Raw genomic sequence first — 280,786 nt, 5'->3', positions numbered from 1 at the left:
AAAAACATCAAGTATAAATGATAAAACAATGAATAAAAACAACATATAATAAAACCAAGATAAAATCAGCAACAAAGAGTAAAAGCACTCCTGTGCATAAAACCCAAGTAAAACCAGCAGTAATAAAAGTGCAGTGATCTAAAAGCACTAAAAAAAAAGGGTTCTTAAAATCCTGGGAGAATAGAAAGGTCTTCACCAGATGCCAAAAAGACTGTAATGTATGCGCCTGGCAAGCTTCTCTGGGGAGGGTATTCCTCATACAGGGTGCTACCACTGAGAAGGCCCTCTGTCTTGTACCCCATCTCTCCTCATTTGGCGGGGCACTCAGAGAAGAGCCTCAGATAATGAGCTTTGCATCTGGGTAGATAGATATGGGAAGATAGGTAAATGGATAAATATGGGATCCCTAAGCTTTGTTTCAGTTGGGGATGAGGCCAAAGTCTTCATGGAAGAAGCTATTCAGAAGCCAGCCTTTGAGAATTGGCATTTAATTACCATGAAACTGAACGGGTGCTTGGCTGGTAGGAAACTAAGGCATTAGAAATGCACAGAGGTGATTAGACAGAGGGGCACACACCGGATGCTCCAGTTACAGGACATCTGATATCCAGGACCGATAGCTTGATAGACAGCTGAGCGAGTGGAGGCAAAGCACGGCAGTGCTGGGAGGAATGCAGGCCACTTCTGGCCGGGTCTAGGGTTTTTTTCCATGCGCGTGCAAAGCGTGCCATTGTAGGACTGCAACCTTAAATTGATTGATCAGTTGGATTAGTCAATTGAAACGTGAACCCTGAACATATTTGTTAGGCCAGTCTTTCCCAGCCAGGTTCACTTCGGTTGTGCTGGACTCCAACTCCCAGCACCCTAGCCTTCAGGCCCACCATACCCAGCCGGCAAGAATGATGGGAATTGTAGTCCAGTGCACCTGGAGAGTGCCAGGTTGGGGATGACTGTTCTAGAGAGTAAGCCTCGTTGAAACAGCAGGCCCTGCTTCCGAGTAAACGTGCTTAGGCCTGCACTGTAAATCAAACCCATTTAAAATGACTGACTGGGAAACACTTTTTTTTAATAAACAAAAAAAGTTAATTATTTTTTAATGTATTTATTAAAAACTGTGGATGTCAGGCACTAGGTCAGAAGAGGCTCCCACCCATGACTTTTGCACAAGAGGACAGAATGCCTCTCCTTAGGAAGGTGCCTCCTGTGACACCTCTCTGAACAAAGGACAGTGTCCCCCCCCTTCCCCCTGCCCTTAAGCCATTTGCAGATGCATGCAGGTTGGGATGATCCATTAATGAGGCAACATCGCCATGCCCTTGCTGCTCTTCTTGACAAGTTGTACACGTTTCAAGGAAATGGTGTTTTCCCCACCATCCAACCCACGGGGTTTTGTTGTGAGCAGCGTGTCAATTCCCCCATCCTACCCTCGGGAAACTAATTACTGTGGTTTGTAGCATCCTGTGGAAGGCCGCCCTCTCTAAATTCTTGTCCCCCTCTCGAAACGTTAGCCAGAGTTGTGCCTGCATAGACAAGAGTTGTGGAAGCAATGTGAATTGTGGTGCCGACAAGCAGGAAAACAGAAGCCGGTCTCCTCCGGGTCCAGGCATGATGAGTGGTCATGTTATTGTGGGCTTCCTTATTCCCCATGTGGTGGTCCAGGGGCGGGGAGGGGGCACCATCCTGCCCACACTGACCCCACAGCAAATCATGCCCTACAAATATATGACACAGATGTCACATACAACAGAGGTGTGGGACCCATGGCCCTCCAGATGTTGTTGAACTACAAATCCCATCAGCACTGACCATTGGCTGTGCTGGCTGGGGCTGGTGGGGATCAGGGCCCAACAATATCTGGAGAGCCACACGTCCCTTACCTCTAGCCTACAAAACCTGAAAGATATCACATTAAGGCACAGAATAATCTCTGCCTCATACAGCTTGGCATCTGTTTCCTTCCCCTATTTATTTACTTATTACAGGGGTGGGAACGTGTGGCCCTCCAGATGCTGTTGGACTGCAACTCCCATCAGCCCCAGCCAGCACAGCCAATGGTGAAGGATAATCAGAGCAGCAACCCAACAGTATCTGGAGAGTCACACGTTCCCCATCCCTGACGTATGCCTTGAGCATAGCATAGCATGACTAAAATTTGTAGAGGGGGACAAAGTTTCTTGATGGGTTGGTCTCAGCCTCCGTATCAAAGGTTGGCCGTCTTTGCCATGCGCCGTTCCCAGAGCATTCTTCCAGTCTACTGATGGTGGAACTCGGAATCCTGAAGATCCTTCAGGAGTTCTTGATTGGGGCAAAACCTAGCCAATCAGGAAGCTCAGTGAAGGAGCCAATCAGGATTTCTGAAAGAACCTGAAATTAGTCGTCTCTTAGTGGCTCCTGGGCCAATTCACAAGATGTAGTGGTGGCCATCAGCTTGGATGTCTAATCTCCTTTTAGATACATGCATGGAGAACAAGGCTGTCGATGGCTCCTCGTCTTGATGGCTGTATATTACCCCGGTATGCCTCTTGTAACAGTTGCCAGGAATCATGAGTGGGAGGGTGCTGCTTGCTCATGTCCTGCTTGTGAGCTTCCCATTGAGGCAGCTGGCCGGCCACTGGGGGAACAGAACCTTGGACTAGACGGACCCTTTGTCTGACCCAGCACAGTTCTCCTTATGTTCTTAAGCTTCTGCTCTGAAGTGGCTGCGGCTGCAGTCCTCCCCCTTGTACTTGCGAGGCAGCTCCGTTGCGCGCCGTGGGACTTGGCTCTGAGTAAGCATGCACGGGCTGTATGTTCTGTAAGACTGAAGGAGGGATTCTCCTTCGATTAGATTCTCTAACTGAAGGAGAATCCCTCCTTCAGTTAGATGACCCAAAATGTTATTCCCTGCCACCAGGTTCTGGCTCTTTGCAGTGTTCTTGCTGATCGGCTGCCCAGTTTCCTCTCTCAGGAAGAAGCAGCCGGACAAATGAGGTGTGTTTCTTGGGTCCCTCTTGCATTGCACCATGGCCTGGGATTCTCGTGGAAAAGCTCCCCCTAAAGGAAGCATATTCCAAGGGGGCCATGGAGAGCCTTCCTCAGGCTGGCCCAATCCTGTTTCTTCCGATGCAGTTTATGCAGGAGAACATAGGCCTGGATTGCACCACGCTGGTCAGATCTGTCGGATCTCCCGCACTGCCGATCTTAATGTTGCCCCCCCCCCCCCAATCTGCTGCCCGAAGCAGAGGCTTCGCCTTGCTCTAAGTTAGCCACATGTGAACCGGCTCCATGTCGGATCTTGTGCTCCACATGAAAAAAATCTGCCTGGCCCTTAAGCAGTGCTGTGCATCACAGAAGGCGTGCTCTGGCCGCTGGTTTTGTCTCAACAAAGAGGGGCGCAGAGCTAAGTCTCCCCTTTCTGCCAAGCCCCCTCACCTGTTCCCCTAGTCCCAGCATGAGCCTTTAGTATGCCGGAGGAAACCAATGCAGTGCATGTCCCTTGGCACTCTTTCTTCCTGATCACATCCTCACTTGTTCTGGCTCCATGCGCGGCGTTTGCCGTGGGCGCATCCCAGGAATTCTGTGTTGCTGTCTGTGCTTCGGCGGGCTCTCGAGAGCATGCATGACATAGTGCCTTCGCCTTTCCACATACAGGCCTCCTCCAAGCTCTTCCGCATCTTAACTATGATGCAGGTCATAGACAGGGCTGGGTGTTCTCCATGCTAAAAATAACTCCAGAATTGCTTGCCCAGGCCACCCAAACCCTGTACTGAGAAAAGCTGGATCTTTGACCTATGAGTCATACAAACTGTGAACATACTTAGACTGATTTTGCATAATTACTTCTGCTTCTCTTATGACACGCTCTCTGGTGATCACTAGAACACCTGCTTGCCCCCCTCGGTCTTCTGTTTGGTCACTAGACATTGCCCAGGTATCACCAAGCCTCTCTTTCAACATTAAGGACTAGAGCCCTACTTTGTAGGTGGAGTGGGGGAGGATTTAAGCTGAAGAATGTAAGAAGAGCTCGGCTGGATCAGACCAAAGATCCCTCTAGTCCAGCATTCCTCATCCCACAGTGGCCAACACGATGTGTCCAGGACATCCATAAGCACGGAACTGAAGGCAACAGCCTCCCTTGTTTGCTCTTAGTATCTGAAATTCAGTGATAGACTGCCTCTCAGCCTGGAGGTTCCATTTAGCTGTCATGACTAATAGTCACAGACCTCCTCCTTCCTCTCCTTGGTGTCTGATCCCATTTAAAAACCGTCTAAGTTGGTGGCCAGTCACCATACCTTGGGGCAGTAAACGCCACCAAGTTCACAGGATGGCGAATTCTGCAACCACTGCTGCATTTTGCACATTAGGAACAGTTTGCATGAAGTTTAGTTGATCCAGATCATAGGCTTGAAACTGGTTCCTATCACAGGATCTTTCTGAGTACCTGTTGGCCCCCTGCGCAGCCCCCCAATCTAGGCCTCTGCATGAAGTGTGCACAAAATGTTGTTTCTTGACTGGCGTGGAGGGCAGAGATCTCTTGCTACCCCAGGGCACCTCTTGTGACAAATTCCAGTGTCATGCTAAAACCCATTGGATGTGAGCCTGATGCAAGCTGCTTAGATCGATGCCCCCGGAGAGTGAAGGCCTGTGTTTATTGACATGCGACCGTGCTGGTTCCAGCCGCAGGCTCATCTGCTTCCAAGACACCATGGGCTGAGCGTGGGAATGTTCTACTCCTGGACTCCAGCACACTAAACCCTTTCAGGCTCCCAATGGTTTCTTCTTCAAGTAAGAACGATGACCACTGAATCATTTTGTCAATAAGCAAACACTTCGATCACAGGTTTGAAACACATACTGATTAGTTGGGAGAGTCCTGGCCCCCCTGGAACAGATTCCTTTTTGTGACCCCAAAAGAGTGTCAGTGAAGGGAATGGAATGGCTACGGTGCCTCCTAAAGTTACATCGTTGCCTCATAAGATGTTTGGCATCGGAAAATGTATTTGTTTGTTTATTTCTATACTGCCCAATAGCTGAAGCTCTCTTCTACAGGAAAAAGCTGTACAGAATCTCTTAGCCAGTCTTCCCCAGTGTAGGGCCAGTGGGAGTTGTAGTCCAACACATCAGGGGGTGGGGGGAGGCCGCTGTTGACTCTCCCTGTGCTTAAACTCCCCAAATAATTGTATCCAGTATTCTTGTACTCACGAACGCCAGGTGATTAGAAGAGAAGAATCATGGTTCTACCTTCCATAGTCCTGGATATTGCCAGTTAAAACTCAGGAATCCCAAGAAGTTCGGATGCCTTTGTGAATGGGAAGAGAATGATAAAAATAAGTGGTTGGTTGTTTTCTTTGTTCTTTATTTCAAATCCCATGAAAAGAAGTTGTCCATTCCATTCCGAATCCTCCGGAAAGCATATTTACTTAGGTAGGGCAACATGCAAAAGTTTGCATATAGTGTATTCCTTGAAAACCAGACACTCAGTCAACTAATGGGGCAATTCTCTTGAAAGTGGAGTAGCAGGGAGAAAGAGAGAGGGATCGAGAGAGAGAGAGAAAGAGAGAGGTGTTGCTGGCCCATTCCTTTCACTGGAGTTTGTGTAGTAGAACTTACCTGGTGGATTGGGCCCGATGTTAATTTAGTAGGATAAGACTTCCGACTTCTGGTACCACAGGGTGTTGGCCACGAACACTACCTTTGTCTTCTTCTTCCACAATCCATTGCTGTTTCTGTGGCTAAGCCTTCTCCCCCCAGCTCCCCCCCCCCCCCCCCGGACGGCTCATTTGACCTCCAGTTTGATTGGGACTTTCTGTACATAATTATAAAAGAAAAATTGTGGTGGAGCATGCATCCTCGGTCTGTCTCTCTCCACACATACGGTGCAGGTGCACGCACACAGAGTGCATTCTCCCCACCGTGAGATTGAGTCCTGAGAGAAATTGAGCCAATTGGCTCCGCGCGCGAGCAGAGTTGAGTGTTCAAAGTGGTCTTGTTTCCCATAATCTACACGCTAATTTTGTTTGTCTCTCTCTTGTCAAACAGGTTTTGCACGTTTTTTGAAACATTCTCGCAACCTGCAAAACCTGTTTGGCGGGAGATGCTAATGGGACAAAAGACGAGCACATGCAAAATTCAACAGAACCTCCAGCAAAACAACACTTAAACTGGGAGGGGAAAAAAACACAATAGTCCAACCTTCCCCAAGCTGGTGCCCTTCAGATGTGTTGGACTACAACTCCCAGAATCCCCCAGCCAGCTGGGAGTTGTAATCCAAGATATCTGAAGGGCACCAGCTGGGGAAGGCTGCTTGACTGCAGTTTCCAGGGACAGATCTCAGGGGCTGTTAAAGTGTTGGAGACATACAGATGTGACCCAGGGGGCAAAATCAAGCATGATGATCAGTTCTCCTGTCCAGGTTTCATTGGAATGAATTTTTGTTGAGGTATCCAAACATTCTTCTTTTTTCTTTTGTTCTTTGCCCCAGTTTTCTTCCAGGCATCTGCCTCTTTTGTTTTTTCCCACCTGGCTGTCTTTCTTTCTTTCTTTCTTTCTTTCTTTCTTTCTTTCTTTCTTTCTTGCCAAGGTTCCACAAAAACCAGTATTAAAAAGAGTACAAAAGAGTAAACAACCAAGCTACTTAAACAGCAAGCAATGACCCAGTAACAAGAAAATCAACAAAGAAAACTTAGCTGAGGAAATCAACAAAGGAAATCGACAAAGAAAACGTAGCTGAGCCCGCCCTTTCGGCTCCTCTTAGGTTTGACGTAGGGTCCTCAGCATTGATGGGAGTCAATTCCCCTGGTTCAGGGAGAAACATAAAGATTGACCACAGTGGCATGCAAGAAAGACCTACGTGGAGACGCAGCCCAGGCCAGGCATTTGGGAGAAGAGCAATGAGCTTCCTGTTGATAGAGTGTGTGCCTGTGCGCTACACAGATTTAGCACTAAGGAAATCCATCCGTGCAGAGTGAAACACCTATGCTGGGATATGCAAAGGAGGTCGCATGTGGGATATGCAAAGGAGGTCGCATGTGGTCTTTCCTAAAAACTAAGGAAATCCATCCGTGCAGAGCGAAACACCTATGCTGGGATATGCAAAGGAGGTCGCATGTGGGATATGCAAAGGAGGTCGCATGTGGGATATGCAAAGGAGGTCGCATGTGGGATATGCAAAGGAGGTCGCATGTGGGATATGCAAAGGAGGTCGCATGTGGGATATGCAAAGGAGGTCGCATGTGGTCTTTCCTAAAAACTAAGGAATGGTCGCATGTGGGATATGCAAAGGAGGTCGCATGTGGGATATGCAAAGGAGGTCGCAAAGGAGGTCGCATGTGGGATATGCAAAGGAGGTCGCATGTGGTCTTTCCTAAAAACTAAGGAATGGTCGCATGTGGGATATGCAAAGGAGGTCGCATGTGGTCTTTCCTAAAAACTAAGGAAATCCATCCGTGCAGAGCGAAACCCCTATGCTGGGATATGCAAAGGAGGTCGCATGTGGTCTTTGACTTGACTGGCTGGAGTTGCTATAAGAGAATGCAAGTATTTGGGTTTCACAGACGTCTCCCATCAGACAGAATAAGAAATTAGCAGGATTTGGGGTGTGTGAATTCTGCTGCCTTTGCATTCTGCCGGATGCACTTGGAAGCCTTCACACACTGACATTTACCCAAAACTGGTTAATTTCTTTAATAAAAAAATAATAATCTTGCATTAGACCAAGGTTTAACTGATCCACAATTCTGTCTTCCATGCTCTGTGACTACAGCCATTTGGAAATGGGTCCCAGGTCTCTTTCCCTGGGTTCAGGTGCACAACACGAGTCTGCGCTCTTTAGTGCCGGGGCTTAACTCATTTTGGCTAATCTCTTCTCTAGGGACAAAAAGCTTAGCAACGAAGGATGTGGTTTATTTAACTTGTTGCAAATCCAGCACGGGCTGCGTGTCTTGCGCTGTTTGAACGAACTGGTCGTATAGCACGCAGCGGAGAGCTGGCCCAGTTAAAAATAGACCGTGCTCCTCCTCCTCGACTTTTTGTTGCGCCTCCTTCCAAACTGCACCAGGCAATAATGTTGTTGCATCTGCTAAGCACCAAGTGCTTCTCATCCTTTAGCATAAACGTGGAAAACAGAATTTGGACGCACTTTCAGAGGCACCCCTGCAGTGAGATGGCCACCTCATGTGGCAGATACTGGGTGGCAGAGTGAGGCCTGGATCTAACCCATGTGGCGTGATCCACCAGAAGGTTCTTCTGAGTGAGTCTCATTGAAACAAACTGCCCTGCTCTCATGCAATTCCCATTCACTTTCATTGGTCCAGCACAGTAGCAGTTTCCAGTGGATTAGTTCCTCATTCTAATTAGTCAGGCGGGGTGTCATTTGGGCATGAAGGCTTTTTAGGCCAGCTGCATGTTGTCGTCTTCTTCTAAAATTTCTTGGACGCCTTTCTCAGAAAAAGACTCAAGGCATCTTACAACAGGGATTTAAACATACATTAAAAAAAATTAAACAGCTTAACACAGTTAACCATAAAATACTTATATTAAGAAGCCTACCATAGGCCCTCAAATGCCTGGGAAGCAGAGGAAAATGTTAACCTGGCATCGAAAAGGGGACCGTGTTGGCACCTGGTGGACCTCACTGGGGAGAACATCCCACAATCGGGGGGCCATCACCAAAAAGGTCATCTCCTTTGTTGCTGTCTTTGGAACCTCCCTTGGAGGTTTTATATTTTAAGAACAAGTCAGTTTTGCTTGTAGAATTTGCTTCCGCAAGATGCAGCAATGGCAGAGACCAGCGTAGATGGCTTTTGAAACCCCTTTCAAAGCCATCAAAGCCCCTTTCAAAGTCTAATCCCCATTAGACAAACTCCTGGGTGAACTTCCATGTTCAGAGAATGTTCAGCCCCTCTGAATACTGATAGTGGTCAGCCACTCTGATAGTGATGAGGAGCAAAATCAGGAGAGGACTCTTGTCTTCGTGGCTGAGGGTTGTTGTTTTTCCGGGAGGCGTCCAGTTGGCCACTGTGGGAAACAGGTTGCTGGGCTAGATGGACCTTTCAGTCTGACCCAAGGGGGTCTTGATCCGTAACCTTGCGCCCACAGTTGACATTAGGAAGGGTTGTCCAGGTCAGGCTGGGGGTGGTTTTGTCATTGTTGGTTTTGGCTTCCTCTGTCATAGGCAGTGTCGCTTTCTTGCCGGTCCTCCCTCCTGCTCTGGATGCACCTTCCTGCTCTCTCCGTAGAGTGTTTTGTGGCCTGGGTTGCTGATCTGTGCAGGGGTGATTGGCAGACAGACCTGCCTCGGTCTTGGGGTTGTTTGGAATGGATGGACTTTGTGTAGCTCAATGTACATCGGGAGGAACCTTCACCCTCAGGAGGTTTCTGAGAGGTTGGCGACCCTGTATGTCAGCTGTCCCCACCCTGGGGTCCTCCAGATATGTCAGACTGCACCTCCCAGTGTGGCCATCTTGGCTGGGGATGCTGGGAATTGCAGTCTGACACATCTGGAGGACACCGGTTTGGGAAAGGCTGCTGCAGGTGTCGTGGTATGCACTGGCTACCAGTGACTTTAGAAAGGGAAAAACCTGATTATTCTCTCCCCAATATCCAGCTGTAAATATTCCTTTTTCCAAGCTATTCTTTCTGCATGTTCCAATGGAAGATAGATAGATAGATAGGTGGATGGGTGGGGAGTGTTAGATAGTTGAGGTGCCTCAATATGAAGGAGGAGTTGCTTTCCTTTCTTGCTCCAAAGAGGCCCAAATAACTCTGTGGATCCTCTTTTCTTTGAGGATCTTTGGATGAATAGACATGATCAGTTTGCTGGAATGTAGCTGTGGCTGAAGAGTTAGCATCTTTCTCACTTTCACCAGTACTTGCTGAAGCTTTCTTAATTAGCCTTAGATGAGTGGGCAGGAATTAACATGCTGTTTAGTTCACAGTTGTTGTGCTTTGAAAAGTCTAAATATAACATCGGCACATACATTATTTTAGGAATCTTCATAACAACCCTATAAGGTAGGACAATATTATTATCCCCATATTACAGTGGGAGGGACTGTTTCTGAGGAACGGAGAGGGGTTTTTGCCCATACTGCCGCCAAAGGACACAAAGATGAGCATTGTCCCGGCCCGGCTGCTGTGCCTTTGTAACAGCAGTTTAATCTGTCGAAAGCAACAGATGCAGCTTTCCTGTTATCCTGGTGTGGGGATAAACATCAACAGCGAATGTCTTCCAGTTAAGCGGCTGTGAGTGGCACGGCTACAGTGGGCAGTTGCAAAGGCGGCAACCCTCCTTGGCTAGGGTTTCACCTAGTCAGATTATAGCCAAGGTGAGATTGGAACCAGGAACTCTGTAGCACACCCTTGGCCAACGGTGCTGGGTGAAAGTAGAGTTGCCAAAGTTTTGTAATTCACAGGTGAAGCTTTACTTGCTACAGAGATGTGGTACGGGGAAAGCTTTACCTGCTGAATTTCTGCTTTTTGCACAGATGCTAGAGATGCAGGAAGAGACTTGCCAGGAAGAGAGTTGGCAATCCCAGGTATGATTATGGGTTTGGTGTACTTTCACGCACATCTTACAGCAGCCTTCCCCAGCCTGGTGCCATTCAGATATTTTGGACTTCAACACTCATCAGCCCCAGCCGGCATGGCTAATGTCAGGAATGCTGGGAGTTGTAGTAAAAAAAAAGGAGGGCACCACGTTGAGAGAGGCTGTCTTACAGCCTGTCTACATTGGTCTCAAAGCCAGATTTTTCAACTGGCTTAAGTGTCACGGCTTCCTACAAGGAATCCTGGGAAATGTAGTTTTGTGAATTCTGTGGTAGAGATCCATATCCATAAAGCTCAGAAGAATTCAGACCCTTGAACAGTAACAAGTTGGGAAACCAGCAGTCCATGAGAGATGGAGCAGATGCTCTGTCCCTGCATCTCTGTGGTACAAGGCTTCTATGCCCGCCCTTGGTCACCATGCAAACAGCTGCATTCAGTTGGCAGTGCCCGTCAAAGTGCAGTGGACTGGGATCCTGTGTCCTTAGCCTGCTTGCAGAACTGCAGTTCCCAGGAGACATTGCGGTGTGGTGAAGTGTGAAGCCATGCCAGTTAAGCCAGCTAACGATGAGTAGTGGAGACACAACTGCAGCCAGGCAAGAACCTACATTTCTCATTGAAAATATGGTTTGTGTGTGTCATTTCTCTGTTCTTCAGGTAAAAGATGAGAAAAACATCCAGGAAGTGTTTGACTTGAACGATTACGAGAAGTGTGAAGAGCTCAGGAAATCCAAAAGCAGAAGCAAAAAGAACTACAGCAAGTTCTCACTCACCCACTCCAAGGAACCTGGAAACACAGTAGGTCCTTCCTTCCTTCCTTCCTTCCTTCCTTCCTTCCTTCCTTCCTGAGCTTTGTGGCACCTGCTGCACTGTTGGTCTGTGTCTTAATATGGTGGAAACCTGGAAGAATGTAACGAGCCCTGCTGGATCAGACCAAAGGCCTAGCTAGTCCAGGGTTCTGTGGCCCAGTGGCCAACCCGATGACCATGGAAGGAGTCATAGAGCTTCAGTAGTGTACTTGTTTTGCCCACAGAGGTTCCCAAGTTCAAGCCGTGGCAGCATCTCCAGTCAAAATCCTCTCAGGTCGCAGGCTAGTAGGGATTCTTCTCTGCTTGTCACCCTGAGGAGCCCCTACCAGTCTGAGCAGGAAGGAATGGGCTAGATGGAACAGTGGTCTTGCTCAGTATGAGATAGCTTCATATGTTTAAAATCCATGTCCTCCTCCTACTTATGTTTGCTAGATTGCAACCCAGAGAATTATCCTCTGTTAAAGCAGCCTCGCACTTATTCTTCCCACATCCATGGCTGTGTCCTCTTTTCAAAGCTGAAACCATATGGTTTGTCAAGTTATGACTTGCAGCCTTACTACTTCCACCAGTTCTCCGGCCTTTAGTGAAAGTCTAAAGGTGGGCGAAATAAGTTTTCTGTCTATCAGCAACAGCTTCCTCTCTAGGTTAACGAAGCGGTAATGCCTAATGGACATAGGAGCAGCGTCAGCCTCCTTTCCATCAAATGTCTCTGTCCCCCTCCAGCTAAAACCTGCTGTCCTTAATAGCACCCCTAGTCCATTGCTGACATGACCACCGCTGCACAAGCAAACAAGCTGGGGTAACTTTTTACGTTATCAACAAATCTGACTTGGATTCCTGCACTGAGCAGGGGGTTGGACTCGATGGCCTTGTAGGCCCCTTCCAACCCTACTATTCGATGATTCTATGAAATCCCGACTTCCTGCCCAAGAAAATGCGATCTCCTGTCTAACTGGCCAATGAAGAATTGGGATTTGGAGGCTCTTTGAAGAAACCACACAACTTCTTCACTCTGGGGGTTTCTGCATGACAATAGAAGGAGAAGCCGATCGTAGCTTACCCGAATTTTTCAAGGAGCCGGCTTTGCTCTGCGCTGGGCTCCACGAGCAAGAGTATCGCACCAGTAAAAGTTGCTTCACAGAACATACTTCCGGGTAGGGTTGGGGGGTTGGTGTGGACTTCATCTGACAGGCAGGGGCTGCTCAACCAATAAGAGAGGCTCCCCCCCTTTAGGCTCCCCCCTCTTTCACCTTTGATAAAATCCCAGGAGGTTTCCTCCTGTGTCGCTACCTAAATCACTCTCCTTCTCTCTCTCTGTCTCCCTGCCGCCCCTCAGCATTATTTACTCCGTTAAAGAACAATCATGAAAAGAACACAGTGGGCTCCCTCCCCTGAAACTGACGATGCTGGGGACAATCTTATCTATCTATCTATCTATCTATCTATCTATCTATCTATCTAAAGTAAGTAAGTAAGTAAGTAAGTAAGTAAGTAAGTTTCTTAATCGCCCATTTGGCCGGTCACCCAGCCTCTCTGGGCGATGTACAACAGTACAATTTAAAACAGTAAAATTATACATTAAAACATTATTTAAAAATACCCTAACCCACCCCAAATGCCTGCCGGAATAACCAAGTTTTCAGTGCGTGGCGGAAGTTCGTTAAAGAGAGGGCATGGCGGAGTTCCCAAGGGAGGGGGTTCCACAGAGTGGGGGCCACCACAGAGAAGGCCCTCTCCCTCGTCCTCACCAGCCTAGCTGTCCTGGCTGATGGGACAGAGACGGCCATCCAAGGCTGATCTTGTTGAGCGGCCTGTCTGGCGTTGCTGGAGGCGCTCCTTGAGATAGGCTGGGCCGGAACCGTATAGGGTTTTGAAGGTCAAAACCCACACCTTGAATTTGCCCTGGAAAACAACTGGCAACCAGTGCAGCTCCTTCAGCACTGGAGTGATGTGATCACGCCGGCGGCTTCCTTTAATCAGGTGAGCCGCCACGTTCTGTACCAGCTGCAGCTTCCGAACCGTCTTCAAGGGTAACCCCACGTAAAGTGCATCACAGTAGTCTAGACGAGAGGAGACCAGGGCATGTACTACTGCTGGGAGCAGACGGTTGGGAAGGAAGGGGCGCAACCGCCGTATCAGATGGAGTTGGTACAGCGCAGCCCGGCTCATGGCTGACACCTGAGCCTCCATGGACAGCTGGGAGTCTAAAATGACCACCAGGTTGCGGACCTGGTCTTTCAAGGGTAGCCGCACCCCATTCAACACCAGGTCAATCTCCTTCTCTCCGCACATCCTGCCCCTCAGCATCATTTACTCCCTCAAAGAACAATCGCTAAAGGAACACAATGTTATTTCTGCTCTGATCAGCTGATGATGCAATTGATGGAAGCTTCAACATTAAGGCTGCTACATGCATTATTTCAATTCATGGGAATTTAGTAACTCTGGGAGTGTGCATTTCAGGGAGAAGCCCCTATTGATCACAATGGGAGTTACTTCTGAGTAGACACCAGTGAGTTTGTGCAGGGACAGGAAACACCCCTTGGCCCGGTCACGGTGGAAGGCACACCCCTGGCAGGGCAGCATACCTGAGGTAAATGTGGGGGTCGGAGCACACAGCAACTATACCAGGGAGAACCGAACTAAAGGAAAAGAACTGGACTTTTAAGCAGTCGCAAGAAATCCGGTTTTTCCCTGATGGCCATGATACCATGTATCCCTAACAACCTTCACACACAGCCCGCTCAAGAGTAAATCGGTGGTGGAAACACCCCCTCCATCTGTGAACCTTCAACACGTATGTCGATCCACTTTCAGGATGCTGTGCATTGGCTCACGGGGTAATTGAGCTTGGCTTGGTCTCGATTAACAGGAAGTTAGCCATGCAGAGTGCCCTTTTTTTCGTGGAAAGGCAGAGCACAAACCAAATCGAATAATAAAATAGCTTGGGCGGGGGGTTGACATGTTTTTCCTGCACCTGATGTTGGATGTTGACTTTGGTGTGGCAGCTGTTGGCATGGATGGCATTACTGTGGTGACCATAGCTCTGTGGTAGAAGTCCTGCTTTATTTCAGGCAGAAGTTCCTAGGTCTAGTCCCTGACGCCTCCAGGTAAAAAGGATCAGGTAGGTAGGTGATGGAAAAGACTCTCTCTGCCTGCCTGAGACCCCAGCGTGCCACTGCCAGTCAGAGAGGAAAACACTGGTCTAGATGGAGAAATCATCTGATCCACTCTAAGACATTTTCCTAGGACCAGGCTGGCCTGGTATCCTGCCTCCATAGTTCCAAAGCCTGTTCAGAAATGCCCAGTTTCCATCAGCCCTGTGCTCCAATACCTTCACAGACGAAACAGTGGTGACCAAGATGGAGTCCAAGATGGGTGGGAGCTTTTAAAAAAGGAAATTCTCAAGGCACAATCACAAGCAATTCCAACAAGAAGAAAAGGTGGAAGACAACAGAAGAAGCCAATGTGGCTTCACAAAAAGCTTCGGGATGACCTGAAAACAAAAAAGGACACATATAGGAAGTGGAAAGAAGGCCAAGTAACAAAGGAAGAGTACAGGCAGGTAGCACAGAATTGCAGGGATGGCGTCAGGAAGGCTAAAGCTGAGAACGAGCTGAGGTTAGCGAGGGATGTTAAAAACAACAAAAAGGCTTTCTTCAGCTACGTGCCTAGTAAAAGGAAGAGGAAAGAAATGGTGGTTCAGCTATTAAATAAGGATGGCAAAACGATAACAGATGACAAAGAAAAGGCAGAGGTGCTCAATTCCTACTTTGGCTCAGTCTTCTCCAAAAAGAGGGTCTATGACCCCCCTGGCAAAGGTGAAGTACAGGCTGAAGGGGCAGGATTGCAGCTTGAGATCGACAGGCATATGGTCAAGCAACACCTCATTACTTTGAATGAGTTCAAATCTCCAGGGCCAGATGAACTGCATCCTAGAGTCATAAAGGAACTGGCAGAAGAACTCTCAGAACCGCTGTCTATTCTCTTTGAGAAATCATGGAGGACGGGGGAAGTACCAGATGACTGGAGGAGGGCTAATGCTGTCCCTATCTTCAAAAAGGGTAAAAAGGAGGAACCTGGGAACTACAGACCAGTCAGTCTGACATCAATCCCTGGGAAAATTCTGGAGCAGATCATAAAGTAATCCATCTGGAAGCACCTTGACAACAATGCCGTGATTACTCGAAGCCAACATGGATTTGTCAAAAACAAGTCCTGCCAGACAAATCTGATCTCATTTTTTGATCAAGTAACCTCCCTTGTGGACCGTGGGAATGCTGTAGACATCATATACCTCGACTTCAGCAAAGCTTTCGACAAAGTGCCCCATGATCTCCTGATGAGCAAACTAGCTCAAAGTGGGCGAGATGAAACAACGATCCGGTGGATCCACAGTTGGCTACAGAATCGGACTCAAAGAGTGCTTATCAATGGGACCTTCTCCAACTGGGGAGAGGTAACGAGTGGGGTACCGCAGGGCTCAGTCCTGGGCCCAGTGCTCTTCAACATTTTTATGAATGACTTGGAGGAGGAGGTGCAGGGAATGCTGATCAAATTTGCAGATGACACAAAATTGGGAGGGATAGCTAATACTTTGGAAGACAGAAACAAAATTCAAAGTGATCTGGATAGACTGGAGCGCTGGGCAGAAAACAACAGAATGACATTTAATAGGGATAAATGCCAAGTTCTGCACCTAGGAAAAAGAAACCAAATGCACAGTTACAAGATGGGGGATACGTGGCTCAACCACACTACAAGCGTGAAGGATCTTGGAATTGTTGTCGATCACAAGCTGAATATGAGCCAACAATGTGATGTGGCTGCAAAAAAGGCCAATGCTATTTTGGGCTGCATTCATAGAAGCATCGCTTCCAAATCCTGGGAAGTACTAGTTCCCCTCTACTCAGCACTGGTTAGTACACCTGGAGTACTGTGTCCAGTTCTGGGCACCACACTTTAAGAAGGATGCAGACAAACTGGAGAGGGTTCAGAGGAGGGCAACAAAGATGCTCAGGGGACTGGAAACAAAGCCCCATGAGGAGAGACTGAAAGAACTGGGCATGTTTAGCCTTGAGAAGAGAAGACTGAGGGGAGATATGATAGCACTCTTCAAGTACTTGAAAGGTTGTCACAGAGAAGAAGGCCAGGATCTCTTCTTGATCATCCCAGAGTGCAGGACACGGAATCATGGGCTCAAGTGACAGGAAGCCAGATTCCGGCTGAACATCAGGAAAAGCTTCCTGACTGTAAGAGCAATACGACAATGGAACCAATTACCTGGGGAGGTGGTGGGCTCTCCCACACTGGAGGCCTTCAAGACAAGGCTGGACAGCCATTTGTCAGGGATGCTGTGACTTGGATTCCTGCATTGAGCAGGGGGTTGGACTCGATGGCCTTGTAGGCCCCTTCCAGCCCTACTATTCTATGATTCTATGACCGCTTACTGTGTGGGCAGCACTTACAGCTATCCAGTGTGATGCTCCTAACCGCATGCCAGGAGGCAAAGCTAACTCCATCTTTATTGTCCTTCCACCTGTAGGAGAGGACATCTTTATCTGAGCAGGCTTTTGGTGGTTAAGCAGTCTTGTTTACTGAGCTAGGTTTTAATGGGTGGGTGCTGTTAATTTCCTTTTGCTTTTGAAGTGATGTGTTCTTAACGGATGTGTTTGTTTTAATTATGTAACATTTTTTTCCTGTATTTTATCACTCTCAACCACCTTGAGCACTAATTTTAGTGGGAAGGTAGGATATAAATCTTCCTTCCTTCCATGTGTAGTGGAGGCATCTGCAGGCTCTGGTCAGACAGAGAGCGGAGTGTTACAATGCTCCCCATCTCCTAGTGTATGGGGGAACATGATAATGCTCAGTTCACTATAGCTGGACGTGATAGAAAAGCAGTTCCCTGTTTGGTAAGAGCCGTCATATGGACGTTTTTCAACAGCAGCCAAGCAGTAAAGGGCCCTCTGTTCCACATGTTTCCTCTTCCACTGAGAAGCTGCATGTGCTGGGTCATCTGGTGCAGACGGATGCAGCTTCCCTCTCCTTAGCTTGAGTGTGTTGAGGACGTGATGCTAACAGGATGGACAGACGGACAGCCCCATTTTGGCTGCTGACACAAGTTCCTTTTCTCATAGGCCCCTAACCTTGTCTTCCTGGCTGTGAGTCCTGAAGAGAAAGAGTCTTGGATCAACGCTCTCAACTCTGCAATAACCCGGGCCAAAAACCGCATCTTGGATGAGGTGGGTAGATATTTGCCTTTGGCTGTGACTCTCCTTGGGGTGAGGGAGTGTTCCCATAATCACTGTGAATTCTTGGTGGGGCTCATGGGACCTCAAAGCCAGGAAGAAGAGAGGGAATCACTTGAAAGTAAAACTCTGCTCTCTCCATGTGCCTGCAGCCATGTTGCTTTGTTATGGTGAACGGCACAGTTGCTCCACCAAGGTTTATTTTTCTTCTGCTTAAGTCCATTCCTTGTAATCCCCTACAACACAAAGGTTTACAAAGGCAAACAGGTGAAGAATATGCATTTATTTCAATTTATTTATTTATTTAATACATTTCTTAGCCTACTTTCAAGACTGTGGTCTTCCGAAGGCGACTTACACTATTTTATTCATTCATTCATTCATTCATTATTTCATTTCTATACTGCCCAATAGCTGAAGCTCTCTGGGCAGTTCACAAAATTAAAACCACAATATAAAACTGTAACATTCAGTGTAAAAGCACCTTACAATTTTAAACAGTTTTAAAATGAGCTAGTGAAAATAAAACACAATTTCAAATATTTACCAGCAGCAAATACTGTAAAATCTGTCCAATTAAAAAAGAGAGAGACAACAGATGTTTGTAAAGCCCTCTTAAAAGCAGCCACATAGGATAGGGGCCACCACTGAGAAGGCCCTCCCTCTCTCTCTCTCTCTCTCTCCAGTGCCCACCATACATATATTTAGGCTTGGTTACAGTAGGGCAGCCTTCCCCCACCTAGATGCCTCCTGATGTTTTGGACTAAAGCTCCCATCATTCTTGCCCACTGCCTATGTTGGCTAGTGCTGATGGGAGTTGTAGTGTAACACATCTGGAGGAACCCAAGTTGGGATGTCTGTAGTAGGAGATAGAGCCTTAAGGGGTTGTGCCCCAGTGCTCCCCGGTCCATAAAATATCTGGAGCGATTCGTTCTTGTAAGGAGCTTCCTGCTTTTGGCACACGGTTGGTGAGATTGGGAGGGGCGTGGTGCGTTGCGTGAGCCTTGCTCCTCTGTGCCCCTTCCAGAAACAGTGAGAGCGGGGGGACCTCAAAAGGCATACTGCACACGTGTTTATTAAGCCCAGCACACAGTGAGTCCACAGGGCTCTGCACTGATCAAACAAAGAAGCACTCCTGTGTTGCACACCTCCAGATCCACATGTTGAGATTCTCTGTTGTTTCTGCATCCTTTCCCTTCCAGCTGCCCTCCCGCCCACTGTAACCTGAGCTTATGTAAAGGGCCGGCTCTTTTCCAAAAGGAGCTTTAAACACTGGAACTGAATTAAGGAACGGTGATTAAAAAAAAAAAATAGAAGAGCTGAGACCACAGCCTGCTGTCTCTGTCATCATTTGGCCATCTGTCTCGCTTTCGAGAGCTGCCTCTGCGGGCTTGTGACTCATTCTGCATGTGAGGGATAGAGGAATCGAGAATGCTGTTTCTTTATTACTACGTTTAGGGAAAAGATGCACAGCCAATGGCAAATATTTTCATTTGATTTCTATCCCGTGTTTTGATCCTGAAGGACCACCAAGGCAGCTTGGATAAAATACTACAACGCTGCAAGGCTGGGGCTGCTCCTGCACATGGCGACAGGGACAGCTTCTCCTCCTTTCCCCTCTCAGGCTTCAGGTCGTTTTGCTCTGCAGAGACAGAGAAGGAGTCCCTGAGCATCAGAGGAGTGCCAAATGATGGCAGTTGAGCCTTCTTCAACATATCCCAGGGCTTCCTCTTTGGGAGGCAAGTTCAGCAGCTGGAGGTCATTTGGTGGTTCTTCTGACTGGATGGAGGTCATTTGGTGGTTCTTCTGACTGGATGGAGGTCATTTGGTGGTTCTTCTGACCAGATGGAAGATGTTCAACCTGTTCTGGATGGGGTTGCACTCCCCCTGAAGGAGCAGGTTCGTAGCTTGGGGGTTCTCCTGGAACTCCCTTTGTCACTTGAGGCTCAGGTGGCCTCAGTGGCACGGAGTGCCTTCTGCCAGCTTTGGCTGGTGACCCAGTTATGCCCTTATCTGGACAGGGATAACCTGGCTGCAGTCGTCTATGCTCTGGTAACCTCCAGCCTAGATTACAGCAACGCACTCCATGTGGGTCTGCCTTTGAAGAGAGTTTAGAAGCTTGTGCAAAATGCAGCGGCCAGATTGATAACAAAAAGGGACAAGAAGGTCCGAACATATAACACCAATTCTGGCCCACTTGCACTGGCTGCCTGTATGTTTCCAAGACCAATTTAAGGTGCTGGTTTTGACCTATGAAGCCTTACATGGCTTGGGACCGCAATACTTGATAGAGTGCCTCTCCTGGCATGAACCTACCCGTATACTACGCTTATCTTCTAAGGCCGTCCTCTGGGTGCCTCTTCCGAGGGAGGCTCAGAAAGTGGCAACAAGGGAGAGGGCCTTCTTGGTGGTGGCCCTCTGATTTTGGAACAATCTCCTCAGTGAAGCCTGCCTGGTGCCAACATTGTTATCTTTTTGGTGCCAGGTTAAGACCTTCCTTTACTCTCATGCATTTGGCAGCATATGATAAGGCTTTTAATCAGGTCCTAGGATTTCTTAGTGTTGATTGATAAAACTGGATATGTGTGTGTGTATGTGCTGTCTGTTTATATGATTGTGTGCAAACAGGGCTTTTACATTTTTATATATATGTGAGTGTGTGTGTGTATAATATTGTATTTTAAAGGTTTTTAATTTTTGTAAACTGCCCAGAGAGCTTTGGCTATTGGGCAGTAAAGAAACGTAATGAATGAATAAAAATAGATTTTTTTGGTGGTGGTGAGGCAGAGAGGAGAAAGGTTTTCCTGGTCAGGGCAAAAACAGCCAAGTATGCAGTTTGTAAGTCAGAGTGGAGGAGGTGTTATGCAGACTTAATTAAGTTATACTGTACTAGGTGCCACAACAACAACATAAAGGTTTCAGGTTGCACTAAAGATAAACTAAGAAAGAAGCAATGGATGTTTTCCTTTTGAAAATATAAAGACTATATGGAAAGACTGTAATCTCGGAAGGCGGCTCAGAAATGGATTCATTAAAGTAAATGAATCAATGCCCGCTATAAGTTGGATCCATCTCCAGCGCTAAGCAGAACACAAGGGTCCCTTGTAAGGCAAATCGCTGAAGAAAAAATGTGGAAGTTCTTCTATTAGTGAAGCTGGGGATTTAATTTTAGGGGGTGTGCAAGCTGAGAGAGTCAACAGAAGCCACCCACCCCCATTCCTCTAACCAACCGCTTCTCGGCTTTTGTGCAGTTTTTTCCCCATGCTCAAAGGTTGGAATAACTCTCCCAAGGCTTCATTACTGGCAGTAAAGCTAAAGTATGCTGGCATTTCTGTATTTTTGGCTCCACCCCTTCTGCCTTGGCCTTGCCTCCTTTGCCTTCAGGCCCGCCTGCCACTGGAATTGAGCCCCCAGAGCTTCTCCGAAATTGAATTTGAGATTTTCCGGCCCCCGGGAGAGCAAGTGGCGCATTTATTTAGGTGTGTGCGTTTCTTCCCAAAAATCCATTCCCAAACAAAGGAAACAGATAGGGCAAAATGACTCTCAGCTTTGGCAAAGAAAGGCACACAGTGTGTTCTGTTGGGCATGCGCCCTGCACTTCAGTGCTTCTACCTGGAATGTTTGCCAGTAGCGCAGTTCTGAGCTGTGTTTCTCCCTGGAGGATTTGCAGCCTCACAAATTTCGAGGCCCTGCCAGCTGATGAACCATTTTTCCCCAAAGAAATGCCAGCTAATTGTTGTGAGTAATGAATACGCCGGAGAGTTCCAAGATAAGCTGATGGATGAGCTGCACACAGAAAGCCAAAACTGGAGGGATAAATTATTCACGATGATTTATCAAGCTGGCTTCAGTTGCTGCACCAAGTGAGTTGCGAGTCTCTTGTTGTGATGGCTGATGGTGTGCTTCTGTTGCTTTTCAGGTTACTGTAGAGGAGGAAAGCTACCTCGCCCATCCGACACGTGACAGAGCAAAGATTCAGCACTCCAGGCGACCTCCAACGAGAGGGCACTTGATGGCTGTGGTATGTATGGCAGGAACAAGAATCCAACAGCTTTTTAACAGTGCAAACTCAAAAACTGGTTACAGGGAGAAAATACATGTTGGCTAGTGTAAAATGTGCATATTTGTTGTTCTGTTTGCCGTTGGGATGGATGCGTGTGTGTGCGCATCTGCATACATGCAGAATTTGGCTCCAAGTCATAGATGCTCTTGGCGAAGCATCTATGGATCAGAGCCAAATTCTACATTTCACATGCAGTCCCATCATTCTTGGTATCTGACTGCATCCCATCATCTATCGCAGAGCCTTCAGCCTGTATGTAAATTAGTTTGAGCTTTATAGGCACCTATAATCCAGTGTGTCTTGGGCGCTCCAGTTGTCTCATAACATAATCTGGATTATTCAAGAGTGTAGAGTGTAGTCTTCTGGTAATATGAATTTTTGGCTCAATTAATTACATTTGTATTCCTTCCTCCAAGAATCTCAGGATACTGTAGATGGGGTTTCCCACATTTTATCCTCATAACATCCCTGAGAGAGAGAGAGAGAGAGAGAGAAGAGAGCGCGAGCGCAGCTAGGTGAAGGTCATGGCACAATATGTATCCGAGCCTCCCCAATCAATTTTCACCAATCTGTCCACTAAAACTGCATTAACTCTTGGTGGCCAACAGGACACCTCCTAGCCCTAAATTCCTGGAACCATATATACTGTAATCCTAACGACATCAGATCCACAAACCAATGTTAAGACTTAGTCCAGTTACCAAAGTTCCATTTCCTCCATTCTTTCCATCACTCTTGGTATCTTCTTTTTCTTTCCTTAGCCCTAGTTCATAATTCTTGTGGGAGAGAGACAGTTGCATTCGAAGTGATATCAGTGAGTAGATTTGTGGTGTTGTTGGCAGGATACTCCACAATAATTCTTAAAATACAGAACACTTCCTTTCTTCTTTGTTCCCTGTGTTTGTAGGCATCTACCTCAACATCTGATGGAATGCTGACACTTGACTTGATCCAGGAGGAGGATGCCTCTCCAGAGGACCATGGCACCTGTGAAGAGAGCTTCCGGGTGGACCTGGATAAATCAGTAGCTCATCTCACTGCTGGGCGAAGGCGTTCAGATTCGGAGAATGTCAAGCCACCAGAGAAAAGCCGGACGAACAGCCTCCCGCGGCGGGAGGTCATGTCTTGGGATAAGTTCTCACAACGCAACGACTCCTTTGACAAAGGGACCATGTATACTCCTCAGGTTCCAAAGAAGCTCTCCCACTCGGAAAAGAACAAGTGTGCCTCCATGGAGGAGATCCTGTCTTGTCGGGACTCTTCCTCAGCACACCGGGCAGTGCTGAGGAAAGGTCTGGAGGATCAGTTTGCTTCAGCTGAACCAGAGCAGTTGACGCGGATACAGGAACTTGTTGCGTTGAAACTTGAAAAGACACAGGAACTGCTAACAGAGGTGAGGGGCTACGGGGAAGGGAAGCGAAAGGCAAAGGAGCCGAGCGCTGCCACCACTACCACCTCCTCCCCTTCCTCCTTGTCTTCCTCCAAGTTGGACTCAGAGGCCATCTTGCAGGAGACGGAGAGGCTGCTGGGAGAGGCTTCATCCCACTGGAACCAGGCACAGAAAGTGCTGCAGGAGGTCAAAGAACTAAGAAACCTGTACAAACAGCTTGAACTGCAGCTCTCAGACCCTAAATCCAAACAGAACACGCAGTCTCAGTACAGGAAAAGTATGATGTGAAGCTCTAGGTGGGGAAGATGGGGTGTAGGGCAGCTAGGAAGAGGGTTCAGAAATGGGTGTGTATATATTTTTTAATTTACCGTGTTTGATGCGTATGAGGTGCCTGTTGTCATCCATTCCTTACTCCTCACAAGCTCAATTTCCTTCCCACTTGTTTCCCCTTTAAGTCCCTTCCCCTCTCCAGCCCCAGACAAGCACATTCCAATAAATTGGCTCGTATCCATACTTGTTTTTATTTTGGAATCATCCTTTTTTTTCTTCAAGTATTTTTTTTCTCTCTTAAAGGCACCAAGTCATGCAAAGTATCATGGAACTTTTTCAAGCAGACTGGGGGATTTTGGATTATTATCCATTTGTTTTGGTAGTTTGGGGGAGGGACCCCATAATGTTAGCACAGGATTGGGCAGAATTCCTCTCTGGAGAATGTCTGTGGTTTCCAAATGGAAGCGTGGAGGAGATGGAGCAAACATGAGCACTCCAGTGGCTTTCTCGCAAAAGACCTTGGAGATTTAGGCTGACTCTTGGGCTCAGAGTGTGGGATTCCTCTCATAGAATCGTAGAAGAGTAGGGTTGGAAGGGGCCTACAAGGCCATCGAGTCCAACCCCCTGCTCAACGCAGGAATCCAAGTCAGAGCATCACCTCATACAACAGCAGCTTGTTAAGTTGTATCCTTCCCCTTTCGCCAGTGTGCAGTCTCCCCTCTACAACTCTGTGCTTTGATGCTCTCCTTGAGCCACTCGGCCATCTGAGTGGGGTTCCCCTACCCACAGCTGCCCTCTTGGTCAGAGTCCAAAATTCTGCCACAAAGGCAGGCTTGCGGCCTTAAACTGTGCAGAAAACTACTTTGATTTCCATGATGTGGCCACAGAAGCAGAAGGCCATTACCATACCAGTCAACATGGCTGAGTTTTAAGCTGAAGTCAGAAATCGTCTGCGTGAACTGAGAGCTGACTTTTAGCAGACCGCTCTTGCTCTGGTGGAGCGGTGGTCTTCTGGCTTAATGTTTAAGTACCTTGTGACTGGCAACACCACACAGACGTTCAGGGTATGCATAATGCTAAACCACTGATGTTGACTGACATGTTCATATGCACATTCCACCCTGCCTTCCTAACTGTTGCTTCTTACTTTCAGATGTAACTCATGAGTAGCAAAGCACACAACTTGCTTTGAAAGAAAGCCTGTGGGTCATGAGATTCTAGATCCCTCCTTGGCCTTCCCATTTTGAAAGGGGCCTGTAGGCATATCTTGTTCTTCTCTGAATGACAGGTGTTGGTGTGTCTCCAGGCATGTGTGTAATTTCCTGTTATCTTTGCAGTGCAATGCTGAAAAGCCCCCCAAGGCATTCACATAAATGCATTCCCTTTGCAGTGCAATGTGGAAAAGGTCCCCAAGGCATTCACATAAATGCATAACGTTTGCAGCGCAATGCGAAAAAAGCCCCCAAGGCATTCACATAAATGCATTACCTTTGCAGGGCAATGCGGAAAAGGCCCCCAAGGCATTCACATAAATGCATTACCTTTGCAGGGCAATGCGGAAAAGGCCCCCAAGGCATTCACATAAATGCATTACCTTTGCAGGGCAATGCGGAAAAGGCCCCCAAGGCATTCACATAAATGCATAACGTTTGCAGCGCAATGCGGAAAAGGCTTCCAAAGCATTTACAGTAACAAATGCCAACCCCTCTCTCCTCTAGGAGCAGGTTTTTCATTATTTCTTTTGTCTCCACCAATATGGAAGCTAAACAGATGTAGTGTTCGACGTGAAGGGGCTCAAGAACAGGTGCCAGATTATTGGGGCCAGCTCTCCTGTTTGCTGTTGCTCAAAGGGTGTGAATCCAGATGTTTTTCACAGGCTTCATGGCTGGTGCCGACATCAGCAAGATCGGGCAAATGCCCAGAGTTTTGGATGTTTGAATGGTCCGCCAAGCCAAGCCTGGAGCCATCCATTCTCTTATTCCGGCTGCTCCTCCAGAATTCAGGAAAGCAGAAGATGTCTTGGTTAAGGGTCATGAATTTGACATCAGCAGCGATTTCTCTCCTGGGGATGGCCTACTACCAGAATGCAATGGTGGGTCCTTCCCCTTGACAGTGTCTGCTATTGCTATCCTTGCGTGACCCCCAATTCCCCCAGCTCACTATGTTTAGGGGAGCAGATCAAGGAGAGTGAAAGTGATGTGATGAGCAGATTCTCAATGGGGGGAAGGGGCTGGTGGTGTGGTGGGAGGGTGCCTATTGCAGGTCCCTTGCCCAAGGACCCACAAGCATACAGTGGACGTCCTCCTGAATCATGCTGGCTGAACTGAGAGTGAGGTCCTGGGAAACGAACACCAACCACAGATCGCCTCTCGGGTGCCTTTGTCCTGCTGACGTTCCCCGCTCAGCACTTTGCTGAGCAGAGCCTCTCAGCTTTCCTGCTTGGCATAACTGGGTAAGAGGAGGAAACGAATCTCTGTGTTTCCTTACGTGGACTGCAAGATGGTGTCCTTCAAGTGGCTCTGTCTGTTCCAAATTGTAGGAAGGGATGCCTGCATGACCAAGTCTTCCAGAATCTTCTTTCCAAAAGGAGCATGAGGGTTTTGGTGGTGGTGTTTTGCTGACCCAAGTATGAGATTTTGTTTGCATTCTGAGAGGAGGATTTTGAGAGGGGCAGAGTTGCTCCGACTGTTTCTTCATTGCTGTTCTTCAGCTGAAACAAAGTCACTTTTCTTACCTGTATTTAGGACACTCTGAGATTTCTTGGCAAACAGGATGAAAAATGGTTTGCATCGTTCAAAACGGATGTAGTTAAGACCTATATTTGAATTTGGAAGTGCTGTGCATGAGAGAGTGCAGGATTTCGCCCCCAAGTGCAAGGAAAATGAATATCGGGTTTCCAGTATTGGAAGAATTCTGCTTTTCAGCTTTCAAATATGGGAGTTTTTACACACTATGTTAAGATGTGAGTTCTCTGATGTGAAACTTTAATTTAGAGTTAGTCATAAATTCACATATCCATTGCCAACCCCAGGTCTTGCTTGACTTGAGCTCGTTCGCCTAGATCCAAATTTTCATTTTGAATGGATACAATTCTGTGGATTTTGACTTCGTATGTTTTCTGTTTCTTTTTGGCACTGGTTCAGATGATGCCTCTTACGTGGCAACCAAGGCTGATGAAGTTTCACCTTGGCTTTGGATGCAATGACGATAGCTTTCTTCTATTAGAACAGTGGTGGAGAACCTATGGCTCTCCAGATGTTGTTGGACTCCAGCTCCCGTCATGCCTGACCATTTACTACACTGGGCTTGATAGGAGTTGGAGTCCAGCAACATCTAAGGGTCACATGTTCCACACCTCTGATCTGCGGCAGCATTGCAGCAGTCAGGCCAAATACTTTCCCACCCAGGTGTTCTTCGGAGCTGTAGTTCCGTCGATTCTAATGAGCCTGGCGTGATAGGCAGAGCAACTAATCTACTGCAGCTTTCTGCTGAAGAGGCATTTCTGCTGTCAAACCTCCTTCTGCAAAACCTGCTTGGGAACAGAAGCTAAAGACCCCTTATAAGTATTACAAGTATCCTATTGTACTGAAGCCTATGCAAAAACTCAGCACTTCTGCATATCTTTTCAGACCAGGAGGCCGGTCTGATCTGACCTGTTAGAGGGTTTAAAGCTGTAAGCTTGGAATGAAGCCAGTGGGTCATCTCATCCAGATTGGTGCTCAGAAACAGGATATCCTCTACTGAAAGCATCCTTGACTGATGCTTGTCCAACCTTTTCTTGAAAAGCCTGCATGGAAAAAGATTCCACCCCGTCTTTAGCAGCAGCTTTCATTCTGGAGTCGCTCCTACATTTTAATATTTAACCTTAACCTTGCTGTCATTTAAACACAACCATTTATTTATTTTTATCCCATCATCAGGAGCCAGGGTGAGCAATCATTCCTTCTTTCACCCTTTCAAATGTTTGAAAACAGCCAACATGGTCTTTGCATTCATCATCTTTTCCAAACATATGATATCCAATCTTTCCTCAAGGGATTTAGCTTCTGGATCATTTATCATCTTCTTAGTGGCTTTCCTCTGAATTCTTTCCAACTTGTTAAGTGAACAGCACCATCCAGAAATGAATGCAGAACTCTTAAAATGAGGACTTAGCAGTGCTGATTAGAACAATTACGATCGGTTCTGGAGTCTTGCCTTCAAGGCTACTGTTAGTACCGTTGTTCCTACCTCCACCCCAATCCGCCTGCATCCTTGGGTAATCTCTTTATACAGTCTGTGGTGGTTTATGTGACGTTGCAAATTAACCCAAAGGGATCTGTCCCATCAGTGCCACTAGTGGGATTACAGAGAAAACCCCAATTGCACAGCGAAAGTGGCATGTTCACTTGCACACACGCCGATCAGGAAAGTGCCGCCGTTCCATGCCTTCCTTACTAATGAAAATTAACTCACAACTAAACTCACACCTGACAAGGCCCCACAAGGATGCCAGCCTTTGCACGGGTAAACGCGCGAAGCGTGAGGGGGTGACCTGGCTCTCCAAATGCGCATGCTCAAGCATTGGGAACCCCAGTTGGCCACACCTCCCCGGTGCCTGCCTGCTAGGTGCCTGGAGCTGCACACAGGGCCATCCCAAGACATCTTGCTGACTGAGATGGCTGCCTCACCCAGCTTAATGGCCCTGCATCTACCGGCTCTGTGCCAATATAGGGGTGAGCTGGGTCATCATCAAGATTCTGTGAGCTCATGGAAAAGAGCTCATTAGTGGCCGTCCAGCCCAGCTTGTCCAGTCCCCCACCGCCCATTGGACACGCACACAAACACATGCGGGGGGGTGATTTAAGAGTCCCATTTGGAAAGCGGAAAATTTGGGGAATGGCACTTGTGAGAAATGGGGAAGGGCAATTGGGGAATGGCAGTTGTAAACCCCTCCAGGTACCCTTCCAGTCACCTCCCCTTCCCCGCTCTGTTCTGGCAAAGGTAGGGTTTAATTCTAGAGGCAGCAGAGAGAGTTAAATATGGCTCTTTCCGCTGTTCGTCAGCCTCTGTGGGCCAAGGGCCAGACCCCAAGCAGCCCATCCCTTAGTGCTGCCTGTGCCGAGTCGGAAGCTCATAGATTCCAGCAGGAGGCTCCTAATGCTGAGACAAGAATGGGGTAACACATCCCATTGTCTCAACGCTGTGGCCCGGCCCAGGCACAACAGCTGTCTTCTGCTTTCTCTCAGCCCGGGGTGGAATGGCTGTGTCCCACTGGTGCCACTGCACTGCAGTGCAATAGGGGAGCAGAGCAGGATTCGCTCCTAGCCATTCCATGGTATCCCGCGGATTTTTTTTGAGGTCCAGAGAAGCTAACGAGGCCAGCCATTACTTAAAACAGGGGTCCCCCACTTTCTTGGGTCAGTGGGCACATTTAGAATTCTGAAATTGTGTTGCGGTCACTCTCACAAAATGGCTGCCAAGGGGTGGAACTTGCCCATTTATAAAAGGGTGCCCCTGGTGGGCATGTTAGGTCACAAAATACTCATTTCCCAGGAGGCAAGCTGGTGAGTCTAAAAGAAAACTTGGCCAAGAACCTAAATACAAGGCAGAGGTGGGGTCTGAGCTCCACAACACAAAAGCACTCTTTCGAACCCAAATAAATATGGTGCTGGAGGGTAGCCTTTCACTTTGCAGAATGGCAACCTCCCAGTATAATAATAATAATAATAATTTTAAAATACCTTAAGATGTAAAAATCAGGAGGGGTAGGGAGCCTGGTAGGCGGCAAGGGAAATGTTCACACGTGTACGGTTTCTCTAGGGTACCATGTTGGAGACCCCAGGCTTAAAATACGGGAAGGGATACGGCCCAACTGCATAACATTTTTAATTCCCCTCATACGTAAAAGTCGGCCTCAGCAGGTGCCCTAGTGAGGTTTGTGGGTTTGTTTTTCATGTACTCTGCTGAAGATGGATATCTCGTCCCTCTCCTCTTCTGGTAAATACCGAAACTAAAAAAAGAAGTGTAAAAAAAGAAAAGGGGGAAAAAGGAACCCACAAATCTAGCTGCAGTTTTGAAAATGTTTATGTGGTTTTGCTGAGAGAAAAGGAAAACATCATGGGGTGTAAAAAACCAAAAGGTCCCGATTGCCTTGCTGATGTTTGGGGGCGGGGGGAAACCCCAACAACAATGAAGCATATCAACGTCTGTTCTTCCAAGATGGCTAGCGCAGGAACAGAAATGGAGTTTAGCCAGAGTTGTGCTGAGTGGTAGACAGCACTCGCAATTTCCTCCGACACATACTCTAGCTTGCGGAAGGACTTGTCTTTGCGGTAGGAAACTTTACCCTCTGCAACAGATGGGAGGGAGGATAACTGCTGGTATGACTCCTGCAGGGACCTTTTCATAGAATCTATAAATGGAACAGCTGGAAGAAATCTTAAAAGGTGTTGCCATCTTTGCTTCAGTGCTCTTTGCAGTAGCACTTAGGGCTGTGCTCTGTTGCTTCTTACTGTTCTGCTTCTGAGTTTCTTGTTTCGGTTCTTCTTTTCTGGTTCTTGTTCAGTTCTTGTTCCTCTGGCTTGGTGAATCTGCAGTGTGATTCAGTTTGCATGCATCCTCTGCTTCTCTTATAATAACTGGATTGGGCTTTGGGACTTGGGGGTGTAAAATCTTAAAAATGGGCCTGCTGGATGAGACCAAGGGACCATCTAGTCTGGAGTTTCCAAGGACAGCCGATCAGATATGCCCCTTTGGGAAGCGCACGAGCAGGGACAGGATGCTGATTGTTGGTCCTGAGCATCTGGTTCTCAGCAGCCTCTGGACAGTATGGTTCCATTTAGCTAGCATGTCCAGTGCCCACTTCGCACAACTTTCACTTGCCCACAAGCAACGTGTTTTGTCCACGTGCATGGCTCACTTGATCGATATTTACTGCACCCGGACACATTCCTTGCCATCGCTTTCTTTTAGTCCAACTTGACCTACTGCATAGAAATATCTCCTCCTGGTTCAGTTCCCACAGTCACTAAAAACCTCTGCAGTTGTCAAGGATGCTTTTTTTGTGTTGGTGGATTAGCTAACCTGCCATGTTTCTTTCATTGCTGTTCAACTTTATGCAATCATAGTGATTAAGGTGGGCTAAAAGGGTGAGAAATATTGCATTGGAGGAAGCATTCTCAAAACCACATACTAAATCTTTTGTCCTTTTTAATTTGTGAGGAATGCGGAATGGGTTTCTTTTTCTAATAGTTGGTTTGTTTTTCTTTCATCACTCAATTTATTTATGCAGCCATAAATTGGATATTTATGTTTTTATTAGAATTCCAAATACCATGTTTCATTCCAGATTGTGGGGAATATCTGTTGTGTCGTATTGCATCCCTCTCACCCACCCCTCTGTCCCTCTCCCTGCTTTATATCTGTGTGTGTGTGTGTGTGTGTGTGTGTGTGGTCCAAGCTAACAATTATTACAATCCCAGAGGGGTAGCTATGCTAGTATGTGGCAGCAAAAACAACAGTGTGTCCTTTTGCAACTAACAAATGCATTGTAGCGTAAGCTTTTGTGGGCTTAAGAAGATGCATTCAGATGCATGGCAAGTCAATACAGCAACTCTCCTAGATGTGGACCCACAGCTGCCAGCTGAGGTGGTATGGGGCTGGTTCTCTGCGGCAGAGTGGGCATAAGCTGAAGTTTGTATTGAGAGATGTAAAGAGAACAGGGGTGTGGGTGGGGGAGACAGGCAGAAAAGAAGGGAGCCGTATCCTGAAAGGGCATCCCAACCCACTACCAGAAAAATGTCAGCTACAGTCTAACCCGTCCTTAAGAAGGTCCTATAAAGAAGTCCCAGCCAATTAGGAAGCTGGTCAGGCAGGGAGACAATCAGGGCCTAAGAAGTCCCTGAGGGAGCAAAGGAAAGTGGCATCACCTGTGCAACTTCCTTGGCCTTTAATGACCAACGGACAATGCTTCTAGTGCTCCTGGGAAGTGGGACAGTCACCCCAATTCCAAACAGCATGGGTATGGCTGTGCTGTAAGTACAGCACCTGCACGTGCCTCCTGCATGCGGGAGAAAACTGAACACCACATCCAGAAAAGCCAGCAATGCATGCACAGCACAACCCCCCCCCCCCCGCTGGGTACACTCACTAGTGCATCCTCATGTGTCGCTGTGTGCACGCAGTCTTGGACTACAACAAATGTGTGTGGATAAAACAACGTTCTATGTTTCTTCCACCCCCTCAGAGCTGTGAAACTCTGTGATTTTGTCTGTCTCGTCACCCTCCAAAACATTCATATTTGGTGGTGGGGGAGAGTTTTGACCAACTGTTTTTGCTTCTCCAAAAGTTCTGTGGATGCTAAGAAGCCAGTTTAAAACAACAGACACAACACACTATGCAAACCATGTAATAAAACAGTTTTACTTCCTTCTCTTATATTTTTGTTTTGAGACTCTTATACATGCAGAGACGTCCTTGCATCGTTCACAATAGTTTGCACGTATAAGTGTATTAAACCCCACAAGTGATTAAGTGGAACTTTTCTTCCCAAGTAAACTGGCACGGAATCTCAACTCCAATGCCAGGAAGCAAACTAATGGCCTTTTGTCCTCCTCTGCCCTTAACTGGTCTGTGGTGGGCTGTATGAGAAACTCTTTTATTAGAGCTACAGAAGCCAGAGGGAACAAAAGAACAGTAATGAGATGGCGGGGAGAGGGGGCTAGAGAGCAAGGAGGAGGAAGGCTTGCAAAGACGAGAATAAGTTTTGCAAATAGGTTTCAATTTACAATTAAGAGCTTAACTGTAAGAGCTGATTCTGAGGTTTCCAAGTGTAACATAGGAAGAGCCGGGCACATAAATGCTTCCCAGGAAGAATGTGTAAATTAAGAATGTATAAGAATCACCTTGGGTGCTTCCAGATGAGGTTTTTTACCCCTCAATCACTCTGCATCCAACACAAAATTTTATGAAGGGTCTAGACAGAATCGTCTTGCATTTGTAAGCCTCCTGTGTTTCCCCACCACTTCTTCTTTCTTCCTTACCAGAAAAAGTCCATTAAGGATGGGAAGATGGAATAGCTGCACAATGCCTTTTGCTAGGAGCCCTCCTTCTGGAAGCACCGTTTGTTGCACATCAGGCCCAAGAGCCCATCTTATCTAGCTTTCCATGCTTAGTCATGGCCAGAGAGTTGCCTTTTGTTGGCTAAGAAACAGAACACCCTGTTTTTAGTCCCTTCACCACAGGTATTCTGCACCAAAACATGAAAGTTCCATTCTTATAGCCACCTATCATCCATGAATTTGTCCAATCCTTTTTTCAAAAAGCCATCTTAAGCTGGTGGCCATCACCGAATCTCATGCAAGTCAATTCCACGAGTTGTTTCTGCATTGCATGAAGAAGTCATTTCTTTGGTTTCATTGGATGTCCTCTCAGGGCTTCATCACACGGAGCTTTTATCCTAGGATTGAGATTGCTCCTTCACGGAAGTTTGCGGGCTCTTTACATGATGCCGAGACCCTGCCGTGACCCTCCTGCACTAAATGCCCTTTGTTCCATTTTTAAATAGATCACAGATAATGACCTATCAAATTACCCCGCTTGCGTTCTGCTTCAGTTTCCTCTGTGAAAAGAGTTAAAGTGGCAAGAAGAGAAGCGAGATCAATGAAAGATCATGGAAGACTCAGATACGGGGAGAAGGTGGTGGGGGGAAGGAAGCGCATGTAAAAAGGGAGTCAGTGGTGATCCTGCATTTAAAATGGAAGCAGAAAGCCCTGTTTTAAATGCAGGATTTTAGGCTGGTGTAGAAATGCCCAGCATCTGATGTTCTCAGAAGGGGATGGGTGGAAGGTATTATTTATCTCTCTGCACTGTGTCCATGATTTTGTAAACCTCTATTGTGTCTATGCTTTGTCTTTTCGTTTCCTAAACTAAGAGGGCCCAATTTTCCTTAGCTTAAGTTATCCTTTTCTGAATCTTCTTGTCCAGCTCTAGACAATAAATGTTTGGCAAAACTGCAAAAAACTGGTCCAGAGAACGGCTTTGCCCATTTATAACTTGCACACTCTGTACTTATTGTGAGTTTCTGCATTCTCTTCAACATTTGTGTTTCTCCCACTGCTCTCCTCAACCTGCCTTCCCCTTCTAAAAGTAAGCCAACTCTGCACTGATTTTTAAGTGAAATCATTTTTTAAAGCCCTGCCGGTTCTTTGTATGGCGCGTCGCTCTAGACTGCTGCAGCTCTTGTCACCTTGTTACATATTTAAGGCTGTGATGAAGATAAGAATAAAATAACTGAATGTTTTTAAATGAGTGCCTTTTTCCAGGTGTCTGTGTTGACTACGAATTAAGGGCTGTGGTTGTTTGAACTCCTGCGCGGAGCAGGGTCATTCATTAGCATCTTACTATGTCTGTGTTCTCACATAACACTATGCCATGGTTTATCCTAACCCATGGTTTGTTGCTTTAGCCATGAATTGTCTTGCAGACAAGCAAACAAACCACGGCTTGTTTTCCCTATTTGTTTCTCTCTGACCCATTTTGCCAGCCTTCCAAGCAGTTTCGTTTTCAAGTTGCTCTTGCTGGGTGCCTCGGTTTCAGGGCAGACAGCAGCATGAACAAATCAAGGATAAACCATGGTTCTAGGTTCAGACATCACAACAAGCCATGGTTTAAGCAAGCCAGACTTTGTTAGCCAACAACAAACCATGGGTTCTTTTTGTGGTTTATAGCAGGTTAATAAACCATAGTTTGTTTGCAGGAATGGGTTCAGACACAATGAGAAGTCAGATTTCATTAAACCACACCATGACTAGGCCCAGGAGAACCAGGGATGCTTGAGCTCATTGAACTTTACTTCAAAGCTCCATTTGGTGTGCTCCTGTTCTCATTTGCAACCTGTTTTTTGGTTCCTTCAAACAGGGAAAGTGCTTAGTTTTCAAAAGTTGTGCATTTTTAAAGTTGTGCATTTTATAAATGTGCATTTTTAAAGTTGTGCATTTTAAAACGTGGGCATTTGTAAAGTTGTGCATTGATGAATCAGTCTATGTTTAAACAGAAGCAGACTTGCAAATCTAAGAGCTAAGCTAAATGATCAGCAAAATCACACAGTAGTGTCTTTTGGAATGGTACCATCTCAGGATGTAGGTGTTTTCTTTTGAATAGTCTCCATAGGGGGTGGAGGGTACAGGTTGTAGTGTAGTCTAGGGAGTACTTCGAGGTGCCTTCCAATTTTATGATTCTATGTACTGTGGAATTTTCCTGACTGTAGATCAGCCTTTGTCATCATAGAGTTCTTAGAGGCCAAAAGCCCATCTGAACCAACTGCTATTTATGAAATAGGACCAACCAACCACAGAAGAATTTTCTGACCCAGAGCAGAAAACAGCTAACTTCTGGAATAGTACTTTCTCTAGAGTTAAAACTGGAATAATTTCATAGAATCGTAGAGTTGGAAGGTGCCTTGGAGATCATCTAGTCCAACCCCCTGCTCAATGCAGGCTCTGCATTGCAGGGTGCAGCTACAGCATCCCAAGATGGCTGTCCAGCCTCTGCTTAAATGCCTCCAGAGAAGGAGAACCTGCCACCTCGTGAAGCCGCCTGTTCCATTGCTGAACAGTCCTCACTCTTAGGAAATTTGTGATAACTTGGCTAAGTGAGCCAAGTCCCATGCTGCAGAGGAAGGCAAAGGGTCACACTCTGGTTTAACCTGGAGGGAAAATGTCCTTCTTGACCTCAGACACTGCCTTCAGACAGAGCTTGTGCATGATCCAACCATTTCCATGGTATCATCCCCAAGGGAAAATGTTACACAGGTGCACATTCCAAATATCCTGTGGTTGAGTTGTGGACATTCTTGATGTCCCTTAGGAGAGGGAGAGAACCAAGATCAATGGAAGATTAATGCCTCCACAAATAAAACATCGGAGGACAGGGAATCGAGAGAAAGATATTTTTCATAAATTTCTCCAGATCTACTTACACCGAGGCAGGTTCATTGTTTCCACAATGGCATAACTGCACATTTTATATGTTAATTAATTAATTAATTAATTAAAATCTATTAATTTATTACATTTCTATCCCACCTTTTTTCCTCCTTAAGGAACCCAAAGTCGTGTGCGTACATAATCCTCCTCCTCTCCATTTTATCCTCACAACAACAACCCTGTATGGTTGGTTGGGCTGAGAGTCCGTGTCTGGCCCAAAGTCACCCAATGAACTTCATGGCTGAGTGGGGACTAGAACCCGGATTTCCCGGCTCCCAGTCCAACACGTTTATGTACCACCTTATTTGCTAAAAAGCCATCAAGGTGGTGCACAATTTAAAACATTAAAACCTTAAAACAATAAAAATATAAGAACAGAAAAAATGGTAAACAGCTATGTAATTTAAAAGGCAAGATTATAAAGACGCACGTTCACACCCTTTCTAAAAGCCCAGAGAGTGGGGGCAATTGGAGTTCTCGAGGGAGCGCATTCCGCAGTTTGGGAGCGACACAGGAGCAAGACCTTTCAGGTGTGCCCGACAAACGGGCCTGTGCAGATCATGGTGCCCTCAAGAGGGTCTCTCCTGCAGGCCTTAACAACCAGGCAGGCTCATCACGAGACAGGCAGTCCCTTAGACAGCCAGGTCCTAAGCCATTTAGAGCTTTAAAGGTTAAAACCAACACCTTGAATGGCACGCAGCCAGCAATTGGCAGCCAGTGCAGGGCTTTCAGGAAAGGCATTATACGGTCCCACTACCATGCAGCGGTTAGCAGCCCAGCTGCCACATTTTGCACCAACTGAAGCTTCTGGATGCTCTTCAGGGCTGGCCCCACATAGAGCACATCGCAGTAGTCTAAACGTGGTGTAACCAAGGCATGGATAACTGTTACCAAGTCAGAATGACCCAGAAAGGGTTGCAGCTGGAGCACCAAGCATAATGGTGTGACCGCATTATGCTCTAAGTGGGGATGTCTCTGAAAATGGTATCCCTGTATCACATTTCTCCCCCTCTCCCCATAACCAGTAGAATCACTTACCCCGTGTCATGTATTTCTGCATCCCCACTCCACATCAATGGTTGCTGCCGGCAAGACTGGAAGGAACACAGGTTGTGGTGATGTTGGGACAGGGGATAAGTGATCCTACATGCTATGAGGGGGGAAACACAGGGCTGTCATTTTGGGCAGCAGCCCTGTGTCGTGCTTGTAGCTCTGGCCCATTGCCTGGAAAAATGAGCGTTCTCCCACACTGAGTGTTGTGCTCTACTGGAGCTCTAACATGGAGTAGCATCACCACGTGTTTGTATCCGGCAACGTTTTCTCAGCTCTCTCTGTTCAGAGCATTGACCAAGCTCCCCACAGGATTGTCCCTTCATCAGCATGACAAGAGATAGCCATTCCCAGTAGGAGAAGCGTGTACCGTCTGCCCACAGGCTCTCTCATTTTTGCTTTGCTGGCAATGGGTTGCATTTATTCCATTATATAATAATAAGCAAGCCTGTGCAGTTGACAAACTGTGGGGGAGTGGTGGGGGGAGGCATTCTGCTAGTGCTCCATGTACCAGCACTTATGACAGCCACAGGGCCACTGCGTTTATGAAGGGGTGACAAGGTGCATAACGGATTTGAGTTGGCTCTGTTTCCAGAGGGTTAGCCTTGTTGATTTGGATCAGTTTCCCTTTTACCACTGGAAGCAGCCAGTGCAGCCTGCTTGCGGAATCTGCTGAAAAGGGGCGTTGCGTTCTTTAAAAATAGCCATGATTTACTTGACATGTTTTGGGTATGGAGGAGCACATGATGCATCCAGGTTGGCTGGCTTGTCGGCTGCTAACTCTCAAGAGACTGAATTACTCTCTTCCCTTCTTCTTACCACCCCTGTTTCTCCCCCACCCCTTTTCACTGTCTTACTACCTCTGGGGTGTCTGGGGTGGACCAACCAATCACTGGCTTCCTTAAGCTTCACACCATATAAGGAAAAGTAGAAGCAAGGAAACCCTGGTGCACCGCATGGGTCTACACACACACACACACACACACACACAGCGCTCCTGGTCAGCTGATCAGCAGAACAGACACTAATCTTATTAGAGGCGAGAGGCCAAACGAAGCAGAACCTCCATTATTCTTCCCTGCTTGCTCTCTCACTGCCACCTCCTCCCTGCCTCTCATAATGGATCAAAACAATATTCTTGTCTACAGTACAGCAGGCAGTTCTTTGGTCCCTGGAGGTACCGACCCCTCGGGCCGCCAACACAGATGTCTTGATGTTGCCAGAAAGGATGAAGTAAAAATATAATAGGGCTGCAACGTTCAGTTGACTCAGTAGGTTAGATTTATTGATTTAAAATATCCTGAGCAATTTAAGAAGGTGCCCCAGAATAATGAATGAAGAAGCAGATTGATTAGGTTTTTAAAAATATATTTAAAAACAAATCGTTATAGAACAGCCTTTCCCAGCCTAGTGTGAGTTGGGCACAACTTCCCAGCCAGCATCGCTGAAAGGTTGCCTCTGCTCTATAGGTTCGATTGAGATTTAGTCATGTTTTGAGTAGACCCATTGAAATCAATGAGACAAATAAGTCAGGACAAACTTCAGTTCCAGGGATTTCTTTGAGTCTGCCCTACGTACGACTAAATGTGGACCCAACCCACTGTGTGAAATTGCCCCCAGGCACAGGTTTTGGTTGTGGGCTGTAGCTTGTGCCCGAATAAATTTGTTAGACTCTAAGGTGTCACAAAACGCTTTGTTGTTTTTGCTGCAACAGACTAACACATCTACCCGCTGGAAGCCGTAATGGAATTGCATCCACCTGACAGCACCTCCAAGGTGTCTTTTATACATGGAACTCCCAAGAGGGCATTCTTTGGCCACTGTGGGAGATTGTGATGGGATGTTGGCGTGAGATGGCATTTAAGGTGTGCAGGTACAACTCTGAACTTAGTGGCAATAGTTACGATAGTAAATTCCAGAGGGGCAGCTGTATTAGTCTGTTGCAGCCAAAGCAACCAAAAGCCCTGTGACATCTTAAAGACAAGCCATTTAATAGTGGTAAAAGTTTCTGTGCTTCTTTCATCATCACCTCTCAACAACTTCTGTAAGGTAGCGGTGGCAGTTTCAGTTGGTGTACATTTTGTCCCTCTCCAAATATTTATGCCAACAAGACGGAGAATAGCAAATTTACAAAGATTTATGTTATTTTTATTTATTTAAGATATTTCTGCGCTTCCCCTCAGTAAAAAAAACACTCCCAAACAGAAACATGATAAAAACAAGGCTGCAAATAATAGAGACACGCACTTTTTGCAGATTTGGTATGACTTCCCCTAAGAGCATCCAAACCATTAAATAAAAAACCCTGATAGAGATTCTACACAGACTAAAATAAAACACGAACAACCCTACTTCTGTTCTCCTCCTGCCCTTTCCCAATTTCTCTTGACATGAAGAAAAATCTGTGAAATTGTGTTCCTCATGCCTGCTTCCTCTGTTACAAAATTCCTGTCTGTCAGAGGGCTTGATAAGGTCAGCACATGCCAGTCAAAATGTCTCAAGTATCAGCTGTCTGTACTTGTGATTTGGGCTGTTTGCAAGTTTCACCAGATAATTATCTTAATTTTTTATTTTTGCTTTTGTTTGCCTATTGCCACATGATTCTGGAACCAGTGTCTCAACTTCCAGACTGATTTTAAAAGAGAGTAAACTTTCTTAGCTTTGTGCTCAGAATAAAGATGTGATTCTTTAAAAGAATAATAATTACAGCCCCTACACATGTGGGATTAGTATGTAGGGCTTCGAGAGGAGAGCAGAAGCTCATCCTAGGAATTAAGCTATAACTGGGGCCTCCAATGTGGTGCCTGTGAACATGCTGATTCTTGTTTTATTTCTTAAGATTTTTTATAACAATTATTTAGTTTGACTAGGAGGGTGGCATACTGCAAATTTATTTTATTTATTTATTTCATTCCCATACAGCCCAATAGCCGAAGGTCTCTGGCTAGTTCTTGGTAGCTCAAAGCGAAGAGCTACCCTCCAGTGCCGTCTTTATTTGGGTTCAGAAGAGTGGTTTTGTGTTGGGGACTCAGACCGCACTTCTGCTTTGTATCTAGGTTCTCAGACAAGTTACTTTCCTTTTGGTCTCACCAACTTGCTTTCTGAGTTGTGTGACCAGCCGTGCCCACCATGGCAGCCATTTTGTGAATGGGCAAGCCCTGCCCTTTGACAGGCATTTTGTGAGAGTGCTCCCACCACATTCAAAATGCCAACTGTGACCACTGACCCAAAACAAATGGGGACCCCTGACCTAGAAGTTAACCACTATGTTTTGCATAAACAATCCCAGGTTCAGTTGCTTAAAACTCAACCCCCCTGATCCAATGAGGCTGGAAAGACCTCCCCCCCTCTGAATCCTTGGAGAGCTGGTGCCAGTTAGAATAGACCCTACAGGGCCAAACAGACAAATGGTCTGAATCTGTATAAGACAGCTTCATATGCATGAAAGATGGGAGTCAACCATTCCGGTTGCGGTATCACATGCACCCCTCATTTTCTCAGGTTGTGTGTGTATGTGTTTTAGGGTTTTTTTCTTAGAAACTCAAAATCAAGAGGATCAGCATGTAAAAAAATAATCCTTTTTGGTCCCCCGCCAACCCCTGCTCAGCAGCATAAATAATCTTGCAAGCGATATAAAACATGTCCCTAGAAAACATACACCCTAAACCTGGCTAGTTTTCAAGGCTTGCCTTTTCTCTCTTCTCCCCCCACTCTCCGCTTGGATTTCAGCAAATGGGGCTCAGGCAGCTTTGCCATTTAGATAATTAGAGCCTGCCAGATGGCTTTAAATATGCTTCACACAACCCTCCTTATCTCACCTCCTTGGAACTGGCACCTGTACCTCTCTGTGTTTTGTTGCAAAACACCTGGCTACTTTCAGCTCTGCAAAGACACCTCCCCTCACCCCAATTTCTCCTGCATCTTTACAAAATAGCAGTTAAATGGGATGGCCGAATTTAATTCTGAAAGAGAGAGCAATCCTTGGAGCCTGCTTGCTGTCACTGCTAACAGACAATAGTCGAACTGGAGCACCACCTAAGCATCGATTGCACAAAGCCTAAACAGTGAGTGACCTCTTCCATGACTTGCAGTTACAATTATCCTATGTCCCGACTGTGCACTCCAAAACCTACCCACATAAATCTAGCCCAGGACTATGAAGTAAAAGAGCCTGGTGGACTTTCATGCCATCTTCCTTATCTTCTCTATGGAAGGAGTGAGTGGGACTGAGTTCCTATCTGGCCATGGTCACACATACTTTAGTTACATCCCATTTGGACTACTGCAACATGCTCTACACAGAGCTGCCTTGGCAAACTATTCAGAAACTTCAGCTGGTCCAGAATGTTGCGGTCAATGTTGCGGTAACCAGACCCAGAATGTTGACTGGGTCTGGTTACAGGGAGCATGCAAGTCCCTTGTTACAACATCTTCACTGGCTACCTGTCTGCTTCCAGGCAAAATTCAAAGTGCTGGTTATGACCTATAAAGCCCTATACGGCTTGGGACCAGGCAACCTTCTTCCATACACGCCTGCCTGGTTCTTAAGATCTTCTGGAGAGGTCTTTTAAGAGCGCCGTCAGAGGCACAAGAGGTTTGGTGATGACACAAGAGAGGACCTTTTTGAGGGCCACTCCCAGGTGGTGGAAAGGAAGTTAGGTTCACCCCCTCTTTGCTATCCTTCTGATGGCAGACAAAGATAGTCTAATTCAAGAAGGCCTTTGGCCTGTAAGTGGTTCTGTGGGTTAGGTGCTGTTTTTATTCTGTAATTGTTATGCTTTTATTATAATGTGTGTTATTCTTTTAATCTATTTTAAATTGTTTTTGTAAGCTGCCTTGAGTGCCATTTTTTGGTAGAAAGGTGGGGTATAAATCAAATAAATAAATATCCTGTTGGCTTTCCACCAACCCTACAGATCCTTTCTTCTGGGGATGGAACCGGCACATCATCCTTGATGGAGGCCTGGTAGGATGGGGCTTTTCCTTCCTCTGATCCTGTCTTTCTCCCATGAGAGGACTCAGCAGGATAAGCTACACTTCCATCCTTGCTGGACAGTGTCAACTCCAGATTGGGGGGGGGGGGGCTTAGATCGCCACCATGGCCCTTTTGCTTCCCCTCTCTTTCTTGGACCCATCTGCACCAGGTGGAAGCTTCTGGGTCTTCTTCTTGCTCTTACGGGGTCCAGGTGTCCTCTTTCACAGAGGACCATACTCTCTTTGAAGCCATCCTCTATTTGAAGGGCCGTCCTGTTCAATTCTGGTTTAAAGATAAAGAACCATCAGAACTGTGGCCCATCACCAGTTCTCAGCACCTGGACAGCCGACTGGGCAGGCACACGGGTCACCTGGTCACAGTTTTTGCCACCAGGGTGAGATGTACTATATTTCTATTTAAATTCTAATAATTATTTCTAAATTTGCATCTAAACCTATAAGCATATGCAATTTTATGCACATCACAACCCTGCATGACACTGGCCCTACTGACAGGGACCAGGAAGATGTATTTTTTTCCTCTTGAAGCTTCATCCAGGAGAGATGGAGGATTGGGGATGAGCTATATTTGTACTTCTTTGGGACTCTCTTCATTTAGCAGTACACCATGGCTTTTCATAGCCAAGTTGAGCCAGCCTGTCTTTCTTTGGAAAGACCGTGAAGGGATCATGAAGTTCAAAGTGAGATTTGTTGTTGTTTATTCGGTCAGTCGCTTCCAACTCTTCATGACTTCATGGACCAGCCCACACCAGACCTTCCTGTCGGCCGTTGCCACCCCCAGATCCCCCAAAGTCGAGTCCGTCACCTCCAGAATATCATCCATCCACTTTGCCCTTGGTCGACCCCTCTTCCTTTGGCCTTCCACTTTCCCTAGCATCAGCATCTTCTCCAGGGTATCCTGTCTTCTCATTACGTGGCCAAAGTACTTCAGTTTTGCCTTTAATATCATTCCCTCAAGTGAGCAGTCTGGCTTTATTTCCTGGAGTATGGACTGGTTTGATCTTCTTGCAGTCCAAGGCACTCTCAGAATTTTCCTCCAGCACCACAGTTCAAAAGCACCTATCTTCCTTCGCTCAGCCTTCCTTATGGTCCAGCTCTCGCAGCCATAGGTTACTACGGGGAATACCATTGCTTTCACTATGCGGACCTTTGTTGTCAGTGTGATGTCTCACCTCTTAACTATTTTATCAAGATTTGTCATTGCTCTCCTCCCAAGAAGTAAACGTCTTCTGATTTCCTGGCTGCAGTCAGCGTCTGCAGTAATCTTTGCGCCTAGAAAGACAACGTCTGTCACTGCCTCCACGTTTTCTCCCTCTATTTGCCAGTTATCCATCAAGCTGGTTGCCATAATCTTGGTTTTTTTGAGGTTTAACTGCAACCCAGCTTTTGCACTTTCTTCTTTCACCTTCGTCATGAGGTTCCTCAGCTCCTCCTCACTTTCAGCCATCAAAGTGGTATCATCTGCATATCTGAGATTGTTAATGTTTCTTCCAGCGATTTTAACTCCAGCCTTGGTTTCATCAAGCCCAGCACGTCGCATGATGTGTTCTGCGTACAGGTTGAATAGGTAGGGTGAGAGTATACAACCCTGCCGTACTCCTTTCCCAATCTTAAACCAGTCCGTTGTTCCGTGTTCTGTTCTTACCGTTGCTACTTGGTTGTTATACAGATTCCTCAGGAGGCAGACAAGATGACTTGGTATCCCCATACCACCAAGAACTTGCCACAATTTGTTATGATCCACACAGTCAAAGGCTTTAGAATAGTCAATAAAACAGAAATAGATGTTTTTCTGAAACTCCCTGGCTTTCTCCATTATCCAGCGGATATTGGCAATTTGGTCTCAAGTTCCTCTGCCTTTTCTAAACCCAGCTTGTACATCTGGCAATTCTCGTTACACGAATTGCTGGAGTCTACCTTGCAAGATCTTGAGCATTACCTTACTGGCATGTGAAATAAGTGCCACTGTTCAATAGTTTGAACATTCTTTGGTGCTTCCCTTTTTTGGTATGGGGATATAGGTTGATTTTTTCCAATCTGTTGGCCATTCTTGTGTTTTCCAAATTTGCTGGCATATGGCATGCATCACCTTGACAGCATCATCTTGCAAGATTTTAAACAGTTCAGCTGGGATACCATCATCTCCTGCTGCCTTGTTATTAGCAATGCTTCTTAAGGCCCATTCAACCTCACTCTTCAGGATGTCTGGCTCTAGCTCACTGACCACACCGTCAAATCTATCCCTGATATTATTATCCTTCCTATACAGATCTTCCGTATATTCTTGCCACCTGTTCTTGATCTCTTCTGCTTCTGTTAGGTCCTTGCCATCTTTGTTTCTGATCATACCCATTTTTGCCTGGAATTTACCTCCGATGTTTCTAATTCTCTGGAAGAGGTCTCTTGTCCTTCCTATTCTATTATCTTCTTCCGTTTCCACGCATTGCTTGTTTAAAAATAATTCCTTATCTCTTCTGGCTAACCTCTGGAATTTTGCATTTAATTGAGCATATCTCCCCCTATCACTGTTGCCTTTTGCTTTCCTTCTTTCTTGGGCTGCTTCCAGTGTCTCAGCAGACAGCCATCTTGCCTTCTTGGTTTTCTTTTTCTTTGGGACGTTTTTTGTTGTCGCCTCCTGAACAATGTTGCGAACTTCTGTCCATAGTTCTTCCAGGACCCTATCTACTAAATCTAGCCCCTGAAATCTATTCTTCACCTCCACTGCATATTCATTAGGAATATTAGTGAGCTCATATCTAACTGATCTGTGGGTCTTCCCTATTCTCTTTAGTCTGATTCTAAATTGTGCAATAAGAAGTTCGTGATCTGAACTACAATCAGCTCCAGGTCTTGTTTTTACCGACAGCATAGATGTCCACCACCTTTGGCTACAAAGGATGTAGTCAATCTGATTTCGGTGTCGACCATCTGGTAAAGTCCATGTATAAAGTCGTCTCTTAGGTTGTTGGAAGAGAGTGATTGTTATGCACAGTGAGTTGTCTTGGCAAAATTCTATCAGCCTATGTCCTGCTTCATTTTGTTCTCCCAGACCATGCTTGCCTGTAATTCCAGGTGTCGTTTGACTACCCACCTTAGCATTCCAGTCTCTTGTAATGAAAATAACATATTTTTTTGGCGTACTATCCAGTAGGTGCTGCAGATCCTCATAGAACTGATCTACTTCTGCTTCTTCAGCATCTGTGGTTGGGGCGTATATTTGGATCACTGTGATGTTAAATGGCTTACCCTGAATTCGAATTGGGATCATTCTGTCATTTTTTGGATTGTATCCAAGCACTACTTTAGCCACTTTATTATTAATTATGAAGGCTACTCCATTTCTTCTGTGGTCCTCTTGTCCACAGTAGTAGATCTGGTGTCCATTTGATGTGAAGTGGCCCATTCCAGTCCATTTCAGTTCACTGACACCCAAAATGTCTATATTTAATCTTGACATCTCCCCAATAACCACATCCAATTTGCCCTGGCTCATAGATCTTACATTCCAGGTTCCTATGGTGTGTTGATCTTTAGAACACTGGATTCGTCGTTCACCTCCAGCACCATCGGCTGCTAGCCATCCTTTCAGCTTTGAGCTAGCTGCATCATCACATCTGGGGCTAGCTGAACTTATCCTCTGTTCCTCCCCAGTAGCATTTTCACCATCTTCTGATCTGGGAGTCCCATCTTCCGATGGTATACCGACATATCTCTGGTTGCACTGATCCATTTAGTTTTCATGGCAAGAATACTGGGGTGGGTTGCCGTTTCCTTCCCCAGGGATCGTATTTAGTCTGACCTCTCTGCCATGACCTTCCCGTCTTGGGTGTCCCTTCACGGTTTAGCTCATGACATCATTGAGGTGCTCAAGCTCCAGCACCACGACAAGGTAACGATCTCCTTTGCTGAAGAATGTGAGATTAGCTAGGCCTAAAACCGTCTCTGACACACGTTCGATCCTGTTATCCTGCCTCTTCTCTTAAACCTCCGATGAACAGGTTTCTGCAGCTTTGCTCAGCTGCTTGTTCCTTGCTCCGAGTGAGACAGTCGTGCCTTCCCATCTGCTGCATCTATGCTGGGTGGCTTCCCACTGACAGCAGTGCACGTACCCTGCCTTCCAGTACAGAAAACGTGGCGCACCAGCAGCCCACAAAATGTGCCTGCAAAGCCTGGGATCCAGGTACAGCCAGCCCATCGCCCATCTCAAGGCTATGCAAAAAAATTTAAACAAGCAGCATCAAGAGCCAGAGGCCGCCTGATGGCCCCTGACCCCCTTTTGAAGTTTAAGCAGGCCGAGATTTGGCTTGTGTGCCTAAAAGAAAGATCTTCTTGAAGGGACCCACAGTATGCCATCAGAGGAGGGGAATGACATTGGTTACAAATATAGACGTCACACTCCATCGTCTTGGCTGAGACCAACCACTATTCGGTTCCTCTTCTTCTGAAACTGTCTCCCTCAGTGGCCCTTTCTCTGATCATGAAACACTTATGTACCTATGAAGAATTAGTGCTCAAATTTGCTTGTTTTCCTGTTTCCTCCCAATCTCTTTTCTTATCTTTTGCATCATGTCTATTAGTTTGCAAACCTGTGGGTGGAAACTGTTATCTTAATCTTTGCGGAGCACTTAGCACACTTAAGCTGCTTTATAAATGAATTGTACCAAAGCTCATTTTTATCTCGGCCTCCACAGATTCAAAGGACAGAAGTTTTTCTGTTTATTGGTATGTGTAAATAAGGGGTGCACAACCTTTTCAGCTGCGAGGGCCATATCTCAGGGCTGGGGCCACACATGCATAAGCACACAGATGCATAAACACATAATCTCTCCCCCCGCCATACATACACACACACACACACACACACACACACACCTCCCTTGCCTGTCCATTGAGATCTAGGGATCGGTGGGGGGTGGAAGTAAAACCTCTCCTGTCCCACAGCAATTGCTACCAAGATTGCTGTTTCTCTGCCGCTACCAGCAGTGGGAAAACAGTAATCTTGGAAGTCAGGGCACAGTGGTTTTCCTTGCAGTGCTGCTGAGAAAAGTGGGTGGGGTCCTGCCAGCTTCAGGGGCCACACAGGGAGCAGCCAAGGGCCACAGGATGTGCACCCTGGTGTTGACAGATAGATAATACAGCTTGCATTTTAGAAGCATAGAAAACATTCCTGGCTGCTACTGTCAGTTAGTATGAAAGGGGAAATCTATCAGAGCATAGATACATTCCCAGCTACCACTGCAAACCCCTCTTTAATTAGCTACATCCTGTCTTAATAGGTCTGGGCAGGATGAGTTTTCTCGTCCAGGAGCACAAATAAGATGGAACTGGTGAGCTTCAAGGAAAAGACTATTTAACAGTTCCTTGGGAGCTAAACTGAGCTTTGGTCAGGGTGTAAAAAAAAAATACTGGTTACAGCTAGCAGGCCAGAAATGGAAGGATGCACAAAAAGGGAAGCCAGTTCCGGGCAAGCTCAAAATATGCACACAATGATGACATTTTGCAAGACAAAAAAGTGGTGAAGTGAAAGAAGGTCACAATTTTGTTTAGATGAATCAGTGGTGCAGAAAAGGGAAGCTGTTCAGAGTTGCAAGGGGGGGGGGAGTAGGAGGTGTATGTGTGGGGAATTCAGTTCACTGTCAACTGGGTCAATGGGTTAGTGGATAAAGAAGATTTGAAGGATAATACATATTATTATTTCATGTGCAGATTATGAATATGGTAATTTGAGGTCCTATCCAGACTGTCTGTATCAAGCGAAGAGCAGGCTCTGTCACATCCATGTTCCTGAGTCAGCCCGATCTTAAATATGTTTACTCAAGAATAAGTTGCTTCTAAATTAATGAAGTTATGATAAAAGCCTTCTTTCTGTCCCCTAATGTATCTCTTCCCTTGTCTCCCTTCTATTTGTCTCCCTAGTCATTCTCTTGACTCCATTCTGTCAGCCCTCTTTGGATACATTTCCAGCTCCCTACTCTAGGGACCAACAACTGTGAACCTCTGGCCAAATCCAGCCCACTGAAGATATACTATTTGCCATCTCCAGTTGCCAAATCTAAGGCAAGAAGATGAACTGCAGGACAGCACAACTGGGATTTCAGTGACTTCATGTCACAGACTGTGTTTGTGTCTCACCATCCCCTATGTTGCAACTCTATTGTCATCATTCATTGATCCTTTCCTTTGTGCTCCTTTCCACCCCGTCAACCCACTTGCTATTTTTAAATTATACCACCTAGACTTCCTCTTACTTCATTAAAAATATTTATAATCCACTTTTCCTCTGCTCATGGCAATTTCAAATAAACTATATTAAAAAAGCTTTTGAACTGTGGTGCTGGAGGAAAATTCTGAGAGTGCCTTGGACTGCAAGAAGATCAAACCAGTCCATACTCCAGGAAATAAAGCCAGACTGCTCACTTGAGGGAATGATATTAAAGGCAAAACTGAAGTACTTTGGCCACATAATGAGAAGACAGGATACCCTGGAGAAGATGCTGATGCTAGGGAAAGTGGAAGGCAAAAGGAAGAGGGGCCGACCAAGGGCAAGGTGGATGGATGATATTCTGGAGGTGACAGGCTCGACCTTGGGGGAGCTGGGGGTGGCGATGGCTGACAGGAAGCTCTGGTGTGGGCTGGTCCATGAAGTCACGAAGAGTCGGAAGCGACTGACCGAATAAACAACAAAAAATATTAAAATAGCAATAGAAGCAATAAAAACAGACTGTTTTTAGAATTATTAAAACAATGCAGTTGGGGGATTAAAGATCACCAATAAAAATGCCTTCCAGAATAAGTAGGTTTTGCAACTTTGAGGAGGGGATGGAGAGGGAAGAGGCCACTGGAGGTCTGAGTCCAAAGGGCTCCCACAATTTAATGGCAGTCGGTTTCAAACCAAAATGGATTATTTTGTTAAATTAATGTTCTTAATCTGCTTTCCTCTTGTATCCAGTTCTTTCATTCAACCCCCTTGGGCCCTTTCCAATTTATCAACTCCCTTCTTAAGTTGCTGTGGTTGCAACTGAACATGGTACTCCAAATTAGGTTTAACTTCTTAGATCTAAAATGTAGTTTTCTGCTTGTGTGTGTGTGTGAAAAATTGTGGTTTTGTAACATCTGTTACTCACCCTCACCACTCATCTTTTTCTTTTCTAATCAGGTTGTGACTTCTTTAAAAAAAAACCACACACACCCAATAACATGGCTGTGGTGTAAGGATTCAGAGATATTAGAGAGAATGCTTTGTGTTCACTTTGAAAACAATAGGGCATTCTTCTCTTTGCATAGTTACTACAATCTAGTGCAGATTCCACACCCCCATCAAGTCCCCCAAGGACATCGCACTCTTTTTTTCTTGATCCTTAAAACAAAATCAACAAAAAAGAAGAGAGACAAGAGCATCTTTTCATCTGTTAATATCATTGTACTCCTCCATATGCTCATGAGAGTAAGGAACATGAATAAATCCTAATCAAGACCAGAGGTTCCCTAGCTATAAATATTCAGTCATTTCCTCAACCAGGGTATGCATATTTCTGCTTTTTAGAAGAGTTTGTCATTGATTTGTTATCACTTGCAAAATATATTTGCTGCATACAGTTTATTCTGTAGCCATGTTTGTGATGTTCTTGTTTCCCCCTAGGCTTTTAATTACTAAATCAATTTCTGAGTATGTCTTGATAAAAACCTCATATCCTGCATTCATTAAGCTACTGTTCTGACCTGGGAGGTGTCTCCACCAGTGATTTACTCCAAGCTGGCTGCGTTTGGAGGTCATTAAAGATACATGATGTTGTGGCCATCCAGCAACCTCCCTGGAGTTTATCATGGAAAAGCTGGATTCCCTGAGACTGCTTAAAGTCCTATTCTTTTCCTTAAGTCGGGTTCTCTGCAGTATAGTTGTTGTGTGCCCCACCCCCTGCATTTACCTTGGGTATGCTAGGCTTGCCTAGGAGTGTGCCTTTCACTGTGACCCTGGTTAAGGGGTGTTTCCTGTGGTTCCTGCACAACCAATTAGTGTCTACTCAGAAGTAACTCCCATTGTGGTCAAGGAGGCTTGTCCCCTGAATGTGCACACCAGCATTTACAGAGATCCCCCTCAAATGAAATAGCACATTTTAAAGCATTACTTCCCTAAAGGCTGTAAAGTGCTTCTCTGAAGCAGCGATTCTCCATTGTTTTGTTTATTCCCTTCAGAAGTAACTAATTCACACCTTCATCCCTGTGCACATCAAGTTAGAAAGTGGGCTGGTTTCCCCTGCCTTTTTCTGCCCTCCCTGTCTTTCCAAGCACAAACCTAGGGAGGCGGTGGGCTCTCCCACACTGGAGGCATTCGAGATGAGGCTGGACAGCCATCTGTCAAGGATGCTCTGACTTGGATTCCTGCATTGAGCAGGGGTTGGACTCGATGGTCTTATAGGCCCCTTCCAACCCTACTATTCTATGAATCTATGAACATATGTGCATCTACTCAGAAGTAACTCCCATTGTGGTCAATGAGACTTGTTCCCGAAATGCGCACTCCCGAAGTTACTGAGATTCTCATGAATTGAAATAACGCATTTAGAGAGCCTTAATGTCAAAGCTTTGGAGCTTCGATCGATCGCAGCATGGCAGCGAGAACACTGTGTTCCTATAATGATTGTTTATTTAAGGAAGGAATTAATGTGGGGGGAGGGGGAGAGAGGAAATTGTTCATAGCTTCAGCAGCTTCAAGGCAGGGGCAATGCTGTGTTCCTGTGATGATTGTTCCTGTGTATGTTGGTTTAAGGAAGTACTTAATGTGGGGCGGGGGGAGAAGGAGAGTGATTTTTGGCAAGACACTGGAGGAAACCTCCCAAGATTTTATTGAAAGAGAAAGCGGGGGTGAGCCTCTCTTATTGGTTGAGCAGTCCCTGCCAGTCAGATGATGTTCACTCCAACTCCCCCCCCCCCCCGGAAGTATCTTCTGTGAAACCACTTATACTCATAGAATCGTAGGGTTGGAAGGGGCCTACAAGACCATTGAGTCCAACCCCCTGCTCAGTACAGGAAGCCTGATTCCCAGGTGGTCTCCCATCCAAGTACTAACCAGGGCTGATGCAGTGGACTTGCTCAAGGAGCCCTGTGCTGACACAAGTGCACCAACGCCAATCCCTTGAAAAGCTCTGGGTAATCCTCCATTCACTTCTCCTTCTGTTGTCATGGAGACACACCCCACCCCCCCCAGTAGGTTACAGAAGGCAAGTGATGTGAATCCATAAGGTTTACACACAGCTCATGAAGATCTTACCAATAGTTCTAGGTCAACACCCTCTGTTTCCTCTCCTGTCAGGTTTTTTGGGATGATGCAAAAATTACCCTAAGATTTGAATTTTGAGGAGAATTTAGCTGCCTCATAAAGTATTCATTCATTAAGACATGAAACTAAAATTAGTTGAGTGGGTTTGGCTCCAGGGTTTTGTGAATGTTGACAGGAAAAAGGAAAGACCCTAAATTAATTCCTGCAGTGTACCCGCCATCACTCTAGTAGTGTGGTAGCAAAATAGCAACCTTTTTTAAGCCAATTTTGCATTATGAATGGTATACCTCCTTACCTGTAGTGGCATAGAAATGAGAAAAGAAACACACAGCAACAGAACTACTGTGTCCTGCTGTATTGGACACAGAACTTGCAAAGCTATTCACATTTATCTGGGAGTAAGCCCCACTGAACTCAATGAGACTAATTAGACACATATGGGATTGTGCTGTAAGAAAGGAGAATACATAGATCAGGCCCAGCCCAAGTGCAATGTAGAAAACACATTGTTTCTATGTTTTCATGGGAGACAGAGCCTACCACCAACAGTAAATAAATGTAGTATCTTGCCAAAGCATATTAATGGTGTAACTAAAAAAACCAAGACCCACTCACTATTCTCTATTGTCAGTATGGACGGGGGTGGCGGCGGGGCAGGAGACGCCTTCAGAGAATTCAGAGAAGTAAATTAGTCCTACTTGGAATCTGAGAAAGAACGTAAGCTTCCTCTTGCAAACAAGAGGAAAATAGTACAGATGCCGGAAGGCTGGTATCTCCCAATGACTTAATGCAGGCAGGAGATATGGGTGTCTCACTACTCCAGCTGCCACAAGAAGCAGGATGGTCAGGAGATGAGATGGCCTGGGGTTCTCCACTGCTTAACTGTGAAATGCTGATGTAAACAAATGCTAAACAAAATACATTTTCTTTTTGGATTGTATTTGCTAGTTTTAGACATATCAAGTATACTCCACCTACATTTTCAGCTGCATTTTGGTGGATTTTACCTGAAATCAAAGATGCACATTGGGATCTTGAAATTGGAAAGATTAAAAACAACAACAACACTTCTGCACCTGATGTATTGGTAGCACAGAGAAGCAGCTTCTTGTGAAGGTCAGTTAGATAATAGAGCTGGGCTGGATCAATTTGGATTAGCTCTGATTATATTTGGCTGTCCTTCTCTCCCTCTCCCTCTCATTGTATAGTACAATTAGAAATAGGAAGAGTACATATGGTACAAGTAAAAGGCCAACTAGTAGGCAGGTATTAATGCAATGTCTAATTTTAACCCTAAGCCTACACTTACAGATGCTGTCTTAAGGCTAAGTGAGTGGGAAACTGGATTGGCCCTCCTTATCCAATAAGAGTTGCTTGGTTTTACAAAAACACACAAAGTGTATGAAGACACCTATATGACACTTATTTAAGCCATGAAAAAGTAAATAAATCTGGGGAAACCATTTTTCCAGTCCTTCCTTGTAAAGTAGCTGTATGTACAGTGATGTAACCCCAACTCCACTCTATTTAGAAGAGCAGAGGTGAGCAGGAAACATTGAGGGCATCTTTACCCCTTAAAATTGTGACTTAATATTTAGGTCTGCTAATAACATCAGCAAATAGATTGCATTAATTCTGTTATTATTGGGGTGTAATTTCAGATGGGGCTTAGCTAGGCTTAGCCTACAGGTCATGTGAAGCACCACTGAGTAACCAAAATCTTCTAGGGGCACATCTGTACTTGGTAATAAGAAATTTCTTTGAGCAGAGAGCATAATTTCCTGACATGTTCCAACCTTGCTCCAGTACTTCTCATTTTAGAAATTATCATCTCTGCATAGGAAAAAATGTGTACACTGTCATGTAACAAAAACATGCTTCTTTCTGATTTGCTACACAAATACATTAGCTGGGAAGACAAATTATGTATTATATTCATTGTTTTTAACCTGTCTTATTATGTGAGCTGCCCTGAAAACCTTTTGTTATACAGCAGCATATAAATATCATAAACAGATGAATAAAATATGTATGTACATGTATGTACATTTCAGAAGCATGCTAATGAAATCTTAGACTGCCCAGTAAACAGCCAGGCAAGGCTTTAAGGGTCCCAAAACACTTCTGAGGTTGCCTTCTGATCCGCTCATGCCAGAAAAGACGCCTTTGTTTGGGAGGGACCTCATTTTGGAGTACTGGTTTTACAGGGCCATCGCATGCCAGATTAAGTGGCAGAAGGCCCTCCAGGCTGCTGGGTGAAGTGACGGCTTTCACCACTGGACACTGCCCCACTTGTTTTCTAAAGTAGTGCTTTCCAGCAGCTAACCTCTCAGCTGGTGAGCAAAGAGGAAACTGGAGCAAATCAATGTAAGAAATAGAAAAATAAATAAAGCATCTCTTACAGCTGACCCTTTCTGAAGAGCATTTTCTTTCTGTGCATTTAACAGTAGAGAAAACATACTATTCATTTTGAAACAAGTTTAATGATCTCGATTTCTCAGCTCCAGTGCTACTACGCATGTGAGTAGTCCTTTTGCCACTGGAGTAGAAGTATGGCCTTCTGGCCTTGCCTAGTCAAGAGAACAGAAGCTGCTGCCTGATGCACTCTCGAGCTGAATTTCAGTTCCTAAACTCTAGCCCCCAAACTACAAGAGCTCTTAGCTGAATAAAAAGTGTCTAGGCCTCGTTCCCAGCAGAACTGCCCATAGCTGGGACATCTTCCATTTAGCCAGTGCCCAGCTAAATATGTGAGGCTGGCCACCTTAAGGAGGTGTGGATTGTTACTCCTGATCCTTTCCCTCTGAGCCTAACGCCATTAGATGAAGAGCTGGAATGCCAACACACCATCTAGTCAATCGCAGTAGTGAAGACAGCTAACTGTGCCCCTTCATTGATTTACTGTGACAGGGAAGACAATAGGGAATCCCTTGTTCCTTCAGAGGCTTTTGCTGTACTAATATTCATATCCATAGTGACTTATCACCAACCAGATAGCTTTGCTAAAGAAAACTCAAAACACTACATCCAATGCAGTGGCAGAGAACTGTTAATTTTTACAACTTTTAAAACATGTGTTTTAAAAGTTTTAAAATTTAATGTGTCTTCCAATATTTCCTTAGGATGACTTGATGGGTAGGTCTGGCTCATGCTTTGACTGAGTTCACTTTTTGGAGCCAGGAAGGGATTAAGTCTGATTGGCTAGTGCTTGGGGGGGTGGGGGGTCCTCCCATGCATGTGGCTTGGCTAACTTGTGTGAGTCATCTTGCAATATTACTCCATAAGCATTTCTGGCTGTGGACTTGAGCTCTACTTGTGATGTAACGAGGTTAGGATTGTGTGGGCTGATCTGTGGAAGGCTGGTACATGGATGGTCTTGCCTAGCAGCCGTGATTGGGCTAAGGACTTGGAGTCTCTCTTCCAGTGCTGTCATCCTATGAAATGTTATCTTCCTGAATTCAGGAGGCTCACTTGGACAAGTGGCCTAGAATCTCTAGGCCATATAGAGCACTGCTCTATCCCTAGTAAAGACATCTCTTACAGTTTTACAGAAGTGGGGTTTTAAAGGTTTAATTCCTTGTGAACTACGTTGTTAAGTTTGCTTTATTACAGATAGAATGTTAGTATAATACAGTACAATGTAGTATAGTAATGCATAACTCTTCCCCCTCCAGTGCTGTTAAGAGCTCTTCATTGTCTGCTATATGTTGTGTTCATTTACCCTGAAATAGCCAACTCAGAGCTGCTATTGCCAACTCAGGAGGGGTATGTGTGTGTGGTGGTGGTATTAATGAAATGTGCAGTTCCCACCCTCTGATTCTCCACTTCCAGCTTTAGCCCAGGTATCCTGCCCCTTGTAGCCTTCTGAAATAGTAGCTATGGGGCAATCACAAAATGTAAAGGGACCAGGGGCCACTCTGGCTGCCAGACTTTGAGCACAGATTTAACTTCCCAGGAGGGGCACCTGAAACATGAACAATGGCAGTGCTAACAAATCACACTAACTTCCCCCAAAGGCAAAACTGCGACAAGATAGGGAGAGTGATTTACCAGGGACAGGGAACAGAAATAGGCACTGACCCTGGCAAATAGGCACAAATGGGGTGTATGGCCCATGTAACTGAAATGCATCCTGTGGAAACTGACCACTATTTGACTTTTAAGCCTCAGATATAATTATTGACACAGACACTCGGTAATTTGCTTTCATTACTCTGAGCCTTTGACATTAATTAAAATAGTTTAGCTTGGAATAGTGCACTGCCTTTCCAGAACTAAAAATTGCTACTACTGCTAAACAGTACCTTAAAAATTGGTTACAATTCTGACCACCTGTTTTTTTTAAAGTATGTCGAACTCACTGGTATTGCATACTTCTGTACATATGCTGCCCCCTAGTGCTTGTTTTATAAGCACTTCTTTATCCTTAAAAACACAGTTCCCTTTGACATTGCTTTATAGTGTTAAAAAGGGGAGGGCTTTGTGAAAAGACCATAACGTAAATAGTTGTGGCTAAAGAAATATACAAACCATCAAGAACTCTGAACAAGCATGAAATGTTTATGACCTTTCCCTTTTTTAATTTAATGTGTTCTTGCAGTAACACTTCAGAGGTCAAAGTGGGTTTGCAGATCAGAGAGACATGCAACCTTTTCTTCTGCAGCACTTCTATAAAGCACATGGTCTTTGATGTCTATATACTAATGCCCAGAGTATGGGAAACAAACAGAACGAACTTGAACTCTTAATACAGGAGGGAAATTATGACTTGATAGGTGCAACTGAAACTTGGTGGGATGACTCCCATGACTGGAGTACAGCAACTGAAGGATATAATTAGTTCAAAAAGAAAGGAGGAACAGAAAGGGAGGTGGAGTTGCACTATATGTGAAAAATACAGATGTCTGGACAGAAATACAGGAGGATGAGCCCCATTGAGAGCATCTGGGTTAAAACAAATGGAGCAAAAAAGAAAAGGAACCTGGTGGTTGGAGTCTACTACCGGCCACCCAATCAAGGAGAAGACGAGGATGAAACTTTTGAAAAGCAAATTGCCAAGGTTTCAAGGAAGCATGATGTAGTAGTAATGGGGGACTTCAATTTCCCCGATATTTGTTGGGAGACAAATTCTGCAAAACATGGCCCCTCCAGGAAATTCCTGATGTGTGTCAGATAACTTCCTCCTACAGAAAGTAGAGGAAGGAACTAGAGGATCGGCTATCCTTGACTTGATCCTAACCAACAGAGATGACTTAGTGGATAAAGTAGCAGTTGTGGGAACTCTGAGGGAAAGTGACCATGTTATACTTGAGTTCTTGGTTCTAAGGGAAGCAAAAGCCGAGTGTAGTCAAATGCGTACCCTGGATTTTAGGAAAGCCAATTTTAATAAACTCAGAACAATGATCACTAAGGTCCCATTGCAAGCAACTCTAATGAGAAAAGGAGTCCAAGATGGGTGGGAGTTTTTAAAAAAGGAAATTCCAAAGGCACAATTAAAAACAATTCCAACAAGAAGAAAAGATGGAAGACAACAGAAGAACCCAATGTGGCTTCACAAAAAGCTTAGAGATTACCTGAAAACAAAAAACACACATATAGGAAGTGGAAAGAAGGCCAAGTAACAAAGGAAGAGTACAGGCAGGTAGCACAGAATTGCAGGGATGGCGTCAGGAAGGCTAAAGCTGAGAACGAGCTGACATTAGCGAGGGATGCTAAAAGCAACAAAAAGGCTTTCTTCAGATACATGCATAGTAAAAGACAGAGGAAAGAAATGGTGGTTCAGCTATTAAATAAGGATGGCAAAATGATAACAGATGACAAGGAAAAGGCAGAAGTGTTCAATTCCTACTTTGGCTCAGTCTTCTCCCAAAAGGTGGTCTATGAGCCCCCTGGCAAAGGCGAAGTACAGGCTGAAAGGGTAGGATTGCAGCTTAAGATCAATAGGCATATGGTCAAGCAACACCTAATTACTTTGAATGAGATGAATTGCACCCTAGAGTAAAAAAGGAACTGGCAGAAAAACTCTCAGAACCACTGTCTATTATCTTTGAGAAATCATGGAGGACGGGTGAAGTGCCAGATGACTGAAGGAGGGCTAATGTCCCTATCTTCAAAAAGGGTAAAAAGGAGGAACCTGGGAACTACAGACGCGTCAGTCTGATATCAATCCCTGGGAAAATTCTGGAGAAGATTATAAAGCAATCCATCTGTAAGCACCTTGAAAACAATGCAATGATTACTTGAAGCCGACATGGATTTATCAAGAACAAATCCTGCAAGACGAATCTGATCTCATTTTTTGATAAGGTCACCCCTCTTGTGGACTGTGGGAATGTTGTAGACATAATATACCTCGACTTCAGCAAAGCTTTCAAAGTGCCCCATGATATCCTGATGAGCAAACTAAACTAACTAAAAGTGAGCTAAATGAAACAACGATCAGTTGGATCTACAGTTGGCTACAGAATCGGACTCAAAGAGTGCTTATCAATGGGATTGTCAGGGTGGACACTGAGCCCATAGAATCCCAGAGTAGTTCTGATTCTGAGGAAGAGCAGTTGCTCCTGGGAGAGGAGCGCACTCCTCTTTCCCAGGGCCAACAGCTGACGGAGATTCCTCCCACCAGCATTCCTAGCTTAGATAGCAGTCCTGGGAGTGACAGAGCGTGATGGACGTGCGACGCCGACGCAGAGAGTGGCGCCAAATGGAGGGCGCAGAAAGGAGGCTTAGTGCCCGGTTGGCGCGCAAACAACGGCTGCGCCCAGAGGATCCAAGGGAAAAGGGGAGGGACTCTCCCTAGTCCTTACGTTCAGGGGTCTGCCAGTAATTCCCTTTCAAACGGGGACCAACTGTTCCAACTTATGGCATAGGTACTCTGCTGCTCATATCTAGTTGCTAACAGTAGAGTTATTAAGTTGTAAAAGAGGAATAAAGCTTTGAAAAATATCCATTTGTCTGTGTCTGGACTTGGCTACTGGATTAGACTGAGAGAGGCCTCCAAGGAGCCCTTGACAGGGATCTTCTCAAACTGGGGAGAGGTAATGAGTGGGGTACCGCAGGGCTTAGTCCTGGGCCCAGTGCTCTTCACCATCTTTATTAATGACTTGGAGTAGGAGGTCCAGGGAATGCTGATCAAATATGCAGATGACACAAAATTGGGTGGGACAGCTAATACCCTGGAAGATAGAAACAGAATGCAAAGTGATCTTGATAGGCTGGAATGCTGGGCAGAAAACAACATAATGACATTTAATAGGGATAAATGCCAAGTTCTGCTCCTAGGAAAAAGAAACCAACTGCACAGTTACAAGATGGGGGATACGTGGCTCAACAACAGTACAAGCGAGAAGGATCTTGGAATTGTTGTAGATCACAAGCTGAATATGAGCCAACAATGTGATGTGGCTGCAAAAAAGGCAAATGCTATTTGGGGCTGCATTAATAGAAGCAGAACTTCCAAATCACATGAAGTACTAGTTCCCCTTTACTCAGCACTGGTTAAGGCCTCATCTTGAGTATTGTGTCCAGTTCTGGGTGCCATACTTTAAGAAGGATGCAGACAAGCTGGAGAGGGTTCAGAGGGGGGCAACAAAGATGATCAAGGGCCTAGAAACGAAGCCCTACGAGGAGAGACTGAAAGAACTGGGCATGTTTCACCTTGAAAAGACTGAGGGGAGATATGATAGCGCTCTTCAAGTACTTGAAAGGTTGTCACAGAGAGGAAGGCCAGGATCTCCTCTCGATCATCCCGGAGTGCAGGACACGGAATCACGGGCTCAAGTGTCAGGAAGCCAGATTCCGGCTGAACATCAGGAAAAACTTCCTGACTGTTAGAGCAAGACGACAATGGAACCCATTCCCTAGGGAGGTGGGGGGCTCTCCCACACTGGTGGCATTCAAGATGAAGCTGGACAACCATCTGTCAGGGATGCTCTGACTTAGATTCCTGCACTGAGTAGGGAGTTGGATTTGATGGTCTTATAGGCCGCTTCCACCCCTACTATTCTATGATTCAGATGAAGCTGGACAGTTTACCTCCTAAGTAGTAAGGAGGAATTCTTCTTCTTAACTCTGGGGAGGAGACTGTTTTTCCAAAGAGTCGAAGGTGGTTTGCATTAGGCATCACTGATCAGTGTGGACAGTCACCTCACTTTTGCTACTGGTAAATAGCAAACTGGTGACATCTTCAAAACCAGTTTCACCAGGACAGAAGAAATACCCAAACCATGGCAGACACAATGAAATGTGAAGCTTTTATCAAACCACTTTCAACACTCTTAAAAATGATTGTGTGTCTCTAATCTAAGATCTGGGTTTGAGATTTTCCCTTACTCTCAGGGCTAAATTGCAGGCTACAATAAATACATAGTGTGTAGCTGATCCTGTTTTTAACTTTCATGTAAGCACACAGCCCTTGAACTGGATTGGGACCAACGCATGCAGATAGGGAAGATTAAACCTTCCTACCCAGATGCTTCCCCCCTAAATTCCCCCTCCCCCACATATGGGGGCTAAAGAAAGGGGGAAAACTCCATTGGTCCCAATAGAACGTTATTTCTTTGTTCTCCCACGTGGGGGGGGAAGCCCCCCACCCATCCACTTGCGGTGGTCCCATCAGGGGCCTGTAAACTTACACTAAAGTAAAAAGAAGTTAGGTTTGGCTACATACTACAAATTTAACAAAGCATGTAGTTTAGCCATTAGAAATTGAAATCAGTCACAAGTGGAATGAATTCTTTTTTTTAATTATCATTAATGCCAAGATAATTTTTTCTTGGTACCTTGTTGTCATGGTTCTGAGATCCTAGTGATTGGCACAAGAGGTCAGAAAAGTTAGATTGGTTGGTGGCTCCAAGGTTTGATAGAGCCTTGCTTTCTTAATTTAAACTTTCTGTATATATTATTTCTCCTATGATTGCTTCTGTCATGGTGCATCTTTGCATGGAGTATTTTCCAGAGTAACACAATTTATTATAAATTATTTTAATATTATTTTCAACTATTTATCCATAAATTGCTAATATATTTTGTTAAAACAAGCTTGCAACCATATTTAATGTGAACAGAATTTTGATTTAAAGACTGATTAAGTCAAAACTAAATTACTAATTATTCTTGCTGAATAATACTATGGCAGGATTTTTAATAAAACAAATTGTTGACAAGTTTCTAGAAATGAAACACTTTGAATCCCACTGCTTTTAAAAACGTAAATCCACAGTATTAGAGAGGTCTCTAATTTGGGGTGGCAGAAGTGGTGGTCAAATCTTGAACTTCATTTAGTGATTGCATTAGGATTTGCTGCTGCAACATCTTAATGAACAGCTGCAGTTCATTTAGGAGTTCATGCATGTAGGAAAGTTTTTCTTCTTTTGTCATGTCATTGGATGGGTCTGACAGATGGTCTACCATTTCTGATAATTTCTGTTGAGTTTTTAAAGCTGTTAGTGTAAGATGATCCGTTTTTACAGGTATCTTTTCTGTAGCTTCTACTTCTCTTTTCTTTGGAAATGTCCCTGTTTGTCTTCTCTCTCTTATTTTCTGTTCCTTTGTTTTTAACATGTTCAGAAGCATATCCTCCAAATTATTTTCTTTCTGATGGGAACCGGAAAGGCTTCTCTTCAATCTTCTTGATAAATTACTCTGGGCGCTGCTTGGGGTAAAGTAAGAAGACAAACTGTAGGATGAAACATAGCTATCAAAGTGTTTTGAAGAAATAAAATGTGGTTTTCCTGTGTGTATTGCTTTTTCTTCTTCTTTCCTTTAGCTTTAACACTTGCACTTTTTTGACATTATGGGTCAAAATATTCTCTCTGAATTATTTTTTCCCCAACCAGCTTTTCTCTGTTTTCTGTCTTTGGAATATTTTGTCTGTGTTTTAGATTCCTTGTCACCAAAACAGGAACTTCTCACACATCTACATTTTTTTTCCAGTTCTATGGATTTCTGAATTTTGTGTTCACCATTCTATTTATTATCATACATACTTGCCTTTTATTAAACTTTCGGGAGATCGAACCCTGTCTGTTTACAGGCGTTGGTTTTGCTCTTTTTTCCATATCTTTTACAAACCTTGTCCTTCTTTTCTTGAAAAAGTTTCCTTTTGTTTTATTAGGTGCCCAACGCTTCTTTTGCTGCAAAACAACAACACTGAGTAAACCATCCTAAAACAGGTATTTATAACCAAGTTTGGAAGCAAACTAGAGTACAAATTGCTCAAACATCCCCTGTCTCCCCAAAGCTCCCATCCCACTTTTCTTCTCCATGAGGCTCAAGGGCCATTGGTGGCTCTCCATCTTTCTCATTCATTCATTCATTCATTCATTCACTTTCTCTCTCCCACTCTTTGCAGTAGCTTCTCACTCTCAGCTGGGATCTCTAGCTTTGCCTTGTTGTTTGCTTTAGCAGTGGGCCAGCTGCTGTGATCTGCACTACCGGAGGAGTCTTTGGGGTGGGGAGTTAGGAAATCTGCTGCTCCCTAACTGCAAGGTGGCGGGGTGGGGAGAAGAGGAGAATACAGGAGCAATCTGCCAATTAGTTGTGCTGGGGTGGGGGGAAGAGCCCAAGACGCAAAGGCCAACATGGCTAACTGGAGTGGTACCCTGCACAGGCACTGAAGGTGGAAGGGAAATTAAATGCACAGGCAAGTGAGAGGGCAACGTGGGCCTGCGCTGGGAGATTTTGGAGCACTGAGCAGAGCTCTCTCAGTGATGATAAAATGATCCATCCCCACCCAAGGACCAAGTAAGGGTGTTGGAATTTGCCTGCCTGGTGACTGACAGATGAGGTCTTGTTGTACTACATGTGGGGAGATGGGGAAGAGGTCCAAGAAGGCTTCCAGCCGAGCCTGTTGCACAGCATCACCGCTGGACTGGGGGAGGAGCAGGAGAGGTCCCCAACTGCCCAGGAAAGCCCTCCACATGGCCTTGGCAACAATGCTTGGATCCAAAGTGGCTTCTGCTTGAAAAATAGTGAAGTTCACTTCCCTATCCTGTTAGATCACTAATATGATACAAACTACGCATCCCTTCTGCCTTCAGTTTCCCCCAGCAGGAAACTAAAAGACAAAGGTCAGGGCAGGTGGTGCTAAAGCCCCAGACATCATCTTGAGCTCCAATTCTTATTCTTGCATAGAGGCAGGGCTTGAAGTTCATACACAGACAACTGGAAAATTGTACATGTAAATGACTAATAAAGCAATCAATCCCAATTCTGTCTGTGATAATTTCTCCTTATTTTACATCATGGTTTACCTTCCATGATAACTGCTTCTGAGGCATTGCTCTTATGGGCTGCAAATCACTCAGAATCTCTGACATCAGTTCATTAGATTCTTGAATAGCCTGGGGTATATACAATCCCAATGGTGCCTCTACTGAAAGACATTACTGTGAATAAAAGTCTTATTCTAAGAACATCCAAATCCTTCTTTTAAAAGCAATAGAATGAGAGAACAAGAGAAGCAATGGACTGAACTGTCATGTTAAGGCTTTGTAAAAGCAGTCCCATCCCCGCACGATAACCAGATATTTATCACACATTTTTAAAAGAACCACATAAAAAGAGCTGAATAAATATTGATGGATTGAAACTACTTACTAGTCTGATTTTTTAAAAAATATAGCGCAATCTTGTACATGGTTACTCAGAAATCACACTAAATTCAGTGTGGCTTACTCCTGAGTGATTGTTTTTTGAATTGCAGCCTTAATTCCTGGACACTGTATTCCAACCAATGTTCCAGCTTAGAGCATCTAAGATCTCAGACAAGCCCCTCTTCTGAACCCTTAACTTGTCTATTCCTGCTACCCAGGTCCTCACCAAACAAGTCACTTAAAGTAACCCCTCCTTTGTTGTTGTTGTTGTTGTTATTTTATTGCATTTCTATACTGCCCCATAGCCAAAGCTCTCTGGGTGGTTTACAAAGATTAAAAAGCATTAAAATACAGTACAGAAAGTTTAAAAACCATTTACATAAAACACACGAACAAGCAGTATACATGGAGACAACATATATCTAAAAACAACTTTGAGCACTTTTGGCACTGGTGTTCTTGTTGACACAAACATCTGAAAGGTGCTAACCACTGGTGAGGCCTTTTCATACCTGATTCCTTTTGTAGTATGATAATATCAGGCTGAGGTTGTTGTGCCTTCATGGACTCAAACTTATCCAAGTGTTTAAATCTAGCCTTTAAAAAAACACCGCCACAAAGGGGATTAATAAAATACTGCATTCAATTACTGAAAGAACATAGTAGTAAATATGTTTGCTGGCTCATAAGAAAATGCATATTCAACTAATAAAAATGTAAACGCTGTTTCTTTGGGCATCCCCACACTTTACAGAACAGACCTATTCATACAATATTCCTAACAACTTTTTGCCATGAACAACTTCATGTTAAGCCTAACATGGAAGGTTACCAGGATGTCTTGACAAATTTCAATATGGACACAAAAAAAGGATTTACTATGCCCTGTTGAAAGAATTGTGGGATAACACTTAGGATGGAGTGAATAAATAGACACACGAATGTAGGGCCATACGATATGTTGTTATGCCAAATGAAAGATGTGATCCATCTGAGGCATCACAGACATACACAGACAGATACAGTACTGCAAATAATTGAAATAGGAGTGTTAAGACCACTTGTTGCTGTTTAATTTTATGAAAAATATTTATATATTTAACAAATGCACACTTTGCCTTTTCTGGCAGTTCAAGAGGCTAACATTAATCATATACAAAAATATCATTCATAAAAACAGCCAATAAAACAGAATTAGAAGACATTAAAAAAAAACCCTAAAAATGTATATAATCTTAATTTTTGTCTGTTAACCAAACTTTCAGGATCTCTCTTGTCAGACATGCATACTTGGTAAAAGTGTGCTAGGAATTTTTGAGTTTCTGAAGAAGCAGTGATTTCACAAAAAATAAAGACAACTGATGAGCCCTGAGAAGGATGGCAGCTGGTGCATGACATCATATGCGAGGATGAAGGAAGTTCAATAAGAAAGCAGGTCAGGCATGATAGATTGAATAAGGTGGGCCAGAACTAGGAACCCTGGAAACTACACTGTGGGTGCCAAGAGCCTTTCAGATTACTAGAGCCAGGCTGGTTGGAAAGCATAGATTTTTGTGTGGTTGTATTTCAGAAATAATGGAAGTAACTCCTGAATACAAATTGCAATTTGAAGAGCTTAGGGCTCAATCCTATGCATGTTTAGACAGAAAAAAGTCCTATAACTTTCAGCATTCCCCAGCGAACATGGCTGGCTGGGGAATGCTGGGAACTGTCGGTCATTTTTCTGTCAAACATGTGTAGGATTGGTTCTATTCATAAGAATGATGACACATTCCTTATTTTATTTCTTCTCTCTCTCCCCTACCTCCCATATATACACACCCATATAAAATACTGTAGCTTATCAAATACTGTAACATGAAAGAATTTTACCTGATATCTTACTCCGCTACCTAAAAAAGGAAAAAGTTGCATAACTTAACAAGGCAATCACAAGAAAGCTAATTTTACATATTGATTTATAATTATTTTAAGAATGAAAAGAGAGTTCCCATCCTTTTATAACGATGATATAAAATAGCTGCATATTGAGCTAGCTTCCTTAATTACACCTCATTTTGATTTTATTAGCTCATGCTTCTGAGAGATACATGCAAAATAATGTTTTGTACCATGAACAATTTTACCTATTTGGATTCAAATATTTTACTACTTTTTAATATTTCATTCTGATTTCACACAAAAAAAGTCCAAACAATCCAACCAAAGTGGAAGCGCTGTGATTTCAACGGGAGTTGAGCATATGTTGTGTCTTGTTGAAATCATAGGACTTCAGTGTTTTTAACTTTGGTTGGATTATGCGTTCATGATTTATTTCTTTTTTTGTCCTTGAGAAACAGCCATTGCTCACAGATGGATTATTTCTTTTCCTTTAAGTAGAACAATTTACAGTGCAATCCTATACATTTATATTGAGAAATCCATTAAAGTTCAGTGGGACTCCCAGTTAAGTGAGTATAGGATTGCAGCATCACTTTGCTTCAAAGAACCTTTTACATATGCAGTGCAAGACCATATATGACTACTCAGAAGTAAACTCCATTGAGTTCAGTTGGTCTTACTCCCAGGTAGGTGTGCAGAGGATTGCAGCTGTAAATTAACATACACCCCTCCAGCTTTATGAAAGAGTAGACATTGTATTAATTTGAGTTACAGAAAAAAATGTGACTATATTCTTTCTACTCTGCTCTGAGGTACCGTGCAGTCCACCAAACACATTGGTACTTCCTTCTGAGTAAAAATCTATTTATTAATTTGTCCATTTTTAAAAAATACCGTTCATCGCAATATGATTCCAGAATGGTTTACGGAGCATGCGTAGGATTGTACTTCATGTCTAGCCTAGCTTGAGCTACCCTATTTGTTTTCATTTTATTAAATTAATCAAAATCCTTTCTTTTCTATATATATCCCCCTCTGTCTTAAAGCCAGTTCACACATTAGGTATCGGGGTGGCTAGCCTAAGCGCATACCCACAAGAGTCACAGCCAATCCTGGATCCCCGCCAGCTGTGCCTGGATATATATACGCTTTATATTTTAGGTGCATACTTCAGAAATCTTAGCTGAACACCCCCCAAAATATAATATGTGAAGCAGCACTTATCCCACATTTTTTGTCTCCATTTTTTTTGTTTCTTTCCTGCTCCCCAGCTGCCTTGTTAAATCCACACCTGCACTTCAGTTTGTAAAAAGCTCTCATCTTTATGTAATTTCTGCTTCTTCAGCAAATCCATTTCCTATTCTCATTTCTGTGTGTTCCTCCCCACCCACGCATCACTGCAACCTTCAACTCAGTCTATGGATTTTCTTCTTTCTAATCTGTTTCTTTTCAGTTCTGACCTGGTTCCTCTTATCTACAGAATCATTCTTTCTTTCTTCACTCGTACCACCCTCATATGATCTGTTTATTCCAGAAAAGTTAAGAATCCTAATCTATCAGCCACAGAACACAAAGACTCACTCTCCCACACATCCCTTCTGTTCTGGTTCAAAACTGTAAAAGATAGGGACCCAGAGTAAAATGCAACTTAGGGTGCAATGCTATGCATATTTTGACATAAAAAAAAGTCCTACAACTCCCAGCCAGCTATGCTGGCTGGGGAATGCTGGGAGTTGCAAGACTTTTTGTCTAAATATGCATAGCATTGCACACCAACATATATTTCTTTTAGTTTTTAAGGTGCCACAAGACACCCTCAAGTAACTTTGACAGTGCTTCCTACTTGTTAGTTGTGTATTAATGCTTTATTTTACTTTTTAAAAAACTCTAATCCTATCATTTCTACTGAACATCCAAAATAGCCATAGTAATATTTTTGTATTACTTTCATTGGCAAACGACTGAAAACGTTTGAATTAACACAGAAGTCCACATCAGGCAGACCAGAAAAGCATCTCAGTCTCATGGTGTTTTCATAAAAAAATGCTAAAAGGCTATGAACACCTTTTAGACTCCAAAGCATTATTGTTGTTAAATGTACAACAGAAAGTGAATGAGAGCTATTATTAAACTGCATGTATGTTCTCATGATCATGGCTTTACAACAAATTCAGTGTTCTATGGTTTGCCGCAACTGAAAGTACATTAGTTGGATCATATAGTGGGCTTTTTGCAAAAGCAGTTGTCACAACAGATGCTTAAACTGTTTTCTTTGGAGGGTTTGTTTTGTCCTGGCAAATACTTCAATTCCAGTTTGGACTTTTACCACAGTACTGTATTACAAAGCGAAGTCTGTAATCTAAATATAGTGCTTAAACTGGCTATAATGTATATTCAATTTAAAATTTGCTCTTTCCTTTCTATTCCTGATAATTTGGTTGAAGCGCAGGGCATAAATCTTAATAAATATCAAGGTAGATGTTTGTAAACCACTTTATGAGGGTCTCTCTCTGAAAAGCGAAATATAAATGTATTAAATCAATCAATAAATGTTCTTAACAGTCAAAAATGTCTAGTTTTATGGATCCAAAAACGAAAAGAAAAAGATGACTCATCAGGTAGTTAAAGAGAGTTTCAGCTATTGGGTGGTCTAGAAATGTAATAAATAAATTAGATAATTGACTTTACCCCATTGTCTTTTGCCACTAAGCTGAACCAAGTTATTACTCCTCAGAACTAAAGGGTTGCATGGGTTTACTTTTAGGGTAGATGGAGTCACCAAATTGGAAGAAATTATAATTCCACAGAAATCCGACCAGCAAGAAAGCCAACTTTTGTCACCTACAGGTCACTCACAGCAAAATTGCATCCTTTGGCACTGCCTAAATTGTGTGGATGGATCACTTGAATTGTATCCCCATAATACTATTGTGTCTACTTGGGTTAAAGATGCAATCTGTGCAAAACCTTACCTGAAATGGGGTAACAGGCAATTAACATAAAACCCCCAAAGAACACTAATGTCCCACTAGTGACCCGTGGGGCCATAATGCTAAAAATAGGTTGGAGGAGTAAACAAGAATACTGTGGAAATTAATGGTTGTGGGGTGTAGAGGGTTAAAAACGTGGGATCCAAAAACACCTTGGTTTATAATTATTGGTCCAAAAAAAAAATGAGGAAAATGATAATTAAACGTGTGCATGGGTCAGTTTCGTGTCCTAAGCCTGAATTAAAGAGGATGTATTTCAGTCAGGAGGGAAGCCATCAAAGAGGTTTGCCTATTCAGTCCGGAAGTGACAGCAATGTTAGTGGGTTGGCTTGCTTAAAGTTTGGGACAGGGCATCATTTTCGTGTAAGCGTATTTAAACATAAAAAGTGAACTAAACCTTAAAACCAAATAAAATGATAGGGCTTCTAATACCGCTAGCTCCAATTCTCTAACCCCCAACCCCAGTTCCCCCAAAGCCGCCCTCAGGCGCTGACAGGCGAGCACAGCTGAGGTAAAAAACTCAGAGAAAGACAAAAGCCGACGGTTGGAAATGCGCGGGAAAAGGGGCCAGGGTTCGCGCGCCCCTTCCAAGCCTCCAACGCCTCCTTCGCTCCCCGCCAACAGTACCGAGGCGCGGATTGGAGCGGGGGCGGGGGGAAAGGGAAACTGCGACAAACGTCAGCCAATCCCCCGGCGACGCGCGACCCCTGCCGTTGCTAGGCGGAAAACCCCGCGCGAAGAATTTTCCCTTTTCGTTTTCCTCCTCCTCCTCCTCCTCCTACGCGACTTATCGTTTCCGGATTCTTCTTGAGAAGCCATTTTGAAATGGGCACCGCAGGGGGGAAGTGAAAGTTGCCCATCGAAGTGGGCTCTGACTGGGCCTCCTCAGGTTCTGTCCCTACCAGCACAAAAGAGAGGAGCCCCCCCCTTTCCTGACTGCTCTTGTTTCCGAGGAAACATTGTGTGTGTGTTTAACTTTTTCAAGATCTAAAAAAATAGCCCAGGCAAAGTAAATTCTAACGCAAATACAGCCCATTATCCCCAAAGGGCAGATCGTGGGTATGTGTTTGGGAGAAAGCCTTACAAGAACCCTTCAGGATAGTAGTTCACTCTTGAGTATTGCATGTTGGAATCAGGCACAGGCTTCTCTCAACAGCCCTGCCATGGTATATCTCTGTTGGTCCAGTCATACTATATTCTTATTGCAGGTATGGGCCAGTGGCATACAATACAGTGCCCACTGGACCCAGTGCTGGTCCAGTGCTAGTATCTTCACACTGCAGGCTAAGAGAAGAGTATACAAGGGCCCTGCAAAGTAGTTGTAAGGACAATCCTGGATCAGACCAAAGACCTATTGTGTCATGTTTCCCAGTCCCCAAACAGATAGATGCCAGTTTGGGCAGGACCTCTCCCACTTGCTGTTCCCTCAGACTGCTATTCAGAGGTATTGGCCATGCTGACTGGGAATGATGGGAGTTGCTGTCTAACATCTGGAAGACACCAGGTTGGGGAAAGCTCAGGAAACTAGTATAAGAGAACTTCATTTGGCTGTCTGTGAATTAGTGGTTTTACTCTAGATCTAATATCTATCAACCCAGAGTGTGTTACATGATGCATCTGATGAATTGGATGGTGTCCACAAACACTTATGCCAGAATAACTTGATCAGTCTTTAAGGTGCTACAAGACTCTTTTGTTATTCTTTGTTAAGCCAGAGTACCTCAAAATGTTGAACTCAAAAGGTGCGGCGTCTTGCAGCCTAGAAAGCTTTTTCTACTGAGGTCATAACAAAACTCCCATTTATATTCTTCATGGCATAAAAATCACTTCTGTAACTACCATCTTCAAAGCTCTGCGCACAGGGGGCAAAGGGTACTGAGGATAGTACCCCTTCAAAATAAGTTCCGGATCTCCCACCTTAGTTTTTTAGTCTGATTTTTTCTAAACGTTTAAATTGCTCCCCAGCCACATTATTACTATTTATTGTATTTATATCCCACCTTTTTTCCCCCTTAAGGAAACCAAGGCGGCGTACATAATCCTCCTCCTCTCCATTTTATCCTCACAACAACCCTGTGAGGTGGGTTGGGCTGTGTGTGGCCCAGTCTGTGACAGGCCCAAAGTCACCTGGTGAGCTTCCATGGCTGAGTGGATCTCCCGACTCCCAGGCCAGCACTCTCACCACTATGCCACACTGGCATTACGATTTCCCCCCCATTCAACAAGTATTCTTTCTTTGGCTCAAGACTTTCAAAGTAAAATACACAAAGTTCTGAGGCGGGATTGTCTACCCCTGCCTCCATATGCAACTCCACTTAACCCCCATGACAAAGACCAAATGCTTGAAGTCTGGAATAATAGGTTTTGGTCTCAGAGGTACTCATACACATTAAAATACCCACAACTCCCCCTCCCCACAACAGGTATTGAATAGGTGTGTGTGGAAGGGAAATCCACTCTTTCACCATCTTAATACAGATGCTACAGTATTTTAAGAGTATCAAGTGGTGACTAATGATCATGAGTATCAAATCATTCTGCATCTGAGATGTAGTTTTTTGGGCCTTCCCTTGTACTATAAGATTACAAACTAAAAACAGGTATTCAATAGCACTCAGCAGTAGATCAGAAAAGTGTTAATTTGGGCTACCACCAGGAACACAGCCACAACCTACAGAAACCTTTGAGCTTCTGCCATCTTGTGGATCACCTGATTTGGGCATGGTCAACTTTGAACAACCTAGGACCATTTCTTTCCATGTGTTCCATTAGGCCTATGGAAACTTTTAATAGCTCCTCTTAGACATGTACATACATACATCAGACATGTGGCTGCTTTCCACCTTTCGAACTTAATTCCTCAGACTGGAGGTTTGCCAAGCCAGGAATCATAACTGGGCCATGTACAGTACTCGACACTCAAAATGTTACTTTAAAAAAAATGATACTGTTTATTAATGAAATTGAAACTCACCATTTTTGTTTAAAACTTTTAGAATGCATCTCCTACATTCCTTAACTTGTGCCATGGCTCAGCCTCAGAACCTGGGTTGGATCCAGATTTAAGCTGGATCAACTGAGCTGGCAGATGTGGAGTTCCCCACCCTCTCCTTCCCACAGCAGCCCCTCCAGCCCCCTGAAAACGCTAGTCAGGAGACCTTCCTGAATGGGGCAAGATGTAGTGTGGGGGGAGGGACCTCCAAAAATTGGGCAGAGGGACCTTCTGCAAAGGGAGCCTTTCTTCTCATGAAAACGAGATCCTGGATCCAACCCCCTATTTAGAATGCCAGGGGTCAGGACTGCCATGCCTGAAAGAAAAGTGTCACCACTAAAAACTGAGCAGTACAGTTGTCACCACTAAGTAAATTCAATTAGAACATATCTAGGATTTAGGGATGGGGTTCCCACGTCTATATGGGGTTGACTTCAAACTATTTTGAAAGCTTAAAGTACAAACTGCCATCCAATAATAGATCATCAAATGTTCAGATTGAAAATCTTTAATTTAAAATTTACATCACACGGGGAAAAACACTCACATTCTGTTACAACTAAAATTCATCAGAAGTGTGCGGTAGGAATTTGTTTTATTTAACACTGTCATGGCTTTTTCAAAACACAGTTGCACAAAGAAAAATACCTCAAAGTTTGTGTTGTTTTAGAATTTGAAAAGGAATTGAACACACTATATACATACTGCCATATAAAGAGCATTCAAGTAGGACAAAATCTCTACAAAATATAAAACCCACCCTTACATATTTTCATTAAAGAACCCACCAAGCCAAAAAAAAACCCTGAAGTTATCCAGAGGCTCTGTGTTATTTTTTTTTTTATCTTAAGAAGAAAAAAACAACTGTATTAGTTTGCAACACTAAGCAGACAACTCAGAACTGTGGCAATGTATTTAGCTGGTTATACCTTTACTATAAAAAAGATCTTTACAGAAGTTGTAAAACTATTTAAATATGTATTATGTATAAGCTTGGTTTTTTTATTCGATTAAAACCTTAAAACCTTTCAGTCTTTAGATGCAGACTTGGTGTAATGCAAACTTGCTTACTAAAAGCTGTCATTCATTGAACTGGATTCTTCAAAATTGTCTTTCCAAAAATCTAATCACTCTGATTCAGTGGTTTTTAATTGACCCAGTGATTCCACTGCACACTTAGACGCTTCCTCACCCACTGATTTCAGCAGTGTAATCAAATCAAAGGAGATTCTATGTATGGAAATCTGTTCCTTCCACTGACGTGAAGGGAGTGAACATAGCTGCACAACAGCTGTGCGATGTACATCAGAGCACATGCAGGGCAATGGACAGAGCATGTTGTGTATGAGATGTATTATAAGCTAACCACTACGTTTGAATACTTTTCTTTTCTTGGTAATGGAAAGGTTTCATTATTTGCTGAAACTAAATAAAATTAAACTTTAGAAAACAAAAGATTATATGAAAGAAAGACACACCTTGAAAATCAGGATTAAAGAAAGCAACTGCATTAAACACAGAACCTTCAGGACAACACAGTGTACACATCTTATGTTTTTAAAATTCATTATTCATACAGAAATGTAGTAACAAGACTTTACCAACTTGGTAAAGCTTTACCAACTCCTTTTAGTTAAGATATTTAAAAATATCCAAAATTTCTACTAAATTGCCTTCTGTATTCCATTCTCTTTAACTGCCTTTAAAATTAACTATGCTATACCACTCTATGAATGTGAATTGGGAAGAAAACATCACTAGGTTTTGCTGATCTTCTCCAGTGCAATGCCATCAAACTAAATTAAGAGCCCAATGTCACATACTAAGAGTGATGTGTGTGATGTATTATTTATTTTCACCTGTAACTATAGTAGGGGTTAACTTCATCTATGCAAAAATACCCCTTTTATCTTAACCCAAATTAATGACAGCTTCTCCTAGGCAGGACAGATAAAAAAATAGTCTCTCTTGAATACAGCTGTGTATTATTTGGGTAAAATATTTATTTAACAATACAAGTAGTCATAAACGAGAACCAAAGGAGCATGGTATGTCCAGTTTTCTACTGCCTTTTAAAAAGCAACCTGCATAAAGAAAAGTATGATCCGTGATCAGTTTGCAACCATCACACCTCCCAGAGAAAGGACTTGTCTTGCTTTGCTGGTTATGTGCAGTGAACAAATTTCTGTAACTTTCTAAAAATCATACCAAGAATTCTTGAATAGTTTCGTACAACAGTCTTTCAGCAAGACCCACACATTTAAGGGAAACAACTGGTGGCCTTTGAGCTAAAGTTAGCCCACAGTTGATTGCCAATAGGTCCACCATTTTCCGTAGCCCTTTTTGTTCTACCTTTTTAGTCTCAGCCAACTAGCTCCTTATTGCTGGCTTTGGGGCAGGGAAACAGCTAGAAATTCAATGGCTGCCTACCTGCATGTCCCCCCCACCTTCACAAAGGTAAGCAACTTGCCCCCTTGCTATGCTCTATGCTGGGGCCACTGGCTAATCTACTTGCCAATTGATGCTTTAGAAGATTATATATATATAGTCCCTCCTATTTTTAAAGTTATTAATGAAAGACTGAAAATTTCAGGGTTTAAAAATTAAAGCTGAAATATGTGTCCTGTTTGGCCTGGAGGAATATAATGGTCAGAAAGAGAACATGAAGTTAATTATAATCTTGAATAAACGGAAGGTATTTCTATGTTATCTTTTCAGGGGGTATTTTTGTCTTTCAAGTGTTTTGGAAAAAGCTAGACTGAATAAGACAGCTGATTCTATGGCTTCCTTACAGATGTGCATAACGTTCTCTAGAGACGTGTAGGTGTGCGTGCGCACGCACGCAAGAGAGGGAGGGACAGTCTGAATAACAGGAAATCCAGGATGTAGCCTGTTTATGCATCCTTCAAATGTCCTTTAAAAATAAGCCAATAAAGGTACTATCCAAGTTCATAATTTCAAATAGCTCCAATTCACCTCCGATATAGGTGTTTCTAATTAAAAGCTGGTTATCTCATTGCAGTATATTTGACTTCAGTGTACTGTCTTTAAAGTCCTTATTAAATTTGTATAATCTGTTTTGCTTATCTGAGGCTAGAGCTAGCAGCATGCTCACATGAAAACCCGAGGGGGGAGGGGAGAAGAATTTCTAGGGAGGGACAGCGGGTGGGGAGAAGACAACTGGTTCAGTGATTAAAAGGGATGAAAACTGTGTTCTATACACATGATCAATAATGGGCTATTACGTCTTAATTGGAATGATAAAAAGGGCAAAAATAGTAAAAACACACTTCCTATAAAAAGTTAACACATTAATATCTTCTGTAGGGATACCTATTATACATGGAGACATACAAGTCTGAATATCACTATTGCGTATCCTGCAACAAAAATGAATCTGGTCCTATTTCCATTTCCTACAACTTAATCGTCCTCCTCATCGCCTTCATCTTCAGCTGTGCGTTTTCTCTTTTCCCCTCGGACACCTTCAGCTGTGGAAAGGAAGGTTTGCCATATTTGTTTAAAATAACACTAAACCCCCATGGTTACAACATTTTGTTACCCCACCCCCTATACACTCTTGTTTTCATCAGTTCTGGATATTGATATCTGGTTTATCGTAAGAACACACAAAGCAAATACCGATGTGAATCTGCCAGCTAGAAATAAGACATTCTGCAACAGAATGTTCATCAACAGTTCAAAATATGCCATGAGGTCTGAGTGACATAAGGCCTCCCAGTCTCTCTTTTTTTCATTTGTGCATATTTTATTAAAGACAAACATTGCTTTCTACAGTGCATTTGGCACTGGAATCAGTTCAGGTATCTTTGTAGTCCCCAAAAAGCCTAGGTAACAGGAGTTCTTAAAGGGTGCTGAGAATTCTCCACTAGATTCTCATCCAAAGGATAATTCCCAATATTTCTTGACCAGAGAACTTGTTTCAGTTTATAGTGTCGATCAGCCTTCCAATATGTTGGACTACAGCTCTCATTGGCCCCATCCACCATGGCCAATGGTCAGGATTCATGTGAGTTCTAGTCCCACAGCATCTGGAGGATCAAAGGTTTCCCAACTTTGCCAAAGGCAAAGCTCTATAAATTGGGAACCCTCAGCTGCATTGTGGCCTGTTGGATACTGAATAGCTACTTCCTGTTTTCCTTGAAGGAAGAACAGAGTGTATGGAGTCCTCAGTGGGCGGCCACATGTGGCCAGTGCATCACACACTGACTAGGTTCAGACGGCACAATGCAGCTCGTCGTAAGTTATTTAACCCATGATGAGCAGCAGCACTCATGAGCGCTGCGTTGCATACGCAATCCCTGCTTGGGAGTTGTCATGTCGTGCGAACTCATTGAGCTTCCGTCATGCGAGGGTTAAACAGACAACCCTCGCATAACCCATGCTCACCGGGTTCGCACGACATGACAACTCCTAAGCAGAGGTTGCATATTCAAAATGGCGGCCTCACACACCTCGCATATGCTGCAGCCTCACCATGGGTTAAATAATCCATGGTGGGCTGTCATGTCATGTGAACAAAAATCTTTACTCAGCTCCTCAGAAATATTTTAAAGAAATCCCTCACAATTTCTGCGCTCTTGTAGATAAATTATTGAATGCAAGCTAGATTTTATAGCAATGACTAATTAAGATCCTGTTTGCAGATTATATCAATTTGCAAGCTCTTATAAAAAAAATTTAATTACCCACCTCTAACAACTTCATTAAACTTGAAAAGAGTTTGAATTAAAATTAAATAGCTGATACGTTAAGGTGAACCAGAACTTTACCACACTTTAAATCAACAGACTGTAAATTCAACTTGCTGGGTTGGATTCAAAAGTTCCCTTCCTCTGATGGAACGTTCTTTCTGTTCTAGGAAGGGGACCCTTGGATCCAAAATAGTAAACATTTCAGATGTCTGCAGAATCAAACACAACTTTATTCACATGTGGACTAGACATGAAACTTACCCTCCTCTTCCTCATTCTCTCGCTCCTCTACATAATCATCGTCATCTTCTTCATCCTTGGGGGAAACAAGTTGATGCTTTCAGAAGTTCAGTATTACTCATAAAGCTGCCAATTAATCAATCTCTTGTAAAATTGGCACTCTTGTCCTATCTTACTCAGCTGCCCTGAATAGTGCCATAGGCACTAGAAGAGTGGGATATATTTTTTGTTTGTATGTATGTATGAATGAATAAATAAGGCTGCCCAGGTGCAAGCATTTCCGGGATTATGCAGGCAAAATAAAAGAGATGTGTACAGGCATGTTGAAACCCAATTCTCTTTCTCCATAGTATCACTATAAAAGCCGTATACTGTACAAGTTGTCACTTATTTGACACTACAATTTTGGTTTGTGAAAATAAAAGAGAGTAAGAACATTTGCAAAGTTAATAAGAACATTTGCAAAGAACAAATCATTTTCTCCTAGAGAATACATTTTACCATGATCTACTAATACCAAGATCTTGTAACAGCACAAAAATTGTGAAAGTTTAGAACTTTCTTAAATGAAACACTGGGGCGCAATCCTAACTAGGTAGGTGGCTGCCTCCAAACTTGGAGGCGACCGCCTATCCAAAGCAAGGCAGGAGAGGCACGGGGGAGGGGGATCGTTCCCTCCACGCCTCTCCTGCCTTGCTGTTTTTTTGCTAGACAGCCATTTTGGCTGTCTAGCAGTGGGGAGCCTGACCAGGAGAGGAAGCTGCCATACAACACATTAGATGTGTCGTACAAACAGCTCCGCTCTCCCCAACCTGGAACGCCACCCAGCTCCACCCCTTTTCAGTTGCTCCGCACTCCTCTTGCGAGCGCAGAGGACGAGAGGGGCAGCGCAGGCTCCGGGGTCGGTTCCTGGAAAAGAGCATATCCTATGGCCTGCTAGACACTGTCTAGAGGCCATAGGATTTGCTCTCTTCCGTGAGATAATTGTTGAAACAAAAGCTTTTTTTCGCAATATTGGTCTCCATCTTGGTTTTGCAATAGAATGCTGGCAGAGTTGGCAATGTGACAGTTGAAAATGAATCAACCAGGCAGGCAGGTGATAATGACCAAAATTAGTGAACACTGAACACAATATACCTGGATTGTATCAAAGAATCCAACAAGGAAAGACAAAAAGGTCCCAGCGAGGGACATGGAAACAAAACAGGGATTGTTTGGGGAGACTGAAAATTGGAGAGGGATGACTCTGCATGCAGAAATGCAGGGTACAGTAATAAACTAGGATTTTGAGGAGGGAAAACAGACAACATCAGTAAATATTGATTGAGCTGCTGTTATGACTGATTTGTTGATTGTAAGTCACCTATGTTGGTTGTAAACCACCTTGAACTATCAGGAGAGGTGGGATATAAAATAAATAAATATGAAGTGCTGATTCTCCTCAAATATGACAGAAATTAACATGTTAGAACTCAAGTGATCTAAGGAACTGCTTATTTCACTTAAAATATTTACACAGAACTGGAATACTTTAGATCTTGACAACACCAGTGTTTTCTTAACCTAAACAGGGATTCAAGTTCAGGTGGAAGGGTGAGAATGTGGGATGGGAAGGAGGGGAGGAAAAATAATAGAGCTGAGGAAGTTTGTGAGAAGTACAAACTCTGGCATTCCTGCAACAGTACAAACTCGGAACAAGATAAACATGAAACAGGTTTTTCATGAGTTGATCCTGGCTATATGGATAAAGTGTATTGCAAGACTGCGAGCAGATAGCAAATACCATCTCCACACGTCGGATAAAATCTGCAACTTTCTGCACACGCTTGTGTCCATCTTAAAAAGCAAGGCTGCAATCCTGTATCCACGAACCTGGGAATAAATCCTACTGAATGCAACAGGACTTACTTCTCAGTAGATAGTTTTCAGATTGCAGTGTAAGACCCAGTTTATCATGTTGGATTAAGACTCTAAGTTGGTTCTCCCTAAACAACCTCAAGCTCCAGCTTCAAAACGCCACAGAGCAAAACACAGGAACAGGGTGTTCCTGGGTTTTGTGAACCGGAAACAAAGAGGAAGCAGTGAGCAGTCAGGAAGCAGCTCACTTACTCACTCCTGTGTGACCCCGACTAACCATGGCTTAAACAACCCATGGTTAGCTGGGGCCATGCAGGAGCAAGTGAGTGCACTGCCTCCTGACTGCTCGCCACTCAACTGCTCAACCCATGTTTGGTTGTTATGTACAAATTGACCGGGTTTGGATAACACACTGAGGTTCCTCAAGCTGCAGTGCCTACAGGCACTACATTGCATATGCAACCCCTGCTCAGGGGTGGTCGTGTCATGCGAACCTGGTGAGCATAGGTTATTCGAGGGTTAAACAGACCATGCAAGGGTTGTTTAACCTTCGAATAACCCATGCTCAGCAGGCTCACATGACACAACCCCCAAATGGGGATTGCCTATTCAAAATGGTGGCCACATGCACCCCTCACATGCCATAGCCTCACCGTGAGTTAAATTGCCCAACATGGTGAGTTGTCACGTGAACAGCCGTATCGGGTATAAATGTTTTGTGTTTGAGTAAAATGAGCATAAAGTTCACCTGAATCTCTTCTTTCATCAAATATGAAAGGCCCACTTCCTCCTCCTCCTCTTCTTCACCTTCACCCTCCCCCAAGTCTGAACCATCGTCGTCTTCCTCATCGTTCTCTTCGTATTCTCCCGGGGGACCAGCTTTGTCCTCCTCTTCCTCCTCTTCTTCTTCATCTCCATCTGAAGGGAACGTAATGCTAATAAATGTATGCTGTTTACACCACTCCTGTTCCAGAATTTAAGGGCAATCTAGGTTCAATAAACATATGATGCAGTCCTACTGGAATGGTTCCATTTCCAAATGCATGCAGGAGATTGTGGGAGTGAATGCTCAAGAGCTCTCCACCTCTGGGAAGGAGAATTTTAACAGAGCCTTTACCCCTAGAGTCTCCTGGGTGCACAAAGTTTTTGACACTGGAAAGCATTCAAAAACATGCATTTCCACCACCTGTATTTTGAAGTGGTACAGTCCCAAGGAGATTATAACACATTTGTTTTCTGAATGTGCAAGTCTGTTCCAAATCCAATTGCATGTTAGGTCTTTTCCAGGAGTAAAAATAGTAAAGCCAGAAACAAAACAGAATACTGAATGATTCATATAGCTATATATAACAAGCTGCTTTCAAAAAGTACTGAAGTGTATTCTTTACAATGTGAAATTTACGTTTTACCATAAAGTGCAAGTTTTAAGCAAAACAATTGTCTTTTGTCACATTCAGTGAGCATAGTTCTGAATAGTTCATTTAAAACTATATGATTTATATGCCCTGTGCCATACTTCAAGACTTTTACTCGAACCCCCAGCTTGATATCCAGTGTAGAAAGGGGTTAATAACATTTGGGAAAAACACACACAGTTGGAACAGGTTTATGAATGAATTACCTTCATCCTCTTCGTCTTCTGAGTCGGGGGCTTCGTTATCATCCTGATCGAACCCATCTAGATATGTGATTTGCTGAAGCAGCTCAAACACGCTTTCTCTGTAATCTTCCAGGTTTGTGATCTCACAGTTAAACAAATCAAGACTCTTCAAGTTCTTAAGGTTTTGCTGAAAAGAGACCAGTTTATTATTTTTCGAAGCAAAAAGCACCTCTCAAGACACCCATAAGTATTTTATTATTAAGTTGCTAGCTCAGCATAAACATCGGTAGCCCTGTGTTGTACTAACTCTGTTAATTAACATTAAGGCTGCAATGCTATGTACATTTACCTGGGAACAAGCCCCCCTGGATGCGTGGGAGTTACTTCCAAAAATATTTGTGGGATTGTGCTTTAGGTTCCTTACACATACATCACAACTCCCCAAACCAAGCAACTATCTGGTTTACAGACATAAACAAGCAACCATCAATGGCTTTTCTAGTTGTAGCCTCTTTTTTAGCTATGAAGTTCAGAAACTTTAGAAGGCTGTGTGTTCAAAAGCTTCAGAAACTAAAGAGACAGAGATAAACTCCCTATACATTTAGATCTTGTGATTCTCAACAGCTGACTCATTTTTGAACACTGGAGCTTGGCAATGGAGCAGTGGGTCAGTTAACAGGCTGAATGACCCAGTAAGGGTTGAGATTAGGGATGATGGAAGAATTGTTTTGGAGTGGAGCTCAGTGAACTCTTGCCAGCTTGACCCCCCGGACTCCATTCTGACACCCAAGTCTTTCCTGCTCCCTCCCGCACCTGAAGTCTTTCCATCTCCCTCCTGCTGCTGTGCGGAAATGGCTGCTTCTCCCCCTCCTGGGACGGGGAGAAGCAGCCATTGTGTAGTGGCGGCAGTAAGTCCCGCTGCTGCTGTGTACAAACCCCCTGTGCTCTCTTCACACATCAGCAAGGAGAATGCGAGGGGTTTGCTCATGGCAGTGGGAGTCCCTGCTACAACAGTGAGCAGATGGCTCCTCCTCTCCCTCCCAGGAGGGGGAGAAGCAACCATTTCTGTGCAGTGTCTTTGGGCAGGGAGCCCACGGCTTGGCTCACTAAAGCAAAGCCTGGGGGAAATCCGATGAGCCCCAAGAGGGCTGGATGTCCTCACGCTGGACATATTTATTTGAGATGTGGACAACACCTTCTACAACATGCTAGCCAATATAGTAATCAAACAATTAACTCGTGGGGAAACAGTAGTTGAAGAAAAGCTTGACTACAAAGCGGGATCTGTAAGTGCTGGGGAGCCTCTGCTTTCATGTGTGTCTCCACAGCGGAGATGAAATAGATGTATCCATTTCTGGCAAATCATGGACAATACGCAAACTAGCTGCAACTATCCCTCTCATCATGGTCAGCCCACCTTCTTCTGTCTAGGATACGACGGCACTAAAATCATTGAGGCTGTTAATTGTAAATGATACTGACTTCCTGTACCATTTCATCTTAAACTCAGTTTTCTAGATTTATATCTTGTACTTGGTCATCATTTACCCACTTACAACCTACTGTTTAATTATGCTGCCTACTTCCCCTTTGTAATGATGCTAAAACGAAGAGTATTCTAAGCTTCTTTAAGACTGCAATTCTATGCACACTCGCCTGGGAGTAAGCGTTAAGGGAACACAGGGAGACTGACTTCTGAGTAAGTATGCACAGGATCGCTCTGCAAATACACCTTTATACTTACAAGGGCTTCCACGGTGCTGAGGTCTTTGATTTTGTTACCACTCAGATTTAGGTATGTGAGATTTGGACATCTCTCTGCCAGGACCTCCAGGCCTCCAGAAATTAAGTTGTCGCTCAGTTCCAGCTACAGTGCAAAAGTGTCATATAATTAGGCACGCAAACTTTTGATACTTTCCCAAGACCAGATTTTAGTAAAATCATACAACTCTAGGAATCCACACAAGCCTATTTTTAGAAGCTACCTAAGCAAACTTGATCATATTTCGCTTCTCCAGAGCTGAACTATCCCAGCGATTCAAACATGTCTTGCTTGCATAATTATCCAAGCTTACGTTTAACCTACAAACATTTTCCCCAACCTGAACTTTAATCTCTGCTCAGCATGAACTTCACTGGGAGGCTTTGCACAAGTCATTATCCCTCTGTTTAACCTACCTCCATACGGCTGTTGGTGAAAACAAAATGTGTATGAATATGACAGATAAAGAAAATAAACTCGTGTGTGGACAAGCTTAAAGCAGGGGTGGGCAACTTCAGAGGGATGTACGCGCGCACACCCCACTGCTGAAATTGTCACCGCCGCCCTGCCAAATTGCTGCCAAAGTTTGGTGGAATGGCAGGGACTGCAAAATGGGCTGGCGGGCTGTGTATTGCCCACCACTGGTTTAAAGGATGATGCCTCCAGGGAAAAATCAACACAAGGATGTAGGCACATAACTGAGAGCCCACATGGCATACTGCTTAGAATTATTATTATGAATTACATTTCTATACCGCTCCATAGCTGAACCTCTCTGGGTGGTTTACAAGGCTAAAAACATTAAAAATATTTTTTTTTAATGTTTAAAACATTAAAAATTGCTTTTAACAAATTTAAAAACATAAAACACACACAAACAGGCACTATACACACAGACAACATATATCTAAATACCAAAGACTCAAGTTCAAGTCTACACAGAGACATAAAACTCACTGGGTTATTTTGGGGCAATCATTTTCTCTCACTTTCACCCATGGGCCTTTAATTGGTGAATCAGGACTCATTCCACACAAAATATTTTTTCACCTTTTGCCATTATTTTTTTGAGTCGGCATAGCACAGTATCATGTATTTATTTCATACTCTCTCGATTTATATTCTTTATGTGATTGTATTCCTTTTTGCCAGTATCTCCATTATATGGACGGAACAGACCTGTATCCTTGCACATATAAGCATAGTCTCTGTCTAACAACAACTGGCGACCTGATTTAGGCATTTTTTTTATTTTGATACATATTTTATTTTGGGTGAATTGAATAATAATACATTGTTTGTATATTTTTCAGGTACTACATATGTTACAATGAATTCGTTTATGACAATAGATTCCTTACTGTTACTTCCTCTTTGGTGATTACTGATAAGGACCCACTACTGCAGGGGTACAGAATCTCAGTCCCAGAAGCCAGATCTAGCCCTCTTGGGGTCCCAATCCGGCCTACAAAGATTTCCCAGATAGCCATGCCCCCTCCCCCTGGACTCACCTGACCACCAAGTTTGGTGGTTTCCTGGCTTTTCTGCAGTTTTTCCCCCATTCTAAAAGGTTGAAATTCCTCTCCTAAGGCTTGGTTACTGGCCACAAGAGCTTTAAGCTAAAATATGCTGGTATTTTTGTTCCTGCCCTTTTTGTTTTCAATCCTGCCCACCACTGGAATGCAGCCCTAGAGAGCCTTTCCAGGATGGGGTTTGGTCCTCAGGCTGAAAAAAGTTCAACACCTCTGCACTACCAGGCAGTAGCCTGACTGAAGGTGGGTCACAATAGCCACTTTACCACCATGCAAGCATATGTTAAAAAAAAAAAAAGAAGATCCCCAAATTAATGTTTGGCTGAAAGGCGAGTCCAGGGTCTTCTTAAAAGGTTGAAGACTAGTGGCTAGCCTACCTCATAGGTTTGTTGTGAGGATAAGGTGTGGGGAGCATATACTCAACTTTGAGCTCCTTGAAAGCAGGGTGGGATGTAAGTGTAATAAACAATTTTACACTAGGAATATGACCAACGCTCCCCAAAACAAGCCGTATCATTGACTGATCTCAACAGGAATGGACTACATATGCCTAAGAATTTATGGAAGTCAAGTCTATGCTCTAGCAGCCCGCTGGTCAAACACACACTCACTTGTAGCCTGACACTCACCTTTCGCAGCTTAGTCAAAGTGGGGAGCTTAACCAACGACGTCAACTCGATGTTGGCCATGCTGAGAAACTCTAGTTCTTTAAACGTGTCATTCAGACCTTCAATTTCACCATTGCTAGATGGACAGTTGTCAAGTACTAGTTCAGCCACCTGCAAGAACATCACAAAGCCACCTTTGAGCTGAAAAAAGTTCCAAGCTATCTTATCACAGTTAGCTGACCGAACAAAAATTTTATTTGTAATGTGGAAGAGAAAAGGCTGTTACTGAAACTTTAAGTCATGAAAACAAGTATCGCCTAGGTCTACAGTAAGGCTGAAATACTGCTATAACTTCAACAATGTTAGCACACGTTTTAGCAGTCACAACTTCAGGTGGCCAACTTGTTCGGTATCTTGGAAATATACATTGTATAAGTGGGACCTGCGATAAATTTTTGCAGTGTATCCTCAGCTTCTAATAGGAGTGCTCCTATTCAGGGTTCTAGCCAGGTAGGCCCTCCTCCAGGATACTATTTGTCTGTATTTATTCTCTGGTATTTATATAGTAAAATATCTTGAATGTATTTATCAAGCAGGGCATTTCACCCTGACCCCCAGTTTACCTTTGCTAATGGGCATTCAACATTTTGGGCAACCGAGCATGCTCAGTCTTCATTGGGTTTTTGGGGGAAGGGTTGCTCCCTTAGTGGTTTTTTAAAAGTGTACTTGTGCAAACCTCAAGATTCTCCCAAACATGCCATTACTCCCTCCTCTTTCTTCTATTTTGACTCCATTTCTGGTGGCATTCAGCACCTGAGTTCACTAGTACAGGGAGTTATGACCAAGCCTTGAGTCCACAGCTAATCTGCATATTTTAACTGTCAAACTCAACTTACAATTCTTATTCAGAAATTATTGCCTGCCTATGCAAAAACCTAGCTAACCCTTTGAAAACTTTATGGAATACCCAATTAATTGTTTCTTTGTATACTTATTCTTAGTCCTGCATTTTTGTTTTAGTATATTTCCCAACTTACTTCCACAAGCATTATGACTCGAGAGATATCCTTTAAGTTAAGCACTGGCTACCAGTCCATTTCCGGGCCCAATTCAAAGTGCCGGTGTTAACATTCAAAGCCCTTAACGGCTTGGGGCCAGGTTACCTGAAGGATCGCCTCCTCCCATATGTGCCTGCCCGGACCTTAAGATCATCGTCAGTGGCCCTCCTCCGTGAGCCCCTGCCAAAGGAAGTGAGGCGGGTGGCTACTAGGAGGAGGGCCTTTTCTGCTGTGGCACCCCGGCTCTGGAATGAGCTCCCTAGTGAGGTTCGCCTGGCGCCTACATTGTACTCCTTTCGGCACCAGGTGAAGACCTTTTTATTTTCCCAGGCATTTTAGCTTTCTAAATTTTTATCTTTGCTGTTTTAAATCTGTATTTTAAACTCCTGCACTGCTGCTAGGTTTTATTGTGGTTGTATTCTTATATTGTGGTTTTAATGTTCTATATATTTTAAATTGTTTTATTGTGTCTTGTTTGGTTTTAGTTTTTGTGAACCGCCCAGAGAGCTTCGGCTATTGGGCGGTATAGAAATGAAATAAATAAATAAAATAAAAATAAATAAATATAAATATAAACAGGGATACATATTTGTTTTTGTTAGGTATGATGCTACTCATCCTGACAAAGTACATCTCAAGAATATGGCCAGGTCCTTACAAGTATTTCTACAGAATTAGATCCTTGGTGATGAGCTAACAGTCACAAAGATTTATATCCTCAATATGCACTCAGGTTCTGTGATGTATAACTTGATATTCTCAGTACCTGAAGCACCCTACATTCACGTCAGCCCTACTAAAGGAAAGTGTGCAGTACAAGGGACAAAAATTAATACAGATGTTACCTGACCCAAACAGAGTATTCAAAGGGTATTTCAGAGTTATCCAAGATGGTAGGGGGTAGGCAACATTTTGGGACCCATGGGCACATTTGGTAATTTAAAAAACTGTCCTAGGCACCACCACAAAATGGCTGCTATAGAAGGCAAAGGACAAGTAACCTGCCCAAAAGACTGAGTATAAGGCAGAAGTAGGGCCTGAGTCCAACACACTTCACAACCCCTTTGAACCCACAGCTGGTAAGAACATGTGTTAATCTTCTCTTCTTCTTCTTCTTTTTAAAGTGGGAGGGGTACAGCACCTTGGGGACACCAGGAAAGGTGCCTAAGGCATCATGTTGCTTACTCCTGCCCTAAAGCGTCACCATATCCACCAGCTAAAACACAGCAGTTGGAAGCTGTTCATGAAAATTGTGCCTGAGTTTGTAAACAAAACATCAAGAGAACAATCCAGCTTAAGTTAAGCACTTGATTTCTATAGGAGAGGTTTAACTACATGCTCAGCACTCTCATGAGATCAATGGGGCTTTAAAGTGCTTAACTGTTAGGATTTTGCCTCTAAATTGCTTGTGGCTCTCAAGAACACACTAAATTTTCATGTTAAATTGAGAACCACACAATTTGTCACCATGATGTTCCATACCTTTGGCTTCATTATATCCTGTGCTAAGAGTTCCACTTAATATTTAAAAGTATAACCACCATTTTCCAAATTTAGGCCTTGTACAAATTCACTTGTGGGAGGGTTCACATGTAACACTAAGCTGCAGTTTAGATCTGTGAACAGAAAAGAGCCTGAGTGAAAGCTTGGGCACTTGCACTCCCCACCCCCGCCCCCACCCCATTCCTTCTCATCCTCTCACAAAGTTGGGGGGAAGAATAAACCAACATTCAGTTTCTCTTTGCCTGCTTCCTGCCTTGCTGTTATGTATAAACCAGGAATGGTCGTTTAAACTCTAAGTCAATTGCTGAACAAGCCAACTGCAAACTCTGGTTTGCTTAGCATATTTGTTGGGCAAACTAGAGTTTATTTAAACCACAATTCCTAGTTTGCACGTAACAAGCCGGGAATCAGTGAAAGTGAAACTGGATGATGGTTTATTCCTCCTCCTAGACATGCGAGAGGAGAAAGGTGTGTATGTGCTCAAGCACATCGCTTGTGCAAGCTCTTTTCTGCTCACGTACATAAGTGCTAAACTATGGTTTTGCATATGTGTGAACACAGCCAGCCTCTTGTCAGTGACTATCATCCAGCAATCCTGATTGTCCATAATGACTTGACCAGCTTTAACGTTCTTGCTGCCCTCTGGCTTATCTGGGTAAAACTGTGCTCTCTTTCCTTTAAGTTGGCCGTCTGATTTCCTGAAACGTCTTGCATGCTAAGCAGGAATACTTAATGAACTTTTATCTATGCTTCATGCGTGTGTATGTGAGTGAGAGAGAGTGTATTGGGAAGGAAGCGGGGAGAGGGATAATTAGGGCTTCTGTACTTTACATTCAATAAAAAGTGCACTGTTCTGCAGCAAGGGAACCCCAACTCTGGACAAAGACAACTTGACCCTGTGACCTGTATAAACGAGTCCGCATTGTTTTATTTTGCATAATTTCATTCTGCTTCTAGTCGTTAAGAAATGGTGCAGACTTTTGCAAGGCCCTGAAGCCCTGACCAGTGGAAGTCTCATCTGGCAGTAAGAGCTAGAAACTTTAAAAACAAACAAACAGGAAACCTTAAGTTCTCAGGAAACTGATTTCTGCCCTCCAGTACCACATCCCATTGCTTTTCCTCACAGAACTGAGGAACACACAGAGCCCTGGAAATCTGGCATGGGCACTGCTCTCATAAAACAGCTACTTTCCTAAAAACAACAACACCCTAATACACATCTTTTCAATTTAGCCTTTTAAAATATGTAGTGTTAATGTTTTAACTGTTTTTATTCTTGCTTTTTAATTGTTTTAAGGTTTTATTATTATACACCGCCTTGGTGACTTTTTAGCAGATAAGGAGGTATATAAATGTTAATAAATAAAAATAATACAAATGCCTTCTTAGCTTTAAGATTTCTCACAAGAGGACAGTTATACTATACTAACAACTTAATCCTACCCATGTTGACTCAAGAGTAGGGCTTTCTTCAGTGGAACTTCAAGTATGCATGCTTTGGGTTGCGGCCTAAAGAAGATCCAGAACTTAATTCTTAGTTTTAATACAGCACTCTTCTTTTAAACAAAGCATTCCTCCACAACATACCACACTTTTAAATAGTAACTCTGTGTACCTAGCAACTTTGCTAGATACTGAAAAAGCAGAGTTTTAGAACAGGCTCAACTCATCCCCCCGATACCCCAAAGGCATGCACAATTTAGGCGAGTACAAAATAGGTTGTTTTGTGTTTGCTCTCACAAGTGTATCTGGGAGGTAAGTCTGACTGCTTTGCATTGCTCAAAACACAATGGTTGCTAGCTTGTCAGTTTTAACTCTCAGGAAAGGGCCAACGAACAGTTCTCAGCCCTCGCTGCAAAAGGGAGTGAGCCTTGTTGGGCAAGTGCTCTTAGTGACCTAAATGCAGGAACATCTGCTGGAGCTGTGAGTCGCGAGTTCAACTGCAGGGAAGCGAAAAGGCTGCAAGATGATCACCCTGCACTCCATGCAGATGGCACAGCACACAGGAATTACTACTGAAATTTAGCTGAGCCACCCCTACTGCTCTCCGCACTCCTGGAGCAGAAAGCAACCGGGATCCTTTGTCACAGCTCAGAAATCCCACGTATTTTGCACAGAGATGTTGCCTTACAGTTCACAGTAATGTTCTGTGGTAAGCGAATGAACTTTAAAAAAATTCTAAAGGGCTCACATAAACTCCACACAGGAGAGGTTTCCCTCTTCCTAAGTATATTACCCCCCCCCCCCCCGATATCTATCAGAAGGGGACGACAACGACATGATGTCAGACATCAGAGATGACACAGTACGCCATTTGGACTGTGTAATGCACTGAAGTAACTCAATTCTCCCATCAGTATGAACCAGAGAAAAAGCAGCAGGGAAATCTGCACCTGTTTGGGTTGATTTATGGCTTCAGCCAGCCACCACAGCCATGTTCTGTCGGGTGCCCACACCCGCTGAAAGTGAACTTGGAAGAGCAGCGGACGGCATTTCCTGTAATATTCTTGACACCAGCACTTCCACGGCAGAGACAGTACAGGGAGGAAGTTACCTGCTCGTCTCTCTATGGCGGGCGCTAGCGAGCCGTTCCCCCCAGTTGCTCTACATGAACTCGTGCTACGAACCCTTAGCTGTGTTTAGTGGGTGGAGAGACAAGACGGGAAGCTTGTCTCCTCTCTTCCCGGACGGAGGGGCTCAGCAAAAATCGCCTTATCTTCTTTTACTGTCGGTAGTGAGATTTCAAGGAAAGAAAGAGAAGGTCGTTACCCCATCCATGCGCTCTCTCGGTAGAGCTTATGCACTCCAGGCGGGGCTGGGCTGGGCTGGGCTGGGCTGGGCACAGCAAGATAAAGAAATGAATAAAAACCGTCTAATTCTGAATACACCTAAAATGCTTCTTGTACAGGCTGTGCATGTATCTATGTGAGTGGGGTTTAAAAAAAAAAAAAATCCTCCCCTCCTCCCCTTTACAAGGCTGTAGAAAGTCAAAACCATCTGCGTAGATGGGACTAAGATGGATTCGGCATTAGACACAGCTTGTTTACCAGCATCTGCGCAGGGAAGTTAAAAATAAAGCCAAGTACATTCGTTACAGCAAAATAAAAATGGGAAAAGTTCAGGATTCCGTACACTACAAAAAGCTTATCTAGCCAGATGGATTTTTTAGTTTTAGGTAACAAAAGCCCCCCCATTTTTTTTAAAGCAAGAAAATACGATCTTCCCCACTGTTGGCGAACAGGGACGCGTGACCTAGATTTGACGAAAGAGCAGTTAACTATGCAAAAAAAGAAACGGGGGGAAAAAGAGGAAAGGCTGGGGCGGGGGAGAGAAAAGTTTTAATTCGGAAATCGTTTCTTTTCTACGCCATGGGGGGAAAATCATCCTCCCTAGGTTGACGAGCGTACATTTACTGGGCTTGGGGCGGGGAGGTTGTACTGAGCCGCGGAATGACCCAGATTTTCGCCCATCATCTCTACTGAGCGGCAGAAGGCGGCGCTGGGAGCGGAAGAGTTGGCCACCTCGGCTCTTCAATCACGGTTGGCACATTTCACTGGGCTCGTAACAAACCCCCGGTTAGGGCAGAGAAGGCAGAAGAAACCGTGCGAAGACAGATCCCATTTATGCAGCGCCGGGAACGCTCGGAAAAGGGGAGGAGGAGGAGGGAGATCCCGCCAAACGCGGCAGCAAGGCAGACGGCGATTTAAAAATAAAACGCAGACCGTGCGCCGGATAAGACTGGCGAGCCCCATTTAAAGAAAAGAAAACAGGGACATGCGGGGGGGGGGGAGCAGCTCCCTTTTGCAACATGAAAGGGGCCCTCGAAGAGGCGGCCAGCCGCTGCTCCGCCGCAGGGAGGCCGTATCCAAAGCTGCCTCTCCAAACGCGCCCATCATCGCGCGCTGCTGGCGCACCGGAGGAGCGCGGGCCCGCCGAGCGAGGAGGCACGCGGAGGAGGGGTCCGCCTGGGGCGCGCGCGGCCAGGGCAGGGGGCTGAGAAAGGGGGCGCACATTGCGAAGCACCACGAGGCCGTCCTCACCTTCTCGGGCGCGCGGTTCCTCAACTCCAGGTTAATGCGCTTCTTCATCTCCATCGCCCCCTGCGCCGCCCTGCTCGGAAAGCCTCTCTCCAAAGTGGAGAGGGAGCGAGGGAGGGGCGCAAAACCACCCGGGGAAGGCGCCCGACAGGGGGCGGGGGGAGAAATGCACCCGGAGGAGGGCCCCTCTCCGCGGGAGCAAGGGGCTGGGAGGCGGCGCGAGCTGGGAACTCCGAGCGAGCAGCCGCTCTTGCGAAGCGCGCCGCTCCTTCCCCTTCAATGGCCGCTCGCGCACTGAGCCTCCATAACCCGGCGCACGGGGCCCCCTGGCCGACGCCCCGCCTCCTCCGGCGAGCCTCTCGCGCTCCAGGCCGGAGGGAGGGGGAGCGGCGAGGGCGCCCCCCGCTCGCCGAGGCCGATTGGCTCGGGACGGACAGCCCCCCGCCCCCGGCCCGCAGCGGCGCCGCGTGGCTGGCTGGGCCCGGCGCCCGTCAGCCAGGCGCTGCCCTCTCCGCGCCCCGGGCCCCGCCTCCCTGGCGCCGCGTTGCTTTCTTTTGTGTGCGCCCTGGGCGCGCTGGAAGCAACGCGCGCCCGGGCGGAGGCGGCGGCCGACGCGCCAGCGGGCAGGGCGCGCCGCGCCTCGGCAGAGCGGAGCGGAGCGCGCCGCGCGACCAAGGGCCGGCGCACCGCCGCGCCTGCCTTCGCGTGCGCGGCGCCGACTCCTGCCAGGGGCCTCCGGGTGCCGGGGCCGCCCTGCGCTCGTGCCCCTTTCCCTCCTCCCCCAGCTGGCTTCCTTTTGGAAGCGTCAGCCGCTCTCCCGAATGGCTGCTGCGAGGGAGAAGCGTGGTGCGCGAACAGCGGCCGGCGCTTCTCAGACACGGCAAGCCGGCGTAGCGGGCGCCCTTCTGCCCGATCCCCACGTGGCTCAAACTCTTGGTGAGAGGTGGGGACGAGTATCCCGCTGTAGCGTGTTGGTGCAATGCCTTCATTAGGCCAGCCGGAAGATCACGACACACGTGGAAGTTTTCGAAACCTCATCAGGCGGGGTGCTAGAAAATGCAGCGTGGAGGGGAGTTGCTTCTGTTCTCACAGATGTGGCTTAACCCGGGACTTTTCAAGCCATCCTGGCTTCTCCTTGTTCAGTCGTGTCCGACTCTTCGTGACCCCATGGACCAGAGCACGCCAGGCCTTCCTGTCCTGCGCTCTCTCCCGGAGCGTGCTCAAGTCCATATGCATTGCATCGGTGATGCTATCTAGCCATCTCATCCTCTGCCGTCCCCTTCTCCTTTTGCCTTCAGTCTTTCCCAGTATCAGGGTCTTTTCCAGGGAGTTTTCTCTTCGCATTAGGTGGCCAAAATATTTGAGCTTCAGCTTCAGTGTCTGTCCTTCCCATGAGCACTCGGGGTTGATTTCCTTTAGGATGGACTGATTGGACCTCCTTGCAGTCCAGGGGACTCGTAAAAGTCTTCTCCCGCACCACAGTTCGAAGGCATCAATTCTTTGGCGCTCAGCCTTCCTTATAGTTGGGGAAGGGTCCTACATGATGATACAGACTTATTTCTTCATTTATTATTTAAGGGCGCAATCCAGTGGGGATAGGCGGCTGCCTCCCAACTCGGAGGCAACCTCCTATCCAATACAGGGCAGGATGCACGTTCCCTCCATGCTTCTCCTGCCCAGCATTTGTGGCTAGACAGCCGATTTCAGCTGTCTAACCACAGGAAGGCCAAACAGGGGAGGAGGCTGCCAGACGACCCATAGGATGTGTCGTAACAGCATCTCCATGTTCCTCACCCCAGAACGCCTTCCGGAACACCCCGTTTTGGCCGCTCCTCTTCTGAGCTCGGGGTTGTTCCGTGCTGCCTGCACGGCAGTGCAGAAGCAGGGGAAAGTCAGTTGTCAGGGAACCGACCTCAGAGTGCGGGCTCCGAGGTCAGTTCCTGGAAAGTGATGTATCCTATGGCCATCTAGCTGCTGACTAGCGGCAGTAGGATTGCTCCCTAAATCAGTATTTAGCCTTCGCGCCATGGTAACCCCTGTCCCCAAGGATGCTAACAATAATATTAAATACACAACATACCATAAAACAATTTTTAAAATTGCAGTCCTAGAGCATGCACAGAAACACACACACAGAGACTCTGTGTATGTATGAAACACCACGTCCCCCCAAACAGCAGCAGAGGCTGCAATATTTTATTCGTTTATTTACTTGCTTACCTAAACATATCCCCAGCTTTTCCCAGCCAAAAAGCAGCTATCAAATATTTTTTTAAAAAATATTTTGGGTATGTATAGCTTGTCCTTCAAGAAGGTTCTTTAGACTTACATAGGACTTGTGCTATGAAAACCAACAGTTAGAATGATATCACAACCAGTCATCAACCTCTCCCAAAGGCTTGCTAGAAAAGCAGAGCTTTCACAAGCTGGTGAAATGTGTAAGAGGTAGGGCCAGATGGGTTTTGGAGGGGATTGCATATGGAAGCATAGGCACCACAGCTGAGAACTGGTACCCAGCTGGGTGTTGGGCGGGTGCAGAGAAGGGCCTCCTCCCTGCAAGGCCCTCCAACAGAGCCAGGTTTTCACTTCCTACTGAGAGAGAACTCTGGAGAGCATCTCATGGCTTTGGTACTTCATCCCCAAAAGCCCTGTCCTGGCCTTTTGTGTGAGCTCTGCTGAACCTTGGATGGCAGGACACACTGACCTCAGATGAGTGTTCCAGTAGATACGTATGGGAAGAGGCAGCCCTTAAGGCTGCAATCCTACACATGCTTATGTGGGGAAAAGTCCCACTGAACTCAATGATGCTTAACATCTGAGAAAACATGTTTAGGATTGCACTCTTTTAAGATAACCTGGCCCCAAACAGTCATTCCCTAAGGTAGTGGGCTCCCCCACGCTTGAGGCATTCAAAATGAAGCTGGACAGCCATCTGTCAGGGATGCTTTGACTTAAGATTCTTGCATTGAGCAGGGGGTTGGGCTCAATGGTCTTATAGGCCCCTTCCAACCTTACTATTCTATGATTTTATAAAACAAACATCTATGAATATCCAGAGGCCATCCCCATCTTTCCATTGTCTGAGTGAAAACTTCTTTAAATGATAACGTTTGATGTCCCTCATATTCTAGAACAGGGGTGTATAGGAAAGAGATTGGAGCCCAGCTGGTAGATTGCTGGATTGGCACAATTGTTTTAACAATAGCAACAACAAAAAGCCTCTCACTTGTTGAAATCTCTCATCTGTAGTAACTCAGATGTAGATTTTTACTTGTATATGCAGGCCATCTCAGTGGGATGCAGGAGGTAATTCACTCCACCTCACCCCCAGCCATTGTTTCGCCCCTGGCACCAATTGGTGGATTCTAGTAAAAAGCAAAGTCGATCCCGCAAACTTCTCCCCTCCCCTTGCAGCAGCCATTAGACAGAGCAGCTGACGCATCCAAAAGGAAGTAAGTTTGGGGAGGAGGAATGGTCACCCACCTTCTATAGCAGATTTAGAGATGCTAAAATTAATACATTCTTCATTCTGAGGCACTTTGTTCCTCGCTTTATGTCATTTTGGCTCCCGTCTTTCATTTGAGGCTGTTTTTCACACACAGGGCTAAAAATGTCTGAACCCTCTTGCATGGATGCTTTTATTGGGGGGGCAGTGGTGGAAGGGGAGGATTGATTTAAACATTACTGGTGGAAGTAGTCGTAGGCTGGAGACAAAATATTTTAAGTGAGTTGAAGGTGAGATGGTAGCCACGTGGGTTCCCATGGCAGGCCTAAGCTGTGAGTTTTTATTGATTAGAATTGTTATTCTGTGCTGTGCTGCTTAGTGTTTTAGGAAGCAATCCTACGGCCCGTGGACATTGTCTGAAGGGCCATAGGATATTGGGGCTTGCCTTCTCCAAGGTCAGAGACAGCGCCCCGACCTCAGAAGGGGGAATCAGATCTGACACACACACACCCAGCCAGCATGGAAAGAGCCATGCCAACTGCCCTCCTAGGTAGGAAAAGGGGGTAAAGGGGCGTTTCGGTGGCGGGGAGGGGAGGAGACCAGAGAGGCTAGGATACGAGCTATCCTTCCCTCCCCTTCTGAACCACTGTCACTAGATGGGCAAAAAAGCCCATCTAGCAAAAAATGCAGGGCAGGAGGATGGGGAGGTGAAGATCACCTCTGCTGTTCCTCCCGCCCTGCATTGGATGATTGGAAGCCTCCGGGTCTGGGGGCTTCTGATCATCAAGGGCACAATCCTTTTGCGATGCTCATAAGCCTCTGAACTCGGGGGCTCAGCATCCAATGCAGAGCAGGAGGAGTGGTGGCGGCTTTTTTGCCTATCTAGCTGTGGTACTGCAGAGGGTGAGGGAAGGAGGCTGGAGAGCCTGGGGATACTGTGTAAGCTGGTCTCTCCAGTCCACTCCCCTGCCACAGAAACGCCGCCTTTCCCTCCTCTCTGAGGGAAAGGCGGCGGGTCACTTTTGCAACCTCAAAGAGGTGGGCAGCATGCTTCTCTCCACGCTGTCAGGGCATGTGTGTATGTGGATTCCTTGATCTGAGGTCAGAGTGGTATCTCTGACCTTGGATCCAGAAATCTGAAATATCTTATGGCCCCCCAGACGCTGCTTGGGGGTCATAGGATTCCTCCCTTAGTTTGTTTTGTAATATTTGTATTTTTAAAAACTTTTTTGCAAGCTTCCCTGTGAATGCTGATTGACTATTGAAGGGCGGGTATAAATTCCGGAAATAAAGAAGGACCCTGTACCAATCAGTAAGGAGGTGAAATTGACTATACCAGATCAACTTCTTGGCTAGCCAATTTCATTCCTAATGGAAATTGCAAAAGATGGGTGGATTGCTGAGAAGGGAGAGATTTTTCTTTTTTAACGGTTACATGAGAACTTTTGGATATATGAATAAGTATTCACCTTCCCATATACTGTTACTGCCAATAATAATGGAGTGGGGGTGAAGCTTTGAACCATTTATTAATGGGGGGCGAGTTTTAACCCATTTTCAGTACTGCTGGTCAGATGTCTGGGAGGCATTTCCTGGATACTTCAAACACTAGGAAAACTATGAAAAATATGTAATCAGAGACTATAGCATGGATAATTATAATTATGGCTCTACAAATACCACTTCCAGGTGATGTTATATGTATCACGTTAACATCTGTACATGTGGCTTCTACTTCCCTATTTTTTTCTTCTTCAAATAATTCTTTATTGCTCTACTCTTGAGGGACGTGATGAATGGTTCTTATCTCTGACCTTGTAATGTTTCAGTAGTGCCAAATTGTGTTTTTAATTCACCGTCATCGTGATATATTTTGAAATACAGACAAATGAGATAAACAGATTTGCTGCATCCTTCCAGTCAAGTGATCTTTCCAGATCAAGTTCATATTCTCGCATAAAATGATGCAAAGCAACAACAACAAAAGCTGATTTCACTGGTTTTCACTGTTCAGGTATCATGTTGGATGACCAACATCTTTAAGGTGGATATTCTTTATGAAAACATTGCAGAAATGATGTAGGGTTTGGTATTTCACTGAGTTCAGGCCAACACTGCTGTTTCAGAAGGATGCATTTGAAGTTTTAAAATGTCGCCTTAGGAAAATGTATCACAACAAAGGTCCACCAATGGGGCACTGAAACATTCTGTCTTCCAGAGTTAGATTCACAGAATTACATTTTAGACATGTGAATGAAGCCCCATATGTAACTGGCCAATGCAGGACATCACTGGTACTACAAAATGCATACAAAAAGTGCAGGGGGAACTCAAACAATAGCAACCCTTATCAACTCAGCTGCCACAACCTGTCCTTGGACTAGTCTGATAGTAACCTTGAGCCAGAGGGACCCATTCTGGGTGTCTCACAAGCCATCTGAGATAGACCAAGAGGAGGAAATGCACTGAAGACCTCTTGGGAGAAGAAGTAGTCAGAAATGGCATCTGGAATTGTGTGGTTCAGATCTTTCAAGCAAGGAATGTGGACCCTTTTTTCATCATCCCAACCTAAAGCTCTTTGCCCCCCTGGAGGACCTGGACTGAGGCAGCAACAAGCACAACACTACAAGCAGAGGGGTCTTAAGAACACAAGAACTGTTACTGGGTCAGAGAGAAGGCCCATTTCGTCCAGCATTCTCTTCCCACGCTAGCCAGCTGGTTGGCAATGCTTATAATGGAGTCTATAGGCCTTTGGTTTCATCTAACACAATGCCTTTTAGGGTGCAATCCTATGCAGCTTTAGACATAAGTCCTAACATTCCCAGCATGCCGCAGCCAGCCATGAAAATTGTAGAAAAATGTCCTACACCCAGCCATGCTGGCTGGGGCATGCTGGGAGTTGTAGGACTTCTTTCTGTCTAAACCTGCATAGGATTGTGCATTCCCTAAAACTTACATCTTCACTTGGCCAGAGGGAGTTGGGCAGTTATCAGTCTTTACCAGTATTCTAAGGGCTCTAGACTTTGTTGAAGTAACATTGCTTGCTACAGTAGTCGTAGCTACTTGAACCTGTTCCAGGCGCTGCAGTTCTTCCTACGTAGCATAGCACCTGTTATTCCGCCACTCAGATACCACATCCCTTTACTCCTTGCTGTGTCGGCATCTGATCTTGCTGTACGTCTCCTTTCTCTTGACTGTTATCGCCACACCTGTTCACCCAAGAGCCTGCCAAATACCTGTAGCCCAGTCCCTGTCTTAAATATGACACCACCAGCCATGAGTAATTTTCCTTTGGTGGCTGCTAATATGAGAAAAATGGATTTCTGTGCAATTACAGTAAAATATGAACTTTTGAACTACGTCAGACAGATTATTGGAAAACAAACCTGCTTGATTGCTGCGGAGCCACTAAAGAGCTTTAAGACAGATGGTGGTTGTTTATTTTATACTTACGTTTTTTAAAAATTAGAATTTTAAAAAATACATATTTTGTATGTTTTATTTTTTTGTTGTTTGTTGATTTTTGTAATGACCATTGGCTAGACAATAAAGATCGGTTGAATATCTTTTGGAATGGGAGTATTAAATCAGAAACCACAGGCCTTTTCACCTGTGGTTGGAGCATGGATTCTAATCTAAGTTAGTGATGGTGAATGCCAAGTTGGGAGGTGACTGTGGAGGAACCAATCTGGAGTTAAAGGTTGTGATGTGAAAGTCACCAAAAAATAATTTGGTGCTTAACTGCATGGCCATTCAAGCTTGTAACTGCTTAGTGATCCAAATGAAAACACAATTGATTTGCTCCTTTGTACAACTTTGTAAAAATGGCCTGTAGTTTCTGGGGTTTTTGGTTTGTTTGTTTTTTAAAATACACCTAGTCCAAAAGATATTCTACCAATCATTAACTACTTCAGATAAGGGTAGTTAAAATGTATGAACTAATCCAGGTTAGGAAGCTCTGGCGTGGGCTGGTCCATGAAGTCACGAAGAGTCGGAAGCGACTGAACAAATAAACAACAGCAACAATCCAGGTCAAGTGATCTTGATTATGTGCTCTTAGTTATTCTTGCAGCTGGTTGGGTTAGCCCATGATCTTAAGTGACAGTAACAGAAGGCCAGCCATGGGTGGTGGGAGTGGGGAATCTAATATCTTGAAGACAAGACATTACTAACAGCCTTCAGTCGCTATTATTTTTAACTTGCTGAAAAATCTGTCGATGGGCCGTGGAAGGGACTGAGAATCCTGGTTCTTTCCCCTCCTCCATCCCCTGCTTCTTTCCTCCATACCCACTGCCCCACCTGTCACTGAGGCTCAGTACCTCAAGATGAGGAATACTCAGTCCTACAAAACCCAACGGGAGACATTATGGACAGAGCTAGGGCTCTTCTGCATAGCCCTGCCCCTCCCTCTTGCCTGGTCATGCAGTGTGACTGGCACGCGCGCACACACGCTCCCCTGCTGCAAAAATCCCAGGTAAATTGGGTGTTCTGGGAAGGTATACATTATAGATGGAATGATGTAGAACAAAGGATGGGCTCAACAAGAATATAATTAGCCCTGGATTCCTAGGCCCACACCATGGGACAGACAATGACATCATTACTTTTGGTTAGCAGATGGGACGCAGGGCCTTACACTGAGTCAGATCATTCGTCCAACTTGCTCAGAACTGTGCTTTGCACTGACTGGCAACGGCTCTCTGGGATTTCAGTCAAGGGTCTTTTTCAGCCCTACCAGGAAATGGTGGGGACTGAATCTGGGACCTTTGGCATGCAAAGTATGTGCTCTACAACTGGGTAAAAAAAGGTAAAGGTAAAGGTGTCCCCAATCAGTCGTGTCCGACTTTAGGGTGTGGCGCTCATCTCCATTTCTAAGCCGAAGAGCCAGCGCTGTCCGAAGACGCTTCCGTGGTCATGTGGCCGGCATGACTGAACTCCGAGGTGCACGGAACGCTGTTCCCTTTCCCACCGAGGCGGTACCTATTTATCTACTTGCAATTTCTTGCTTTCGAACTGCTAGGTTGGCAGGAGCTGGGACTGAAGACGGGAGCTCACTCCGTCACGCAGCACTCGGGTCTCGAACTGCTGGTTCGGCGTCTTAACCACTAGTCCTCTTGTTGTCAAACAAGAGGATGTTACTGAATTTTATAAAAGAAGGTACCTGAAATATCTCTGTTTTCGGTGACAAGTTGATGAGAATTAATAGGACATGGTCTGAAATTAGTAGCCCACTTTTTGAAGGCAAACAAGTCTTTTCTTTCAGTGGCTATTTTCCTCATTCTGTTTTAAAATTAAGGTCTGTTAGCTGGTGCCTCCTAAAATATGTTATTTAGATTATTTGCTGGTCATTTGATTGCCATGTCATGCCTCTATGGGTTAGACTCCTTGACTATTTTTTAAAACAGTGGGCTTAAAATGTTAGAAATAATATATATGGCGTTGTGGCATGATGGTTTTTCTTCTCACTTTCATAATGTCCTTCCATCTTTTGACTGGGTAGATCAAAGTGTGCTCCTCCATCATAGTCTTGACGCTATCACAATTAATATGCAATTATATACCTAATACAACATTGAAGGCCCTGCACAGGGCCCAAGCATCATTTCAATATTTGGCCCATACCAGCTTGTAACATGCACCCCCCCACACAGTCCCATCCCATCCCATACATACAATCTCGAGAGTCAGAAAATAAAAGTTTCTATTTTAATTCTGAGATTAAATTTTCTATACTTCTGAAAATACACCACGGCTTTCACTGGGGCTTTTCTACCATGCCCCTAAACAGCCCCACCCCTCCTGCTGTTTTGTGTTTGTTTAATATAACATTCAGTCTGAAGAACAGCTGTGCAAAGCTTTTTGGTTATTTTGTGACTTTCTGGCTGGCCCTAATGTTTTGACTTGTTTTCACTTTCAAAGCATTATTTTTCTGTCCCTTTTCATTGCAGAATCATAAACGAGAGGGAGAGAGAACATTACACATTTGCTCACATATATTTTAGGCTAGTAAATCCAAGCAGCAGCACTGGCTCCCACTGTCCCTGGGATCAATGCCCCTGATTATTATGGTGCTTGACAAAGCATGTCACACAGGGAAGCACAAATCTGTCTCTCAAACTCCTGGTTCAGCTGCATAAGCAAGAGGTCTCTGTCCTAGAGAAGGGCCTGGGCCAGCAGCTTTCTGTACAAGATATTCCTTGTTCTGCCCTAATGCTGCTTCTGATTGGCTCCAGCAAACCTCGCAAGATCTGGATAGATACAGGAAAATAAGGCTTTGTAAATATCCTCAAGCATAATATAAATTCTTTTTTCTCATTGTAATGGAGTTGCAGTCTGGGCAGGGCCCTATGGATCTCTGGGCCCCAGTAAATTGTACCCACCCCCATGCTTGGTCCTATATTCCACTTTGCACAAGACAACCCAATGCCAGAAGATGATGCAGACATTAAGGGTGCGATCCTATGGAGATAGGCAGCCGCCTCCAAACTCAGAGGCGACTGCCCATCCAATGCAGGGCAGGAGAAGCGTGGAGGGGATTGTCCCTTCCACGGTTCAGCTGCCCTGCATTTGGGGCTAGACGATTTCAGCTTCTAGCCACAGGAAGGCGGAGCAGGGGAAGCAGCTGCCGGGTGTGAAAGTAGGCCTGACTAGGCCTTGTAAGTAGTTTGGTTCAGGCGAGGTGCCTGATGGGATTGAATGTGTGCGTGTGCGCGCGCACGTGTGTGACCATGAAAAAGTAGTTATAATTTGCTCATAAGCAAGAAATTCCTATCCACCTGAGTAACTCATCCCTAAAGAGAAGAAGGCTGCTGTGCTGATAAGACTGTTGCTGAGCACTAACTGGTTTCTGAGCATGCGTAGTGTGTTTTTCTTTGTTCTCCAACTTTCTGTCTGTATAAATGCATCCTGTTTTCTTTTGGGGGGAGAGACACAGTTTTGTCTGTCTCTCCAAATTTCTGACTGTTCAACCTAACCTGCTTTGGATATTTCCTTAACACAGGCAACATGTTGGATGTGTCGTATCGGCATTTCTGCCTTCCCTGCCCCGGAACGCCCCCAGGAACGCCCCGTTTTCGCCTCTCCTCTTCCAAGTGCGGGACCATTCCGAGCTGCCTGTGAGGCAGCTTGGGTGTGGGGGAGGGCAGGTTCCCAGAAACCGACATGTCGTATGGCCATCTAGCTGCTGACTAGCGGCCATAGGATTGCTCCAACCAACTTAATCATTAAGTTCATGCTTAAGCCAACCAACTTAATCATGCATACTGTTCCTGGGCTTTTTAAAAACAACAACAACATGGGTTTAATTGCACAAATGCAAAGGGTCTTAACGTTGGCAAGGAGCGTTATGTTTCTTATCGGATTGATTCCTCATGAAGTGTGTGAAAACATGAAGTGTGTGGAAGTTTTGAACTGAGGTGTTTACCACGTTCGTATCCTGCACTTTCTCCAAGGAGATCACAGCAGTATGCTTGGGGTAGTCCCATTTTATCCTCACAACAAGCCTGTGAGGTAGGTTCAGTTGAGAGTGTCATGATTTGCACAAGAGCACACAGTGAGACGAATGTCGAAGGCATGGATTTGAACATAGAGTTTGCCAGTTCATGCTCAGTGTGGAATCCGCTATGTGGTGCTCTTGGGGCAGCCGAAGACATTTTGATGCCAGGTGTGAAGGACAAGATGGCGCTGCCCCATTACACACACAGCAGCTGGCCAGGCTGACAACTGGATCTAATTTCAGCTCTGTGGATGTGAGCAGCAGGCCAGCCTCCCGGGCTCAGGCCAGGCGCTCGGCCTACAGAACTCCGTCCTTGCAACTCCCCACCCCCCACTACCTCACTCTGCCCAACGGTAGGGCCGGCCCTGATGCATTTGCATGGCTGACGGCATATTCTGGAAACCTTTGAATTGTTTTTGAAGTTTCTGTTTTAGATCAGGATTTTATATGACCCTGTAAAAAAATTTGAAGGTTTGGAAGCTGGTATTTTAGTTGTACATTTAAGCACCAGAAGGTGGCACCACAGCTCCACAAATATCGAATTAGAGCAAAACATTTGCAGTCATAGTCTAATAGGCTATCATGACGTCTGGGAACCAAAGATGTGCAGCCAACCATCGTCTGCGTGTTTCGTCAGAAGGGAGACCTGTTGTGTTCAACAGGGACTTGCTCCCAAGTAAGTGTGCATAAGAATAAAGCTGTAGTCTTACTTTAACGTTTTATTTATTTATATCCTTATTTTTATTTAAAACATGTATATCCCGCCCCATATCATTAAGATCTCGGGGCGGCATACAGATAAAATCGATTTAAACAGTATAAAACATTAATGGGTCTGTTAGGGCGCAATCCTATCCAGATAGGTGGCCGCCTCCGAACTCAGAGATGACCGCCTATCCAAAGCAGGGCAGGAGAAGCACGGAGGGGATCGTTCCCTCTGCGCTTCTACCCTGCATTTTTGGCTAGACAGCCGATTGCGGCTGTGTAGCTGTGGGAGGATGGAGCGCGGAAGGAGGCCGCTGTATCGTACAGGCATTCACGTCCTCCCTGCCCCAGAACGCCCCCAGCCGTGCCTGTTTTCGGCCGCTCCATGCTCCTCTTGCGAGCGCGGAGGATGGAGCTGTTCTACCCTGCCTCTGAGGCAGTGCAGAAGTGGGGGAGGTTGGTTCTCCAGGACCCAACCTCGAAGCGCGGGATCCAAGGTCAGTTCCTGGATAACACGATATCCTATGGCCGTCTAGCCACTGTCCGGTGGCCAAAGGATTGCTCCCTTAGAATATTTTTAGTTGATTGATCACTCTCCTTTTAACCAATTAACTGATCAATTTTAAAATTTTGTTAAATACAACTGCAACATAGGTCCCTTTTTTAAAGGATAACAAAGGAAGTATGAGAAAGCTTTAGTTGACTGATCTATGAATTAAATCTGTAAGACCTAATTTTTAAGAATGGAATGATCCCCAATCGTCTATAACTTGCCTCGGGAAAATCATATCGGAGCTCTGCATGCAGCCGCTGTGTTCAAGAGAACAAATTTAAAAACTAAGCTTTGATCTGAACTGGATTTCCTGACGAAAAAACAAGCAGTTCTTAGTCTGAAAAACATGTGCATCACTATAGTGAAAACCTGAAAGGCCATCTAAGCGAAAACCCTGATCAGGGTTTGGCTGGCCACCTGTCCCGAAAGAGATTGCAATGGATCTTTGCTTTCGCCACCGATAGTGTGTAGCCCACAAAACCTTGTTATAAATGGGCTAGTCTAAGAGTGCCATAGGACCCTCTTACTGCAGGGGTCCAAAATGTCAGGCCTGGGGGCCAAATCTGCCCTGCTTAGGATCCCAATCTGTCCCTCCAGTGTTCCCTAGATAGCCCTGCCTTTTTCCCCTGGCCACCAATCATTTGGTCGTTTCTCAGTTTTTGTGCGATTCTAAAAGGTTCTATGCCTCTCCTAAGGCTTAGATGCTGGCTGCAAGAGCTTTAGGCAAAATATTGTTGTTGTTATTGTTATTATTAATCACAGTGCAGTCATGATGGACAAAGAGCACAAACCTAGATGAATTCTTATGATGCTTTTCCATTTCCCTTGGTGTAATACTTGCAGTTCTCAAGGGGTCCAGTTTACTAGCATTGCTCAGAATTTGCCTACCCCTGGGAATGTTATAAGAACTTCAGAAGAGCCCTGCTGGATGGCCAACCAGCTGTCGACCAGGAACCCACAAGCATGGCATGGGTGCAACAGCATCCTCCCACCCATGTTCCCCAGCAACTGGTGCACATAGGCTCACTGCCTCTGGTACTGGAGGTAGCGCATAGCCATTGATAGCCTTCTCCAGGAATTTGTCCAACCCGCCCCCAAATTGGTGGCCATCACTACATCCTGTGGTAGTGAGTTCCATAGTTTAACCATGTGCTGTGCGAAGAAACACTTCCTTTGATCTGTCCTGAATCTCCCACCAAACAGCTTCATAGGATGACCCCAGGTTCTAGTATTTTGACAGAGGGAGAAAAATGCCTGCCTATCCACATTCTCCCCTTGTCCTTCCTGTCAGGCCAGTCAGCACGACCCATGCTGTGAACACGTGTTGTAGGGATCCATGCAAAGCCTGGCACATCGCTGATTTGGGCAAACAGTGGTGGCAGTGACATAGTAAGACCCCAAGCAATCCTAAATCTTCTATGTGTTGCCAATGCAGATGGAACCTGCATTGTTCCAGCAATGGAAATCAGCAGGGAAGCTGATTTTCAGTGGCTATTATTTATGGTGTGGGTCAGAGGATTTTTGATGTATTTTCTCCAATAGAATATCAAACTGTTTTAGAAGCTGCCTTGAATTTCACAAATGACATAGCACGGAGGGCGGGTACACGCTGCTCTGCAAGAAAGACAAGTGCAAAACCATGTTGGGCACACAGAAGGCATTCCATGTTTCTTTTGATCCTGGCAGTAATGAACAAGAATTGGGGTTTGATTCACAGCTGTAAGAAAATTCCTCTTTGTAGGAATGTAGGAAGTCATTTTAAAAATCTTTCCTCTGAAGCAAGCAGTCCGTTCATATCATGTCTGGAATACATACAGAGAGAAAGGGAGAGTGGAGAGAATCCAAGAAAGATATTGCAGCTTATTTTTCATCTAGTTAACTATATAAAGTGCACAGAACCAAGGCATAAATGTAAGTGATTTGTAACACATTATTTGTGTCTTTCATTAATGCTCAGAAGCAGCCTGAGATCCAAAGTTACTCTAAGCAGACTCAAGGTTTTATTATCATGTATGAGCTCCCTGGGCATTCATATCTACACCTGAGATTCTGCCCCGGGATCCATCTTGAGAGAAGGATGGGTGTCCTCTGCCAGGAACAGGGCCTTTTCTGTGGGGGCTCTGGAGTTTTGCAATCTCTCTCCTAGGAAGTCTATACTTGCTCTTTTCTGGCCTCCTTCCCTGGCTCCCAATGGGAACTTTCCTTTTGGAGCTAATAGCAGGCAAGGGGCAAGCAATTATCAGCAGGAATGAGAGAAAGGGGTTAACCCTTTCCTGCTTATAAACTGCAGTCCTGATGAAAATTGCCTCTCCTGTTTTTTTTTAAAGAGCATCATGTCTAGTTTGGCCCTATGGGCATTTCTACATGAGGCTTTTATCCCGCACCTTTAATGAGGCTTCTGCTTCTGAATTCTTTGTGGGATTAACATTGGCTCCTTTGCATGTGCTTTTTTTCTGGGGGAAGGGGGGGTTCTTATGCCGCCTTGCTATATATTTCATTATACAACCACTAGATGGCACTGTGGAATAGCGAAATTGCACAATTTCATCAGATTCTCATTCTGCCATTTCTAAATCACAATAATGGTTGCAAAGCACAGGAAAGGCCTGGAGGAAGCCCATGTCATGTAAAGGACCCGCTAAATACGGTGAGTGAGCAATCACGAGCGCACAATAAAAGCCTCGTGGAGAAAGGCTCACAGCCTCCTTCTTGGCAAAAAAGCAAACTTTTTTTTTACAAGTTGGATGGTATCCTGATTTTTTCTTTCTTTGCGCCAGATGCTTGGCTTCTATTGCTATTTGGAGAGCATGCAGCTTTTTGTTACTAGTTTTGAAGCTTTTAGCTAAGGCAAGAAATCAACACCTCTAGATTAACAGTATAAGAACTGCGTCTGTACCTTCTAAAATCACATCTGGAAGACCGGCCGGAGGACGTGCAGAATCTGGATAAGAGTAAGGAAGAAGTGCAAGACGTGGCACGGGAGTAAAGCCCCGGCAGAGTCCCTCGAAATAACGTCCTGTAAGGGCAAAGGCAAATGTAACATTGAAAGAGACAAATGCAACATTCAAAGCTCCTCTGGCCCATAAGCAAATGGAAGCTTATTCTCTCCAGGAGCAAGCTCTTGAAAATCCCGGCTGTTCAGATTCTCATGGTGTTTCTGCTTGAACAGGGATCATTAGCTCACCCTGCCCTCCTCAGTGTGTGCGTGGCCAACATGCCACGTGAGTGGTCCTCCCTTTATGGCCACAGCCTTTATCTGGATGCTGTGATGCTATAGCTTCACCTTCTATCTATCCACTTGTGTTTTTCTCCTCTGCCCTGCATGCTATCCTAGGCTTTGACCCTCCTGGTTTATGCCACGACTCCTGCCTTTGCCTTAATCCTGCCTATTCCAGTGGAACACTTTGGCCTCGTTCTCACAAACAGCAGATAAGGTGGCCCCCTTGTGTCTGGACTGTACCACTTCACACTGCAGGTGGGGGTTCACATGATGGAATACTTCCTCGTGTGTGTAGCGGGGTGGGGACTTCCCTTCACGGAGGATGAAGACAGATGTATTTTTGAATAGGAACGGGGCCCAATTTTGTTGTCTGCAGAATGATCCCCCCCCACTTGATCTTGTACAGACACACAGCCAGCCTGTGGACAGAAACTTGATTATTTCTTCCTGTTCACCCCTCCACTATGCTTCAAGTGGGGTGCCCACTTCATTTGCTTGTTTGTTTTTGCTTCGCTTTTGCTTTCTTCAAGTATCAGGCATATTTATCCCATCGAATGTCTGTCTGGTGCTTTTTAATTTTCTGCTTTTTTAGAGGGGTTGTGCTGCTCCTATTCCCTTAAAAACTGTTTGAAAAGAGGAACTTGTTAAGGACTGATGGAAGGGCTGCCCAGTCCAGATCTGGAAAGGGGGGCAGTAGCTTTTTTTTAAGTGACACAAGGGCCAGCCAATCAGCACTGTGCACCAGCCTGGCTCTGGGAAAAAAAAGGGGGAGATTGCAGATTTGTGATTAACACCAAGGCAGGCCAATCAATGTTGTACACACCCATTTTCTGACAAATAAGTTTCCACGGAGCTCGGCCTGGGCAAGAAGGCTGTGCCCGGGTCCACAGTAGGGCTTACTGCAGAAAGTACATAGTAAATCTGTATTCACCCATAGAAAACTAGCAAGTCAAGATATCTTGTTTTGTTTATATATTTATTTTAAAAAATTATATGCTGCCTTTCAGGGTAAAACCCTCCCAAGGTGGCTCATATCGATACCATAATACACAGTAGCATCTGATATGAATAAAACCACACCCTAAAACTAAGATGTGAAAGGTAAAAAGGTAAAGGTGTCCCCAACCAGTCGTGTCCGACTCTCGGGTGCGGTGCTCATCCCCGTTTCTAAGCCGAAGAGCCAGCGCTGTCCGAAGACGCTTCCGTGGCCATGTGGCCGGCATGACTGAACACCGAGGTGCACGGAGCGCTGTTCCCTTTCCCGCCGAGGCGGAACCTATTTATCTACTTGCAATTTCTTGCTTTCGAACTGCTAGGTTGGCAGGAGCTGGGACTGAAGACGGGAGCTCACTCCGTCACACGGCCCTCGGGTCTTGAACTGCTGTCCTGCCGACCTTCCGGTCTGCGGTTCAGCATCTTAACCACTAAGCCACCACGGCCCTAAGATGTGAAAACAGTATGTTACAACAATAGTAGAAATAATACACAGCACCCGATATTAAAATGCCATTTGAAATGAAACTGTTTCCAGGGTTCATTTTAAAAGCCAGTCAAGTAGGGGGCATATGTATCTCCCTAGGGGGAGAATTTCATAAGTATGGGGGCCACTGCCAAAAAGCCCCCATCTCATGCCTGCTGTTTTTGAGAGTGAGCCCATGAGTAAGACCCCTCATTTGCTAAGGCCCAGGCAGTTTCATATGGGGGCAGGCAGCCCTTCAGAAAATCTGTTCCCAAACTGGCTAGCGCTTTACCAGCACTTTAAACACAGCCCAGCCTCGGTAACCAATAGGTGTTATGGGATCTGATCACTTGGTCCCTGCTAGCATCCAAACAGCTGCATTCTGTAAGAGGTGAAGTTTCCACACTGTTTTTAAAGGCAGCTCTTGACATCGTGTGCATTACAATAGTATAGTCTGGAAGGAACCAGGGCAGGGGTAACTGTGGCAAAGTTTACTTTCTATGTACCGGCAATTTTTTTGTGTATGGGGCAAACTTTCAACCGTATCAGCCCACCTCCAGTTTGAAGAGGCATAGTCCAGACACAGGTTTGCCACCTTAGCTGCTGTTTGTGAAAGCGGAGAGGTAGATATGACTTGCCTGTTTTCAGGCTTCTGTGTTTGCCCTGCCCCCTGGCTTGCCCCTCCTCTAATGGCTCAACAGCACCCTTCTGAGGGGTTAAGCTGCCAGGAAGTACAGAATCTCATGGGAGTGACTTACATCCGTGCTGTGTTCATACTCATATGTGGAGTTGCCTGGAAAAGTAAAAAGAAAAGAAACAGATTATCCCAGTAAATTCCTAATGGCAAACTTTAAGAAGGGGGTACATAGAATAGTATAGTAGGGTTGGAAGGGGGCTACAAGGCTGACAAGGGTTGAAAAGAGTGTAATTGCCATGGTCTTCCTCAAAGAATCCTGAACATCCTTATTGGATGAACACAGAGAACTCTTTCTTAGAGCTCCACAAAACTGCATGTTGGGACCAAGAGGAGTTAGCTCCCCCTGATGGGGACTCTGGGACAGCTGTGCTGGAGACCTCATCCTTTGACCCCACTGAATCCAAGGACTCAGATCCATCATGGACCAGGAGCCTGACACCTCATCCTCAGAGGACGAGGCTTCTGAGTTAATGGATCAGGGAGAGGTCTTGGTTGCAGTTGGCCAGCATGAGGTTCCTGCCTCCTTAGCACCTAGTCTTCCACAAAGGCCCCCAGGACCAGCTCCCCTGTGTCCAGAGGAGGTCGTGTTGCCATCCTCAGATTCTGAGGACTCTAGTCGCAAAGATACCACCACGTCGCAGCCACTTCTGGGTCATCATGGCCCAAGACTGCTGAAATGGACCAAGCTCTTTTGAGGGAGAAGGCCTCAGTCAATAGCGAGGCAGGGCCATCAGTCACACAGAAGTCAAACTATACTTAAGGCTCAGCCACGATCTGCTGTTTGTTGGAGCAACATACAGGCAAGCTTCTCTGGCTTCCAGTCCCAGCCTCACTAAGAGCTCTCCGTGGTGCTGCTCCGTTTCCTGTCTCTCTGGGAAATGTGACTCCTGCTTGGTCAGAATCCACTGAACCTGACTTGCCCCAAGTCCTCAATGTGAACCAGACCTCACAGTGCCCAGTAACGCCAGGCCTTCACTGCGACAACTGAACAGATGCAAACTCCTTGCTTGGATTCCTGAGATGCCCCCATCATCTCTTGGATGCCAGGAACAAAGATTGCTGGCAAGCCCAGACTGAAGCTGCCATTAGAAGGTGGAACGCTTGTCTGACAGTACAAGGTCTCTCTTCTCCAGGGCCTGGTTCTGGGGACGAGACCCTGCCTTAAGCAATTCCAGGATCGGGGCCTCCGTCGATGCACCAGGAAGGGTGGATTGTGCAAAGCCTCAATCCCTGTCTGGCTCGTCCAGGTGCAACACCTTTGTTGCCCAACTCCATGGTCTCTGTGTTGGTTCTTTTTGTGGACTGTGTATTTATTTATTTATTACATTTATATCCCACCTTTTTTTCCTCTTTAAGGAACCCGAGGCAGCATACATAATCCTCCTCCTCTCCATTTTATCCTCACAACAACAACCCCGTGAGGTAGGTTGAGCTGAGAGTCTGTGGCCAGCCCAAAGTCACCCAGTGCGCTCCCATGGCCGAGTGGGGAGTCTCAGTTCTAGCGCTCATCTTCTCTCCTAGCTGGGCATCTACCCTGAGTGGCCTTTCAGCCAGGACTCCAGGCTCACCAGCTTCTGGACTGGCAGGAATGGGGCATTTGGAGAGCAGTCCGTGCTGTTGCAAGACCACTGAAAAGCAAAGTCAAGACAAGCAGGGATCTCCCGAAGTAGAGGTCAGGTTCCCTTCACCAGGATTTGAGTGGGGGTCGGGGGAGAATACCTATCTGAATATGCATTTTGGGAGAAAACACACGTTCAAACACATATAAAAATAGGTGTGCGGTTGGGTGTATTGTTCCGGGCAGTTTGTGAAGGGGACGCTGAAAAATGTCCTAGCCCCACCGCGCATGAACTGAGTGTGCGCCCTAATACATACCCTGGAATCCTCAGTCATGCACTTGGGTTCCGTGACAGATGCACCGGAGCTCCACGGCAGAGGAGTTGACAAGGAACCAGTTCCTCCCTCGGAAAACGTCTGCTCTAAATGGGCTCTGCCTCACTGAGACTGCAGCACGAGGTGCCCGACACATAACCTCAGCTCTCTGATCGGTTTTTATTTTGTTATTATCACATTTACGGTTCTGGGGGGATAGTCAGTTTTACCCCATGACATGCCCAGATGTTACATTTATCCCCTGCGGATCATCTTACCATAATAATAGTCTTCATCTTCAAAAAAATCCTCAGAATTTTCTACCCCCCAAAATAAAGAATAAAGTAAGTAAAATGAATTATTGCAGGCCAGAATATTAATTCTAAATATTGCCAAATACCCCTTTCTCACATCCGCATCATCATCACTTTCTGCCTCTGCCAATAATTAAGTCTATGGACGGGATTTTTTTTTAAAGACACGATGTGCCATCGCTGCTGCTGGAACCTTCCAGCTGCCGTAGTGGAGCAGAGAGATTGGGGCTCCTGTAGAAATCTGAACAATTACCCAGTGATTACAGGGCCTCCCCACCGAAGGCCTCCGAGGACCCTTAGCAGGGCTCAGGAAACGTAAAGCGCTTTTTGGCTGGGGAACAGGATGCGTCAGCTCCTTCTTAAGGTGCTAGGACTGGAGCTCTTCCTCCTCCATGGGCCTCCGTGCTTCTCCACCCCAGCCCACCTAGTCTTGGCAACCGTAGCTCCCAGTTTCCGTTTACCAGCTGTCTCAACTAGGCCCTGTCTCTGTTTTCTCGGATCCTCTGTGTTGCAAGGCTGGGCACCCGGGGATGGACCCTGCGGACTGTTGATCTCCCTGAGAGCAGCCTTGAAGATTTGGTCCCTCCTTCTTAGCCCAACCCGGTGGCTTCAGATGTGTGGGACTGCAACTCCCATCATCCCCAGGTAATGCTCATGCTGGCCAGGGGTAATGGGACTTGTAGTCCGACACACCCGGAGGGCACCAGGTCAGGGAAGGCTTGCCTAAAGTCACGACAGAGAGCCAACGTTGAGCATCCTAAGTCTTATTCTCTGCCTCACCTTGGAACGCCTCAGGTGTGTTTCAAGTGGGCATGCTTAGAACTTATGCTTGCTCTTAGGAAAAAAACAACCTCTTTTTTTACTTTAACTTATGGTACATAAGGCACAGTCCAGAGATTCTTTGGAACTTAAAGGAGGAATATTAAATACGTCTAACACCATCTTCCCCAACCTGGCACCCTCCAGTTGTGTTGGACTACAAATCCCATAATCCACCAGTCTAAAAAAAACAAACTGAAGCCAGAGTTGTGGCAGTTGTCCTTCACTGGGACCATTTGGCCTTTTGTGACCCGTGGAGGGAGGCCAGTTTTCACCTAACACATATTTTTCCGCACCAATACAGTTTCATTTTAAGCCCTGGATCAAGTCTATGCCACCCTAGTAAATGCCTGAATGTAGGGAGCTTGAAAAATGCCACTCCAAATGGGCTCTGCTTCTTTGAGACTGCTGTGCTGAGTGCCAGAAGCAGATTTCTGATGGGTTGTGGAGACATGGCAACATTTCCCTCACCACATGCCCAGACCGCAACAGACCACTCTCCGTGGAATTGAAAGCGCCCTTCGTTTGACCAAAGTGTGATGGATTATCTTACCATTGTAAATAATTGAAAAATTCTTGTAATGCGCATCGTATTCTAACTCTATCCCCGGAGCAATCTGTCCTACCAAAACAAAATTGCACTGAAATGATGAGTGATGAAAAATCATGTGAGATGCTCATTCTGAATATTGCCAAATACCCCTCCCCCATGCATGCCATTCATTCAATTATGAAGTTCAATTAGTTCAGATAAAACTCTGCAATCCTATAGCCATATACCAGGGAGTGAGTTGTCTGGAACTCATTGGGGCTTACCTCTGAGTAGACATGTACAGGATTGCACTGCCTGGCTGAAATCCTATAATAATATTCACCTAGAAGCCCTGCTTCAGGGATGCAGAACCTCAGGCTCACGGGAGTTCCGGTGTGTCCCTTGGGGGTTCCCCAGATGGCCACGCCCCCTTACCCTGACCTCCAATAATTTGGTGGTTTCTCAGTTCTTCCACATTTCCGCCCATTCTAAAAGACTGAAATGCCTCTCCTAAGGCTTAGGTGCCGGCAGCAAGAGCGTTAAGCATCCGAGGCCCTCCTCTGAATGCCACCTCCAAGGTGTCATGCCTCCCTCGGACTCCTCCGAGGATGTAGGGGAATGGCAGGCTCCAGACCCAGGGGAAGGGACTGGCACAGAAGTAGCCCGAGCCCCCTGTGGAGGAAACATGCCCAGTTGCAGCTTCCCCGGAGGACTGAGAGGGTGAAGTTCCACAGACCCCAGCAGAGCGAAGGCGGCTTCATGTCGAACAGCAATGAAGGCGATCCTCTGTCCGTTTCAGACTGAGAGGCTCCCAGAGGCGCTGCCATTAAAAGCAGGCAGGGGCAAAGCTGCTGGAGAACAACGTCGTTTCCACACGCCGGATCCCGTCAGTCCCACCATGACCCCGAACCTCAGCCTTGCTTCTGAATCCCTGTGTTTAGACCTTGGACTGGAAAATGAACTTCTCTCTGCCATGCTGTCTTGGATTTCTCAAACTGGTGAAGCCCCCACTCTGTCCTCCTCCATTCCTTGCCTTGGACAGGTTTATGACCTGGCTTATCAGGCAGTGGGTTATTGCTGCTGTTTGCCAGCAGCAAGGACTGACACAAGGGAAGTTTGGAAAGTGGCAACGAGGGAGAGGGTCTTCTCAGTGGTGGCCCTCGCAATTAGGAACGATCTCCCCACCGGGGCCCTCCTGGCACCAACATAGTCATCTTTTCAGCACTAAGTTAAGACTGCCAGGCATTTAATGGTATACGATGGAGCCTTTATGTCAGCTGTCTGTAACAGGTCTAGTATTTTATTGAAATTGATTTTAGCTGGTTAAAGTGTTTTAAATTCTGTATATTCAAATGTTACGCTGTATTTTATCATCTTGTATCTGTGATTTTGTGAATTGTTGTGAACTGCCCAGAGAGCCTTGGCTATTCAGCAGTATAGAAATGAAATTAATAATAATAATAACAACAACAACAACAATGCTAAAAAAAACCTTTTTGTCTTTGGCCCCGCCCTGATCTGCTGTGGACCCCTCCTATCACTGGAATGTGGTCCCCGAGAATTTTTCCAAAATGGAATTCAGTGCTTGGGCTGAAAGCGCTTCAACACCTCTGCCCTGTTTACTTCTGAACTGACATGCATAGGCTTGTGCTGTTAGGATGGGTAACAATGATAAAATAAAACAATAACATCAAATTACAGTGTAATAGAAAATGAAAAACTAGAGAAAGAAAACTAGAAAAATGGGCTTTAAAAATGGAGTGTTAGCAGGAGGAGCAGACAAAAGACGGGAAAAGCCCTGGGTAAATAAAAAAGATTCCGTCCCCGGTGCATGCTTCTGGGTGAGTGTTCTCCGAGGGAGCGTTTCCCACTGAAAATAGGGATCCTTGAGGAATTTGATCTTTGTGAATTCCAAAATGAACTGAGCTGAACCACGTTCTCAAATGAATGCGCAGATTGGAATGTAAGAGTGTTTCATCTCCAGGCGTTCCAAACTGCCACTCCTGACACCCAATTAATAGCACAGCTACTGATGAGGGTGGAGGCCAAAATGTTGAGCTTAAAATGTATTTGCAACACTCAGTTGCTAGTCTTTCTATCTTTCGATATATGCACCTGTTGAAATGCATTTTTGTAGGGATGTCAGAGAATTCTGCAATGGATCTCGGTGAGGCCGAATGCCAGTGCATTCGGCCCCCCGAAATCTGTGGCAGAACGGCCTGCCCCCCCGCCCCCTCCCGCGGATACCCCCAGGATGAGACTTACTTGGGGTGGATGTTCCGGGCAGCAGCGGCTCTGGCGGCGGCTTCGGTGGCAGCGGCTGCGGCAGCTGGTCTTCCGATTGGCTGCCGCCGCCGCCATTTGCAGTCTGGTCGCCTGTTTTTTTTTGTTTTTTTTTACAGAGACATGATAGGCTACGTAAAGACTTACGTAGCCTATCACATCCTGGTTAAAAAAAACCCCAAAAACGGCATACGCAAATGGCGGTGGCTATAGCCGCCGCCATTTGCGTTGCTTATTTTTCACTGTCTTAGTCTACATAAACATTTACGTAGGCTAAAACGGCGAATCAAAAAGGGACGGAAATAGCGCCCACTACGCTATTTGCGTTCCCCTTTATTTTTGCCATAATAGTCTACGTAAATATTTACGTAGACTTAAGACGGTGAAAAATAAGGAACGCAAATGGCGACGGCCGTAGCCGCCGCCATTTGTGTACGCGTTGTTGTTTTTTAACCCAGAGCCCTCTGCAGCCAGAAATCCGGCTGCGGACAGCCCTGGCCTGGGCCTGGCCGGCTGTTCCGTGGAGCCGCTGTGGAGCCCAGCCGGCCGTCGAGGATTCCGGTGGGGAAGACCTGATCGCCTCCCCTCCCCGTCGAGGATTCCGGGGGGAGGGATGGAGCGCCTCCCCCCCCACCCTGAACATAATCCGCGGAAAGGTAAGTGACTTTCATACATCCCTACATTTTTGCCACTAATGCAGAAATGGGGTGAAAGAGGCTTCTGGGTGAACGCAGGTGCAGAAGCATTCTGGGGAAAAGGAGAAGGCAGGGAACCACAGCCTCAGCTAGCACTTCGCAGCGTGCCTGCTGCCCAGAAAGAAACATTTGAGAAGGAAGGAAAAGGGACACTGGTGATGAGTGTTGGACCAATGGGCCATCCTGGGCCTGCTCTGCATCAGCCTCCTCCCTCGCCTCCTGAGGCCCTAGGCAAGCTTTGGTAGTTGAAAGGGGTTGGAGGCTGATGGTTGGGACGTTTCAGCCTCTTTTTTAGGTGTTTGGTCCTAGAGTAGGAGCAGGCTACTGTTTGGGGCCATGGTCACATTTGGCAATTGGAGAAACTGTTCCAGGCACCACTACAAAATGGCTGCCATGGGAGGCGTGGCAAAGGACGACAAACCTGCCCCAAAGATTGGGTACAAGGCTGAGGTGGAGTCTGAGCCCCAACACACCGAACAGTGCCTCTGAAGCCAGAGTTTTCAGGACCAGTTGAAACCTATCCCATAGCAATTCCAGCCACTGGGAAGAAAATGCGTTAAGAAAAAAAGGGGGGGCACCTTGGTGGGTGCCAAGAAACGCGTCCCACAAGTGCCGTGCTGCCTGCCCTGACCGAGACACCGTAGCTCCCCTTGCACCTTGCAATCCAACGCAGTCCGGTGCCAAGCGCTGTAGATCCCAGCTTCTTTCCAACCGTCTTGGCTCTGCCCTTGGTTTTAGCTCCTGTGCCTTTCAGTCATCTGTTTTGCTGCACCGGGTGTCTGATGCAGGATCGTGTGGTGCGTGCCATGGTTCCTCCCCACCCACCTCTCCTCTGCCCCGTGGTTGCTGCGAGCTTTCTTCCCTTCTCCTTTTAAGGGATTTCCCTTGCTCGTCTCTTATCATTCACCGCTGGCTGGGAGCTGGTTGTCAGCATCCCACATGGCCACCTTATGCCCATCCTCGGCTTGGAACTTTGCAGGGTTGTTTCATGTGGGCCTGCTTACAATTTGTGTGGGCTCACTGTGGATAAACCAAAGCCAAATTTATGGCAGTTGCCCTTAACTGTGGACATTTTACTTATATTCTGAATCACGTCTGTGCGGCTCCCAGCACTGCCTTACCCACAAGGAACTGCTTTAACATCAAGCCCACATAGAGTCTGGCAAATTCCAAAACGGTATATGTTGTTGTTGTTCAGTCGTTCAGTTGTGTCTGACTCTTCGTGACCCCACGGACCACAGCACGCCAGGCCTTCCTGTCCTGCGCTCTCTCCCGGAGCGTGCTCAAGACCATCTTCATTGCATCAGTGATGCTATCTAGCCATCTCATCCTCTGCCGTCCCCTTCTCCTTTTGCCTTCAGTCTTTCCCAGCATCAGGGTCTTTTCCAGAGAGTTTTCTCTTCGCATTAGGTGGCCAGATTTGTACCCCACCTTTCTACCAAGAAAAATGGCACTGAAGGCAGCTAGACTGAAAGCTGCCCTGAATCATTAAAATATGGAAGAATGCATTAATATAAGTTTTTCTGTTAATTTTTAAAATCTGTTTTCAAGATTTTCAAAGTTTGGTCATTGATGCATTCACCTGTTTTAAACATAACATGATCCTCATGTTAAATTCTGACCAGTGTGATGTTTCATGAGACTTTATTTTTTTATGGCTGTCTCCATGAGTTTATAAAATATTGTCAAGAGATCAGATTTCTTTCCTACAAAGGATTAATTTCTTCCCACGTTTTTTTTAAAGCTGTTAAAATTAGTTATCAAGTTCAGCCTTATCTAACTGTAAAGAGACAGATGGACAGACAGACTTCTCTAACTGGAAAAAAATGCTTTTCTAGGTCTCAGTATTAGAGACAGAGTTGTATCTAAACTGGTCTGTATTACTGCACAATGGTCCATATTACTTCATAATCTTATCTGTTTTGGACAGTCGATTTATTTATTTATAATAATTATATACCAGCTTTCCACCAAGCCAGTGCACAACAATACAAATAAAAACAATAATACATAAAGATGTTAAAAAAGCAATGAAACCATATTAAAATAACATTAAAATCATTATTCACAACTTTTAAAGACCGAATTCTACCATTCCACCTTCACTGCTAAAAGAATTATTTTTTTCTCCTTCTTCACTCCCCCCTTTTCTTTGTGTGTCGTGTCTTTTTGGACTGTAAGCCTCCAGGCACGACTATCTTGTTTAACTGATTATATGTAAGCTGTTTTAGGCACTTTTTTTGGCTGAGGAGCGGCATAAAAATACTTCAAATGAATAACTAAAATAAATGATATCAAAGAGATGTGTCTAAGCTCAACCCTCTCTTTTTCCTCTTCACAACAGCAAAATCTCACTGGACCAAAGCAAACAAGTAAAGTGCCAAAAATGAAGATCCAACAAGAAATTATGACATACTTTCTTTCCCGATGCAATTGGCGGCACTGCTGAAAGGACTTGACTGAAAATTGGACAGCATGACTTACCTGTTGAACTCTGAAGAATCCCAACTAGCAAGAGAAACACTCTTATCTTTGTCTCTGCCATTGTATGCGTCCAGCACCTTCGCTCTGAGGGTCATTTGGAGAGTTCCTTAGAGGAGCAACCAGGCATGAATATAACAGGAAACAGCAAGATTCCAAGGCCTGAACCAAATCACCACCCTCTCTTGAGAACTGAAAAGTCTTGAATGTTATTGTGAGGTGCTTTTTCTTAAAAACAAACAAAAAAAGGCCCCCAAGTTGGCTAGGAAAATTATTACATCATAGTATGGAACAGAACTTTCACAATGTTTCTTTCTAGGGAAAGATTCCTGTTTACAATTAAACACAATTGCAGACATACCCGTACACACACACACACACACACACACACGGGAGAGAGAGAGAAAGAGAGAGATTCTCAGTAGTGAGCAACAGCTTTCGTTCTGAGGGCTGAACTATGGGCTGGATCCACTCTTACTCATGCTTGGAGTAGACCCACTGAGCAAGTTTGCATGTCACGCTAAGCCACCCTGGAGATAAGCCACCATGGATTGTTTGTTTGCTTGATTTTATTTATTTATTTATTTATTAAATTTATTAATCGCCCATCTGACTGGTCACCCAGCCACTCTGGGCGATGTACAACCCACCATAAAACAATTTAAAACAATAAAATTTTACCATAATTTTTTTTTTTTTAAATACCCTAACCCACCCCAAATGCCTGCCTGAACAACCACGTTTTTAATGCACGACGGAAGCTCATTAAAGAGGGGGCATGACGGAGTTCCCTAGGGAGGGAGTTCCACAGAGTGGGGGCCACCACAGAGAAGACCCTCTCCCTCGTCCCCACCAGTCTAGCTGTCCTGGCTGATGGGACAGAGAGAAGGCCATCCGAGGCTGATCTTGTTAAGCGGCCTGTCTGGTGTTGCTGGAGGTGCTCCTTAAGATAGGCTGGGCCGGAACCATATAGGGTTTTAAAGGTCAAAACCAACACCTTGAACTTGGCCCGGAAAACAACTGGTAACCAGTGCAACTCCTTCAGCACTGGAGTGATGTGATCTCGCCGGCGGCTGCCTTTAATCAGGCGAGCCGCCGCGTTCTGTACCAGCTGCAGCTTCCGAACCGTCTTCAAGGGTAACCCCACGTAGAGCGCATTACAGTAGTCTAGACGAGAGGAGACCAGGGCATGTACTACCGATGGGAGCAGATGGTCGGGAAGGAAGGGGCGCAGCCGCCGTATCAGATGGAGTTGATACAGCGCTGTCCGGCTCACAGCTGACACCTGAGCCTCCATGGACAGCTGGGAGTCCAAAATGACCCCCAGGCTGTGGACCTGGTCTTTCAAGGGTAGCCGTACCCCATTCAACACCAGGTCAACATCCCCCAGCCTCCTCTTGTCTCCCACCAAAAGTACCTCGGTCTTGTCAGGGTTCAGCTTCAGCTTATTCCTCCCCATCCAGCCACTCACCGTCTCCAGACATTTGGACAGGGATTCTATGGCCAACCTTGGTGAAGATTTGAATGAGAGGTAGAGCTGCATGTCATCCGCATATTGCTAACACACTTTACTCCCGACAGACGATTTATTTATTATTGCATTCATATCCCGCCTTTTTTCCTCTTGCAAGGCACCCAAGGCCGCTTACATTACCCTCCTCCTCTCCATTTTATCCTCACAACAACAACCCTGTGAGGTAGGTTGGGCTGAGAGTCTGTGACTGGCCCACAGTCACCCAGTGAGCTTCCATGGCCGAGTGGGGACTAGAACCCGGATCTCCCAGCTCCCAGTCCAACACTCTTGCCACTACACCACACTGGCTCTCGATCAAGCACACTGCAGCTTTCCATGGATTGTTTCCCCTTAGCCCTCCCAGCACGTATCCCAGGGACCTTTGCAGGAGAATTCCTCGTTTCCTACATCAGCACCCTTCGTGCAGTTGGTCCACTGGGGTTGCCAGCTCATGAGGGAAACTGCCTCCCTCTTGCATGAGATTGCCAAATGCATATAATTTTCTGAGCCCTTATGAATGCAGTAAAGCATTCACATCCCACCCCCCTTTTTTTTAATTTGGGGTCTTGCGCAAGTGCACAAGAGTGCAAGACCACCTGTCTGCTATTTAGCCAAGTATCCTGCTATCCTCCTCTTGTCAATGTCCTTGTCAATTTCATTCTCCACTTTGGGGCTTGCCTTGCTAGTGGACACCTTAAAAAAGACTGCTTCGCATAGTACCCACGTAATTACACCCTCCCGAAAAGCTCCTTCTCCTGCAGCCGCCAGCCGCTTTCCACTCCCCCCCCCCCGCCTTAAATACAAAAATAAAGAGAGAACCAAGGGCAACCCCCAACTCCTTCTCGGATGTGAGCTTCAAAACAAATATATCCGATCTAATTTCATTTCGTTGGTTTCATTTATTACGTTTCCACACCACCCAATAGCCGAAGCTCTCTGAGCAGTTTATAAAGATTAACATTCTTAAAAATACAATATTGTACATATTATAAAAAACATTTACATACAAACATGTAAACAGACAGCACCCCCAAAAAAATTTTTAACAATCAACAATGAGAAATCCCATGATGATGGTAGTGGTGGTGGTCATAAGAGGAGCCCTGCTGGATCAGACCAAAGGGCCTTTCTAGTCCAGCATTCTCTTCCTGTAGCGGCCATCCAGAGGCCCCAGTGGAAAGCCTACAAGTGGGAGAAGAGCGCAGTAGCACCCGCCCGCTATTCCTGCTTTTGCCGTTCCCCAGCAACTGGTACACATGGGCAGACTGCCTCCGATGCAGGACATAGCATATAGCCATCAGGACTAGTAGCCATTCATAGCCGCTGCCTCCAGGAATTTGTGTTATTTATTTATTTATTTATTTTATTACACATATATCCCACCTTTTTTCCTCTTTAAGGAACCCAAGGCAGCGTACATAATCCTTCTCCTCTCCTCTCCTGTACCAGCTGCACTGGTTACTGGTGTGTTTCTGAGCAAAACTGAAAGTGCTGGTTTTGACCTTTAAAACCCTAGACTGTTTGGGACCAAGTTACTTGGAGGGCCGCCTACACCCATATCAGCCTGCCCTCACTTTAAGATCAGAAAGAGAGGCCCTTCCCATCTGCCCACCCACGAGAGCAGTTAGGTGGGTGACCACATATGAGAGGGCCTTCTTTGCAGTGGCTCCATACCTTTGGAACAAGTTTGTTTGTTTGTTTGTTTATTTCTATACCGCCCAATAGCTGAAGCTCTCTGGGCAGTTCACAAAAATTAAAACCAAAGAGCACACAATAAAATAATATAAAATATATAAAACATTAAAACCACAGTATAACAATACAACCAGAATAAAAAGTTGCCATCGGAGGTCTGCCATGCTCCGTCATTGCAGGCTTTTAAGAAGGCCTTGAAAACGTATTATTTTACCGTGGCCTTCTCTTGATGTGATTGCTGTTGTTGCTGTTTTTGCTGTTGCTGGTTTTATTGTCTGCTTTTATTGTTGCTTTTATCACTATTTTATTGTGTGTATGTTTTTATTGCTTTTAATATTTTAACAGTTTTTATGTATCTTATTGCTGTGAGCCGCCTTGGGAGGGCTTCTGCCCTGAAAGGTGGCCAAGAATTTGTAATAAATAAACAAATAAACAAACAAACAAACAAATTCATCCTCACAACAACAGCCCTGTGAGGTAGGTTGGGCTGAGAACCTGTGACTGGCCCAAAGTCACCCAGTGAGCTTCCATGGCTGAGTGGGGGTTAGAACCCGCATCTCCCGACTCCCAGTCCAACACTCTAGCTACTACACCGCGCTGGCTCTCCCTTGTGAAGCCATCCAAGTTGGTGGCCATCACTACATCTTGTGGTAGCGAGTTCCACAGTTTAACTATGTGCTGTGAGAAGTATAATTTACTCCTTGCTTGGAAAAAAGACATACTGGGGTAAAGTAAGCTGAGTCATTTTTACATAATGAGCAAAAGTCAACGCTACAAAGAAAAAGGAAGAGATGGTTTAGGATGAAACAGGAAATGGTACAGTCTCAAGGTCTGTTTTCTGAGGGCTGCATTACTTCCTTTATTGGTCTTCAGAAAATGTTCTTCGCTATCTGTGAGAGGTTAGGTCGGTGGTTCTCAAACCTCTTGTAGCCAAGGCATGGCTTTTGCGGTCATTCTAAGTTAAAATCAGAGGCATGCTTAACTCGCCCCTGCCATGCTCCCATTTTCACATGGTAAGGGTAAGCAATGCCTTCCCTCAGAGGAGCCCACCTCTCCTGTTTCTGTATGAGTCGCTGTTCTGGGGTGGGAAGAGGCAAGCTGAGACAAAGACACAACCAGGCAGCCTCCTCTGAGGGCAAGTAAATTCTGCTGCATCTTTCTTCTGGAGGTGACCAAGGGCTTCTCCACACCAGGGTTTTTATCTTGCAGCTTACCGGAGCTTGTCCTTCCAGATTCTTTGCAGGATTAAGATTGGCTCCTTTACACAGGTGGACCCGTGCTTTGATCTGGGGACTGCATTTGTCTGCAAGTTCTACGTGTTTCATTATACAGCCACTAGATGGATTAATGTTCCTTACTGAGTTATCTCCCATCTTTTAAAACCTGGGTTAAATGTCAGAAAACGTGGGAGAGCCTCTAGAGGTGGATGACGTTGTGTAAAGGACTCGCAAACTTCCGTGACTGACCAGTCATGAGAGTGCAATAAAAGCCTGATGTAGAACTGCTCCAAATCATTAAGGAGGCTGAGCCAGAGCACTGAATCTTGCAGAGATGCTGCTGTAGCCCTTCTCTGGGAGTGGGCCTGCAAGAGCCTTTTGTAATTTATCCTCCCACCCCACACAAGCCGTCCTTACATGGCAAACCTGTGCAGTTGGAATGACTGGGTTTAGAGATGCTAGGAGGAAGGGAAAATATGCCTGAGCACAGGATCGGGAGGCCTTAACCTCAGACCCCAACCATCCACCCAAGTTGCGGAGGACGACACTCATGTCCCCGCAGGCTGTAGATGGGGCATCTTTATCTAGCCAACCACGAACTGAGTTTCTCCTAGTAGGATTGGCACCCAGTGGCCTCAGCTTTGACGGATTGATTGATCATATATACCAGCCTTCCCCAACCTGGCGCCCTCCAGATGTGTTGGGCTACGACTGCTGGTGGGGGATGCTGGGAGTTGTAGTCCAACATAGCTAGAGGGCACCAGGTTGAGGAAGGCAGACATATACTAACGGCAAACTCAGTTCTCTGAATTCCAGCTGTGAAGCTGCAGGTCTGCTCACTTTCGTAAACCCAAATCACAAGCAGTTTATTGAAGAGCAGCACAAACCACTGAACAAGAAAACGACAGAAAGACACACAGACAGTCTGACGGTGGGAGTCTTTAGCTCCAACCCAATATCGTGAAGACCTAAAATTAGCCCTTAAAATTTTCCCGTCGCAGCACCAATCCTCATGGGCTCAAAATGGAACCATCTACATACAAGATCTACATACATCCCAAAGCCCAATAACATCTGCACATGCTCAGTGGTGAACAAAAGAAACTGAGGGAGGGGTTGGGGAGAGAATGTAATGGAGTGCCCTGGACAAGGATGTGGCTGGCTAGCTGGAACCCTGAACAGGAGCGCTCTGCACAGTTGTACTTCCCACTTAACTGATTTTTCCCACAAGGTAGTTTCCAAGTTGAAGAGCCAAACAGCTGAAATATTATTTTAAAATGCTATGATCAATAAAAGAGATCACAGAATAGTGGGGTTGGAAGGGGCCTGCAAGACCATTGAGTCCAACCCCCTGCTCAGTGCAGGAATCTAAGTCAGAGCATCAAAAGGGTGGTGTGTTTGTCGCCACTGACAGGGCAGGAAAAGTATTTTCTGTGGCACATTTCAGGGGTTCAGAATGTTTGGCTGACTGTCGGGCCTCTGGCATGTGTCAGCCTTCTAGAGCAAGTTGCAGAGGGAATTTCCAGCTTGCTCTGGGAGCCATGTTGCAGCCCTAGTTCTCAGGTGGCTGCATGGCCTTCCGAACCCCAGGCTCCTTTAAAACAGTTGCAACGTTCATTTTGGAGTGGAGAAGAACCACAAGAGCTGTTCAGAAGGCACAGTGCTAGGCCTTTACAAAAGCAGAGACCCCCCACCCCACCTAGGCTGGAGAATAAACACAGCCGCTCGCTTGCTCCACCACCGGATGGCTCCATGAGATCGCCCCGCTTTACCCTCTTATCGCAAACCACACCTTGGGCAGCCCGACTGCATCCAGTTCAAGGAAATCATCACGTGACTGGCCCAATGCAAAAATACCACAGGCAAACACCGGAATGCGGGGGGGGGGGGATGCTGGGGAGGCATGTTCCAAACCCTGCCTGCCCTCCAGAGACCTCCTGATGGCACTCACCGGGCTAAACCCGAAACAGCCTATTTCTTTGTGCCCTCCTCCCTTCGCCAGCAATTTGGTCAGCATTTCTGGTCCCTTTTCCATCTATCTACACATGAAACGGCAGCAAGATCTGAAATTAAATTTAATTTCCCCAGCTAAAAAAATCAAACCCTGGTGGGTTTTCTGGAAAAGAGAGGATGAAGGGCATTAAAAGGAAATGGGGTTGTGAGCTTTAATTAGCAGATTAATCCACAAATGGCCCAATCCTCTGCATGTTTACTTGGAAGGCATACCCATGATGTTCAATGGGGTTTACTCCTCAGTAAATGTGTATCGGCAGTCAGTAAATATAAAGCTCCAGTCAGCACATATACATTTTAATTGGTGAAAGCCGCTTTTATTCAGGCTGGGAAGTAAGGTCTTGCTTGTTTCCCACCTGAGACTATTTTTGCCTGGGTGTGTACTGTAATAGGCAAGGCAAAAGAATGAAAGATGCCCTATAAAAGCAGCAATACAGCCAGGCACTACAGGCCCTGAAGTATAAAAAGGGCCTTCCGGTGCAACTCCATGAGCCAGAAGTCAGCCCCATCGAACGCCTGCGTCAGTGAGGCCAGGCATGCAGCCTTAACCTGCTTTCTAAATGAAAAAAGTGTTCTTTCCCCACCCCACGTGGTGCAGGTCTGAAAGCAGCCTCTTTAAGCAACCAAATTAAAGTTAAGCTGCATCTTCTGGATACGCCTGGCTGTGCAAAACCAGCCCAAAATGAAGGAGAGTCCCACAGCCCCTGGTCAGCAACAAGTTGGGGGCGTGGAGCCAAAATCCTGGACCGCCTGCCCACCCAAGTGCCTAGTCCTGTTGCCACCGATGTTGCTCGTCCCATGACACGTTCACTTGCTTCTGAGCTGGCAACTGGTGCTGGGGAGAGACAGGAAGCCCCCTCCCCCTGTCCTGTTTCCGGATTTGGCTCTGGGCCTCAAATTCCTGACCCATAGGACACAGGCTGTGCCTTTGGCCTCCCAGAGTTAGGAGCAGCAGCTGCTGGTTGCTCAGGCAATGTCAACGTGCCATCACACGACCGCCGGCCCTCTCGGTTCTGAAACCCCGGGCAGGATGTCCACGCTAGTCTGTGCTGCACTGATTGAGAGCACAGGCAGGAAGTCTCTCGTGGCTCCCCCAGCAACACCCCCGAGTCCCTCCACATGTGGGAAAGAAGAGTGGTACTCACATGTATGGTGGGACATGGAACCGAAGTTCAAACAGACCTCAGGTGTGTGGCAAAGCTAAAGTGAAAGTTACTGACGGATAGGGGAAGAGGGAGGAGGTGTGCGTGCGGGAAAGCAAAGCTGCCTTCCATAATGCTCAGTTTTGCTCATTACTAATACTTCCCCACAGTCTCAAGGCCCATGGTCCTAATGGGTGTTGATGCGACATCAACATGGTAGGCAAAGGACCCTGATAAAGTCTTGACTGTTTGGACAGAGCGCATTGTTGATGAGCGGTGACAGGGTTCCATTTCCTGCATGTTCGTGTACCGTATGCGGGACCTGAACTTATAAAAGGAAGCCTTTGCAAAATTATGCCCCCCCTTTTCTTTTCTTTTCTTTTCTTTTCTTGTCTTCTGTCTTACCTTCTTTCTTTTGCCCCAATAGATGTCGTATACTGCTGAGTCCCAGGTGAGGGGGAGAAACACCAGAGGAAGGTTTATTTTCACCTTTTGTTCCCTGTTTCTGAGCTCCCCAGCTGCATCCAGCTGGCCATTGATCAAGACAGAATGGTGGGCTATTTGGATCGTGGTTTGATCCAGAAAAGCAGTTCTTAGATTCTGTTTGCCCCTGGTGTAGAACGTAGATGTGTGTGTGTGTGTGTGTGTGTGTGAGAGAGAGAGAGAGAGAGACAGAGACAGAGACAGAGATTCCTTAAGCTTTTGTGCTGGTTAACTGAGAAAACATCTGACCACCTGTCAGGAACTAGTTTTGACAAACGTCACCATGTAAAGGAAAAGTCAGGAGCAAAACTGAAAACATCTGCTGGGGGGAAGAGTCTCTGTGAGCTGGGGAGTAAGGGAGGAAGTGAAATCCTCTTTTCCCCCCCAGGAAATGAAGTAAACCATAAATGGAAGGCATGGTTCACTCACATCCTGAGAAGAAATCATACCATGTATGTCCCAATCTGGTTGTCTAGTTGTTTGTATTTGCCACAGAAATGCATCTTCCCTGCAAGTTCTACTTACACTTTCTATGCCACTTTGAGTGGTTTGCAGAAAAAAAAGAGGCAGTATACTTCTGGATTATTAGATGCTGGGGCTAAATAATATCCAGCCCGTATCATTTATCCTTTTCCTGATACCTGTCCCTTTTACATTAATGTCACTGTTTTTTTTAATTTTGGAGATTTTTTTTAAAACACACACACACAAACCAGTCAATCAATGAGGAACTATTAGTCAACCAACCATAATACAAGAACATTATACCGTATACAAGCATCAGGAACAACTCTCATTATCAAGCATTAAAGGTCTAATATTAAGAACATGTTTATGAGTTTGGCTACTGACTAAGGGTGGAAGCCATGCCAGTTGGGGTACGCTGGTAGTTGTAGGAACATTTTCAGTCTAAACATGCATAGGAAGTAACATTCATGTTGACACCATCAAGACTAAAAGCAACGGGCAGTTCATCTGAGCTCCCGGAAAGTGTCTGTACTAAGGGAGTCAACAGGGATGCTCTGACTTGGATTCCTGCATTGAGCAGGGGGTTGGGACTTGATGGTCTTATAGGCCCCTTCCAACTCTACTATTCTGTGATTCTATTCCTTTGCACCCTTATAAAAACTGGAATAAGCAAGCATGTATTCAAGAGATTCAGTTTCACCCAAATTACGATGGTTGAGTCTTTGCATAATATTATAAATCGGCCTTCCATTACCAGAGATGGCATAGCAGGGACATCGTTATTAGATGGCCCACCTGGGCACAGGCCCTGGATCTTTTTTGAGCTGTGCCCCAGATCTTTTGAGCTGTCCTAATTGGTAGCCATGCGTAAAGTTTCCTTTTCTCAAAGTCTAAAACAAAAAGTAAAAACTGTCAAGCCACCCAGGGGATTAGGGATCCTAATCAGAAGGTGATTAAGGTGACCATTAGGAGGTCACTATCCCTAATCTCTGGTGTAGGGTTGTTGTTTTTTTGAGGTGCAAAAAACCTCTCTCCCCCTACTTTTCTTTTCTGCTCTTACATGCCCACTGTTGTGAGCTTGCCTGCAATGAAATTTTGAAGAGGGAGAAGGAAGGGAAGAAAGAGCTCCATGTGAAATACTGGTATTTCACACAGCATCTGATTTTACTGCCCCAAACTGGAAGCTTTAGATTCTGCAGAAGTTTAGTAGCTTCAGTACAGCAAAGGATCCAATCAGCCTCCACAAACTTCTTTCTCCCCCTCCACTTTAATTTCTCCTAAATAGCTGTAGGACTCAAATTTTCAGAACAATGGTCCACAAAGAAAATAGGGAGATAAGTATGTCCTCTTTTGGAGACCTCAAAATATCAAGGCCATCCTTGCACAAAAACTCTTGTGGCTATCATTCTGAAATTGCCAGACATGATCTTCTCTGAAAGAGTAATGAATCCTGACATTTTTATTTATTTTATTTTATTTATTTCATTTCTATACCACCCAATAGCCGAAGCTCTCTGGGCGGTTCACAACTGTTTATCCAACTGTTCCAAGGAATTAAAATGTTATTGGCAGTTCCCTTTAAAAGAAAATCAAAATATAAACCCTGCACCTATTTTTCTGACATTGGGCAGGTGTAATCCCCTTCTAGGGGGCTACTATGCCTGAAATTACCATCCAGTTCTCATCCAGAGGAAAAAAAAGTTACATTTTTTTTCTAATTTCCCATGGTAGCCAACAGGAAGCATAAAGATTCATTTTCCCAAACCTTGACTCAGTTTTGGTGCTGAGCTGAAATGGTCCAACTACGAATCGGCCAGAGCAGAAGTGGGATGTTTTCCAAAACGCTGAATCGGGATCTGAGTTGAAGTGGGATGGGGGGGTCAGTGCACACTTCTTATGTATGAATGTATGTATGTAATCTATACACAGACACAAGCACGCTGCATGCAAGCAACAGCTCCATTATAGCTCCTGGCTCCACACTACAAAGTCTTCCTGAGTGGAGGAAACTGGAAGTCAGTCGCTGGTCAGTGAGTGGAGGCTTATGGGTGATTCATAATGTTTGAGTTTATTTACAGATGGGTTGAGCATTGGCAGAGGCACACAGCTTCCTCACAGACAGCCAGTGTCCACCATTCCCACATCAGAACTCCCAGAGACAGTCAGCACCCTAAGATACTTACAGGGTCCCGACTCAGCTCTCTGCGTCTCCCGCCATCTCTGCCTCCAAGCAGCTGTTTCTCGTCACCTGCGACACCTCAGTCACATCTTCCTTAGCGTGGGCTGGGCTGGGGGGTCGTGTCCCCTTGTCAGGTATTTCCTAGCTCAGCCTCCCGTGCTCTGGCACCCTCCAGATGTCATAGAATCATCGAATAGTAGGGTTAGAAGGGGCTACAAGATCGAGTCCAACCCCCTACTCAATGCAGGAATCCAAGTCAAGTCAAACTGTTGGACTTCAACTCCCGTCATGCTCAGCTAGCAAAACAGTGGTGAGGGATCATGGGAGCTGCAGTCCTGTGACGTCTGGAGGGACACGCATTGCCCCTCCCTGTCTTATGATCTTGCATTGAAAGAGCAGATAAAACCACGTCTGTGACCCAGGGAAGCTGCAGCGATGCAGTTATTCCCCAATAGGACGTTTATTGCACGTCGTAAAAGGAAAGGTATGCGGGGTGCTGCATGCGTGTCAACATTGCCGGTGCTTTAATTTATAGATGGAATTGAAATGCAGAATATTCAAAGTAATGGAGAGTTTGGAGGGAAGGGTGGGGTGGGGAGAGGTGATTCATTTAAGACAGGACTGGTGAAACTCTTTTATCCTAAGGGCCAAATTCCATTACAACCTTATAGGGTGGGAAACATCTGCATGAGAGCTGGGAAGCCACTGAATGATTGGTTGTTGGGGGAAAGGGGTGTGGCCTAGGACAGGGGGCATGGCCTTCTGGAGAACCTTGGAGGGCCGGATTTGACTCCTGGGCCGGACGTTCTGCACTCCTGATTTAAGAGGTGAGTAGTATACAGAATTGCAGGGAAAATGGCAAATTCCTGAGAGAAATACCTTCTCTCAGGCATGCGGCAGCGTATATTGAGTCTCTGGCTGATTGTTTTAAAGTGTTTTAGATATATGTTGTTGTTGTTGTGTGTGTTATTTGCTTTGTGCCATTATGTGAATGTTTGTTTTATGTTTTATATTTTATATAACGTGTTTTAATGGTTTTCAATTTTTGTGAACCGCCCAGAGGGCTTCAGCTATGGGGCGGTGTAGAAATATAATAAATGAAATGAATGAATGAAACGCTTAGTGTGTCAAAGCTGAGAGATATCTCGTGACTGTTTCCCCTTTGCTATGGAAATTGGGGAAAATATGTGTAACAATTGTATTTATGGAGTATGGATACTAACAATAAAAGACAGTTGACGCATCCCAACGTGAAGGCCGTAGCGCCCTCTCTGAGGCCTGTACGTTGCGGAGGCCAAGGGGACCTGGAGTCTTGGCACCTTAGGCGGTTGCCTGGCCTCCTGCGATGTTTGGGCCAATACTTCTCACTACTTCGCAGGGCACTAGAGATTAGTCCAACTTCTTTTTTCTGGCTATCTTCTCATGTCCCAGAATGCGGGCTGAGATAAACAGTTCCACAGTTTGAAATGGAGCCAGTGAAGCGGAGAGAAGTCGGAGGTTTTGCAGGTGGCTTTGTGCTTGGGGGAGGCTGCCAGTGGCTGTGCGCTCACGCACGCGCGCGCATGCATGGGGTGGGGTGCGACGGGCTACTAAGACCAGCACTGCCTGTCATCTGGACACTTCCCCTCACCTCTGCTCAGCATGAATGTTTGTGAGCAAATGGGCATTAAGACAATGGCACCAGTCTCTAGTCGCCATTCCTCAAAAAGAATACAAGCTGCCTCCCTCCTACGAAAAGTCCTTACTCTTGAAGAGGTGCAGAACCCAAAAGTTTATTTTGAGACTTGAAAGACACGCAGGGCTAATGATTTGTGCAGATAAGCCTTTTTAAAACTGATTTCGGAAGCTGGTAGTTACGTCACTTTATTATCAGGAGGGATATTAGAAATCCAGAAGGGAAATGCAAAACATCAGAATGAGCAAAGCTGCCAAAGAGTAACAATGCTAGAGACAGAAGTATCCTGATATTTTGGAGATTCCTGAGGAAGAACATTGTTTGGTCTTTCTGTCTGCAGCTGGGAAAAAGAGGAGGGGTGCCCAGGCCTAAAAAACAACATGAAATAAACACACCATAAGCTGAAGGACACTTTATAAAGTGATGGATAGGAGCCAAAGAATTGTATGCCCCAAGGACTCCAAGCCCCATCTAACGTCTGAACTCCCTTTTGAAAGGAGATTTTCTAAACAATTTATATTCAAAGCTAAACAGACACACACACACACCACCTTCTGTCCAGAGCTAAAAAAAACCCCAAACCCACTGACCTTGCCCTAAACCCTGGATGTTGCTGTTTGGATCCCAGCCTCTGAGAAATCTTTCCATTGCTTCCCTCTGTCAAAATCATGTCCCCTCCAATTTGCTTTGTGTCATCATAAAAAATAAATACAATACAATGTGGGTTAAGTCTCCTTAGGGAGGTTTAGGGTGTTTTCAGATGAGGCTTTTATTTTGCAGCTGCCCAGCTCTTTCATAGAATTCTATTGGGAAGTCCAGACAACAATGGGCTTCTCTACATGAGGGTAAAATTCCACACCTTTCCTGGGACTTCTGCTTCCAGATTCTTTGCAGGATTAAGGTCAGCTCCTTTACATGGGCTGTTTTTCGGGGGGGGGGGGGTTCTTTCTTGGCACGTTCTGGATGTTTCATTATACAGCCACTAGATGTCACTGTGGGATAGTGGAATTGTGCATTTTCACAAGGCTTCTGTGGTGGGACAGAGAGAAAATAGTAGACTTTCCTCATCATGAAAATACCCACGATAATGGTTGCGTTATACTCCACGATACTCCACGATAATGGAGAGGCCCTGGAGGATGATGACATCACGTCTCTCCCTACATGCTTTCAATATAAACATACCTTTTTTTCTCTCTGGAGTCAAGATCTAGAGCAGGGGTGGGCAACTTGTGGCCTTCAGATGTTTTGGCCTACAACTCCCATCTAGGATGTCAGAGAATCTGCAACAGATTCAGATGAGTTTGGATTTCTAAGAATCCGAACTCTGGATTCCACAGCAAACTGGCTTTTTCCGAGTCATGCGGATTCTGTGGACATGTAGACCAGTTTTTAAAAAAAAGATTGAAGAGGTTTTGCATTAATATGCATCTGCACATCTGCACATTAGCACATTTGTGCGAGTGCGTATTAGCACTAATGCGCACTTGCACAAACGTGCTAACGTGCAGTTGTGCAGATGCGTATTAACTCATGCGCACTTGAGCAAATGCAAATTAGTGCGAGTAGAATGAAATTCGGGGGGGATGGGTTCCGTCAGCAAGTGGACAATGGAATGAAAGACGCCTGGCAATCCACAAAGCACAGCTGGAACAGATTCAAGAAAACCTGAACATCCTACTGCCAGCAGCCCTATCCTGCATAGCCAGTGGTGAAGGAGGGCAGGAGTTGTACGCTCAAGCGTTGGAAGGGCCACAAGTCGCCCACCCCCAGAGGCAAAGCCCCCCAGGGAGACAGCCAGTGTGGTTCTGCAGGTTCGGAGCAGTAGGCGGATGTGGACAGCAGCAACCGGTTGGCACCCATAAGGTCACCAAGATGCATCTCTCCCCAAGTGCTTTTTAAAACATTCCCTGCTGTGTTTTCAAGGCAAACGACGAATGGGTGCAAACAGATAAAGCATTCCTGTGAGACTGAGGAAGGGAGGAAGCCTGGGGTGCCAGAGAGGATGAGGGAGGCAACCCAGCCTCACAGGATTATCCTTATTGTTTAGAATTTATTTGCGCCAATAAATATGCATGAAGAGGCTAGACTGTTCTCCTTGGCGTCTATTCCCGAGACCCAGAGTGAAGTCGAGCAATCGCAATGTCTGTTGTGAGATTAACTTTACATTAAACTGGGGTAGATTGGTGTATGTGTGTGTTTTGTGTGTGTGTGTGTGTGTGTGAGAGAGAGAGAGAGAGAGAAAGAGAGTGTGAGAGAGAGAGTGAGAGTGAGAGAGAATGTGTGTGTGTGTGTGTGTGTGTGAGAGAGAGAGAGAGAGAGAGAGAGGGAGCGAATGCGTGTGCGTGTCTTCTGAGAACAGCACATTTTACACATACCAGGGTGCAATCCTATGCATCATTAGACAGAAAAAATCCTACAGCTGGCAGCTTTCCCCCGTCAGCACGGCTCAGGGATGGAGGGAGGGAGGAGTAGGAATTTTCCCTGCTGAGCATGCATAGGATTGTGCCCCTAGTGCCGGAGATCAAACTCACACAAACGTCTGAAAATCTTCTTGTTCGTTTCAGGTGAGCAAACGGAGCCCATGGGTGGGAGAAGGAGAAGGAGGAGAAGGAAAAAGAAGCCAAAAGAATAGAAAGAGTTGACTCGGGCAGGATTTTGCTGTTCACCTCACAGGTCTGGTTTCAGACACAGGTCCTGCGCCGTCATGGCCTAAACACAGTTCTCAAGCAGCAGGCTAGAAGTCTTATTTCCTGTTTCCTGTCTTGATATGCAAAAAAAGACAAACGGAGAATAAATGCAGAGGCTGCCTCCTGCTGAGCCAGGCCCTGGGTCCGCCTAGCCCAGCACTGTCGACACTGACTGGCAGCAGCGGCTGTCCGGGGTTTCAGGCAGGATTCTTTCCTTGCCATACCTGGAGATGCCAAGGATTGAACCTGGGACCGTCTGCAAGCAGCGTGGGGGCTCCCCTGAGCAGTGGCCCATCCCTTGCTTCTCTAGGCAAGCCCAGGGAAAAGCTTTGGTGTGAAAGTAGTCCTTATGAACTTGGACGTCTGCAGATGCCAAATCGGTTAGTTAGCATGAACCAGCTTTCCTCGACCTGTTGTCTTCCAGATGTTTTGGACCACAACTCTCATCATCCCTGACTCTTGGCCATGCTGGTGGGGGCTTAGGGGAGTTGTCCAAAACATCTGGAGAGCACCAGTTTATGGAAGGCATCTCCAGGCAGGGCTAGGAAAGAATCCTGCCTGAAACCCTGGCGAGACGGGGCTGCCAGTCAGTGTCGACAGTACTGGGCTAAATGGAAAGAGGGTCTGGCTCAGTAGAAGGCCGCTTCCGATGTCCTTTTGCTGGAGACGCCAGAGCTTAACAAGGGGGTGATCTTTTCCATGCAAAGCAAAATCTATTCTGCCACGGAACCGTCGACCTGGCCGTAGCGAGAGCAAGCCATTTATTGCTAGGGGCGACTGAAGCTGCAGCTACCGACATGTGCGCAGAACACTTAACGGCACAGCAGCCTTCCTGTCCTCCTTTGCACCAGCCTAGCTAAGACCATCTTTGCCTCTTGCTGCTGGGTGCCAGTGCTTCCCCTGGCAAAGACCCTTGTGCCTGGAACAGCTCCAGGACACGCAGAGATTCAGAAGGTGACAATGCGCCCAAACACAGTGATGCTGCAAGCACTCCAGGCAGGATCTCTGCTTCTCACTCGGAGGCACAGGAGCCCTCCCAGAACAAAAGCTGGCAGCCTTACTTGCTGCCCCATCTTCTGTAAGCGAAGGCTTTGTTGGGAACAAGGGGGCAAGTTTTGGGAGCAGACGGTGTGCCCCACAATCAGGCTTTGTTTTTTCTGTTATTTATCCTTTGCTGTTTGCTCAGCACAAGACGCTGTTGTTTTTCCGCTGTTGTTCAGAAAGGTATAAATATCTTGACCAAAGTTCTCTGTGTGTCAGTGTGGTTTCCCTATCCTGTCTGAGGGAGAGCAACACGCGTAGCAGAACCAGCTCGCAGTTGGACACCTCAGACACTTCTGTTGCAGGTGCCCAAACACCTCGATGACGCTCAGATCCCAGCCCGAGCAAAAGGCAGCACGCCAGCCACAGCCCCTTTTTCCCCCAGAACATGTGAAGGATGTCGTCGGAGGAAGGTGGGGCGGATTTTGCTTTCTCAGCTCTGCTCTGCAAGAATGATAACATCTCCATATTTATCAACCCCAATGTCAGTCACCCGTTGTAGCCTTTGTAGACGCACACGCACACACAGGGCCAAAACAGACATTGCTTTGAATGTGTGTCTAGCTGCTATGTCTTCTTTTCCATTTTACTCTAGAGTAAGTGCAGGAGGCCTGATCCAGATCTGTCCCCCATGCTAGGGTCCCAATCTGAATTGGGGCTCCTGCACGTGCTCTAGAGTAAAAAAACAATGATAGAAAAAGATGCACCTGCTGGACACACATTTAAAGAAATATCTGTTTCAGCCCCCCCATACTTTCTACCTTCTCTCCCCCCACCTTCTCCCTCTGTGGCTTGTGCATCTCTTCCTTTCCTCTTTCTCCCAGAGATGGTTGTGGTGTCACTGGTGTGGTCCACCTTCTATAGGGCACAACCCAGTTTTGGGTCACGACCACCAGCTGGAGAACAATGCGAGAGAGGCTAAATGGGATTCTGTTCCTTTAATGTTTTAACAGGGGAGGGGTGTTCCACACGTGGCTCAATGCCAGATACCACGAATGCTCAAACACCTCAGTGACGCTCGATTCCAGCCCTAGGGAAAGGCAACCAGGGCTGCAGCCCTTTCACCCTCTGAAACGTGTGGTGGAGACTGGTGGCTGCAATGTCAGTGGGCTGGTGCATCTGCTCTGGGTTTCCCCCAGAACCAGTCAGGACTCTAAAGGCGCTATCCAAGGTATGAAGCACCTTGGATAGCTCCTTGGGCGTTCTGACTGAAACCCGGAGCGGATTCACCAGCCCACTGACATCGGAGCCACCAGCCACCGCTGGAAATGTGCTGAAAGGGTGCCTGGAGGAAGGAACGCGTGGACTTTGGTTTTACTTGTGCTCTTTAAGAGCGATAACACCTCTGTATTGATCAGTCAGAATATTGGTCACCCGCTGCTGCAAAGACAGGGCTGGGGTTTGCGTGCATGTGGAGGGAAATGACTGTTCCAGTTTGCATCTGCCTCTCATTTTTACTCTCTCTGTCAGGGGACTGCTTTGCACCTTGCAATAGTCCAAGTGGCAGGTAAAATCACCCCGTAGATTTCATGTAATGCAAATTTTTCTCCAAGATGAATGGCAGCTGGCAGAATTCCCTTTTCTGCAAGACATAAAGAAACTGAGTGAAGACATTGCCTTCCTTTGCATCTGGAGACCCTCATGCCAGGGATGAAAACAGGAAAAGTGGAATTTTAGGGCACAGAATTTAGACTTCTAGAGAAATAAGCCAACCAGTCAGAGCCGTCCAAATCCTGGATATGCGTAGGCAGGTCATGGAACCACCTCCTGCTTTCAGTTACGGGTATATCTACACTACAGACTTAACCTAGGGCAGCAGCCATTCCTTCTCCCAGGGGAGCCTGGGAATTGCAGTTCTAAGGAGAATTCTCAGCACCCTCAACAAACTACAATTCCCAGTATTCTTATGGGAAGCCGTGTCGGTTAAACTAGTATAATAGCAACAGGTGGGTTGGGTCCTGCAACAAAATATTGCAGTGTGTCCTGATCTCCTAGCGGGAGCCTGTTCAGGGTTTGAGCCAGCCAGCCATTTCCCATTTGGAATACTGTAAGCTGCTAAGCAGTTATGCCATTTCCCACCCCCAGTTTCCCATTTCCAACTGACACTCAACACTCTGCAACTGTGGTTCCCACTGGGCTGTCTTGTCAGGTGGTTTTGCCTCTTAAAGGTTTTTTCCCCCGTTGTTTCTACTTCTTCAAACTTTGGAATTCCCCCCTCCCCGCCCCCAACAAGCCGGTACCTCCCTCTTTTTTCTGAGTTTTAACTTCAAACTTGTCAGCACGCTCACCACTCAAGTTTGCTATTAGAGGGAAGAATTCACTATTTGTGCAATAAGAACTCTTAGGTCAGGTCTGGTAGTTGGAACCAGCCATGGAGAGAGGCGCCTTGGTTACATCAAGATTGGGCCACTGTTCTGTGCTCTGCATTGGGCTGCCTATGAAATGTTTTTGGAAGCCTCAGTTGGTCCAGCAAACAGCAGCAACAATGGTGTCTGTGGGAACGTAGCTGTGTTAGCATATCACGCTCATTTTAGAATGTCTGCGCTAGTGACCAAAATGTTTCTGGACACAATTCAAAGAGCTGATTATTACCTATAAATCCCTAAATGGTTTGGGTCCAGGAAAGCTAAAAGACCACTTCCATATTTATTGATATTTATTTAAAGGATTTTTATCCCCAAAAGGCTCCCAGAAAAGTTTACATGTAATCCGTCCCTGCCCACAGGCTTACAATCTAAATAGACATGACACACAAGGAAAGGCATGGGGAAGGAAGGGGGGGGGGAATGAAGAATTCTTTCAGCAGCCTGCTGGAATGACCATTGGGCTCCCATATCATCCTGCCTGCATCCTACGATCTGATGGAGAGACTCTTCTCTGCATCCCAAATGGCTGGATGCCAGGTTAGCTGGGACACAAGAGAGGCCCCCGTCTGGAGCTGTCCTTCAGTTGTGACACACTCTTCCATGGGAATTTTGTTTGGCCCCCTTCTACCGCCAGGTAAAGGTGCTTTTGTTCAGGCGGCCTTCCTGCCCATGTTGGTATTTGAAGCAGAACCTGCTACGCTGCTTCAGTTTCTTTTGGCTTTGAATTGTTTAATTATTGATTGTTCTGTTGTGCTCTGAATGTTCTTAGCTGCCTTCGGAGCTACTTTGGAAAGCGGGAAGGTGGGATGTAAGTTATTTGAATCAATCACAGAGATAGAGAGAGAGGGCCAGTCCAATCCTAGTCTTGCAGATTCAACACATCTGCATCCCCCCCGCCCCAGTCCTGTGGCAAGAGCCCAGCTAGCCAAGATGTGGGATTCACGATGAGCCACATTGTGAGCTCATTGCGAATAATCTGGAACTGAGTTATCAGGGACTAAAGGAGTCCTTCACATACCAGTCTAATTCAGATCACAAAGTTTGCCACCATAAGCCACAATGAGGCCCAAATGGTATGGTATAAATGAACACAGAATAAATTGCCGGATGTAGTATTCATCTTTCATTTATAAGATCATCATCCTTTTCATTCAATTTCACAACAGCCCATGTTTACTCCAGCATTACACAGGGGAAACTGAGGCCTGGGACACTGCATATTACCTGAAGACCACAGCTTATCTGTGGCTGGCCTAATGTTTGGATCTCTGCCTCTTTCGTCCAACAGCTGCCTAGCCGTTGCCTGTCCATCAGCTTGTCACTGAAACCTTCCCATGTCTCCCTTGCGACGTGTGCGTCCTCTTGTTCCTGTCCCGAGGGCTCGCTGGAAATCCAGCTGGGCATAGCAGAGCCCTTCCTGTTTGGCAGAGCGGGAAATGCAGTTAGTTGTCGGGGAGCTGAAGGATGGCCCTGGCCAGCACAGTTCTTTAAACGCACATAGCAACACCCCCCCATGCCAGATCCGGGCCAAGGCACAGGAGGATGGGGAGCTTTTCTCTGCCACAGTCCTGCTTGGAATCCGGCCCTTCCCCACTTGCCTCCCAGAGTGGCCATGTGCTCTTTTCCAAAGGACCGCCCTCCATTTGAAGGCGTCTACACTCTTCGGTCTGAGGGTCCAATTCCAGTTTAAAGATAAAGAACCATCAAAACTGTGACCCGTCACCCGTTAGCACCTCCACAGCAGACTTAACGGGCAGGCCCACCAGTCTCCCAGGCACACCCTCCCCTACTATGGTGAGATGTATAGTATTTCTATTTAAACTACAGTAACTACTTATTATAATTATGAAATCGTTATTTAGCTATTGGGTGGTAAAGAAATGTAATTTAAAAGTAAAAATGTGCAAATTGGCACCCTGCTTTTATCCTCTTTTTGGGTGATCTCTAGGGCCTGCCATTTTCAATGGGGGGAAGCTCCTATTGGCGCCAAGACCCCGGGAAGCTTAAAGAAACAAAGAAACGAATAAAAAAGACCAATACCTGTGGTATATCTGAGGATGGAGGTTCAGAGACCTGGGGCTGGGAGGCTTAGGGATCAAACAGGAGTAAAGAGAAAAAGAAGAAAAGAAACCAATGAGAGGCTCTTCTACTTTCAGTAGTTTGCTGCTACATTTGCATTTTTCCTGGAATCGTCAGCACTTTGTTTCACTCAGTTATTTCACTGGGAGAATCCAAATCATGTCATTGCCAAACTGCTTGTGGAAAATTATAAAACTTTGGACGCAATCGCAGTACCACTCTCTCCTGCTTTCTCCCCAAGAGCTTTGGCCTCAGATTTTTTTAAAAAATGATCTCTTTACTGTGATAAATGCAAGTAAACTAATCAATATCTTCTGTATTGTTTTCCCAATAAAGCACAATTGAATGTGTGTGTGTCTGTGTGTATATAGGATGAGGAAAACCATGGAAGTGCCTGGGTTGGCAGACAGGAAATAACTAATTAAAGTGTCAATTATGGCTGGCAGAGAACAAGAAAAGACCACTTGAATGGACAGCTTATAATGCCTGTGACTAGGAGGGAAATGATGGATTTAAAGAGCCACTCGAGGTCTGGCAAGAACAGTATGCAGAGGCAGGATGGCCTGTGTGCCGGGGATGCTGCAGTTGCAAGATGGTCCCTTCCAGTTCTGAAACTCTGTGGATTAAAGGTCCTGTCACTGGAGAAACTAGGTAATAACTAATTACTGGGCTATTAGCCAGAAGAAGCAGGACCTGCGATGAGCAGCACTTGCTGCTGAGTAAACATTCGACGGAACAAGCCCCCTATGGAGGCCCTCCTGGCGCCAGGTGAAGACCACCCTCTGTTCCCAGGCATGCAATGGCCTATGGTGGGGCATTCATGCCAGCTGTCTCGAACAGGTCTAGTACTGAAATTCCTTATGAAATAGTTTTTAGCTGTTGGCGGGAGCAATCTATGGCCACTAGACAGCGGCTAGACAGCCATAGGCTATGCTGCAAGGTCGTTTCCCGGAAAACCGACCTCCCCCAACATCAGCACTGCCTCGGAGGCAACGCGGAGAAGCCCTATCCTCCATGCTCAGAACAGGAGTGCAGAGCAGCTGAAAAGGGTTGGGGCTGGGGGTGTTCCGGGGCGGGGAGAACAGTTCTGCGTGTACGACACATCCTCTGTGTCGTACACGCAGCCGCCTCTCCCGCTCAGCCCCCCTGCAGCAGGGCAGGAGAGGCGCGGGAAGAACGATTTATTGTAATGTTGTGTCGTGTAATGTTGTGGCTTGTAATGTTTGTTTCTGAATTGTTGTGAACTGCCCAGAGAGCATTGGCTACTGCACAGTATAGAAATGAAAATAATAAGAAGAAGGAGAGGTGGTGACTGCAGCACAGGGATGTCAAAAAATTTATACTATGCTTTATTGTAATGCTGTATCATGTAACATTGTGGTTGCTAATGTTTGTGAATTGTTGTCAACTGCCCAGAGAGCTTTGGCTATTGCACAGTATAGAAATGAAAATGAAAATGATGATGATAAGGAGAGGTGGTGATTGGCAGCACGGGAATGCTGTGGCAACTCTGGTGCTATATTAAGTGACATGTGGAACCACCGTTTTAATTCCAGCCCCTCCCCATTGTGGCAAAGTGATCATTCCGTGGCCCTAAAGGCCCATCTTGTGGCAGCCACGGGAGAACGTTGGCAAAGCCAGGCTGAGGAGGCTGCTTAAAGGCATGAGATGACTTTACGAACCCAAAATGGATGCCCCGAAGGTGTAACTACTGTGTGCTGGGGCATTGGGAAGAATATGAAAAATGCTTTGCTGGGACAGAATAAGGCTGTAGGTAGCTCAGTGTTCTTTGCCAGAACAAATTCCAGCGCTTGCTGGTCCCCTGGAAATGGGCCAGGAGTCTTCCGGTGGAGAGCGCCTACCGTCTGTCCCGTTCTGAAATATAATCCTTGCATAGGATTACCCTGGGCATAAAGAGATTCTAGGATAGTATCCAATATTAGTCCTACATAGAGTAGACCCACTAAAATGAAAGGGACTTAATTTAGCAAACTGTCCAGAGAGCTTCGGCTATTGGGAGGCATCGAAATACATACAAGAAGTCTCATTCATTTCAATGAGGCTACTCTACACAGGACTAGCTTTGGATACCACCCATGGGTTTTATTGTCGGCAGGCATTCCTAGGATGCGAGTCCCGGAGTTACCTGGCCTGGAAGCACAGAGTCGGTTCCAAGGGACGCCCAGGAAGAGCAGGAGCAGGGCCAGCAGGCCCACAGCAGCCAGGGGCACCGAGTAGCGCGGGCAGGTCTCCGGCTCAGGGTCTGTGGAGGAAGCGTTGGAAACAAGACAACAGATTTGCTGGCTCGTGAACTGTTGCTGTTGAAAGACAACCAAGCCTTCTATCTTGCTCCCCATTTCATTTTTAAACGGCGGCAAAGGGCAGAGCGCTCAGCATTTGCGGGGCAGAATGGAGCATGGAACTATGGTGGCACATACAAGCTGTTCATCTGCAACACCGGCTTTGGTGTGTGACAAAAGTCTCAACAGAACCTCTCCCACAAGGAACTGGGCGCTCCAAAAACAGGCCAGAACTCCCCACCCTCCAGGCCAAGGAGAGCGCCATGGGGAGTGCTCCCTTACCTGAGGCTAAAATCCCCGCTGAACCTCCCCAGCCCCGTTTGTGCAAAGGCTGGTTGTTGCTCAAGCGGAGGAGAGGCAAAAAAGCCTTCTGGCCAGAGCGCTTTTCGAATTCATAACAAACCTGATAGGAGCTGGGACGGCTTTAAGCATTGTATATGAAGGCAGGTGAAATCACTCACGGGAAGGGAATCTGCCACTTTTCTTCATGCTGGTGCCAGAAGCGTTGAACCGGACTTTGCAGGTGAAGGTCTCGCCACTCCTGCGGGACTCCACGGGGACGTGAAGGAGACTGAGGAAAGTCAAGGAGCTGCTGCTGTTTTCCACCAAAAGGGTCTGTCCCTCTTGCTGGAGACCTCCAGGGACATCCCAGGACACCTGGACCAAGTTGGAAACTCCATGGACCATGCAAGCGAGTAGCCAGCTCTGCATCAGCTGGGAAGGTGGATCGTGTGCAGGAGACTGCAAAAGCATCACCCGGCTGCTTGGGGTGTAACTGTCTGGTGAGAAATGGCTCAGATGACACATTGCCCAGGAGGACCAGCCATCTATTCAGACCAATATTCCAGAATTTCCTCCTGGTGCTAATCTCCTCCCCATCACGCCCTGAGATCTGTAGCTCCTGCAGGGGGTGGGTGGGGGGCTTGGCTGTCTCCTAGGGGCTTTCTCGGTACAGGTGGGATGCTTACAGTGGCTCATTTATTTATCCTGCCTTCTGGCCCTAACAAGGACCCCCAAGACAGCTTCCATGTAAAATCAATCAACGAATACAATGAATCCTTACAACATAAAAAGACAAATGAAACTCTTAAACAGGCGCTGGCAGACTGAACCAGAAAACGACACAGCAGATGGGCCAAATTCACCGCAGACCAGATGCCTGCAATGCACCGGGGTTCTGTAGCACCTGCAAAGTTGCTTCTGAGCCAGCAAGGTGATGAGTTTCCTTGGAGGTAGAAAACGCGAATCCATTGGCCACATTGTGCTGAGTTTTGCCATTTCTGAGCCGCTTTGCGGCCATGCCCTGGCACGAGCCTCGCCAGCCCAAGAAGGGAAGTACGGAACATGCCCACCCAAGTGGAATTGCAGTTCCCAGATCAAAGGTCTCCACTAGAACCAGTGTTGTGCCAGATTCACTCCTGGGGTTTCCCTCAAGGAACCCTGCAGAACTGTAGTCCTGTGAAGGGTTCATGAGCGCATTTAAATTCTGACAGACAACTTGAGTGGCCTCCCAGAACTTCAGTTTCTCCAGGTTGTTCAGAGGGAAGACATGACAGGGTGGAACTGGCTCAGGTCTGTAGTGCAGACGCTTGCCTCTGGGGACTGGACGGGAAGGGGCGAGAAGCAAGCGACAGGGAGCCCAGGGGCTGGCTGGCTGGAGGAAAGGGGCAGAGCAGCCCGAGAAGTGGGGGCACAGGGAAGGAAGGACAAAGGGCCCTGGAGTGGAAGGCGGGAGAGGCCAAGGGGACAGGGGAAACCCTCGCACAGGGCCGAGGGCCAGTAGGCAGGCAGGGAATGGAGGTGCCCTCGAGCGTCGGTGGCTGGGAAAGGGCCGGGAAGCCAGGGGGCAGGCAAACCAGAGAGGAGGGCAAGTCCCATCCTATCAACGGCGTCTTTCTCCTTTGCCGTTCTTTCAGTTATGGGTCTCTCAAAGGGCAGACACCTCCTGGCACGGCAGGCACTGCTTGCGGTGATGTGCTATGTGCGGAGCTTGTCGGAGAGGGACCCTCCAGAACGCCGCCTGCATTCACTTTCCCCACGCAGCTCCAATGTGCTCTCCATGTGCTTGCACATAACCAGGTCAGCCTCAGGATTGGGGGGGGGGGGACTCGGCCCCAGAATTTACCTGGGGCTGGCCAGGCAGAAGGCCACCTCCACACACCATGCCAGTGGCTGGCTGGAGGTCAGGTTGGGCACCATTTAGGGGAAGGTCACGAGAAAAGAGCCCGTCCCGGACTGCTCATACTTCCAGACCTGCGGGCGTGTGATGTGCAGTCACCACTCAGCATTTTCACTGCAGCGCTCAGCCCTGTGCACTTACCCCCGACGATCAGTGAAGGCCCAAGACGGAAGTCACAAGATCTCCTAGCACACAGATATTGCCCTGAATCAATCACTTGGGCGTCAGCGATTTCCAGTATCCAAGTTTGCCCTTTAGTTTTACAAACGAATTTGCCTGTAGTGTTGTTATCGTTGCAACTCTTGAGCAAAAGAGGCACTTCCCCCTCTCTTCTTTTGTACCAACTGACTGACAATCCACCATCTTCAACTTTTTCTCCAGAATCGCACCTGATCTCTGTCTTGACCCCGATATCCACGAACTGGAACTGCCACGTCGGGTTTTGTAACAACTGAGCTTGCAACACTGTGGAGAGAACGCAGCAAGAACTGTTACACTTGTGACTTCTTCAGCCTTTTGCTTCCTACCAAAAGGACACTAGAAAGACTTGGGAGTCGCTTGGGATCCCCTGTGCGTTGCCAGCCTGGCTGCGATCGAAAGACTAGTACTGTGGAACACACAGGGATGCACAAAACATTTGGCCACATTCTCTTAAGATGTCGCAGAGCAGAAACCAGCAAACACATCCAGATGCACAACGGAAAGAGTCAGGGAAAGCAGAACAGTTACCTGTGGAGGCGACAATGATGCCCGCGGCCAGCAGCATCGCTGAAAGCAGCAGCAGCAGCACCCCGGAGCAAGAGGAACCCACGTCTGACGTGCAGCTTCAAGGAGAGGATGTAATGTGGGGCCAGACAGTTTCTGGTAAGGGAAGACCTCCGCGTGGGCGGCGCAGCGTGGGGCGGGAGGGAGCCAGTGAGAGAAGTCAGTGAGGCAGCAGTGAGGGATCCACCACCTGCATTTCACAGAACTCCCACTGGACCTTGGTTCTCTGAGACTCCTAAACAGGACTGCAGGGCTCACTTGGCTTCACCTGGCACAGGTCTTGCATCTCTGCTCCTTTCCTCGTATTTGCTCTTGTATGTGCTGGTGTTGTGTGCAATTAAAGGCTGGCCCTGGTGTTAGGAAGATTTGTGGCACCACAGCGGCAGAGGGGAACAAGTATTCCGGGGTGCCAAACAGTTAGCTTTCGATTAACTTATTACTTAGTAGAGGTTGGGGGGGATTTGGATCCTCTGCATCAGGTGGCAGAATGCTTCCGTCCAGTTCATTCCTTAAAATCTCTGATGCTAAAAGTCTCTCTGCTTGCCTGGTTTAAGAGAAAAGACACCCAGTAGGCTCCCAGTAGGCTCCCAGCAGTCCTCCCAGCTCTGTGTGTGCAGGACAGAGGTGGCTTTCATCTCCCGACCGACCACCATCTTTGCGTCCGCAGGAATTGCCAGGGAAGGGAACTGAGAGACGTTACAGCACAAGGGAGCAGAGGAGATCCTTTTGCCAGCAGGTTTCCTTCAGAAGCAATGGAGGACAAGGGGACGCGCATCCATTTTGCTGGGATTATTCTACTTTCTCTGCACAGTAAGTATTTTTGAAACCTGATCTGTTTATCAGTTCCATCTCACATCGTTGTAAGATAAGATTTCATGGAGTAGATAGTGGTCTTGGTTCTGCTTTTAAGGCTTCGATCCTAAACAGACTCACTAAGCAAGTAAGCCCCATTGAACACAGTGAGACTTACTACTGCGTAAACGTGTCCAAATTTGTGCTGCACATTTTAAGCAGCCTTGAGTTTGAATTTGCATGGAAAGGTAGGGTAGCGTTATTTGGACGGACGGATGAATAAAATGATTATGTTCAGGGGAGCCTTGGAAAGCATGAAAGCATTTTCTCATCAAAGATATGAAATACCTTTATTTTCATAACCTCAAACTGGCTTTTTTTAAAGGACAAAACCAAAAATATTGTATTTCATTTCAGTAGCATATTACAGTGAATCAGAGAGGGTCAGATATCCCGCTGTAGAGATACAACAAATAGGATATTCGAGATGGAGTGCTACCACTCAAAAGGCCCTGGGCAGCAGTTCTGTCTTTCCCTCCTTAACAAATTTGTTCGTAAGAAAAAAGATGGAAGAAGTGCTGGAAGAAACATGGGAGGGTTACAAGTGGAAGGTCATTGGAACCCCCCCCCCCAATTCCAAGAGTGAGGCAGGGAGGCTGCAGGGTAAAAGCCTCGGCGAGAGGCACCCACAGGCCCTTCCTCAGGAATTAGGATGGAGCCTTAGCAAGCTCCATCCCAAAACTCTTTGGATTGGATCCAGATTTAGTTATGCTGAAATAATGGTATTTAACTTCGCCATCAGACTAGCTAAAGTGCCACTGATTTCAAAGGGACTACTCTGACTATGATTAAGTCTGGATCCAACCCTTAGTGTGCTGTTCAGAAAAGCCTAATTTTACCACTAAGGGTAAGAAAAACCTCTTCCAAGAATGACTGTTGATTTCCTCCAAGGCTATCCCAAGAGGGCACCAGGCTCACTAAAGGTTAGTTTAAACCAATAGTTTAACATCATTTTATAATGCCACAGCTTGTATTGTTGCTTCCGCCAGTTCAGCTTTACATGAATCTTTCCCATGTATTTATTCATGCATATAGAAATTTCTATCCTGTCCTTCTAGAGCACTCTTCATGGTGGCTTACAGTGCTTTAAAATTGCATTATTATAAAATACAATAAAAATACATACAATGCCAAAGAGTTCCTTTGCTTTTCTGTTGTAGCTGCTGCATCACAGGGGAATTCGGAAACATTGCAAAAGTCGGTACAGATCATAGTATCTCCTGGAGACCATGTAAACATCAGCTGCAACCTTCCAGAAGGACTGTACGCATCAATGGTGACCTGGTATAAGGAGAACCAAGACAAAAGCCTGCACAAGATTGAGTGGAGTTCTCAATTGTCAAAAGGAGAAGGAAAGTACTCAAGAAAAGGGCACCATCTCATCCTCAACAATGTGCAAAGGAAGGACTCTGGAGCGTATTACTGTGCTGCATTCATCAACCAGAAATTCAAAATCACGAGCAGGACTTGGCTGATCATCTCTGGTGAGCGTTCCAGCAGATTTTGAAAAATGGTTGTGATGGATTTTAATGTAGATCCACCCAACTGCAAACCTCCTCCAGGAAATTAAACATGTTCCAAACAACAGAACAAAAAAAAAAATTGGGTGTTTCCAGATGGAGAGCTTCTAGTCCAAAAGCATCAAGCAGCTTTTCCATATTTTCCTCCTAAATGTTTTTTATCCAAACAGAAAAAAGATGGAAGAAATGGTGGGAAGACACAAGAGGGTTAGAAGTGGAAGAAGGGTATGCCTGGACAGTCAGTGTAATTCCATCAGTGAGGAAGGGTGATTGCAGAATAAAAGCCTCATCCACAAGCACCCATTATATACAGGCACAATAAGCCTTAGATCAGAGTCAACAAACTAATTCAATAAAATGCAGATATGCAAATACGAAAAAACGGATCAAAAAACCCACCACCACCCCCTTATACAAAACCAGCTGATCCTCCGGAGGCCTTTTCAAACAAGACACTTCTCTGTTTCTTCTGAGATGTTTTGTATTCCAGTGGTGACTAGCAGCCACCATGCAAAAGGCCCTGATCCTGGAGCAATGGTACATTTCCCCCTGTGTAAGGAACAAGAGGGCACATATGGAGAGAGGGAGTCCCCCAGGGTTCATAGCTGAATGCCTATTTTGGAGAGAAAAAATATATATAAATTGCTGCATGACTCAAAGGATTCCCCCCCCCCCCATTGTTTCAGCTTTAAGTTAATGTGGACTCTGACTACATAGCAATTCACTGCATAGGAAACACTAACTGTATTTCTGAAAATTTCCCAGCAGTTACAGAGGTTTTGGTTAAGGCACAAAACCAGTTCTTCGGCCCTTTTTTATGTTTTGTGCAAAATTAACATAAGAAGACTATCTTTGTTATTCTCCAGGATGGGAGGTGAAATTAGAGGAAATCTTGCATAAGTTTGTTAAAGATCAGAAATACCACACTTGAGTTCTACCGGATCTGTTGGGTTATTCTGTCTGTTTTCAGTCACTTGTTTATTTTTAATCTGTTCTTTAGCCCTTAGAATGTAATCTCTCCTCACTCTGTTTGACTTAGTTCTTTAGACAACACCCCTAAAAAAGCCAATTCAGACATGGGTATCTGTCCAACACCTTCCTCAGTGAAGACTGATTAAATAATTCTCTGCAATCTGTACAACTTCTTTAGATAGTTCTTTCACAGTTTTTTTGTCCGTCTCCCTGCCTGGTTTCCTGCTTCTGATGTATTTAAAGACATTGCTTTGATTGTCTTAATTTTTTTTTAGCAGTATGCCTCTCACACTCTGTGTTTGCTTTATAGCTAACCCGAGTTCATTTAGTCCAAGTCTGTATTCCTTTTTGTTCTCCTTGTTTGGAAAGACTTTCACTTTTTAGAGAAACCTTCTTTGACTGTGCTGGTTAGCCACACTGGCATCCTCAAGAGCCTTTTTGCAGCATTCTGATCCATGCTTCTATCTGGTTTTATTGTCATGGTTTTAACTAACTGCCGAATGTCCTGAAAAGATTCGACCCTTTTCATTCACCCTTTCAATTACTGAATCTCCCCTTCCCCAGATTTGTGAAATTTCATCTTTTAAAATGAAATATTATTTACTATGCTTCTCATATATGTTCATTTTGATAGCACTCTGGTTCCTGCCTTCAGTGAGATCTCACACCACTTCCAGGGCCTCCTCACCGGGAAGTCCAGGGTCACCTCTGCCTCAGTTCAGCCCCACATATTCCAAGGCAGATATTGATCGCATCAAACCTTGTCTCTTTTTAGTCACACCATGAATGCAACCCAGTAAATGTAAGACTAGTTGAAATCACCTGTTATAACAACCTCCCTGCTGTCTTTGTGTATCATAGAATCATAGAATAGTAGGGTTGGAAGGGGCCTATGAGGCCATCGAGTCCAACCCCCTGCTCAATGCAGGAATCCAAGTCAGAGCATCCCTGACAGGTGGCTGTCCAGCCTTGTCTTGAACGCCTCCAGTGTGGGAGAGCCGACCGCCTCCCTAGGGAATGGCTTCCATTGTCATATTGCTCTAACAGTCAGGAGGTTTTTCCTGATGTTCAGCTGGAATCCGGCTTCCTGTAACTTGAGCCCATTCTTCCGTGTCCTGCACTCCGGGATGATCGAGAAGAGATCCTGGCCTTCCTCTCTGGGACAACCTTTCAAGGACTTGAAGAGTGCTATCCTATCTCCCCTCAGTCTTCTCTTCTCAAGGCTAAACATGCCCAGTTCTTTCCGTCTCTCCTCATAGGGCTTTGTTTCCAGTCCACTGATCATCTTTGTTGCCCTCCTCTGAACCCTCTCCAGTTTGTCTGCATCCTTCTTAAAGTGTGGTGCCCAGAACTGGACACAGTACTCCAGATGAGGCCTACCCAGTGTTGAGTAGAGGGGAACTAGTACTTCCCGGGATTTGGAAGCGATGCTTCTCTTAATGCAGCCCAAAATGCAGTGGGTGTATTTCAAGATCACCCACTTATGAAATGCGATTTCTGCTCCAACAGCTGAGAAGAAAGATGAGGTATATTAAATATTGCAATATCCCAGAAAGTCAGCCAACTGACCTAATCAAGTGATGGACATTGTATACTGTGTCAGTTAGAAGCAGCAGGATTGACAATGCAAGGGAAGGGGAACTCCATAGGGGTCAACCATTTAAGGAACATAGTGTTTATATGGCTCCCCAACCCATCCACAGCCCATCTGGAGAAGCAGAATTAGGATGCTGGAATCAGTGTGAAATTCACCTTCTTCTCTGGCCTGGCTTTTGGTGGGTTTGGGGAGCAAAGATGGGCTGGTTTTAGATTTTAGTCTGTAACAGGTAATATTTGGATGGTTATGTATTTGGTTCAGCATTCAGGTTGTTTGGAAGCGTTGTTACCTAGACAGAGCCTATGAGACGGGACGGGATAAAAATGTAATTGAGAATTTGTGGTGATCCTTCTCAATGCTCTTTCAGGAGCTTCTAGACCAAGCCTTTCCATCCTCACGCCTTCCCCCTTGGAGGGGGCTCAGCTTACCGACAGCATCCCCCTCCTCTGCATCTTCTTCAATGCAAATCCCACTCAGAATTCTGTCTCTTGGACTGTTGATGGACAAACATCTATGGGCCAGAAGGATATTGACATGACAGATGGGGAAGGAGCCTTCCACATTTGGAGTTTAAAGCTGATTCCTCCAGAGAGATGGGCCCAAGGGATGTCCTATACCTGTGCAGACCGGGAGGAGAGAAACGCGAGTGCTGTGGTGCCGACAAACGCAGTCCCCAGGAATGCAGGTACAGGAGGATGCAACAACTCCTTCAGTGCATCTCCCAACGAACGTAGTGTTACAAGCTCCCCACTTCCCTCTGCGGTGAGATGTTCCTGGGGCGTAGCACTTATGTGAGAGTATTTCAGGCTGAGCCCAGGTGGAGGCAGACAGCGTAACCCCACCAGCGCCCCACCAAACCCCGGTGCCCCACACCAGATCTCCAGAGAGACTCCCCCGAAAGGCATTTCCCAGAGCTCAAGGCGAGCCCTCTGACCCTTTCTCGGTCCTCCTCCAAGCCCCACTCACCCTCCTCTGTCCGTATGCCAGACTCCTTTGCAGCAGCCAGGCAGCCATCTCAGGACATTATGCTATTAGTACACATATTTTGCATCACACACGTTTCGAGGGTCCCCGCTCCTAGCTGAGCCAGAGCTGCACAGAGTGCAGCTCCCCAATGACCTGTAGCAGGGGGCTACAGGAGCGGTAGGCTTGGGGGAAAGGGGGAAACTCATAGGTGTTCTGGGAAGACGTTCCAGGCAAGTGAGAGAGCTGGAGAACGAGCATGGAGTGGTTCAAGGGAGCAGGAGGCCATCAGATGTCTGTGGCTGGTAGACCTGGAGGTCGTACGGCCATCGGGCGGCATATGCCAGGGGACAAGGGCGGGGACGCAGGGGGGCAAGGCCACGGTGGCAGCGAAGGACGAGGAGCTTATGCTGGGTACAGAACGCAGCAGGTGCTTGAGGGAGGAAGGCGTCAGGGCCTTGGTGGATTCTGGGGCTAGGACCAGTTTTATGGACGAGGAGCTTGTGCCACGTTCCTTCTGCCTCCCCCTTCGCAGTCCACTCCCTCCTGGAGACAAGGCTTCAGGCTCACTGCTTTATTAGTCAACGGTCAGCTTCTTTACTCATGCCTGTTCTCGGAAACGCCCAGACTGAGACGCCCAAACGCAATGAGACGGCTAATCTACCCATCTGTAGTATCGCTAGAGGAGCCGAGTGGAAGTTAGGGAAGGTGCCGGCAGTCTGGCATGAGCGTCGCAGCCAGAGGTGCTTGGCAGGGTGCCCTCCCGCAGGGCGGGTCCTCCCGCGTGGGCTTCCGCAAGTGGCCGACCTGGTTGCGTGCCTGAGCTGTGCCTCCGACTCCTCCTGCTTCGCTCTGCGCCGGACCCCGGCACCCCTCAAGTCACGCCCCTCGCTCCCCCCCGAAGCCTGGGCTCTCGTGGTGGGGGAAAGGGAGTGTTCAGGCTGAGCCGCCCGCGTGTCAAGGTCCTGGGAAGGAAGCCTCGCCATGTTGAGCTCACGAGGGAGGGGGCCTCCCCCTGTTCTGGCTGTTCCGATTCTGAATCCGAGCTGCTCGACATCCCCACATGCTCAGATCCATTCCTGACAGTTTGCTCGACAACGCAGCACCTCTGCTCTGCTCCCGCCTGTTGAAAGGGGAGACCGTTGGCAGGGGGCCCCTCTTGTCTGGAGCAGTCACTCGGGTTACAACTCCGGTCCCCTCGGGTTCCCCGGGGCACGCAGAACAGGTTCGGCTTCATCTGGCCAAGGTGCCCGAGTACCCAGTTGGGCTGGGCATATCCTGGCTGGCGACGCACAAGCCCCAGATTTCGTGGAAACTTCATCACGCGCTGCTCGCGTCCCCTCACCGTCCGCAGCCCTGCTTCCCCACAGGGCCGCGGCTCAAGCGTGACCCCCTCCATCCCCGCCAGCCTCACTAGCCTCTGCTTCACCTCCTCTCGCTGGAGATCGCAGGTTAGCTGCTTCGGGGCCTGGGGCAGCCTGAGAGGCTCCTGGAACCTGCCCCTGCGGAGCGGCCGGCCTCTCGCAAAACAGAGCAGCATGAGCCTGGAGCTCTGGCTCCTCGTGGTGCCGACTGCAAGGGGGGAGGCCGATCCGTTCCTGACCGAAGGCCAGTGTCGGGGGGTGAATGCTACTGTTGCGGGATGGGGCTCGGCCGAGGTGGCCCCTCGGGATCCCTGCTGACTCTGTACTTCTTGGCTCCGTGATGTCTGTAAGCACAGAGCTCCCAGGGGGTTCCTCCTGAGGCAATACTCCTGGAGCCCTGAGGACGGGACTGCTGGTAGCTGGCGATATTGCAAGGAAGCTCAGGCGGCCCAAGAAGCCGTGGGCGATGGGCGGAGGCGACGCATCCTTCTTCCCTCCATTAGACCAGGGCGAGGGGCTGAGTCGGGCCTGTGTGTGAGCGGGAGGCAAGAGTCTGGACGGGAGGCGGTGGCACCCGCACGCCGTCCCCGGCCTTCCTCGGAGGAGGAGGCCCTCGGACCGCGCTTTCGGCCACGACAACCAGCTGGGCCTCAGAGCCGAGGGTGGCGAGGGCGTCGAGGGCCGAGCCTCACCTGCTTGCCCTCAGCTCTGCCCTCAAACGGCCCCGTGGCGACTCTGCGCCTCTTTCTCCCTCCGCTTACAGGAGGCTGTTCTCGCGTATTACACTGGGGGCTGCCCTCTGTCGTCCTCCTCCTCCTGATCCCACCGTTGGTCCTGCTGTCCAGGAAGCGTCTTGCTGGAGGTGAGGTGTTGGCAAAGCGAGTTGCCTCGGGCCCAGCCATTATTCACAGGTGGCCAAGCGTTCCTCCTTTTTATTTATTTTGATTTCTTTGCCAGGGTATACAGAGAAGCCAGCAAAGCACATACCGCTGAGGGAGATCCCAGGGGTAAGTGGCCAGCTTGCATGATGACATTTCAGAAAGATGTGCTCCATCTCATTTTGTTGAAGGGATTTGAAGAAAACAAAACCATTGAACAATCCAGGGTTTGGATGTCAGGAAGTGGTGTTTAACCACTGCTGGGTCTACAGAGGGTATGGCACTATAGAGCATGCTGATGAATGGATGTGTAGACAATGTCATGCGAGTGGACTTATAAATGCCCGCTCTCCTGGTCACTTGTGGTGAGGAGAAACAGCCTCCAGGTGACCAGGCAGTATAGGTAAGAGAGGTTCTCTTAATTTCTGTCTTTCTGGGCCTTTTAATATGCTACAACCGATGGTTGGGAAGGTGGGAAAGGAGACATATTCTTGAAATAATAATTTCTCTGGGCAAACTTGCAAGAGTGAGCTAAGAACTCCTTTTCAATGTGTAATATACGACTTCCAATATATTCAAAACTACATATTACACAAATTACATATTGTGATATTTTTGCTTCTTTTTTTTAAAGCGTGTTTAAACCGGCACATTTATAGTAAAGGAAAAGCCACTGCACGGCCCCGGTGTGGAACATCCTACTGATTTGGATCAGGGCTCTGTGAGAGAACAGGGCATGTTTAGCCTGGAGAAGAGAAAACTGAGGGGAGATAGGATAGCACTCTTCGTTGAAGGGTTGCCACAGAGGAAGGCCAGGATCTCTTCTCCATCATCCCAGAGTGCAGGACACGGAATCGTGGGCTCAAGTGACAGGAAGCCAGATTCCGGCTGAACATCAGGAAAAACCTCCTGACTGTTTTTATTTATATATTTATTTATTTATTTATTTCATTTCTATACCGCCCAATAGCCGAAGCTCTCTGGGCGGTTCACAAAAATTAAAACCAAACAACACACAATAAAACAATTTAAAATATGCAGAACATTAAAACCACAATATAACAATACAACCACAATAAAACCTAGCAGCAGTGCAGGAGTTTAAAATACAGATTTAAAACAGCAAAGATAAAAATTTAGAAAGCTAAAATGCTAAAATGCCTGGGAAAACAAAAAGGTCATCACCTGGCGCCGAAAGGAATACAATGTAGGCGCCAGGCGAACCTCACTAGGGTGCTCATTCCAGAGCCGGGGTGCCACAACAGAAAAAGCCCTCCCCCTAGTAGCTACCCGCCTCACTTCCTTTGGCAGGGGCTCACGGAGAAGGGCCGCTGATGATGATCTTAAGGTCCGGGCAGGCACATATGGGAGGAGGCGATCCTCCCTCCTGTTAGAGCAATACGACAATGGAACGAATTACCAGGGAGGTGGTGGGCTCTCCCACGCTGGAGGCATCAAGACGCGGCTGGACAGCCATCTGTCAGGGATGCTCTGACTTGGATTCCTGCACTGAGCAGGGGGTTGGACTCAATGGTCTTGTAGCCCCCTTCCAACCCTACTATTCTATGATTCTGTGATTCTATCCCTTGCTGATATTTGCAGTGAACAGCACTTTCAGGGGCAAACTGCAGCCTTTCTCTCTGTGTGTCTTTATTTTCAGCTGTAAATTGATACACCACCCTATTCTAAATTAAGATCACGTTCTGGATTGGGGACTGTGCAGCAGCCTTTTCCTCAGAGTAAAAAGTGGTTAAGCATGTTTTTAAAGAAACACAAATAACCTAATGTGTAGTTTGGTCCTAAATCTTCATTTATTTTTAAGTTGCTTTTCCAATGGAAATAGCATAAGATGCTTTACGAGATAAAAATATGCAATAGCAATACAAAAGCGACATGAAAACTGTTGTTAATGTTGAATTTTCTTGACGCAGAAGAGAAAACATTCAAGTAAAAAAAAAAAAGTCCCTTTTTTGGTTGATTTTACCTACGTGGCAAACAAAACAACAATTAAGTGGTCTTTGGCCTTTCCATTTTCTGTTCCAGACCAATTACGCAGAACTGAATTACAGAAACTGAAATGCGGTTCAAAACGGATTGATCCAGTCTGGTGGTGAATGTGTATGCCAGTTTTAGAAGAAGGGAGCATACGGGAAAGGAAGCGCATTCCAGAGTTTAATCCTTGTTAGTTTGCTGAAGGCACATGCTTGTATTAAACACAGAAAGTGTTCTACATTAACATGTGTCCTCCTTCTACAGTGCATTCTAATGGCCAGTTGTATATGACCTGCATTCCATATGTTGGCTTGGGGTTAACAGCCTTCCCTATGGAGAACCCTGATCTATGTCCCACCCACTCATAGTCTATTGACTTGTCGCTAGTTGTTCAAATCCTCAGATGTTTCCCCTCTGCTTCTCACCTCCTTCCCATCCAAAGTCCTTCAATGGACATCTAGAAGAGCATAGCAAATGCCTTCCTGTTTTGCAAAGGGGAGAAATACGCTGTTATTTATTTATTGTAATTGTAGCCTGCCCTGCTTTGGAGCTTTGGGGTGTGTGGCAAAGGGCATGCACACCAGATTTAAACAAAACCAGCCACACAGCTAAAAGGTATCTCAAACCATTCTGGCTTGGTTCTTCCCACTAATTTGTTTATCCTGTTTTCATAACACTTTTATGTTAAAACTTGACAGCACTATTTACATCTTTGTTTTTCCCACGGCACCCATTTGCAGCTACCAGCTGGGGGTAATGCTTCATGTGTCTGATTCTGTGGACTCCCATCCATGCAAACTTCTGCCATAGCACATGTATTAACCTTTAAGGTGCCACACAACTCTTTGCTGGTTTTGCTGCCAAAGAACTTGGGCTGGAATCCTTGGGGAGCAAAATGGAGTGAAGAGGCCATCCATCAGTCCATAAGAGGAGGCTCCTCCTCCTTCCACCTCTGAGCTGTCTGACTGGACCAGACCAGAGGCTCATCTAACCCTGCATCCTGTTTCCAAGATCAGCCAGCTAGGGAAAGACTTCTGGGAAGCTCTTCACCTCCCCCAAAGTATGTAACAGGAATGGACGAATTTCAGTCTTTCATGCTTGGTCATAAGAACATAAGAAAAGCCCTGCTGGATCAGACCAAAGGTCCATCTAGTCCAGCATTCTAGTCACACAATGGCCAACCAGCTGCCCATAGGAAACCCACAAGCAGGGCATGAATGCAAGAGCATCCTCCCACCCATGTTCCCCAGCAACTGGTGTACATAAGCATACTGGAGGTAACATGTAGCCATCAGGACTAGTAGCCCTTGATGGCCTTCTCCTCCATGATCTTCTTGGCCTGAGGGTGTGTGCTTACGATTTACAAAGCCAGAGTGGAACCTCAGGACCAGTGCAGGGAGGGGTCATCTCTTGTCCTGGAGCAGATCATGGTCTGCCCCAGATGCAGACAACCTGGTGCACTCCAGCTGCTTTGGACTACAACTCCAGTGAGCCCCAGTCAGCATGGCCATTTTTGAGGGACAATGGCAGTTGCTGTCCGAAATGTCTGAAGGGCACCAGCCTGCCTTTCTTTGCAAGAATTAACCCCAGCAAGCTGCAGGGGCTAGATGGCCACGAAAAATGGGGCAATGGTGGGGTGTAATCTAATTTCTCCCCAGCCTTGTTATGGAATGCTGGGTATAGAATTTCTCTTGTGTTGCCCCCAAACTGTGGAATGGCTCCCTCCTGCAAGAGTTGCCCCCACTCTCTTGGCCTTCCGAAAGGGCATCAAGACGCACGTTTTCAGTGCGGCCCTTCAAAATGTGTAGTTTTAATGTTTGCTCTTTTTAATGTTCTTATTTTTCTTGTTGTTCGGTTTTATGTTTTAAATTGTTCTACACTGCCTTGATGGCCCTTTAGCAGATAAGGTGATATATAATTGCTAATAATAAATCAATAAACAATCCCTGCAAAGGATTCTGTGTGGAATTTCCTTCTGCCTAAAGAGATGCAGATATGAGCCATTATTATGTATACCTTAGGAAGCAACGACTGACAGTTGGCTAGCATGGAAGGGCAAATTGGTACCAAAGGAACCTCTAGAGAAGCAGCAGCAATGCCAGTAACACCATGAACGCCAGGGGTTTTTTGCAGCTTTGCTGGTGGCTGTCCTCAAGATCTGCGGAAGACGCTTGCAAAGGAAGAGAGAGAGACAACAGAGGAGCTTCCTCAGGAATTGTTGCTGGGCATGCCATCCCATCCTACCCCACTTTGACCACATTCATTCATTCACTTCATTCATTCATCACATGTCTATACCACCCAATAGCCGAAACTCTCTGGGCAATTTACAGAGGTTAGAACCTTAAAAATACACCGTAAAAACCGTTTGCATACAAACATATAAACAGACAGCACACACAGGCACATGCAGATATCTAAAGCAATTTTAAACCATCAACAATAAGAAAAACCCAGGACCTGATTAAAACCTCACCATATGCTGCCAAATCCCTGGGAGAAGAGGAAGGTCTTAACCTGGCGCCAAACGCAGAACTCTGTTGGCACCAGGAGGGCCTTGTCGGGATTGGGGGACCTCTACCGAGAAGGCCCTCTCCCTCCTTACCACCTTCTGAGCCTCCTTTGGAGGAGGCACCTGGAGGAGGGCCTGGAGGAGGGCCTTAGGGCCTGGAGGAGGGCCTTAGCGATGAGCGTAGTGTACAGGGAGGCTCATGCCTGGAGGGGCTCTCTGTCCAGTATGGTGGTCCTGAGCCATGTAAGGCTTAGTGTGGTGACAGCCAGCGTGGCGTAGTGGCAAGAGTGTTGGGCTGGGAGCTGGGAGATCTGGGTTCTACTCCCCACTCGGCCATGGAAGCTCACTGGGTGACTTTGGGCCAGTCACAGACTCTCAGCCCAGCCCACCTCACAGGGTTGTTTGGTTGTTTGTTTGTTTGTTTGTTTATTTATTTATTAAATTTATTAATCGCCCATCTGGCTGGTCACCCAGGCACTCTGGGCGATGTACAACGTATAATAAAACAGTTTAAAACAATAAAATTCTACAATAAAAACTTTTTCTAAAATACCCTAACCCACCCCAAATGCCTGCCTGAACAACCACGTTTTTAATGCACGGCGGAAGCTCATTAAAGAGGGGGCATGGCGGAGCTCCCTAGGGAGGGAGTTGTTGTGAGGATAAAACGGAGAGGAGGAGGATAATGTAAGCCGCCTTGGGTTCCATGCAAGAGGAAAAAAGGCAGGATAGAAATACAATTAAATAAATAAATAAATAAATAAGGCTTATAGGTCAGGCCAGCACTTGGAAACATATAGGCAGCCAGTGCAGGTGGGCAAGAGTCGGTGTCACAGAGTCGGACCTTCTTGTCCCTGTTATCACTCTTGCACAAGCTGCAGCTTCCGACACGTCTTCAACGGCAGCCCCGCATGAAGCACATTGCAGTAATCTCACTTGGAGGTGGCCCAGTTGAGTGGTGCTGAGTTTTGAGTGGTCCTGAGCCCTTAACAGCAACAGAAGTGTCCTGCTGGTTCAGATCAAGCTGCACATAGCCCAGCATTATCCGCAGGGATTTGCTACTTAATTCGTAGGATGAGATTCGTGATGTTACCTAGCTTGGAACGGCGGAGTCGAACCCACGCAAACCAAAGAAGAGTCAAGAGAAGGCGCACCCCACGCCCACGGCAACCAGGGGCACTAAATGGCTTGGGCAGTTGCCTTCATGGTCTGTGGATCAAGTTTTAAAAAGCGGGGGGGGGGGAGCTTTGCTTACTTGGAGAACCAAAAGTTGCAGCTTTCTCCCTATTTGTCTCTCAAAATATGGTGCAAATACAAATTCTGCACCAAAAAATGGAGAATAAGTGAACTGCTCAAATTATGTAAATATGTGCTTATTTTGCATATTGTATTTCCAATTCTACTAGTCATTGGGCAGGGCGGGGGGGGGGACAAAGAGGTGTGCGAGAGACTAATTTCCCTTTCATCTTTGCTCAGCTTTTTTTTAGATTTTTCTGAGTATTGTCCCCAGACTTTTAAGCCTATCTTCACAGCCTGAAGGACTACACACCTTTTTTTTGTTTTTAAGGACTGGGAAACAGCTCAGCATCCCAAGATGTTAACTTTTTCCCTCCAATGTAAAATGCTACATTTGTGTAGGGTGAACAAGATGTATACACATGCCTGGCAATTCCTGTCACGTATTAAGTAGGGGAAATGCATCTCTACATCTGAGATCTAATTATTGAGGGTGATGCAGGGGAGCAATTCAAACCTATAAGGAGGGAAATTCATCCAGTCAGGACACATTTCAAATCTTTTTCCTTGTCATTCGGGGGGTTGAGAGAAACCAGCTGCAGGAACAAATCTGGAACAGGCTCTCTCCTCATGTTGCTTCAACGAGGTTTGAGCGGAAAGTAGAAACAGGGGGCATCTGATGGAACAGCCACCGTTGCTCTTTTGGCACAGGGGTAGCTCTGCTTGCCGCACCAATCCTGCCACAGCCAGTCCAATTGAAGGAGAAGCCATGGAACGCCCACAGTTTGGACTGCAGGAGACGGCCACTCCGGTTCAGTGAAACAACATGCGGAAGGAGCCTTCTGCGCGCAGAGCATGTGGGATTACGGGGACTCACACTAATGCTGCTTTGGGTTCACAGTAAATGCAGCAAGAGACATGGCCTCCCGCCCGCCCCGCCCCACAGAGACAAGTGTGACTGCATCTTCACACCACTCAGGAAAAAGGGAGAAAACCAGGTTTCCATCCAGGAGGCCTGAAGAGCCTTTGCGCCTTGTGCTGCTGTTGCTGAACGATTCATGTGAGCATCTGCTGGCTGCGAGAGGCACTTGTCCGGCAACAAAGCATTTCGTGACCAATGCACGTTTCATGCCTTGTCAGGCACTTGCCCGGCAACGAAGCATTTCATGGCCAATGCACATTTTGTGCCTTGTCAGGCACTTGCCCGGCAACAAAGCATTTCGTGGCCAATGCACGTTTTACATTCCAAGGACAGCCCGAGTGAAGCCGGAGCTGCCTGAAGCAACATGCCGCCTTATGGCAGCAGCGTCATACGGCAAACAACCCACGGGCATCGAACGTGGCGCTCTCCTTCACGGGGGTGCCGGAAGCGTTGAACCGGACTTCGCGTGTGACGATCTCCCTGCTAATGCGCAGTTCCACGGGGACGTGAAGGAGACTGACCATAGTCGAGGGGCCACGGCCGTTCTTCACCCAAAGCACCTGACTCTCTGCCTGGAGATCCCCGGGGACGTCCCAGGACACCTGGACCAAGCTGGAAACCCTGTGGGCACGCAAGCGAGCTGGCTACTCTGCGTGCACTGGGAGGGTGGATCTTGTCCGGGGGGGCTGCAGAAGCACCACCCAGCTGATGGGGGCATAAATGTCTGGTGAGAAAAGAGAAGCAGCGAACTGAGCAAGAAGAGCCAGGCGAGCTCAGGCCAGCGGTGTCTCTTCAGGCTGCTGCCGCAGAACTTCCTCCTGGGGTGAGGTGTCCGAAGTGTGCTCTCGGGGCCCTGAGCCCTGGGAAAACCTAGCGCAAGAAGCCCTCAACAGGTGACAGGCGGGGCACGTGTGTTCCTCACCGTGCACTGAGTGCCCAGGAAGGCTGAAGCAACGCGGGAGGGGTTCATGCTTCCTCCAACCTCGCTAGGAGCCCAGCTGGAGAAGTGAACGTGGCCGTGCAGGTGGGGGTGTGGTGGCCCCCGTGGGTATTGCATGGCCCCACCTGTGGCCTGACCAGGTCGACCTCTGGTGCCAGCAAAGCACAGGGCTACTACGCACATGGCACTGGTGGGCAGTAGTGTTGTGGCACATTCAGAAGTGCGGGGTCCCTTTGTGGCAGTCACAGCCACGCCCCCTCGCAGCCACGCCCCCTCACAGCCACTCCCCCTTCTCTGATTGTCCTACCTTGTAAGATATATGGCCTTCAACTGGGATCCAGAAACCGGGCAGCTGAGAGTAAGGCAGGGGTATTTCAATTGGACATCTGAGAAAAAATGCAGGGGTGTTAAAATCTCTTTCACCCACCCACCCACTCACCCACTCGCGCGAACACAAACATAAACATTTGGGGGTTTCAAAATATGATGCTCTATGGAAGCTTCACCCTCTCAGCTCAGCCCTCATGGACAGATCCCTTCTCATTGAAACAGCCCCCTCACACACTCCCTTAGAGCCCCAACATTGCCCACTAGCCTTCCCTCAGCCCCTGCGTTACATCTCCCCCATCCCGCAACAGAAACGCCCACACACCCAGCTGGATCGAACCACCCACCCACCCCTCTACCTCCTTTCTCCTCTCCCCCCAACTAGTTTTCTTTCTGTTTCCCCCCCCCCACCAGGTTTTGTTTGCCCAGGCACATGCCAGCCTGGTGCCAAAAAGTGTCGCTGACAGAGCAGGTTGCACTTGGCAGTTCCGCTTACCGTAGAAATCAATGTTCAAGAATTAACAGTGCAATCCGATGGCTCTTTATTTGGAATTAAATTTACAGAGATCTTGGGAAGGCAGCTAAGGCTGCGGTCCTGGGCACACCTACCGGGGAGAAAGCCCAATTGGCAACTGAGCATAGCGGGATGGACTTCTGAGTAAACATGCATAAGATTGTGTGATAAATCCTAAAAACTGGCACAAACCAGCCACCTGCCCTGCCCCAGGAGTAAATAATGGTGTCAGCGCCCCCCCACCTCCCTTCTCCTGCTGCTGCCATGGCCAGTGGCACCAGCAGCAGCCCTGAGCGGGGGGCCGGCGTTGCAGGAGACGAGGGCAGCGCAGGGCAGCAGGCAGGCAGCAGGGATGGGCGGAGAAGCCAAGAGCTGAGGAGGAGAAGCGGGGGCGAGAGGAGGCTGCAGAGCTCCCTCAGGCTCCCGCTCCCGTTGTCTGGCCAGCAGCCAAGAGGCAGCCGCCCGCACTCCCGCTGCTCCCTCCGCCTTCCCTAGCAGACCACGACCCGGCTGGGGGCTGGCTTCAAAAAAAGTGCTGGTGCGACGCCCCAGCGCGACCCGCCACCACTACACCGCTGCTGGTGGGTAGAAGGCAGCAAGAGCACGGCCAGCCGTTTATGGGATGCTCATCACTTGATCCCGTGTTCTTTTGGAGCCTGGAGCGCTTAGAAATGCACACCACAATCTGCCACTGCTGCTCAGTATTTCCAGTGCAAAGCTCAGCAAGTAAAACACACATGCGTGCGTGCGCACACACACACACACACACACACACACTGCCACTGGGAAGCCCTGTTTTCTTACCTCCAATGATCAGAGAGGACGATCCATTGCTGAAACTCAAGCTGCCATATCTTTTCTGAGCACAGAAATATAGGCCAGAGTCAGACTTTGGGGCATCAGAAATTTCCAGCGTCAACTCTCGTCCTTTGGCTTCGCAAGCAAATCTGCTTGAAGCGTTTTTATCGTTGCAGGCCTTGATTAAAAGGGGCATTTCGCCTTCTCTCTTTCTGTACCAACTGCATGAGATTCCTTGGTCTTCCATTTCTTCCATAGAGATGCACAGGATCTGTGCCGTGTGCCCAAGATCCACAAACTGGAACCGCTCGGAGAGATACAGTAATGATAATTGGGCTGGTAACACTGTGCAGACGAATGCAACAAGGAAGATATTGTGGTTTTAATTTTGAAAAGCTCGTATCTTTACCCATCGCTTAGCCCTCATCGCAAAAGAGGCTTCAGAAAGAGGCGTAGTCGGCCACAGCCTGGGAATACCTACCGCCTGAAGGTGGAAGATTAGAATTGCAGCATGCTCCAGAATGTGCAGGAGATTTCATCTGATGGCATGTGATGGGCCATTGAGATTGAGGTCCATTGTTTCTATCAGGTCCAGAATCTCATTGTAATGGGTTTAGGTGTTTTAGGGCACAATCTTATGCATGTTTAGACAGAGAAAAGGCCTACAACTCCCAGCATTCCCCAGCCAGCAATGCTGGGAGTTGTGAGCCTGTTCTCTGTCTAAACATGCATAGGATTGCGCCCTAAGTTGTTTCAAATATTGTATATTCGAGATCTTATATGATGCTTTTATTATCTTGTATTGTGGTGTATATTTTTGTGAACCGCCCATAGAACTTCTGCTATTGGGTGGAATAGAAAGGAAATCAGTATAATAATTATTTCAAATAATAATAATAATAATCTAAATTGCAGCAAAATTCTCCTGATGTGAGAGAGCATGAACCTTCAAACAGTTTCTCAGGTGTGAAGTGTTAAGAGTCAGGTTAAATCAGAAGACGTCTTACCTGTGAAGGACAAAATGAGGCACGTGGCCAGCAGCATTGCTGAACACAGCAGCTCCCAGAAGCAGGACAGGAGCCTGAGCCCACCTGTCATGTGCAGCTTCAAGGAAAGGATCTAAAGGGACGCCCATTTCTTGTAAAGGAACACCTCCGTGTGGGCGGTGCCGTGTGGTGATGGGGGAAAAGTTCAGTGAGGCAGTCATTTCAAGCAGTCATAGACAGAGGTCAAACCAACACCTGCATTTAATGCCCCTTTCACTAAGCCTCAGACTTCTACACCACCGCGGGACTGCGGAGATCTTTTTGCTTCACATGGTACACGTTCGGCTCCCCCAGGTCTTGCTTACCTGCTCTTTTTCTTGCTCCCTTATTTGCAGATTTTGGGACCCACTGCGTGACAGAGTGAGCTCCCGTCTTCAGTCCCAGCTCCTGCCAACCTAGCAGTTCGAAAGCAAGAACTTGCAAGTAGATAAATAGGTTCCGCCTCGGCGGGAAAGGTAACAGCGTTCCGTGCACCTCGGTGTTCAGTCATGCCGGCCACATGACCACGGAAGCGTCTTCGGACAGCGCTGGCTCTTCGGCTTAGAAACGGGGATGAGCACCGCACTCTAGAGTCGGACACGACTGGTTGGGGACACCGTTACCTTTACCTTTTTAAAGGTCTGTCTTACCACACATCTGTGGCACTGGAGAGAGAAACACAGGTGGACGGGCATTTGGGAGTGCCTGACAATCAGCTATTGACTAAGGTATTTTTAATAGAAGTTGGGGAGGATTTGGATTTTCTGCATTAGGTGACAGAATGTCTCCTTAAAATCTCTCTGTTTGCGTGTTTTAAAAGAAAATCCACCCAGCAGAGCCTCCCAACGTCCTCCTAGTCGTGCACATGTGTGAGGGATGGTGGTGCGTTTCTTCTCCCAACCTTCATCTCTGTGCCCACAGAAATTGCACAAGGGAGCAAGAAGCCATCTATTTGTGAGCTGGTCGTCTTCAGAAGCTGACGGGGACAAGAAGATGTTTCTCCATTTCATTGGGATTACTGTACCTTCTCTCCACAGTAAGTATTTTCTTGAAACCCGATTGATTTAATAATTCTTCCACACATCATTGTGAGAAAGGATCTCATGGAATCGATTGTAATACTGGTTTTGTCTTTAAGGCTGCAATCCTACGCATACTTACTAAGAGAGTAAGCCCCATTGAGGCTTTACAAGTAGCTCACGAAAAAGGGAAGCAAAAAGCAAGGGAGAAAGGGGAAGATATACCCAACTGAATGCAGAGTTCCAGAGAATAGCAAGGAGAGACAAGAAGGCCTTCTTAAATGAACAATGCAAAGAAATCGAGGAAAACAACAGAATGGGAAAGACTAGAGATCTCTTCAAGAAAATTGGAGATCTCAAGGGAACGTTTTGTGCAAAGACGGGCATGATAAAGGACAAAGAAGGCAGGGACCTAACAGAAGCAGATGAGATTAAGAAGAGGTGGCAAGAATACACAGAAGAACTATACAGGAAAGATCTGAATGTCCCTGATAACCATGATAGTGCGGTCACTGAACTTGAGCCGGACATCCTAGAGAGTGAAGTCAAGTGGGCCTTAGGAAGCATTAGTAACAACAAAGCTAGCGGAGATGACAGTATTCCAGCCGAGCTATTTAAAATCCTAAAAGATGATGCTGTTAAAGTGCTGCATTCAATATGCCAACAAATCTGGAACACTCAACAGTGGCCACAAGACTGGAAAAGGTCAGTTTACATTCCAATTCCAAAGAAGGGCAACGCCAAAGAGTGTTCAAACTACCGCACAATTGCGCTCATTTCACATGCCAGCAAGGTGATGCTCAAAATCCTACAAGCTAGGCTTCAGCAGTATGCGAACCAAGAACTACCGGAAGTACAAGCTGGGTTTAGAAGAGGCAGAGGAACTAGAGATCAAATCGCCAACATTCGCTGGATCATGGAGAAAGCAAGAGAATTCCAGAAAAACGTCTATTTCTGCTTCATTGACTACGCTAAAGCCTTTGATTGTGTGGATCACAACAAACTGTGGCAAATTCTTAAAGTGATGGGAGTACCAGACCACCTTACCTGTCTCCTGAGAAACCTGTACGAGGGCCAAGAAGCAACAGTAAGAACCAGACATGGAACAACCGATTGGTTCAAAATTGGGAAAGGAGTACGACAAGGCTGCATATTGTCACCCTGCTTATTTAACTTATATGCAGAGTACATCATGAGAAATGCCGGGCTGGATGAATCAGAGGTCGGAATTAAGATTGCTGGGAGAATTATCAACAACCTCCGATATGCAGACGATACCACCCTAATGGCAGAAAGCGAAGAGGATCTAAAGAGCCTCTTGTTGAGGGTGAAAGAGGAGAGTTTAAAAGCTGGTTTGAAACTCAACATTAAAAAAACTAAGATCATGGCATCTGGCCCCATCACTTCCTGGCATATGGAAGGGGAAGAAATGGAAGCAGTGACAGATTTTACTTTCTTGGGCTCCAAGATCACTGCAGACGGTGACTGTAGCCATGAAATTAAAAGACGCTTGCTCCTTGGGAGGGAAGCTATGGCCAACGTAGACAGCATAGTAAGAAGCAGAGACATCACCTTGCCGACAAAGGTCCGTCTAATCAAAGCTATGGTTTTCCCAGTAGTAATGTATGGCTGTGAGAGCTGGACTATAAGGAAGGCTGAGCGCCGAAGAATTGATGCTTTCGAACTGTGGTGCTGGAGAAGACTCTTACGAGTCCCCTGGACTGCAAGGAGGTCAAATCAGTCCATCCTAAAGGAAATCAACCCTGAGTGCTCATTGGAAGGACAGATAATGAAGCTGAAGCTCCAGTATTTTGGCCACCTAATGCGAAGAGAAAACTCCCTGGAAAAGACCCTGATGCTGGGAAAGACTGAAGGCAAAAGGAGAAGGGGACGGCAGAGGATGAGATGGCTGGATAGCATCACTGATGCAATGAATATGAACTTGAGCATGCTCCGGGAGAGAGCGCAGGACAGGAAGGCCTGGCGTGCTATGGTCCATGGGGTCACGAAGAGTCGGACACGACTGAATGACTGAACAACAACAACAACAAGCCCCATTGAACACTGTGACACCTACATTTATTTATTTATTTATTTATTTATTTATTGCATTTATACCCCGCCTTTCTCCCTCTCGCAAGGAACTCAAGGCGGCTTACATTATCCTCCTCCTCACCGTTGTATCCTCACAACAACAACCCTGTGAGGTAGGTTGGGCTGAGAGTCTGTGACTGGCCCAAAGTCACCCAGTGAGCTTCCATGGCCAAGTGGTTTGCGTTGCAAGCAGCCTTGAGTATGCATTTGCAGTGTACAGAAAGCTGGGGTATACATTTTAGGATGAACAAATAACATAATTACTTATGTTCAGCAGAGGCTTGAGAAGTACCAAGATGAGTTCTGATCAAAGTGATGAATGTACCTTATTTTCATAACAGGAAACTGCTTTAAAAAAAATTCTTTATTTTAGAAGGGTTTTTTGTTACAGTTGTAACTAAATAACACATTCCCTGTCATGTGGGATGGCATTTACAAAAACAGAGCATCGAAATGCACATCAAGCCAGAACATCAGAAAAATCAGGAATAGGCTTGCTTTGTTAGATGAAAAATAATAATAATTAAGCAACCAATATGGCAAACTGAAAAATATAATATTTAATGTTTATGTATCACTTTACAATGATTCAGAGGAATTCAAAAACATAATGAATTATATCTCAATGAAATATAATGAATGAATACTTTGAAATCAGGTTTCTGCTTTGGATAATACCAGAGGTTGTAGTGAATAAATCTTGGTTGAGGTTCTCCACCCCTTGAGGAGCTTAAAAGTTGATAAATACATTTGCTTCTAAAACAAACAAAAAAGAATTGATTTCAAATCTCAGTATCTAAAGCTGCAAACACGCGCATTTGGAAATGCATCACAAGGAAATTCAACTGGAGTTAAAGGCAAGATATTTGGTATCAAATTGGGGATGTCATGTACTTATGAAGGTATAGTAATTGCTCTGGGGGCATTTATTGGACATATCATGCATTCTTTCCTTCAGATGTGGAAACCTTTCTGCATCTTCCACACAACAGCCCTAAGACGTTGGTTTCTAATCATCTAATTTCACAGGTGATACAGAGCAAAAGGCAATTTCCCCCAAATCTAGCAATGGATGCATTCCGGAGTTGATATTAATAGACATAAAATCAGGCCATGACCCACTCGCACGCTCTGTAACAGAGGCAAGGGTGTGCACAACTGCTGATGGGTGCAGAGAGCCCTGGATCAGGGCTAAGCCCTGTGTTTCAAAAGCATGTTTGAAAAAGTGCTTTTTCTTTCTGCAGAATGAAATGATGCAACTTCATCCGTACCAGTGGTTGTCTTCATAAATATTATGTGGCATCAATAGGGTGCTGAGACACAGCCTCAGCCCGGGTTTCTGGTTTTGCTCTGCAGCGCCCAACTCGCGTTTCCTCTGGCAAAGTTGGATATTCCTCGCCTACCCCCACATCTGAACTACTAGCAGGCTGTCTTAAAGATTGCAGTGATCATGCCAGCCCCATCCTCATCCGCACTGACAGGTACAGGAGCAGCACAGGCTGAAAACCCAACTTGCACGTGGACTTCAGGGTTAGAATGTGCTGCAGCAGTGCAATGTGTATTGTGCCTGCAAGTTTCCCCTCCGCTTCGTTTTTTGTGCTAGCGCTCCAAGGGCATCTCTACACCAGCCTAAAATCCTGCATTTGGACCTGGGCTTTCTGCTTCCATTTTAAATGCAGGATCATGACGACTCCCTTTTGCAAGTGCTTCCTTTTCCCCTGGCCCCTTCCCCCTCCTTCTCCCCATATCTGAGTCTTCCATTATCTTTCATTGATCTCGCTCCTCTTCTTACCACTTTTACTCTTTTCCCGGAGGGAACTCAAGCGGAACACAACAGGGTAATTTGATAGCTCATGATCTGCAATCTATTTAAAAACGGAACAAAGGGCATTTAGTGCAGGAGGGTCACGGCAGGGTCACGGCCTCGTGTAAGGAGCACACAAACTTCCGTGAAGGAGCCATCTCCATCGCAGGATAAAAGCTCTGTGTGAAGGAGCCCCGAGAGTTCTTTTGCTTCCCTGTTATAGCTGCTGAATCACAGGGGAATACAGAAATACCTCAAAAGCTGGAAGAGATCTCAGCATCTCCTAGGGACACCATAACCATCACCTGTTACCTTCCAGGAGAATATTACATAGGGGTAGTGGCCTGGTACAAAGAAGAGCAAGACCAAAGCCTGCACAAGATTAAAGAGAGTTACGTGTACTCAAAGCAAGCTGGGAAGTTCTTGGGTGGAGTGAATCTGACCAAAAGCAATGTGCAAAGAAGTGAGTCTGGGTTGTATTACTGTGCTGCACGCATCAACCAGAAGTACACTATCCTTGGGCAGAAAGAAGCTGATCATCTCAGGTATGTGGTCCAGCAGATTTTGACAATTGTTTTGATTTATTTTAAAGTAGATCCAGTCCAACTCCAAACCTGCTCCGGGTTCCAAACAATACCACACAAAACACAAATAAATCATAATCTGCAAAACAACCAATGCAGCAAATCACAATGTGCTAATATCCAATAGAACGTTTAAAAACAGCCTTCTCAACGCAAAGAAAGCTAGTTCTCTGCAAGCCTTTTAAAACACACACACACACAATTATATTTCTTTTGAAGCAGGATGATTCAGGCTGAGGAGGATCTCTGGGGTGTTGTGCAATGATGACTAGGGGCCATTGATGAAAAGGCCCTGTTCCCTCAACCACTGAAAGCCATAGCTGAACACCGTAAAGGAAATTGGGAGCAGTACTAAACTCCACCCTTATTTAATTTAATCATTTGCAATATTTGTATACCACCCAAAGACTGGGTGGTTAGCTATAAATATTTTAAACTGTAATGTTTAAAACCAGCAAAAAAAAAGCAAAGCAGAATAAAAACCACAATGCAAATGAAAATTAATAAAACCATGAGCAGCAAACATTAATGCAGCTAAAGGCACTGAAAGGTCTTGGAAATAAAACTGTCTACACCTAGTGCCGAAAAGACCATGATGTGGATGCTAGGCAACATCCAGTTGTATATGATCAATTGTAACTGAACGTCCTGATGTATTATGCAGAAAAACCAGACTGACTCACTGCTACATGATTCCCTTTGATTCAGATTTAGGTTAACGTAGATTTGGTTGTGACTTGCAGAGCCTTTCTACACAAGTCATTTATTGTGTGCTCATAATTCCCTGCTCATGGTTGTTTATAGGTTCTTTAGACAATGTCCAATTTTCCTTCTGTTTGTAAACAGCACTTTCCACAGGTTTTTTTAGAGCAGGGAAAATGGGATATTATTTCTGATGGTGCAGACAAAATGCTGTTTCCACTTGTGTATCCACACAGTGGCCAACCAGCTGTTGACCAGGAACCCACAAGCAGGACAGGAGTGCAACAGCACTCCCCTCCCCATGTTCCCCAGCAAGTGGAGTACATAGGTTTATTGCCTCTGGTACTAAAGGGAGCACTGAGCCATCAGGACTAGTAGCCATTGATAGCCTTTTCCTCCAGGAATTTGTCCAACCCCCTTCTAACGCCATCCAAGTTGGTGGCCTGTGGTAGCAAGTTCCATAGTTTGACTATGCGCTATGTGAAGAACTGCTTCCTTTTATCTGCCCTGAATCTCCCACCAGTCAGCCTCATGGGATGACCCCTCTGTGTTCTAGTATTATGAGAGAGGGAGAAAAATCTCTCCCTCAGCATTCTCTTCTCCAGGCTAAACATAGTCATGGCATTGGACCCATGGCAGAAGATATAAAGGCTAGCTGGCAATTATCTGTGGTTGATTTTGCTAGTTTGGTTTGGTTGTAGATCTGAGACACTAATATTTAGTACCTGGCTATTTTAGTTTGTTTAGGAGTTATGTTACCTTCAGTGAGCCCTAAAGACAGCATAGGAAATAAATCTAATAAACACTTTGTGACAATCCTTCTTTGTAGATGCTTCTAGGCCAGGTCTTTCCATCCTTGTGCCTTCTCCTTTGGAGGAGGCTCAGTTTCACGACAGCATCCCCCTCCTCTGCATCTTCTTCAATGCAAATCCCACTCAGGATGCGATCTCTTGGAGTATTGGTGGAGAAACGTCTCAGGACCAAAAGGATGTTGACACGATCGATGGGAAAGGCGTCTTTAGCATGTGGAGTTTAATGCTGATTCCGCCAGAGAGATGGACCCAAGGGAAGCCTTATACCTGTTCAGGCCAGGAAAACAGAAATGTCACTGTGCTTTTGCCTACAACAAACACCGTGGCACGAAACACAGGTACCGTAATGCAGAATAGGTAACTCCGTCCATCTACCATGGAGCTTAGGCTCCAATGGCTAAACCCCTCCAGCGCAAATTGGGGGTGCTGCCTTCCCCCTGAGCTCCCCTGTGCAGAACTTGTGCTGGCTACAGGACCTGGCAGGAAGCCATTGTAGGCACGCATGCAAACAGTGGGGCCGTGAGGTCTGACTGATGAGAGGGATGACCATTTTGGCCGCAGGGTTATGGAGAGACGTTTGGTGAATGAGCTGAGGCAACCGAAGACCAGAGAGGAGACGGCGGCTCTGGCCAGCTCCCTGCAACCGCTCCCCCTCCCCCAGGAAAGGAAGCCCCACCAGTGTGGGGCTTTTGGTGCAAGTGGGGGACCTCGGCTGCTTGCCCTCAGCTCTGCCCTGAATTGGACCAGTGGCTGCTCTGGTTGCTGACTACCTTGTTTCGCTTTCTCTCTTTCCCTGCACAGGAGACTGTCTTTACATACTATATTTTGGGCTGCCCTGCATTGTCCTCCTCCTCCTCATCCCACCCTTGGTCCTGCTCTTCAGGAAGCGTCTTGCTGGAGGTAAGGCATTGGCAAGAGGAGTTGCCTCACACCCAGCTATTACTCCAAGGCAGCTAAGCTTTCCTGCTTTTCTTCTTTTGCTTTTGTTCTCACAGGGAATCCAGAGACACCAGCATATCCAATACCCATAAGGGAGATCCCGCAGGTGACTACCATCTTTGAATGCTGAACTTTCAGAAAGATGCGCTCTGCCTCATTTTGGTGAAGGGCCAGGAAGAAACCCATCCACAGTACATCCCAACAGTCAACAGTCTGGATAACAAGAAGTGACATCCACATAAGGCTAAGACAAGGGGAGCATTCAGGGAGTAAGGAACAATAGAGAATGCTTGTAGATAAAAAGATAAAAATGGTCTATGGCAATAGAAAAACATAGAATTGTTATTAACCCTTATTAATGGTGAACGTTGTTGATGCAACAGAAAAAAATCTAATAAATAGAAAAGCAGCATTTTCAGTTGATTTTACAGATGTGGGAAACTAAACAATAATTTAAGCGGCCTGTGACCTTTCTGTTTTCTGTTCCAGACTGATTATGCAGAAGTCTGTGGCAACAAAGGAAATGTAGTTGAAATGAACTGATACAGGCTGGTGGTAAAAGTCTGCATTATTTTTAGAAGAAATAAAGAAAGACACACGGAAGGAGAGCAGATTCCAGAGATGAAGATCTTTTCACTGGCTGAATGTAGATGCTTGTATTAAATTGTTCTCTGTTAGTGTGTTGCTGGATTGTGAATTTTTAAAAACTTGTCTTTGGAATTATTGTATTGTATTGTATACAATAAAATTATTGTATTTTATTGGAATGGGATATTGTAATTGTATGTCTTATTTTTGTTTGTACACTGCCTTGGCCAAGTTTAACAAACAAAAATATTTAAAACATACCAATAAATAAATTCAAATTGCCTCCCACAGGTACACAAGCAGAAGTGCTGTTATATGGGCAAATATTCTTTTGGAAATACTGTGAAAGATGACACCCCTCAGTTCCAAGATTTTGTAAATAAAGTCCCAAGCTTTCTATTATGGGCCAGTGATGTCTCCATTTTGTGACAGTGCATTATGTAATAATCACCATTTCCCCCCATACCTGGAATGCTTGACTGAGTAATAGTGGCACATATTTGTGAAACTGTCTTCATCAAAATTGATGACGTATTTGATACTCATCTGAAGGCCCTGGGTTGTAGTGTTTTAGCATGCCAAGGTGTAAGCTGGGCTCCAGCAAGACTTCCCATCAACTGCTGTTTTCTACATTTTTGTTTCGTATTTTATTTTTGGCTGATTAATGAGCACATTAATTTCAATTCCCTCCCTACTTGTTGTTCTCTTTTCTGTAATAAATATGGTTTCCTTGAGAACATTTCCTCAATTTTTCTCTGTTAACGTGTTATGAGTGTACACGCCAATGCACACTTGCGCTAATGTGCACTTGCATTAATGTGCATTAGCACAAGTGCACACTTGCAAAGGAAGGAAACAGTGCAAATCCCCTCAAAAGTTTTTTTAAAAGTCCACAAAAAACAACACGGCACTCTGAAAAAGCTGCCCACTGTTGAATATACAGGCCAGGTTCATAGAAATCTGAACTCATCTGAATCCATCGTGGATGTATCTGACACCCCCACCTCCGGCTATAGTGCCAAGTTCCTGTCTGGCTCTGTCTTTCATTACTGTGTCTCTAAGAGAAAACAAAGCTTGTTTTTGCATCTGTCTGTTTAAGAAACGTCCCCACTTCCCCCCTCCAGTTTATTTTTCCCACAGAGTTTCTTGTCACTCTGTTTCGACTGTCCTTAATACTCCTGGTAATCTTACCATGACGTGAACTTGCTGTGTTTTCCCTTTCCACTGCCTTCGCTCTCTTTTCCCAGTGTGCTCTCTCTCTCTCTCGGAGGGTGGGTTATGAGAATAGTTTTGCTTCAGCTTTGCCAGACTGCTTATAAATTTCTCCCATCACTTCTTCGTGGTTTATTTATTTATACAGTGCTTCCTTCTGCTTCACTTCAGGAGACTCCATGAACTGTCGACACCCTGAGAAACTACTTTTGCCGCTGAAAGACTCCCTGGAGGAGAGCAAAAGCTCCTCGGAAAGACTCCTTGGAGGACGGCATTAAAATGAGAGCAAATGCCTTCACACTTGTCCTACTTAATTGCCCTTGCATTCCCCGCTCCCCCTTCACTTGAACTGACCTCAGCATCCCATGCCTTCTGGAAGGGAAAAGACACGCTTAGCCCTCGCCATACTGATTTGAATATATATATATATATTTCTTTTTATACTGACCAGTTAGCCTTTTTCCTGCACAACTGGGGAGTCCCTTGGGCATGTAGAAAATGCTGTCTTGTTTCTGGGTGGCCCCATCTCACTTCCCTGCCACATTAGCTCCTACATACAGTAATAAAACAATGATATTCTTGCAGGGAGTGTTACAGGCCTCAGCTTTGGTGCTGAGTTCCAGTTATGGGGCTGAGCCCCGGCACAAATGAAAAGAGGGTGTGTGGTAGGAGAACAGGCAGAAATGTGCTACCCAAAGCCAGCACAGTGACTTGAGGGAGGGGAATGTGGCACCTGTTGAACTTCTGCCCTGCCTGGTGGGGCCTTATGTTGAGTTAGGCTGTTGGGTGATCTTGCCCAGGGCTGTGTATTTGTTTATTGACATCTTCTCCGGGCACGGCTGGCTGGAACCCTGAACAAGAGCAGCCCGTGCTCCAACGCTTGGTTGGAGATCCCATTTGCTCCTTCTATTTCCAGTGTTCGGGCAGTGAGTGCCGTTCCTTATGTTGCCAAAAGGGCACCACCCAAGCAGAAGAGGAGGTATCAGCAGACCTGAAGGAACCCCAAAGTGTGCAGAAGTCAAAACAAAACACACCTTTAAAAACAAAAGCAAGCCTGAGGGCAGGGTGAGGGAACCCCCAAACAGCCTGCTGAGGATTGGGCATGCTCAGTAGTCATGGAATACCATCTGGAGGGCACCAGGTTGGGGAAGCACAGAATTGCATCCTAAATGCACCAAGAAGAGAAAGCAGGGGCATTGTTGTGACTAAGAGACGTAGATTTCCTGCCGCTGCTGTTCTTCTGCAGTCGAGCCTTTTCCTTCCTGCATGCGAGACCAGGGTGTGGGAAATAGTGGGCAGATAATACACATGGAGACACTATCATTGTCACAGAACACAGCAGAAAAAACAACACTTCTTTCTTTCTTTCTTTCTTTCTTTCTTTCTTTCTTTCATTTCATTTCATTTCTATACCGCCCAATAGCCGAAGCTCTCTGGGTGGTTCTTCCTCCAGCAACCTGCTTTAACACATCTCAGAGAGTGACCCGGCTCTGGCTGTTGCCGCATATTTGCTAGGGCTGGAGTCTGAATGATACTGAGGAGCTTGGGCATTCGTGATCAAAGCACTTGCCGCAGGTGATTCTAACCTAGTTTTGCTGTGGTTGTGGCTCTCCCAGACCAGGCAGAGAATTGCCTGCTGGGGGGACTTGAATCCCTCCCTTTAAATGTGGGCTGGGATCCCACCCTGCTCCAGGGAGAAGGCACTTCCCACACCTCTGACATACCTGCGCACCCAATGAATGGTGGATACAGCTTGGCCATTAGAGTAATGTTGGGAATGAGAGCATGGATGTGGATAATGTTAGTACAGTCAAAGCTGAAGCAAGTGTCTCCATTCTGGTTTGCATATAGTTTGGGGAGGTGCAAACTGGGGGTTGGACTCGATGGTCTCATAGGCCCCTTCCAACCTTACTATTCTAGGATTCTATGAAGGTGGGTAAATTTGTGTAAGAATTCAGGCCAATCCAATTTCCCCTCCATCTGTATTCTTCTGCCTTCTGGGAGTGCCACTTCCTTTTATCTCAGTTCTGTCTGCCCGAAAGCTTTGGACAGATTTAAGATAAGAAGAGCAGCTGTAGATGCATGAGAGCAAAGGTCCATGTCGTCTGCTGCCTGGTTTCCCACAACGGCAAGCCAGAGGCCACCGGGAAGCCCAGGCACAGAGCGCAAATGCCGCCCTGCAATCCGCTTCTTCCAACAGTCATGGCTACAGGCAGCACAACTTTTTTCTGGGATGTAGTGATGTCCCAGTTCTCCAAGCGTGGAGGCTGCGGTGAGCCTCCGAGCTGCCCATGATCCGGCCAAATCCTCCAGTGAGTTCCACGGGGAACTCTCCATGGTCCTGATCCCCAGCCACCTTCCCGCATCTGGCCAGAAGGGGGGATCCAACCAACCCAGAACAGGAGGATAACACTCACTTCAGCTTAGTTTTAGGGCCAAATTAGATTGGGGGGGGGGTGCTGCTAGAGACATCTGCCTGAGATGGATTGCCACTGATTTCCTGTCATGCCAGGGTGGGTGGGTCATTTTAAGCACAGCACAGAAATCTGTGTCTGGAAGTAGCAAGCTGAGTTTGTATTAGCTGCCCTGGGAATGTATTTGAAGGGCGAGATACAAATTGCTCTAATAAAAGGAACAAACACATTATTGGAGCTGCAATCCTATACAGGCACATACCTGGGACCTAATCCCGTTGAACTCGATGGGGCTTCCTTCTGAGTAGATATGTCTAGGATTGCACTGTAAAGTGCAATGGCAAAGGCAAAAAAATTGTTTTGTTGATGACAATGTAGGGTTTTAGTGAGATTTCACAGAATATTTGCAATGATATGGTTGGAATGTATGAGCCTCTTTGTTGTGAACTTAGCTTAGGTGGGACCCTCTACTCTAGGGCAATCCCACCGCTCATGTGGAGGAATGACTCTTCTTACTGGGCCACCACGTGTGTGTGTGTGTGTGTGTGTGTGTGTGGGAGGTCACCCCTCACCACTGGGCAATCCCCCCCTTCAGTTCTGCTGCCACCATTAAACTACACCTCTTTATTTAATATGCGCCTCTCCCCTAAGGTGGCCGGCCATTAGGCATGAGACAAAACAGACCAGAGGTACCAGGAAAGTAAACAAAGATCCATATTTTATCTAAAAATAAATAAAACAAGAACACTTATTATTTAAGGTTGCTGTTACTTTACAAACAAGCTTTCTATAGTTACTTTAAAACCAGGGTTTCTGTATGGCTATTGTTACCGCCCATCAGGTGTCTGAAGCCCTAGTTCCCAGCCCTAACCAAAGTTAAGCCAATCCCTCTATCAAGCGTCATCCCGGTTAACTTGCAGGCCTAGCAATGAGGGCTGGGAAGGCAGTCTTCTCTCTGGTCCAGCAGCTGCTCAGTCTATTGGCTGTTCCCCAGGCTCCCTGAGAAGTCTTCCATGTGGTCCAGCAGCTGCTGCATCTCGAGACCACCGCCACTCGCTGTCACCCGGGCGTCAGCTCGTTCCTCCCAAGGCGGCTCCTCGAGTTGCCTTCCTCTCCTCGGTCGCAGGCCTCCTGCGGCTTCTGCCTCCCGTTCTCCCTGCTTGGTCCCCTGCCTGTGTGGCCGCTCTTCCTCCTGGCTGACGTCTTCTTCAGGCTTCCCAGCCTGTCACAAAGATATGACAGCGCTCTTCAAGTCCTTGAAAGGCTGTCCCAGAGAGGAAGGCCAGGATCTCTTCTCCATCATCCCAGGGTGTAGGACACGGAATCATGCACTCAAGTGACAGGAAGCCAGATTCCGTCTGAACATCAGGAAAAACCTCCTGACGGTTAGAGCAATACGACAATGGGACCAATGACCCAGGGAGGTGGTGGGCTCTCCCACGCTGGAGGCGTTCAAGACGAGGCTGGACAGCCATCTGTCAGGGATGCTCCAAGTGGGATTCCTGCACTGAGCAGGGGGTTGGACTCGATGGCCTCGTAGGCCCCTTCCAACCCTACTATTCCATGATATGATTCTATGATTCCTCCTGGCAACTGTCCCTGGCAGATGCTCCCCGGGCAAACTGCCTCCGGAGCTCCTTATATTTGCTGCAGTCAGAATCAACCCCACCTCCTCCCAGACTCGGGGCCAATAGGCATCTTTAGAATGTTCCGCTGTCCTCCAATTGGATATTACCAATTTTGAGCCCACCTTCCCCTATAAAAGACAGAAACCAGGCCTCACGGTCGCCTCGCAGTGGCAACTGCCGCTCCACCGGCACGCCACATGGACACTGTATTTCTCCTCGGGCACAAGCCTTGGGTAGAAGGCCTACATTTTCCTCTTGTACTATTAACCTCCTCAGTCATTGAAACAAAACATAACAGTTAGGCTTTTACCTCAGTTTTACCTCAGCTTCTTCGCCTTGAGCAAGTATTTTATTTATTTATTTTTATTTAAATCTGTTTTAGATGGCCTTTAAGGCTGGAACCTTCTCAAGATGGCATAAAAAGCAAGATTAAACACACACACACAAAATCATAAAATACACATTCAATAAAATTCAGTTCAATTTTCCATATTTATTCCACCTATTTATTTATTTATTAGCTAAACTTATGCCCTGACTTTTCTGCATTCAGTACTCAAGGTGGCAGACCACAATATATACATATACAATAAGAATAGTTACATTAAGGCTATAATCCTGTACTCACTTACCTGTGAGTAAGCCCCATTGAACTCTGTGGGGCTCACTTCTGAGTAGACAAGTATAGGATTGTACTGTAAGAAGATACACACACACACACAAATTAAAGAAAAGTGGATGAAATTAATCTGATAAAACAGAGTAGCAGCCAATTAATACCCATTTTAAAGCCCCATAAGGCAACAGAAAAGGTATTTGATCTAAATTAATATCAAATAAATAGTAATTTTCAAAATTGGCCAGGACACCCCCCCCCCCCCGTTATGATCAATCAAATCTGTTTGCAGGTTTTGAAATTTCTGCACACAAGCACAGCATTGCTTGTGTGCAGGCTCCTTCAGAAGAAGAGGAATTTGATCCCTCAGCACACTTCACTCCCACAGAAGACAATGGGCAACCCAAATCCTGTTGCAGGGATGCCTCACCTGAGGCCCCAAAGAAGCCCTTTTACCCAAGCCTTGCCAGGGATTCGAACTCTGCTCCTTTGCCCCATGGCCCTCTGGAGTACGGGCAGCAACAGACTAGCTGGGACACTCAGGGTCATTGTCAGAGCACCTGCCTGGCCTCCAGAAGACCCTTTCAACCATGGCTCACGCAAACGGAAGGGTCTACTCAGGAGAAAGGGTCTACTCAGGAGTTAGACTCAGCTGTAGCAGATGAAGCAGCAGACCCAGCTGCAACTGGCGAATCAGGGTCAGCAAGTATATAACCCCTCAATTTTCACCCAGACTTTTGCTGGCTTAACAGCTCATATTGAGTTACCGTGTTCTGGATGCACAATAATGAATGCCAGGGTCTGTCTTTGGGCATTGCTGATGATCAGAGAAAAGTCAGTTGGAGGGTTTGCTGGGCTCCCACACCCTCCCGTGGGCTTTGAAAAGAAGGCACTCATTTTTTTGACCCTCTCTTTTGCCTACTCGTTCCTTGTGCCATGCATCTCAAGCGGGCCAGCTGGAAGGCCACAGTTATCTTGCTGTTGCCCCAATAGCTTGTGGGCTTTGTGGGATTTCTGTGCTCCACAGTGATCCTGCCGCTATAATGAGAACCAAGGGAATGTTGATGTGCTAAGTGCAGCAGTATGCACTGGGAGGAAAGGCAGGATGTGTGCGGGATACTCTATCCCTGCCGTCCATATACCATGTGGGTTTTAGCGTGCAACACCATTTTCATTTTACTGCAGGGATCTCCTTGTGGGATCAGGCTGCAATTGCATACTTACTTCCCTGGGATTAAGTTGCACTTAACTCACTGGGGCTTACTTCTGAGTAGACATGTATAGGATCGCAGTGCAAGAGGCCTACTTTTTCCAGGATCGTGGCTAGTTGCATGCAAAATTGCTCACGTGGAATCATAGGCAGACACCACCCAACATGACTCTAATGTTTTTATCTGTTTTACCCAGTGAACAGGGGGAGCAAACAGGAGTTGGCCTGGGGAGGTGCAGTGGTAGAAGAGACAAAGGAGGCAAAGGAGACAGAGGCTAAGAGCAGAGCAGAGCAGAGCAGAGCAGAGCAGAGCAAGCTGCTCCAGCTGGTCCAGGGACTACAGAAGAAGCAAGCTCCCAGAGAGCGAGCAACCAGAGCGAGCGGACAGGAGTTGGCCAGGGGAGTTGGCCAGGGGAGGTCAAGGGGGAGGCCCCTAACATTTTTTTTTCTTTTTTAACTAACTTTTTCTTTCATTTATTTGTTTTGTAGCACACACTTCCACACCAGTGGGACGCTGCTCTTAACCTCTACTGAGTAGAGGAGCAGGCACAGGCTAGTCTAGAACAATCACAAAGCTAGACACACAAAAGGGAAAAGAGGCAATGGAAGGACAAGACTCTCCAGTGGTGGTGACCTGCAAGGTGTGTGCAATGTTTGTTTTCTTGCCTGAGAACAACATGGCCTACACCTACGACAAGTGCAAGTTGATCATGCTGCTAGAAGAAAAAGTAAGTGGACTGGAGCGGTGACTGTTGACCCTCCGGAGAATAAGAGAACACAAAGAGTTCTTGGACAGAACCGGGGAACCACAGCAGCAAAGGGAAGACCAGAAGCTTGAAGAGCAAGAGCAAGCTGAGGCAGAAGGGGAATGTTGAGGAGAAGAAAAATGGAGTAGAGGAAAAATGGAGTAGAGGACAACACGACAAGTGAGAAGGATCTTGGAATTGTTGTTGATCATCAGCTGAATATGAGCCAACAATGTGATGTGGCTGCAAAAAAGGCCAATGCTATTTTGGGCGGCATTCATAGAAGCATAGCTTCCAAATCCCGGGAAGTACTAGTTCCCTTCTACTCAGCACTGGTTAGGCCTCATCTGGAGTACTGTGTCCAGTTCTGGGCACCACACTTTAAGAAGGATGCAGACAAACTGGAGAGGGTTCAGAGGAGGGCAACAAAGATGATCAGGGGACTGGAAACAAAGCCCTATGAAGAGAGACTGAAAGAACTGGGCATGTTTAGCCTGGAGAAGAGAAGACTGAGGGGAGATATGATAGCACTCTTCAAGTACTTGAAAGGCTGTCACAGAGAGGAGGGCCAGGATCTCTTCTGGATCATCCCAGAGTGCAGGACACGGAAGAATGGGCTGAAGTGACAGGAAGCCAGATTCCGGCTGAACATCAGGAAAAACTTCCTGACTGTAAGAGCAATACGACAATGGAACCAATGACCTAGGGAGGCGGTGGGCTCTCCCACACTGGAGGCCTTCAAGATGAGGCTGGACAGCCATCTGCCAGGGATGCTCTGACTTGGATTCCTGCTCTGCGCAGGGGGTTGGACTCGATGGCCTTGTAGGCCCCTTCCAACCCTACTATTCTATGATTCTATGATCTTTGTATTTTATTTTGATTGTTGTGTGAATGGATTTTGCACAACACCCTGTAATGGAGGGTGGTATATAAATATTTAAAATATATAAGTATTTTAAATATTTTAAATCATAAATAGATTATGCAGGAATGGGCAGAAGTTTGCTCAGGGTCAAGTAGTCTGACAAGGGTTCTTGACTCCCAACTGTTTATCAAGAGAAGCAAGAGACAAGGGAATCCCCCCCCCTAAATTAAAATTAAAATTAGAATTCGCGTTAGCACTAATTCGCACTTGTGCAAATGCACTAATGTGCATTAGTTAATGCAAGTTAGTACAACTCCCCCACTCTCAAAACCAGTCCACCAGTCTGTGGAATCCACGTGACTCAGAAAAAGCCAGTCCACTGTGGAATCCGCAGGTTGGATCATAGAAATGTGAACTCATTTGAATCCATTGCAGATTTCACTGACACCCTTAATGAGCACTGGCATATCTGATTTTATTATATTGACTCCAGCTCTGCTTTCAGTCCACCACAAGACCTTGCACAAGTTGCGGGGAAGAGTGAGGTACAAGGAGGAAAAGGGTGGATGGACACTAAATAATGATACACTGATGAACTCCCTCGCTGATAGGACCCCCAGACCAATTCAGCATCTCTGCTATCATGGGAAAGCAAAATGTCTCCTAGCCTTGACCAAGGGAGGATCACAGAGGTCAAACCCTTCACTGTGCTGGGACCAATTCTTAGAAAGAATGCTGGATTATGTGGATTTAGGGCCAAACTAGATGCAGCATTGGGTCATGAGGATTACCGACACGTCATTTATTCTCAGTTTGTCCATTTTACAACTCAAGAAAGGCAACAGAAAAGGAAACTAATAGCTTGCTGTTCGAGAGCTATATTTAGGCAATCGCTGTCCATTTCTGTGAGCAAAACAGACCACAGGTACGTTATAGGCCCTGTTTCTGAAACCACAGTTAGAAGCAAACTCAGTAAACAACAAACTTCCGCTTGACTCAGTCTTTCTGTTCTTTTGGATTTGGGTTTTTATTTTGTTCTTCTTTTTCTTCTTCTACACCCCTGAACACATTTTATTCATTTGTAATGAACAGGAGCCTTTTCCAAAAGCTTATTTTCTTTTGCTTTTATACTTTTAAAACTTCAGTTTCAAGAAGGACCACAGTTTGAGGGCATGTTCCCTGCCCCTCAAAGAGAACGGGTTCATCTGACCATCCTAATGGTGGCACTGGGAGACAACTGGGCAGGAGGGACCCTATATGGCAAAGTTCTGTTCACTGTAAACTTGGTCGGCAAGTCTGATAATCCGTATTTTGAACTGAGCAAGAGCTGAAAGGCCAGCAGCGCTCTCCTTGGCCTGGTTCGCTCCCACCTTGCTGGCCTTAGGACCAATGGAGGGTCTGGCAGATTTCTCTCCTCAGCCCTTCAGCTGCCGATTCTCATACATGAGCTGAGATACAGGCAAATATGAATCTAAACCCACTTACTCAGTAGTGAACCTTATTGAACACAGTGGAAATTATTTCCAAGTAAATAACATAGGATTGTGCTGTTAATCTCTTTCATTTAGACTGTAAACCTGAGAGCAGAACCTGCTTTATTTATTGTTTTTGTACCATGCCAAATGATCTCAGGTGCTTCATACATGAGTGAGTGCAGGAATGAATGAATGAATGAATGAAGAGGAAGGCTTAGCCTGGAATACTGGAAAGCAAGAATGTGTTTGGAAAATACAGCATATTTTTAAGAATGGTTAAATTCATGCCTTAAAGAGCCTTTTAAAGGCACATAAAAGAGCTCTGTGTTTTTCACAAGTAAAAGCATATAGAGACTCTCTCCATAAACTCTGCATAAGCACCACTGCTTTCTATGCCTTGGTTTCTCAATTTTGTCTGATGAACACACATCCCTTCAGCTTTTATTTTGTTGTTCTCCTTTCTTTCATAAACCCGACTTCTTTTAGAATGAGAGTTCTCTCCTGCCTGTTAATGTCATACACACAGAGAGGTGTATGTCTGTACACATACAAGTTTTGAATACCTCTTGAAAACATGCTTCTTCCCACAGGCTTTCCCTGACCCTGTGGGGCACTGCATTACTTGATTGATTGATTGATTGTATTTTTATCCTGCTCCTCAGCCAAAAAAGGCTCCCGGAGCGGCTTACAATCAATGAACTAAGAAGACAGTCCCTGCCCGCAGGCTTACAATCTAAAAAAGACACGACACACAAGGAAAAAGCAATGGGGAGGGGAGAAAAAAAGAATCAGGTAGACTGTCAGCAGGGCCGGTGGGATGGCCCTGTTCCCCCCATTCATCTCCCAAGGGAGGGGCAGTCCAACTGGGGCAGGCCCCGATGTTCCCTTGCCTCCATATATATTAGCGAAGCGCCTTTACGAAGCCAATTCTTCCTCACCTATCTGGAGAGTGTTTCAGGATCCTTTGTGGGGTCTGGTATCCTATAGTGTTCCGACCAACTTGTCTACGCTAGAGACAGCTTCAACTGGCTGATAGTTATCCTTCCTGATATGTCAAAGCCACCTAGCTTATTTTATTGTAATGGTATTGTCATGTTTTTTAGTTTTTAATCAATTAATTATCTTGTTTTTATATTGTTAAGCTGTATTTTAATGTGAGCCACTTGCTAATTCTAATATATTCAGCAGTATAAAAGCATTCCTCCTCTTCTCCTCCTCTTTTACCTCCTCCTCTGGCATTTTCCAGACCTTTTGCTTCTTTTGTGTCAGCCACCTCTACTTCCTTAGTTACCTCAGCCTATTCTACCAAGTTTCTATCTGGTTATGTATCCTTACTGCCTGTATGACAAGCACAATTTCATTTTTTTCGTCAGTCCTATTTGTAATAATCTCTTCTCTCCATCGTTTTATTTTTTTTCCATATAAGTTTCTGTCACTCTTCTTTGGGCAAATGGACCTTGTGTCTTTACTTAAGGTAAATGATGTTTTCCCTGTTTTTCACTGGATTTTCTCACTTTTTCCAATACAGTTTGGCCACCAGAATATGGTTAAGAATGAGACAGCAGGCATGGATCATGTTAATATAGAAATTTTGTTTAATTGAAGTGTCTCCATTCAATAAATCAAAAGACACTAAACTCAGGAATTTGCTTCTTTTCCTTTGTGTCCTTTCTTCTAAAAATGACACAGACTTTTATAACTAGACCATATCAATCAATCTTCACACTTCAGTTTCGGTAACTCACTTCTGCATAATCGGTCTAGTATAGAAAATAGAAATGTCAAAGGCCACCCTCCTAAAGAACTGGAGTCCCCACCCCACCCCCCGTATGTAAAATCAGAAAAGCTCCTTTTAAAAACTAAAATGTGCTTTCTATACTTAAAACAACTGTCTCCCATTAATGAAATTCAACATACACAACAGTTTTATTATAATTTTTATATATTATACTGGAGGCTTTTATCTGGTAGGCCAGATAAAACACATTTCAGTGCCTGATCGCTTGGGGAACATTTTTCCTCATCAAAGATGACCAGGTAAATGGCCAAAGATTCCTTCATAAACATGTTCTACAGTTCCACATACCCCCGTGTGCTCTCTCTCTCTCTCCTGCCCACGTTAGCTGTAGCTGAAACTTACTTCCGTTTACTCAAACACGAGACCCTCCAAAGCCCTTCAATAAAACCATATACAGCAGCACATCTTTTCAGTACACAAGGTTGCCAGTTACCTGTGGGATCCCCCTCATGGGTATTTGATTTTCCGGTGGCTCTGAATTCCCTGTGATGAGAAGATGGGGGAAAGGGAACATTTTAAGATACACTTGAATAATGGCTTGATATCACGCAGTTTATCTTACAAAAAAGTATTGGCACTTTAGGTCATTTTACAAGGTCACCTTGGCACTTGAGAAGCTGTCCTGGTGGAAATGGTGTGGTGGAAATGTAGGCCTATGTTCTTTTATATCTTGTTTTTTGTTTTTGGGATCTATGGGATCTATGATCCCCTTTTATCTCCCCAACACTCTGTTCTTATATGCATATGTACACCAGTAGCTGGGGAACATGGGCGGGAGGGTCCTATTGCACGCTTGTCCTGCTTGTGGGCTTCCCGTGGGCAGCTGGTTGGCCACTGTGTGAACAGAATACTGGACTAGATGGACCCTTGGTTTGATCCACCACCAGGGCTCTTCTTACGTTCTTACATGTTCTTTTTATTTGGGAAACCTTTGATGATTTTCATGTTTTTATCTTATTAGCAGATATTTATATTACGACAAAGAAAGCAGCTCAGTGTCATGCTGTTGCCATTAAAACAGGCTCACAGATATTAAGTGTTGTGTACGCTGCCCTGGGATCTCTTATGGATGAAGGGTGATTTAAAAATAAAAAATAGATACATAAATCATGGGACATTGGGCTGGTCTGAGTCTAAATTTATTTTCTTTTATGTATTAATCTGTATACAGTGTTGTGTAACGTATGCGTGTGTGTGTGTATATATATATATATATATTGGTTTTGTTTCACTCTAGCTGTTTCTGATCTGTCAAACTTGTGTTGTTTACTTTATGGTCTGCATACCTCAATAAACCATTTGATCTGACAAATGCATTACCTTTGGCAAGGTACCTCTGGGAGAGCAGGATCAAGGGTGGGATCAGAAGGAGGAGGATGATACAGGGCACCCCAAAATATAAAATGTTATTACAGTTTCCTGTAAAAGAAGAAGGAGAGAGAGAGAGAGAGAAAGATCGGGGGAACAGCCCAGGTTTCCCTTTTATGCGCACACCAGACCTTGCTGACAGTGACTGAATGCTCAGGTGGGTGGTGGTTTCCCTTCTCTGGTCTCCTCTTGCCACAGTTCAGCCGTCTCTATATATCCAGAAACCTGCCACCAAGATTATTAATTTCTCCCCTAATTCAGGCCACTTGCAACCCCTCCTTGAATCCCACACTGGCTTCATGCCCAGGTGGTCAATACCCAGTGGAGGCTGGTGGCTCTGATGTCCGTGGGGTGGTGAATCCACTCCAGATTTCAGAACTGTAAAGGAGCCATCCATGGTGCTCCACAACTCAATGTCCTTACTTTCATGTCCTCCCCTCCTTATGTCTCTATTGTCATTTCCCAGTTTATTTTTATTTATTTATTAAAAAAATTTATACTGCCTTTCAGTCAATATACTCTCAGAGCACTGTGCAATACAACATTTTAAAAGCTGTATAAGCCACAAGACTTAGAAACTAACAACGAAAGCTAAAGAACAGCAGAACACAATATGTCAGAGTGAGACTGCAGTAAATCATGGGATCCTCCAAACACTCAGGGGAAACTATGCCAAATAAAAACCATCTTCACTTCTCACCAAAAGGCAAGTAGTGAAGGAGGCAAGAGAGCAGGGTCTCAGATGAAGATGGTAGCATACAGGGAGGTCAAAGGTTCCCCTTTGACCTCCTCTTCTCCAGCTGCACCATCCAGTTTTCTGAAGATCTCCTGCTCCCTCAAACAGCTCCACTCTTTCTCCCTTATGCCTGCAACGCCATCCCCAAATACTTATGTGGTGCCACGTCTCTTTCTTCCACAGACCCCTCTTCAAAACCACCTTCGCCACAAAGCAAAGGTTATCAGTGGCTCCTATTCTGCACATCTGGAGCTCAACAGGGAGATGGTACTCAGGGCCGTCTTAAGGTATTTTGGCGCCCTAGGTGAGGCACAATTTTGGCACCCTGCCCCCACCCGAACACTGCCACTTTTCATTTCTAAACAGCATGAAATGGGTATATGAAGTCTCTATCCACTCCAATGCCCTCATTGGCTGCACACACCCCATCTTTTTTTTAAATAAATTTTTTATTGTAAAATTTCAACAAAACAAAAAAGAGGGGGGAAATTAGCTACATAAATGCATAGGGTTCCTCCCACAGTTATGGCTGTAAGAGAGGTGTGACGTACAATGTCATGTCAATTACATTTTGATCCATGTTCTCATGCTAAGTTGAGTCTATGGGGAAACCCAGATTTAAAAATTGGTAAGACAATATTGGGGAAAGTATTGTGATTAAAAATGGCACAGAACTATAGCCTGGACTGGTCAGTGCACTGCTTTTCTTTATCGAGTGCCAAGCCTTGACTGGCCGCTATTGCTGCTGCCTTCCTGGGGTGTCATTTGGCCCCCTGGATTTCTTGGTCCACTTTGCCCCCCCCCCCCCGAGGCAGCCCTGAGGATGAGATGGCTAGATAGCATCACCGATGCAATGAATATGAACCTGAGCACACTCCAGGAGAGAGCGCAGGACAGGAGGGCCTGGCGTGCTATGGGCCATGGGGTCACGAAGAGTCGGACACGACTGAATGACTGGACAACAAAGAGGCAGCCCTAATGGCACCCTGAATCTATGGATATGATGTGGATAGGGCTTTGCCATGATAAGACAAACTCCCTGGCAGATGGATTGAGTTTGCTATTCAATCATATTGTACCTGTGTTTGTGGATGCTGCGTTGGCGGAGGGCGCCACTACGGTGCTGCTGACCTTTCTTCCCTTTTCATCTGAACAGGTATAAGGCATCCCTTGGGTCCATCTCTCTGGAGGAATCAGCTTTAAACTCCAAATGCTGAAGGCTCCTTTCCCATCTAACAAATCAACATCCTTCTGGTCCTGAGATGTTTCTCCACCAGTATCCCAGGAGATACCGTCCTGAGTGGGATTTGCATTGAAGAAGAGGCAGAGGAGGGGGATGCTGTCGTGAAGCTGAGTCCCCTCTGAGGGTGAAGGCACAAGGATGGAAAGGCTTGGCCTAGAAGCATCTAAAAAGAAGAATCATCACAAAATGTTTATTAGCGTTATATCCTATGCTTTCCTTTATGCTCACTGTGCGTAACACCACTCCTAAACCAACTAAAACACCCACTCAGATATTAAATACTACTGTCTATGATCTAAAACCATCCCAAAGGAGATGCAGGGTAGGGGAATACTGGGGTTAAGATAAGCCTGATCTAAGTAGGGAGGTACCAAGATGGAAAGGTTTGGCCTAGAAACATCTGAAAGACAAGTATAATCCCAAATGGTTTATTAGATCTTTATCGCGCTCCATCTTATAGGCTGTGCGTGGGCATTCCTTAACTGACCAGCCACAGATTTTATTGGCATTTCGCTTTTAAAAAGAATAACTTCAATATGGATTTTCAATCTTTTTATTACTTTTCCTCTTATGTTCACTGCTCCGGAAGATATGGAGTGATATATAAATGTTGTAAATACATAAATAAAATAATGGCCCAATTGTCTCATTACATAAAAGGGTCAATAAAAAGGACAAATGGTCAAAACTTACACTGTTAATTAGTCACCATTTATTAGTTTTTGTGACTCCAGGTTTGTGGGAGGGGGGGAAATGCAACGTTCATTGAACAGCAAGGGGAAAATGCAGAACACACTTTATTGAGAGTGTTGCTTTAGCAACTAAAGACTAAACTTTAGCAACTAAACTTTTGCTTTATGCGTTAAAAAAACCCCACAGTGCTTGACAGAGGATAAAAATATATAATCCATTTCGATGGAGGCAGTTTGATAATGTTGTGTCACAATTGCTCATTCAATGTTTTGTGTGATTGTTTTGGGATTTGTGAGCCTCCTGGAGGAGATATTTATGAAATATAATAAACATTAATTTTTTTAATAGCCTGGGTCATGGTCCCAGGTGTCCTACTACCACTGGAGTCGTCTTCAGAGGAGGATCCAGAACCTTCAGAGCCAGGTGGCCCCTCAGAAGACCCTGGCACTACCCAAGATGATCCGGGACCCTCAAGGGTGATGCCTTTGGATATGCCTCTTGGAGAGGCAGAGAGCTCAGGTTCTGAGGCAAAGGACCACCCATCTAACTGCCGTAAATGCAGGTGCCAAGATCCATGATAGGATGTTGGCCAGGTGAAGGAGTGCTTGATTACTGAAGGGGACTACTCATGAGCTGAGCTCTTCTCATGAGGAGGCATCAGACACAAACCTCTAACGTGACATGGCTGAGCACTGGGTGAGCTCTTGCCATATCAGCTCTCATTTGTAAATTGAGAGCTGTTGGAAACAACCTCTGAACCTCAGTTCTAACCTCTGCATCCTGTTTTCTCCCTGACCTTGCAATGTGTTTGGGCCTCTGTGCTACTGACCGCTGGACTCCTCCCTGACTCCATTTTTGGACTGGGGTTTTATGATGTCCTGACTTTTGACCATGGCTGCCCCTGAGACCTCACCCTGGTAAAAGTGTGTCTGGTAAATCTGTGCTTGGCCACTTGCCTACTGAACTGGTGACTCTATTCTATACATCCCTGTATTTGCTTACTAAGGAGCCAGGATTCAGTTTAGAGCAGGACAGCACTCACCTTTGATGACCAGTTGAGCCATTTTAGGAATTTCAAAATTTCCATATTTGGATATGACACAGTAATAGATGCCAGAGTCATTTCTTTGCACATGGCTGATGACCAGAGAAAAATATGCTTTATTGCCAGTTTCATTTGAGTACTTTCCTCCTTGATCCGAAAAGGAAGTGCTCTCGTAAATCTTGTCCAAGCGGTTGTCCTGTTTCTCCTTGTACCACAGTACTCTCCAGTGGTGAGACTGGCCCCCTGTATGGCTGCAGTTGATCCTGACAGTTTTTCCAGGGGATGCCACAATCCATTCCAGATTTCCCAGGGTTTCTGTACTCCCCTCAGAAGCTATAAAACACGAGGCAAAATGGAACAAAAGCCATTACTAACCAGTCTGACCATAAAATAAACTAGAAATAATCAATGCAGACTGACAACGACAGGACAAGATAAGCATCCACCCTCCCTGTCCCAAAGCTGTCTTAAAAGTGAAGCGTATTACTTGCCTTTGCAGGGGAAGGGGAGAGAAGTCATATGTGCATCCTTGGTGGGAGAATCACAGAGCTGGAGCAGGGCGGGGGCATCATCAAAACAGTCCTGTCTCTAGTAAGCCCCAGCTTCACTTCAGAAGTTGGAGGAAGCCAAAGCAGGACTCTCAGTGATGACCTACAGGCACATCCATCCATGGTAGTCCAGGGATATCCTGTGGGATTGTAGGCTGACCCCACATACCAGTGGCCTAATATGAAGCACTCACTTAAGGCGGTCAGGCACCAGCCATCTCATCTCATCTCATTCAGTGGATTTCCATTCATGCAATACAAGTTTCCATTCTGCTCCTCCAGCCTGCGGCCCCACCCCTGGCATTCCATCAAAATCAGCTCCAGAGAAGGTATGGGAGGGCTGCAGGGGGAGGAGAAATCGCCCCCCCGTTCCATCTTCCATCTGCAGAAGACCCTAATTGGATATCACCCTTGTTTTTTGTCCCGAAAACAACTGCACCAATAAGCTTTTAAAACTATTGTGGAGAAAAATAATAATACTAAATTGTCCCCCAGATTTATTCACACCGCTGTCTGTGGCATTAGCCAAAGCAAGAAGAACATGTCAAGCTTTTAATTCACTGTTTACACAGCACTAATGTATTGGTTACTGGGCTAATGTAAATGCAGTGTCGGAACACTCTCACTGCTAGGTCAGCGTTATTGCCCTTTTTTCAGTGTCTCACATTCAGATCTATGTTATGGAAATTCTGCCTGTTCATCTCCTTCGGTTATTCCTAAGGCTCTGTTGAAGACAAGTAACTATGCAAGAAGTAATTATTAAATAGATTGGATTTGAAAATACTTACAGTGCAGAGAAAGTAAAATAATCCCAGTGAAGTGGTAGAACATCTCCGAGTCCCCTTCAAACTTCTGCCCTCCGGAGCAGACGCTGGTTAACGGGTCTCTTTTTTTGGTCCAGGTGCTGGAAATTCTACAAGATGCCCATGGCTGGTTCCAGCACAATGACAGCCTCAGAGGGGTGCCTCACCAAACTTTCTTTATGAAAGAGCCAACACCACACTGCAACCACCCACACAGAGGTGTTCCTTTACAAGAAACGGGCATCACTTTAGTCCATTTCCTTACAGCTGTACATCACATATAGGCTCTGGGTTGGTGCTTCTGGGTGCTGCTTCTCTCAGAGATGTTGTGGGCCATGTACCTCATTTTGTCCTCCACAGGTAACACTTTTGCTTTGACCTGCCTTTTAATGCTTTGCATCTGATGTAAGCTGACACCTCAGGCTGGCACCTTTTGTTTCAAAGGAGATTGAACATTCTGCACATTAAGTGCATTTCTAACCATTGAATTGCAAGCATCCTGGCACAGCGTACAGATCTCCAGACAGTGTAATGCCTCTTTCTAACTTAGCCAGTATCTTTGCCTTAGAAGGCAAGAGAGTGAAAAATTACAACTGTATGTTCTTTGTTTCGTTTGTCTTCACAGTGTTACCTGCCCGATTCTTACTGTACCAGATGGACCCATTTCAGTTCGTGGCTTCAGGGCACACGGCGCAGATCTCGTGCACTTCTACAGAAACAATTTCGGATACTGGATTATCATTTCTTTGGTGCAAAAGGAAGCCGAACGAAGTACCCCTTTTCATCACAAATTGCTCAGATAAATCTACAGGCAGATTTCTTTGCAAAGCTGAGGAAGGGAAGTTGATCTTGGAAATTTCCAACGTCCAAATGACTGACTCTGGCCTATATTTGTGCGCTAAAAAGAATTCTGCCACCTTGTCCTTCAGCAATGGATCTTCACTGATCGTTGGAGGTACGAAGGCATGGCTTTGCCATGACAGCTTTTAAACTTATGTCCTGCTATTTGATGGGGTTATCTTCCAGCCAGGAACTGACCAGACTGATACTACTTAACTTCAGCAATGGCACCATACTAAATGTTCCCTGACTGCTTCTCCAATAGCAATATTAATTACCCACCGCATGTTACAAGGTGGATATTTAAAAGCACTAACGCCATAAAAGAGATGCAGTCAAAGAAGAGCCAGTTTTCACAATTGCCCTTTGCATGCAGCCTGGGCTCATGCCGGCATCATGGGTGGAAACGGGGGCACACTGTGGTTGCCCTGAAAAGGCTATTGATCTGAGCAAGGGCGGCTGTCCTCACTGAGCTCTCTGCCTCATTTTTCTCACCAGATAGTTATACCCCAAGCACCTGGGTGATGCTTCTGCAGCCCCCTGGACAAGATCCGCCTTCCCAGTCTGTGCAGAGTGGCCAGCTTGCTTGCGTGGTCCATGGAGCTTCCAACTTCGTCCAGATATCCTGGGACGTTGCCGGAGATCTCCAGCAGGAGGGACAGATGGCTTTGGTGGAAAACCGCAGTGGTTCCTTAACCTTTGTCAGTGTCCTCCTCCTCCCCACAGACTTCCACATGAGTGGGGAGAACTTCACATGTGAAGTCAAGTTCAACTCTTCCGGCACCACTGTGAAGAAGACTGTCACGTTCTCTGCACGTGAGTAATTCTGCAGGTGACTTTGCTGTCTTAAAAGCACTGGTTGTTTTCCCACCTGAGGTTTAAAGCTGTTCTTGCTTAAGGGCATCTCTACACCACCCTAAAATACTGCATTTAAAGTGGGGCTTTCTGCTTCCATTTTAAATGCAGGATCACAATGACTCCCTTTCCCCTCCTTCTCCCCATATCTGAGTCTTCCATCATCTTTTGTTGATCTCACTCCTCTTCTTTCCGCTTTTCCTCTTTTCACAGAGGAAACTAAAGTGGAACACAAGCGGGATAATTTGATAGCTCATTATCTGCGATCTATGTAAAAATGGAACAAAGGGCATTTAGTGCAGGAGACGCCTTGGATGAGCACAGCGTCATGTAAAGAGCCCGCAAACTCCCGTGAAGGTGCAATCTCAATCACAGGATAAAAGCTCTGTGTGAAGAAAGCCTGTGACAGGTTTGCAAATGAGAATGTAAAACCTAACATTTGCATATAAAATGCCTCCATTTGGCTTTGGTGGTGATCAGATGTTGACATCAATAGTACAAGAGGAACTAAACAGCCTTTTATGCCCCGCGTGCGTGAATCCTCACACTGTGCAAACATTAAATTCTACCAGAGATGCCAAACTCAGCATCCTGGGATCCTCTGCTTTCAATTTTAAATTTTTGAGACATTCAGGCAATGAAGACACTCTTGAAATTTCTTACTGATGCTTGGTGAAACGACAAATCTGAACATTGGAGTCCAGGTGGTGGTGGTGGCTTTGGATCCTTGCAAGATAGGAGACTAGGAATGCACTATGCAAAACAAGCATATATGTTAATCTGTTTAGATGTGGAGTGGTATATAAATGTTGTAAATAAAATAAATACATAAAATATACTTACATAATATGCACAGGTCATTCCATTTAGCATTTCTTGGGGTAGAATTGATGCTTTCTTTCTTTATAATCCAAGGCATAGCTTGGCCATTGCATCACACCCTGTGGTCATAGCTGCAGAAGACAGCTCCTACTGCCGTAACCCCAGTGCACAGACCAGTGCAAGCAGTGCAAGCAGGCATGACCCCTGCGGAGCAGCGGGAACACCACTGATGCCTGCCTTGATGGAAGGCGTGTCTGGTCTGGAAGGTGACATTTTAATTCTTCACAGTGGCCCAGGGTCATGCAACATTGTGGGCACTGAGGGAAATTAAAATGGCGGATCCCTGTAGTGGAAATGCAGAAAACAATGTTTAGTTTGAGGAGCTTACTGTTGTACAACAAATCGCTCCTTCTCAAGCCTAGACATCCAGTTGGGCCCACTGCTTTTAGTGGTTAGCTATGCTTCTTCTTTCCAGAGTCAGTTCTCTGTTTGAGACTGCACAGCTTGAGAGGCTGGCAGATAAGCCCCTGGTGAGATCTCAGGGTTGTCTACATGTTAGGAGAGTAGCTGGGATAGCCATGGAGTTATCTGTGCTGGCTTTCTGCCAACATTCTTGGGGTCATTGGAGTCTGGCCAGGATAGGGGTGGGATTAATATGGGCATAATGTGAATCCCTAAGACACTCCCAGCATGAGATCTTGATGCAGTCCAATCCAGAAAGGTGCTGCATGCCAGGTCCCCACTTTTGCTATTTGGAGGGCATTCCTGGCAACTGTAGGGCCGTAAGCCTTATAATCTTGCTTTGAGGGTTCTTGCTGCAATCATAGAGTTCTGCTTTTCTGCCGTGTTAGTTTTATTTCTGCTTAATAAATCTTTCGCCTTCACCCATTAGTGTGTTTACTGTTTCTGAATACCAAAAAGAACAGTTGCATCTCCACAACACATTCCCACAGCAAGCTGTCTAATGCCAGATGAACTGGGGGAGGCCCAGTAATGCAGGAGAGGGCATCCGGCCCCCTCTGTAAGGCTTGCCTACCCTGCTGAGCCCCCAGCCCTCTGCTGCAGTTTCAAGGTGCAATGGGGAGCGAGATGGACGGGTTGGGTTGTCTCTTGATAGCAGCAATTCCTGCACAAGTTACATCTGCTGGCTCTTGTTTCTAAAACTTCCTCTGCAGACCCTGAGGAGACTTGCCTAAGCTGCTCGGTGCCCCTGGCTGTCATGGGCCTGCTGGCATTGCTGCTGATTCTCCTGAGCTTCCTTTGGATCCAACTCAGCTCTTCCAGGCAAGGTAATATTGGTAATTGCATCCTAGAAATAGATGACAAGAACAAGCATACCAACCTGCCCGCACTTTAAGATCTGCAAGAGAGGCCCCTCGAATCATAGAATTACCGAATAGTAGAGCTGGAAGGGGCCTACAAGACTCTCACATCCAACCCCCTGCTCCATGCAGGAATCCAAGTCAGAGCATCCCTGACAGGTGGCTGTCCAGCCTGGTCTTGAATGCTTCCAGCGTGGGAGAGCCCACCGCCTTCCTAGGTCATTGGTTCCATTGTCGTGTTGCTCTAACCGTCAGGAGGCTTTTCCTGATGTTCAGCCGGAATCTGGCTTCCTGTCACTTGAGCCCATTATTCCAGGTCCTGCACTCTGAGAGGATCGAGAAGAGATCCCGGCCTTCCTCTCTGGGACAACCTTTCAAGGACTTGAAGAGCGCTATCCTGTCTCCCCTCAGTCTTCTCTTCTCAAGGCTAAACATGCCCAGTTCTTTCAGTCTCTCTTCATAGGGCTTTGTTTCCAGTCCCCTGATCACCTTTGTAGCCCTCCTCGGAACCCTCTCCTTTTTGTCTGCATCCTTCTTAAAGTGTGGTGCTCAGAACTGGAGACAGTACTCCAGATGAGGCCTAGCCAGCGCTGAGTAGAGGGGAACTAGTACTTCATGTGATTTGGAAGCTATGCTTCTATTAATGCAGCCCAAAATAGCATTTGCCTTTTTTGCAGCCACATCGCATTGTTGGGTCATATTCAGCTTGTGATCTACAACAATTCAAAGATCCTTCTCACTTGTAGTATTGTTGAGCCAAGTCTCCCCCATCTTGTAACTGTGCATTTGGTTTCTCCTTCTCAGTTGCCCACCTGTGAGAGCAGTCAGGTGGTTGACCACATGTGAGAGGGCCTTCCCCGCAGTGGCCCCTTTCTCTGAAATAAGTTGCCATCAGGGGTCTGCCATGCTCCATTGCAGGCTTTTAAGAAGGCCATGAAAACCTATTATTTTACTCTGGACTTCTCCCGATATGATTGCTGTGTTCCTTTGCTTTTATTATGTTCTCACTGTTTAATTGTGCTTTTATCACTTTTAATATTGTATTAGTTTTAGGTGTTCTACTGTTGTTTGCTGCTTTGGAGGACTTCTGCCATGAAAGGAGGGATGTCCATCTCTGGGAAATCCGGTTCTTTTTTGACTCAACAGAGTTCCACATCGTGTACAGCTCGATTTGTGTTTGTGAACTGAGCTGCAGGCTTTCCCCCGAACTCCAGGCACTGTTTTCGTGCTTTTTTCGCAGCTGCCACAATTTGCGCAAATTTCTGAGCAATTTGCGTGAATTGCGGAACCTGCGAGGGGGAAATGTGCGAAATGCCAAGAAAATCCACAAACTGGCCTGACTCGCTGCAGATCAACTCAGGCACCACAGCAGGAACTGAAATGAAGTCGGGGGTGGGGGGCGAACCTAGGAAAACCTTTCGAACTCTATCCCCAAGCAGATTTCTGCGACATTCCTATCTGAAAAGTGACCAATAAATAAATATAATAAAACCAATCCTATCTCAGTATCAGTGAATGCAGAGGGAAGTTTTGCACTGCAGATGTTTTGGCACGGAGGAAATTCCTGAGCAAAAAGAAAGACTTTCCGTGGATTGCTAAGCTCCCGTGGAACATTTAGTGCCCATTGGCTGGTGGAACCGGTTCTTAGTGGAAGGTCGCATCTTCAGTCCTTGAGAGCTCAGGGCCACTCAGCGCAGAGTAGCTATGCGTGACAACAAGTTCCTGAGCATATGCACTATTTGGCTGCAATCTTGTGCCCGCATGCCTGGGAGCAAGCTCTATGGAAATCAGTGGGGCTTACTTCTGAATACACACTGTCTAGGACTGCACAGTTCATAAACGTAATGCATGTTGTCGAACTGCTGGTATTCTAGTTAAAGCAAAGGTATTGAGGGAAGTCAGGTGGATAATATGTTTGTTCCAAAACAGAGCTCTTTATAAAAAACCAGTAGTCCAGGAATGATAAGGTACGAGGCAGCGTGCAGCCTGATGCTGTATTAGGAACAACTTAATGGGTTCTCGTTGTGCAGTGCATCGCATGTGTTGATTCCTTATGTGCACTGTTGTTTAAAATGGATATAGGTTTTAAGTTAAAAGAACTTTATGAAGGCAGATGAGGCAAGACTGAACTCTGCTCACCCCTAAGATATGCTTTTGTGCGGGAGATGAGAGATTGCTGTTGCTCCTTCACAGGACTCCGGTTCTCAGGATCATTGGGGAGAAGGAAGCCATTACGGTTAAACCTGTTTTTTAGGCTTGTAGTGCAGCCGTTCTCATGGTGAGAAACTACTAACTTAATGTCCATAAATATACACATCATGAATGATTAAATAGGGATGCCATGGGTTGGTCCTGCATTTAAAGCTGCCTTACACTGAAGTAGACCATTTCTCCCTCTGCCCAGTATAGACGGTTATTTTTATTTGTCTCTTTATTTATTTTTTTTCTCCCCAAGGATTCCAGGCCCAAGTCTCTGAACTTGCATCCTCAGATGTGCTTCAGGTATGGTTGCCATTCGGAAAATGTCCCAAAGCTAGACAGCCGAAATCAGCTGTCTAGCAGAAAATACAGGGCAGCTGAAGCACAGAGGGAACTATCCTCTCTGTGCTTTTTATTTATTTATTTATTTATTGCATTTATACCCCGCCTTTTTTCCTCTTGCAAGGAACCCAAGGCGGCTTACATTATCCTCCTCCTCTCCATTTTATCCTCACAACAACAACCCTGTGAGGTGGGCTGGGCTGAGAGTGTGTGACTGGCCCAAAGTCACCCAGTGAGCTTCCATGGCCGAGTGGGGACTAGAACCCGGTTCTCCCAGCTCCTAGTCCAACACTCTTGCCACACTCTTGTCAACACCACACTGCTTCGCCTGCCCTGCATTGGATAGGCGGTCACCTCCGAGTTCGGAGGCAGGATTGCGCCCTTGCAAGCATAAAATGCAGCAACATAGTAAAATATAGTAGAAAACCATAAACTTAAAACAGAATAAAGGCAAGAGGCACCCCCTTTGGTGTGGAAGACAACGAGGGTGGGGGAAGACACTTCTTCTAAAATGACGCTTAGCAGTGATGGTCGTTGCATGAAAAATAGTTAACATTTTAAAAATCCCCTGCTCAGTTCCTTGGGGCACCTTTTGATCCAAAAGTTTGTAACCAATCAGCAGATGTGATGCTAGTCAGACATTCAAAGTGGGGATTTTTTCCATGTCACTCGAAGAAAGATCTTCAGGAGTTGAAAGCCATCATAGCGCAGCGGGGTGGGGGGCTTTGGATTTATGAACAGAAGATGGAGATTTGTCCATGTTGTCCCAAACATCTCTAGGAGCTGATCCTGGATTTGATGTCCTAAGTCTGAATCTTACTCAGCCACAAAGAGGCAAGGGCAGGTCCTGCTCTCCTGATCTAGCCTACCTCAAGGGGTTGGTCTGAGGATAAAATGGAAGCAGCCCCTGTATTCCTCTCCCAGCTCCATGGAGGAAGTATAGCATACAATTCCGATGCCCTGATACTTTGCTGAGGTGGTGGGGAAGGAGAGAAGGCACTCGCAATGTTTCATTAAACAAATAAAACTCCTGGAACAGATTTAACAAACAAATCAGTGGCTGCAGCAGCCAAGCCAGAATGGGCTGGAGCCTGGTTTTGGAGATGGGTTTTAGCTACATGGGCAGCTTTACTTACATCTTGCGTGCTTGCCTGTTTCCACTTCCCCCACACTTTTAAGGTATGGCAGGCTGAAATTACACAAACAAGTGACAGCATTTCCCTCCCTTTTCAAAACAGGAAGGAATTTGCTATGCTCAGTTGGAATTTCCTTCCAGGACGCTGGATGGGGAGAAGAGGAGGCGAGAATTACAAGGAGACAGCTAAAGATGTGAACATCATATGACAATCTTGTGAGAGAGATTGGAGTGCTCAAGAGAGAAGGCAATTCTCCCACCCCGCCCCATCCCACGACACCCTCCCCAACACACTTAATGCATGGCAGATACAGCTTGGCTGTTGGGATATGCATCAGGATGAGGACATGAAACATGTTCTTATAGACAAAGTCGCATTTAATATAAACATCTACATTCAACAAGGGAAAAGATGTTCATCTCTGAAATTTGTTCTCCTTCCTTGTAATTTTCTTTCTTCTAAAATGGATGTAAACTTTTACCAGTGGCAAGTATCTGTCTGTTTAAACCACACCTCATTTGCTGCAACGGATTTCTGCATAATCAATCTGGAACACATAATGGAAAAGCCAAGGTCACTTAATTGTTATTTCCCACATCTGTAAAATCAACTGAAAATGCTGCTTTTTTCTTTTCACCAGATTGTTTTTTCTCTTGCATTAACAACATTCAACTTTAACTGCCATTGTAACTGAAAGGCAGCTGTTTTCCGACATGTTGTCATATATATGTTTCCTATATGTTGTCATAGGCCATTTTTATCTTGTAGACCATCTTGTGCAATTTCCTTGGAAAGACAGATTAAAAAAATATTATAGAAAGTTGATGTAATATAGACTTAAAAGGAATTCTTAACTCAATATTGAAAAATTGTCCACAGAGGTGATTAGCCCAAGAACATTTTTCCATTGCCACGAGCCATCCATTGTGGCATATCAAAGGCTTCAAAGAAAAAAATGAATGGTTCTCTTCCAACTTACAGAAGTTCAGTGTCTGCCTGGTTCTCTAGAGGCCATTTTCCCTCACCATAGGTGATCAGGCAAGTGGCCATCTACAAGCCTATTGATGTGGCATTGTCTATATATTGTCTGTTAAATACGTATTTATAAGCATTCTCTATTGTTCCTTACTCCCTGAATGCTCCCCTTGTCTTAGCCTTATGTGGATGTCACTTCTTGTTATCCAGACTGTTGACTGTTGGGATGTACTGTGGATGGGTTTCTTCCTGGCCCTTCACCAAAATGAGGCAGAGCGCATCTTTCTGAAAGTTCAGCATTCAAAGATGGTAGTCACCTGCGGGATCTCCCTTATGGGTATTGGATATGCTGGTGTCTCTGGATTCCCTGTGAGAACAAAAGCAAAAGAAGAAAAGCAGGAAAGCTTAGCTGCCTTGGAGTAATAGCTGGGTGTGAGGCAACTCCTCTTGCCAATGCCTTACCTCCAGCAAGACGCTTCCTGAAGAGCAGGACCAAGGGTGGGATGAGGAGGAGGAGGACAATGCAGGGCAGCCCAAAATATAGTATGTAAAGACAGTCTCCTGTGCAGGGAAAGAGAGAAAGCGAAACAAGGTAGTCAGCAACCTGAGCAGCCACTGGTCCAATTCAGGGCAGAGCTGAGGGCAAGCAGCCGAGGTCCCCCACTTGCACCAAAAGCCCCACACTGGTGGGGCTTCCTTTCCTGGGGGAGGGGGAGCGGTTGCAGGGAGCTGGCCAGAGCCGCCGTCTCCTCTCTGGTCTTCGGTTGCCTCAGCTCATTCACCAAACGTCTCTCCATAACCCTGCGGCCAAAATGGTCATCCCTCTCATCGGTCAGACCTCACGGCCCCACTGTTTGCATGCGTGCCTACAATGGCTTCCTGCCAGGTCCTGTAGCCGGCACAAGTTCCGCACAGGGGAGCTCGGGGGAAGGCAGCACCCCCACATTGCGCTGGAGGGGTTTAGCCATTGGACCCTAAGCTCCATGGTAGATGGACGGAGTTACCTATTCAGCATTACGGTACCTGTGTTTCGTGCCACGGTGTTTGTTGTAGGCAAAACCACAGTGACGTTCCTGTTCTCCTGGCCTGAACAGGTATAAGGCTTCCCTTGGGTCCATCTCTCTGGCGGAATCAGCGTTAAACTCCACATGCTAAAGATGTGGAGATTCCTAAAGATGTGGAGATGGGATCGATTTCCCATCGATCGTGTCAACATCCTTTTGGTCCTGAGACGTTTCTCCACCAATACTCCAAGAGATCGCATCCTGAGTGGGATTTGCATTGAAGAAGATGCAGAGGAGGGGGATGCTGTGGTTGAGCTCAGCCTCCTCTGAGGGAGAAGGCACAAGGACAGAAAGACCTGGCCTAGAAGCATCTACAAAGAAGGATCGTCACAAAGTATTTATTAAAGTTATATTCTTCACCATCCTTTAGGCTCATTGAAGGTAACAACACTCCTAAACTAATTAAACACCCACTCAGATATTAAATATTGCAGCCTATGATCTGCAACCATCCCAAACTACCTAAATCAACCCTTAAAAGCCATGCTAAGCAAGGGTTGGCAGTGAACATCCACCATCCCAAGCCTACTTCAACTTCACCAAAGGCAAAGGGGTGACAGTTTGATCCATATGGACTCCATTGTGGAGTGTGTTGCTTCTGCCATGATCAGGAATCGTGGGAGTTGTAATCCAAAGGGATGCCAGCAGGGTTAACCAGCAGAGCCAAGGAGTCTATAACAGGCAAGAAAGCTTCCTTGAAAAAGTGGGGGTCTTGCCCACAAAAAGGAGCAGAAACCTCGGCAAAACACATGCAAGTTGATGACGAAGCAAGCAAAGAAGGCTTTTGAGAAGCCCATCACTCAAAAAGTTAAGGAAGGCAAATGATGAAAATATTCTTAATATATCAGAAGGAGGAAACCAGCCAGGGAGGCAGCAGCTGGTGAGGAAACAAAGTTGTCGAAGAAGTTGGGGGGATTGCAAAGAAACAGGAGAAGACCTTTCATTGGTCTTCTCCTGGGGAAGAAGTTGGACAGATACCTGTGTCTGAGCTGTTTTTTCAGGGAGGTTGTCTGAATAATTATGCCAAGTAGAGGCGGGAGGACTTAAAATGTGAAGGGCTGGTCGACAGATTAAGAATGAAGATGCAACTGGATACAACAGTTCCTGGAGAGTTGATATATGAAAATATTGATCTAGCAAAAATATGCAACTTTTTTTTGCATATTAAAACTGAGAGAGGACATGATCAGGGGACATGATATATCCCCAAAAGTTCATCACATGGAAGAGGGTAAAGGTGCCGCTGCTTCCCAGGGGGAAGATTAGATCTAACAGGCTTCACTTAAGGTGCGATCCTAGGCATGTTTAGATAGAAAAGACGCCCTACAACTCCCAGCATTCCCCTGACCTGGGCTGTGTTTCCACCAGTGATTTACTCCAGCCTGGCCACGCTGTATCGTCTCTGGGTTTCCATGACATCGTGGCCATTCAGCACCAGCCCTGCATTTTATCGCGGAAAAACCGCTTCTTCTGAGACTAGTTATAGTCTGACTTTTCCAGCTTACCTCGGCTCCGTTACCAACCTGTTTCCATAACCGCACTAGGTTCGGTATCATGGTCCAGCCCTTGTGGGTGTGGCGCTCACCTGCCTGTGACCTCAGTGACCCAGCCCTTTCCCCCTGCCTGTTTTCCGGAAGTTCCATCACCATTTTGGAGCAGGATGCCGAGGGACCCACTTTTGAAACATCACTGAAAATAAGCGCTAGAACACCAGTGCACATAAGCCTGCTGTCGCGGGCAAGCAAGTACTCCCAGTACAGCCTGAAAATCAGGTTGATCTCAGGTCGTCTTCCATCAATATGCACACCCTCTATGTCAGAATCGTCCCATGACTCCATCACTCAATTGCGAAATAGCACTAACGCACCCTTGTGCTAACGAGCCTCCTTGCCCTTAACAGGAGTCAGCACCCCTGGACTAATGTGCTATCACGCGATAGCGCAAATGCATGAGCTATTTCGCCACTGAGTGATAGAGAGATAGCAAGATGCGGACGTGGAGGGAACGCGTGTTAGGGGGAAAGGGGAAAAAATGGGTGGAATTGGGAATACATCCGGGAAGTATACTCAGAAGTAACTCCCATTGTGATCAATGAGGCATGTTCCTGAGATTGCCATTAAGGGGAGTACAGCCTGGAGGGGAGAGACTCTCTGACTGCTTGAGCAGCCCCTGCCAGTCTGATGACCTTCACTTCCAATCCCCACCCACCTGGAAGTACATTTCTGTCAGTGACTTATAATGGTGTGGAGAAGTCGTAAGTGGAGCAGTGCACTATGGGAACAACGGGGAGGGTTGCAGTGCCTGTTAACGTGCAACTGCACCTTTGCTTTTTCACCTCTCTTCGCTAATGCGCAATTGCGCTTCACAAGTCACTTTAAAGGGGGGGAAGGGCTCGGAAGGCAGGGAGGAGACTGGCCAGAGTGGGAAACTGGGGCGGAGCAGAAGGGGGAGAGGGAAGGGGACTCAGCAAGAGGAGGAGGCGGGAATACGGATGAGGCCATCAGACCCAACCCAGCCTCCACCCAGCCATCCAGCAAATAATTCAATTAGAGCTCAGTGGAAACAGCAGAGAGCCCCAGGGTGCAGCAAGGAGAAGCCGGGACTTTAAGCACTGTGGAAACTGGAAAAGGAGCAGATGCGATTGGGGAAACTTCGCAACAAAGTTGCAAGCCAGGTGAAGCAGATAGCACGGAAACACGCCCCTGGGCAAGGAGGCCTTTGAAGGGAGGGCTGGACAGCATCTGTCTGGGATACTCTAGCTGGGAATTTCCTGCATCGAGCTCGGGGTTGGGCTGGGTGGCTACATTGTCCCCCAAATGTGTGATTCTAGTATTACGTGATTCCATAAGTCATGACTGAATCCTCGCTAATTTGAAGCAGAAGTGAAGGGTTCATGCCAGCAACATAGGCTTTTCCCCTGCAAAATACTTCATGGCATCCAACTACAACTGATCCGGAAACTCCTTCCCCAGTGCCCACATTATGGTCTTTCCAGCACCAGCTCTGGACTTCTGAATTTCCAGGACCTTTTAGTGCCCTTAGCTCTGCCGAATGTATGTTCTCCTGGTCGTGGTTTCATTTATTTTAATTTGCATTGTGCTTTTTATTATGTTCGGGGGGTTTGCTTGTTTTAATCATGATAGTTATACATTTCATTGTTAGCTGCCCAGGGCATGCCAGTATTTACTGTAAATACAGAACTTGGGCTGCAATTGTAAACACGCTTACTAGGGAGGAGCACCACTGAACACAGCGGGACTGAGTTTTGTGTGACCATGACCAGGATTGCAGTGTAAATTAAATAATTTAGGGCTTTATTAATGCTCCAGATTTCCTCCATGGTGGTCAAATACAGTCACTGGTTGAGGCAACAGGGCCTTTTCACCAGTGGCCCCTAGTCATTGTTACACACAATGTCCAGAGATCCTCCTCAGCCTGAGTGATCCTGCTTCAAAAGAAACGGAATCTTTTTTGACAGGCTTGCAGAGGGTTGCGTCGCTTTATAACAGGACTGGGGGGTTTTACGTTCTATTGCATATTGGCACATTCTGTTTTACTGTATTGTTTATTTTGTAGACTACGATCTAAGACAGAATTGTGTCTTGGGTGCTCTTGTTTGGTACATGGAGCTGGTTTGGAATTGGACTGGATATATTAGACCTTCAGTCCAATTCATTTTATGTGATTTATTTTATCGCAGCCACATACCTGAAATGATCAGCCTTGTTCTGCTCATGATTGTGAAATTCTGACTGATGAATGTGGCACAGTAATACACCCCAGACTCATTCCTTTGCACATTCCTTTTGGTCAAATTCATTTGACTCGGAAACGTTGGTCCTCTTTTGGGGGATACATAATTCTTTCCAATCTCATGGAGTCCTCCGTCTTGTTCTTCTTTATACCAGGTCACTATTTCCAGGTAAGCATCTGGAAGGTTGCAGGTGATGTTTACAGCGTCTCCGGGAGTTGCCAGCCTTTGCAGCATGTCCATATGCCCCTGTGAATTAGCAGCTGTGACAGGAAAGCAAAGGAACTCGTGGTGTGCAAGCACAGAACTAAGCCAAGGGGAAACTTACAGACACATTCCACATTGCATTGCACTGGTACATTCTCACCCTTCAGTCTGTGTGCAAGGTGGGTTTCAGCCCGAGCTGCTCCAGGACCTATCAGCGTGGATGACCATCGGCCTGACCTGAGCCATCTTGAAGCCAGCTACTGGTGCAGATATCCAGGGGCAGGGAGGAAATACCCAACTTTCCAAGAGGATTACCTAGGGTGGTGGTGGGCTCTCCCACACTGGAGGCGTTCAAGATGAGGCTAGACAGCCACCTGTCAGGGATGCTCTGACTTGGATTCCTGCATTGAGCAGGGGGTTGGACTCGATGGCCTTGTAGGCCCCTTCCAACCCTACTATTCTATGATTCTAGGATCTGGGAATAAGGATTCACTGTGCTGGATGAGATTACACTCCTCCTGAAGTCCCAGGCTTGCAATCTGTGTGTACTCCTGCACCCAGCCCTGAATCTGGATGCCCAGGTCTTGGTGGTGGCCAGGAGAGCATTTGCGCAGCTGATGCTAGTGTGCCAACCCACGATTCTGGAACCCATGGTTTAAACAGCCCACAGTTCATAATCCAACAAACCATGAGTGCTCTTTGCGGGTTAGTAACCCATAGTTCCAGGTTTTCATGTAACAACAAACCATGATTCGACAAACCATGGTTAATTAAACCATGCTTTGTCATTATGTGCAAATCAGGTCAATGAGAGTAGGACGGTCAAGACGGTCATCCTCTGGTTTTAGATCTATTAATTTTCAACTCTGTAATGGATCCAAAACTAAATTTGGGGGGGAGTCACTTTTCAGCCTGCATCATCTGTGAAATTGAATTATTAACTCTTAGGGCTGCAATGTAAAAGATACAGGAAAATTTCCGAATCTTAAGAAAGGAATGCACAGTATGTCGTTAATAAACAGAAAAAGGCAATTAATATAAGTTCACATCCCAGTCTATCAAATATCTTGCATTAAGTCCAACTGACTTTCTTTAGAATACATTTTCAAATGAGTGCGCCGAAGATTACAGCTTTCAGACACCGAGAGTTGAAAACAATTTTTTTCTCTTTGTTTGACAGACAGCCATATCTATGAACATTCTAAGCTATTTGGGATAAGGAATCTTCGCCAAGATTTATTCATCACAACCTATCGAGTTATTCAGAGCAGAAACCAGGTTTCAAAATATTCATTACATTTCACGGAGATCACATAATTTAGTTCTAAATGACACAATATTTTTGTATCCTTCTCAATCACTGTAATGTGCTACACAAACACTAAATACTATATTTTTGAGTTTGCCATATTGGTTACTTTATAAATAAGTAAGTATATATTTATTAATCCTGATTATTCTGTTTGTTTTTGAGCTTTATGTTCATTTATATTTTATATTTATTTTTTTATTTATTAAATGTATTAATCGCCCATCTGGCTGGTCACCCAGCCACTCTGGGCGATGTACAAGCATATAATAAAACAGTTTAAAACAATAAAACTCTATAATAAAAACATTTTCTAAAATACCCTAACCCACCCCAAATGCCTGCCTGAACAACCACATTTTTAATGCACGGTGGAAGCTCATTAAAGAAGGGGCATGGCGGAGTTCCCTAGGGAAGGAGTTCCACAGAGTGGGGGCCACCACAGAGAAGGCCCTCTCCCTCGTCCCCACCAGTCTAGCTGTCCTGGGTGATGGGACAGAGAGAAGGCCATCTGAGGCTGATCTTGTTAAGCAGCCTGTCTGGTGTTGCTGGATGCGCTCCTTAAGATAGGCTGGGCCGGAACCACGTAGGGTTTTAAAGGTCAAAACCAACACCTTGAATTTGGCCCGGAAAACAACTGGTAAATATGCTCTGTTATTCCAAATGGCATCTGACATAATGTCTAAAATAAATATTTTTTTTTAAAAGCAGCTTTCTGTAATAAAAAGACGGTGCATTCATTGCTTTTATCAGCACACATCTTGGTACTTCTCAAGGCTCTGCTGAAGATAATCAATTATCACAATTTATTTGTTCAAAAAATCATATGCCACCATTCTATGCAAATGCTCAGTCAAGGCTGCTGACATCACATGCACAGCAAAATAAAAAAGACTACGCAATCTTGTACAGAAGAAAGTCCCACTGTGTTCAGTGGGGCTTGGTGCACAGTAGGTCTGTTTAGGGTTGCAGCCTTAAAAGCAGAACAAATACAACAATATAATCCATTGAAATCCACTCTCACACTGACATGAGAATGATGAAAGAGATCAGTTTTGTTTTTAACTTACTGTGCGGAAAAAGCAGAATAATTCCAACAAAATGGATAAACATCTCCTAGCTCCCTTCTGAGCTCCTGAGAGGGGATCTCTTCCACCTTGTGCTGTGATGTCTTTCAATTCCCTGACAATTTCTGTAGACACAAAGATGAAGATCTTTGGGAGGTGAAACCCAACTCCGTCCTGCACAGATGCACACAACTGGGAGGGTTGTTGGGGGCTACCTGGTAGCATTTGTTTCAAAACATGCAAGAAGATATTCTACCATCTCATGCACAAATCCAACCCACCCCATCTTCATTTATCTGGCATGCCAAAATACTTACCCGTCTGTGCTTCTGTGGCACACCACAGTTGCCTAATTGTAGGGCCAGCCTTGAATGGCGCCAAAATGGGAAAATATGGGAGAAAATACAAGGAAAAGAGCCAACAAGCAAGACCTTGTTTTGAAATGAGCCCTTCAGCCCCGCTTAGGAGTCACAAGGAACCAAGGTCCAGTGGGCGTTCTGTTAAATGCAGATGGTCGACTCCGCCTCTGTGTCTGCTTAGGACGGATGCCTCACTGGCCTTTCTCAGGGGCTGCCTCCCCCCACGACATTGCAACACCCACGCAGAGGTGTTCCTTTACAAGAAATGGGTGTCACTTGAGAGTAAAAGTTCAGAGGCTTCCATTGAAGCTGCACGTCGGACGTGGGTTTGAGTCTTGTGCTTCTGGGGGCTGCTGCTTTGTTTTGCCCTCAACAGGTAACATTTCTTCCTATTTAACCTGACTCTTAACACTTCACAACTGAGAAATTATTTGGATTTTTAATGCCCTGTCACCTTAGGAGACGTTTGCTGCAATTTAGAGGAGATTCCTTGTACATTCTGCACCAAGCCGCAATTCCGGCCGGCCGCTTTCAGGACATCTGTCGAACTGTAGGGATCCTTAAGTAGTGAGTGTCTCTTCTTAAAGACTTTTTTCTGACAGAGGCGAGGGTTAAAAAATGGCACCGGTAATGTTCCTTGTTATGTTTGTCTGCACAGTGTTACCAGCCCAGTTATTATTACTGTATCACTCCGCACGGTTCCACTTTGTGGATCTTGGGCACACGGCACAGATCCTGTGCATCTCTGTGGAACCAATGGAAGACCAAGGAATCTCATGCAGTTGGTGCAGAAAGAGAGAAGGCGAAATGCCCCTTTTAATCAAGGCCTGCAATGATAAAAACGCCTCAAGCAGATTTCTTTGCAAAGCCAAAGGACGAGAGTTGACGCTGGAAATTTCTGATGCCCAAACGTCTGACTCTGGCCTATATTTCTGTGCTCAAAAAAGATATGGCCACTTGACTTTCAGCTATGGATCTTGCTCCCTGATCACTGGAGGTAAGAAAGCGGGGCTTCCCAATGGCATTGTGTGTGTGTGTGTGTGTGTGTGTGCGCGCGCGCTCGCGCTCGCATACGTGTGTGTGTGTGTGTGTGTGTGTGTGCTTTACTTACTGAGCTTTGCACTGGAAATACTGAGCAGCAGTGGCAGATTTCAGTGTGCATTTCTAAGAGCTCCAGGCTCCAAAAGAACACGGGATCAAGTGTTAAGCATCCCATAAACGGCTGGCTGTGTTTTTGCTGCTGTCTCCCCACCAGTGCCCTGTGCTTTGCTGGCGCCAGAGGTCGGCCTGGTCAGGCCACAGGTGGGGCCATGCGATACCCACGGGGGCCACCATACCCACGGGCGGCCACGTTCACTTCTCCAGCTGGATTCCTAGCAAGGTTGGAGGAAGCATGAACCCCTCCCGCGTTGCTTCAGCCTTCCTGGGCACTCGGTGCACGGTGAGGAACACACGTGCCCCGCCTGTCACCTGTTGAGGGCTTCTTGCGCTAGGTTTTCCCAGGGCTCCGGGCCCCGAGAGCACACTTCGGACACCTCACCCCAGGAGGAAGTTCTGCGGCAGCGGCCTGAAGAGACACCGCTGGCCTGAGCTCGCCTGGCTCTTCTTGCTCAGTTCGCTGCTTCTCTTTTCTCACCAGACAGTTATGCCCCCATTGGCTGGGTGGTGCTTCTGCAGCCCCCCGGACAAGATCCACCCTCCCAGCACCCGCAGAGCAGCCAGCTCGCTTGCGTGCCCACGGGGTTTCCAGCTTGGTCCAGGTGTCCTGGGACGTCCCCGGGGATCTCCAGGCAGAGAGTCAGGTGCTTTGGGTGAAGAACGGCCGTGGCCCCTCGACTATGGTCAGTCTCCTTCACATCCCCGTGGAACTGCGCATTAGCAGGGAGATCGTCACATGCGAAGTCCGGTTCAACGCTTCCGGCACCCCCGTGAAAGAGAGCGCCACGTTCGACGCCCGTGGGTTGTTTGCCATATGACGCTGCTGCCATAAGGCGGCATGTTGCTTCAGGCAGCTCCGGCTTCACTCTGGCTGTCCTTGGAATGTAAAACATGCATTGGCCACGAAATGCTTCGTTGCCGGGCAAGTGCCTGAAAAGGCACAAAATGTGCATTGGCCACAAAATGCTTCGTTGCTGGGCAAGTGCCTGTTGCAGCCAGCAGATGCTGACATGCATAGTTCAGCAACAGCAGCACAAGGCGCAAAGGCTCTTCAGGCCTCCTGGATGGAAACCTGGTTTTCTCCCTTTTTCCTGAGTGGTGTGAAGATGCAGTCACACTTGTCTCTGTGGGGCGGGGCGGGCGGGAGGCCATGTCTCTTGCTGCATTTACTGTGTGAACCCAGAGCAACATTAGTGTGAGTTTCCGTAATCCCACATGCTCTGCGCGCAGAAGGCTCCTTCCACATGTTGTTTCACCGAGCCGGAGTGGCCATTCCCATGGCTTCTCCTTCAGTTGGACTGGCTGTGGCAGGATTGATGCGGCAAGCAGAGCTACCCCTGTGCCAAAAGAGCAACGGTGGCTGTTCCATCAGATGCCCTCTGTTTCTACTTTCCGCTCAAACCTCGTTGAAGCAACACGAGGAGAGAGCCTGTTCCAGATTTGTTCCTGCAGCAGCTGGTTTCTCTCAACCCCCCGAATGACCAGACAAGGAAAAAGATTTGAGGTGTGTTCTGGCTGGATGAATTTCCCTCCTTGTAGGTTTGAATTGCTCCCTTAAATTGCTCCCCTGAATAATCAGACCTCAGATATGGAGATGCATTTCTCCCACTTCACACGTGACAGGAATTGCCAGGCATGTGTATACATCTGGATCACCCTGCACAAATGTAGTATTTTGCACTGGAGGAAAAAAGATAGCATCTTGGGATGCTAAGCTGTTTCCCAGTCCTTTTTTCTAGTCCTTAAGACTGTGAAGATAGTCGTGGAAGTCTGGAGAAGACACTGGGAAAAATCTACAAAAGCCGAGCAAAGACCAACGGGAGGTCGGTCTTGCACACCTATTTGTCCCTCCCAATGACTAGTAGAAGGGGACATACAACATGCAAAATAAGCACATATATAAATAATTTGAGCAGTTCACTGTATTCTGCATTTTTTGGTGCAGAATTTATATTTATGCCATAGTTGGAGAGAAATTGGGAGCAAGTGGAACTTTGGGGTTCCCCAAGTAAGGAAATCTGTCACCTCTCTCCTCTTTTTAAAGCTTCTTCTGCAGACCAAGGTGGCCACTGCCTAGGTTATCCAATGCCCCTGGTTGCCGTGGGCGTGGTGGCGTCAGTGCTCCTTCTCTTGACTCTTCTTTGGCTTGCGTGGGTTTGACTCTGCCGTTCCAAGCTAGGTAACATCACGAATCTCATCCTACGAATTAAGTAGCAAATTCTTGGCGTTAACGCTGAGCTAGGTGGAGTGAGCCTCCAGAACAATATTTGCTCTCTCAGTAGCTCTTTATGCAGAAGGAAATCCTGCACAGACTCCTTGGTAGGGGGGGTGGGCAGAAGTAGGCTGCTCTCCATCAGTGGGCCCCTGGCCAGTCTCCAGGGGGCCATCAGGCACCTCTTGGCTGCTGGGACTGATTCTTCTGAAGAAGGCAGGGTCAGGTGGGCCTCAATGTAATCCAGAAAGGCCCTTCCACTGTTTTAGGGACTTAGGATCCCTTAACACTAGTGGAGTGGGCTGTGTCTTGCTTCTTTTCTGGTGGGCACCACTGAGTCTGGCCTAACCTTCTGATTTCCCCTTTTCTCCTCCTTTTGGGCCATTTGTCTTGGGTGTTCAACCCCTTTCAGCCTGAGGGCTGAATTCCATTCGGGACGTGCTCTTTGGGCATTCCAGGGAGGGGATAAAGCCAAAACAGCCGGGGTCAAACTACAAAAGATACCAGCATATTTTAGCTCAAAGTTCTTACTAGAGTTGTGCACAAAAGGCCTCTTGAAATTCTCTAGCCAGTTTGTGAGCAGAAAAACTGGGGGGACAATGTCACCGAATTTCTCCTAGGGGAGGAGAAATTCTCCAACTGTTTCTCACAGAGAGGGCTCACAGTTGTAGCACAGCTTCTTGCTTCCTTTTTTCCTTGGGGTTTTTGGTTTACTGCACTGCTTCTGTAGGTGGCAACAGCATCCACTCCGGTTTTCTGAGGCAGGATTTTGAACGTCTTTTGGCGGTATTTGAGGGCTTCCCTAATCCCTGCGAGGCGGCTGAGGGGGCCGTGTGTTTTCTCTCTCCCTCCCACATCTTCCCATCGCTCTGCAGCCTCCCAGGCCAACTGCACTCCCTGAGCCGAAAAAGCCCCATGGGGGGAATGGCCTCCCGAGGCCTTCCCCACGATGGCTTTAACTGAAGTGCGGGAAGCCGAGGAGGTGACAGGCCGCCACAGAGATTATTGTGCAATGGCAGACAGGACCCTCACGCTCACTCCTCAGCCCCCTCACACGTAAGGGAAGGACAAGAACCCCAAAGCCAACCCATGAGAATCTCTCCGAAAGTTCTCTTCCTTTGAAATTTCTTTTCGAAAGCAATCTTTTCTAGCGAATTGAGTGAGAATGGTTGAGGAAAATGTGGGAGAAATTTTCGGCACAGCGCTGGCTCCGACTGCCCCTCATCAAGCCTTAGGTGAGGCATCTCAGCCTTTTAGAATGGAGAAAGAACTGCACAAAAGCCAGGAAACCACCAAACGACTGGTTGTCGGGGGAAAGAAGTGTTGCCATCCGGGGAACCCGGTGGGCTGGATTTGGACCCCAGTTGGGCCCCAGGCCCAATGTTCAACATCCCTGCCTTAAGCAGTTGAGGGATTCTGAGCATGCCTTGCTCCTGTTCAGGGTCCCAGCCACCCTGCCACCCAAGCCCTGCTCCGGGTAAGAGGTGCAAGGAGGCCAGTTCAGACTGCAACCTGTTATCCTTGGGACTAGGGTCTGTGGGATCCCTGAGATGGATTCCTGCTGACCCATATCGGTAGCAGCCCTCTCTGCTTGAGCAGCGTTATCCCAGGTGTGGAGGCAGTCCGCCTCCGGGTCAGCAATGCCTCTGTGCCAGATTCAGATGACAACACCTCGCAGGAAGGGGGTCAGGCCCTGCCTGTGGGTCCCCCCATGCCTCTGGGTAACTGCTGTTGGAAGCAGGGTCCTGGCCTGAGTTCTGCCCTGGCAGTAGAGTTCCTTTGACATGCTTATCCATCCTTGCCATGGATTTCACCCTCGGTCTCAGACTAAGGTTTGGGACGAAGAAGGAGAAGCAGAGTCCTCTTCTTATGTTGCCATTTGTGTATTTCTTTTGCTCCCAAAGGATTCCAGCCCGAGGTCTCCGAAGCTCTGTCCTCAGGTGTGTTACAGGTATGGGACTGCTCCTTCTGAAAATGTCTCTGGTCTTAAGGAGGCTTGCTCAGGGACACTCCTGTGCACATTCGGGCGCATGCCTGAACGCTTCTAACACTGTTTTTGATGAGGACATATTGCATATGCTGCAACCATCTTAGAAGCAGCACTCCTTCTTGGGTGGGAGAGAAAGTGTGTGTGTGTGGGGGGGGATGCCTCTTTTAATATGGTGCCTGCCAGCTGTATAAAATATAAAATATTTTGCGTCTGCTGTTTGTAGTTGACCTTTAAAAAACCCTCCTCCCCAATTATTTGGGGCACCTTTTTGAAACCAATTAAAAAGCCTCTGACTCCTTCTCCCGAGATCGGAGTGCTGTCTCTGACCTCAGAGGGGGGATTTCGAGCCATCCAGTGGTCCCTGGGACACTCCCCCAAGGACTATAGGATTGCTCACTAAGAAATGCACTACGGCAGAAGCTTTCATGGACTTCATCAGAAGCATGAGGCATTATCCTCAGTTGGCTGGCATATCTTACACACTCTATGAAAAAAAGGATAGAATGGGGAGAAATGCCATAGAAATATGAGGAACAAGTCAGTGGACAGAATCAGGCCAGAATGGGTTGAAGTCTTGGTTTTCAGTACGTTTAGTGGTAGGACTGATTCTACTTCCTGTTTATGTATTTATTCATTTGCTTATATTACACAAACAACAACAACAGAACTGCACCTCCACCCAAAACTAGATTCTGGGATGGTATAGCTAAAAGATTATAGGTTCTCTATTCTTCTATGATTCTAATAAAACAAAAAAACTTCAGCAATACAGAAAAACAACAAGTTTTAAAATGATCCAATCAGCTAAAAATGCAATACGTTTTAAATGCTTGGGGCAAATGAAAAGGGTTTAACTGGGTGCTGAAAAGAAAGCGTGGTGGGGGTGGGGGGGCTGCCCTAGAGAAGATCCCCTGAGATCTAGAGAAGATATGGTACCACCTCTTTTGCAGATGCATCATGCACCTCCACTAGCGATGGATCGCCGAGGAGGGCACAGTATGTGTATGTCCTATCTCCACACCCCAAACCTCTAGAGTAAGGCGGGCTACAATTAAAACAAGCAAATCACATTTCCCTCCCTTTGCAAAACGGAAGACACTTGCTATGCTCAGATGGATTTTCCTTCAAGGACTGGGTCGGGAAGAAGAGGAGGCGAGAAGCACAAGGGAAACATCTGAAGATCTGAACATCATAAGACAAGCTGATGGACGACCAGTGGGGCAACAGTTACTGGCACAGCAGTCAGGATGCTCCAAGGCTATTCTCTCATAAGAACATGAGAAGAGCCGTGCTGGATCAGACCAAGGTTCCCCCTCATCCAGCTGCCTGTGGGAAGCCCACAAGCAGGACATGAGTGCCACAGCCCCCTCCCGCCCATGTTCCCCAGCAACTGGTGTACACAGGCACACTGCCTCTGGGACTGGAGGGACCATAGAGCCCTCCGGACTAGCAGCCACTGATAACGCTCTCCTCCCCACATAACACTCCCTCCCCGCCATGCAATGCATGGCAGATAAAATGTGGGCTTTAGGATATGCTTGAGAGTGAGGACATGGATCACATTAATAGAGAAATGTCATCTTTAATACAAGCATCCATATTGAGCAAGTTTGCAGATATTAAACTCCGGAATTTGCTTCCTTTCCTTGCGTCTTTCCTTCTTCTAAAAATGGCGTAGACATTCACCACCAATCCATTTGCAGCACATGTCAGCTTCTGTAAGTCACTTCTGCATAATCGGTCTGGAACAGAAAATGGGACGGACAAAAGCCGCTTAATTATTGTTTATTTCCCACATCTGTAAAATCAGATTTTAAACGCCGCTTCCCTGCCCCCCCACTCCCCACTAGAGTGTTTTCTCTACCTGGGTTGATTTCTCCCAAACCCCTACAGCAAAATAAGATATAGCACATTATCATCATACAAACATGACAGTTACCTGAGGGATCTCCCTCAGCGGTATGTGCTTTGCTGGCTTCTCTGTATACCCTGGCAAAGAAATCAAAATAAATAAAAAGGAGGAACGCTTGGCCACCTGTGAATAATGGCTGGGCCCGAGGCAACTCGCTTTGCCAACACCTCACCTCCAGCAAGACACTTCCTGGACAGCAGGACCAACGGTGGGATCAGGAGGAGGAGGACGACAGAGGGCAGCCCCCAGTGTAATACGCGAGAACAGCCTCCTGTAAGCGGAGGGAGAAAGAGGCGCAGAGTCGCCACGGGGCCGTTTGAGGGCAGAGCTGAGGGCAAGCAGGTGAGGCTCGGCCCTCGACGCCCTCGCCACCCTCGGCTCTGAGGCCCAGCTGGTTGTCGTGGCCGAAAGCGCGGTCTGAGGGCCTCCTCCTCCGAGGAAGGCCGGGGACGGCGTGCGGGTGCCACTGCCTCCCGTCCAGACTCTTGCCTCCCGCTCACACACAGGCCCGACTCAGCCCCTCGCCCTGGTCTAATGGAGGGAAGAAGGATGCGTCGCCTCCGCCCATCGCCCATGGCTTCTTGGGCCGCCTGAGCTTCCTTGCAATATCGCCAGCTACCAGCAGTCCCGTCCTCAGGGCTCCAGGAGTATTGCCTCAGGAGGAACCCCCTGGGAGCTCTGTGCTTACAGACATCGCGGAGCCAAGAAGTACAGAGTCAGCAGGGATCCTGAGGGGCCACCTCGGCCGAGCCCCATCCCGCAACAGTAGCATTCACGCCCCGACACTGGCCTTCGGTCAGGAACGGATCGGCCTCCCCCCTTGCAGTCGGCACCACGAGGAGCCAGAGCTCCAGGCTCATGCTGCTCTGTTTTGCGAGAGGCCGGCCGCTCCGCAGGGGCAGGTTCCAGGAGCCTCTCAGGCTGCCCCAGGCCCCGAAGCAGCTAACCTGCGATCTCCAGCGAGAGGAGGTGAAGCAGAGGCTAGTGAGGCTGGCGGGGATGGAGGGGGTCACGCTTGAGCCGTGGCCCCGTGGGGAAGCAGGGCTGCGGACGGTGAGGGGACGCGAGCAGCGCGTGATGAAGTTTCCACGAAATCTGGGGCTTGTGCGTCGCCAGCCAGGATATGCCCAGCCCAACTGGGTACTCGGGCACCTTGGCCAGATGAAGCCGAACCTGTTCTGCGTTCCCCGGGGAACTCGAGGGGACCGGAGTTGTAACCCGAGTGACTGCTCCAGACAAGAGGGGCCCCCTGCCAACGGTCTCCCCTTTCAACAGGCGGGAGCAGAGCAGAGGTGCTGCGTTGTCGAGCAAACTGTCAGGAATGGATCTGAGCATGTGGGGATGTTGAGCAGCTCGGATTCAGAATCGGAACAGCCAGAACAGGGGGAGGCCCCCTCCCTCGTGAGCTCAACATGGCGAGGCTTCCTTCCCAGGACCTTGACATGCAGGCGGCTCAGCCTGAACACTCCCTTTCCCCCACCACGAGAGCCCAGGCTTCGGGGGGGAGCGAGGGGCGTGACTTGAGGGGTGCCGGGGTCCGGCGCAGAGCGAAGCAGGAGGAGTCGGAGGCACAGCTCAGGCACGCAACCAGGTCGGCCACTTGCGGAAGCCCACGCGGGAGGACCCGCCCTGCGGGAGGGCACCCTGCCAAGCACCTCTGGCTGCGACGCTCATGCCAGACTGCCGGCACCTTCCCTAACTTCCACTCGGCTCCTCTAGCGATACTACAGATGGGTAGATTAGCCGTCTCATTGCGTTTGGGCGTCTCAGTCTGGGCGTTTCCGAGAACAGGCATGAGTAAAGAAGCTGACCGTTGACTAATAAAGCAGTGAGCCTGAAGCCTTGTCTCCAGGAGGGAGTGGACTGCGAAGGGGGAGGCAGAAGGAACGTGGCACAAGCTCCTCGTCCATAAAACTGGTCATAGCCCCAGAATCCACCAAGGCCCTGACGCCTTCCTCCCTCAAGCACCTGCTGCGTTCTGCACCCAGCATAAGCTCCTTGTCCTTCGCTGCCACCGTGGCCTTGCCCCCCTGCGTCCCCGCCCTTGTCCCCTGGCATATGCCGCCCGACGGCCGTACGACCTCCAGGTCTACCAGCCACAGACATCTGATGGCCTCCTGCTCCCTTGAACCACTCCATGCTCGTTCTCCAGCTCTCTCACTTGCCTGGAACGTCTTCCCAGAACACCTATGAGTTTCCCCCTTTCCCCCAAGCCTACCGCTCCTGTAGCCCCCTGCTACAGGTCATTGGGGAGCTGCACTCTGTGCAGCTCTGGCTCAGCTAGGAGCGGGGACCCTCGAAACGTGTGTGATGCAAAATATGTGTACTAATAGCATAATGTCCTGAGATGGCTGCCTGGCTGCTGCAAAGGAGTCTGGCGTACGGACAGAGGAGGGTGAGTGGGGCTTGGAGGAGGACCGAGAAAGGGTCAGAGGGCTCGCCTTGAGCTCTGGGAAATGCCTTTCGGGGGAGTCTCTCTGGAGATCTGGTGTGGGGCACCGGGGTTTGGTGGGGCGCTGGTGGGGTTACGCTGTCTGCCTCCACCTGGGCTCAGCCTGAAATACTCTCACATAAGTGCTACGCCCCAGGAACATCTCACCGCAGAGGGAAGTGCGGAGCTTGTAACACTACGTTCGTTGGGAGATGCACTGAAGGAGTTGTTGCATCCTCCTGTACCTGCATTCCTGGGGACTGCGTTTGTCGGCACCACAGCACTCGCGTTTCTCTCCTCCCGGTCTGCACAGGTATAGGACATCCCTTGGGCCCATCTCTCTGGAGGAATCAGCTTTAAACTCCAAATGTGGAAGGCTCCTTCCCCATCTGTCATGTCAATATCCTTCTGGCCCATAGATGTTTGTCCATCAACAGTCCAAGAGACAGAATTCTGAGTGGGATTTGCATTGAAGAAGATGCAGAGGAGGGGGATGCTGTCGGTAAGCTGAGCCCCCTCCAAGGGGGAAGGCGTGAGGATGGAAAGGCTTGGTCTAGAAGCTCCTGAAAGAGCATTGAGAAGGATCACCACAAATTCTCAATTACATTTTTATCCCGTCCCGTCTCATAGGCTCTGTCTAGGTAACAACGCTTCCAAACAACCTGAATGCTGAACCAAATACATAACCATCCAAATATTACCTGTTACAGACTAAAATCTAAAACCAGCCCATCTTTGCTCCCCAAACCCACCAAAAGCCAGGCCAGAGAAGAAGGTGAATTTCACACTGATTCCAGCATCCTAATTCTGCTTCTCCAGATGGGCTGTGGATGGGTTGGGGAGCCATATAAACACTATGTTCCTTAAATGGTTGACCCCTATGGAGTTCCCCTTCCCTTGCATTGTCAATCCTGCTGCTTCTAACTGACACAGTATACAATGTCCATCACTTGATTAGGTCAGTTGGCTGACTTTCTGGGATATTGCAATATTTAATATACCTCATCTTTCTTCTCAGCTGTTGGAGCAGAAATCGCATTTCATAAGTGGGTGATCTTGAAATACACCCACTGCATTTTGGGCTGCATTAAGAGAAGCATCGCTTCCAAATCCCGGGAAGTACTAGTTCCCCTCTACTCAACACTGGGTAGGCCTCATCTGGAGTACTGTGTCCAGTTCTGGGCACCACACTTTAAGAAGGATGCAGACAAACTGGAGAGGGTTCAGAGGAGGGCAACAAAGATGATCAGTGGACTGGAAACAAAGCCCTATGAGGAGAGATGGAAAGAACTGGGCATGTTTAGCCTTGAGAAGAGAAGACTGAGGGGAGATAGGATAGCACTCTTCAAGTCCTTGAAAGGTTGTCACAGAGAGGAAGGCCAGGATCTCTTCTCAATCATCCCGGAGTGCAGGACACGGAAGAATGGGCTCAAGTTACAGGAAGCCGGATTCCAGCTGAACATCAGGAAAAACCTCCTGACTGTTAGAGCAATATGACAATGGAAGCCATTCCCTAGGGAGGCGGTGGGCTCTCCCACACTGGAGGCGTTCAAGACGAGGCTGGACAGCCACCTGTCAGGGATGCTCTGACTTGGATTCCTGCACTGAGCAGGGGGTTGGACTCGATGGCCTCATAGGCCCCTTCCAACCCTACTATTCTATGATTCTATGATACACAAAGACAGCAGGGAGGTTGTTATAACAGGTGATTTCAACTAGTCTTACATTTACTGGGTTGCATTCATGGTGTGACTAAAAAGAGACAAGGTTTGATGCGATCAATATCTGCCTTGGAATATGTGGGGCTGAACTGAGGCAGAGGTGACCCTGGACTTCCCGGTGAGGAGGCCCTGGAAGTGGTGTGAGATCTCACTGAAGGCAGGAACCAGAGTGCTATCAAAATGAACATATATGAGAAGCATAGTAAATAATATTTCATTTTAAAAGACGAAATTTCACAAATCTGGGGAAGGGGAGATTCAGTAATTGAAAGGGTGAATGAAAAGGGTCGAATCTTTTCAGGACATTCGGCAGTTAGTTAAAACCATGACAATAAAACCAGATAGAAGCATGGATCAGAATGCTGCAAAAAGGCTCTTGAGGATGCCAGTGTGGCTAACCAGCACAAAGAAGGTTTCTCTAAAAAGTGAAAGTCTTTCCAAACAAGGAGAACAAAAAGGAATACAGACTTGGACTAAATGAACTCGGGTTAGCTATAAAGCAAACACAGAGTGTGAGAGGCATACTGCTAAAAAAAAATTAAGACAATCAAAGCAATGTCTTTAAATACATCAGAAGCAGGAAACCAGGCAGGGAGACGGACAAAAAAACTGTGAAAGAACTATCTAAAGAAGTTGTACAGATTGCAGAGAATTATTTAATCAGTCTTCACTGAGGAAGGTGTTGGACAGATACCCATGTCTGAATTGGCTTTTTTAGAGGTGTTGTCTAAAGAACTAAGTCAAACAGAGTGAGGAGAGATTACATTCTAAGGGCTAAAGAACAGATTAAAAATAAACAAGTGACTGAAAACAGACAGAATAACCCAACAGATCCGGTAGAACTCAAGTGTGGTATTTCTGATCTTTAACAAACTTACGCGAGATTTCCTCTAATTTCACCTCCCATCCTGGAGAATAACAAAGATAGTCTTCTTATGTTAATTTTGCACAAAACATAAAAAGGGGCCGAAGAACTGGTTTTGTGCCTTAACCAAAACCTCTGTAACTGCTGGGAAATTTTCAGAAATACAGTTAGTGTTTCCTATGCAGTGAATTGCTATGTAGTCAGAGTCCACATTAACTTAAAGCTGAAACAATGGGGGGGGGGGAATCCTTTGAGTCATGCAGCAATTTATATATATTTTTTCTCTCCAAAATAGGCATTCAGCTATGAACCCTGGGGGACTCCCTCTCTCCATATGTGCCCTCTTGTTCCTTACACAGGGGGAAATGTACCATTGCTCCAGGATCAGGGCCTTTTGCATGGTGGCGCTAGTCACCACTGGAATACAAAACATCTCAGAAGAAACAGAGAAGTGTCTTGTTTGAACAGGCCTCCGGAGGATCAGCTGGTTTTGTATAAGGGGGTGGTGGTGGGTTTTTTGATCCGTTTTTTCGTATTTGCATATCTGCATTTTATTGAATTAGTTTGTTGGCTCTGATCTAAGGCTTATTGTGCCTGTATATAATGGGTGCTTGTGGATGAGGCTTTTATTCTGCAATCACCCTTCCTCACTGATGGAATTACACTGACTGTCCAGGCATACCCTTCTTCCACTTCTAACCCTCTTGTGTCTTCCCACCATTTCTTCCATCTTTTTTCTGTTTGGATAAAAAACATTTAGGAGGAAAATATGGAAAAGCTGCTTGATGCTTTTGGACTAGAAGCTCTCCATCTGGAAACACCCAATTTTTTTTTTTTTTGTTCTGTTGTTTGGAACATGTTTAATTTCCTGGAGGAGGTTTGCAGTTAGGTGGATCTACATTAAAATCCATCACAACCATTTTTCAAAATCTGCTGGAACACTCACCAGAGACAATCAGCCAAGTCCTGCTCATGATTTTGAATTTTTGGTTGATGAATGCAGCACAGTAATACGCTCCAGAGTCCTTCCTTTGCACATTGTTGAGGATGAGATGGTGCCCTTTTCTTGAGTACTTTCCTTCTCCTTTTGACAATTGAGAACTCCACTCAATCTTGTGCAGGCTTTTGTCTTGGTTCTCCTTATACCAGGTCACCATTGATGCGTAAAGTCCTTCTAGAAGGTTGCAGCTGATGTTTACATGGTCTCCAGGAGATACTATGATCTGTACCGACTTTTGCAATGTTTCCGAATTCCCCTGTGATGCAGCAGCTACAACAGAAAAGCAAAGGAACTCTTTGGCGTTGTATGTATTTTTATTGTATTTTATAATAATGCAATTTTAAAGCACTGTAAGCCACCATGAAGAGTGCTCTAGAAGGACAGGACAGAAATTTCTATATGCATGAATAAATACATGGGAAAGATTCATGTAAAGCTGAACTGGCGGAAGCAACAATACAAACTGTGGCATTATAAAATGATGTTAAACTATTGGTTTAAACTAACCTTTAGTGAGCCTGGTGCCCTCTTGGGATAGCCTTGGAGGAAATCAACAGTCATTCTTGGAAGAGGTTTTTCTCACCCTTAGTGGTAAAATTAGGCTTTTCTGAACAGCACACTAAGGGTTGGACCCAGACTTAATCATAGTCAGAGTAGTCCCTTTGAAATCAGTGGCACTTTAGCTAGTCTGATGGCGAAGTTAAATACCATTATTTCAGCATAACTAAATCTGGATCCAATCCAAAGAGTTTTGGGATGGAGCTTGCTAAGGCTCCATCCTAATTCCTGAGGAAGGGCCTGTGGGTGCCTCTCGCCGAGGCTTTTACCCTGCAGCCTCCCTGCCTCACTCTTGGAATTGGGGGGGGGGGTTTTCCAATGACCTTCCACTTGTAACCCTCCCGTGTTTCTTCCAACACTTCTTCCATCTTTTTTCTTACGAACAAATTTGTTAAGGAGGGAAAGACAGAACTGCTGCCCAGGGCCTTTTGAGTGGTAGCACTCCATCTCGAATATCCTATTTGTTGTATCTCTACAGTTGTATCTCTACAGATACAGTTGTATCTCTAAACCTCTCTGATTCACTGTAATATGCTACTGAAATGAAATACAATATTTTTGGTTTTGTCCTTTAAAAAAAGCCAGTTTGAGGTTATGAAAATAAAGGTATTTCATATCTTTGATGAGAAAATGCTTTCATGCTTTCCAAGGCTCCCCTGAACATAATCATTTTATTCATCCGTCCGTCCAAATAACGCTACCCTACCTTTCCATGCAAATTCAAACTCAAGGCTGCTTAAAATGTGCAGCACAAATTTGGACACATTTACGCAGTAGTAAGTCTCACTGTGTTCAATGGGGCTTACTTGCTTAGTGAGTCTGTTTAGGATCGAAGCCTTAAAAGCAGAACCAAGACCACTATCTACTCCATGAAATCTTATCTTACAACGATGTGAGATGGAACTGATAAACAGATCAGGTTTCAAAAATACTTACTGTGCAGAGAAAGTAGAATAATCCCAGCAAAATGGATGCGCGTCCCCTTGTCCTCCATTGCTTCTGAAGGAAACCTGCTGGCAAAAGGATCTCCTCTGCTCCCTTGTGCTGTAACGTCTCTCAGTTCCCTTCCCTGGCAATTCCTGCAGACGCAAAGATGGTGGTCGGTCGGGAGATGAAAGCCACCTCTGTCCTGCACACACAGAGCTGGGAGGACTGCTGGGAGCCTACTGGGTGTCTTTTCTCTTAAACCAGGCAAGCAGAGAGACTTTTAGCATCAGAGATTTTAAGGAATGAACTGGACGGAAGCATTCTGCCACCTGATGCAGAGGATCCAAATCCCCCCCAACCTCTAGTAAGTAATAAGTTAATTGAAAGCTAACTGTTTGGCACCCCGGAATACTTGCTCCCCTCTGCCGCTGTGGTGCCACAAATCTTCCTAACACCAGGGCCAGCCTTTAATCGCACACAACACCAGCACATAGGAGAGCAAATATGAGGAAAGGAGCAGAGATGCAAGACCTGTGCCAGGTGAAGCCAAGTGAGCCCTGCAGTCCTGTTTAGGAGTCTCAGAGAACCAAGGTCCAGTGGGAGTTCTGTGAAATGCAGGTGGTGGATCCCTCACTGCTGCCTCACTGACTTCTCTCACTGGCTCCCTCCCGCCCCACGCTGCGCCGCCCACGCGGAGGTCTTCCCTTACCAGAAACTGGCCCCACATTACATCCTCTCCTTGAAGCTGCACGTCAGACGTGGGTTCCTCTTGCTCCGGGGTGCTGCTGCTGCTGCTTTCAGCGATGCTGCTGGCCGCGGGCATCATTGTCGCCTCCACAGGTAACTGTTCTGCTTTCCCTGACTCTTTCCGTTGTGCATCTGGATGTGTTTGCTGGTTTCTGCTCTGCGACATCTTAAGAGAATGTGGCCAAATGTTTTGTGCATCCCTGTGTGTTCCGCAGTACTAGTCTTTTGATCGCAGCCAGGCTGGCAACGCACAGGGGATCCCAAGCGACTCCAAGTCTTTCTAGTGTCCTTTTGGTAGGAAGCAAAAGGCTGAAGAAGTCACAAGTGTAACAGTTCTTGCTGCGTTCTCTCCACAGTGTTGCAAGCCCAGTTGTTACAAAACCCAACGTGGCAGTTCCAGTTCGTGGATATCGGGGTCAAGACAGAGATCAGGTGCGATTCTGGAGAAAAAGTTGAAGATGGTGGATTGTCAGTCAGTTGGTACAAAAGAAGAGAGGGGGAAGTGCCTCTTTTGCTCAAGAGTTGCAACGATAACAACACTACAGGCAAATTCGTTTGTAAAACTAAAGGGCAAACTTGGATACTGGAAATCGCTGACGCCCAAGTGATTGATTCAGGGCAATATCTGTGTGCTAGGAGATCTTGTGACTTCCGTCTTGGGCCTTCACTGATCGTCGGGGGTAAGTGCACAGGGCTGAGCGCTGCAGTGAAAATGCTGAGTGGCGACTGCACATCACACGCCCGCAGGTCTGGAAGTATGAGCAGTCCGGGACGGGCTCTTTTCTCGTGACCTTCCCCTAAATGGTGCCCAACCTGACCTCCAGCCAGCCACTGGCATGGTGTGTGGAGGTGGCCTTCTGCCTGGCCAGCCCCAGGTAAATTCTGGGGCCGAGTCCCCCCCCCCCAATCCTGAGGCTGACCTGGTTATGTGCAAGCACATGGAGAGCACATTGGAGCTGCGTGGGGAAAGTGAATGCAGGCGGCGTTCTGGAGGGTCCCTCTCCGACAAGCTCCGCACGTAGCACATCACCACAAGCAGTGCCTGCCGTGCCAGGAGGTGTCTGCCCTTTGAGAGACCCATAACTGAAAGAACGGCAAAGGAGAAAGACGCCGTTGATAGGATGGGACTCGCCCTCCTCTCTGGTTTGCCTGCCCCCTGGCTTCCCGGCCCTTTCCCAGCCACCGACGCTCGAGGGCACCTCCATTCCCTGCCTGCCTACCGGCCCTCGGCCCTGTGCGAGGGTTTCCCCTGTCCCCTTGGCCTCTCCCGCCTTCCACTCCAGGGCCCTTTGTCCCTCCTTCCCTGTGCCCCCACTTCTCGGGCTGCTCTGCCCCTTTCCTCCAGCCAGCCAGCCCCTGGGCTCCCTGTCGCTTGCTTCTCACCCCTTCCCATCCAGTCCCCAGAGGCAAGCGTCTGCACTACAGATCTGAGCCAGTTCCACCCCTGTCAAGTCTTCCCTCTGAACAACCCGGAGAAACTGAAGTTCTGGGAGGCCACTCAAGTTGTCTGTCAGAATTTAAATGCACTCATGAACCCTTCACAGGACTACAGTTTTGCAGGGTTCCTTAAGGGAAACCCCAGGAGTGAATCTGGCACAACACTGGTTCTAGTGGAGACCTTTGATCTGGGAACTGCAATTCCACTTGGGTGGACATGTTCCATACTTCCCTTCTTGGGCTGGCGAGGTTCGTGCCAGGGCATGGCCGCAAAGCAGCTTAGAAATGGCAAAACTCAGCACAATGTGGCCAATGGATTCGCGTTTTCTACCTCCAAGGAAACTCATCACCTTGCTGGCTCAGAAGCAACTTTGCAGGTGCTACAGAACCCCGGTGCATTGCAGGCATCTAGTCTGCAGTGAATTTGGCCCATCTGCTGTGTCGTTTTCTGGTTCAGTCTGCAAGCGCCTGTTTAAGAGTTTCATTTGTCTTTTTATGTTGTAAGGATTCATTGTATTCGTTGATTGATTTTACATGGAAGCTGTCTTGGGGGTCCTTGTTATGGCCAGAAGGCAGGATAAATAAATGAGCCACTGTAAGCATCCCACCTGTACCGAGAAAGCCCCTAGGAGACAGCCAAGCCCCCCACCCACCCCCTGCAGCAGCTACAGATCTCAGGGCGTGATGGGGGGGAGATTAGCACCAGGAGGAAATTCTGGAATATTGGTCTGAATAGATGGCTGGTCCTCCTGGGCAATGTGTCATCTGAGCCATTTCTTACCAGACAGTTACACCCCAAGCAGCCGGGTGATGGTTTTGCAGTCTCCTGAACATGATCCACCTTCCCAGCTGATGCAGAGCTGGCTACTCGCTTGCATGGTCCATGGAGTTTCCAACTTGGTCCAGGTGTCCTGGGATGTCCCTGGAGGTCTCCAGCAAGAGGGACAGACCCTTTTGGCGGAAAACAGCAGCAGCTCCTTGACTTTCCTCAGTCTCCTTCATGTCCCCATGGAGTCCCGCAGGAGTGGCGAGACCTTCACCTGCAAAGTCCGGTTCAACGCTTCCGGCTCCAGCGTGAAGAAAAGCAGCAGGTTCCCTTCCCGTGAGTGATTTCACCTAGCTTCATATACGATGCTTAAAGCCATCCCGGCTCCTATCAAGTTTGTGATATGAATTTAAAAAGCACTCAGGCCAGAGGGGTTTTTTGCCTCTCCTCTCCTTGAGCAACAACCAGCCTTTGCACAAACAGGGCTGGGGAGGTTCCGTGGGGATTTTAGCCTCAGGTAAAGAGCACTCCCCATGGCGCTCTCCTTGGCCTGGAGGGTGGGGAGTTCTGGCCTGTTTTTGGAACGCCCAGTTCCTTGCAGGGAAGGCTACGTTGCATACTTGCAGCGAGTGTTCCATGAAAGTCGCTGGTTCTCCTCTGTGGCTCTAGCATCACCCTCTGGAAGACAAACGATGCAGAACCGCATGCCGTGCACCATGATTTGGACAGAAGACGGGGAGCAAGGCAGAACCTTTGGGTTCTCTGCCCACAGGAGCAATTCCTGAGCAAGCAAACGCGCTCTCTCTCTCTCTCTCCCCACACACACTTTTTTTTTAAAGCCTCTTCTGCAGACCCTAAAGATAACTGCCTAAGATACACGGTGCCCCTGGCTGTGGCAGGCGTGCTGATGGTGCTGCTGCTTCTCCTGGGTTTATGTTTGGTCCGACTCTGTCCTTCCAGGCAAGGTAACATAAAGAACCACACCCCAAGGAAGGACTAATGAGAAGCTTCTCTTTTACGGGCTTTCCTCTTTGCCTGGGGGCCCGCGGGTGGGTGGCTCACTCACCTTTCCAGTTTTCTGCTCTCAGCTCAGCACTTAGAGGAGACAGGAGGAATAACTTCCTTTGTCTTATGGACACCCCATGGAAGCACAGCTTTCTGGTGGCAAATCCAAGCACCATATGCAGACTTCCGCTGTGCTCCACCATGCGCACCGAGATGAATGGAAAGCAGAGCCCCGTTCAGTGGGACTTGACCACGCCAGGCAACTAGCAGTGGGGACACTGGGCTCTTCCACACAATGCGGGCCCCTTAAAGAAACTGCTACATGGGGGCGTTCCACTCCCGAGCCGTGAGACGTTTCAGGGGTTCTAGTGCTTACTCAGTTTTCAGTGTCCTTAGAAGGAACTTGCTTGGTACTTCTAGTGTTTCTGTGCTCTAAGGTTTATTTACATTTATTTGTTTGTTTGTTTGTTTGTTTATTTATTTATATATCGCCCAATAGCTGAAGCTCCCTGGGTGGTTCACAACTCTGGGCAGTTCACAGGCTGAGCGGGAGGTGCTTAACAGACTTCTGGTCCCTAACGGATGGTGAGGGGAACCCTACTCCCATGGGATTTCCTGCAGAGAGCAAAGTCATCTCTCTGCCTCCTTCCCAGGTCCAGCCCCAGCCAGGCCGGGCCGGCCCTACCACTAGCCACAGTGAGTTGCTTGCCTCAGGCGGCAAATGCTATGAGGCGGCAGCAAAACATTGGAAGAGAGATGTTTGTGCCACGTGGACTTCCCTGCTGCCCCTGCTGCCTTCAGGTGTGGCGTCCATTCATCGGTGATGAAGGAAGGCTGTCAGTCTTGAAAAAAGGCTTTTGTACATGGAATGGGATAGAATTTTGTTCTTCGCCTCTGGCAGCAAAACTCAGGCCTGCCTTGAGTCCCAGTACAAGCTGTTACACACACACACACACACACACACTAAACGTGCTTCTATTGCTCTCACCCCAGACTTTTGCACATTCCTTAATGTGACAGGTGAGCCCCCTTCCAGCATAATTTCTCTCCGGCCATCTCTGAGAACAGCCACAGCTCAGCTAGTCTGCATAACAGTAGGGCATCTGCCAGGCTAAACTTTCCCACCAGTTTGACTCATTCTAACAATCTCTTTTCATAACCACAGACTCACAGAGTTGAGGGGGATCCTGGAGAGATCATCCACACTAACCCCGCCCCATAACAATGCACTCAACATACCTCCACATCCTTATGCAGAAGACGATCGTGCCCAGACTCCTTGGTCGAGGTTATAGAGCAGGGTGGGCAGACGTCAACTGATCATAGGAACATAAGAGGAGCCCTGAAGCTGGATCAGACCAAGGTCCATCTAGTCCAGCATTCTGTTCACACAGTGGCCAGCCAGCTGCCCATGGGAAACCCGCAAGCAGGACATGAGTGCAACAGCACCCTCCCACCCATGTTCCCCAGCAACTGCCTCTGACACTGGAGGTAACTTAGCCGTCTCCAGCAGAGATTTCGCCCCTTCTGGCTGTTGGGGTTAATTCTTGCCAAGGCCATTGGACTAGGGAGGACTTGGATCTATTCCAGCAAAGCACTTGCCATGTTATTCAGGATTCAGGATCACTTAACTCCAGTGCTCAGCAGTGGCGAGCAGGGGTGAGATGCCATCCCACTCTTGTTTCTCGTACATCCTGAGCATGAATGCTTGCTCCGGACATGTAACCCACATGAAGAGACTCAGGGAACGGGCTGGGCGCACCTGAATTGGCATCGCGAGCAGGTGGGTCTGCCCAGCCTGGGAGTGGGTGGCTGCTGTGAGCCCCCGGAAGCAGCAGGATAGAAGCATAACACACACTCGGACACATCTGTTGCTCTCTCTCTCTTCCTTTTCAACCTCCTCCGCAGATCGTGAGGATGACAGCCCCCGAAGCTACAGAGCCCCGCTGATTTTCGTGGTGTCCCTGGTGTTCCTGCTGATTCTCCGGAGAGTCCTTTGCCATCAGTTGGACCTTCCATGCTAAGGAACATGAGCGGCTTTTAAAGGTAATTTTTATCAGTCCCTGGGAGTTCTACTGTTAGTTGCTTTTAACTGTTTCAAATTGTTGTAAGGCTTTGTATCTTCGAGGTTTTATATTACGTTTCACCATGCTATGAACTGCCCAGAAATCCAGCTATTGGGTGGGAGAAAAATGTAATGAATGAATGAATGAATACCGAATCATAGAAGCATAGAATAGTAGGGTTGGGAGGGGCCTCTAAGACCATCGAGTCCAGCCCCGCTGGTAATCCCGTCCTCAGGCATACGTAACAATGGCTCCTCTCTCAACCTCTCTTCATGCGGAAGGAAATTCCACACAGACTCATTGGCAGGGATTCTATCCTGGTGGGGACAAATTAGTCCATGCTTCACAGCTGATGCATTTCTGGCATGCTACCCAGACCCAGCCAGGATGCCCAGAGGTCAGGGATTACAGGAGTTGTTGTCCAAAACAAATGGATGTCATCAGGTTCCCTACTGGGCAAACCTGGACCTGCTCCAGATGACAGGTGAGTTAGGGTCCCTGAAGCTCCACCCTCAGAGGTCTCACAGGTATGGCTATTATTACTGTTCCCCTTTGGAAAATATCTGTCATCAAGGGCTTTCACAAGGGAGGCTCCTAAGAAGCCGTATGGGCATACACCTGAAGGCTTCTCGTGCCGGTTCAGGTAGGCAGGAATTCAGCTTACAAACCATTTGGAGAAAATGCAGGAAGCAGAATTTACAGGCTGCACTCGAGCTGAAAGAATTAAATGTTAGTTCATTACTTGTGTGGGTTTTACACCATCAGATGACTGATTAAACCTGCATATATTTGCAAGTGAGTAAAAACGATAGAAAAGAACTACTTCCTTCATTTTCGATGGGGACTGAATTTGAAATGGAATCAAAATAGGTAACAGCATTTTATTCCTTTGCAAAATAAAGTGGTTATGCTTCTCTGGATTTCCTTCAAGGACTTGGAGTGGGGAAGAAGAAGAGGTGAGACTCATGAGTAGGAATGCTGGAGAAATTTGAGATGGACTAAAATGAGCTTGGATTTCTAAGAATCTGACCTGCAGAATCTGCTGTGGAGCGTCCATGGACTTTCGTATGCTTTGAAATTTACACATATTTATTCGTAGGAAAATATGCAGGTTTCTGCTGAGGAAAAGTTGAATGGAATGGGGGAGAATACGCTAAATCTTGTGTACTGCGATCACTTATGTAAATTGTTATGAAACCACTTACGGAATTATTTGTGTATTTTTCCGCATGAAAAAAAAAAATCTTATCCATCTGTGAGTGGACCATGGAACAAAAGGCACCTGACAATTCAGCAAACACAGACAGAGTAGATTTTACACAGTCTGTACATAGGACAAGGATTTCTAAAGATTTGGACATCGTAAGACAAGCCAGTGGGTCAGTGGGTCAAAAGATGTTGGGACAGAGATCAAGTTGTTAGAGAGAGAAGGCTATTCCCCCCAGTGCACAGGACTTGCTCCCCTGCATATGCAGTGCAGGGCAGATACAACTTCACCATTAGAATAAGCTTGAGAATTAGGACATAAATCATATAGGAAAAGTTCCATTTAATACAAGCATCTACATTCAGCTGTGGGATTTACTTCCTTTCCTCGTGTTTTTCCTTCTTCTAAAAATGGCATTCACATTTAGCACCAGGTCGTATTAGTCCACTTGAACCACATTTCAGCTTCTGTAATTCACTTCTGCATAACTGGTCTGGAACAGAAAGTGGAAAGGTCAAAGTCATGCTCACCGAGGTATGCATAAGTCTTAAGTTTATTTCCCACATGTACAAAATCAGACCAAGAAGCTCCCTTTTGTTTTAGGAGAATGTTTTCTTTGTCCCATCCACAAAATCCAACATTAGCAACCATTTTAGACATGTTCAGAAGTGAGGCATTACAGGCTAGAATAGGTTCTTACAATCTCACAAGTGCATCCATGGCTGCTCTTAGCACAATACTGTTCCCACAAAGCTGGCAGTGGGGCTTGGCGGGGGCGGGGAGAACAGCAGGCTTCTGCCTCCCAATCCCTCAGTAATCCTGCGGCAGGCTCCCAACCTCCCACTGGTTGCAGGATTGCTGGGATGGGGAAAGTTAGAACCGCCCCACCACTCCCACCCCAGGGTGTGTCTGTGGGTGCACAGATCAATTACTCCTCCATCCGTCACTCCCCGGGAGAGGCTGACACCTACAGCAAAGTGACGCTGGCCCTCTAAAGGCCAGGGCAGCAGCGGGGAGGGTGGAGCTCCCACCAGACTCTCCTGGCCTGACCAGAGACATCCCTTCCGGTTGCTCTAGGCCGGTGCTGGGGTGACTCGTTGGGATGCCAACTGCGAGTTGCTCTCCATGGGCCTGGAACCAACTCCATGTCCTGGCTGGTCCCTGCGGGGCTGGCTATGGTCCTGAAAATGCTCCTGGTCCAGACGCCTCCCCCTGCTGTGCCTCCCCTGTCACCCAGTACAGGCAGCGGGATCTCAGATGCAGCAGGGTACCCCTCAACAACATGCAATCTCTCTGAAATGTCATCATCCAAGGATGCCAAGTACCTGTGGGATCTCCCTCATGGGTGTTCGATTTGCTGGTGCCTCTGCATTCCCTGTGAGGAGAAAAGACACGCAAAGAGGGGGAACTTGGCTCCACCTGAATAACGTCCATCCAAGAATAATGCAATTAATCTTACAAGTACATTACCTCTAGCAAGGCGCTTCCTGAAGATCAAGAGTAATGGTGGAATCAGGAGGAGGAGGGCCACACAGGGTACCCCCAAATGTAGAACAGGGCTGCAGTTTGCTGGCAATGGAGAGGGAAAGAACGTATGATCGGCACCCAGCTTAGCTACTGGGCCAGTTTAGAGCAGAGCAGAACGTCAAGCGGCCAAGGACCCTCCCTTTATGCAATCTCCATTTAGCGGACTGTGGCCAGAGGTCCTGCCCCAGAGAGCCTCTTGTTCTGGGAAAGGAGCAGGAGATTGCAAGAAGCACATGGGAGACGCCTCCTTCTCACTGGCCTTCCATCCACACGTCTTGGCTGTATCACTTGTAACCAGAACGGAACCTGCCTCCAAAATATTCTGTCTCTGTCCTGACCACGTGACACCCTTTCCCCTTAAACCTACAGGCTCCCCAACCAGTTCTTTTTCCATCACGCTGCCCCCTCATCTCTCCACCCTCACATCCAGATCTCTGCCAGCTTGTGGCTTTGCTCCTCCTCCTCACATCAGGAAAGAGAGAGAATTGCATTGTCTGCTTTCTTCCCTTAATGTCTGACACCTAAAAATCCATTTTCCAACATCCTTGAGTAATCTTAGAAAAAAGACTTGTCTTGTTTTATTCTGGTTACTACATCCTGACAGAAAAAGAGAAAAGACAGCAACCCAAATTCATAGAGCAAGCAACGAGGGAGAGAAGGAAAGAGGACTCCTTCCATTCCTTCTGCTCAGAAGAGCAATCCCCCTGCCCTTTTTCCTTCCTTCCTCCCCTTCTTTTCCAGAGAAGGAACTCAACAGAGCTTCCCATCACTTCGCAAATCAGCAGGTAAGGAAGGGTAAATCTTTGCATCATCTTCTATTTCCTTCTCTCTTCTCCCTTTTCCTAATATTCCACCCAGTACCAAACTCCAAAACTCCTGGGCTTGCTTGAGTTCTTTCTCCGTCCACTTTCTCCCCAAACCCCACATTTGCTCTAAAACTCTCTCACAATTCTCCCAAAACACTCTATTACTCTCCCATTCAAAAATATCAAGTGGAAAGTCCCCCCCTTTCTCTCTCTTCCTCCAAGATCAGCCACACACACACGCACACGCACACAATTTCTCATGCATTCCAGTGTACTTCACTATTGACTTTAAATGCTTGTCTTTAACCTTCTGAGTGTTAATGTATGATTCTAATTCCCCAGATGTATGCATAGTTCGACTTCCCCTGAAGTGTGAATCATTTTGAATTCCTCTTTAATAAATCAAAGAATTGCCTTCAAAGACCTTGTTGGGGCCCCTGACTCTCTGAGCTTCTGGGGGTGTCAGGTTCTCCTAAGCGCCCGAAGTTCAGTGCCGAAAGATCCCTCAGGCATGTGTTTGGTTTACATGTATGTGATATGCATGCCCATGTGAATTAAAGCATACTTCGTAACAACCGCTAACCAGAACCTGCCTCCAAAATGTTCTCTCTCTCTGTCCTGACCACGTGACACCCTTGCTCCTTACACCCACAGGCTCCCCACCCAGTTCTGTTTCCATCACGCTGCCCCTTCGTCTCTCCACCCTCATGTCCAGATGTCTGCCAGCCTGTGACTTTGCTCCTCCATCAAAAATACTTCATTCACCTGGTAATCTCCATCTCCTCCCGTCCTGGCTCTTGTGCCTGGAACTGGATTGAGATTCCTTGCCCAGCCCACCTTTTACTCAAAGCCTTGCTACAGGAGATTCGTAGAGCTCAGCTAGCATGGCTAATGCTCTTCAGGGGGGCTGGTATCCCCAAACTATGTCTGATGGATAGCGTTAAGCTCTAAAATACTGTTGCATGCATGCACCCCACTTCTGAGCAATGGGAAGTTTCAGGAGTTGCAGCATTTACCCAGGGTTCAGTCTCCTTAGAAAGTGGTCACTGGAGACTTGTGGCCCTCAGTGATATGCAGTTCATTTGCACACATATAAAGGCTGAGCATAAGCTGGAGCTTCATAGCGCTGCAAGATATTCCTCTTCCCCCTTAGCTTTTAGGGGAACGCCCAGGACCATAAGATTGTATGCAGAGAGCAAAGTCAGCTCTCGGCTCCTTCCAGCCTCAGTTCCAGTACAGGCTGATGCACGCAGGCTCTAGTGGGTGGGAGAAACATGGCTCACCTCTGCCCATGCCTCTGCCTCCTTGGGCCATCCTAACTCCCATTGAAATTCGTCACCAGAATGTCCCTGGCCATCCCCGGGCCTCTGACGTGCCTTGAGAGGTGTTGCCTCAGGGCACCCACATGGATAGCAATCCCATCACATTGTGGACCGCCCAGACAGCATCGGCTTTGGGGCAGTACAGAACTGAAATAAATAATTTGTACCTGTGTTTGTGGACACTGAGTTGGTGGACACTACAGTACCGCTGATGTTTTTGTTCTCTTTGATGGAACAAGTGCAAGTCGCCCCTTGGGTCCACCTCTCTGGAGGGATCAGCCTCAAACTCCAGATGTTGAAGGCTCCTGTCCCATCTATCATGTCCCCATCTCTCTGCTCCTGAAATATTTCCCCACTAATATTCCAGGAGATCGTATCCCAAGCAGGGCTTGTGTTGAAGAACAGGCAGAGCAGTGGGATGCTGTGGCCATGCTGAGACCCCTCCAGGTAGGAGGGTGCAAAGATGGAAAGTTTCGAAGCCGCTAAAGGAGAAGGAGAATCACAGGTTGCTTGTTGGAGTTTCTTCCCGCCTGATCTCTCAGGTTCCGTTTGGGTTCCACCACGCTTCTAAAACAAGCCCAACAATGAACCGAATAGAGTAGTCCCCCCAGTATTAAATAAGAGAAGTGAAGATCCAGAACCAGCCTCTCCCACCAGATCACCCCAGCCGCTGAAATCTACACTAGACTTTCCTCCTGAATACACAGCAGCCTACATTCACCTCATCTGGGGGAGGGTTGGGCAGGGGCTGTGTAAGCACCACATTCCCTCGGTGGGTCGGGTCGCTTCTTCGTTTATTAAAAGACCGATATCCTGCCCATTAGTTTTGGGGTAGAACCCGCAAGGTAGTCCACAACCTCGTCAGTCAGCCTTCCCCAGCCTGGTGCCCTCCAGCTGCTTTGGACTTCAGTTCCCATCTGCCCCAGTCACCATCATCAATGACCGAGAATGCTAGGGGTTGTAGTCCAGAAATTACTGAAGGGAACCAGGCTGGTTGGGGAAGGATCCTGGAAGGCATTAGAGAGGAAACGGAAGCTTGAGAGAGAGAGAGAGAGAGAGGAGAGAGATCCCTCCCCCCTGCACAAAATTCTTCATAGCCCTCTGGTACCATTCCTCAAGAATATAATACTGTTCCAAATTTCCCCCATGGTGTTGAAATCCGGCCTATTGAACACAGTTCCCCGCGTACTTGGACATCAGAGGGCCACCTCTGCCCAGGCCTCAGACCCCCCCGCCCCCAAGGCTGACTTGTTTTTACATCACCTCTGCAGGCAAAGCTTGCTTTGTGTCAAGCTGTGTTGTTGTTTTTAATTTGATGCCGCGTATGTCTCCATCTGCTTTTTACTAGGTGGTTTATTCTGTTCATTATGGTCAACAGCTTTGGGGGGGATTTATATACCATTTTCTAAATTGTTCTCCCCCTTGCAACCTGTAAGCTGCCTGTAGCAGGTTTCCAGATGGGCTAGACAGACCGTAAATGATTAGCGACCCTTCTCCAAATCTGCCCGGGCACTCACCCAAGATGATCACTTTTGACCCGTTCGAGAACCTGAAATTCTGATGGCTGAATCTGTATGCGGCACAGTAATACACCCCGGCGACCTCCCTTTGCGCCTTGTGGATGATCAGGTTGTACCCTTGACTGGAGTACTTCCCATCTGGTTTTGAGAATTTATAGATCTGGTAAATCCTGCGCAGGCTTCTGCCTTGGTGCTCCTTGTACCAGCTCACTACCTCCGCATGAAGCCCATCTGGAAAGCTGCAGCTGATCTCGATGGTGCTTCCGGGAGACGCCAAGATCGTTGCCAGCGTTTGCAGTGTCCCTGTATTCCCCTGGGATTCAGCGGCTATAACAGGAAAGCAAAAGGACTCTTGGTGTTCCAGTCCAAAAGGAAGCAGCGGGGAAACTGAGAGACCAGGCCCAGTCCTACCATTAGGCAGAGGAAGGTGGCTGTCTCAGGCTGCAGTTTTGGGGCATCACGAGATGGCTGGCTATTTAAATTGTTGTTATATTTTTACTGGCAGGAAGGGGAGAAGTGTTTCTGGGATTATTGACCTCAACAGCCAAACTATCTTGGCTGGCTTTGGCTACCCTGGACCTTGACTTGGGGAGTGGGGGCGGGGGAGAAGGGCACCATTTGCTTCTCCAGTTCTGGCAGAAAAGCATCTTGCCCTGACCCTGATAACCAGACATGACATCTGGTATCCATGCAGCACATTCTAACCCCGCAGTCTTCGTGCAAGTTGAGTTTCAGCCAGTTTTTACTGATTTATTAGGTACATTTATATCCCGCCTTTCCCCCAGGGAACCCAAAGTGGCTTGCATGGTCGTCCTCCTCCTCTCCATTTTATCCTCACAACAGCCCTGTGAGGTAGGTTAGGCTGAGAGTCAGTGACTGGCCCAAAGTCACCCAGGAAGCTTCATGTTTGTAGTGGGGATTAGAAACCGGGTTTCCCAAGTCCCCGTCCCACACTCTTTAACCATTACATCACACTGTGTTGCCCCCCAACCCCCCCCCCCCAAATAGCTGTTAGGGTCAACATGGGCTGGCACGGTCCATGCAACCTGTGTGGCTTTCTGCTAGGTGTGCAGAAATATCTTGGGAAAAGCACCCAATTTTCCCTGGCTATTGCTATGTTTTGAATGTAGAAGAGCACCGAATCAGAAAGATGGGCTAAGCATATCTCTCAGTGGCTGAATGATGCCGTTTAATATTTACGGAAGGCAAGCAGGAGTTTGCCTTGGGAAGAATCCGTTCATCCAGCCACAAGAAAATGCACATTTTCAGAACTGACCTTAACCTTTAGTCTTATTTATTAAGTTTCTATCACAGTTTGCCACTAAAATAATGCTCAAGGCAGCCAAGGATAAAATACAGGTAAACATGTTATTTGTGCTGAAAACACTTTTTAGCCTATATTTTAAAACAGTTATTAAAAAAAAATTCCAGCTGCACTCAAATGAAAAAGCATCTTAGCACAGGTTTTAAAACTAATTTTTTTGGGGGCGGGAAACATGTTGCTAAAATGGCATCCTGGTGGAAAGATTCCTCCCTCCCCACTGGGCTATGTCACACCTCTTCGTGTGCATGGAACCTAGCGGGATGCAGACACGCGCAAAGCACTTCTACCCCCAGAAGTAACAAAACCCAATTCCAGTCCTGCATGTAGCAATGTAAGGTAGGACCAGAAGCCATCAGAATAAAAACAGCACAAGCGTATTGAAGACCTGCCTCAAAGGGCTACTGTTAGGAAGAGAAGGACAAAGAGCCAGGCTCACAGGCCTTAGGGAAAGGGGGCCGAACCAACCACCCAACACCAGCTACCATCACTTCAAAATTTTGTGAATCCTCTTCCCCCCACCCCAAAACGGATTAGGTTCAAAGTTTTAAACACTGTAATCTAAAAAAATATCTATTTGTCTTTCTTTGGTCTCTGCTTTAAAAACTATTGTGGAAGCAATGTGGGAAGCCCCCAGATTTGTTCACCGCAACCTGTAGAGTTATCCAACACGGGGAGCTGGTTGGTTATTTCAAAAGTATTTCTTCATATTTTAGCGAGACAGTGTAAGGCATTAATCACGGAGGTCATCTGTCAGAAATAATATCAACATTACAACATGCTTTAGGAATAATTTAATGCAATGGTTACCTTCCTATCCATACTTCCCTGGAAGTAAGACTCATTCAGCACAATGGGACTTACTCCTGAGTAGCCATGCATACACACGTGTTGACTGTCTCGTCGTATTTACCCAGGATCTTTTACAGGTAAGTAAATTTGCAGTATCCTGTTGAAGAGCAGGACACCTGAAATAGGCTGGGTTTAGAAAATACTCACTCTGCAGAGCAAGTAGAATAATCCCAGCAAAATGGACACGCATCTTCTGTTCCCTTCGACTCTTGAACTCTGAAGCCGACCTGCTGTCCGAGGGACGTCTCCTTGGTCCCATGCGCTGTAATGTCCTCGGCTGTCCTGTCAGTTTGGGGGGATAGAAAGATGAGGACTGGGAGAAGCCATTCACCCACTTCTTGCACTGAGACACCGGCTGGGAAGCCCTTTGGAAGACTGTTCAGAAGCGTTTCTTTTCAACCATGCAAGCCACGAGATTGTCGAGAAGAGGATGTTGCCACAACCCTCCCCAGCTCTTATTAAAATGTGTATTAACGAAGAGCTGACCACTGGCTAAAATTTAACGGCACCACAAAAACTCAAACATGGAGCAAAGGAAGAAAAGGAGCAGATGAACAAGACCCAGAACCAATACTGTACCAGGTGAGTCGAAATGACCCTTGCAGCCTTGCTGTGGCTTGGGAGCTTCAAAGAGCCTCTCTTCCGTGGGAGGTGAGTTCCACCCCTGCGTCTGCTCACGACGGAGGCCTCACAGACCTTTCTCAGTGGCTCCCGTCAGCACACTGCGCCACCCACGCGGAGGGGCTCCTTTGCAAGAAACTGGCCCCACATCAAACCCTGTCCTTGAAGCTGCACCTCGCAGGTGGACTTGGGGGGTCCTGGTGCTTTCAGCAATGCTGTTGGCTACGTGCCTCCTTTTGTCCTGCACAGGTAATGCCCATCCTTCTGGTTTATTATGCCTCTTAGCCCTTTTCCTGTGAGAAGTTAGGTTGTTTGAATTTTATGTGCTGTTTTGCTGTGACTTGGCTAAAACATTCTGCACATTCTTAAGCGTGCCAAAATTTTTAGGGCGTCCCGCCCTAGTTTTTCAGTCTAGTTCTCCATCCTAGCGAAGGGTGGAGATCACCAGATGGTACAATGTCTCTTTCAGAGATATTTATTTTATTGCCTTTATATCCCACCTCTACTCCAATAAGCTCAGGGTTTGCATACAGAGTTCTCCTCCTGACCCCTTTTATCCTCACAACAACCCTGTGAGGTAGGATAGGCTGGGTGACTGGCCCAAGTCACCCGGTCCTACCCCAACCCCCTACTGAAAAATTATAACCACACTAAGTTCCTCCATGTGTTTTTTTTCCACAGTGTTACAACAAGCGACGTTACTCTTACTCTTTCAGACTCGGAGGTTCCAGTTTGTGGATGTTGGGAAAAGGGCACAGATCTCGTGCACTGCTACAGAAGACCTTCAAGGCAGAGAATTAACATTTCTTTGGTACAAAAGAAGTGGGAATGAACTAACGCTTTTACTGGAGAGTTGTGCGGACAAAAAGAAGGAAGGGAAATTGGCCTGCAGAATTGAAAGACGAGAGGTGGTGCTGGAAATCATCGATGCCCGCGTGAATGATTCTGGCCTGTATTTGTGTGCTTACAGATATCCTGATTTCTACTCCTTAACTTTCAGCAGTGGCTTATCTCTGATTGTTGGAGGTAAGGCAGCAGGCTGAGCTTTGAGAAGGAAGCATTGGGAGGCAATGGCAGGTGGGGATACGTAACTCCCAAAGCCAAACGGTTCAAGACGAGATCTCACGACCGTACCCGTCTCTGGCAGGCGCGGGTCGTGTTGCCTTTGAGCCAAGGGTGTCCTGTGTGGAGGCAGCTCTGTGCAGTGCTGGTGCCAGAGAGTGGCCTGGCCAGGCACATGCTGGGCCAAGACCCCACAGAACGCCCACGAGAGCCCCGACATGCAGACGTTTTCACTTTGTCCCGAGCTCCCAGGAAGGACGGAAGAAGCACACGTCTCTCTCATGACGTCCACCCTTCTTGGGAGCCCCAATCAAAGTAAGAATGCCCCACACAAGCCTCCCATGCAAGATAAGTGGGCTCTCAATATTTCCCGCCACCACCACGAAGCCTGCAGGTTCCCCCAAACACAGCCTGAAAACCACCAGGAGGCGGAGCGGGAATATTCGCCTGGGGAGAGAGCAGGAGTCTCGCTGTCCTCACTGAGTTCTCTGCTTCCCTTTTCTCGCCAGACAGCTATACACCAAACTCCTGGGTGATGCTTCTGCAGCCCCCTGCCCAAGACCCTCCTTCCCAGCGCACGCAGAGCAGCCATCTCGCTTGCGTGGTCCACGGGGTTTCCAACCTGGTCCAGGTGTCCTGGGATGTCCCCGGAGGGCTCCAGCAAGAGGGCCGGACCCTTTTGGCGCAGAACAGCAGCGGCTCCTTGACCTTCATCAGCCTCCTTCACATCCCCCTGGACTCGCTCATCAGCGGGGGGAGCTTCACGTGTGGAGTCCGGTTCAACGCTTCCGGCCCCAGCGTGAGGAAGAGCTTAACGCGCAAAGGACAATTCAATGCGAGTGAGTGATTTTGCACGCCTCCGTAAAAATGCTGGTCATTTGCAGCCAGGAGGCCTAATGGACTCCCAGCTGTCCATGGAGGCTCAGGTGTCAGCTGTGAGCCGGACAGCGCTGTATCAAATCCATCTGATACAGCGGCTGCGCCCCTTCCTTCCCGACCATCTGCTCCCATCGGTAGTACATGCTCTGGTCTCCTCTCGTCTAGACTACTGTAATGCGCTCTACGTGGGGTTACCCTTGAAGACGGTTCGGAAACTGCAGCTGGTACAGAATGCGGCGGCTCGCCTGATTAAAGGCAGCCGCTGGCGAGATCACATCACTCCAGTGCTGAAGGAGTTGCACTGGTTACCAGTTGTTTTCCGGGCCAAATTCAAGGTGTTGGTTTTGACCTTCAAAACCCTATATGGTTCCGGCCCAGCCTATCTTAAGGAGCGCCTCCAGCAGCACCAGACAGGCCGCTTAACAAGATCAGCCTCAGATGGCCTTCTCTCTGTCCCATCAGCCAGGACAGCTAGACTGGTGGGGACGAGGGAGAGGGCCTTTTCTGTGGTGGCCCCCACTCTGTGGAACTCCCTCCCTAGGGAACTCTGTCATGCCCCCTCTTTAATGAGCTTCCGTCGTGCATTAAAAACGTGGTTGTTCAGGCAGGCATTTGGGGTGGGTTAGGGTATTGTAGAAAATGTTTTTATTGTAGAATTTTATTGTTTTAAACTGTTGTATTGTGTGCTGTACATCGCCCAGAGTGGCTGGGTGACCAGCCAGATGGGCAATTAATAAATTTAATAAGAAAGAAAGAAAGAAAGAAAGAAAGAGCAAGCAAGCAAGCAGGCCAGCCTGCTGGGTTCACTCAGTTTTGCCTCCCTCAGTTTTGCGTTTCAGTCAGGGAACCTGACCCGGCATTGCCTGGGGTGCTCCTCTGCATTCCAAAGGCCTCCCTGTAACTTGAACAGCAGTCAGACCTGTGCCGTCCTAAACCCTGCAAGGAGGGCCGCGGGCAGTACAGGCCACATGTATGTCAACTGAACCGAACCTTTCAAACAGAGGTCTTTTCTCGGTGCAGAATCTGTTTTTGTGCTTGCTTTTAGGACAAGGTATACAAGGACAACCCTAGGTATAGCTTGATGTATAGCTTGATATATCATCACACCCCATGACCGGTTTGACCAAAATCAGGTGTGTTCTGCAGCTGGAACAGCCCCTTCCACAAGGCCGGTGGGTTGGGGCTCCCCTGCTGAACTGGACAGGGAGATGGTTGTACTGTCCACCAACAGGAGGAATTCCTGAGTCTGCCAATCTGTTGTCTCTTTCTTCCGTTTAAAGCTTCCTCTGAGGACCATGGGGAGACGTGCCACAGCTACTGGGTGCCTCTGGTCGTCGCCGGAGTTCTGGCTTTGCTGCTGCTTCACCTCAGCCTCCTTTGAGTTTGCTTCAGCCCTTCCAGGCCAGGTAATTTCAGGAACTGCGTCCTGAGAACTAGAGGGCAGGGCACCCGTTCCTCTTTCAGTCTCTCTTTATGCAGAATGGAATCCCACTATTTGCTCGTTTGTTTTAATTACCGGAATTGTGCTTTGTACATTTAAAATATTGTTTACTCTGTCGGCATAATTAGATGTATTTTCAAAGGGCGAAATGTCAGCTGTGGGGGAAGGGACCATGTTGCAGGACGTCAGTGGGACCAGGAAATGCAGCCGTGAGGGTGCCCTCATGATCAGACGGGGTATTGCCAACTGCCTCGTGGAACGTTTTCCCACCAAGTGCCTCATCAGCGCCTTTTCAGTGCACAGCGGATAGGTTGGCACTGCGATACAAGTACAACTTTTTGGCAACAACATTCAATGGATTCTCAGTATCATGAAATGTGATTGCATTTCCAAATAAAGCTAACAAAATAAAGGCAACAAAAGACGACCCTATTAATAATAGATCAAGATCACTCACGAAACAAAGGAAGTACCTAATTATAATTCTTTATCTATACCTGAGGTGCTTCTGGAACATCTACAGTAAAACGCCCTAAGTAGGAGCTCAATACCTCATGAACAAGTAAAAATACAATGTATATAGCATATAAAATCGATCCTCTGAGTGAATTGGAGGATGACAATTCCAGAGAAAATGGCACTGGTGGAAGAAACCTCGGAATAACGTTGGGAAGACAGAGAAAAAGAATTCTGTCCATTGATTGATTGATTTACTGTTCATTTCTTTTCTCCTTATTGCTTTCCAAGGATTCCAACCCCGGGTCTCTGAACCTCCATCCTCAGAGGCAGCACAGGTATGGCTGTTGCTTTTTCTTTTCTCTTTTCCTTTGGAAAACATCTCTTGCTTATGAGGTTGCTTTCCTGAATGAGGTTCAAAGTAGTTTCTAAAGGCAGGAATCCAGTTTATGACCCACCTGGAGAAAAAGGAGGAAGCTGCATTCGCATGGAAGGTTTCGCCTTGGCCAGTTCCCTAATAAACTAAATCGATTAATTAAAGAACTGAATTAATCAGCTTGGCCAGTGGCCTAATTAAAACATCTCAGCCCATTATTGTTCGAGTTTTATCCAGCAATTAGCTGGGCGAGCAGGCCTCCGTTAGAATGTGTTTCCAAGATAAGAAGAAGGGGCTACTCTTTTAGTGTTTGGACCAGGGGTCGTACCTGGGGCAGAAGGAGCCTCCAAGAAAAGCTGAGGGGAAAGAGAAGTGCGAATGTTTCTACTGAGATAGTTCCTGCTGCCTGTAGTCCTTGTGTAAGAACAGTAAACACGTTCAAAATCTCCTGCCCAGTTACTTGGGGGAGTGGTTCAAAACCCCCCCAAAACCGGTTGAGTTCTAAATCCATTGACACACCCAGTTAATAGAGTCGTGCCTGCAGTCCTAGTTTCAGCTTTAGTGTGCTAAAAGCTCCGCCGAGCTTTCTCGGTCCCCTGTCCACCATTGTTAGCAAAGAGGCAAATGTTTCCGCGGTTCAATAAGGGGGTGTCTCTTTGTCCTCCTCACTACCTGAGCCAGAGTGGAGGGTGGAGACCTTCACATCCGCGTGAGGAAAGATTGCCTCATTTATGTAGTTTTGTGTGAAAAAGAGACCACAACTCCCTTCTGCCGCAGCTAGCATGGGCAATGGTCAGGGCTGATGGGAGGTGTAGTCCAAAACATCTGGAGGACACCAGGTTGGGGAAGGCTGTTCCAGGCAGTGTCAGCTCCGGGTCACGGGCGGGGGGTGCCCTCCGGCAAAAGGACCTCATGGGGTCCGCCTCCTCGACTACCCCACTTTCATCTCTACTCGTTCTGCCCCATTCTGGGCCAGATCCATACCGCGACCTCAGGGGAGAGGGAAAAGCAAGTGGAGACCGGTGCTTCTTCTCCTTGCTCCTGCCACTCCTCACTCGCTTTCAGAGGGCGGGGGAGCAGGTTGCGACAGTGAAAGGGAGAAGTCGCAGGGCTGGGGGCCTTGGCAGATGCCCCCAAATGCCGACCTGGGACACCAGCCCTGCCTCTAGGCTAGGACAGGCTAGAAACTCCAGCAGCTGGACAACCAACAGGGCTTTCCCACTCCTTAGCTCAGCAGGAAGGCAGCATTATTATTTTTTTATTTTTTACAGGAAGATATTTGCTACACCCAGCTGGATTTTCGATCGAAGCGTGGTTGCGGGAAGAAGAGGAGACACGCATCTCAAGGGGAAGCTGAACAATTCGAATGACCTATGACAAACCTATGATGTGATTTTATGACAGCAAACATACAGAAAGGAAGGATTAATAGAACACCTGACAGTTCATGACTTCCGGCCCAACATGGCATAGGATGGTGGATCTCCTGATCCATATTACGTTTTCTTGCAGAGGATTTCTTCAGCGTCTGAGCATCGGAGTTGAGCGGGATTCACAAAGGGTCCCATGACAAATCGATCCTCTCATCCCAGCAGGCTCTTGCCACATTAATGGGATTTATTTTTTCAATGCTTCAAATAAAGAAATGCATAAATAAGAATCACATTGTGGTTTTATGCCAATCTAGCTGTCTTGGCCTCCCCAAGGGAATCCTTTGATGTGGGTTGTGAGAATTCCCTTCGGGCACAATCTTAGGCTCTGCTGGCTGGGAAATGCTGGGAACTGTAGGCCTTTTTCAGCTAAACATGCCCAGGGTTGCACCCTTAGCCTCCCACAGTCCTACGACTGTCCCCAGAATCTGCTGGGGAGAGGAAATTAGTGTTAAACCAGGTCAAGCTGGGAATAGATGCCCAGAACAGAGGACAGGACGGGTTCAAGAAGCCAGCCAATAAAAAACCCCATCCAAACACCGTAGCTGCAGCTTCTCATGTGAGTGACACCTGCTGAAATTCCTTCTTCTGCATAGCTACTGAAGGTGAAAGAGCCCTGCCCTCTTTGGCCTTTGCGGCCGTCCTAGACAATATCAGAGCACATGAAGGGGGAGACGTTGCCGTCCTTACACAGCACACTGGAGAAACTGAAATTCACCCATCTTCCTCCAGCGATATGCTTAACATGGGTGTGCAGCCTTTTGCTCAGGCTGGAATCTGAGCGTCACCGAGAGGCTTGGGCGCTTGTAACAAGTGTTTGTGGTGTCCGACTCTGAGCCGGTTCTGCTGTAAGTGTGGCCCTCTTTCACACAGGATAGGGAAACCACAGAAACAGAGAGAGGGAGAGAGAGAGAGAGATTTGATCAAGATATCTATCTCTTTTGGAGAATAGTGGGGGGGCACAATTCTTGCACTGAGCAAAGAGCAAAGGGTGAGTAGCAGAAAAATGAGGCCTGAATGCAGGGAGGGCTGTCTGCTCTCGGCCCACTTGTTTCCATCAGCGCCTTCACTTGTTTCCATCAGCGCCTTCACTTACAAAAGAAGTGTCAGCAAGTAGGATTGCCAACTTTTTTTCAGTCTGGGCTCCTAGGCCTTGAACACCTTTGGGAGAAGCAGAAATCCCGCAGGGGATATGCTTGACTCATCACTCTTTCCGAGGTCGGTTTCACCCCCTGAATCTCCGCTTGCTCTGGAGCTGTTTGGGCACAGTGGCCTTCCTACAGAAAGAGTTGGCCCTCCAAGACCAGGAGGAAAAATAGTTTGAGGCTGGGCTGATACACGGGAGGAGAGTCACAAGCTGGGCTCTTTTCCCACATGCTGTTGCACGTAGGATTTCCCATTCTGTGGTGAGTTGCTATAGGGAAAGTAGAAACCCCAGGAGGAGGAGGAGGAAGGGCATTTTAGCATTGAAAGAAGTGCAGAGAAGAGCGACGAAAATGATCGAGGGCCTGCAGCAACTCCCCTGTCAGGAAAGAGGACAACATCTGGAGCTCTTTGGCTTAGAAAAGGGGCAAGGGAAGACATGATAGAAAGGTACAGAATGATGCCCGGTGTAGAGAAAATGGATAGGGAGACTTTTTCTCCTTCTCCCATCGCCCAGCGGGGTCCTCCCGGAAAGCTGAGTGGTGGGAGACTGGGGACAGATGGAAGGAAGGGCTTCTTCACACCATGCATAAACTGTGGAATTCACTTCTGCAGGATGTAGCGATGGCCACCATCACTCCCTCTTGGGTGGCTGTAAAAGGGGATTGGACAAATGCATGGAGGAGGGGGAGGTTACCGTGGCCCCTAGTCCTGGTGGCTCTCTGCTCCCCCCAGTCTCAGCGGCAGTGTGCCTGTGTACACCAGTCACTGGGGAACGTGGGTGAGAGGGTGCTCTTGCACTCATGCCCTGCTTGCGGGTTTCTGGTCGACAGCTGGTCGGCCACTGTTGTGAACAGAATGCTGGACTAGATGGACCTTGGCCTGACCCAGCACAGCACTTCTGATGTTCTTCGGGGGAGAGGGAGAATAACATAAGACATCAGTGTCCCTGAAGGAGCACCTCTTCCCCTCGGGCTGGTTTTCTTTGAAGGCACCCACCAACGGGCTAGGAGGTGTCTGTGAGGACAGGGCCCTCTCTTTGGTGGCACCCTCCTTATGAAACTCTCCGCCAAGGGAGGCTCAGTGAGCTGCCTTTCCAAGGCTTGTCAACACATTTTTGCTTGTGAATTGTTTTGTCTACAAAAGTGTTTGCAGTGTGAAATGGTTGCTGGGCTTCACTGCTCTTTTCTGGACTGGTTTGTTTCCTTGATGGTTTTGCTACTTATTAGGTTTCAGTTGCTTTTAAATTGCCTTCTGTTCTCTCCGCCTCCCCCCTTTTTGTTTTTGCTAGCTGGACAGACCATTTTTAAGGCTAGAAACCAAACAAGCAGGCCGCAGCAGAGGAAGATGAGATGGGAAGCAGGACCATGCCGCCAGCCCTGCTGAAAGACCGCTTCCCTTTTTCCTCTTCCCTCCCCTTCCCCTCTTCCTTTTGTGTTGTGTCTTTTTAGACTGCAAGCCCGTCGGCAGGAACCATCTTGTTTTTGTTGACTGGATGTAAGCCGGTCCAGGAATCACTTTAGCCAAGGAATGGGATAAAGATAGTTTAAATCAATAATTAATAAACAGACGTTTAACTAAGCCAGTTAACTAGTCTGGCATCTACATAACGCCATGATCAGGAGAACAACCAACATGCTCTGCCTTTTGGCTGGATTTCCCTAGAGAAACGCAGGAGCACATATATTCTCAATTAGTCCATTTCACAAATAAAGAAAAGCAACAGGAAGAGAAACAAAGAGGTTGTTGTTTGAGAGCTATATTTAGGCAATAAGCTGTCCATCTCCCTGGGTTAAACAGACCACAGGTACATTATGGCTCCTGCATCTGAAACCACAGTTACAAGCCAGTAAACAACAAACTTCTGCCTGACTCAGTCTTTCTGTTCTTTGGGGTTTGGGTGTTATTCTTTTAAACAGCCCTCTCCCTTTATTCCCTTTCAGTCGCAACAAACAGGACATTTTTCGAAAGATCGTGTCATCTACATTTATATTTGTAAAATCGCAGGTTTAGGGGAAATTTGTCTTCTCGGCTCTGTCAGCCATACAACACACTGGTCTTTTTAAAAATGCCGGGAGGGGGGTATTCAGCTCCCCACAAATTGCCCTGCTGAGGAGCCTTTGTGGCTCATGGGGGTCGTTTTTACCAGCCCGTATTCTGAGCTGAGCAGCAGCTGAAGTGATTTTATTTCTGCATTTGATATTTCCCCGCCTGCTTTCTGGATGTCAGACACTTTTAACTCCCTCAGGTACCCCAGGCAAACGGAGGAGGATATTGCTTCAGCACTAAGGATGCAGCCCTATGCACCTTTCGGCCAAAGCAAGTCCTGCCGTGCCCAGCGTTCTCCAGCCAGCCCCGCTGGGAGTTGTGGGACTGTTTTCTTTCTAAACATGCATAGGACTGAGCCTGAAATCTGGATCCCACCATATGTACGTTTTTATTCTTATTTATTGTTTTGAGGCTGACAGTTAACCCCCTTGAGGGCCGTGAGGAGCAAAGTGACATAACTTGAAATCAGTCAATCAATCAGTACTTGGAATCATTCCCGTTCAAGATGGTTGGGGATGAAAGGATAAAATGCTGATCCGCAGGACAAGAGGAGAAAACAGGGGCATCGTTGCTGCGAAGAAACTGAGAGTTCCTGCTGCTGCTGCCCGTCTGCATCACAGCCCTTCCCTTCCAGTAGCTGTCAGAGTGATGCTGGGCATGAGCGGGTGGATGTGGGTAGTGTTAATACACACAACCTTTCTCCATTGGGTTTAATACCAGCACCCACATTCAGCAAGTGAGAAGATACTAAACTCTGGCATTGGCTTTTCTTCACTGTGCCCTTATTCTTCTCAAAGCGAGGCAAACATCTGCATTTCATTGCTTATAGGGCACTTTTGCATAACCCGTTGGGAACAAAAAAGCAGTAACGGAGAGCTCAAGCCCAGTCTCACAAGACACCCTCACAGTGCAATCTTATGCATGTCTACTCAGCAGTAAGTCCCATTTTTTTGCTGGGACATACTGCCAGGGAAGTGTGTGCTGGATTGTGGCCTTAATGGTTTCTTTCCCTGGCCTGTAAAATAAACAAAAAGTGACTTTTAAAAAACAGGATATTCATTCCGTGCGCAAAACAGCTGTCCCCAACATTGCATTAATGTAAATATTAAAATAAACAAAAAGTGACTTTTAAAAAACAGGATATTCATTCCGTGCGCAAAACAGCTGTCCCCAACATTGCATTAATCAAATCAATTGTTTTACTGGGGTTTCGTATTATTACTGGTCACTCATATCTGGTATACCATCTGGGCAATTTCCACCGGTAAAGCAATGGAAATCAATGAACATTCAGGTGTGATGCACTAAAGACTAGCATGAGGTCTTCACACAATCTTGCAGAGATACTGCTAGCCCAGAAATAGTTTTACTAGCCACCTGTGCTTGCATACCTCTCTTTGTCATGCGTGATATTTCAAAGGCCTTGGAAAAAAAAGAAGACTCCCCCCCCCCCCCGATGTACCAGTGTTCCGTTCCCGGTCACCTGGAGGCCATTTTTCCTCACCACAGGCAACCGGCTACTTACAAGCTCATTTGCATGACAGTTGGCCCCTGGAAAGCATTCTCTACAGCACATCCTCTCCGCTCCTTCAGCCTTACATGACCTTCACTTCCTGTCATCCATACACTGAATGATGCAAAGGCTCTGAATTGCCTTCAAAACGTGAGAAGAGCCGTGCTGGATCTGACCCAAAGCACCTGTCATACAACCTTCTGTTTCCTACAGTGGCTAACCAGATGCCCCAATGGGCCTATGACCCAACTGGAGTCCACCGAAAGAGCTTTCAGCATGGTGGCCCCCTTTCTTTGGAACTCCCTGCACCTGGAGGTCTGTTTCCTAAAAAGCATGATTTTAAGGTGGTGTTCTAATCTTTTTATTCTTTCACTGTTTCATCTGTTATGTTCACCACTCCAAAATCTGTTTTCAATATGGAGCGGTATACGAGTATTGTAAATATATAAATGAATGAATAAATGCCAGTAATCGTTGGGACCTCCACCATTAGTTAGTTGCCTGTTCTGCATTTGCTGTGAGGAGAAACAACAAAAATTAAGGAAAATAAAGGAAAATGTAACTGCGCTTGAGTAACAAGTAGGCCTCACACAAGTCATCATAGGGATGCGTTACCTTGGTCAAGATACTTTCGGCGGAGCAGGGTCAGGGCTGGGGCCAAGAGGAGGATGGACAATTTATTTATTTATTTTTATTTTATTTTATTTATTTATTTCATTTCTATACCGCCCAATAGCCGAAGCTCTCTGGGCGGTTCACAAAAATTAAAACCAAACAACACACAATAAAACAATTTAAAATATATAGAACATTAAAACCACAATATAACAATACAACCACAATAAAACCTAGCAGCAGTGCAGGAGTTTAAAATACAGATTTAAAACAGCAAAGCTAAAAATTTAGAAAGCTAAAATGCTAAAATGCCTGGGAAAATAAAAAGGTCTTCACCTGGCGCTGAAAGGAATACAATGTAGGTGCCAGGCAAACCTCACTAGGGAGCTCGTTCCAGAGCCGGGGTGCCACAGCAGAAAAAGCCCTCCTCCTAGTAGCCACCCACCGCACATCCTTTGGCAGGGGCTCACGGAGGAGCGCCGCTGGAGATGATCGTAAGGTCCGGGCAGGCACATAGATCCAGGGTCCTCTGCAATATGGAAAACAGAGTCTGCAAAAGGAGGAGGAGGGAGAGGGAACATGGTGGCCAGCCGCGGGCAAGGCCTCTAGGGAAGAATGAGGGGACAAGTCGGGGATGCGGTTGCCCTGACTGGCATGCTTCCTGTTCTGGGTAAGGCGGGGAGATGGCAGGAAGCCAGTGGGAAGTGCTTCTCCTCTCTGGCCCCCACTGCCCGCCTCAGTCTTCTCCCTGCCTGGAACTTTGCCACCGAAATCTTTCATCTCTTTCTTTCGTTGTTCATTCCACTTGGCTTCCCCTCCTTAAATCCCCAGGCTGGTTCTGCACAGTTTTGTGTCCGGTACAAGTGCCTTCATCCTTCCCTTCAAAGCAGCCTTGCATCCTGACGCATTCCTCCCACCGACCTTCAGTTTCTCCCAATCCACCACCCCAAAGCCCCTTGCTTCGGTAAACAGCTCCCTAGTCCTGACCGCCCTTGTGGCCTCCTATGCCCAGAGCCCTCAGAATGCCTCTGGTGTTGCGCGGCCTTTCTCTCTCTCTTCAGGTACCCCTTCAAAGCCTACCTCTTCCACAAAGCTCACAATAGGAAACCAGTGGGCCCCATTCAGCACATGCAGAGCTCAGCTGGGAAGATATTCTCCTGAAATTATGCAAGGTGGATAGAAATCAGCCTTTCTCTGCCCAGAGAAAAGAAGGCAGTCCCCCTCAGCCATGGAGAAGGAAGCCCTTCTCTACCACTGGGAGGAGAAAACCCCGCTTATCTCTGATGATGGGTGATGGGAGACAAGAGCAAGGTTTCCTTTCCCCGTGCTAGAGGAAGTCTTTCTAAGGGAACCTCGCTTTGTACTAAACATTCTTTGGCAGATGGATTGAGCTATTCTGAAATACTGTGCCTGAGTCTGTGCATGTGATACCTTGCTGGAATATAGCACTGGTGTTTCTGCTCTCTTGCTCTGAACAGGTAGAAGACATCCCTTGGGTCCGTGCCTCAAGAGGAATCCATTGTAAACTCCAGATGCTGAAGGCGTCTTCCCCATAGAATCATAGAATCATAGAATAGTAGGGTTGGAAGGGGCCTACAAGGCCATCAAGTCCAACCCCCTGCTCATTGCAGGAATCCAAGTCAGAGCATCCCTGACAGGTGGCTGTCCAGCCTCGTCTTGAAGGCCTCCGGTGTGGGAGAGCCCACCACCTCCCTAGGTAATTCATTCCATTGTCGTATTGCTCTAACAGTCAGGACGTTTTTCCTGATGTTCAGCCAGAATCTGGCTTCCTGTCACTTGAGCCCATGATTCCGTGTCCTGCACTCTGGGATGATGGAGAAGAGATCCTGGGCTTCCTCTCTGGGGCAGCCTTTCAAGTACTTGAAGAGTGCTATCCTATCTCCCCTCAGTCTTCTCTTCTCAAGGCTGAACATGCCCAGTTCTTTCAGTCTCTCTTCATAGGCTTTGTTTCCAGTCCCCTGATCATCTTTGTTGCCCTCCTCTGAACCCTCTCCAGTTTGTCTGCATTCTTCTTGAAGTGTGGTGCCCAGAACTGGACACAGTACTCCAGATGAGGCCTAACCAGTGCTGAGTAGAGGGGAACTAGTACTTCCCGGGATTTGGAAGCTATGCTTCTATGAATGCAGCCCAAAATAGCATTGGCCTTTTTTGCAGCCACATCACATTGTTGGCTCATATTCAGCTTGTGATCGACAACAATTCCAAGAACCTTCTCGCTTGTCGTGTTGTTGAGCCACATATCCCCCATCTATCATGTCGACATCCTTCCGGTCCTGCGACGCTTCCCCACTCAGATCCCAGGAGATGGTGTTGTGAGCAGGGTGTGTGTCGAAGGAGATGCAGAAGAAGGGTAACCTGGGCTGAGCTGCTCCCCCTCCAGGGGCTTCTTCACACCAAGCTTTTATACTGCTATTGAGACTGGTCACTCACGGAGGTTTGCAGGTCTTTAAGATGCCCCCCAGGGCATCTCCCGCACTAAAGGACCTTTATCCTATTTGTAAAAAGATCGGGGATAACGAGTTATGAAATAATGCGAGAGGGCACGCTCATGGCTGGTGTCGGTGGCCACATTTGGGTGCACTTGGAAGTGGGGGGGAGGAACGTCAGGCAGACACTGGACTAACAGGGAGGAAAGCAGCAGGTCCTTGGGAACACAAATGGGTCTTAATTGCCCATCCAAGACCAGACCACCCTAAAAGGCTTGGCATTGTGACAGGGAGAGCTCACAACCAGCTACGGTGGGGACTGCAGCTCAGCTCAAGGGGAAAGGGGAATTCCGAGGGGGGTAGCAGATGTCCGTGCTCATCAGTGTCCCAGCTAATCGGAAAGTCCTGGCGCTTTGACCCTGAGAGCCCCAGATCCACTACACCACCGACGGTCAATTTGCTTCTCTTAAGCTTTGCATAAAATTGTCACAGACGACTTTTTTTTCCCATTTCATGGCAATATTTATTTATTTATTTGATTGATGGATGGATGGATGGATTGATTAGTAGCCTACCTGTCTACCAAGACCACTGGCACCCAAGGCAGTTGGCAATCGTAAATAAAACTTGATTAGAAACAATAATAAAACAAATGCATTGAAACACAATACAAAACACAACAACAGCATAGTAGAAAACTGGCCTCATTTTCTCTCTCCCCACCCGCCACTGAGGATGACATTTCAGGCCTCTGATGAAGCGGACTCCAGTCTACAAAAGAGGTATGCGACAAGAACCGTGCCATCCCATGTATCTCTATTCAAAAGAAAGCCCCACTGAGTTCAATGGGACTTACTCCCAGGTAAGTGGATGCATAGGACTGCAGCTTGCTGATTCCCGAGTAGGCAAACCTGTTGTCTCTGTCTTGTTTTTAAAGCTTCATTCACAGACCTTGGGGATGAGTGCAGAAACGACCCAGTCCTGGATGCCATGAGCCGGCTGGAGTTGCCCTTGCTTCCCCCGAACTTTCTGTGGATTCCGCTGGACCCTTGCTGCAAGGTCATATAACAGTCACTTCCGGGGAGCGCGAAGAACAGCATGCAACTGTATCTGCATATCTCCCTTTGCAGAAGAATATCCCACACAGCCTCTTTCGCATGGTGGGATCCTGCTATGGCCACTTCTGTTATATAGTTTTGTGTTAGGCGGATTTAAGCCCGTGACACCACCACAGTTCTCATGGTTCTTTGGGGGGGGGGGGAAGGCAGGTGTGTCGCCCCTGCAGGGGACGTTGAACTCTTAGGTTAGAGGTGCCAAGACAGCGATACATCAGACTCAAAGGTTTGCTTACAAGGAGACTTTATTGGGTAACTTACAGCACACAGGCGTACCCAATGGTTGGATCAGAGAGCTGCTCTGATCCCCGAGCCACTGGGCACAACGGGTCTTATACTCTACAGGTTAGCAGCAGTGTTTCAGCAGCATGCGCCCCGGCATTCATTCCACACACCCCAGTGTCCATTCATAGGCTAGAAGTGTTTGGTTCTCAGGCACAGCCACCTGTAAACAGACTTTGCTTCCCAGGCACATCAGAGATAAAGACATTCTCCTCATTTGTAAGGAATGCCCTGAGAAGGCTGTTATCGGCCCTTGACTCATCTGCACATGCTCAGAGGCTTACTAGCAAGGGAATTGCACCAATAATGAACTTAAGCAAGCATTACGGATCTCTAGGCCCCTCTAACACCACAAATGACTTGGCTACGCTCCTGGGCCAATACAGCAGGGCGTTCCATCCAGTTTGGGGGCTTGAAAGGCAGAATTCTCACAGCAAGGAAACATGTATGGGACAGCCGGCTTACAGACAACGTGAATCATCAACTCAGCCAACGGGGTTTTCTCCGCTGACCCCGCGCTGGCTCCCCAGGATCTCCGGACCTCTGCTGCTGGCTGGGAGCCTTGGACTGGTGAGGTCAGAGGTCTTGCGTGTGCCAGGCGCTGGCTTCTGCTGCATCTGCTCGCCACAGCCTCAGAGCGAAACCCGGCCCACCAGACAGAGTTTCTCCAGATAGCACTTGTGCTGCACTTTTGAAATGCACGGCCACGAAAGGCGGGCGTGGCGGCCACCAAGGAAAATGAAGGAGGCATGGGGTCGAGTGACGGTTCTGAAGCAGGACGGCTACCTGCAACCTTCCCACCCAGCCATACTCCCGCAGCTGGGGACTTCAGAGTCTGGACCAGACCGTGGAGCAAGATGGAGACGTGCGGGACCTGGGAGAGCTCCCAGCCCAGGCAAAGGCGGACATTTCTGGGGCAGCAGTCAGGCACCACCTGGACTCCTCAACAGGCCAGGCACGCAACCCATTGCAGCCCTTCACCTGAGAGCCACGAGGAGTTTGAAGGCACCCTGCCCTTGCTGGATGGCTTGCACGGGCCCCTTCTGTTGTCTGACGTTCCTCTGGCAGAGCAGTCCGGATCCTTTCGCCCGTAAGTGCAGAGTCACGCTCCTCTGGGTGACTCAGGTGGGACTCTCCCTTGGACTGGGGCCTGCAGGTTTTATACGTGAGCCCTCTTGCTGCATAGCTCCAAATCTCTAGGATAGAGCAGGCTAGACATGCGACCCCCTTTCTAGCTCTATCTATCTGTCATCTGTCTATCTGCTTTTTATCCCACTGTTCTGACCATAAATGGTGCTCAAGGCAGCAAACAATAAAACAAAATCTTAATTTAAAATACTTTAATGGCATCTTTTCATTTACATCAAACAGCTAGCAATCCCCTCCTTTTGCAAAACAGGAAGGCATTTGCTACACCCAGCTGGACTCTCTATCGACAAGTCAGGAGGACAGGAACAAGAGGAGACAAGCACTGCCTGGGGCCTTTACCAAGTTCTCTCATAGCAAGCAGGAGAAGTCAGACACTTCAAGGGCTCTTTGCTGGCTGAGAACAGCCTGATGAATCCACGTCTCTCACCCCATCCTTAAACCAGGCCAGGGAGCCGCAGGGACCAAGCAGTGCCCCCATCTCCTACACAGACATCACGCATGGTAGCCAGAACTTGGCCATGACAACATGTTTGTCAAAGAGAGTGGGTGGACATGGATGAGGTTAATCTAGGGGGAATAAAACTGTACTTAATGGAAGCGACCACATCTAACAAATGAAAAAGACATGAAACTCTGGAATTTGTTCTCCTTCTTTCCATCTCTCCTTCTTCTAAAATGATGTAAATGTTTACCAGTTGTTCTATCAACCTGTTGGAACCACGTTTTACTTCTTGTAACAGACATCTGCGTACTCGGTCTGGAATGGAAAACGAAAATGTCAAAGGCCAGTCTCAGATGAGACGCTTGTCTGTTTATTTCTCATGTCCGTAAAATTACTGTATTTATTTTTATTTTATTAATTTCATTTCTATACTGCCCAACAGCCGAAGCTCTCTGGGCGGCTCACAAAAATTAAAACCAACAAGCACACAGCAAAACAATATAAAATATAAAAACATTAAAATCACAGTATAACAATACAACCAGATTAAAACCAGCGTAAAACCTAGCAGCAATGCAAAGATTTAAAATGCAGATTTAAAACAGCAAAGCTAAAAGTCTAGAAAGCTAAAATGCCTAGGAAAATAAAAAGGTCTCCACCTGGCGCTGGAAGGAATACAATGTAGGTGCCAGGCAAACTTCACTAGGGAGCACATTCCACAGCTGGGTGCCACAGCAGAAAAGGCCCTCCTTCCAGTAGCCACCTGCCCCACTTCCTTTGGCAGGGGCTCATGGAGAAGGGCCGCTGAGGATGATCTTACGGTCCAGGCAGGCACATATGGGAGGAGGCGATCCTTCAGATAACCTGGCCCCAAGCCGTCAAGGGCTTTGAATGTTATACCGGCGTAATATGAGCTCGCTGGCTAGTCCCTGTGAACAATCTCGCTGCCCTATTTTGGACCAGCTGAAGTTTCCGGACCATTTTCAAAGGCAGCCCCACATATAACGCATTGCAGTGATCCAGACGAGATGTTCTCAGAGCATGGATGACTGTAGCTAGGGTCTCTCTGTCCAGATAAGGGCACAGTTGGTATACCAGCCTAGGCTGATAAAAGGGGCTCCGTGCCACTGAGTCCACCTGTGCCTCAAGTGACAGCTCTGGGTCCAAGAGCACCCCCCGAAAAGCTACTTTTCTTTTAACCAAAAGCTTGTCAGTGCTGCATTAACCGCATTCAACATCAGCAATAATTTTTATTGTTCTAATTATGATTATTGGCCCTGTTTACCTTGTATGCCATTTGGGGCCATTTCCCTGGGAAAGGCAACTTAGAAAGAAGGAAATACTTGGGAGTGAGCACACTAAAAGGAGTCCTTAATGCCGCCTCGTGGGTATGTCAGTGCCTGGTCCCCTTTTCTGCAATGAAGGGAGTGGCCATTTACAAGCCTGCTCATGAGACTTTGCCCCAAGGCTCGGCCCAAAGCATACCCTCCCCTCCCTAGACACGCTCTCTCTCGTCTTTCAGTTGAGGCTCCCTTCCAAGCCCTTCTCCACGCCAGGTGGAGCACATCTGGAACAGTTCCGTATCCAAGGATGCCAATTACCTGTGGGAGCTCCCTCATGGGTAGTTGGTTTGCTGGCTGCTCTGGATTCCCTGTGAGGAGGGGGCAGGAGGGGGGGAACTGAATGCTTGAATGGTGTTATATCCAGCCATTACTGTCGTGTCCCCACCACCAGGATCGCCCCCCAGGCCCCAAGAGCAGAGGTGGGAGCTTGTCCAAGCAGAAGCCCAGAAGCAGAGGTGCAGGGTCTGTCTGGCAACACATGGGCAACTTCCCCTGAGTCCCTCTCGTGAGCAGGAAGCCGGGCTCCTCACGTGCTCCAGATCAGGGCCCTCCTGACCGATCCGGAGAACTGTGGCAGCTGCAGGGATGCTCAGCTGGGACCTGGCCAATGCCCCAGCCCCTCCTCTTGCCAGCTCCTTGCTGGACAGTTCCCTTGCTGACCCAGGCATCCCCTCCTGCTCTCTGACCTGCTGGGCAGCTCCTGCGAAAGCAGGATTGGGGCCGGGATGGCAGGAAGGGAACAGCTGTTCATGTCTTACCAACGTTACCTCTGTTAAGACGCTTCCTGAGGAGCAGGATCAAGGGTGGGAGCAGGAGGAGGAGAACAAGGCAGGGCACCCCAACATACAATGCGTCGTGAGGGCAGTTTCCTGAAGAAGTCGACTCTAGTGGAGGAAGGGGGAGAAGGGAAGGGTGGTGGCCAGCGAGATGAGTAGGGGGCAAGCGGACAAGGCTCTCCGGGACATGCCCCTCCTACCAGCAACCCACTCTTAGCTGGCTGCAGCCAAAAACCCCTGACTGGGGTGCTTCCTTTCCTGGGGAAGAGGAAAGGATTGCAGGAAGCGTGTGCGTGCATGTGTGGGGGGTGCTTCCTTCTCTCTGGTCTTCATACCTCCTTCTCTCCTTTATTCAGGACTTTATTCTGGACAGCCGCCTGTCAGGGATGCTGACTTGGATTCCTGCGTTGAGGAGGGGGTTGGACTCGATGCTCTTGTAGGCCCCTTCCAACCCTACTATTCCATGATTCTATGATTCTATGACTCCAGAACTGCGCTCATTGAAGGGGGCATTTCAAGTTGACTCGTCTGGCCAAATATGTTCTTCTTTCCCCTCTTTCACATCACGTGACCCAGCCTCCCATAATTCCTATCCTGGCTTCCTACACCGTACACTTTCCAGCTCAAGCTCCATGTCAAAAAGGTCTCGGGGGGGCGGGGGAATGGGCAACATTTGGGAAAAATTGCACACTTTTAAAAATGTGCATTTTTCCCCATCGGAAAAAGGCATTTGCATTCAGCAAGGCAAAGGAGGCGAAAAGAGCTTCGAGGAAGAATTCAGAGAACCGCAACAAACTTGAACATTGAATGTTTGCCCATCCCTGCCTCCAGTTGCCTGCAGCCCCTTGTTGGGACAACAGTGACCTGGTTCGTACAACACGACAACCCCACCATGGCTGATCACCCATGGTGGGATGTCGTGTCAGGCACCCCAGAGCGGTTTCTGAAGGGTGGCTTATTTTTCACTCAAGCGCCATCCTGAGAACTCTTGGCTTGTTTTAGGGTTGTTGGTACCCATGGTGGCTTGTTGTGTCATCTGAACTCAGCAGGGTGATTTCCCCCCAAACACATTCCTGTTGATACCTTTTGATTCCTCCATATCATAGAATCATAGAATAGTGGGGTTGGAAGGGGCCTACAAGGCCATCGAGTCCAACCCCCTGCTCAGTGCAGGAATCCACGTCAGAGCATCCCCGACAGGTGGCTGTCCAGCATCGTCTTGATGCCTCCAGTGTTGGAGAGCCCACCACCTCCCTAGGTCACTGGTTCCATTGTCGTATTGCTCTAACAGTCAGGAAGTTTTTCCTGATGTTCAGCTGGAATCTGGCTTCCTGTCACTTGAGCCCATTATTCTGTGTCCTGCACTCTGGGATGATCGAGAAGAGATCCTGGCCTTCCTCTCTGTGAAGATACCATCTATCTATCTATCTATCTATCTATCTATCTATCTATCTATCTATCTATCTATCTAAAATTATTTATAGGCCACCTGCAAGGGTGGAATCTTTCACCAAAAGTCCTCCTGTTCCTTAAAGGGCTACTGCCAATCTCCCTTGCAACTCCCCCCGACCAATGCCTGGAATGTCCAGAACTCCTATGGGGTACCACCTCTCTTTCTTCCTTCAGTTGCTACCCAAAGTTCTCTTTCCTGCAAAGCCTTGCTACAGCTTATCAGGGTGTTTCACCCTACACAGCTAGAGTTCAGCTGGAAAACAGTAGTCCCAAAGTAGGTGTGATGGATGTGGTTTAGCAAATATACATTCTGTGCAGACAAATTGAATTAGCTGTCCGATCATCCTGTACCTGCTTTTATGGATGCTACGGCAGTGATGTTTCCGTTCTCCTGGCCTGAACAGGTATAAGGCATCCCTTGGGTCCATCTCTCTGGAGGAATCAGCTTTAAACTCCACGTGCTAAAGACGCCTTTCCCGTCTATCGTGTCCACATCCTTCTGGTCCTGAGACGTTTCTCCACCAACGCTCCAAGAGATCTCATCCTGAGCAGGATTTGCGTTGAAGAAGAGGCAGAGGAGGGGGATTCTGTGGTTGGGCTGATTCTCCTCCAAGAGGAAAGGTGCCAAGATGGAAAGGGTTGGCTGGGGAGCATCTAAGAGACCATCGAGAAGAAGAATCCAATCCCAAGTTCTTTGTTAGGTTCTCATTCCACCCCGTCCCTTAGGCTCATTCTGGGTAACAACACGTTGCAAACAAGTTCAAGTACAAACGGAATAAAATGCCTCTGAAGTGTCAAATATGAATCCTAGAATCTAAGACCAGCCCACACGTGCTGCCCAAAGGACTGAATGCCAAGCCAGTCAACAAGGCAGCCCCAACGTTCACACAAACTGCCACTCAGTTCTGCCCCAGACTCCAAAGCAGCTCTGTTTTCTGAACTGACCTGAGAGCTTTGGCTTTGGGGTGGTAGAGAAACGTAATCAATAAAATAAACAGCCATTTCCAGAGGGGGAGCTATATGAGTCTGTTGCAGCAAAAACAGCCTTCACTTTAAAGCGAATATATTGATTTCGGCAGTGACCCCTTAATACTCCGTCTCCATTCTTTTCCCATGTTGTATCCCCTGAAGAAAAGCAAAAAGGGAAGCAAAACACTTCCCCAAGATCTAAAGAGTGCAATCCCATACCAGAGTTATCTCAGCTAGGTTTACCCACCGTGCTCACAAAATCTCTCTAATTCAAATAATTCTGTGTTCTTCAGTTCTTTCCTCTGAATACACGTTTTGTATGTGGGTGATCTTGAGAGGGAGAAAAGAATCAGGTTGCCGAGCAAAGGACACAGGGTGGCAACAATCAGAGATGTGCACAGAGGGCCTCTTGAAACTCTCTGCCTTACTTGTGCGCAGAGGAATTGGGAGGACAATTTCACCAAACTTCTCAGGGGGAGGAGAAATTCTCCAACCATTTCTCGCAGGTAGGACTCACCCTTGGCAAGGGCTGTGGGCTGTGGCAAAGTTTCTCCCTTTGTTTCCTAAGGGTTGCGGGGTGGGGTGGGGTGGCACTGCCACTGCGAGTGGCAACAGCATCAACTGAATGGGCAGCCTCCCACGCCGTTTGCATCAACCACAATACCCCATCGTTAGCATAACGGGGCAGAGGAGGGAATACAGCCACCACACAAAAATAAAAAATAAAAGAAATGGTGAAGATAATTTGGAGCAATCCTGCAAAGTGGCCTTTTATTTCTTGGGGGTAAGACAAGAAAAATCTCAGGACATTTCTGAGGAAGATGTCTTCCGAGAAGCTTCAGCTCAGCTCTGGTTGTCATTCTCCAGGGTTCAGCACCTTCCCTGGGGTCTTCCAAATGCTAAATTTCTGAGGGGTGATTGTGGATACATCTCGTCTCTAGAGCACGTGCAGAGCGATGATTGTACAATGAGAGACAGGACTCTCACACACACTCCTCAGCCACCTCGTAAGCAAGGTAAACACAAGAACCCTGAACCAAACCCATGAGAATTTCTCTGAAATTTCTTCTCCTTTAAATTTTCCCCCAAAAGCAATTTCTTTTCTATCTGATTGAATGGCATTGGTTGAAAAAAAAAATGTGGGAGAAATTTTCAGCACAGCACTAATAAGAATAGATGACCAACTACATTAACACGGACTGGATTGCATTCATGTCATGAGGGAGAAACATTCCTAGATGTGATCAGGCTTAAAGCAGTTGATCATGGAACCAATGGGACAGCCCTGGCCTGGACTCATCCTGAGTGGTGCCCAGGTGTGAGATGTCCATGTCCAAACTGTGTCCCCCGCCCCCTCCCCAGCATGCTTTCCGAAGAATTAAAATATGAGATATGAGATCAAATTCTAGGGCTAGTTGACAAATTAAAGATAAGACACAGTGTTCAGACAGCATACCCCGGATGGGCCTTGAAAAGCTCAAATGTGACACTGTTGGTCTTCTAACAAAAGTGTGTTGCTTATCACTGAAATTGGATGCTTTCCTGGTGCAAATTCCTGGTGCTTTTCCTGGTGCAAATCAGATGCTTTCCTGGTGCATATAGAAGCTCACTTTCTAATGTTCCAAGGCCCAAGAAGCATTAAGAAAACTTCTGTGGATGCTGCAGAGTTTTGCGGGACCTCTATGTTACGCCTTCTATGCTGCGAGGAAATTATTAGTCTGGACTGCCTTGGTTCAAGTCAATTCAAAGCCAAAGTAAAGAGCATCATTTGTAAGCAGGTGTGGGTGCTTGCTTTTCTCCCAAACATACTCAGGGCATTCAGCTACTGATACTCAGAAACCATATTTCCGTATGAGGGTCCTTTCAAAGCTTCCATGGAGGTCCTGCTCCCATTTTCTCTATGGTGGCCCAGTCTCGATGGGAGGACCAGGAACAAGCCTTGAGCAGAAGACTATTACTGTTATTATACTTATTGATAACATGTCTTCATTGCCTTGCTCTTAAAATAATAATTTATTTTATTAATTATGGTGGAAGGGTTTTTTTCCTGATGTCATACCATGCATCCTGTGCTACTTTTAGGAACCTTGTAAGGTGCCTGGAGCAGGTTTTCAACTGGACAGAGACAAATCCAATAAACATTTTTTTCCAAAATCTGTGGGGAGACTCACCTGAGATGATCAATCTGCTTCCGTTCACTATTCTGATATTCCACTCTGAATTCTCTTCCTTAAATGTGGTACAGTAATACACTCCAGAGTCATTCCTTTGCACATTGTTGATCTTCAGATTATTCACTCGACTTGGATAACTTTCTAATAATCCTGAGTATTTAGAACCCAGCTCAATCTTGTGCAGGCTTCTGTCCAGTTCCTCCTTGTACCAGGTCACCTGCCATGCATAAGATCCATTGGGAAGGTTGCAGCTGATGTTCACGGCATCTCCAGGAGACGCCACGATCTCTGTCAGTGTTTGCGGTGTTTCTGTCTTCCCCTGTGATTCAGCAACTGAACAGAAAACCAGAGGAACGGTTGCTGTGCTGGTACAAAAACTAAGCAGAGGAGAGATATAGACAAGCCACAATCCTATATGCACTCTCTCGAGAATGTCTCAGGGGACTCAGTAGGAATTACTTTTCAGTCAGCATGTGCAGGATTGAACTGAAAGACTACACGATGCATGCGTGCACCACAGTCTGTCCCTGCAGCCCACCGATGTGGTGGGTTTCAGCCTATGCCACTCCAGCACCCCTCATCAATATGCCAGGGAGAGTGCTTAGACTGGCACAGCCCACGCAGTCCATGGGGCTGCCAGCGCTGTGACAGCAGAGTGAGGATTTCCTGGGGGAAAGAGACCCAAGCTTTCCTGGGGGCTTGCTAGTTGTGCACTGGAGCGCTCAGCCACAAACATATGCCGATGCTGTCAGGTTCCACATGGCACCATTTAATATTTATCCCAAACTCAGCTCGGTTTACATCAGTTCATTCTACTACAAGAAGAGGCATAATTTCAGAACTGATTTTTAAAAACGCCTGCGTTGGCACCGTTTGTGGCCTGTATAGATCCATCTCCCCCACGGATGAAAGAAAGAAAGAAAGAAAGAAAGAAAGAAAGAAAGAAAGAACAACATCCCCACTGATCTTATCGTATTGATTTCAGTTTTGCAATGGATCAATTGTTAGATGGTAGAGAAGTCACATTTCTCCCTGCATCATAGGTAAAACTGGGTTTCTAAAGACCTCCCTACTCGCTCCGCTGTTGTGTGGAGGAGGAAGATGAAGAAGGGATGCAAAATCTTTAGTAAAGAGGTGCTGTGCATTCTTTTCCTAACAAACAAATCCATTAATATCACAGGTCCCTAACAGCCCAACTTAAATCAAATAGCTTGGAAGAAAGGTCCATTGGGTTATAGCCCATGTTAGGCTTACTTAGAGTAGACCCACTGAAATGAATGGGACCCAAGTTAGACTAACATTGGATGCAACCCACTGATTTCTTTGCAATTCACTTCCTCCAGAAATGAGCTTAGGATCACAACTTTGGACACTGATCGCTGTGGAGGCTGAAATAGATTTGCTTACTTGGCAAACAAATACATCGATCGGCATTTAAACTATTGTGGAACAAATCGACACCAATTGCATCATGGACATTCTTGTTCATAATAACTGGGTAAGTGAGATGTTACCAAAAAGAAAACAAGTTCTGGTATGGATTCAGTACTTTATGGTCTTCTTTCTTTCTTTCTTTCTTTCTACTTACATTGAAGAGAAAACAGAATGATTCCAGCAAAACGGAACATCATCTTGTATTCCCCGTCAAAGACTGAACTCTGAAGCAGACTGGCTGGCAAATAGATTTCTTCTTGGTCCCTGGTGAGGTCTCCTGAATTCCTGCCAATTTCTGTGGGCACACAAAGATGAAGGTCAGAAAATGGAGCCCACCTCCAGCTTACACAGACTCAGAGACACCCAGCTGGGAAGGCTATTTGTAGCTTTTCTTCACCACCAGGCTGAGAGATTTTAAGACAACATTTGCAGTCTGATGGGGAAACCCCAAATCTTTGCTGGCCGTTAGGAAAACTATATTTATAAATCAATGGCTAACCATCTGGTGGCCCCGAGGATTAATTTAACAACAGGAACATCCTTTCCGAGTTCCCCAGATCTGCAAATACAGGAATAGACATGCAAGGCCTGGAGATCAAAACTGCTGCACCAGGCAGCACCAAATAGCCTGTAAACACAAATAATGAAAGATGAAACAGTTCTGACAAAGCCCAGTGGTTAACTCAAGCTCACAGACTGGCTACAGAGGATGCCTCCCTGACCTTTCATAGCATCCAGCATCACACTGCACCACCCACACTCAGGTTCTGCTTTACAAGAAGCTGGTATCGTGTGACACCCTTTCCTTGAAGCTCCACAGCAGATGCAGGATTGGGGCTCTTGCTCCTGGGTGCTGCTGCTTTCAGAGATGCAATTGGCCAAGTTCCTCATTTTCTCTTCCACAGGTAACGTTCTTCCTCCTGCTTATCCTGAATTTTAATGCTCTGCGTCTGAGAACCTGCCTGAATGTTTACGCCTAGGAGAGTTTTGTGGCAATGGAGATGAAGTATTCTCCGGTCTCTCGATCCTGGAAAAGGGCAGGAATTCCCCAGAAGAATTCTGTCCCTTTCGAAATTCTTGCGAAAGCCTTTTTCCAACAGGAGGGGAGGGGTGAAAAAGTACATCCATGAAGTTCCTTCTTTTGTTTGTCTCTGCAGTGCTACAAGCCCGTGTATTCTCACTGCCTTGGACCGAACCGTTCCAGTTTGTGGATGTTGGGCAAAAGGCACAGATCTCATGCATGTTTACAGAAAAAATGGGAGGAGAATTAAGATCTTATTGGTACAAAAGAGGAGAGGATGAAATACCCCTTTGCATCAAGGATTGCAACGACCCTCAAGCTGCAGGCAAGTTCACTTGCAAAACTGAAGAGCAGAAGTTGATACTGGAAATCGCCAGTGCCCAAATGGAGGATTCTGGCCTGTATTTCTGCGCTCAGAGAGATCTGGTCAGCTTTTCTTTCGGCAGTGGATCTTCTTCACTGATCGTTGGAACTAAGGAAGCAGGGGTCAACATCCCAGTGGGAATACTGAGTGACAGTATCGTATTTGATGTGTGTCTCTAAACACAGCAGGTGCATGAAGCGCCAGAAGGCAGGTGAGGGCGAGTCCTCGTGACGTGGCAGGCTCTGCTCGTGGCAGCTTCTTCCTTCTGGTGCCACTGGTGGGATGGCCTGGCGCTCTGTCCGGCCCTGAGGTCCATCTGGTTAGGCAGAGTGGGTGCCCCCAATCCCACTAACTTTTGGGTACAGCCCAGATTATGTGGAGGCGCAGGGCACATGGAGATGCACCGCGAAAGTCATTGCTGGCTGCCGGCTCACGGCACTGCGGCCCTCCAGTCAGTATGAGCAGAGCTGGTCACCCCAGGAGGGCTTGCACAGTCCGCCCGACCAGCGACTCTGGTTTGAAGCCAGAAACCTGTAATCAGGATTCAACGCCTCCATTCCCCGTAATCTCTGTTCAGCTCCTGGCCTTTCTCCAGCCTCCGCACCTCAACACTGCCGCCAGTCCGTGCTGCCTGCAGCATCTCTGGCCCTCAGCCCTGTGCAAGGTTTTTCCTGTCCACTTTTTCCGTGGCCTCTCCCTTCCTCCGCTTCATGGCCCTTTGTCCCTCGTTCCTGCCAGATTGCAGAGGAATCTGGGGTGTGTTTTTAGGATGTGTGCCCATTTCACAGAGTACAGAGAGGCTCGGTTGTCCCCCTCTCTTACGCTGTTTAGATGTCTTCTTGCGATCATTTCATTTCCCCAGGCATTTGGTCTGTGATCAATTTGGCTGCTGCCCTGCCAAATTTTTTTCTGGTTCAGTACAGTTTTCCGGTTCAGTACACCAACGCCCACTTAAAGGTTTCGTTGATCTTTTTGAGCCATCAGAGTGTAGTGTATTTGTTGATTAATTTGGCCTTGTTAGGGCCAAGGGCAGGGTAAATATATAAATGAGCTACCATAATCATCCCACATGTGCTGAGAAAGCCCCTAGAAGGCAGCCAAGACCCTCTGCAGGCATGGATCACAGGGTGTGATGGGTAGGAGATTGTACTTGGGGGAAATTTATCTTCCATTACTGATCTTCTCATTGAGAAGTCCTTGATAAGCTTATGAGAAATGCAGGGTTCCCAGAGGAACACAATCTGAAAATCACAGTGTGTGTGGGGGGATCTGGGATACTGGTGTGAGGATGCTTCCAGATGGAGGGCTCTTAGCATTAGCAATCCAAAGGCCTTGTGCAGCTATTCCGTCTTTTCCTCCTTAATGGATTTTCCGTGGTAAAAAAAAAGAAAAGAAAAGTAGAAGTGATGGAAACATGGGAGGGTTCCAAATGGAAGACTTAGTGCCATTTTTTGTGGCAAGGCGGGGCACAAATCAAATGATAATCTTTTTTTTTTTAAATCAATGTCATCTCAATCCCACCCACCCACCTTGTAAAATTCAGGGAATGAGGCAAGGTGATAATGACATGATAAAAGCCTTCTCTGGAAACACCCTTCACAGATGGATGCTGTTACTGAGCTCTCTGCTTGATTTTTCTCACCAGACAGTTACTCCCCGAGCACCCGGGTGATGCTTTTGCAGCGCTTCCCACAAGATCCACCTTCCCAGCTCATGCAAAGCGGCCAACTGGCTTGCGTGGTCCATGGAGTTTCTAACTTTGTCCGGGTATCTTGGGACGTCCCCGGAGGGCTCCAGCAAGAAGGTCAGATGGTTTTGGTGAAGAACAACAGTGGCTCCTTAACGTTCATCAGTCTCCTTCACATCCCCAAGGAAGTGCGTATCAGCGGCAAGAACGTCACATGCGACGTCTGGTTCAGCTCTTCTGGGACCACCGTGAAGAAGACCGCCACTTTTCCTGCGTGTAAGTGATCTTGCCTGTAATTCTGACATAACAAAGTTGCTGTCTTTTTGCTTTTCTTCCCATTGTTTTATTTTAAGAAACGAGGTTAGAGCAGAGCTTGCTTGCTTTCCATCATGTTAGTAATGGTTGCAAAACCTACTTTGGCCAAGATGGTCATTTGCATGACCAATGGCTCTCGTTCACATGAGCCACACTCAGACTTTTGCATCAGCAGTGGAAGGGAGGCTGAAAGGATGCATGAGCCTTATATATGAAAATGCTGCTCTTCCCTAGGGAGTGGGAGGTTTGAGTCAGTGTTGGAAGCATCCATTTCTTTGGGTGGAGACAACTCTGCAGAATTCCATCACACACCATGACCAGCTTTGCCCCCAAACACCCCATACTGCCATAATTCCACTACCCTTTTTTGCCAGACAAATGGGATTAGGCTGTCCTGCTGTAGTTGAAATGGGGAGCAAGATGGAAAAGTTGGGTTCTCTGCCAACAGCAGTTGGGTTCTCTGCCTACAGCAGTTGGGTTCCCTGTCAACAGCAGTTGGGTTCCCTGCCAACAGCAGTTGGGTTCCCTGCCAACAGCAGTTGGGTTCCCTGCCTACAGCAGTTGGGTTCCCTGTCAACAGCAGTTGGGGTCCCTGCCAACAGCAGTTGGGTTCTCTGACAACAGCAGTTGGGTTCCCTGTTAACAGCAGTTGGGTTCCCTGCCAACAGCAGTTGGGTTCCCTGTCAACAGCAGTTGGGTTCTCTGCCAACAGCAGTTGGGTTCCCTGTCAACAGCAGTTGGGTTCCCTGCCAACAGCAGTTGGGTTCCCTGTCAACAGCAGTTGGGTTCCCTGTCAACAGCAGTTGGGTTCTCTGCCAACAGCAGTTGGGTTCCCTGTCAACAGCAGCAATTTCTGAGTAAGCAAATCTGTTCTCTCTTTCTCTCTTCTTTTCAAAGCTTCCTCCAGAAAACTTGAGAATAACTGCTCAAACTACACATGGGCCCTGGCTGTGCTGGCTGTGCTGCTGCTTCTCCTGGGTTTTCTCCGGATTCAGCTCTGTGCTTCCAGGCGAGGTAATATCAGGAGCCACATCCTAAGAAATAGGTAACGGCCACCATCATTCCTGTCTCAGTATCTCCTTATGCAGAGGGAAATCTTGCACTGAATCCTCAGCAGGGCAGAAGGTAGGCACTCTCCACCGGTAGACGGCTGGCCCATTTGCCATGGGCCACCAAGTGTTTGCCGGCTGCTGGAATATATTCTTGCAAAGAATACTGTGCTAGGGGACCTTACCCTGTCCCAGCAAAGTGAGGATGGGGAATCCGTGGGCCTCTTCCACAGGCAGCGGAACGAAGCAGAATGAACGCTGCAGTCCTATGCCCACTCACATGCGTGTAAGCCCCCATTGAACACTGTGGGAGTTACTTCTGGGTAAACATGCCTAGGATTGTGTTGTAAATCAATGGCTACTTACAGCACAGTACTATATTCCCCATATTCCCACAACGTTTTGTACCCCGCCTTTCTACCAAAAAACAGCACTCAAGACGGCTTACAGAACCAATTAAAATGGATTAAAACAATACAGTGACACGCCATAAAAATACAACTATTGCAGAAAGAAATATGATGAAAAACAGTTCCCAATTCACCAGACCCACTTACAGGCTAAAGGCCTTCTTAAATAAAGCGGTCTGCCTGCCAACACAAGGAGAACAGAAAGGGAGTGAACCTGGCCTCCTTTGGGAGGGAGTTTCCACAGCCTAGGAGCGGCCACCAAAAAGGCCCTCTCTGGGGTCACCACCAAACACACCTCAGACATGTAGCAATTATGGCCACCTTTCTGAGGAGATTGTCTCCTCGCAAGGAGTTAGACAAGGATACGTGCTTGTCTCCGCTTCGTTAATCTGTATTTGGGTGATCTGCCTCCTTCTTGGAGCCAATAGCTTCTCATCCTCCTAAGATTAACTCTGCAATGATATCTATTCTGTTCTGTGCAGATGATGCACTGCTCATCTCCCAAACACTACTGGGTCTGAAATGGTTATTGACTGATTTTGCTAATTATTGCAAAAATAAATAAATCTTCTTCTAGCCATTTCTTATTCAAAATCTAAAGTCACAGTATTCTCTAAGAGGAAGGTTAGATATTCTTGGGCCTTGGATGATTCTTATGAATATTTGGGTATATTTGGCTTCATGAGGTTGCTAACTGGAAAGTTCTGGGGAGACTTGCAAAGACCAAGGCTGAACAAAATGTGGGTGCTATAGTCCACTTTTTTTCTTTTACAAAGGGTGCTCAGTTGTTCCAGTTGCCATCTGTGCCTTTAAAGCCAAAATTGTTTCCCAGCTCCTCTTTGGAGCATCTATCTGGCTTCCATGCTCCAAAAATGCTTTTGAAGGAGTTCAGTCCCACTTTCTCAGATCTATATCTGGTGTGCCTGGGTGAATTGTTGGTACTACTCTGAATTGGGAAGTTGGCCTTAATTCCTGAAACTACTTGGATTGGATTTGTTCTGTCTGCTTTTTGCTTTGTTGCCATCTTTTCTTTACCCCACAACTCCTTTGTATCCCAGGTGATGACAGACTCCTACAAGTCTGCCTGGAAGAAGGAAAGGGTGCAGAAAGTTCTTTCAGTGGGGTGGTCTCCTTCCTCTTTGTTATCTATGAGCTGGGGAAGAGCCAAATTTATTGTTAAACAGAGGCTAACAGATGTCAGAAGACCTCTACAGAGCAGCATGGGGGGGGGGGTGTTTCTCCACAACAGTGGGAGGAGATGGAAGGAGAAGCCAATGGTGGCCTACCCTAATTTTTCAAGGAGCCGGCTTTGCTCCGCACAGGGCTCCATGAGCGAGTGTATCCCACCAGTAAAAGTCGCTTCACAGAACATACTTCCGGGTACGTTGGGGTGGGGGTGAGTGAACGTCATCTGACTAATGGATGTCGATTTGCAAGACCTCTACAGAGCAGCACAGGGCCCAGGCTCTCCTTGGTCACTGGGTTTGCCAGGCCCAAACTTCGAAAATGCAATGTCCTATTTAAATTGGTTACGTATCCCTAAATATAGGAAATATTTTCTCTGGCTTGGAGCAATGTTCTGCCCTCTAATCTTCTAGCTTAGATGTAATAGAGTGTAGAATGTGTCCTGCATGTCTTCTTCAACTGTAGTTTTTTTCAAGGGACCAGAGAAACCTTGATTTACCCTATTATGCAATGTTTTCCTGGAGAATCCTTTGCGTTCTTGCTGATTATTTTACTTGAGGACTCAATTACATTTGAGTAATTACAAACGTTTCAATTACAGAGCAAGTTGCTAAATGTTTAAATGTAGCCATCCAGATCAGGCCCTCTATGATTGTTTCCGGACCCTGCTCTTAACTTGTATGAATTATATTTTTTTCAATACCTATTTTATATTTGTATATTCTTTTATTCTGTATGGATGTGGTCGATAGACCATAAATAAGAAACAGCTACTACTGCTCTTTTATTTCTCGGCTTATTTATCCGTTTGTTCTTTCTTTACTCTTTTTTGCTCCCCAAGCATTGTGTCCCAAGAGCTCTGAGCCTGCATCTTCGGAGGTACTGCAGGTATGACTGTTTTCTGGAAAACATGTCTAGCTTTTAGAGGTGCTTTGAGGAAAGACCTTCAAAATAGCCCTCTCCCTTGTTAACTGGGTGCACATCTGAATGTTTGAACAGAGCATGAAAAATCCCGTTTTTAAATTGGTTGAAGACACTGTAGGAAGGTGGATTTATGTCAGCAGTTCAGTTTACAGTTGTCAACAGATCAAAGGGACCTTTGCAAATTAAATAGATTAACTGATTGACTGAATTTTCATAAATTTGCTTATTAAAAAAAAATAATCCTAGAGAAGAAAAAGTATATCTCACTAACTTAGAGACGGTGCACACAAGTGTAACAGCTGGCAGCATTCTCTCCTGTATCAGAGAGCAGCAGGAATGTCTCTGCCACGATGGTGGCATGGTTCCCTCATACCTGGGCAGAGCAATCCGACAAGGGCAGGGGAAGGAGAATCTATGGAAGAGGAACTACCATTTCCAAAGCCCTGCCTGGCAGGGGGCAGTGTGCGCGGGGAGATAGCTAGAGAATATAAGCATGGTAACTCATGGAATCATAGAATAGTAGGGTTGGAAGGGGCCTACAAGACCATCGAGTCCAACCCCCTGCTCAATGCAGGAATCCAAGTCAGAGCAACTGCAAGGCTCTTCCCCTTTCTGAGCATCTTGGGGGAACAGGAAGGCTTTGGACCCAGTGGATCCAAAGCCTCCCCTGATCTGCCCCCAGAACACCCCCTTTCTGCCGTCACCACCATCAGAGCACCAGCAGCAGAGCGGCCAGGTCAGCCGAGGTTTCGACACTCACAGTGAGGAGGCTTGTGGGGGCAGACCCCTCTCTCCATGGGAGGAGGAAGATCCATTCTAACCTGTGACCCCAGGGACCATAGGACGGCAGCCTTAGTCATTTTATTAAGATAGTTCTCATGAGGGATGTCCGTCACTGGGAAATCCGGTTCTTCTTTGGCTTAATGGAGTTCAACTTGATTTGCATCTGCAGCTGAGCTGTAGAAACATTTTTGCACATTTTTGGAAGGTTCCACAATTTGCGCAAATCACAGCCGAATTTGCGCATGTTGCAGCCAATTTTGTGCAAATTACGCAAATTTGGCCATAATTTGTGTAATTTGCACAAATTTGGCCATAATGTACTCAAATTGCTCAGAAATTTGCGTGAATTGCTCAGAAACTTGTGTGAATTGCTCAGAAATTTGCACAAATTGCGGAACCTTCCCCCCAAATTAAAATACACAATATTCCCGGGAAATCGGTGAACTGGCCTGATCAGATCAAGTCAGATGTCACAGCAGGAACTGAAATGAAGTCCAGGGGGGCAGGCCTAGGAAAACCCATCAAACTCCACCCCCAAACATCCCTAGTTCTCCTCTTCTGCCCAATTAATTTGGAGCACAATCATGCAAAAGGTTTTTAATCTAACTGATTCATTTACCAAACTTTGCAAGCTTAGTTTCAAATGTGGTGCACTTCTGGTCTCATTTGTCAACAGATGTGCTTTGTCTCCAACCACTGTTATTTCCATAGAGAGGAATGTTTTCCAGACTAGATCAGTGGGAGTTTGTAGTGTTTTTTTTAGGGAAAGACGGTTAGGAATTGTGAACCAATGCCCACAGCCATAAAGAGGCCTTCAGCAAGCCACCATCTCTCAATCTAGCCTACCTCAAAGGTTTGTTGTGCAGATGAAATGGAAGTACCCTGTGTTTCTTACTCTAAGCTCCATAGAGGAAATGTAAGATGGAGATACAATGAAGAATTTAATAGCCAGTGTCAATCCAGTAGAGGTGGGAGTCTTGGGTTTAGCTATATGTCAGCTGTATGGCTCATTTCATTAGGGTCAGGGAGGCTAGCGATGTAAGCAATCAAGTGACTTATACCCCTTTTTTTCTCGTGTGTGAAACAGGAAGGCATTTGCTATGCTCAGCTGGATTTTCCATCAAGGGATCAGGACAGGAACAAGACGACATTCCGTCAATGAGTGGATGAAGGACCAAAAGACGCCTGACAATCCACGAAACACCAACGGAACAGATTTAACGAAATCCAGACATCCCTAACTTGACCCCTGATCCTTGTAGCTCAACTGCTGTGAACAAGCTCACAAGGCAACCCTTACTATGCTGCCTCTATCGCGTCTGCAGAGTGCTGTCCCAGGAGGCTGTTCCAAGTGGTCTGGAGCCTGGTCGGTCCTGTGGCTCCGGAACCACTGGAGCATTCTAAGGCCTCCTGTGAGGCCTTGGCAAGGCACTTTGCAGATAAAATTGATCGGATTAGGAGTGTTACTCCGTGCGCTGTGGATACAGTTAGTGAGTAGGAGGCGGCATGTGGCACACTGGTTTTGTGGGGTCGGTTCCAGCTTCTTCCTTCTGATGAAGCGGACAAGGTGCTTTCATCCGTAAGGCTGACCACCTGCTTCCTTGATCCTTGCCCATCTTGGCTCATTATGGGCTGCAGAGAGAGGCTGGGTGAGGGGATCAGGGCGGTGGTGAATGCCTCCCTTGAGTGGGGAGTGATGCCATCAGCCCTCAAGGAGGCAATGATAAGACCGCTCTTAAAGAAGCCCTCCTTGGATCCCCAAGTTCTGAACAACTTTCACCCATTCTCAAATCTGCCATTTTGGGGCAAGGTGATTGAGCGGGTGGTGGCGATGCAGTTGAAGGCACAATTGGAAGAAGCCGATTATCTAGTCTCATTTCAGTCGGGCTTTAAGCCTGGGCGTGGGACAGAAATGGCCCTGGTCACCTTGGTGGATGATATGAGAAGGGCTCTGGATAGGGGTGAATGCTTCTTCCTTGTTCTCCTCGACCTCTCAGTGGCTTTTGATACTGTTGACCACGGTATACTCCTGGACCGCCTGGAGGGGTTGGGCATTGAAGACACCGTATTGCGGTGGTTCCAGTCCTTCCTCTCCGGCAGGTACTAGAAGGTAGCACTGGGAGAGGAGGTTTCGGACCCGTGGCCGCTCATTTGTGGGGTGCCACAGGGTTCCATCCTCTCCCCGATGCTAGTCAACATCTATGTGAAGCCGCTGGGGGCTATCGTCAGGAGGTTTGGGGTGCGGTGTCATCAATATGCGGATGACACGCAGCTCTACCTCTCGTTCAAATCTTCACCAAGGTTGGCCATAGAATCCCTGTCCAAATGTCTGGAGACGGTGAGTGGCTGGATGGGGAGGAATAAGCTGAAGCAGAACCCTGACAAGACTGAGGTACTTTTGGTGGGAGACAAGAGGAGGTTGTGGGATATTGACCTGGTGTTGAATGGGGTACGGCTACTCTTGAAAGACCAGGTCCGCAGCTTGGGGGTCATCTTAGACTCCCAGCTGTCCATGGAGGCTGAGGTGTCAGCTGTGAGCCAGGCAGCGCTGTACCAACTCCATCTGATATGGTGGGTGCGCCCCTACCTTCCCGACCATCTGCTCCCATCGGTAGTACATAGGGATGGCAGAGAATTCTGCCACAGATCATGGTGAGGCCGAATGCCAGTGCATTCGGCCCCCAGAAATCTGTGGTGGAACGGCCTGCCGCCCCCCCACCACCCCGCACATCCGCCCCGGGACGAGACTTACCTGGGGCAGATCTTCCAGCCAGCAGCGGCTGCAGCGGCGGCGGCTGCGGCGGCAGCAGCTGGTCTTCCAACCAGCCGCCGCCGCCGCCATTTGCAGTTTTTTTTATTTTTTTTTACAGAGACGTGATAGGCTACGTAAGTTTTTATGTAGCCTAAAACATCTGGGTAAAAAAAAAAATGCATATGCAAATGGTGGCGGCTACGGCCTCCGCCATTTGCGTTCCTTAGTTTGGGCTGTCTTAGTCTACGTAAATATTTACATAGACTGAGACGGCGAAAATAAGGGGAACGCAAATAGCGTCAGCTACGCTATTTGCATTCCCCTTATTTTCGCCGTCTTAATCAACGTAAATATTTACGTAGACTAAGACGGCCCAAACTAAGGAATGCAAATGGTGGCGGCCATAGCCACCGCCATTTGCGTATGCGGTTTTTTGTTTTTACCCAGAGCCCTCCGCGGCTGGAAATCTGGCTGCGGACGTCTCTGGCCTGGCTGGGCCTGACCAGCTGCTCCGCAGAGCTGCCACAGAGCACAGCCAGCCGCGGAGGATTCCGGGGGGAGGGACGGAATGCCTCCCCCCCCACCATAAACATAACCCTCAATACTTAAGTGACTTTCATACATCCCTAGTAGTACATGCCCTGGTCTCCTCTTGTCTAGACTACTGTAATGTGTTCTACAGAGGGTTACCCTTGAAGATGGTTCAGAAGCTGCAGCTGGTGCAGAACGCGGCGGCTCACCTGATTAAAGGCAGCCGCCAGCGAGATCACATCACTCCAGTGCTGAAGGAGCTGCACTGGCTACCAGTTTTTTTCCGGGCCAAATTCAAGATGTTGGTTTTGACCTTTAAAACCCTGTACGGTTTCGGCCCAGCCTATCTCAAGGAGCGCCTCCAGCAACACCAGATAGGCCACTCAACAAGATCAGCCTCAGATTGGCTTTCTCTCTGTCCCATCAGCCAGGACAGCTAGGCTGGTGAGGATGAGGGAGAGGGCCTTCTCTGTGGTGGCCCTCACTCTGTGGAACTCCCTCCCTAGGGAACTCCACCATGCCCCCTCTTTAATGAGCTTCTACCACGCATTAAAAAAGTGGTTGTTCAGGCAGGCATTTGGGGTGGGCTAGGGTAATTTTAGAAATGCGATGTTTTTAATGTTGAATTTTATTGTATGAACTGTTTTTATTGTTATACACCAGCCAGATGGGCGATTAATAAAGTAAATTAATTAATTAATAAATAATTCACAATTCCATCCCCTTGAACTGGGCTCCTGCCACAGGACTGGAGAGATGTGACGTTCCATGGTTTGCAAGGCTTTGCTAGGCCCAGCCCTGGGTTTTCAGGCTTCCCCTCAGTCCTAAGAGTTCTATGAAATGGCTTCCCTGCAAGGAATCATAGAGCAGAGGGGGCCATCTAATCCGACCCGCTGCTCATTGCAGGAAACCCACAGCTAAAGCACTGCCAACTCATGGCTTGAAGACCTCCAGCATGGGAGAGCCCTCTGCCCACCGTAACCTGAGCCCTTTCATTTTCCCACATGCCCCAGAGAGATGGCAATCTGGAGCATTGAGCAGGAAATCAAAGGCGGGGGGCAGATCCAGCCATCTGGCACTATTTGGTGTCCTGGGCCAGAAAAATTAATTTGGCATGGTCGGTGTCCATAGCAGCCACGGTGCTGAGGTCATAGCAGGTGACCATAAATGCCAGGTGATACTGGCCCTGCTCAGAGACTAATTAGCTGACTCCATATGAGGCATCTTCGCATTTTCATAGCTATCTATGTAGATAAAACATTCAAGCAGGTCCCATCTTTCAAGTAGGGTTGCTGGGCAGCAAACTGTAGCTGAGACGTTTCCCTTGAAAAGTTACAAGGATGCAGACATGAGCCTTGTCAGGGAGGGCTTTTGTCAAGTGTCCCCACCATCGGGGTAGGGGACACACACACACACAAGGGACAGGGCCTTCTCTGTGGCGGCCCCCTCCTTGTGGAACACTTTGCTGAAGGAGGCCCGGCAGGCAAGCTTACTTGAGACTTTCCTGAAGCCCGCCAACATTGTGTGTGTGTAGGGAGGCCTTTCTGACGGAAAATGGCTTGCAGACGTTTCAGTTGTTTTATCGATGGGCTGGTGGTTGATGGTTTTGCGGTTAGTTTTGTTTCATTGTGCCTTAAGAGCCCATTTCCAGGCTAGAAACGAGGGTACAAATGCTTTGACAAACAAACAAATAGCCTAACCTGGCATGGGCACACGGCCACGATCATGACAACCATTTACATGCTATCTCTCTCCCTCTCTCCCTCTTTTGGCTGGCCACTAATTAACTGTCAGTTTGTCCTTTTGACAAATCAAGGAAGGCAGCAGGAAATAAAACCTCCAGCGGGCTGTTTGGGAGCGGCAGTAAGGCGTTGGCTGTCCATCTCGGTGGCTTCAATGGACCACAGGTACGTTTTAGGTCCTGTATCTCAAACCACAGTTAGAAGCAAACTCGGTAAGCAACACACCTCCACCGCAGTCAGTCTCTCTATTCTTTCGGATTTGGGTTTTTGCACAGGAAGCTTTTCAAAAAGTTTGGGTGGGCTTTGCATTTCTACGTTTAAACATGTAAAAACGTCACGTTTCAGGGAAGGTTGTCTCTCATCTCAGCCCCGCCAGCCATTCCATACCACACACTTTATGTTGCAGCATTTTAAGCATGGTTTCTTGCCCCACAAAGAGAACGGATTCAGATGGCCACCCTAAGGGCACCACAGGAAAACGACCGGGCAGGAGGGACCGTGCCTGTTCGCTGCTTGTGGGCAAGCACAATTTGGGACATGGTACATAGGAACCTAAGAAGAGCCCTGATGCTGGATCTGACCGAGGCTCCCGCTAGCCCAGCATTCTGTTCACACAGTGGCCAACCAGCTGCCTGTGGGAAACCCACAAGCAAGACGTGAGTGCAACTTCAGTACTGTTCACGGGGCACATCTGTGAAGGCGTCAGCCCTCGCTTCCATGTTTGTACATTGTACATTTGGGGCACATTTTTGTTGCATTGTTTCTAATTTTTCCCTAATATCCTGCTTTTTTAAACATTGCTTTTGCTAAGATATATCACTCCATCGCACTTTCAGGTGGCACCCCAGCTGCATCATGTCTTCTCAGCAGTGAGCCCACCCACCGCACTGGAGCCCCCACCCACCTGCCAGACACCACTCCCATCCCCGAACACCTGCCTGCCCGCTGCAGCCCCTTGTCCGCCCAGCCACCCATCACAGCTGAAGCGCCCCACCCATTGGCCGCGCCACCCTCGCCTGCTGCGGCCCCTCACCCCCCAGCGCTGACAAAGCTCCCCGCTCGCCTGCCCAGGCTTTTTAACCAGGTGGGGGGCACCGTGGCCCCTCCTGCTCCAGCAAGCCCTGCTGGCAAAGTGCGCAGCACCCGTCTCAGCGACCCATTTTAAATGGATTTTTAAGTAGCTGTGATCTGAACCAATCAGACGTTGTCTTTGGGGAAGGGACTTGGCCAATGAGGGCAGAGGAGTAATGCAAAGCTCACCCAGTGTCCTCATTGGCTGTGTCCCCTGCAAAGGCAGCATCTGATTGGTTCAGATCGCTGCGATTCAACATGTAAGTTAAATAGATATGTATTTAAAAATGGGGTGCTGTGGGGCCAGCTGGGTGAGCGAGGGCGAGGAGGAAGGGGAGGAGGGCGGCAGCTGGGGCAGGGGCACAGAACCTTGGCAGCTGCCCAACCATGCTGTCCCCTGATGAAAACTCAGCAGTTTCCTCCCCAGCCCCCCCCCACTCTGCCCTGCAAGGGAAAACTCTTGCCTCTGATCAGCAGCTGATCAGAAAGACGCGTGTTCCAGCCTTCGCACTGAGAGGCTCCCCTTCTCGCTGAACAGCAGGGAAAAGGCCGTCTCTCCGATCGGCTGCTGATCAGAGGGAAGAGCTTACCCACACTAGGAGAGGGGGTGCGAGCGGAGGAAGAAGCCGGCAGGCCAGATGGGGAAGCCCCGCGGGCCATATTTGGAGCTCTCCACGGGGCCGTTTCCTTCTGCGTTGACACTGCCTCAGTACAGGGATGAGGTAGTAGGCGGTGGGGGACTCCCTCAAAATAGAGGTCTTTCCTTCTTCCCAGACTGCTGGCTGCATACAGTCATGAGAGGGATCAGGACGGTTGGACTATAAATTCCATGGTCCCCGTGAGTGATGCACTGCCAAACCCATGGTGCCTGGCAAAATATGACAGCAGCAGCAGCATGTCTACCCAATGCTGCCCATTCCTGATGTCCCACCGGGAATATTCCCTCGCCCTGAACTTTCCTGGTCAGACCCAAGGGAAGATCAGTTGAACATAGAAAGCTGCCTGATACTGAGTCAAACCATTGGTCAAGCCAGCTCAGTATATTCTGCTCTGATTGACAGTGGCTCCCTTGGGTTCAGATGGTGGACTTTCTTAGCCCTTCCTGGAGGTGCCAGGGATTGAACCCGGAGCCTTCTCCAGGCAAAGTACGTTCTCCACTGCTGTGCTGTGGCCCTTCCCCCACACAAAGATTCCAGTTCTTATGGTCTCCAGGTAACAGTTTGTTTATTTATTTGTTTATCCTCCCGTTTGTATCTGCCATTTTACACATTGAATCCACAAACTCCACTCACAAATTGCTTGGGAAAGGGCCCCCTTCCAGGCCCATAAAGGAGGGAACGTCTTGAAGCACCCGCAACCCCAGTGGTCCATACCCTCTGATACGCAGTGGCTGCCCCCAGCCAATGGGAACTGGGCATGGAATGATCACTATCATGGGTCGTGGTTGGTTGTATCACTACATCAGTGTGTGGGATACGAGTACGACCAGAGACTGGAAACAACATCTTGGAAGGGAGTCTGAAACAAGTTGTGATGTGGAAAACGTTAACGAATAATATGTGAAAATGGAAAGCAAGGCGTAGGCTCCCGAATGTCAAAAAACAAGTGAATGCATTTTCCAGGATAATTGCACCTGCTTGTTATCACATCATCTATGCCAGAACAGAAAACGAAATACGTACAAGCATGGAGAAAACAGAGCCAGAAATGACACTGGACTTTCCATTCTTTTTGCTTTCATAGAAGCCTCCTTCAAACACTGAATCTTAATTTTCACCAAATTATTTTAAAATAAATGTGAAGCTTCTAAAAGGAACTTCAGCATTTTATACGTTGCTCCTTTGAAACCATTCAATTTCAGGGCTTCTAATCAGCTTTTACATGCGAATGTCATCTACTTGTACAGACTGAAACTAACTCTTGATACTAGCAAGCATCTAACATACCCCCCTTTCCCTTCTTGCCCCGTTGCAACTTATCTGTGAACTGTACAGCGTACAGGCATGCCCCTACAGAAATACCCCCCCGATACATACATAACCCCTGCCCCCAAATATTCTTTCAGTACCACAATTGGTGATGGTTTATTTCTCGACATGGGGAGGTATCTGCCGTGAAGCGCACCGGTAACTGCCGATGTTTCATGTGGATCCTCAAAAGTAGGGCTGTGCACTGCTTTGGTACAAAGCCTGAATACCAAGGCAAAGCAGCCTGATTCAGAGGTGCCTCGTCATGATCAGACCAGCAGCATCGAGGCACCCCGAAGCAAAGCGGCTCCTCCACAAGGCACCTTGTCCGCCTCGGAGTTTCATAGCTCTTGTTATGCCTTCTGAGCAGCCCAGACAGGCTGTCTCCAAAATGTATCAGCTTCTGAAAGATCACGCAGAGGGGTAGGAGGAGTTGCTGTGTTGCTTCCTGCCTCTGTCAGTCGAGCAGACAACTGTCATTGCTCTTCATTCAAGGCAATGTGCCCACCTGGCAGGGTTTCTGTCTTTGTTTGCTTCCTGCCTACCAGCCAGTGTTTTCCCAGGAAGGGAATTCAGCCAAAGCAACCCTGAGGGTATTGTGAATAGGAAAGTAGTACTAGGGGAAAGGGGTTATTTGCACTTCACAAAACACCTGCAGCAGAGTTTAGGGCCAGCGACCTTCTCACCGCTTCAGCACCTAACTTGATTATCCCTTTATGAACTTTGGTTTGAGTTTCTGAGGACAGCACAATTTACCTGCGCCTTGCACAAAACCTAGTGGGACAAACTGCCTGAGATTTGGCAGGTGGGGTGCCTTCCAGGGGGGCTGAGAGGCACCCAGGTTTCAAGCACTTCTGTGGAAACGGTGACAAGTTATAGCTCTTTGCTTTGAGAGTTTTTGTGGGGGGGAAATCAAATTTTACCTGTGAAATTTGGCAGGTGGAGTTCCCTCCAGGGGGGCTGAGAGTTCCCCATATTTCATGCACATGTCGTAAAAACTGAAAAGGTTATGGCCGTTTGTGTTTTCCCATGCAAGTCAATGGGGAAACGGCCCAAATGAGTGATCCAGACATCCGAATCTCGCTCCAGATCTGGATCCGAGTCAAAGCAGAGGGGGTCCGAACTGGCATCTGAAGTGGAGCAGGGAGTCAGTGCACAGCCCTACTTAAATGCCGCTTGCTTTAATTGACTTAATTAAAGCAGTTAATTATTCCATCTAAATATATTTAGATGGAATAATTGCTTTAATTAAGCCAATTAAAGCAAGCAGCTTTTAAGGACCGACATGAAACATCGATAACTACGAGTGTGCTTCACGGCAGATGCCTCCCCGTGAGGAGAAATAAACCATCACCAATTGTGGTATGAGTTAGTCTTAGACTGTACAAATAGACGACATTCACCTGTAAATGCTCACTAGTCAAAAAATGAAAAGTCTGTGAAGGAGGAAGGTATGACATGCTGAAGTTGCCTTTTAGGGCCCATCTACACTTACGGGGTTTTTCACTTCCAATGAGGTTTCACCGCCCGTCTTTCACACTACGTAATACCCGCCTCAAATTGGAACCAGAATTTCCCACTTCCATGCTCCCTCTTTCAATACCCTGATATCCCAGTTTTACCCCCTCCTATCCCCCGCTTTGGATTTTTTTTTTAAATTAAGGCGTTTTTTTAAATTAAGGCGTTCAAAGAATCATGGCGTTTTTCCCCCCTAATTCAGGCATGATCTTCGAAGCTTTGAAGCTTTGAAGATTCCCCCATATTAGATTTTGCAGACAAAATGCATGCAACATTTTAAGGTGAATTTAGAAAGAAATAGTTCTTGAAGTTCAGTGCGACCCTAATTTCAGACTGGAATAATAAGAAACTGTGAGAAACCGAAACTGACGGATCTGAATTGTTTGGAGTAAGGGTGGGTGGATCTCTTAGCTTTTCATTTTTTTAATCTTCTGTTCAGTTTATCTTAAACATTATGAACTTTTCAAACTTTAAGTTCATCCTAAACTTTGTGAGTTTTTAAAAAGGATTTGCATGAAAGTCCATATATATTTTAGTGCACATTTCTCCTAATACACACATGTTCAAATGTAATTTTGCCTAAGATACACATCTTTTGCAAGCAGTTTTCCTAATGTAATGCATTTCTGAACATTATATTCATAGCTTCCTAATGGCTTTGCTGAAACCCCCCTCCCACTGTTTTATCAGTGGCATTTCTATTCCCCACACATCGCTGTCCCTCATATCCCACTGCTCTCTTTACCCCCCACCCCAGGTTACAAGACAAAAATGGAAGCTGGGCACACTGCAGATGAAACCATCATCCCACAGCTACCCGCCATCTTCATTTTCTAAGGATGTTTCAGAGCCCCACTGTGGTAGATGAGGCAAATCTTTCATATTTGCACCACCTTACTCCTGCTGCCCAATTAGGAATTTCAATTATTTGATTCCTCCAAAAGATGTTTCAGTTAAAATACTGGATACCTAATGCAACACAGCTTGGCCTCTTGACATGAGAGTAGTTAAACTGGTCTTATTTTTGAGGCTTCCCAGATGGGAAACAGAAGTGCCAAACCATTAGTAATTGACAATTGGCTCAGTAGTACTCTTTACTGAGAAGAAAGAAATCCTAATAATTGATCCAAGTTTTTTCACTTGGGGCAGCATGGGGACAGTGTCCATATTACATTTATCAGGAGTGTAGTCAGATAAGGTAACGAGGACTGTTTCAGATCATAAATACAAAAGACATGTTTTGAGAGCACATACTCACAAGACAGGATGTATCCTTAGGAACGTAGCTCACTGGAACTTCAATTAATGTCATAAAAACAATCTAAGCATATTGAATAGCCTCAAGGTATATATATATATATCCTTTTGGATCACTAACCCAATGTATTCCTTGTAAACCAACTTGTGGCCTGTAGAAGGAGCCTGGTAAGCCTAATATTAACCATCATTAATACCGATAGTGTTTTTTCTCCGCCTTGACCTAAGCCTTGACTGAAGATGATGTTGAATGTAGCATGTGTTTGACTCTATTTTGTATTTCGTATTGTTATGCTGACATCTTTGTAGTAAAGAAACAAAAGAGAGATCTTGACTAAGAGAGTGGTTTCTGGAAATACTCTGTATCACTTATATCTAGAGTAAAGAATTAAGCATACTCTGACATGGCATCTGGCTGTGAAAGGGATCTGAATATATTGCGTAAACCAACAGCCTGGGGTTGCGTAGGTACTGACGATATATTTTGACATGACCTCTGAACCAGGGCATATGCCACAACACCTGACTTTGATTGTTATTTTCCCTAATATACACATTTTTCCATGCATTGTTTTTAACTAGAGAACTCTGCTGCTAAGTTCAGACAGGTGCATGCTAGAAATCCAGGACTAACTGGAATGAAAGGGGACACGTGGCCAGCCTACTCTTACAGTAATGGCTCAGTGCCTGAAAATGGATTTAGACTAACCAGCTGAATTAATCAAGAAGCTTTTTCAATGATGAAAATAAACAGCAGGTTCAAGACCAGACTTAAGGCCATCTGCTGTTGGCTCAAGCTTCACAAAGCCAGGAAATTGGAAGCAAAGGCTGATGACTTCACAGTAATAATCTCGCACTCCTGTCCTGCTTGTGGGTTTCCCATCGACAGCTGGTTGGCCACTGTGTGAACAGAATGCTGGACTAGGTGGAGCCTCGGTCAGATCCAGCATCAGGGCTCTTCTTAGGTTCTTATGTACAATGTCCCAAATTGTGCTTGCCTACAAGCAGCGAACAGGCACAGTCCCTCCTGGCCGGTCGTCTTCCCGTGGTGCCCTTAGGGTGGCCATCTGAATCCGTTCTCTTTGTGGGGCAAGAAACCATGCTTAAAATGCTGCAACATAAAGTGTGTGGTATGGAATGGCTGGCAGAGCTGAGATGAGAGACAACGCTCCCTGAAATGTAATGCTTTTACAAGTTTAAACATAGAAAGGCAAAGCCACACAAACATTTTGAAGCGCTTCCTGTTCACTTCAGGTAAACAAAAAAAGGGTCTAGTGGTATAAAAACCTCAAAAACCCAAATCCGAAAGAATAGAAAGACTGACTGAGGTGGAGGTGTATAGTTTACCAAGTTTGCTTCTAACTGTGGTTTGAGATACAGGACCTAAAACGTACCTGTGGTCTGTTCAACCCACGGAAATGGACGGCTAATGCCTTACTGCAGTTCTCAAACAGCACACTACAGGTTTTATTTCCTGCTGCCTTCCTTGAGTTGTTAAAAGGACAAATTGAACATTAATTAGTGTTCTCTTGGCAAGGCCAATCAAAGGATGGATATAGATATATAGATATAGATAGATAGATAGATAGATAGATAGATAGATAGATAGATAGATAGATAGATAATGGAAGTAGTTGTCATGGTCATGGCCATATGTCATTGCCAGGTTAGGTAATTTGTTTGTCAAAACACTTGTACGCTCGTCTCTAACCTGGAAAAGGGCTCTTAAGGCACAATGATATTCAACTAAAACAAAACTAGGCACAAAACCATCAATGAACAGCCAATAAATAAAACAACTGAACAGTCTACAAGCCATTTTCTGTCAGAATGGCCTCCCAGGTCTATTGATGATCAGTACAGGCATAACCAAAATCAACTTGCAGAGGACCTTGCAGTTGATTCCAGGGAGTACATTCCTGCATTTAAAATGGGGCTTTCTGCTTCCGTTTTAAATGCAGGATCACGACGACTCCCTTTTTCACGTGCTTCCTTTTCTCCCACCCCCTTCCCCCTCCTTCTCCCTGTATTTGAGTCTTCCATTATCTTTCGTTGATCTCACTCCTCTTCTTGCCGCTTTAACTCTTTTCACGGAGGAAACTGAAGCGGAACACAAGCAGGGTAATTTGATAGCTCATTACCCGCAATCTATTTAAACATGGAACAAAGGGCATTTAGTGCAGGAGATGCCCTGGAGGGTCACAGCGTCATGTAAAGGGCCCACAAACTTTTGTGAAGGAGCCATCTCAAGGACCCCACAGTTTGGGACACCTAAGATTTTCCTCAGGAAGACAGTTTCTCTCCAGATAATCATTCGTCCCTATAATCCATAATTGCAGCCCGTATAGCACCTTAGTAACTACTTTTGCCTTATAAATTTCCACTACTGAAAGGATGTTCAGGTCTCCTTCTGCATTAAAAAAAAAATGCAATAACACTGCAGTCCCATTTGAGTCACTCAAGGGGCATCTCTATACCAGCCTAAAATCCTGTATTTAAAATGGGGCTTTCTGCTTCCATGTTAAATGCAGGATCACAACTGACTCCTTTTACATGCGCTTCCTTTCCCCCCCTCCCCTTCCCCCCTCTTTCTCCCCATATCTTAACATATGGAGTAATGCGCTTCCATTATCTTTCCCATTCAGCTAATTTACTACCCAGATCCTGGTTCAAATTTAATTCATGCTTTAATTCACCAATTTTAAGAATTTTAAAAATCCAATTTCCACGAAGATGGGAAGAGCCATGCAAGATCCTCAGCCTGTAGAGATTTGTAGATAATATTTGTACATTGGCTTGAAACCAAAGAACAATGTGAAATGTTAAAGATTCTCATTTTTGTAACACTGAACTGATGTTCTCTTCAAAGTCATTGCTGATCATTCTTAAATACTGGCATGTGCAGTGGATGGTAAATGAATTAAGATATTTTAAAAGGAATGGGGTATAAATCAGGGGTAGGCAATGTAATGCCCACAGATCCCTGTGCACCCCGACCCCTTTCCTAGATCCCCCAAGGTGCCCCTATCCCTCCTAAGTTTTATTTTTATTTTACATGATTAACACATTTTCTTACCACCTCTGGGTTCAAAGGAGTTGTTTAGAGTGTTGGGGCTCACGTGCTGCCTCTGCCTTGCACTCAGTCTTTTGGGCAGGTTACTTGTCTTTTATGACTAGCCAAGCCTCCCATAGCAGCCATTTTGTGGTGCTGCCCAGGACAGTTTCTTGAACTGCCAAATATGCCCATGGTTCCAAAAAGGATGCCGACCATTTATACAGTATAAATGAATGAACTGCACTCTTTCATGCTTGACGTTTTTAAAAACGACAACAACACCGAGTGATGATTCCACCTTGGAGAAAGACTACTTTGAACTGAAATGTCAAGTCTGAGTCAGAGTTCCCCAGAAGTTGAGTCTGAACAAAATGTTTATTTATTTATTTATTTATTTCATTTCTATACCGCCCAATAGCTGAAGCTCTCTCGGCGGTTCACAAAAATTAAAATGAAAAAGCACACAGTAAAACGTTATAAAATATAAAAACATTAAAACCACAATATAACAATACAACCAGAATAAAACCAGAGTAAAACCTAGCAGCAATGCAAAGATTTAAAATACAGACTTAAAACAGCAAAGGTAAAAGTCTAGAAAGCTAAAATGCTAAAATGCCTCCTGGGAAAATAAAAAAGTCTTCAGCTGGTGCTGGAAGGAATACAATGTTAGGTGCCAGGAGAACCTCACTAGGGAGCTCATTCCACAGCCGGGGTGCCACAGCAGAAAAGGCCCTCCTCCTAGTGGCCACCCGCCCCTCTTCCTTGGCAGAGGCTCATGGAGGAGGGCCTCTGAGGATGATCTTAAGGCCCGGGCAGGCACATATGGGAGGAGGCGATCCTTCAGATAACCTGGCCCCAAGCCGTAAAGGGCTTTGAATGTTATACCAGCACTTTGAATTGGGCCCAGAAATGGACTGGCAGCCAGTGCAGCTGGAAAAATACCGGTGTAATATGAGCTCATTGGCCAGTCCCTGTTAACAGTCTTGCTGCCCTGTTTTGGACCAGCTGAAGTTTCCGCCCGGACCGTTTTCAAAGGCAGCCCCACACATAACGCATTGCAGCGATCCAGACAAGTGATCAGAGCATGGATAACTGTAGCTAGGCTCTCTCTGTCCAGATAAGGGCAGAGTTGGTATACCAGCCTAAGCTGATAAAAAGTGCTCCGTGCCACTGAGTTCACCTGTGCCTCAAGTGACAGTTCTGGATCCAAGAGCACCCCCAAACTACGAACGTGATCCTTAAGGGGAGTGCAGCCCCCTCCAGAACAGGTTGAATCTCACCTAGCCGGGCAGACGAATCACCCACTAACAGCACCTCCAACTTGTCTGGACTGAGTTTCAGTTTATTGGCCCTCATCCAGTCCAGCCCAGACACTGACTAAAATATATCTCCAATTGTATCACATAGTCAACACGACACCTACGTAATGGGTCAAATTTGTCAACCTAATAACAAACAGTTGAAATTAAGCTGGAAATGAAGTTAGGGTGCAATCCTGTCGGGATGCCGGCAGGCCTCCTATGCAGAGCGGGGTGGGTGGGGAGGCAATCTCTCCCTCTGTGCTCCTCCTACTCTGTACTTTTACTAGATGGGCTTTTTTGCCCATCTAGCTGGGACTCTGTGGAGAAAGCGGCAAAGAGGCTGGGGGGGCTGGCGGATGCTTCATAAGCTGGCCCACCCAGGCCACAGAACCTCCCCC

At 46.7% G+C, this 280,786-nt stretch overlaps 14 protein-coding genes and 1 long non-coding RNA gene across 28 annotated transcripts in view; 7 read left to right on the top strand and 8 right to left on the bottom strand.

The window, feature by feature from the left end:
* PLEKHO1 (pleckstrin homology domain containing O1) overlaps positions 1–23,547 on the top strand; it is a 26,482-nt gene extending 2,935 nt beyond the window's left edge. Inside the window, exons 3-8 of one of the 4 annotated variants that reach the window (XM_084824647.1) lie at positions 4,657–4,764; positions 10,464–10,514; positions 11,179–11,319; positions 17,471–17,575; positions 21,501–21,602; positions 22,552–23,547. In XM_084824647.1, the coding sequence (XP_084680773.1) occupies positions 10,464–10,514; positions 11,179–11,319; positions 17,471–17,575; positions 21,501–21,602; positions 22,552–23,322 (1,170 nt within the window). In that variant the 5' untranslated portion in view covers positions 4,657–4,764 and the 3' untranslated portion in view covers positions 23,323–23,547. Of the gene's footprint in view, positions 1–2,451; positions 2,514–4,656; positions 4,765–10,463; positions 10,515–11,178; positions 11,320–17,470; positions 17,576–21,500; positions 21,603–22,551 lie in introns of all 4 variants that reach the window. The other 3 variants (XM_084824646.1, XM_084824644.1, XM_084824645.1) reach the window with 3 other exon arrangements.
* Positions 23,548–59,224: 35,677 nt separating this feature from the next.
* LOC146334694 (uncharacterized) lies at positions 59,225–70,532 on the bottom strand. Of its 4 annotated transcripts, none has more exons than XM_084824633.1 (6): positions 67,037–70,532; positions 64,056–64,075; positions 62,696–62,780; positions 61,842–61,963; positions 60,580–60,722; positions 59,225–60,238 (listed from the first exon to the last, which is right to left on the bottom strand). In XM_084824633.1, the coding sequence occupies exons 1-6, from the start codon at positions 67,110–67,112 to the stop codon at positions 59,824–59,826; spliced, it is 861 nt and encodes a 286-aa protein (XP_084680759.1). In that variant the 5' UTR covers positions 67,113–70,532; the 3' UTR covers positions 59,225–59,823. The 4 variants fall into 4 exon arrangements, with proteins under 4 accessions (XP_084680759.1, XP_084680760.1, XP_084680762.1 ...); XM_084824634.1 differs by having other exon boundaries at positions 59,465–60,238; positions 61,842–61,960; XM_084824636.1 differs by lacking the exons at positions 64,056–64,075; positions 67,037–70,532 and adding an exon at positions 65,636–66,020 and having other exon boundaries at positions 59,465–60,238.
* Positions 70,533–70,804: 272 nt separating this feature from the next.
* On the bottom strand, positions 70,805–89,254 carry ANP32E (acidic nuclear phosphoprotein 32 family member E). 4 transcript variants are annotated; one of them, XM_084824637.1, is made up of 7 exons: positions 88,962–89,254; positions 82,382–82,531; positions 80,203–80,325; positions 78,480–78,645; positions 77,607–77,776; positions 75,023–75,077; positions 70,805–73,537 (listed from the first exon to the last, which is right to left on the bottom strand). In XM_084824637.1, exons 1-7 carry the CDS (start codon positions 89,013–89,015, stop codon positions 73,470–73,472), a joined length of 786 nt encoding a protein of 261 aa, XP_084680763.1. In that variant the 5' UTR covers positions 89,016–89,254; the 3' UTR covers positions 70,805–73,469. The 4 variants fall into 4 exon arrangements, with proteins under 4 accessions (XP_084680763.1, XP_084680765.1, XP_084680766.1 ...); XM_084824639.1 differs by having other exon boundaries at positions 87,315–89,057; XM_084824640.1 differs by having other exon boundaries at positions 87,549–89,057.
* A 9,048-nt stretch (positions 89,255–98,302) lies between these two features.
* Positions 98,303–123,302, bottom strand: LOC146334692 (uncharacterized). 3 transcript variants are annotated; one of them, XM_084824641.1, is made up of 7 exons: positions 123,112–123,302; positions 115,532–115,637; positions 110,091–110,159; positions 108,683–108,724; positions 106,594–106,628; positions 104,053–104,172; positions 98,303–102,958 (listed from the first exon to the last, which is right to left on the bottom strand). In XM_084824641.1, exons 2-6 carry the CDS (start codon positions 115,590–115,592, stop codon positions 104,062–104,064), a joined length of 318 nt encoding a protein of 105 aa, XP_084680767.1. In that variant the 5' UTR covers positions 115,593–115,637; positions 123,112–123,302; the 3' UTR covers positions 98,303–102,958; positions 104,053–104,061. The 3 variants fall into 3 exon arrangements, with proteins under 3 accessions (XP_084680767.1, XP_084680769.1, XP_084680768.1); XM_084824643.1 differs by lacking the exon at positions 110,091–110,159; XM_084824642.1 differs by lacking the exons at positions 98,303–102,958; positions 104,053–104,172 and adding an exon at positions 105,360–105,816.
* Positions 123,303–126,828: 3,526 nt separating this feature from the next.
* On the top strand, positions 126,829–156,238 carry LOC146334690 (uncharacterized). Its single transcript, XM_084823625.1, has 8 exons — positions 126,829–127,065; positions 130,481–132,057; positions 142,001–142,143; positions 143,346–143,669; positions 146,642–146,959; positions 149,365–149,463; positions 149,559–149,608; positions 155,966–156,238. The coding sequence occupies exons 2-8, from the start codon at positions 131,966–131,968 to the stop codon at positions 156,236–156,238; spliced, it is 1,299 nt and encodes a 432-aa protein (XP_084679751.1). The 5' UTR covers positions 126,829–127,065; positions 130,481–131,965.
* Positions 134,331–141,986, bottom strand: LOC146334691 (uncharacterized). Its single transcript, XM_084824478.1, has 8 exons — positions 141,981–141,986; positions 141,592–141,683; positions 141,298–141,392; positions 140,710–141,033; positions 138,851–139,168; positions 138,236–138,352; positions 136,051–136,097; positions 134,331–135,427 (listed from the first exon to the last, which is right to left on the bottom strand). The coding sequence occupies exons 1-8, from the start codon at positions 141,984–141,986 to the stop codon at positions 135,329–135,331; spliced, it is 1,098 nt and encodes a 365-aa protein (XP_084680604.1). The 3' UTR covers positions 134,331–135,328.
* An 8,070-nt stretch (positions 156,239–164,308) lies between the features above and the next one.
* LOC146334689 (uncharacterized) lies at positions 164,309–168,242 on the top strand. The gene is made up of 7 exons (XM_084823624.1): positions 164,309–164,339; positions 164,886–165,183; positions 166,275–166,309; positions 166,778–167,098; positions 167,562–167,660; positions 167,756–167,805; positions 168,189–168,242. Exons 1-7 carry the CDS (start codon positions 164,309–164,311, stop codon positions 168,240–168,242), a joined length of 888 nt encoding a protein of 295 aa, XP_084679750.1.
* Positions 168,243–180,031: 11,789 nt separating this feature from the next.
* On the bottom strand, positions 180,032–218,384 carry LOC146334686 (MAM domain-containing glycosylphosphatidylinositol anchor protein 1-like). The gene is made up of 8 exons (XM_084824857.1): positions 217,719–218,384; positions 216,171–216,494; positions 212,884–213,201; positions 185,334–185,669; positions 183,435–183,761; positions 181,572–181,670; positions 180,685–180,734; positions 180,032–180,213 (listed from the first exon to the last, which is right to left on the bottom strand). Exons 1-8 carry the CDS (start codon positions 217,774–217,776, stop codon positions 180,181–180,183), a joined length of 1,545 nt encoding a protein of 514 aa, XP_084680983.1. The 5' UTR covers positions 217,777–218,384; the 3' UTR covers positions 180,032–180,180.
* On the top strand, positions 186,963–194,970 carry LOC146334688 (uncharacterized). The gene is made up of 6 exons (XM_084824859.1): positions 186,963–187,047; positions 187,313–187,642; positions 188,026–188,343; positions 190,380–190,493; positions 192,982–193,028; positions 194,306–194,970. The coding sequence occupies exons 1-6, from the start codon at positions 187,011–187,013 to the stop codon at positions 194,390–194,392; spliced, it is 933 nt and encodes a 310-aa protein (XP_084680985.1). The 5' UTR covers positions 186,963–187,010; the 3' UTR covers positions 194,393–194,970.
* On the bottom strand, positions 195,472–200,236 carry LOC146334687 (uncharacterized). The gene is made up of 4 exons (XM_084824477.1): positions 199,951–200,236; positions 196,356–196,553; positions 195,641–195,739; positions 195,472–195,545 (listed from the first exon to the last, which is right to left on the bottom strand). The coding sequence occupies exons 1-4, from the start codon at positions 200,234–200,236 to the stop codon at positions 195,472–195,474; spliced, it is 657 nt and encodes a 218-aa protein (XP_084680603.1).
* A 61-nt stretch (positions 218,385–218,445) lies between the features above and the next one.
* Positions 218,446–225,007, top strand: LOC146334685 (uncharacterized). The gene is made up of 5 exons (XM_084824860.1): positions 218,446–218,549; positions 218,813–219,136; positions 220,678–220,995; positions 223,573–223,710; positions 224,662–225,007. Exons 1-4 carry the CDS (start codon positions 218,513–218,515, stop codon positions 223,686–223,688), a joined length of 795 nt encoding a protein of 264 aa, XP_084680986.1. The 5' UTR covers positions 218,446–218,512; the 3' UTR covers positions 223,689–223,710; positions 224,662–225,007.
* Positions 225,008–225,260: 253 nt separating this feature from the next.
* LOC146334684 (uncharacterized) lies at positions 225,261–232,653 on the bottom strand. Its single transcript, XM_084823469.1, has 6 exons — positions 232,433–232,653; positions 230,110–230,439; positions 228,760–229,074; positions 226,408–226,506; positions 226,263–226,312; positions 225,261–225,430 (listed from the first exon to the last, which is right to left on the bottom strand). The coding sequence occupies exons 1-6, from the start codon at positions 232,542–232,544 to the stop codon at positions 225,398–225,400; spliced, it is 939 nt and encodes a 312-aa protein (XP_084679595.1). The 5' UTR covers positions 232,545–232,653; the 3' UTR covers positions 225,261–225,397.
* A 253-nt stretch (positions 232,654–232,906) lies between these two features.
* LOC146334683 (uncharacterized) lies at positions 232,907–235,582 on the top strand. Its single transcript, XM_084823470.1, has 3 exons — positions 232,907–233,155; positions 233,588–233,932; positions 234,478–235,582. The coding sequence occupies exons 1-3, from the start codon at positions 233,119–233,121 to the stop codon at positions 234,813–234,815; spliced, it is 720 nt and encodes a 239-aa protein (XP_084679596.1). The 5' UTR covers positions 232,907–233,118; the 3' UTR covers positions 234,816–235,582.
* Positions 235,583–236,034: 452 nt separating this feature from the next.
* On the top strand, positions 236,035–238,771 carry LOC146334682 (uncharacterized). The gene is made up of 3 exons (XR_014786223.1): positions 236,035–236,253; positions 237,036–237,082; positions 238,392–238,771. It is a non-coding gene; the product is annotated as an uncharacterized LOC146334682 (long non-coding RNA).
* A 10,270-nt stretch (positions 238,772–249,041) lies between these two features.
* Positions 249,042–258,606, bottom strand: LOC146334681 (uncharacterized). Of its 3 annotated transcripts, XM_084824510.1 has the most exons (8): positions 258,176–258,404; positions 257,608–257,748; positions 256,017–256,352; positions 253,228–253,530; positions 251,416–251,532; positions 250,907–250,956; positions 249,556–249,620; positions 249,042–249,430 (listed from the first exon to the last, which is right to left on the bottom strand). In XM_084824510.1, exons 1-7 carry the CDS (start codon positions 258,342–258,344, stop codon positions 249,588–249,590), a joined length of 1,149 nt encoding a protein of 382 aa, XP_084680636.1. In that variant the 5' UTR covers positions 258,345–258,404; the 3' UTR covers positions 249,042–249,430; positions 249,556–249,587. The 3 variants fall into 3 exon arrangements, with proteins under 3 accessions (XP_084680636.1, XP_084680635.1, XP_084680637.1); XM_084824511.1 differs by lacking the exons at positions 250,907–250,956; positions 258,176–258,404 and adding an exon at positions 257,953–258,058 and having other exon boundaries at positions 249,043–249,620; XM_084824509.1 differs by lacking the exons at positions 250,907–250,956; positions 251,416–251,532 and having other exon boundaries at positions 249,042–249,620; positions 258,176–258,606.
* Between the last annotated feature and the right edge of the window lie 22,180 nt (positions 258,607–280,786).

This window comes from Heloderma suspectum, chromosome 17, assembly GCF_057233095.1.
Source record: "Heloderma suspectum isolate Gila_16-S chromosome 17, 16-S_ref, whole genome shotgun sequence".
NCBI classification, from domain to species: Eukaryota; Metazoa; Chordata; class Lepidosauria; order Squamata; family Helodermatidae; genus Heloderma; species Heloderma suspectum.
This window is presented reverse-complemented; position numbering and strand designations above follow the sequence as displayed.

What these genes read in the sequence shown, in the direction of transcription:
- ANP32E (XM_084824637.1), bottom strand. Translation starts at nt 89,015, where the DNA reads ATGGAGATGAAGAAGCGCATTAACCTGGAGTTGAGGAACCGCGCGCCC. An exon ending in GGAACCGCGCGCCCGAGAAG is followed by an intron (nt 82,532 to 88,961) that starts GTGAGGACGGCC and finishes ATGTTCTTGCAG; the next exon opens with GTGGCTGAACTAGTACTTGA. An exon ending in AGAAGACGAAGAGGATGAAG is followed by an intron (nt 77,777 to 78,479) that starts GTAATTCATTCA and finishes CGTTCCCTTCAG; the next exon opens with ATGGAGATGAAGAAGAAGAG.
- LOC146334683 (XM_084823470.1), top strand. Translation starts at nt 233,119, where the DNA reads ATGCTGTTGGCTACGTGCCTCCTTTTGTCCTGCACAG. An exon ending in CCTCCTTTTGTCCTGCACAG is followed by an intron (nt 233,156 to 233,587) that starts GTAATGCCCATC and finishes TTTTTTCCACAG; the next exon opens with TGTTACAACAAGCGACGTTA. An exon ending in CTTATCTCTGATTGTTGGAG is followed by an intron (nt 233,933 to 234,477) that starts GTAAGGCAGCAG and finishes TTTTCTCGCCAG; the next exon opens with ACAGCTATACACCAAACTCC.
- LOC146334692 (XM_084824641.1), bottom strand. Translation starts at nt 115,592, where the DNA reads ATGGCAGAGACAAAGATAAGAGTGTTTCTCTTGCTAGTTGGGATTCTT. An exon ending in GATTCTTCAGAGTTCAACAG is followed by an intron (nt 110,160 to 115,531) that starts GTAAGTCATGCT and finishes TTGTTTTGGTAG; the next exon opens with GACAGATTGCTCCGGGGATA. An exon ending in TTTTTCAATTATTTACAATG is followed by an intron (nt 108,725 to 110,090) that starts GTAAGATAATCC and finishes TTTGGGGGGTAG; the next exon opens with AAAATTCTGAGGATTTTTTT.
- LOC146334694 (XM_084824633.1), bottom strand. Translation starts at nt 67,112, where the DNA reads ATGGCCCCACGGGTCACTAGTGGGACATTAGTGTTCTTTGGGGGTTTT. An exon ending in TGCCTGTTACCCCATTTCAG is followed by an intron (nt 64,076 to 67,036) that starts GTAAGGTTTTGC and finishes TTCCTTTTTTAG; the next exon opens with GTAGCGGAGTAAGATATCAG. An exon ending in CATACTACAAAAGGAATCAG is followed by an intron (nt 61,964 to 62,695) that starts GTATGAAAAGGC and finishes AATGTCTTTCAG; the next exon opens with TAGAGGCACCATTGGGATTG.
- LOC146334691 (XM_084824478.1), bottom strand. An exon ending in CCTGTGCCAGGTGAAGCCAA is followed by an intron (nt 141,393 to 141,591) that starts GTGAGCCCTGCA and finishes CTCTCCTTGAAG; the next exon opens with CTGCACGTCAGACGTGGGTT. An exon ending in ACTCTGTGCTTCCAGGCCAG is followed by an intron (nt 136,098 to 138,235) that starts GTAACTCCGGGA and finishes TTGATCCCTAAG; the next exon opens with CCTCCCAGCCCCAGGTCTCT.
- LOC146334681 (XM_084824509.1), bottom strand. Translation starts at nt 258,344, where the DNA reads ATGAGGAACTTGGCCAATTGCATCTCTGAAAGCAGCAGCACCCAGGAG. An exon ending in GATGCTGGATGCTATGAAAG is followed by an intron (nt 257,749 to 258,175) that starts GTCAGGGAGGCA and finishes GTGTGCCCACAG; the next exon opens with AAATTGGCAGGAATTCAGGA. An exon ending in AAGCAGATTGATCATCTCAG is followed by an intron (nt 253,531 to 256,016) that starts GTGAGTCTCCCC and finishes ATGGTCTCTTAG; the next exon opens with ATGCTCCCCAGCCAACCCTT.
- LOC146334687 (XM_084824477.1), bottom strand. Translation starts at nt 200,236, where the DNA reads ATGGACATGCTGCAAAGGCTGGCAACTCCCGGAGACGCTGTAAACATC. An exon ending in GAAATCGATCCCATCTCCAC is followed by an intron (nt 195,740 to 196,355) that starts ATCTTTAGGAAT and finishes TTCCCTGCACAG; the next exon opens with GAGACTGTCTTTACATACTA. An exon ending in CAGGAAGCGTCTTGCTGGAG is followed by an intron (nt 195,546 to 195,640) that starts GTAAGGCATTGG and finishes TTGTTCTCACAG; the next exon opens with GGAATCCAGAGACACCAGCA.
- LOC146334685 (XM_084824860.1), top strand. Translation starts at nt 218,513, where the DNA reads ATGCTGCTGGCCGCGGGCATCATTGTCGCCTCCACAG. An exon ending in CATCATTGTCGCCTCCACAG is followed by an intron (nt 218,550 to 218,812) that starts GTAACTGTTCTG and finishes TTCTCTCCACAG; the next exon opens with TGTTGCAAGCCCAGTTGTTA. An exon ending in AAGCAGCAGGTTCCCTTCCC is followed by an intron (nt 220,996 to 223,572) that starts GTGAGTGATTTC and finishes CCTCCTCCGCAG; the next exon opens with ATCGTGAGGATGACAGCCCC.
- LOC146334684 (XM_084823469.1), bottom strand. Translation starts at nt 232,544, where the DNA reads ATGGGACCAAGGAGACGTCCCTCGGACAGCAGGTCGGCTTCAGAGTTC. An exon ending in CTCAGTGTCCACAAACACAG is followed by an intron (nt 226,507 to 228,759) that starts GTACAAATTATT and finishes CTCCATTGCCAG; the next exon opens with CAAACTGCAGCCCTGTTCTA. An exon ending in CAGGAAGCGCCTTGCTAGAG is followed by an intron (nt 226,313 to 226,407) that starts GTAATGTACTTG and finishes TTCTCCTCACAG; the next exon opens with GGAATGCAGAGGCACCAGCA.
- LOC146334686 (XM_084824857.1), bottom strand. Translation starts at nt 217,776, where the DNA reads ATGGAGGACAAGGGGACGCGCATCCATTTTGCTGGGATTATTCTACTT. An exon ending in TATTCTACTTTCTCTGCACA is followed by an intron (nt 216,495 to 217,718) that starts GTAAGTATTTTT and finishes TTTCTGTTGTAG; the next exon opens with CTGCTGCATCACAGGGGAAT. An exon ending in GGCTCAACTGGTCATCAAAG is followed by an intron (nt 183,762 to 185,333) that starts GTGAGTGCTGTC and finishes TCTTCTTTTTAG; the next exon opens with ATGCTTCTAGGCCAAGCCTT.
- LOC146334688 (XM_084824859.1), top strand. Translation starts at nt 187,011, where the DNA reads ATGTTGTGGGCCATGTACCTCATTTTGTCCTCCACAG. An exon ending in CCTCATTTTGTCCTCCACAG is followed by an intron (nt 187,048 to 187,312) that starts GTAACACTTTTG and finishes TTGTCTTCACAG; the next exon opens with TGTTACCTGCCCGATTCTTA. An exon ending in CATCCTCAGATGTGCTTCAG is followed by an intron (nt 193,029 to 194,305) that starts GTATGGTTGCCA and finishes TTTTCAAAACAG; the next exon opens with GAAGGAATTTGCTATGCTCA.
- LOC146334690 (XM_084823625.1), top strand. Translation starts at nt 131,966, where the DNA reads ATGACGCTCAGATCCCAGCCCGAGCAAAAGGCAGCACGCCAGCCACAG. An exon ending in CGCAGTCCCCAGGAATGCAG is followed by an intron (nt 146,960 to 149,364) that starts GTACAGGAGGAT and finishes CTCCGCTTACAG; the next exon opens with GAGGCTGTTCTCGCGTATTA. An exon ending in CAGGAAGCGTCTTGCTGGAG is followed by an intron (nt 149,464 to 149,558) that starts GTGAGGTGTTGG and finishes TTTCTTTGCCAG; the next exon opens with GGTATACAGAGAAGCCAGCA.
- LOC146334689 (XM_084823624.1), top strand. Translation starts at nt 164,309, where the DNA reads ATGCCAGCCCCATCCTCATCCGCACTGACAG. An exon ending in ATCCTCATCCGCACTGACAG is followed by an intron (nt 164,340 to 164,885) that starts GTACAGGAGCAG and finishes TCCCTGTTATAG; the next exon opens with CTGCTGAATCACAGGGGAAT. An exon ending in CAGGAAGCGTCTTGCTGGAG is followed by an intron (nt 167,661 to 167,755) that starts GTAAGGCATTGG and finishes TTGTTCTCACAG; the next exon opens with GGAATCCAGAGACACCAGCA.